At 43.8% G+C, this 288,358-nt stretch overlaps 2 protein-coding genes across 4 annotated transcripts; both read right to left on the reverse strand.

Moving 5' to 3' along the window:
- Positions 1-645: 645 nt before the first annotated feature.
- Positions 646-60,416, reverse strand: INTS2 (integrator complex subunit 2). The gene is made up of 25 exons (XM_058163854.1): positions 60,026-60,416; positions 57,896-58,202; positions 57,657-57,795; positions 56,873-56,913; positions 53,268-53,398; positions 51,871-52,001; positions 49,438-49,611; positions 47,026-47,252; positions 45,801-45,926; positions 44,683-44,754; positions 43,543-43,657; positions 41,749-41,817; positions 40,156-40,290; positions 37,345-37,521; positions 35,498-35,609; positions 33,917-34,021; positions 31,864-32,028; positions 25,910-26,111; positions 21,200-21,325; positions 20,434-20,623; positions 17,395-17,685; positions 15,684-15,791; positions 11,320-11,425; positions 8,233-8,409; positions 646-5,042 (listed from the first exon to the last, which is right to left on the reverse strand). The coding sequence occupies exons 1-25, from the start codon at positions 60,060-60,062 to the stop codon at positions 4,882-4,884; spliced, it is 3,624 nt and encodes a 1,207-aa protein (XP_058019837.1). The 5' UTR covers positions 60,063-60,416; the 3' UTR covers positions 646-4,881.
- An 8,571-nt stretch (positions 60,417-68,987) lies between these two features.
- On the reverse strand, positions 68,988-236,744 carry MED13 (mediator complex subunit 13). Of its 3 annotated transcripts, none has more exons than XM_058164115.1 (30): positions 236,419-236,744; positions 234,206-234,440; positions 204,797-204,965; positions 169,867-170,012; positions 158,523-158,720; positions 150,462-150,644; positions 142,379-142,541; positions 139,321-139,431; positions 134,431-135,114; positions 126,428-126,635; positions 124,543-124,609; positions 123,577-123,704; positions 121,972-122,062; positions 118,336-118,550; positions 116,798-116,994; positions 112,572-113,485; positions 108,429-108,596; positions 106,440-106,663; positions 100,239-100,428; positions 98,199-98,634; positions 93,958-94,174; positions 91,773-91,964; positions 89,832-90,055; positions 87,921-88,063; positions 85,778-85,936; positions 84,042-84,230; positions 80,969-81,117; positions 74,697-74,870; positions 73,028-73,128; positions 68,988-70,254 (listed from the first exon to the last, which is right to left on the reverse strand). In XM_058164115.1, exons 1-30 carry the CDS (start codon positions 236,482-236,484, stop codon positions 70,122-70,124), a joined length of 6,474 nt encoding a protein of 2,157 aa, XP_058020098.1. In that variant the 5' UTR covers positions 236,485-236,744; the 3' UTR covers positions 68,988-70,121. The 3 variants fall into 3 exon arrangements, with proteins under 3 accessions (XP_058020098.1, XP_058020097.1, XP_058020099.1); XM_058164114.1 differs by having other exon boundaries at positions 84,072-84,230; positions 236,419-236,615; XM_058164116.1 differs by lacking the exons at positions 68,988-70,254; positions 73,028-73,128; positions 74,697-74,870; ... (1 more) ...; positions 84,042-84,230; positions 85,778-85,936 and having other exon boundaries at positions 87,927-88,063; positions 91,747-91,964; positions 236,419-236,615.
- Between the last annotated feature and the right edge of the window lie 51,614 nt (positions 236,745-288,358).

Below are 288,358 nucleotides of genomic sequence, written 5' to 3' on the forward strand. Positions count from 1 at the left end.
TTATCCAGATTTCTAAAGTATTCTTTATCTAATTTTATGGGTATGTTCTGAAATAAAAACAATATTTTGGGCAAGATGTTCAGTTTTACTCTTGCAATTCTCCAAATAAGGGAGAGTTGCAACTTTCCCCCATCTTTCCAAATCCGGTGCCTTTGCTTCTTTTAATACTGCATTATATAAGGACTCTTGTATTTCTTTATATAGTTCCAATGGTAACCCATCGGGATCTGGCGTTTTGTTATTTTTCTGTTTTTTAATTGCCTCTATTAATTCATTCTTATATCTTCATTCTGCATGTTTTTTTTTTTATCTCCTCTGGGACTTTGGCTAGTTCAGCTTTCTTGAAACACTGTTGTATTTTTTCTTCTGTACTACCATCATCATTCTTATATAGTGTTTTTATAGAAATCATGGATTATATTTTTCTTTTCTTCATCTTGGTAGTATACACTTCCCTCTTCATTTTGTAATTTACTAATCCATCTTTCTTTTCTTTCTGTTTTTTCAGTTTATATGCTAGCCATCCCTCTGGTTTATTTGCATTTTCGAAAAAGCTTTGCTTACTCCGCTTTGTTGTGCTAGCTCTTCTTTTTCGGGAATATTCAACTTATGTTTAATCAATTCCATTTGTTGTTTAAAATCTCCTCTTTGGGGTTCCTTTTGTAATTGTGTCGCTAGTTTTCTATATTCCGCCTCTAAATTTCTCTGTCATTGTTTTTTCTTTTTATTTTCTTTGGCCATATATACAATTGCAATGCCTCTCATAAATGCCTTTGCAGTATCCCATAGGTTTTAAATATTCGTGTCTTTTTTAATTTTCTTGAAAGAACAAACACATTTGTTCTTCCATCTTCAGCCTAAATTCTTCATGTTTTAGAATTGATCTCTTTTGGGTCCATCTAGTCATTTTCTTTTGTCCATTCCACCTAATTCCTTATTTATTTATCTATCTATCTATCTATCTATCTATCTATCTATCTATCTATCTATCTATCTATCTATCTATCTATTGATCTTTAAAAGTTTTTTATTTCGAACACATTAAAACGCAAGACAAACATACAACATTTATATACATCTCACTGTTTCTTATCAGCTATTCAAAGCGGTCCTTTCTTACTATTTACACATATTTTAATTCTACCTTATTCTACTTTTATATTATCTATATTCCTTTATTTCCTCTACATTTTACCGTTATTCAATTTTCGTCTCTTTCCTGTTTTCCAACCATTCATACCATCTACACCAGACCTTATAATATTCTGTATCTTTTTCTTCGATGAGTTTATCCATCTCTGCACATTCTAGGATTTTCTTAATTAAATGTTCTTCTGTTGGTAGGTTCTCCTTCTTCCAATTTTGCGCGTAAGCTATACGTGCTGCTGTTAATATGTGTAGTATTAAGTATTGTGTATCATTTGTATAGTTTTCTGTTGGGTCCACCTAATTCCTATTGGGTTATGGTCTGCCCAGGGTTATTGGGTTATGGTCTGCCTATTTCCACTTCCCCCACTTCTGGATTTAATTCTGTTGACACCCAAGCCATATCAATTCTGGACCACGATTTGTGTCTGTTCAAATAATATATAAATTGATTTTTCCCTTGATTTCGCTCTCTCCAACTATCCTGTATACTTAACTCCTCTGCCATTTAGGTAGTATTTTTCTATTTCTTGCTTTATCGCTTTTATGGTCTAATTTTCTGTCGACTATAGCGTTGAAGTCCCCCAAGATGCAGATATTATCTCCTTCTATCGTCCCGATTATATTATGTAATTTCCTATGAAATTGTTCTTGCCCCTCATTTGGGGCATAAATTCCTACAAGTATAACCAGTTTGTGATTTTAAGATTACCTCTCTTATTAAGATCCTACCCTCGTCATCTTTGTATATTTGTTTAGCCGAAATCCTCTCAACATAAAACACTACCCCTCTTTTTTTGTATTGCGAAAGTGATGCAAACATCTTTCCCTGTTTGGGGTATACCAATAATTGTTCATTTTTATTCTTTATATGAACTTCTTGTACTACTATTATATCCAAATTCATTTTATTTAATTTGTTAAAAAAAATTCTTTTTAGGAGGGGAATTCAGGCCATGAATGTTCAAGGGTAGAATCTTAATCTCTTACTGCCTTTCTCTACTTGTATCTGGATCTTGTCGCCTGTGTTGATCTGGTTTCTCTTGGTTCATTAAGTCTTCCCTCATTATTTTCTATTTGTCCTTCTTTCCCCATCTCTCTCTCTTTAATCTGCATTTCCTTCTTTTCTGCAGTTGTTAATCTTAGCTCTCCCTCTTCTCGTTTCTCTCTCTTCTGGCTCTTCCTCGCTACTAAAATTCCTATTACAGAATTCCTCCGCTTTATCTATGGTATCTATTCTAAATCTTTTTTCCTGCCATGAAATCATTCTCTCCTCTGGTTGTCAACCACCTAAAATTAATATTATGTCTAGTCAGTTTTGAAGTCAAGAACTGATATGGTCTTAACTCTCTCACTCTCCTCAGTACTTGCTTTAGCACCACCAGTTGTCTTCCTCTATGTTTGATAGGGTCATCTCTAGTTCTGTGGAGAATTTCATCTCGGATTGACTTTTTAACAAATCTAATATGAATCTCTTTCGGTAGATTGTGTCGCCTAGCGTAATTAGTATGGATTCCATAAATTTCGTCCATTTCAATTAACATTTCTTCTTTTCCAATTCCAAGAGCTTTCGCCAATATTTCTGCCATCATCTCTGGTAAATCTCCCCCTTTTTCTTCTCTTATATTTTGGAAGCATAAATCATGTGCTGCCTTTTCTGATTCGACAAATATAACGGTTGTTTCCAGTTCTTTATTGGCTTGCATTAGCTTCTCATTTATTTCGTCCACTCACTTTTAACGTGCTGGTCAAAACACTATCTCTATTCAAACTGTCAACTCCCACAGCTTAGTCAGCTCTTTTTACTTTTCAAAATTATGACAGTCTACTTTTGTGTCTTCTGGAGTTTCATGCCAATCTTTCCTTGATTTATTTAAATAATCACATTCTTTAATTGTACAGTTCTCCCTTTTTTTGGCTCACACTTTCCTTCGGCCGCTTTTTATCACGAAGGGGGGAATACTTTCCACCCTCCTTCCGCCTAGGGCTGTTTCTTCTTTAATCCGTCACCAAAAGGTCTAAGAGGCTCTTCTCCCACGATCACTCACATAAAGTTGTCAGAATCAATTATCACCAGGATTTATCATTCCGTTGTCCCGCTAGTTTGTCACTAGTCTCGTCCAGCTGTCTGCTCTTCACAGCTGCCATTGCAGGCCGTTTTCACCACCATTAGATCTCTCCGGGGCTTCTCCTGCCTTTCCAACCTGGACCGCCATCCAAGATTCGGCTGTCAGGACACCTCACTCTTCCGGTCCCCCTCCAAGGCACCTATGGCTCTGAGGAGCTTACTAGACAACTGGAAGTGGCTGTGGTTCCATGGAGTGCAGTTTCTCACACCCGTTTGGCTCGGCAGCTGACCCTGCCCCTCCCTCCCAATTTTCAAAGGGGGTTTATAAACCTTTTCCTACTTAGCAAGAACAAACATGGATTTATTACGTTCTGTCTCTTCGTATAGCTTAAAAGCTTAAAGCAAGACAAGGCGTCAAAACAACTGAATTGCACTAAATCCCCCTGGCATCTTTAGTTCCGTCCTTCCCGATTCACCATTCCAAATTTTGTGACCACCAATGCAAGTATAAGTAGTCCTTGACTTACAACCGTTTGCTGAATGACCGTTCAGAGTTACAACAGCACTGAAAAAAGTGACTTGTGGCCATTTTTTCAACCTCATGACCATTGCAGCATCCCCATGGTGACAGATAAAAAGTCAGCTCATGGCAACGGACTCATATTTTTGACAGTTGCAAGTGTCCTCAGGTTTACATGATCCCCTTTTGCGACCTTCGGACAAGCGAAGTCAATGGGGGGAGCCAGATTCACTCGGCAACCAGGTTACTAACTTAACTGCAGTGATTCACTTAACAACTAGAAATGTCGTAAAGGGGGCAAAACTTACTTAACAACCATCTTGCTTAGCAATGGGCATTTGGGCTCAATTGTTGTCGTAAGTCAAGGACTACCCGTAACGGGATAGAAAGTAGATATTTTCCTCAAATTGGCACAGCCAATGGATTTCTCTCTCTCTCTCTCCCTCCCTCTCCCTTCCACCTTCTTCCTTTTTATCAGCTTCCTTTGAATGCTTGCTGGGAAGATAAGAGGGGAAGCTTGATTTTTGTCTTTCACTGCGAGTTGTATTGTGTTTGGGGGTGTGTGTGCACGAAGGGAGGCTCAGCCAATCTCATTGTACACATGTTGTACTATGACAATTAAGGTTTGAACTGAATTGAATTCATAGTCCCACAACTCTTTATGAAGTCATTCCCACAGATTAAGGTTCTATCTAAAACTTAACCTCTTCAGCTTTAATCCAAGATATGGTGGAGCCAGTTGAAGAAATATAAAACTATTACTATTTTTTACAAAAGGGGAATCCAGTTCTCCAAATGATGTTACACGACACATTGGCAATCATTGTTTGTACGGCCTCCTCTCTGAAATGCAAGGAAACCTAGAACCACCTGGCAGCAGGAAAAGGGTAACCCCGGAGCAGCTTTCCCTGCTCTTGATCCCATGCTCCTCTTCTCGGAATCTCCAGCCAGGATGGCTTGTCTGAAGAGAACAGATCTTAATCACCCCAGTCTAGAGATGCTTTCTCCGAAAGCAGCAGTTGTTGACTTGTGGTTAATGCCGCAGCGGTGAAAAATGTTCCAGACAATCCTCGGTTTTTTACTTCGGCAAAAAATCCACGTACATCCTGCGATTTTGAGATAGCCCGACCGACCCATCCGGGTGTCTTTAAACGGCCCCGACGCTCATGTTAATGATTTCAACGAAGGTGTTTTCAATGCAGTGACAGAGTTGGACGTTGGGGTCTGCGCTAGGGGTCCCTCCTCCGGTTTTGTGAGTCGTAGGAAGTCTCGTCTGCTCCGTAGGCTTTTCCTTCAGCTGCTGGAGGCCTAGAGGTAAAACATTCATGGCAGGAAGGGGAAAAAATAAACTAAGGTAAATGTGGGAGAGCGGAAAAGCTTAGGCCGTGAAGTTAGGTATTTTGGGTGTGCATGCGCGCACAAATGAACTTCTGGTTTCCGGTGCGTACATGCACGCTGGCCAGCTAGTCTTTCGGTTACTGTTACACGCGACAATCAGAGGGCCAACGCACATGCTCATGCAGGAAAACAGAAGACCAGTTCTTCCTGTTTCCGGCACTGCCACACGCATGAAGGCCACCTGATCCTCGCGCACACATACATGCCACAAACCCAGAAGAGGAATGGGCAACATCACGTGTGCCAGGCAACATGGCTCCGTGTGCCACTCCGGGCACTTGTGCCATAGGTTCGCCATCATGGGCATAGGTTACATATTTGTGTGTGTGTATGTCTATATATGTGTGTGTGTGTGTCAACACTGTCTTATGCCCCTGGGATGTCAAACCATCTAGTAGGGCTGCGTTATTATTATCCTTCTCATCTTTCCCAATACCTATTTCCTATCAGAACCCTATCGTGATGCTGCCAATCTTAATGGGAAAGGGGGGGGACACCTTGGATATATTAGTTTATTACTTTCTTCCTTATATCCCACACAGCCTGTACCCTATTGATTTATAACCTTTATCCTGGTGCCCAGGTGCTCTGAGATTTTCTCACCTTTTGGGGGAATGTAAGGGGAGGGAGAGCCATGTGGGTTGAATCCCTTGGAAAGCCGGCAGGGGATGACCCTGAGAAAGTTCCCTTACCAAGTTCTCAGGACGGCTGTTACAATAACATCTCCACACCTGTGGATTGGCTGAATTCCACATTGGACTGAAGGGAAGGGTTTCTAATTCCTTTATCCTAACTGTATTGCCTTGGTATATACAGGGCCGTGGTAGCTCAGGCTGTAAGAAGCCTGTTATTAGAACACAGCAGCCTGCAATTACTGCAGGTTCAAGCCCGGCCCAAGGTTGACTCAGCCTTCCATCCTTTATAAGGTAGGTAAAATGAGGACCCAGATTGTTGGGGGGGCAATAAGTTGACTTTGTAAATATACAAATAGAATGAGACTATTGCCTTATACACTGTAAGCCTCCCTGAGTCTTTGGAGAAGGGCGGGATATAAATGTAAATAAAAAAAAATTGCCTGAGGGAATTCAGAGTCTGCTTTTTTTTCGTCTTGCTATCACTCCAGTTCAATAAAAGGTTCCTTTGGAAATGCCAAAGTTTCAAGAGTCTTTACTTTCTTGAATGAGGAGGAGAGGCTGGACCTTACATTCCCTTAGCTTCTTTGTTGTTTGTATCTCATGATTTATGTTGATTGCTTTTATTTAGTATCCTATGACTATTGTGCAATATTGTATCTTAGAATTTATGATGAATGTATTTTATGATGATTATGATCTTGATTTATCACTCGTCGTTTGTATGCACACTGAGAGCTTCTGTACCGGAGACAAATTCCTTGTGTGTCCTATAAATGGCCAATAAAGAATTCCATCCCATCCTATTTTGTGACCTGATGACCCGCTTAATGTGACTTATGATCATAATTCCAGGCCCAATTAGTCGCAGCAGAAGAGAATATTTGTAGCTCAGAGTAGAAATGTATCGGATCCTTGGTGCTCTCTGAACCTGATTGTTTTCTTGTAGATGTTTCATTACCAAACTAGGTTACATCATCAGTGTCATGAAAGGGATTGTTTACCTACAGGTGGCTTGCCCTGTGGGAGTGGTCTTGATGTTTCCTTGATTAGATGTCTGCTTAGTGTTCTTTTGCTTCTCTGAGCTGGTAGTTCCTTGATCGGGATATTTTTTACTGCTTGACTGTAGGTCTAGTATTAATTTTAGAGTTAATCTCTGCTTAACTGGGTGAAGAGGTGGCAGGGCAAGATGCTAGTATATAAAAAGAGAGCAAGCCCCACTCCCTTCTGCAACTGACGATGTTACCCAGTTGGGTAATGAAATGCCAGCAAGAAAACAACCAAGCTCAGACAGCACAAAATAGTCCTCCTCCTCCTCCTCCCTTCCTTCTTCATCCTCCACTTTGCAAACTCCACTCCCTTCTAGCTCTGATGTTATCTAGTTTGGTAATGAAATGTCTGCAGGAAAGCCACCAAGCTCAGAGAGCACCATGGACAATTACAGTCGTAAGTAGGGGACTACCTATATCTAAAACCAATGAATGAAGGAAATAGAGACCCTAAGACACGATTTCATTGAGAGCTGCATCAGGGTTGTGTGTGACCTGGCCAGCTAAACGTCACTCATGTTGGGGGCGCCTGTGGTGGCCCGAGTGCTCTGGCAATAAAATCGGGCTCCCGAGCTCTGTTTTCGGCCGCGACGGCCTTTTGCAACCCTCTTCCGGTGAAAATGGCGCTCAGGAGGGCCGATGAAGAACTCCATTTTTGCTGGCAGACAGAGCATGGCCTGGTTCTTCGCTGTTTCTAAGTCGGCCCCGCGGGCCAGATCTAACACCTGGCGGGCCGTGTGCAACTCGCGGGCCTTGAGTTTGACACCCCTGCCCTAAGATGATGTATCTTTCTCTCCCACACACTTTTCCTTTGATTACTACTGTTGTGCCTCGTCCGCTTTCCCCGCAGCCGGGGCCTTCTTATCTGCTTCTGAACGCTGAGGAATGTCCTAGCATGCCTCCCGGCCCCAGCCCTGGCTCCATGCCCAGACAGGCTGAGGAAGAAGAAGCGCCTCCAGCCCCCAGCCCTGGCTCCATGCCCAGGCAAACGGAGCAACTAGACCCCTCCCCCTCCCCCACAGCATGTGAGCCTGAGGAAGGTCAATTACCAACAGCTGCAGACTGGAGTGACCCTCGCTTCAGGAGAATTGATAAGCGGCGTCAACAGAAGGAAGGGAGGGGCAGGCCGGGATAAGTGCTGAGTCATGGAGCCACACCCCATGGCCTATATAAAGGATCTGCTTTCTGGCATTCTCTGAGTCAGGCAAAGTCTACCTTATCTTGCTGAAGTCACTTTCTGGTCTCCTGCCTGCCTTGAGAACTTTGCTAGGACTTTGGCAGAGCTGCAGAGGCACGCCTGATTCGGATTTCCCTGACCCGGCCGTCAGCGGAGGAGTGGGACACGACAACTACGACCAAAGATAGGAGAAGCCCAAGGGCAAGCAAAAAAGACTGAAAACCGTTGGGACAATGGCTTACGTGTAATAATCGGATCAAAATCCCTTGTTTCTGTGGCAACGTCGGAAGCACAAACTTGTCCAACCTGGATGAGCAGAGACATGATGTCTTCGTACAGGGGAGGAAAGGCTTGGCAGAATGAGACCAAGCAGGGCAGGGTAGGCATAAAAAACGTGTAACGCTTGGCCTCGGTGAGAACTGTTGAGGCAAAAGAAAGTTTGAAATAACAGTAGTGAATTGCAGAACTAAGGGGAGTCCTCGACTTATGACCACAGCTGCGATATAAGGATGTCTGCAAGAGGGACCGAAAGGCCCTGGGAATGGACCTTAACGACTGGGAAACCTTGACCTCCCATCGTTCAGCTTGGAGACTAAAGACGCAGCATGGCCTTCTCCAATTCGAAGAGACATTTGTTGAGGCAAAGAGGCAGTCCCGGAACCAGCAAAATCTTGGGGTTGGGCAAGGGACAGAATGTATCTGCCCTCAGTGTGGAAGGGATTGCCACTCTCGAATTGGCCTTTTTAGTCACACTAGATCAGCGGTTCTCAACCTGTGGGTCAGGACCCTGTTGGGGGTCGAATGACGATTTGCCAGGGGTCGCCTAAGACCATCGGAAATATGGGAAGTATACTTGCGAGTCGAAGAATCGCGCTCCAATGGTTGACTCCACAAGCCAGCTGCAGGCTCTTCAAATCGCTGGCCGAATTCGGTTTCAGGCGTGATGAATTAAAAAAGAGAGAAATCTTTGCTCTGATGTCTCCCTCTCAAGCCAGCTGCAATCACTCCCAATCACTAGCCGAATCTGGCTTCAGGCGCGATAAACGTAATAGGGGAGGAGTCTCCGCTTTAATGCCTCTGTCCTCAAGGCAATCGCCAGCAGTTCAGATCGCTAGCCAATACGGCTTCAGGTGCGATAAATTCAAAACGAAAATAATTTTACGGTTGGAGTCGCCACATTGTGGGGAATTGTATTAAAGGGGTTGCCACATCGTGGAGAATTGTATTAAAGGGGTCGCAGCACTATAAAGGTTGAGAACCACTGCACTAGATGCTCTTTTAGGACCTCTTTCCAGAGCACGATACCATAGTCTTTCGAGACCGAAGGATGCCAATGCAATGCAATGACCAACATCGTCTTCTGTAGCTAAGCAAGGAAATTATTAAGTGAGACGTGCCTGATTTTACGACCTTTTCCGCTAGGGTTGTTAAGTAAATCGTAGCGGCTGTTAAGCGAATCATGCACTCATTACGCAAATCCGGCTTCCCGCATGGATTTTGTCAGTCAGAAGACGGCTGGGAGTGTGGCAAAAGGTGACCACATGACCACTGGGTGCTGCAACCATCATAAATACACATGTGAACTGCCAAATGCACAAATTTTGACGATGTGACTTTGCAATATAAATTTTGGGCTCAATTGTGATTTTAAGTCTTATTGAGCCCAAAGTTTACCGTATTTTTCAGAGTATAAGATGTACCTTAATTTTTGGGGAGGAAAATAAGAAAAAAGCTGATTGGCAGGTGGATTGGGCTCCCGGAATACCCCCAATCAGCTGTTCCCAGAGGGGAATTTTAGCAACAGGTTCCTTGGTTGTGAGCTCTGTGCCTTGCTTTTTTTTTTTTTGCTTTATTTTTCTGCCTCTGAAACACTGTTTCACAAAAAACTTTTTTCTGCCTCTGAAAGCCTCCAAAACAGCTTCAGAAAAAAAGCCTCTGAAGCTCTGTTTGAGAGCTTCTTTTCTGAAGCTCCATTAGGGGCTTTTTTTCTAAACTCTGTTAAGCTCTGTTTGGGGCTTTTTTTCTAAGACTCCATTTCTGATTTTTAGCCTCTAAAACCTCCGTTTGAGAAGCTGGACGGGGCTATAAGACGCACCCAGATTTTCACCCTTTTTTGTGGGAAAAAGGTGTGTCTTATACTCTGAAAAATACAGTATATTGGTAAATGAGACATCTGTTAAATGAGTTTTGTCCCCATTTTACGATCTTTCTTGCCACTGTTTTAAAGCAAATCACTGTAGTTGTTAAGCGAGTAACATGGTTGCTGAGTAAATTTGGCTTCCCCATTGACTTTGCCTGTCAGAAGGTCACAAAAGGGAATCGTGTGACCCCGGGAAACTGCAACCATCATAAATACGAGTCAGGTGCCAAGCATCCGAATTTTGATCACATGAGAAATCTGTGAGAAACGGTCAGAAGTCCTTTTTTTCAGTGCCATTGTAACTTCGAAGGGTCACTAAATGAACTGTTGTAAGTCAAGGACTGCCTGAAAATACATACTAATTCATAATGACAGACAATGTAAATAGATTGGGAAAGGCAAAGTCACTCATTCACCAGGAAAGATGAAGTGGGTGCTGTATTCTCCCCACTACCAAGTAGAGATTTGGTTCCAAAAATGGAATCATAGAGACAGAAAGTCCCTTTTGACTGTCCAGCACTAACTACCGTCCGTTTTTTGGCCTCCGCATGCCCTGTTTTCGGGCCTTTTTCAGGGCTTTTTTCGGCCTGTTTTTGAGGCTTTTTTCGGCCTGTTTTCAGGACATTTTTCGGCCCGTTTTCAGGGCTTTTTTTTGGCCTTTTTTCAGCCTGTTTTCCAGGCTTTTTTTTGGCCTGTTTTGAGGCATTTTTGGTCCGTATTCAAGGCTTTTTTTGGCCCATTTTCACGGCTTTTTTCAGCCCGTATTCAAGGCTTTTTTCGGCCCATTTTCGGGGCTTTTTCGGCCCGTATTCAAGGCTTTTTCAGCCCATTTTGAGGCTTTTTGGCCTGTTTTGAGGCATTTTTGGCCCATTTCGGGCTTTTTCGGCCCGTATTCAAGGCTTTTTTCAGCCCATTTTTGAGGCTTTTTTGGCCTGTTTTGAGGCATTTTTTTGGCCCATTTTCGAGGCTTTTAACCCTCGAAAACGGGCCAAAAAAAGCCCTGAAAACAGGCCAAAAAAAAAAAAAAAGGCTAGAAAAGGGCCAAAAAAAGGCCCGAAAAAAGGGAAGCCAAAAACGTTTTTTGTTGTTTTTTTCTTCTAAATTTAGGTGTGACTTATAGTCAAGTACGTCTTATATGAAAAATACGGTAGGTTCCAGGGCTAGACTTTCCAGGCCTAGCCTGGCTTACCTGTCAGCAGGGTCCCCATGACATTGATGGCCAAACGTGCCACGCTCAGAGACTTGGGTAGCGCATACTGAATGCACAAGTAAGAAAGCAACTGGATAGCAAATATCTGGAAAGGGAAGAAGCAAAACCAGAAAATCACTCAGGAAAGACCTTTAAAAGGAGCTACAGGTAGCCCTCGACGTACGGCCACAATTGAGCCCGAAATTTATGTTGCTAACGAGACATTGGTTAAGTGAGTTTTGCCCGGTTTGACGGCTTTTCTTGCCACAGTTGTTAAGGGAATCACTGCAGTTCTTCACTTAGTGATGTGGTTGTTAAGTGAGATTAGCTTCCCCATTGACTTGGCTGGCCAGAAGGTGGCCAAATGGGGATCACGTGACACCCCCCTGGGAGGCTGCGACTATCATAAATGTGAGTCAGTTGCACTACTATTAATCTCATCGTTCCCATCACCCATCTCCTTGCACTTATGACTGACTGTAAGATTGTCACTTCATTGCTTGTATCCTTATTCTTATTCATTGCTTGTATTCTTATTCTTATCCATTTTTCTAACTAAGCTAAACCAGCTACAGGTACCGGAACAGGCTTGTAAGTGGATCACAAGCTTCCTAACAAACAGGAAGCAGCAGGTGAAGCTAAGCAAGATCACATCAAATACCTGTACAATTAGCACAGGGGCCCCCCAAGGCTGTGTGCTCTCCCCACTTCTCTTCTCTCTGTATACCAATGACTGCATCTCCAATGATCCATCTGTTAAGCTACTGAAGTTCGCAGATGACACAACAGTGATTGGTCTCATTCGAGACAATGACGAATCCGCATATAGACGAGAGGTCGAACGACTAGCCTTGTGGTGCAACCAAAACAATCTGGAACTGAACACACTCAAAACCGTAGAAATGGTGGTAGACTTTAGGAGAAACCCTTCCATACTTCCACCTCTCACAATACTTGACAACACAGTATCAACAGTAGAAACCTTCAAATTTCTAGGTTCTATCATATCGCAAGATCTAAAATGGACAGCTAACATCAAAACATCATTAAAAAGGACAACAAAGAATGTTCTTTCTGCACCAACTCAGTAAGCTCAAACTGCCCAAGGAGCTGCTGATTCAGTTCTACAGAGGAATTATTGAGTCTGTCATTTGCACCTCTATAACTGTCTGGTTCGGTTCTGCAACCCAACAAGAAAAACACAGACTTCAGAGGATAATTAGAACTGCAGAAAAATAATTGCTACCAACCTCCCTTCCATTGAGGATCTGTATACTGCATGAATCAAGAAGAGGGCCGTGAAAATATTTACAGATCCCTCACATCCTGGACATAAACTGTTTCAACTCCTACCCTCAAAACGACGCTATAGAGCACTGCACACCAGAACAACTAGACACAAGAACAGTTTTTTCCCGAAGGCCATCACTCTGCTAAACAAATAATTCCCTCAACACTGTCAAACTATTTACTGAATCTGCACTACTATTAATCTTCTCATCGTTCCCATCACCAATCTCTTTCCATTTATGACTGTATGACTATAACTTGTTGCTGGCAATCCTTATGATTTATATTGATATATTGACCATCAATTGTGCTGTAAATGTTGTACCTTGATGAAGGTATCTTTTCTTTTATGTACACTGAGAGCATATGCACCAAGACAAATTCCTTGTGTGTCCACTCACACTTGGCCAATAAAAAATTCTATTTTATTCTGTTCTGTTCTGTTCTGTTCTGTACTGTTCTATTCTATTCTATTCTAAATGTTTGAATTTTTATCATGTGACCATGGGGATGCTGCAACAGTCGTAAGTGTGAAATATGGTCATAAGTCACTTTTGACAGTGCTGTTGTAACTTCAAGTGGTCACTAAATACATTGTTGTAAGTTGAGGGCTACCTATACTTTGAGCCAGCAAAGAGGCCCAAGGCTAGATTTTATCCTGGAAGAAGCCTACTTAGGGTCTATATTACAGAATGAGATGGGTGGTACCCTAAAATGTGATGTTCCAAGTACAGGTAGTCCTCAATTTACAACAATTTATTTAGTGACCATTCGAAGTTACAACGGCACTGAAAAAAGTGACTGATGATCATTTTTCACACTTACGACCGTTGCAGCACCCCCAGGGTCACGTGATTTACATTCGGTTGCATGACAACTGACTCGTATTTATGACGGTTGCAGTGTCCCGGAGTTACGTGATCCCCTTTTGCGACCTTCTGACAAGCCAAGTCAACGGGGAAACCCGATTCACTTAACAACGATGTTACTGGTTTAAGAACTGCAGCGATTTGCTTAATAAATCTGGCAAGCAAAGTTGTAAAATGGGGCAAAACTCACTTAACAAACTTCTCACTTAGCACTACAAATTTGGAGCTCAATGGTGGTCGTAAAGCGAGGACTAGCCATACAAGCAGTCCTTGATTTATACTTGGAAAATGTCTATAGCCATCATAGCAAACTATGGCACACGTGACATGAGAAGCCATGTCTCCTAGCACATGCAGCCTTGCCTGCTTCTCTTCCGGGTTTCTGGTACGCATGGACGCGCAACAATCAGCTTTCCTTGGCATGCACGGCAGTGCCGAAAACCGGTGTGTACATGCCCGCCAGCCGATTGTCGGATGCACATGCGCACCGGAACCTGGACATTTGGCTTTTCCGGAGCACAATCCCTTTGCGCGCGCGGCAGTGCTGAAAGCCGGCCTGTACATGCGCATCGGCCAGATGATCATTGGCCACTCATGTGTGCTAGAACCCAGAAGTTCGACTTTTCCAGAGCGCGGCCCCCATGAGCGTGCACATACGAGTGTGACATTTTTGCACGACCTTTCCGGCACTCGGTGCCAAAAAAGTTCACCATCACTGGTCTACAGATTTGGGGCTCTATTGCAAGAGGCCAATAGATTTGGGGACATCCACGTTCCTGGGGAAAACTGTTTCACAAAACAGATGCCAGGACCAAAAAGACGCTGACTTCCTGAGGACCCACTAGCCCAGTGATGGCTAACCTTTTTGCCATTGTGTGCCAGGATAGTGGGGGGTGGAGTTTATGCGCGCGCATGCCCACATCCGTAATTCTATGTGCTGTGCCCTGCCCTGCGCATGCGCGTGCAACCCTCGTTCCCTCCCCCCTCCCCGCTCTTGGCCCATCATGGCCTTGTAGGCCTGTTTTTCTTGCTCACCTGGCTCCAGATCCTCTCTATGCATTTGGGGAGAGCGAAAACAGCCTTCCCCATCCCCTCGGAAGCCCTCTGGAGGCCCAAAACGGCCCGTTTCCCAACTTCCGGTTGGACAGGAAGTGACGTTGTTTGCTATCCCCAGCCTCCAGAGCCTCTCTAGGGGTCTCTGGAGGCTGGGGACAGCAAAAAACATCACTTCCTGTCCAATCGGAAGTTGGGAAACAGGCCGTTTTGGGCCTCCGGAGGACCTGGGGAAGGCTGTTTTTGCCCTCCCTAGATGCCTAGAGAGGATCTGGAGCCAGGTGAGAAAAAAAAAGTGGGCCTTCCCCACCCACCACAGGCCCTCCGGAGGCAGGAAACAGCCTGTTTCCCTACTTCTGGTGGGCCCAGAAAACCCGAATATCAGCTGGCTGGCGTGCGCATGAGTGCCGGAGCTGAGCTGGCGTGCCCACTGATATGACTACGCGTGCCACCTGTGGCACGCATGCCATAGGTTCGCCATCACGGCACTAGCTTCACTGAGGGGATCCAGAACAGGGCCACTCTTCCAGGTTGGTTTGACAACAAATAAAACCCCTGATCTACGATGCTGTTCTGTCCTCCTTCGCCTCCGTCCGAGTGATGGCTTAATTAGCTGGCACTATCAACTCTGGCAGCAGAATAGCCAGCGTCTGCCAAGTGTCTCTGTAATCTCCCTCGAGGCCTATGAGTCACCCAGGAACAAACAGTACTTCAGCTCTTAGTTAAGCAGTTGATTTTGCCTGCTACGAAGAGGCATAGCAGCCCTCGCTGGTTTTATATCCTGTGGGGTGTGGCTCCATGACTCAGCACTTCCTAGGCCTGCCCCACCCCTGCTTCTGTTGTTCCCACCTCTCCTGCCTACGAAACCTAAGGTCCAGCCAGGCCTGATTGCCATCAGCTGAGTCTGGAGGTGTGGCCTTGGGGTGGGAAAGAGTCAGGGGACGGAGGCTCGTTATCTCCTCCACTTGGCCTGCCTCTGGCTCCTGGAGCTGAGCCAGGGAAGCCAGTGCTCCCGAGGTAAGTCCTGACGGCCCTTCCCCCTCACTTTCCAAGTCACTTTCTGGCAGGAGGCCCGGCTCAGGGGGCACAGACACAACAGATGCAGACCCACACATACGGGGAGGGGTGGGAGGCAGCTGCGTGAGCCAGTACCTGTTTCTCCAGTTCAGGCTGAGCAATCAGTTCGGGGATGAAGTCCAGGCAGATATGCATTGAGGGGATGCCAGCCACAGTTAGGGGAAGCAGCTCACAAGGGTAGCCCTGTTTGGGAGAGGAAGGGAAGAAACAATGGCCCATGCGAGAAATCTGGCTTAGCCCTGCCTGTTTCAAGCAAAACCAAAGGAGAATCTTTACAGCTCAGGGTTGACATGCAGGATCCTTGGTGCTCTCTGAGCTTGGTTGTTTTCTTGCAGATAAGAGGAGGAGGAGAAGGAAAAGAGGAGGAAGAGGAGGGCGACTGAGGGGTCCTTGGTGCTCTCTGAGCTTGGTTGTTTTCTTGCAGATGTTTCATAACCCAACTAGGTAACACCATCAGTGCAAGAAGGGAGTGCGGTTTGCGAAGAGGAGGAGGAGAAGGAAAAGAGGAGGAAGAGGAGGACGACTGAGGGGTCCTTGGTGCTCCTGAGCTTGGTTGTTTTCTTGCAGGTGTTTCATAACCCAACTAGGTAACACCATCAGTGCAAGAAGGGAGAGCGGTTTGCGAAGAGGAGGAGGAGAAGGAAAAGAGGAGGAAGAGGAGGACGACTGAGGGGTCCTTGGTGCTCCTGAGCTTGGTTGTTTTCTTGCAGGTGTTTCATAACCCAACTAGGTAACACCATCAGTGCAAGAAGGGAGTGCGGTTTGCGAAGAGGAGGAGGAGAAGGAAAAGAGGAGGAAGAGGAGGAGGACTGAGGGGTCCTTGGTGCTCCTGAGCTTGGTTGTTTTCTTGCAGATGTTTCATAACCCAACTAGGTAAGACCATCAGTGCAAGAAGGGAATGAGGTTTCTGAAGAGGAGGAGGAAAAGGGGAGGAAGAGGAAGAGGAGGAGGACTGAAGGCTCCTTGGTGCTCTCTGAGCTTGGTTGTTTTCTTGCAGGCGTTTCATTACCCAACTAGGTAACATCATCAATGCTAGTAAGGAGTGCTGTTTGCTGTCAGTTTATATTCTGGTGTCTTTAACAAGATCCATAGACTACACAAAAGGGACAATCTACCAGCCCAAAAGAAAACAAAAAGACTCCAGCATCTCTCCATCAGCAATCAGCACCCAAATCAGCATAGATCAGGGATGTCAAACTGTTGGCCTGAGGGCTGGATGCGTCACATGCAGGCCACTCCCATCCCAGATCCGCGAAGGGGAAAAAATGTCGCGAAACTTCACGTGAAGGCAGCGTGAGGCTGCGAATTTGACACCCGTGGCATAGATTAACTCCAAGGTTAACCTCAGACCAACAATCAAGTAAACAATACCCCAGTCAAGAAACTGCCAAATAGCTGATCCTCAAGTTACGACCATAATGGACCTTGCCCATTACGGTCGTAAGTTGTTATAAAACGGGGTTGGTCATTAGAGTCGTAACTCAAGGATTATCTGTGTTATCTATTTCACTGATGGCACTTTGAGCTCAAGTGACAGATCCCAGGAAACACCCACCCACACATCCATTGAAAGCTATAGATCAGGGATCTCCAACCTTGGCAACTTGAAGACTTGTGGACTTCAACTCCCAGAGTTTCTCAGCCAGCTTTGCTGGCTGAGGGACTCTGGGAGTTGAAGTCCACAAGTCTTCAAGTTGCCAAGGTTGGAGACCCCTGCTATAGATGGTCCGGCATGGCACGAGCAGCCAAGTTGTCCAAAGAGCAGCTGAAAACACAAAACACACACCTGGAAGTGAACCAGCTTAGCAATGTTGGGGTCGGCGATGAACATCTGGTGTACAAGACAGCAAACCAGGCACTGGACTTCCCTCAAGCTGCAGAGAAGGCTGTCTTCTACTTCCTCCCCGTCTCTTCCTTCCTTCTCCTCTTCCTCTTCCTCTGTGACCTGCTTGTTTGGAGGATTGCGTATGGCACTTCCTGGCTGGTTCTTTAACAGTCTGCTGGACTTCCTGCCCGGAGGGCTTTCTTCTTCCAAAGGCAAGCAGATCTCCAGAAGGATCTGCACTGCGGCACTATCCTGGAAGAAGGTAATGTGATGACCCAGGGCGTGGGACGAAGGCAACACAGCCAGAGAACCGGCATGAGTCCCTTTATTGGCACCATCTTTGCCCCCAACGTCCTTTTTTACTCTCCGGCCTGGATAAAAACTCTCCCACAAACCTGTAGCAGCTTCTGGCTGCAGATACTCCAGTCCAAATGCTGTAAGCAGAATGACTACAGTCAATCACTCCAGCACGGCAAGATAACAAGTCCCAGAAGCGAGGAATAATTCGAGCAAGACAAGCATACAGAAGCACAGCACTAATTCAAACAGTCAGAAGAAATGCCGGCCACAACTCTCAACATTAAATGAATTCAGCGTTTTTCCCCGACAAGCGCCTCTGTTCTATCCCACTCCGCAGTCCGGGAGACACGAGCGATGACTTAATTAGCCGGGAACTATCAGCTCTGGCAGCAAACTAGGAAGCGTCTGCCAAGTGTCTCTGTTATCTCTCTTGATGCCGATGAGTCAGCCAGGAAACCAGGAACAAACAGGACTCTAATTTTCTCCCTCTAAGCAGTTGATTTGCTCGCCACAAAGTGGTATAGCAGCCCTTGCTGCTTTTATATCCTGTGGGGTGTGGCTCCATGACTTAGCACTTCCTAGGCCTCCCCCACCCTTGCTTTTGTTGTTCCCACCTCTCCTGCCTACAAAACCTAGGGTCCAGCCAGGCCTGATTGCCATCAGCTGAGTCTGGAGGCGTGCCCTGGGGGGGGGGAAAGAGTCAGGGGACGGAGGCCTCGTTATCTCCTCCACCTGGCCTCCCTCTGGCTCCTGGAGCTAAGCCAGGGAAGCCGGTGCTCCCGAGGTAAGTCCTGCTGGCCCTTCCCCCTCACTTTCCGAGTCACTTTCTGGCAGGGGGCCCGGTTGGGGGGGGGGCGCAGACACAACAGCCCCTCCCAACAGCCTCTCCTTTAAACTCCATCCCCAGGTGTGCCTTGTGAAGGGAATCTAAGCCCTTTCCTTCCTCATAAGCCACACAACCCACGTTGCTCTCATCTGCATTCTTCCCTGTGCGCCCTAGGGTGAGGAGGGGGTGGGCTTTGGTCTTCATCTGAACCCCCTCTCCCTTGTTCTATCTCTCCCCTGCTCTGCCCAAATAAAGCTCCCCTGCTTTGCCCAACCTGACTTTGCCCTTCCCTAGTTTCCTCCTGTTGTGGCTCCCAAACCTGGCCCAATGCCCAAAAGTGCCTTGGAGCCGGGCCTGCTGTCCGAAAGTGACTCAGAGCCGGGCCTGCTCCCAGAATGTAATTTGGAGAGTGAGGGAGAAGGGCCGTCAGGACTTATCGTGGAAGCACCGGCCTCCCTGGATCAGCTCCAGGAGCCAGAAGCAGGCCAAGTGAAAGAGATAACGAGGCCTCCTTCTCCTGACTCTTCCCCCCCAGCCCACGCCTGCAGACCCAGCTGACAGCAATCAGGCTTGGCTCAATCCTAGGTTTCGTAGGCAGGAGAGAAGGGAACAACAGAAACAGGGGAGGGGCAGGCCTAGGAAGTGCTGAGTCATGCAGCCACACCCCACAGGTTATAAAAGGCAGCAAGAGCTGGTGTGTCTCTTTTCATCAGGCAAATCCACAGATTGACTAGAGCTGAAGGTTGTGACTCACCAGCGTCTTGGCAGCTATTGAGGGCTCTTGGCAGATGTTGATTCTTTTGCTGCCAGAGCTGATAAGAGCTGGCTAATTAAGCCATCGTTTGGACGGAGGCGAGGAGGACACAACACCTCCACAGCCAACAGAACCACTCTCCCGCTCTCTGTCCACTGTTTGTCTTCTGTCTCAGATTCAGACTCTGACAGGAGCATGTAAGAGCAGGTAAGTCAAGAGCAACCAACCAGGCTGAGACCAGGCCATGGCTTGTGAAGTAAAGCAACTAGGAGACAACATCCAGCTCGGAGAATCCAAATAAAGCTCCAAGTTAATTACGTTTCCGAAAATCTTACTGTTTACTGAATACACTGACTGGTAATGTCGAAGCAAAACTAACTCCGAGGTTCCCAGACGCTGGTCCATAGAATTAAACAATAATTTCCCCAACCAAATCCCCAACCTCTCACATCGTCCAGGTAAACAAGTACACTTTGTTACGGGAACCGTCTGCTTCAACTCCACACCTGGTATGGAGTCTTTGAAAAGGTTTCAGGCTCTCAACCATCTTCAGCAAAATTGTGGAGGTTTTGTTTCTCCAGCTAACCAGTTCTAAAGTAACATCTCCCCACCTGCTAACTCTAAGGACAAGTTGAAACGAAGAGGCACGTAGCTGTCCAAGTTTCAAACTTGACACTAGGATTCAAAGAAACTAGGAGACAGTGAATTCTAGTCCCACCTTAAGCACCAAAGCCAGCTGGGTGACTTTGGGCCGATCACCAAGAGATGGTGAGCTCTAGTTCTGTCTTAGGCATGAAAACTGACTAGGTGACTTTGGATCTCCCTCCCTCCCCCTTCTCTCTCTCTTTTCCCCCACCCAACTCATTGAGTTGCTCTTGTGGGGAAAATAGGAGGAGGAAGGAACGTTAAGTATATTCGCTGTCTTCAGCTACTTATAAAGTAATAAAGGTGAGATAAAATTAAGGCTCCTTGGTGCTCTCTGAACTTGCTTGGTTTCATTATCCAAATTAGGGGACATCTTGAAAACTCCGCTTCAGGTCAAACGATTCTCAACCAGTCTGCCCAGCAGCTAAGCTTTTGAAAACTGGTCCTTTCAACACCTGAACGTTTGTAAAATTACCTGGGCTGCTAGCAATGCGTTTTTCAGTTCTTCCCGTGTCACTTCAGGGCCTTCCAGGCCCGTTACGTTGTTTTGCAAAGGCTTGACATCCTGATCGGCCGTTTCTTTGAGGTGGGCGCTCAGGTAGGCTTTTGAAGCCAGCAGGTAGCCATTCAGCATATGCAGGGTGATATCCATCAGAGGAGGACACCTAAGGAGACACAAACAGGGGAAAGAAATAGAAGGCAGGAGAGAGAAGAGGAGAATAGAGGTCTACAGGCAGTTTAGCAACCACTCAAAATTAAAACAGCACTAGAAAAAAGTGACTTATGATCCGTTTTCACACATGACCCCTCGTTCACGTGACCAAAATTCAGACGCTTACCAAGCGACTCCTATTTACGGCAGCTGCAAAATCCCAAGGTCAAGCGATCCCCTTTTAGGACCTTCTGACAACCAAAGCCCAAGGAGAAGCCATATTCCGCTTAACAACCATGTCGCTAACTTCCCACAACTGCAAGTGATTCACTTAACCGCGGCGACCAGAGAGGTCGTAAAACGAGGCAAAACGCGCTTAAACCACTCAACTGGCTTGGTAAGAGAAATGTTGGGCTCAATTGCTCAATCATAGGTCGAGGACTAACCGTACCACCCGGAATTGACACAATCTTTGAAATGTCGTGCCTGCATATTTGTGGTTGGTTGCGTCCTGTGCGAGAAATCAAGGTCACATGTTGTGGTTGAGGAAACGGGGAGGGGGGGGGAAGGGACGACACGACAGCCTTACCTGTGAACCCTCGGATCACACCTTAACACAATCAGGGGATCAATGAGAAGGTCTTTCTGGGTGTACTTCTGCTGTCTGACCGTTTTGCCTGATGGCTGCAGGGCATTCACTGTCATTACCCACAACCTGGAAGAAAAAAACAGCTGTAAATATAAGAAGTTCCAGAACTGCCAGACCAAATCAGGGCAAAGCCCAGGTTAGAACAAATCTCTCTCTTCCACTGGCCAACCAGGTGTAAAAGGCAGAAGGAATCATCTGGAGGAACCGCCAGGTGCAAAGAATCACCTGGCGGAACACCTGGTTTGTTATTGCTACCTATCGTATTTTTCGGAGTATGAGACGCACCTTTTTTCTCCAAAAAAGAGGGTGAAAATCTGGGTGCATCATACTCTGAATGTAGCCCTGCCCAGCTGCTCATATGGAGGTTTCAGAGGCTGAAAAAGCATCAAAAACGAAGCTTCAGAAAAGAAGCCCCCAAACAGAGTTTCAGAAAAGAAACCTCCAAACAGAGCTTCAGAAAAGAAGCCCCCAAACATAGCTTCAGAAAAGAAACCTCCAAACAGAGCTTCAGAAAAAAAAGCCTCCAAACAGAGCTTCAGAAAAGAAGCCCCCAAACAGAGCTTCAGAAAAGAAGCCCCCAAACAGAGCTTCAGAAAAAAAAGCCTCCAAACGGAGCTTCAGAAAAGAAGCCCCCAAACAGAGCTTCAGAAAAGAAGCCTCCAAACAGAGCTTCAGAAAAGAAGCCTCCAAACAGAGCTCCAAAGGCTTTTTTTTTTCTGAAGCTGTTTTGGAGGCTTTCAGAGGCAGAAAAAAGTTTATTCTGAAACGGAGTAAAAAAAAAACAACCCAAGGCACAGAGCTCACAACCAAGGAAACTATTGCTAAAATTCCCCTCTGGGAACAGCTGATTGGGGGTATTCCGGGAGGCCAATCCACCTGCCAATCAGCTTTTTTCTTATTTTCCTCCCCAAAAACTAAGGTGCATCTTATACTCTGAAAAATACGGTATATAAAGGTAGTCCTCAACTTGCAACAGTCCATTTAGGGACCGTTCGAAGTTACAATGGCACTGAAAAGAGTGACTTACGGCCATTTTTCACAAGGACGACCACTGCAGCATCCCCGTATTCAGGTGATTAGAATGGAAATGTGAGTGGGCAACTGACTCACATTTATGACCGTTGCAGTGCCCTGGGGTCACGTGATCGCCTTTTGCAACCTTCTGACAAGAGGAGCCCACGTGGAAGCCGGATTCATTTAACAACCGTGCTACAAATTTAACTACTGCAGTGATTCACCTAACAACTGTGATGAGAAAGGTCGTAAAACGGGGTAAAAATTCACTTAACAAATGTCTTGTTTAACGACAAAAGTTTTGGGCTTAGGTGTGGTCGTTAAATCGAGGACTACCTACATACAGGAATCTGGCTTGCCCTTTCAGATTAATACCAGACCAACAATCAAGAAGTAATAAGAAGAAGCTACCAACTCAAGGCAAACAAGCTAACATTAAACAATAGCCTAATCTGCCCCAGGATTTGCTGATAACAGTTCTACAAAGGAATTACAGGTAGTCCTCAATTTACGGCCACAATTGAGCCAAACAGGACAGGTAGAAACTTCAACAGATAGTTAAGACTGTAAAAAAACCCAATGACTACCAACCTGCCTTCCAGTGAGTAGGTCAGAAGGAGGGCTGAGAAAATATCTACAGACACCTCACATCCGGGACAAAAGCTGTTTCAACTCCTCCCCTCGGGATGGCGCTATAAGGCATTGCATGCCAAAACAACTAGATAGAAACCCTGATGCCATCACTCAGTTGAACACCTAATTCCCACAACACTCTCTTATGCCTAAGGATATTTACCCATGTAGTATGGCTCTACTACTATTATGCTTCTCATATTTTCTACCACCTTCTCCTATTGGTATCTTATGCTTATATTACCTTTTTCGCATGTACATTTGTCGTTTGTATGTACTTGTTGTTTCTACATTTATATACAGTGATTATATTACCTTCTTAATTATTTATTTTTATTTATTTATTTTGTCACAACATCATATAAAAAGGATTATATAGTATATAAACATATATATGAGTAAATATTAGGAGGTATAAGCATCAATATATATATAGGAAGAAGAAAAGAAAAACAATAGGACAGGAACGGTAGGCACGTTTGTGCGCTTATGCACGCCCCTTTTGGTCTTTTTAGGAATGGGGTGAGGTCAAAAGTAGAAAGTTTTTGGTTAAAGCTTTTGGGATTATGGGAAGAGACCACAGAGTCAGGTAAAGTATTCCAAGCACTGATGATTCTGTTACAGAAGTCATATTTTCTGCAATCTAGATTAAAGCGGTTAACATTAAGTTTAAATCTGTTGGTTGCTCTTATATTCTTGTATTCTTGTTTGTATGTACACTGAGAGCTTATGCACCAGAGACAAATTCCTTCTGTATCCAATCACATTTGGCTAATAACTTATTCCAATTCCAATTCCAAATTCCAAATCCAAATTCCAATTCCAAAATCCAACTCCAAATTCCAATTCCAAATTCTAAATCCCAAATTCCAATTCCAAATCCCAATTCTATGGACTACCAAGAACACTCCCACCAAAACTGCCAAGCCTATATATAAATAGGGACCAAGTCCCACTACCTTCTAGCACGGATGATGTTATCTAGTTGGGTCATGAAACGTCTGCAGAAAGCATCAAAGACCCCACAGTCCTCCTCCTCTCTTTATAGCATTGATGATATTCTCTAGTTAGGTCATAAAAGGCCTGCAAGAAAACCACCAAACTCAGGGAGCACCAAGGGCCCTATAGTTCAACCCTGAGCTACAAATATCCCATTCTATTGGCAACGGTGCTCTGTTGTGTTTTTTATTACGATTTTTTTTTCCATAGCAACTGTACATATTCAACAGAGCTGTGACATTACTGTATATTTCAAATCTACCTTCCATATATTTATTTATTTATTATTTATTTATTTATTTATTTGATTTTTATACCGCCCTTCTCCCGAAGGACTCAGGGCGGTGTACAGGCAACAATAAAATACAAACACCACAATATACAATTTAAAATACGAATTAAAAAACTTATAATTAGCCTAGAACCTTAAAATTTATAAAACCAAACCCCATTTAAAATTAGTAGAAAATTTAAAATCGATAAAATTTATGTAGTTTAAAATTTAAAATATAAAATTTAAAATTTAAGCCAGCCCCGCGCGAATAAAAAGGTATGTCTTCAGTTCACGGCGGAAAGTCCGAAGGTCAGGTATTTGACGTAAGCCTGGGGGAAGCTCGTTCCAAAGTGTGGGAGCCCCCACAGAGAAGGCCCTTCCTCTGGGGGCCACCAGCCGACATTGTTTGGCGGACGGCACCCTGAGAAGTCCCTCTCTGTGACAGCGTACGGGTCGGTGGGAGGCATATGGTAACAGCAGGATATAATTTCTATATACATTATATATATTGAATATGTACAGTTGTTATGAAAAAAAATCGTAATAAAAAAAACACAATGTATATTAGATGTATATAATGCATATAATTTCTATATACATTATATACATCTAATCAGGGACGCGGTAGCTCAGGGACTAGGACGCTGAGCTTGTTGGTCGAAAGGTCGGCAGCTCAGCGGTTCGAATCCCTAGTGCTGCCGTGTAACGGAGTGAGCTCCCGTTACTTGTCCCAGCTTCTGCCAACCTAGCAGTTTAGAAAGCATGTAAAAATGCAAGTAGAAAAAATAGGGACCATCTGTGGTGGGAAGGTAACAGCGTTCCGTGTGCCTTTGGTGTTGAGTCATGCCGGCCACATGGCCATGGAGACGTCTTCGGACAGCGCTGGCTCTTCGGCTTTGAAACGGAGATGAGCATCGCCCCCCTAGAGTCTGCAACGACTAGCACGTATGTGCGCACGTATGTGCGAGGGGAACCTTTACCTTTTTTTATACATCTAATCAATAGCCTTATTGTTTTCTATTTCTATTGACTGTCCGTGTGTACCAGTTTTCCCAGACCGCATAGTATTCTGAATCTTCTTTTTCTTGTAATTCTATGGTAAGCCTATCCATTTCTGCGCAATCATATACTTTTTGGATAATCAGACTCTCTGGTGGTATGTTACTGAGTTTCCAATATTGCGCGAACGCAATCCTTGACGGTGTTAGAATGTGCAAAATCAAATACCTTGTTTTTTTATCAAGTTTTATCTTAAATATTCCCAAGAGAAAGGTTTCTGGATCCAGTTCAGTTTGGCATTTTGTTATATCCTGTAACCATCCCTGTATCTTAACCCAGTACTTTTTCGCTTCGGGGCATGTCCACCAGGCATGAAAGAAGGTACCTTGATGTTGCTTACATTTCTAGCACTTTGGGTTTAGATTCAGGTACATTTTGGCCAGCAGTAAAGCATTTTATATTGATTTTCTTTATAAGCAATAGATTTGATTAATTTTAAATTTTTATTCCAGATTATCTCCCAATTACCTAAATCTATATTGTGCCCTATGTTCTTTGCCCATGCAATCATCGGTTCTTTCACCACCTCTTCCACTCTATCAAACTCTAGTAGGTATTTGTATAATTTAGGTATTAATTTTCCTTCTGGGCCTATCAATAAAATGGTGTTCCATTGTGAAGGTCGCTACCTTCCTAACATCTCCTGACGAAGCTCAAGCCAGACAACTCACCTTCGTGGCATGACCATATTCAACGCCATCCAAATCCTGTTGACCGTCTGGAGGATCCGCCGAGGGACTCCGGGATGGAACAGCTGGTGCATGTTGGATGTCAACACCTCAGCGTAAGGAATCAATTCGGCAGCCGAGAGGAGCGTTAGGTGCTCCAAAATCTGCAGGACCTGAGTGTGATTTCCTTGCAGTGCTGAGAAAGCTAAAAAAAAAAAAAAAGATGTTGAAAAAACAACCGATTTGATTTGGCCTACCTCAAAGGGCTGACACATCCTCCGATGTGCCTCGTTTTTATTTCTGGCATCTTATACTGGGAAAATCAATACAAGGTAATCCTCGACTTACAACCACTCGTTTAGTGACTGTTCGAAGTGACAATGGAACCGAAAATAGTGATTTTAGCAATAGCAATAGCTTAGCAATCGCACTTAACACTTATATACTGCTTTACAGTGCTTTTTACAGTCTTCTCTAAGGGGTTTACAGAGTTAGCCTCTTGCCCCCAACAATCTGGGTCTTCATTTTACCCACCTCCGAAGGATGGAAGAGTCAACCTTTGAGCCAGTCATGATCGAACTGCTGGCACTGGGCAGAGTTAACCTGCAATACTGCATTCTAACCACAGGGAGGGAGGGAGAGAAGGAAGGAAGGAAGGAAGGAAGGAAGGAAGGGCAACACCAGACTTATTTATTTATTTATTTATTTATCATACTTTTATACCGCCCTTCTCCGAAGACTCAGGGAGATTCACAGCCAAGGTAAAAATTGTACAGAAAGAAACAAATTAAGAACATTATTTAAAAATCTGATTCTAAAAATTGGCCCCATAATTTAAAACTAATAAGATATAAAATAGACCCTAATAAAACCACCCCTATTAAAATTAGGCCAACCCTGCCCGTTGGAATAAAAGAGTCTTAAGCTCACGCTTAAAGGTCCGGAGGTCGGGGCGTTGGCGTAGTAGCCCCAGAGGTAACTCATTCCACAGTGCAGGAGCCCTCACAGAGAAGGCCCTCCCCCTGGGAGCCGCCAGTCGGCATTGTTTGGCCGACGGCCACCCTGAGGAGGCCCTCCTTATGGGAGCGCACAGGTCGATGGGAGGCTGTCAGTGGCAGTAGGCGGTCCCGTAAGTAACCCATATATCACTACATGGTGGTTTTACAGCCCTCTCTAAGCAGTTTACAGAATCAGCATGTTGCCCCAAGATGTCGTGTCCCACTCCTCCGCTGACGGCCGGGTCAGGGAAATCCAAATCAGGCGTGCCTCTGCAGCTCTGCCAAAGTCCTAGCAAAGTTCTCAAGGCAGGCAGGAGACCAGAAAGTGACTTCAGCAAGATATGTTTAGACTTTGCCTGACTCAGAGAATGCCAGAAAGCAGATCCTTTATATAGGCCATGGGGTGTGGCTCCATGACTCAGCACTTATCCAGGCCTGCCCCTCCCTTCCTTCTGTTGCCTCCGCCTATCAAGTCTTCTGACATGAGGGTCACTCCAGTCTGCAGCTGTTGGTAATTGACCTCCCTCAGGCTCACATGCTGTGGGGGAGGGGGAGGGGTCTAGTTGCTCCGTTTGCCTGGGCATGGAGCCAGAGCTGGGGGCTGGAGGTGCTTCCTCCTCCTCAGCCTGTCTGGGCATGGAGCCAGGGCTGGGGCCGGGAGGCATACTAGGACATTCCTCCGTGTTCGGAAGCAGATAAGAAGACCCCGGCTGTGGTGAGATCGGACGAGACACAACACAACTATCTTGACTCCTCATTTTGCCCACCTCGGAAGGAGGGAAGGCTGAGTCAACCTTGAGCCTGGTGAGATTCGAACTGCCAAATTGCAGGCAGCCGGCAGTCAGCAGAAGTAGCCCTGCAATACTACATTCTAACTACTGTGCCACCACGGCTCATAATCTTAATGATACTAGCGTGTATGCCAGGGAAGACAGCAGAAATGTATCCACAAATGCCTAAGCAGGGGGTTGAACTAGACGACCTCCAAGGTCCCTTCCAACTCTTGTTATTCTATTGTATTCTAAATGCTTACTTAATTGAGTTGTTCAATACTGCACTCTAACCACTGGGTCACCGCAGTGATCCCGACTGTTTTTCACATTTATGACCGTTGCAGCATCCCCTTGGTCCCGTAATTCAGAGGCGGCTTGTCAACTGGCATGTATTTATGATGGTTGCTGTGCCCTGGGGTCGTGTGATCCCTTTTTGCGATCCTCTGACCACAACTGCACTGAAATATCTGTTGCTAGGCAAGACAGCGGTTCAGTGAGTTTTGCTCTGTTTTACCACCTTTCTTGCCACCGTTGTTAAGTGAATCACCGCCGCTTTTAAATTTGTAACACGGTGGTTTAAGTGAATCCGGCTTCCCCATTGACTTTGCTCGTCAAGGGATTGCAAAAAGCGACCACATGATTCCCGGACTCTGCAACTGGTGTAAGTACATGCCAGTTGCCAAGCGTCTGAATTGTGACTCATTCCAGCTCTCCCTTCCCTCTCTTCTTTTCCCTAGGACAAAATGAGCAAAATAGGAAATTTTTGCAATGTAGAAAAGTAGTTAATTTTACTTAACCTTATACAAGACCAGGACCTATAAGGATAACTATAAACTCTGAGGGTTGTTTTTAATTGTGTCATCTTAACCCGTTTTTTGAAAGGGACGCGGTGGCTTAGTGGGTAAGAGGCTGAGCTTGTCGATCGAAAGGTCGGCAGTTCAGCCGTTCAAATCCCTAATGCTGCCGTGTCACGGGGTGAGCTCCTGTTACTTGTCCCAGCTTCTGCCAACCTAGCAGTTCGAAAGCACGTAAAAAATGCAAGTAGAAAAAACAGGGACCACCTTTGGTGGGAAGGTAACAGCGTTCCGTGCGCCTTTGGCGTTGAGTCATGCCGGCCACATGACCACGGAGACATCTTCGGACAGCGCCGGCTCTTCGACTTTGAAACAGAGTCAGGAACGACTAGCACGTATGTGCGAGGGGAACCTTTCCCTTTTTAACCTGTTTTTATAATACAGTATCACCGGTTTGACCTGGTTAACTGTGTGGTGGGAACTAGTTCTATACCTTAATATGTTTCACATCTTTTTCAGAATATACTACCTGAAATAATTCTCTAACGTATATATGTAAATTGTACTCTGATGCAAAAAATAATCTTTTCCTAATTATCTACTTTCCATTAAAATCGGAGGCTTCAGTTAGTCCAGAATGCAGCTGCGCGGGTGATTGAGGGAGCCACACGTTGCTCCCGGGTAACACCGCTCCTGCGCAGTCTGCACTGGCTACCTGTGTTCTTTCGGGTGCGCTTCAAGGTATTGGTTACCACCTTTAAAGCGCTCCATGGCTTAGGGCCCGGGTACTTACGGGACTGCCTGCTGTTACCTTATGCCTCCCACCGACCCGTACGCTCACACAGAGAAGGTCTTCTTAGGGTGCCATCCACCAAGCAATATCGGCTGGCGGCCCCCAGGGGAAGGGCCTTTTCTGTTGGAGCACCTACCCTCTGGAACGAACTTCCCCCTGATTTGCGTCAACTACCTGACCTTCGGACCTTTCGCCGTGAATTGAAAACGTACTTTTTTATTCAAGCGGGACTGGCTTAACTTTTTAAATTTTTAAATTTTTTGAATTTTAATAATTTTAACTGGGGTATTTTATTTTTGGGGTCAAATTTGACGGTTTTAATTTTCGGCCAATTATATAACCTGTTATTTTAATTGTTGTTTTAATTTGTATATTGCACTGTTTTAATCTGGCTGTACACCGCCCTGAGTCCTTCGGGAGAAAGGCGGTATAAAAATCTAAATAATAAATAAATAAATAAAATATGAAGTGAACCATTTTCAGCCAAGATGTATATTCATCCTGAAGAAAATGCCTCTGTATTACAGAACTGGTCATTCATAGTTCCACAGTTTGTAAGAAGAACCAATCCAGACAAGAACAGATTAAAAACAGACGATGATCGGCACACAAAAATTCATCGGAATGTACGATGTGACCAAACATAAAAATTACATGGCAGGGTCAAGTAAATAAGGGAAGAAAATACAGCAAAGACGGGAATGAAGCAGATCAAGGTGGTCTGCGGTCGAAAATGTGAAAAAGTCACTTTTTCCAGTGCTGTTCTGTGCGGTCACTAGATGAACGATAGTAGGTCAAGGGCTACCTGTAATCTCTAGTCCCCTGGCCCCATTTCTTTCACATTTTCTCCATGAGACAATGTTACAGCGGTGCCACGAGTAGGACCAAAGTCTGTCATGCCCCACTCAGAGCCTGAATCTGGTGGGGGGAAGACGAGCTGGAACCTGAGCTGACCAGAGTTTGAGGGGGCGGCTTCATTGGCTTCGGAGGAAAACGGAGAAGGGCAGGGTCAGTCAGGCTAGGGTCTTTCAGGATTAGAACAGTTTGTAGACAGGGAGGAACAAGGGCAGGATGAACAAGAGATTTAGAGTTCAGGTGAGGAGCAAGGACAGCCCCTCCTGATCCAAGAGCACTGAGAGTGGAGAGAAGGCGAGAACAGTTCAGACTGAGCAGGCTACTCGGGAGAAGAGTGCCCCGCACATCTTCACAAGGCACACCTGGGGAATGAGACTTAAGGAGACGCTGTGGGGAGAGGGGCATTTGTCGGGAACAAACACTGAGTTCCAGAAGTGTTGAGTGACAACGTTTGAACTTCCCAGGAGTCCTTGCATTCTTTCTGGCTTTCTGGACTAATTATCTGGATCCAGTGGTGAAATCCAATTTTTGTTTTACTACCAGTTCTGTTGGCACGGCTTGGTGGGCGTGGCAGAGGAAGGATATTGCAAAATCTCCATTCCCACCCCACTCTGGGGCCAGGCAGAGGTGGTATTTGCTAGTACCACCAAGGGCTCAAAATTTCTGCTGTCGGTTCTCCAGAACCTGTCAGAACCTGCTGGATTTCACCCCGGCCTCGATCCTTTGCTTCTGAACTAGATTTGCCCTGCTGGATTTATTACTGTGCAGTTGTCGTGTACATAGTGCTGGGCTGCAGCCAGAGGCTGCTTGAGGTGTGTGTGGGGGGGTTGTCATCGCTGTGTTCTGGATCTTGCCAGAAAGGTGGTAGCATTTGGGGAAATTTGGAGCAATAAAGGGATGGTTTGAACTTTTGGCGGGACAGTCCCGCTTTTGAATAATTTGTCCCGCATCCTGCGGCATTTCAAAAAAAGTCCCGATTTTTTTTTTCTGAAAACGGGAGGTGGCAACACAAGATGAGGAGGAGGCGGCGGCGGCGGAGAAGGGGGAGTGGCGGAGAAGGGGGCACGAGATCGCCCGAGGAGAGACGCCGCTTGACTTCGCCCGCTGGAGGCTGCCTGGAAGAGCTGAGAGGAGAGCCGAGCCTGCCTGGAAGAGCCGAGAAGCAGCAGCCGCTCCTCCTCCTTCAGCCAGGTGGCGAGACTCAGCACGCATGCACAGCCTCCGCACCCTCCATCAATGGTGCCCCACTTTACCATCGCTGAAATCTGGTCACTTTATTCTAAGGGAGACCCACCTTCCTGTAGTTGCTCCGGGGAGTGCTTCTTGGCAGCATTGGTCAGAAGCATCTTGCGCAGCAAAACATCGGTGCCCGTGATGTGCTCCTCACAGATCCAGTCATCCACGATGCAAAGGTGGGGATAATTGGTTGCCAGGAGGCGCAGCAAGGCAGAGTGCAATCCTGAGGGAGGAGGAGGCGGCGGAGAAGGGGAGTGGCGGAGAAGGGGCACGAGATCGCCCGAGGAGAGCCGAGCCTGCCTGGAAGAGCTGAGAGGAGAGCCGAGCCTGCCTGGAAGAGCTGAGAGGAGAGCCGAGCCTGCCTGGAAGAGCTGAGAAGCAGCAGCCACTCCTCCTCCTTCAGCCAGGTGGCGAGACTCAGCGCGCATGCGCAGCCCCCCCCCCCAATCAATGGTGTCCCACTTTACCATCGCTGAAATCTGGTCACTTTATTCTAAGGGAGACCCACCTTCCTGTAGTTGCTCCGGGGAGTGTTTCTTGGCAGCATTGGTCAGAAGCATCTTGCGCAGCAAAACGTCGGTGCCCGTGATGTGCTCCTCACAGATCCAGTCATCCACGATGCAAAGGTGGGGATAATTGGTTGCCAGGAGGCGCAGCAAGGCAGAGTGCAATCCTGAGGGAGGGAGGAGCGGACAAGGAAAACGGTGCCACGTTCTAGCCTGGCGCCTTAAACCAGGGGGGTCTCCAACCTTGGCAACTTGAAGACTTGTGGACTTCAACTCCCGGAACTCTGGGGAGTCGAAGTCCACAAGGCCTTTAAAGTTGCCAAGGTTGGAGACCCCCTGCCTTAAACTGGCTCTCCAACAATTTACGTTCTAGATTCCAACAATGACAGTGGAAGCTGTTTTTCTCTCCCCGGCGATTCACATGTTAAATGAATCAAATACTTTTGAGATTTAGAGCATTTGCATTGTGCTGTTAGGTCTTTTTCTTTTTCTTTTTTTTTTTATTGAAAAAGTTTTACAAAACTTTTTTCTCCCCCGTTTCCCCCCCCAGCCCCCCTCTCCCCTCCCTTCACAAACCCCCCTCCCCTCCCCGACTTCCCAGAACAAACACAAGGTATAGTTAAAAATAAAACAAACATATGCTAAAAAATTTTCCCTCCTAACTCAATTATACTCCTACAATTCTCATCAATTCCTAACCTCCCCCAAAACAATCAAAAATAATACATCCTAATCATTCAAAGGCAGTCTGATAACTCTTAGTCTGATATCTGTTTTGAATATAGTCAATCCATTTTTTCCATTCATTTAAATATCTTTCTTGCGTATTGTCTTTCAAAAAGGCTGAGATTTTTGCCATCTCAGCCAAATTGGCAACTTTCAATATCCATTCTCCTATTGTAGGTACTTCTTTTTTCTTCCAATACTGTCCTATCAGTAGTCTTGCCGCTGTTATTAGATTTAAAATCAGTTTAGTCTCAATTACTGTACAGTCCGTGATAATTCCCAGCAGAAAAAATTGCGGCAGGAACTTTATCTTCTTTTTCAGAACATTTTGTAGAATCCACCAAATTCCTATCCAAAAAGCCTTAATATTCTTACAAGTCCACCAAATATGAAAATATGTAGCGTCATCACAATTACATCTCCAAGAGTGTTGGGTGTTTTTCATGTTTGTTTTAACCTTCTGGCAAATACGCGCCATCAGGCACGCTCTGTCCATCCGTACACACCGTTTTCACTCAAAAGCGAAGGCAAATAGACGTGTCCCAGGATAATGATACGAGATCGGATTTGGGTCAATCGCCGGGACCAGAGGTTTTCGGACTCCTGATGGAGCCCCATCCTCGGGGAATTTCTCTCTACTGAAATACATGCTTTGGGCTGTGCTGTGAATCGTTCCTATTGGCTGATTGGTGTTGACTGACAAGGGGCCTGTTTAACAGGAATGCCGAATTACCACCAGCTGATCAAATATGTAGGAGCCGAGACCTTGGCAGCACAAGGAAATGACAGCCAATCACCAGCCGTCAACACACGCCAGTAAAAAGGCACCTTGTAAAGACATACTTTCAACACTCACTAAATGACCAGTTATAAGTCAAAGATACTGTTCTGATTAAAAATTTCTTTTTTACTCTCTTCTAGTGAAAACACAAAGGACTCAATTACTGGACAACAGAACTTACCAGGCAGGTAAGACCAAGCTATCGGTCAGAGATCCTTTAATGACTTTGTATATAATATACAAATAGGATGAAGACTATTGCTAACATAGTGTAAGCCGCCCTGAGTCTTCGGAGAAGGGCGGGATATAAATGCAAAAAAAAAAAAAAGAGAGAGAGAATTCCAGAACGTTTTAATCAGAAACTCCAGCAGGGGGGGTGAAAACTAGATGACCTCAAAGGGCCCCTTCCAATTCTAGGATCCCATTATTATTATTATTATTATTATTATTTATTCAATTTTTATATCGCCCTTCTCCCGAAGGACTCAGGGCGGTGTACAGCCAAGGTAAAACAAACAGTACAATGATAAAACTGCAGCTGAACCTACCTCCCAATTCTTGCTGCAGTCCTTGAGCCTGCCGGATGAGGAATTTAATCGGGATCTGATCCATCAGCGCGGGAGAATAAGACTTGGGCTTCTTCTGCATGGCAGCTGCGCAAGACACAACAACAAAAAGACAGCAACAGCCTTGTTGTCTATGGTGGATTCTCAGTCATCCAAGTCATGGTTGTCCCAAAGGTCCTTTTTTGCAAGAGGCAACTGGGACTTTCTGGTTTTTCTTGGAAGATGTTTTGCTTCTCAACCAAGCAGCTTCTTCAGTTCTGACCACATGGTGGAGGAATGGAAGGATTTATGTTCCTTGCAGACAGCTGGTCATTTGCGTCCTTTTAGAGAGTCGTTGAGTACACTTGGGCATCGTATCCCTCCCTCTGTTGAAAGAGGGCTGTTTAATTTGGACACAGATGGCCTCTTTGACCCCTCTTTCAAACCAGCGGTCCTCTCTGTCCAAAATGTGGACTTCGCTGCCTTCAAAAGAGTGACCTTTCAGACGCTATAAGAATGCAAATGACCAGCTGCCTGCAAGGAATCTAAATCCTTCCATTCCTCACCATCCAGCCAGAGCTGAAGAAGCTTCTTGGATGAGAAGCGAAACGCCTTCAAGGAAAAAAACCCGAAAGTCCAGTTGCCTCTTGAAAAAAGCACTTTTGGGACAACAGTCTTGTTGCATTCAAAACTCCCACGACTGAAACTAATGCAGTCTTTGTGCTCTCTAGAGCAGGAATCCCCAACCTTTCGGGCCTCAGGGACCACTAAATTCATAATTTTAAATCCCACGGACCACTAATATGACCTGCCTAATGACCGGCTGGGTGGGCGTGGCTAGGTGGCCATGTGATTGGGTGGGCCTGGCCAACTCGATGTCACTCATGTCAAGAGGGGCTCCCCAGCCTCTACTCACCACCTCCCCTGCCAGCCACTCCTCGCCTCCCCACCCGGGCTCCTTAGGGCCCCAATAAGCAGCAGTTGTTGGAGCTAAGCAGCCACCACGAGAAAGAGTTGGCAAAACAGCTCAGTTCAAATTGGATCTGACTGAGAAGGAGGCTCAGTAGAAGCACCTCACTGAGGACTAGGAGCATAGGCTTTCCAAGCAGAGGGAAGACTTGCAGGAGTGCAAGGCCAGGTACCAGCACTTAGAGGCTCAGTGGGTTGAGATGGTCAGCCAGTTCCAGGCCATGAGGCAGTCCCACTGGAACAAGGCCCTCCGGTTCTTTGCCACCAGCAGCGCTTCCCTCCAGTCTTCGCCCAAAGCCCCGCACCAGGAGGCTGAAGCAGATCCCAAGCCGGAATTTCTGCCCCGCTCTGACCCACACAAGAAGATCCCAAAGGGGGAGACTCTCTGCAGCAACACAAACATTCATTGCACGTATCTGTCCCAGGGACCGTAGTTTGAGGACCCCAGATTTAGTGCAATATAAAAAATGGAAATAATTTTTCTAAGGACCACCAACATTTTCTCATGGACCACCAGTGGCCCACGGACCACCGGGTTGGTGACCACTGCTCTAGAGGACCCCATTCATGCTCTCTAGAAGAAACCCCCTCCCCCTTGCATTCTCTCCCTCATACCCAAAGACTTTGAACTGGCCAGGATGGCTTCTTCATAAGATAGGATGTAGTACAGGACCAACAGCTGGGCTGTGATTCCATAACGGGGATTCAGCCGAGCAGCCTCTCCTCCCTACAGATGAAAAACACAGAAGGTGCATCGTGTGGTCAATGTCATCGTATGAGGGAGAGACCTTGGCAGACAGAGGGAAGAGCCACAGACGACAATCAGGTAAGAGGCAGCTGAACCCAGTAAAAGAAAGGGCAGCCTTCTCTAAGCGGTTTACAGAATCAGCACATTGCCCCCGACAATCTGGGTTCTCATTTTACCTGACCTCGGAAGGATGGAAGGCTGAGTCAACCTTGAGCCTATCAGGACCGAACTCCTGACTGTGGGCAGAGTTAGCCTGCAGTAGCCAGAGCAATAGCACTAAGACTTATATAGCACTTCATAGTTTTTTTACAGCCCTCTCTAAGCGTTTTTTACAGAATCAGCCTCTTGCCCCCAACAATCTGGGTCCTCATTTTACCCGACATCGGAAGGATGGAAGGCTGAGTCAAACTTGAGCCGGTGAAAATCGAACTACTGGCAGTCAGCAAAATTAGCCTGTGATACTGCATTCTAACCACCACAACTCAGTAATTTTAATGTAACCTTACAATAAAGTAGAATTAGTTCATTCTGAACATGCTTCCTGTCTGGACTACCCTGCAAGGCTGACACCTATCTTGCAAATCTCAAACCTTTTCCCCCTTTAGAGATCCTAGTATCTACGTACTAAATGAGCCGCATAACAGCTCCCATTAGTCTCACAACTACGTCCCAATTGTGGATAGGTTCAGAAAGATGGATCTAGGAATCAAAACGGCCTTTTTGGAGAGCTAGCAGTTAAAAGGCGAGAATAAGGATCCTGAGGCTGAGGTGTTATTCTCATCTTTGCTCCACGTTTATTTGTAAAATTCACTGGCTGCCCATCTTATGGAATAAACAGACCTTAGCAGAGTTGGAAGGGACCTTGGAGGTCTTCTAGTCCAACCCCCTGCTTAGGCAGGAAACACTACACCACTTCAGAAAAATGGTTATCTAATCTCTTCTTAAAAACTTCCAGTGTTGGAGCATTCACAACTTCTGGAAGCAAGTTGTTCCACTGCTTAATTGTTCTAACTGCCAGGAAATTTCTCCATAGTTCTAAGTTGCTTCTCTCCTTGTTGAGTTTCCATCCATTGCTTCTTGTCCTGCCTTCAGGTGCTTTGGAGAATAGCTTGACTCCCTCTTCTTTGGGGCAGCCCCTGAGATATTGGAAGACTGCTATCATGTCCCCCCTAGTCCTTCTTTTCATCGAACTAGACATTTAGACATCTTACTACAGGGTAACTCTGGGCAGCTTACAATCTTGAAGTCCTGTTTCAAAAGGAAGAAAGGAAGGAAACATCATATCCTTGTTTCTCAACCTTGGCAACGTGAAGGTAGGTGGACTTCAACTCCCAGAATTCCCCAGCTAGCCACACTAGGGAATTTTGGGAGCTAGCCTGTACATCTTCCAGTTAAAATATAAATCAGGCACATCCAAAGATACATCTAATTCAGCGTTTCTCTACTTTAAGATGAGTGGGTTTCAACTCCCAGAATTCCCTGTGCTGGCAGGGAGATTTCTGGGAGTTGAAGTCCACCCACCTTAAAGTGGCCAAAGTTGAAAACACCAATTTCTATAGTTGGAAGTTATAATATGATCCCCTTCTGGAGGCAAGTCTAGGACCAAAAAAAAAAAAAAACACCAATAGAACCCAAATCATTGCAGTAGAAACACCTCCACAAACTTAACATCACCCTTAATTAATGTTAATTCATTTTGTTTTCTCATTTATACCCCGGTCAGTCCTTTGAAAACATTCAAGATTTCCTGCTCCGTGATGGGTTGGTTGGTAGCTTCTGGGTTGGATTTAGAGGCAGGGGTCAGAACAGAGTTGATATACACATCGATGAGTGGGAGCAACTGAGGGTGGAGGGGTGTTGTCGTCTCACACAGTTGTCTGTAAATCCAGTCCTGAAGAGAGAGAAATATAAAAGAGGAAAAGTCGGCTGGCTGGAATAAGAGGAAAATGGGTGCCTTTAGATATGTGTCCGCAGAGATTCTCAGTCATCCAGGTCATGGTTGTCCTAAAGGTGCTTTTTCAGGAAGCAGCTGGACTTCGTTTTTTTTTTAAGACTTGAATAGAATAGAATAGAATAGAATAGAATAGAATAGAATAAGAACAATAGAATAGAATAGAAGAAGAAAAGAAGAAGAAGAAGAAGAAGAAGAAGAAGAAGAAGAAGAAGAAGAAGAAGAAGAAGAAGAAGAAGAGGAGGAGGAGGAGGAGGAGGAAGAGGAAGAAGAATAGAATAGAATAGAATAAATCGAATGGAATGGAATATAGAATATAAATATAAATAGGAATAGAATAGAATAGAATAGAATAGAATAGAATAGAATAGAAGAAATCAAATGGAATGGAATATAGAATATAGAATATAAATAGGAATAGAATAGAATAGAATAGAATAGAATAGAATAGAATAGAAGAAATCGAATGGAATGGAATATAGAATATAAATATAAATATAAATAGGAACAGGAACAGGAACAGGAACAGGAACAGGAACAGGAACAGGAACAGGAACAGGAACAAGAATAGAATAGAATAGAATAGAATAGAATAGAATAGAATAGAATAGAATAGAATAGAATAGAACAGAACAGAACAGAACAGAATTTTTTATTGGCCAAGTGTGATTGGCACACAAGGAATTTGTCTTTGGTGCATATAGTCTCAGTGTACATAAAAAGACAAGATACATTCGTCAAGAATCATTAGGTACAACACTCAGTGATAGTCATAGGGTACAAATAAGCAATCAAATCATACTAGGAAACAGTATCAATATAAATTGTAAGGCTGCAAGCAACAAAGTTACAGTCATACAGTCATAAGTGGGAGGAGATGGGTGATGGGAACTATGAGAAGATTAACAGTAGTGCAGATTTAGTAAATAGTTTGACAGTGTTGAGGGAATTATTTGTTTAGCCGAGTGATGGCGTTTGGGAAAAAACTGTTCTGGTGTCTAGTTGTTCCGGTGTGCAGTGCTCTATAGCATCTTTTTGAGTGCAGAAGTTGAAATAGTTTATGTCCAGGATGTGAGGGGTCTGTAAATATTTTCACAGCCCTCTTTTTGACTCATGAAGTACACAGGTCCTCCATGGAAGGCACGTTGGTAGCCATTGTTTTTTCTGCAGTTCTAATGATCCTCTGAAGTTTGTGTCTGTCTTGTTGGGTCGCAGAACCAAACCAGACAGTTATAGAGATGCGGATGACAGGCTCAATAATTCCTCTGTAGAAGGGAGTGGAGGAAGAGGAGGAGGAAAATTGTGGGGTCCTTGGTGCTCTTGGAGCTTGGTGGTGTTCTTGTAAACATTTCTTGACCCAACTAAGTAACAACATCAGTGCCAGGAGGGAGTGGGGCTTGCTCTCTGTTTATACTCTCTCAGTAAGCTCAAACTGCCCAAGGAGCTGCTGATTCAGTTCTACAGAGGAATTATTGAGTCTGTCATTTGCACCTCTATAACTGTCTGGTTCGGTTCTGCAACCCAACAAGAAAGACACAGACTTCAGAGGATAATTAGAACTGCAGAAAAAATAATTGCTACCAACCTGCCTTCCATTAAGGACCTGTATACTGCACGAATCAAGAAGAGGGCCGTGAAAATATTTACAGATCCCTCACATCCTGGACATAAACTGTTTCAACTCCTACCCTCAAAACGACGCTATAGAGCACTGCACACCAGAACAACTAGACACAAGAACAGTTTTTTCCCGAAGGCCATCACTCTGCTAAACAAATAATTCCTCAACACTGTCAAACTATTTACTAAATCTGCACTACTATTAATCTTCTCATCGTTCCCATCACCAATCTCTTTCCACTTATGACTGTATGACTGTAACTTTGTTGCTGGCAATCCTTATGATTTATATTGATATATTGACCATCAATTGTGTTGTAAATGTTGTACCTTGATGAACGTATCTTTTCTTTTATGTACACTGAGAGCATATGCACCAAGACAAATTCCTTGTGTGTCCAATCACACTTGGCCAATAAAAAATTCTATTCTATTCTATTCTATTCTATTCTATTCTATTCTATTCTATTCTATTCTATTCTATTCTATTCTATTCTATTCTATTCTATTCTATATAGAAGTGGCTTGGCCCTTCTGTTGGTGAGAGTGTTCTTAGTACTTCCTTGATTAGGTTATTGTCTCCTGTTTGAAATAGCCTTCTAGCACTGATGATGTTACCTAGTCGGGCTCACAAAACATCTACAAGAAAACAGCCAAGCTCAGAGAGCACCAAGAGAGCACATAGTGTTGTAACTATGAATGGTCGTTAAACAAACGGTTGTAAGTCAAGGATTACCTGCACCCCTAAGGTGGTCTGATGCAATTCTGAACGGTCGCTAAACAACCAACTGTAAGTCGAGGACTACCTGTACTATGGGACCATAGTTTCAGAGAGCAATCTTTCCCCAGTCCTTCTTGGAGGTACTGATGATTCACCAGACAATCCTTGTCTTTTCATTTTCTCTTCGTTCCCCCCCCCTCAACAAAACTGTTGGTGCAAATAGCGCGACCGACCTTGATGGAGACTTTGTGCTTGGTGAACGAACGGCTCCTGAGAAGCTGGTAAATGCAATGGATGGGCAGGAAGCCAGTGATGTTTGCGCTCAGGTTGCTCGTAACGGCCACGCGCACCGCATGAGCGGTCACCACCTAGGGGAAAGAAAGGTATTAGCGCCCTGTTAAGGGTAATCTGGGTTCACAACTAAGGTTGTGGACTGTTGAGCAGAGTACCCTACGCACGAAAACAACTGAGACTGGTTGTATATAATAACAGTCACTTGCAGACAAACTGGGGTTTGATATTCCTTTACTTTTAGGGAAAAAGGCAAAGACATAGTCCAAAAACAATTCCAGGTCATACACATATAAAGTCAGTCAGTCAGTCTTCTTACCAACGTAGACTTGCACAACAAACAAGGTCTTCTTTCAGTTCGGCAAAACACAGTTCAATTCACAACAGTCAGTATCTTGAGGAATCAGTAACTAGCCATGATCAAGCAACGATCATAAAGCTCAAATATACAGTTGCAGCATGTCATCAGGTTACAATGCTGTAGCGTCCCTGTAGATTCCCCACAAGCCATAATTTAGTAGTCCTTTTATACATTGGCTACAGAGCTCAACCAATCAGGATGCTTGCATGATGCAGCACAGCCTTAAAGCAATATCATGCCTTTCTTACTGCAAACATACATAGTTAGTTTATATATTGCCTGGCCAACTAGTTAGGCAAATAATTTCCTGACATGCCCCACCTGTAATGGCCCACCAGACTCGGACGATGAGGAGGTTGGGGAGGAACTTGGGCCAGTTCCAGAGTCTGGGGAAGGCTCTGATGCAGGGGTGAAATGTCCCCGGTTCGGACCAGATAGGCCGATCCGGTAGCGATGGTGGCAGATGGTTCGGAGAACCGGTAGCAAAAATCCCTGCCCCCCCCCACCCCGCCCATGCCCACCCAATCGCCCGGTCGCCCGCTTGCCCCTTCTTTCCGGCTCGCTCACTTTTCCCGCCCGAATGGTACAAATAGATTGTAAAAAAATGCTTTTAAAAGGTAAAAAGAAAGGCTCTGATGAGCTGCATGATCGTCAGAACATTTTTTTTACTTTTAAAAGCATTTTTTTAACAACCTATTCGGCCAAATGAGTTCTAAAAAAATGCTTTTAAAAGCAAAAAATAAATAAATTGAGCACCACAGCTGATCACACACACACACCGCCTGTTCTACTTACCCCATACTTCCTTTAGGCATGCACTGCGTGCGCACACCTCATTGTGTGTGGTGCTCATTGTGCATGCCTGTGCATGCCCGTGCGCAGCGCATGTTTGGCGCACAGCATGCATGCGCAGCCAGTGAACTGGTAGTAAGCCAGTTCAGATTTCACCACTGCTCTGATGAATGCTCTGCGTCGGTCATAGAGATAGAGCCAGGGCTGTCTGACATTTCCCAGCCACGGGAGAGGCAGCTGCCTTTGGAGACTGATATGAGCAAGGAGGAAGAACAGCTGGGGCCTGTTCCAGATGCACATAAGCGCAGAGGACTTAGGAGAGGTGAGCAACGGAGGATAAGGAGTCGACTAGGGAAGCCAAGCACACGTTCACAGATTTTACCTGTTCGGTGAAAATCTCCTGGGTGAAGATGGTTTTCATACGACTCAGAGAACTGGGCTTGATGACGATCTGGAATAAAGGAACACCAGGAACACCAACGTTGTCAGATTGGGGTTTTTGCTACAGGGCACGGTCCCCACAAGTAGTCCTCGACATATGACCGAAAGGGACCCTGCCACATAACCAACCCAATTTTTATGACTTTTTTTTTGTTGCAACAGTCAGTAAACAAATGTGACAGCCTTTAAGTGAACTCAAAAGTTGCTTCACTATGGATGCAGTTTTCACGGCTAAGGTAGGACTAGAACTCAGTCTCTTGTTGATTGACCGAAAGTCACCCAGCCAGCTTTCATAGCTAAGGTGAGGCTATAATTCACCGTCTCCTGGTCTGGAGGGTCTTTCAGAATAATAACAGAATTAAGAGCTGGAAGGGACCTTGGAGGTCTTCTAATACAGTGGTCCCCAACCTTTCTGGCTTGGCGGCCCGGCGAGGGAGGGAAGAGGGGATAGCTTCGTTGTGGGTGGGTGGCAGGCAGGTGCGTGCGAAGCTCCATTTGTGTAAGCGGAAGGCGCACGCACATAGTTCATGCAAAGGGAGCTTTGCGGGCTCACACAAGTGGCCATCAAATTTGTGATGTGAAGCTTTGTGCGTGAAAGACAGCACTGCTTGCATGAGCGTCACCTGTGTGCACACATGAACCAACTGCCCTCACAACCCTGTTCCAAACAGGACATGTCCCGTTAGTGGGCTGTGGCCTGGGGGTTAGGGACCCCTTTTCTAGTCCAACCCACTACTCAAGCAGAAGACCCTATAAAATTTCAGACAAATGGTTGTCCAGTTTCTTCTTAAAGACTTCCACTGTTAGAGCATTTACAACTTCTGGAGGCAAGTTGTTCCACTGGTTAATTGTTCTCACTGTCAGGAAGTTTCTCCTTATGTCTAGCTTGCTTCTCTCCTTGATTAGTGTCCAGCCATTGCTTCTTCTCCTGTCCTCAGGTGCTTTGGAGAATAGCTTGACCACCAAATCTTCTTTGTGGCAGCCACTGAGATATCGGAACATGGCTATCATGTCTCCCCTAGTGCTTCTTTTCATTAAACTAGATATACCCAGTTCCTGCAACCATTCTTCATATATTTTAGCCTCCAGTCTTCAGGTGATTGGTGCAAAGTCACCCCAGCTGGCTTTCAAGCCTAAAATGGGACTAGAACTCACCATCTCCTGTTTTCTAGTTGGTGACTTCCCCACTAAACCCAACTGACTCTTGTTTGTTTGTTTTTTGGATTATTATTTTTTAACAAACAAACATACATAAAATCATCATCAATCCAAATACATTGTATCGGTGGGTTGATCCCCAATCCTGTGTGCCCATATACATTCCAATTAATTTATCTATACTTACATTTTATCAATCTAATATGTGTCTCAACTATAATCAAATAATTTCTTATTAATTATAACATTTCAATTTCTCCTTTAGAATCAATTTTCCAAATTAATATTATACATCTTCAAATCCATTCCCTAAAAACAATTATATAATTTAAACATTTCCTTATATTCTAATCTTTCTTAATTCTTAATTCACTTTAGCATAATTCCCTTCTAACCATTGATAAAACAGATCCCATATCTTATGGAATTGTTTATCCTCTTGTTCTCTAATTTCTAAAGTCAATTTACTCATTTCTTGGATTAAACCTGATGGTTGACAGATTGTAGAGGCAGCTTTAGGGAAGTCGAGCAGGAAGGCCTGCAGCTCCAAGCCACGCCGTAGGAGTGGACCACTTACCTTCATTCCCAAAGTAGAGCACACCAATTCAATGATAGCGCTGAGCTGGTTGCTATGGAAATACATGGCGACCAATAACAGCATCTCACCAAAGGAAGCGGAAACTCCAGAAGTGCTGTCAGAAAAGGAAGGCGGGGGAGAGAAGAGGAAAAGTTTTCATTTGAGAATATTTTACAGAATCGGAATAGAGCTGGAGGGGACCCTGGAGGTCTTCTAGTCCAACCCCCTGTTCAAGCAGGAGATCCTATACCCTTTCAGACAAGTGGCTGTCTAGTCTCCTCTTAAAAGCCTCCAGTGGTGAAGCGCCCACACCGTCTGGTGGCAAGCTGTTCCACTGGTTAATTGTCCTCGCTGTTAGGAAGTTTCTCCTTAATTCCACGTTGCTTCTCTCCTCGATTAGTTTCCATCCATTGTTTCTTGTCCTGCCCTCTGGTGTTTTGGAAAATAAATTGAAACCCTCCTATTTGGGGCAGCCCCTACTGGAACGCTGCTATCATGTCACCCCCAGTCCTTCTTTTCTCTAGACTGGCCAAACCCAAATCCTGTAACCGTTCTTCATATGTTTTTGTCTCCACGCCTTTAATCATCTTAGTTGCTCTTCTTCACACTTCTTCCCAAAGACTCAACATCTTTTTTGTAATGTGGTGACCAAAACTGGATGCAGTATTCCAGGTGTGGCCTTACCAAGGCTTTATGTAAAGGTAAAGGTTCCCCTCGCACATACGTGCTAGTCGTTCCTGACTCTAGGGGGCGGTGCTCATCTCCGTTTCAAAGCCGAAGAGCCAGCGCTGTCCGAAGACGTCTCCGTGGTCATGTGACCGGCATGACTCAACGCCAAAGGCGCATGGAACGCTGTTTCCTTCCCACCAAAGGTGGTTCCTATTTTTTCTACTTGCATTTTTACGTGCTTTCGAAACTGCTAGGTTGGCAGAAGCTGGGACTAGTAACGGGAGCTCACCCCGTTACACGGCAGCACTAGGGATTCGAACCGCCGAACTGCCGACCTTTCGATCGACAAGCTCAGCTGTCTTAGCCCCTGAGCCGCCGCGACCCACTACCAAGGCTTAGAGTGGTACTAATACTTCACACAATATGACAGCGTATACTGTACGTTGGCAAGGGCAGGAAAAGGTCTCTAACCTTTCAAAATAAGCTTCTTCCTTGATCATCCAGCTCAACCACATCACCATCAGCTGCTCCTGTTCTGGGGTACTGAAGAGATAATTGTGTTAGAATTGGAAGTCAGACAGAATAACAGGATTGGAAGGGACTTCGGAGGTCTTCTATTTCAACCCCCTGCTCAAGCAAGAGACTTTATACCATTCCAGACATGTTGCTATCCAGTCTTTTCTTGAAAGGCTCCAGTGATTAGAGATTGCAAAGCAACAACTCTTATCAGGTGTTGGGGCAAAAACAGGGCAAACCTCACTTATCAGCCGTCTTGCTTAGCAATGGAAAGTTGGGGCTCAATGGTGACTGTAAATCGAGGACTACGTGTAGCAGCAGATTATTCTGCTGCTGTAAGAATGGGGACCTCAAATGGTGGGCCTGGGAGAATTACCGTATTTTTCAGAGTATAAGACACTCTGGACTAGAAGACGTACCTACCTTTTTTTGCAGAGGAAAACAAGAAAAAAAATCTGCCTCTGCCTCCCAGCAATTTGCCACCTTGCAGCAAACAGCCTGTTTCAGTTTCAGCACAAGAAAAAGAAACCTGCCTCTGCCTCCCAGCAATTTGCCTCCTTGCCGCAAACAGCGGAGGCCAATGGGGTGCACGGAGGTGGCAATAGGCCATGGCAATCCCTGCAGCCTGAAACAGCTGATGGTCAGGAGGCCGATCCGATGGACAATCGGCTGCTTGTGCTAATCAGGCTGTGCTGAAGCTGAAACGGGCTGTTTGCTGCAAGGAGGCAAATTGCTGGGAGGCAGGGGCCAAAGGGTGGGGGCCAGCAGGTGAGCGTGGCTACATTCAGTGTATAAGACGCACACAAATTTTCACCCTCTTTTAGGGGGGAAGAAGTGGATCCTATACTCTGAAAAATACGGTAAGTCAGGGTCCCACTCCCATTCTCCTGTTCACCAATAAATAAAAATAAAGAAAAAGCCGGCCTCCCAAACATAAAAGGGATCATACTCGTGACTTAAAGCTCGGGATGAGGCCGGATCCCAACTGAGACCACCCCTCCCCCGCAAGGAAATGAACGGCTCTTCCGCTTTTCCCTTTCTTCTAGAAGATACTCTGGTTACTCAAAGGGTACCTGACCAGCGTGGAGAAAGCAAGCAGCATGCAGAAAGAGAGCGACACAAAGCGGACTCCCGCCGGAGTGGCCGGTGGGCGACTAGTCATGAGCTGAAGTAGTTGTTCTGCTTCTTCGTCGGTCGGCCTGCAAGGTGACACAAAGACAGGATCAGCTGCAGCCTATGGACAGGGCATATTTCCCCCCCAATGCTGGGGTTGTTTGCAAAACAGGTCTTCTAAACCAGGGGTCCTCGATCTTCTTAACACATGTTGGCTGGGGAATTCTGGGAGCTGAATTCCACCCCTCTTAAAACATACAGGCAGGGGAATTCTGGGACTTGAAGCCCACCCCTCTTAAAAGCACACAGGCCACGGGTGCTATTCAGCAGGTTCTGACAGGTTCTGAAGAACCTGTAGCGGAAATTTTGAGTATTTTGGAAAACCGACAAATACCACCTCTGGCTGGGCCCAGAGTGGGGTGGGAATGGAGATTTTGCAGCATCTTTCCCCCTGGAGGGAATGGAGATTTTGCAGTATCCTTCCCCCTGGAGTGGGGTGGGAATGGAGATTTTGCAGTATCCTTCCCCCTGGAGTGGGCTGGGAATGGAGATTTTGCAGTATCCTTCCCCCTGGAGTGGGTTGGGAATGGAGATTTTGCAGTATCCTTCCCCCTGGAGTGGGTTGGGAATGGAGATTTTGCAGTATCCTTCCCCCTGGAAAGGGTTGGGAATGGAGATTTTGCAGTATCCTTCCCCCTGGAGTAGAGAGGGTTTGGAGATTTTGCAGTATCCTTCCCCCTGGAGTGGGGAAGGAATGGGGATTTTGCAGTATTCTACCCCTGGATTGGGGTGGGAATGAAGATTTTGCAGTATCCTTCCCCTGCCACACCCACCAAGCCACACCACACCCACCAAGCCACACCCACAAAATTTGAATTCCACCACTGATACAGGCTGGGGAATTCTGAGAGTTGAAGCCCACCCATCTTAAAGCATGCTGGCTGAGGAATTCTAAGAGCTGAAGTCCACCCATTTTAAGGTTAAGAAACTGATGGGGACAATGCGATCAAATTGAGATACCGATCTTTCCTCAAACAACCTTAGCCAGAAATCCTACCACACGTCCTGAACCTCAGCTGCTACCATCCCATAAATGACTACGAAAGGGACCTCCGAGACCCCACCCGCAAATATGGGCCATCGTAGGATGACTAAGTCCCCGGAAGACAATCAAGGGCTGCTCACTTTAAGCCGGCGATGCCCATCAGAGCACAGTAGAGGCGCAGGAGGGCGCTGGCTTTGATGACATGTTCCTCCTTCAGCCCAGAATAGACCGAGATGTTGGGTTCCATGTCTGGCTCGGCCTCCTCAGGGATGTGCAAACTCCGGACGGTGGGCAGAATCTCCATCAGTTCGAGCAGCAGCTGCCTCCTCATCTGCCAAAGCACAGAGCTGATGTTCTCCCGTTTGCGCTGCACAAGAGAAGGAAAACGTGGCTCCCTTTAAACATCAATCATGTTCTGTCCCCCCTCGCCTCCATCCGAGCGATGGCTTAATTAGCCGGCACTATCAGCTCTGGCAGCAAACTAGCGAGTGTCTGCCAAGTGTCTCTGTTATCTCCCTTGATGCCGATGAGTCAACAAACAGTACTTCAGCTCTTAGTTAAGCAGTTGTCTTGCCTGCTACAAAGAGGCATAGCAGCTCTTGCTGCTTTTATATCCTGTGGGGTGTGGCTCCATGACTCAGCATTTCCTAGGCCTGCCCCACCCCTGCTTCTGTTGTTCCCGCCTCTCCTGCCTACGAAACCTAGGGTCCAGCCAGGCCTGATTGCCATCAGCTGGGTCTGGAGGCGTGGCCTGGGGGGGAGAAAGAGTCAGGGGACGGAGGCCTCGTTATCTCCTCCACCTGGCCTGCCTCTGGTTCCTGGAGCTGAGCCAGGGAAGCTGGTGCTCCTGAGGTAAGTCCTGATGGCCCTTCCCCCTCACTTTCCAAGTCACTTTTTGGAAGGGGGCCCGGCTTGGGGGGCGCAGACACAACATTGGGTTTTTGGTGCTCCGGCGCACATACATGCATAGGCATTCCAGTTTGGGCACTCAGTCCCGAAAAGATTTGCCATCACAGGTGTAGGTTTTCCTGCTTGAGCAGGGAGTTGAACTAAGAAGACTTCCAAGGTCCCTTCCAACTCTGTTATTCTGTTATGCAGATTAAAAAACTTATTTTAAAATTAGCCTGATAGGTTAAAATATACTAAATAAACATTATTCCAGGGGTGAAAATGTTCCTGGTTTGGACTGGATCGGCCGATCTGGTAGCAATGGCGGCAGGTGGTTCGGAGAACCGGTAGCAAAAATCCCTGCCCCACCCCCACCCATGCCCACCCAATCGCCCAATCGCCCGCTTGCTGCTTCTTTTAAAAAATGCTTTTAAAAATAAAAATAAGGCTCTGATGATCACAGCTGAGCTGTGCGATCACCAGAGCCTTTCTTTTTACTTTTAAAAGCATTTTTTTACAACCTCTTTGGCTGAATGGGTTGGGAAAAAAAATGCTTTTAAAATGTAAAAAAAAAAGGCTCTGACGATTACAGCTTAGCCGCGCAATCGTCAGAGCCTTTTTTTTTTACTTTTAAAAGCATTTTTCTACAACGTATTCGTCCAAATAGGTTGTAAAACAAATGTTTTTGAAAGTAAAAAAAAGTTTGCGCGCCACAGCTGGTTACACACACACACCCACGCGCTGTTCTACTTAACCCATGCCTCCTTTTGGAATGCACTGTGTGCGCGCACACCTCGCATTTCAGTGGTTCAGATTTTACCACTGCATTATTCCCACAAGGAATAATGTCATGAGTCAGAAGGCAGCCGACAACGACAAGTTCTAGCTCGTGCGTCGAGTACCAAACAAACAATGAGTACCGGGACAAAATTTTCATATCAGAATGCATTGACTACTAAGGTGCCACTGTATTCTGTTATTCAGTATAATCAGAAGTGGTTTTATATATTTATTCATTGCTTCAAGCTTTGTTATGCATTGCTTGGATTGAGCAGGGCGAATTTAACTGCATCAAATGGCAACTTTCTGCTGCTGTTCTTTCCCTAAAGTGTTAAAAAGCCCAGCATTAGTATAGCATCTCATGCTATTTCCAGTGATCTGGCATTTGAAGGGCGAGGTGTATCTCTCTCCTGTTTTACAGTTAGGCCTCAATTTACGACAATTGAGACCAGAATTTGCAGTGCTAAGCAAGGCGATTGCTAAGTAAATCATACATGATTTCATGAACTTTTTTGTGTGTGTGTGATACAGCTGTTAAGTGAATTACTGCAGTTGTTAAGTGAATTGTGCAGTCCTTAAGTCAATTCAGCTTCCCACATTGACTTTGCTCATCAGAAAGTGGCTGGGAAGATTGTCAATAATGATCACATGACCCCAGGGATGTTGCCACTGTCATAAATACATGCACATTGTCATGTGCCTGAATTTTGATCACATGATCACCATGGGGATGCCACAACAGTCGTAAGTGCAGGAATCGGTCGTAATTCACTTCTTTCAGGGCCACTGTAACTCTTGAGCAGTCGCTAAATGAATTGTTGTAAATTGAGAACTATATTGTATTGGCCGTGGCCTTTTCCTCTATCAAGCACAGACGTTCTCACCTGTTGACCGTTCCGGATAAATGTTCCAAACCACGTCCGAACTTTGGCGTTCGTTCCAAGCAACAAGCCACTCACAAAACAGACCAGGTCACTGACGCCATCCTCGGAAAACTCATTCTTGGTGTGATCCAAAGTCAAAGCCACACCAAGTCCTGGTAAGTGACATTCCTCCACCTAAGCACAAAAGAACATCTTTAAAATTTGGCCTTCAAATTTACCTCAGAAAGGTGTCTCCTTTGCCAGATTACTGGAAGATACGTACACAAGAACCAGGTAAGTTTATGTTCCTTGCACAAGGAACGCCTCATCATTTAAACCAGGGGTCTCCAACCTTGGTCCCTTTAAGACTTGTGGACTTCAACTCCCAGGGACTCTGGGAGTTGAAGTCAACAAGTCTTAAAGGGACCAAGGTTGGAGACCCCTGGTTTAAACCATGCTGCTAACTCAATGGAGTTTGCACATCACCCTGAACCAAGCAGCCATTTCACAAACTAGTTATATGAAGAGACAAAATCCAAAAGATCGTGCGCAGAGAGATTGCCTGCAGAAATCGCTTGGACTTTTTCTCTCCCATTCCTTACAGAGAGTTTGGAGAGGAAGGGACTACAAGAGAGTAAGCAGGCACACAATGAAGAATACAATGGTCTGTTTGCATAGTGAGCCTATAGTTGCTGGCACCAGTGTTTTGATCTGGTATGTATTCTCTATTGGGTGCCTACTTCTTCTCTTGTAATCTCTTCCTTTCCAATATCTCTGCTTGGCGTGTGGTGGGGGGGGGGAAGAAAAAGTTAGGGAAGAGGTCACACATGCTGACCATAATGGCAATCACACGACTAAGGAAACACTGCGAAAGTCCTAAATGTGAGAATCCATCCGTCCTTTCAGTTCAAGAGTCATTTTGTCCATCTCGGCGCAATCCAATATTTTTCTAATTATTCGGATTTTTATGTAATATGGGAGAAATGGTATAATTGGGTCGAAAATAGGAAAGAAGGGGAAATAACAGATAGTAGAATTAGTAAGGATTAGTAATTCTAATTAGAATTAGTAATATTAATTTAGTAAAATTATACAGAGTATAGGAGAACACTAATGGGACGATATGTAAATGGTCACAGTCATGCACAGGAGTTGAACGAAAATTGTTTAATTGTTAAAATGCAATGAAACTCAATAATAAAAAAAAGTCATAAATGTGGTCACTGCTTGTCAAGTCATTTTTTTTAAAATCATAATTTCTTTAAATATTATTACAATAGTAAAAATACAAACTAAAAAAAGAAAAGAAAAAAAAGAGAGTAGAAGTTGTAGAAAAGAGTGAAAAAGGGGAAAACAATGTAATGGAAAGAAAGAAAATATAAGAAAGAAAAAGAAAAGAAATCAATGTCCTTCGTATTCTCTGAGTTCGGCTGTTTTCTTGCAAACGTTTCATCACCAAACTAGGTAACGTCATCAGTGCCACTTATTAAGTAGGGTTTGGTCTCATTTTAGATGTAAGTGGCTTGCATTGTCGATGTCGTGTCCCACTCCTCCGCTGACGGCCGGGTCAGGAAAATCCGAATCAGGCTTGCCTCTGCAGCTCTGCCCAAAGTCCTAGCAAAGTCCTCAAGGCAGGCAGGAGACCAGAAAGTGACTTCAGCAAGATATGTTTAGACTTTGCCTGACTCAGAGAATGCCAGAAAGCAGATCCTTTATATAGGCCATGGGGTGTGGCTCCATGACTCAGCACTTATCCAGGCCTGCCCTCCCTTCCTTCTGTTGCCTCCGCCTATCAAGTCTTCTGACGCGAGGGTCACTCCAGTCGGCAGCTGTTGGCAATTGACCTCCCTCAGGCTCACATGCTGTGGAGGAGGGGGAGGGGTCTAGTTGCTCCGTTTGCCTGGGCATGGAGCCAGAGCTGGGGGCTGCAGGTATTTCTTCTTCTTCAGCCTGTCTGGGCATGGAGCCAGGGCTGGGGGCTGGAGGTATTTCTTCTTCCGTGTTCGGAAGCAGATAAGAAGACCCCGGCTGAGGTGAGATTGGACGAGACACAACAGTCAGTGTTGGTGGGAGTTTTCTTGGGGGGTTCCTTGATTGACTGTTAGATTGTTTGTCTGAGTTGGTCATTTCTTGATTGAGGTATCGTTTGCTTCAAGATTGTTGGTCTAGTGTTAATCTTGTCGTTAATCTCTGTTCGTTTGGGTGTTGATTGCTGGTGAGGTGCTTACATCTTTTTGGATCATTTTTGGCTTTTCGATTGTCTCTTTTGGATAGTATGCACATGTTGATAATGACATTACCTAGTTTGGTAATGAAACGTCTTCAAGGAAGCCATCAAGCTCAGAAAGCACCAAGGACCTCACAGTTCAACCCTACGAACATTATTTTTTATCAGGAAAAAAAAATGTAAATAAGTTACTTCCCATCTTCATCCCAAGTTGCAAAAGGACTTACCACCATACCTCGAACCCTCAGCGCCTGGGAAGGGTTCATTTTGCAAAGGTGACGCAGCGCGTCGGTTCTGCGGCGGCCTCCAAAACTCTCCTCATCTTGCCTCTCGCCATTCTTAATCAAGCCCCTGCATACTGGAATCCACCAATTTTTTTAAAAAACAACAACAACCAAATTTTCAATTCAGTCCACCTTCAGGTTGCAAAAACAGTGGTGGGAGGAACAGAATGTCATGACCCCGAGTAACAAACTCGAGCAAATCAGAACTCCAAGGTGAAGGTCTTCTTCTAAGAACTTCTTTATTGGGTACATCGTATTGTCACAATCAAATAAAAAACCAACTCTAAATGTTTCCTGTGGTTTAGTGAAATTAAAAGAGGAAGTAACTCCCTCCCCAAAAGTCTCAGATCATGTTGCCCCAGTTAGATTAATCGGCGGGATCTCCAGACACTCCTCCCCGTCTCTTTTCACCACCTGCAGAGGTGACCTTGCTTCCCACGAGAAAGTCCTGTGTTTTGTCTAGCAACGTATTTCATCCTCCTCCTCTCTCCCTACTCTGTGTGACAATTGAGGAATAGAAACAAGGTTTTTGCCAGGTTCGATTCAAAGTTGACACAGAACACATGTGAGATTGCAAGCCACCCATCCTGACCTAAAAGCCAGGATTCAGAAAACGATCAGGAGCGATATAATTGTGCTGGGCCACGTTCTCATTCCAAAGTAAGTTTACAATTTTCTGGAATTATTGATGAATTGACTTGCAGTCTTCCTTTCTTTTGAAACATACACAGGAAGTCCTCGACTTATGAACAATTCGTTTAGTGACCGTTCAAAGTTACAACAGCACTGAGACATGTGACTTATGACCATTTTTCATTGTTACGAGCTTTGCAGCATCCCCATGGGTCACTTAATCAAAATTCAGACGCTTGGCAGTTGGTTCATTTTTATGATCTTTGCTGTGTCAAAGGTCATGTGATTCCCCTTCATGACCTTCTCACAAGTGGGGAAGCCAGATTCACTTAACAACCAGGTTACTAACCTATCAACTGCAGGGATTCACTTAACAACTGTGGAGAGAAAAGGTCAGAAAATGGGGCAAAACTCACTTAACAAATGTATCAGTTAACAATGGAAATTTTGGGCTCAGTTGTGGTCGTAAGTCGAGGACTAGCTGTACAGTGCTTTTCATTTAATTTACAGTCCATACATAGCAATCAAGACGTAAATTGAATGCAATAAGTATGCTCAGGTCCTACTCAGCTATATGGCTACTTTTCTTACCCTTTTAATGCTTTTGTGGAAAAATGTGCGCCTGATGGACAACCGATGGCGCCTTTCCAACACACAGGAACACACAAAAATCACTGCCCAACGAAGTATTCAAATACGTAACATACCTTCATTAAAACTGTCCGGGACGTTGGCTACTAAAAGGCAGAGGAACCAAGCTCCATTCTTCATGTGGAGCAAAGCTTCAGCCACATCGACAATAGGCAACAGTGAAGGAAGTTCTGAACACACAAGAGTTCAAAGGTTGTTTATTCATCTCAGAAGTATTACAATTAAAATAAGCCGTACTCTTCAGCATAACATTTCAAATATAAAATACAAGATTAAACTATGTGTAAGTGAAAAGAGATTCTTGCCCAGAAAATAGCAACATTCAACAAGTTCAAAATGAAGCCAGTGAACAGTAGGCTAGGGCAGGGGTCTGCAAACTTGGCTCTTTTAAGACTTGTGGACTTCAACAAACTGTGGGAGTTGAAGTCCACAAGTCTTAAAAGAGCCAAGTTTGCAGACCCCTGGTCTAGGGATAAATGCTTTTACATTATGACAACTATACCAATAGCATTTAGACTTGTATACTGCTTCACAGTGCTTTTACAATCCCCTCTAAGCGGTTTATAGAGTCAGCGTATTTCCCCCAATAATTTGGGTCCTCATTTTACCCACCTCGGAAGGATGGAAGGCTGAGTCAACCTTGAATCAGTCAGGATTGAACTCCTGACAATGGCCAGAGTTTGCCTGCAATAGAATTTTGACTTATATACTGCTTCACAGTGCTTTTACAGTCCTCTCTAAGCGATTTACAGAGTCAGCGTATCGCCCCCCAACAATCTGGGTCCTCATTTTACCCACCTCGGAAGGATGGAAGGCTGAGTCAACCTTGAGCCTGGTGAGATTCGAACTGCCAAATTGCAGTCAGCCAGCAATCAGCAGAAGTAGCCTACAATACTGCACTCTAACCACTGCGCCACCACGGCTTATCTATATATACAATATACTCTGTTTCTCCAAAAATAAGACCCAACTGGAAAATAAGCCCTAGCATCATTTTTCAGGATGCTTGTAATATAAGCCCTACCCCCCCAAAAAATAAGCCCCAGTTAAGATTGCCAGCCAGATGGATGCATTTAGTACCGTATTTCCCCCAAAATAAGACCTAACCAGAAAATAAGCCCTAACGCGTCTTTTGAAGCAAAAATTAATATAAGACCCGGTCTTATTTTCGGGGAAACACGATAGATAAAATATAAACAATATAGATTAAAAAAGTTGAAGATGTATATGTCTCTTAAGATTAGATCTGGGCCTTTTTTTTTTTTTTTTTTACATTTATATCCCGCCCTTCTCCGAAGACTCAGGGTGGCTTACATTGTGTAAGGCAATAGTCTCATTCTATTTGTATATTTATATACAAAGTCAACTTATTGCCCCCCTCAACAATCTGGGTCCTCATTTTACCTACCTTATAAAGGATGGAAGGCTGAGTCAACCTTGGGCCTGGTGGGACTAGAACCTGCAGTAATTGCAGGCAGCTGTGTTTAATAACAGGCTTCTTACAGCCTGAGCCACACCGCGGCCCTTTGGCTGTCCCTGTCTGGCCTCTGCATGAGGCCACTTGGAAATTAGAAGTCAAACGTAAAGAGGTCGATTGTCCCAAAGGTGCTTTTTCAAGCGGCAACTGGACTTTCACAATTGAGATTTTGAAAGAGAGAGCTGTTGTGGTCCGTCAGCAGCCTATGGAGCTGGCAACGGAGTCGGACAGCGATGAGGCTGAGGTGAGGCCAGGGCCATCAGGAAGTGAGGTACGGATTCTAGAGCGTCCAGAGACTGACAGTAGTGAGGCAGAGGAACAGGAAGAGCCTCTTCCTAATGCACGCATGAAAAGAGCTCAAGCAAAAAGGACAACTCAGGAGTATTGCCAAGAGGTGATTGGCCCCTCTCATAAGGCTTAAAACAGAGCAGCAACGGCGTTTGGGCTTTGCCGGAAAACAACGTTGTAGCTGCGTCTTCTGCTTTGTCTTCTGCTTCGTATACGTCTTTGTTTTTGTGGCTTCTGGACGTTTGCCAGGAAGGGCCTTTGGCAGTTTGCCTAATTGGACCAAGGTTTGTGAGATAACCAAGGAATTTGTGTTGGGAGGCATTTGTTTTACTTTGAGTTGAACGACGCTGGAAATGAAGTAATTCCCACATGTTCGAATAAAGTTTGTTTTTCCACGGACTAAGTTTATTACTATCTACTTGGGCCTGGGTCACAACAAGAGTGGGACACATACTGCAGGAGCTGAAATCACTTCTACCAACAGAAGCTATCTGAACAGGTCACCAAATTTATAAAGAAGGCAGAACTAACGCAACTCAACACGAGCAAGGAACAACAAAAAGACAAAATTTTTCCACCCTACAGCTTCGACAGGAAAAAAAACACACACACAAAGGAGAAAAACCAACCCAGATGGACAGTGGCACGTCTCAGAAAACTGACTGATGGGTGAGAAATTTGTCTGACAGAGAGCTTATCCAAACAGAAGAAGGACTGAATCTTGCAGTAACATCCAGAAAGTTCAACTGCCTCTTGAAAAAGCACCTTTGGGGTAACCAAGGCCTGGATGACTGAGAATCTCCACAGAGGTAAAGAAATAAATATTGCTTGTATTATGAAGGCACCTGCTATTTATTTTTCAATTTACATACGTGCGTGCATGTCTACATGCCTTCACGGTAATCAAAACCATGTAATTTACTCCTTTTTATAAAGCAAAAAAATATTCAGCAGGATTGAGTTCAGCCTACTGGTTGAATAGCATTAGCACTTAAGACTTATATACCGCTTCACAGCGCTTTACAGCCCTCTCTAAGATTTAGATTTAGATTAGATTTAGATTTATTGGATTTTTATACTGCCCTTCTCCGAAGACTCAGGGTGGCTTACATTGTGTAAGGCAATAGTCTCATTCTATTTGTATATTTATATACAAAGTCAACTTATTGCCCCCCCAACAATCTGGGTCCTCATTTTACCTACCTTATAAAGGATGGAAGGCTGAGTCAACCTTGGGCCTGGGTCACAACAAGAGTGGGACACATACTGCAGGAGCTGAAATCACTTCTACCAACAGAAGCTATCTGAACAGCTCACGGAATTTATAAAGAAGGCAGAACTAACGCAACTCAACACGAGCAAGGAATGACAAAAAGACAAAATTTTTCCACCCTACAGCTTCGACAGGAAAAAAAACACACCCACAAAGGAGAAAAACCAACCCAGATGGACAGTGGCACGTCTCAGAAAACTGACTGATGGGTGAGAAATTTGTCTGACAGAGAGCTTATCCAAACAGAAGAAGAAGGACTGAATCTTGCAGTAACACCCAGAAAGTTCAGCTGCCTCTTGAAAAAGCACCTTTGAGACAACCAAGGCCTGGATGACTGAGAATCTCCACAGAGGTAAAGAAATAAATATTGCTTGTATTGTGAAGGCAGCTGCTATTTATTTTTCAATTTACGTACATGCGTGCATGTCTATATGCCTTCACGGTAATGAAAACCATATAATTTACTCCTTTTTATAAAGTAAAAAAATATTCAGCAGGATTGAGTTCAGCCTACTGGTTGAATAGCATTAGCACTTAAGACTTATATACCGCTTCACAGCGCTTTACAGCCCTCTCTAAGATTTAGATTTATTGGATTTTATACTGCCCTTCTCCCGAAGGACTCAGAGTGTTTGAAAAAAAATTCACCGGTGGAGTCGGCTACCTGTTCAGAGAGAAGGACCTGTTTTTGAAAATGAAAAGCAAGCAAGCAAGCAAGGAAGGAAGGAAGGAAGGAAGGAAGGAAGGGAAAGGGCAAAGGAGGGAGGGAGGAAAGAAGGAAGGCGTAACGGAGGGAAGAAGGAAGGAAGGAGAGAAAAGAAAGGGATGAAAGAAAGGGACAAAAGAAGGAATGGAGGAAGGAAGGAAGGAAGGAAGGAAGGAAGGAAGGAAGGAAGGAAGGGGGAAAGAAGAAGGAAGGAAGGAAAGAAAAGAAAAGAAAAGAGAAAGAGCAAAGGAGGAAGGGAGGAAGGAAGTGGCAAAGGAGGGAAAAAGGAAAGGAGAGAAAAGAGAAGGATGAAAGAAAAAAGGGATAAAGAGAGAAAGGAAGGAAGGAAAGAAAGAAAGAAGGAAGGAAGGAAGAAAGAAGAAGGAAGGAAGGAAAGGAAAGGAAAGGAAAGAAAAGAAAGAGCAAGGGAGGGAGGGAGGGGCAAAGGGGGGAAGAAGGAAGGAAGGAGAGAAAAGAGAGGTATGAAAGGAAGAAAGGGACAAAGAGAGAAAGAGAGGGAAGGAAGGAAGGAAGGAAGAAAGGAAGGAAGGAAGGAAGGAAGGAAGGAAGGAAGGAAGGAAGGAAGGAAGAAAGGAAGGAGAGAATGGGGGTGAGAGAGGGAGGGGAGAAGAAAACCAACAGCCTTAAGCCTCCCGAAAAGAGAGCCGATCTTGTCAGGAAGGACTGAAGGAAAAATCCACCTTATTCATAATTGCCAGCAGCTCGCTCAGCACAAGGCGGAGCCTCCGGGGGGAATCGCTGTGTTCAAACTCCAAAGTCAGGCCGTGCTGCAGCTGGGACACCAAAATGCTCTCCCCGCTGCCTCCGCCGAGCTTATGTCTAAGAAGAGAAGAACAGAAAGAAAAAAAAAAACTTTTTCCGATTGGTTACAGCCCTTTTTAGAAACCATCGCGAGGAAACCAAAACCGCGGTGCATTACCTCAGCTGCTGCTCTTTGTTCGCATCCTGTTCCAAAGCGTGAAAATCCACAGAGAGCAAAGCTACAATGGAGTTGACGGCTTCGACCCCCGAAAGCAGGCGGAGGATGAGTTTCTTATCCTGGGCCCAACTCTGGCTCTGGTCGGCTGGCGCGCACAAGGCCATCCGCACCAAGCAAGGCAGCAATAGCCGGAGCTCTGGGTCGCTCAGCGCCGCTAAACGCACCACATCCACCTTCTGCATGGCTTCAAAGGCGTAAGGACTGACAAACTGAAGGGCTGAACATTCCGCCATTTTGCCAGGGGATCCTGAAAACCACAACCAATAGAGTTGGGAAAATAAAAATAGTCACACTCAGACACACACACAAACACAGAATCTCCTCCTAGCGCAGCGTCCTTTTTTCCTCTACCTGTCCTAACTGAAGGCCCTATCAATTGTGGAACCATCCCTTGCTATAGTCTCCTCCTGGCATGCCGTGCTTCCCCACACAACAGGAAGCGCCTCTCAAAATTGTGACCGGTGAGAGGGAGCTGCAGCAGAGGGATGAAAGAGCCACTGGTTGCTGACCCCTGCGTTAAATTAAAAAAATCAGTGTGTAATTGGAGTGGAAGTGGGCTATTACCTAATCTACCAGCCCCCTCGGCAATGGGACACTCCCATCTGGGCCCCAAGACAAAACCAGGTTTTTCGGCCCCTAGCAAAGGACAAAATTATAATATGGATTTTTATTAAGATATTGTTGTGGCTCCAGTCCACCTTCCCCCGGGCCTGGCCCCCTGCCAGAGAGTGACTCAGAGAGTGAGGGGGAAGGGCCGTCAGGGCTCCCCTCCGCAGGGCCGGCCTCTCTGGCACAGCTCCAGGAGCCAGAGGCAGGCTAGGTGGAGGAGGTGACGAGGCCTCTGTCTCCTGTATCTCCCCCCACCCAGGCAATGCTTCCAGACCCAGCTGTGGACAATCAGTCTTGGTTGGATCCCAGGTTTCGTAGACAAGAGGCGGGAACAACAGAAGGAGGAGTGGAGCAGGCCTAGAAAGTGCTGAGTCACGGAGCCACACCCCACAGGGTATAAAAGCAGGAGGGGCTGCTCTACTACTTCGTGACGGACAAACCAAACTGACTGGACAAAACTTGAGCTGAACTATTTGACTGAGCATTTGGCTTAGATTGCTGTTTGTTCCTGACTTCCTGGTTGCTCCGGTAACGAGCTTCTGACACGCCGGCATCAAGGAAGATAAAAGAAAACCTTGGCAGACGGTCGCTGGTTTGCTGCCAGAGCTGATAGCTGCTGTGGACTAAATTGCCGGCTAATTGAGTCAGTTCACGTGCCTCCCGGACTGAGGTGGGGGGACAGAACAGAAATATATAGAGAGCAGCGGTGGGTTTCAGCAGGTTCTGAGCAGTTCTGGAGAACCGGTAGCGGAAATTTTGAGCAGTTCGGAGAACTGGTAGTAAAAATTCTGACTGGCCCCGCCCCCATCTATTCTCTGCCGCCTGAGTCCCAGCTGATTGGGAGGAAATGGGGATTTTGCCCTGGATTGGGGAGGGAATGGAGATTTTACAGCATCCTTCCCCTGCCATGCCCACCAAGCCATGCCCACAGAACCAGTAGTAAAAAAATTTGAAATCCACCACTGGTAGAGGGGAAAAAGAAAGCAACAATTGCAAAAAGCAAGCATTATATTCCAAATAAATCTAAACCATGAAAAAATGACAATCCTTTTTTCCCATCTAGGCTGGAAAAACTGTTTTGGAAATTTAGCAGTCAGTATTGTGTGCTTTCCAGTTTCTTTAATTTCTTAAATCCACGAACCAAAGGTGTGGGTATAGCAAAGTACTGAGGTTTACCACATTCTTCCTTCCTGACTGATCAATATGTACAGCACAACACTAAAAATCCACTATTTTATATTACGTGTTATTAAACAGGACTCTTAAGCATTGTGATAATTTTCAATTTTAAATATGTACCTGCTTAAATAATTTTTCTTTTGGTCATATAGAAATCTATTTTGTTTTTTAATGTTGAAAATGTTTAATAAAGCTTATTTTAAAAAAAAGAAATCTATTTCGCACACGTTCAAACCAAGTAGCTTTTTTTTTTTTTTGAGCAACCAATTGGGTTAACAGTACCTTGCAATATGACATAAGTCTGGATATTTATCGTCATTCCGGTAGAAAACGATGTTAGAAATGACCAGAAACACTGGCTAACTATCAGTTTTATCCTTCTTGCCCTGATCCCTGCATTTTTGCTGTCTGCCTGCTCTTAAACTGATGCACATCATACCGTATACAATGAGGGAGCGATATCAGTGATCACATACAAAAATAAAAAGCATTTTGCGTATTTTCTCAAATCAGAAAATATTTTCTTCCCTAGTGATGACAAGGGGAAATTTCATGTGGGAGACAGAACATTGAAGCCACTGGATCTCCCATGCTCTTAAGATTAATCTACCTTACAGGATTATTGTGAACTTCAAGGGAGAAGGGAGAAGCTGGAAGATGTTTTTAAGTTTATCAGAAAAGCATTACAGAATAACAGAATTGGAAGGGACCTTGGAGGTCTTCTAGTCCAACCCTCTGCTCAGGCAGGAAACCTTATACCATTTCAGACAAATGATTATCCAACATCTTCTTAAAAACTTCCAGTGTTGGAGCATTCAGCTTTTGGAGGCAAGCTGTTCCACAGATTAATTGTTCTCACTGTCAGGAAATTTCTTCTTAATTCCAGGTTGCTTCTCTCCTTGATGAGTTTCCATCCATTGCTTCTTGTTCTACCCTCAGGTGCTTTGGAGAATAGCTTGACTCCCTCTTCTTTGGGGCAACCCCTCAAATAGAGATAGTCCTCCACTTACAACAGTTCATTCAACGGCACTGGAAAAAAGTGACTAATGACCGCTTTCCGCACTTACGACTGTTGCAGTCTCATATTTATGATGGTTGCCGTGTCCCGGGGGTCACGTAATCCCCTTTTCTGACCTTCCAACCAGTAAAATCAACAAGGAAGTCAGATTCACTTACCACCGTGTTAATGAACTTAACAACTGCAGTGGTTCACTTAACAAGTGTGGCAAGAAAGTGTTGTAAAATGGGAGAACACTCACTCAGCAAATGTCTTGCTTAGCAACAGAAATTTTGGGCTCAATTGTGCTCGTAAGTTGAGGACTACCTGTATTGCAACACTGCTATCAGGTCACCCCTAGTCCTTCTTTTCATTAAACTTTTATTGTTATTAGTTGCGAAGTCGTGTCCGACCCATTGCGACCCCATGGACAACGTTCCTCCAGGCCTTCCTATCCTCTACCATCCTCTGGAGTCCATTTAAGCTCCTGCCTACTGCTTCAAGTGACTCCATCCAGCCACCTCGTTCTCTGCCATCCCCTTCTTCTTTTGCCCTCCATCTTTCCCAGCATTAGGCTCTTCTCCAGGGAGTCCTTCCTTCTCATTAGGTGGCCAAAGTAGTTGAGTTTCATCTTCATTAAACTAGACATACCAATTCCAGCAACCGCTCTTTACATGTTTTATCCTCCAGTCCAGTCCCCTAATCCTCTTTGTTGCTCTTCTCTGCACTCTTTCTAGAGTCTCAACATCTTTTTTACATCGTGGCGACCAAAACTGAATGCAATATTCCAAGTGTGGCCTTACCAAGGCATTATAAAGTGGTATTAACACTTCACAAGATCTTGATTCTATCCCTCTGTTTATGCAGCCCAGAACTGTGTTGGCTTTTTTGGCAGCTGCTGCACACTGCTGGCTCATATCTAAATGGTTATCCACTAGGACTCCAAGATCCCTCTCACAGGTACTACTATTGACCAAAGTACCACATATACGGTACCTGTGCATTTTGTTTTTTTGGCCTAAATGTAGAACCTTACTTTTTTCACTGTTGAATTTCATTTTGTTAGATAGCGCCCAATGTTCAAGTCTGCCTTCCTCTCTGTGGCAGCCCCTGAGATATTGGAAGACTGCTATCATGTCTCCCCTAGTCCTTCTTTTCATTAAACTAGGCATACCCAGTTCCTGCAACCGTTCTTCATATGTTTTAGCCTCCAGTCCCTTAATCCTCTTTGTTGCTCTTCTGTGCACCCTTTCTAGAGTCTCAACATCTTTTTTTTTAAAATCAGAACAGCAGATATAAAATCAAACCCATCCTCAACCAGGGAAGGTCCCAGCGGGTTTTGGGGACAGTCTCTCTCTCTCTCTCTCTCAGCCCGACCTACCTCACAGGGTTGTTGTGCGGGGAAACGAGGAGGGAGTGCTATGAAAACCCCCTTGAGCGCGCCTGAAGGCAAGGAAAGCGGGATATATATATATAAGCCTAAAATATAGACGGGGGGGGATCCAGGGCCGCCCTCAAAGGAGAAACTCCACTTCCCCGCCCGCCATAAAAACGGAGCTGTTTCGGCGGCGAGGAAACGCTTTGCCTCCACCCTCCATCTGCAAAGCGAAACCGCCTGAGAAGCACTGCTTCCGGGTTAAAACAATTCTACTTCCGCCAAAGGGGAGGCCGTGCCTCCGAAAGCAAGGGATATATAACTTCCGGCGAGGAGGGGAGGAAAAAGCACGCAGCCCCGCCCCGTAAGGGCGGAAGTCGCTCTTTACTGGCTTTACTTCCGCCCTCAAATCGATGCCGGTTTATGAATGATGAATGCTGGAGCCCAGGGAAACGTTGTTCGTTTGTTGTTGCGTATTGTACGTGTGTTGTTCTGCATGTGAGACGCCCGCGTATGTTTTTTTGGGTTGTTTTATATGCTTTTTGTTCTTCCCTTTTGTGACTGATCTGAGCCAGTCAGGATTCTATTCGGGAAGAATTCCAAATTTTGGGCTTAGACAACTTAGAACTACTCCGACTTCAGACTGACTTAAGCATAGAACTGCAGAAAAAATAATTGCTACCAACTTGCCTTCCATTGAGGACCTATATACTGCACGAATCAAGAAGAGGGCCGTGAAAATATTTACAGACCCCTCGCATCCTGGACATAAACTGTTTCAACTCCTACCCTCAAAACGACGCTATAGAGCACTGCACACCAGAACAACTAGACACAAGAACAGTTTTTTCCCGAAGGCCATCACTCTGCTAAACAAATAATTCCCTCAACACTGTCAGACTATTTACTGAACCTGCACTACTATTAATCGTTTCATAGTTCCCATCACCAATCTCTTTCCACTTATGACTGTATGACTATAACTTGTTGATGGCAATCCTTATGATTTATATTGATATATTGATCATCAATTGTGTTGTAAATGTTGTACCTTGATGAACGTATCTTTTCTTTTATGTACACTGAGAGCGTATGCACCAAGACAAATTCCTTGTGTGTCCAATCACACTTGGCCAATAAAATTCTATTCTATTCTATTCTATTCATAGTACATAAAATTATCTACCGCAATGTCCTACCTGTCAATGACTACTTCAGCTTCCACCATGAGCAAATAATAGAAACAAATTCAAGGTAAACCGCTCCAAACTCGATTTGCAGAAAATATGACTTCAGTAACCAAGTGGTCAATGCCTGGAATGTGCTACCTGGCTCTATAGTTTCTTCCCCAAACCCCCAAAACTTAAACTGGCTACTCTTAACCTCACCCCATTCCTAAGAGGTCTGTAAGGGGTGTGCATAAGTGCACCCGCGTGCCTACCATCCCTGTCCTAATATTCCTTTTTTACTTACTCTTTTCATATATCCAAATTACGCTTATACTTTTACCTGTTATATACGACTGACAAAAATAAATAAATAAATATAGAATAAAATAAATAAATAAAAATAAGATAGGCGATATACAAATGTTTTAAATCTGGGGTATCCACTATTTGTAACTTAGACCTATGGACTTCAACTCCCAGAATTCCCCAACCAGCCATGCTGGCTGGGGAATTCTGGGAGATGAAGTCCACAAGTTGCCAAGCTCGGATACCCAATTTAAATAAATCGATTTAAGAAATAAATTAATTCTGGGGCTACTTATATTTCTCACGTAAATATTTGGAGGGCTTTATCGATTGCCGGAAATCGTGGGAATATTGGTGGGTTTTAGGTTGCTGTGAAACTCAACAAGGTGAAATCCTTCATATCTGTTATATGGCGGGAGGGGGTGGGAATTGGTGGAAGTCTTTTATATTTTATATTATATTTCAAAATAGCGCAAATGGTTCCTGTAGTCTGCCATTTTTCTGGAAAGCCGCGCATACTCCCACAGTGTTGGGATCAACACTCTTCGAAAAGCATGAACAGTTTTTCAGAAAAATGGCAGACTACAAGAACCATCTGCGCTTCAATTTTGAGATGCACACAAGACAGACTCAACCCCAACAGCCTGCACCTGTCTTCAACAGGGAAAGGACACAGGACAGAGGGGAAAAAAACTGCAGCCAAGTAGGCTCCATGCCCATTTGCATTACTCAGGTGACCCCAGAGGACACAGATAAACCTCCAAGTGGCCTCAAGGACTTTCTAAAAGGATGCAAATGACCAGCTGTCTGCAAGGAATATAAATCTTTCCATTTCCCACCATCCATCAGAACTGAAGAAGCTTCTTGGGTGAGAAGGGAAGCGTCTTCAAAGGAATAAAACCAGGAAGTCCAGTTGCCTCCTGAAAAAGCACTTTTTGGATGCTGGATGACCAAGACTTGGATGACTGAGAATCTCTACAGACTTTTAGCTCTACGATTTGGGATGAACACCCTTTGAATAGTGAGGGAGTATAAACGGATTGCCAGAAAAAATGCAGACTACAAGAACCAGGAGCACCACTCAGGTGACCTTGAGGACATAGATAAACCTCCAAATGGCCTCAAAAGGCCTCTAAAAGGATGCAAATGACCAGCTGTCTGCAAGGAGTGTAAAATCCTTCCATTCCCCCCACCATCCAGTCAGAGCTGAAGAAGCTTCTTGGATGAGAAGCGAAACGTCTTCGAAAGAAAAAACAAGGAAGTCCAGTTGCCTCCTGAAAAAGCACCTTTAGGAGAACAGCTGCTAAGTGACGTTCAGACAGGAGAATTAGTCAGTTGGAGGCAGCACCAGGCTGAGTCTGGGAGGCTTCCGAAGGTGAACAGGCGTGGTTTAATACCAAGCAGAAAAATGTCCCAATTTTGGGATGATACAGGTCCTCAACTTACGATTACGATTGGGACCGCTGCTAAGCAAGGCGGTTTGTTAAATGAATCAAGCCTGACCTGACCACCTTTTTTGCCGTTTTTAAGGTCAGGCGTTATCGTTCCCGAAATCAAGACATGACCATCAAGGAAGACTTCATGAATAATTTATTCCATTCGAATTTTAATTCTTAAAAAGTATAGAAACCTGTTTCCATTTCCTGAATCACAATTTGTACAAGTTGGCATTCTGCAACAACACTTTATTACTAATTTCTTTCTCCCCCCCCTTTCCCCCCCCCTTCCATTTACCATAATGTTCAATGAAAACTTGAAGAATTAAAATACTGGAGGGGGAAGAAAAAGCATTAAATGATACTGAAATAGAATTCACCACCCATCCGGTTAAAAGTGATCCAGCTTCTGTTTAAAAAAACAAAAACAGCTGTGAAACTGTTCATTTCCAGGAACTGTGCTTCTTTTAATGCCAAGTTCTCAGATCCAGTTTATTTGGAAAACCTAACTAGTTATTGACGTTTTCTTGAAAGTTTGATTCGAAGGAATTTATTTTCTTCCGCTGAAATGCTTCTCGCATAGCAACAAGTGCAAATGAATATTTCCTGCAAGTTATTTAGGGAACTTCATTGAAGACAAACGCTGTTTTTAAGGTCAGGCGTTATCGTTCGAAATCAAGACATGACCATCAAGGAAGACTTCATGAATAATTTATTCCATTCGAATTTTAATTCTTAAAAAGTATAGAAACCTGTTTCCATTTCCTGAATCACAATTTGTACAAGTTGGCATTCTGCAACAACACTTTATTACTAATTTCTTTCTCCCCCCCCTTTCCCCCCCCCTTCCATTTACCATAATGTTCAATGAAAACTTGAAGAATTAAAATACTGGAGGGGGAAGAAAAAGCATTAAATGATACTGAAATAGAATTCACCACCCATCCGGTTAAAAGTGATCCAGCTTCTGTTTAAAAAAACAAAAACAGCTGTGAAACTGTTCATTTCCAGGAACTGTGCTTCTTTTAATGCCAAGTTCTCAGATCCAGTTTATTTGGAAAACCTAACTAGTTATTGACGTTTTCTTGAAAGTTTGATTCGAAGGAATTTATTTTCTTCCGCTGAAATGCTTCTCGCATAGCAACAAGTGCAAATGAATATTTCCTGCAAGTTATTTAGGGAACTTCATTGAAGACAAACGCTGTTTTTAAGGTCACAGTCAACTAAGGAGAAATTTCCTGACAGTTAGAACAAGTAATCAGTGGAACGACTTGCCTCCAGAAGTTATAAATGCTCCAACACGGGAAGTTTTTAAAAAGTGATTGGACAACCATTAGTTTGAAATGGTATAGGACTTCCTACTTGAGCAGGGGGTTGGACTAGAAGATCTCCAAGGTCCCTCCCAACTATTCTATTCTATTCTATTCTATTCTATTCCATTCCATTCCATTCCATTATGTGAATTGAATTTCACTTGGAGGGACATTTTTTATTGTTATTCTCCGAAATTACTCTCTCTGCCCTGGTGTTTTGAAGTCCTAGGAGGAGGTTGGGGTGGAACACCCCATTCTGCTAGTACAGGGGTCTCCAACCTTGGTCCCTTTAAGACTTGTGGACTTCAACTCCCAGAGTCCCTCAGACAGCAAAGCTGGCTGAGGAACTCTGGGAGTAGAAGTCCACAAGTCTTAAAGGGACCAAGGTTGGAGACCCCTGTGCTAGTACGTAAAAGGGCAGACACAATGTATAAAATTCAATCATTGGACAATCTTGAGAAATCAAGTCCAAAGGTGTCACTAGCAGAATGTCACTGGTTGAGGAACCTTGCAAAACGTTAATAGAATTAATAGAATAATATGCAAATATTAAGAGAATAATATGCAAATATTAAGAGAATAATATGCAATGCCACAGGACTGCTATGCTGGAACAGAAAATATTAATAGAATTAATATTAATATGCAATGCCACAGGATCGCTGTGCTGGAACAAAACCGTCAGGTGCAACTTTTGAACAAGTTTATATCTGAATGTGTTTGAATACAGGTAGTTCTCGACTTAAAACTGTTCGTTTAGTGACCATTCAATGTTACAATGGCACTGATAAAAGGTGACTTATGTCCATTTTTCACACTTACAACCGTTGAAAGCATCCCGGTAGTCACATGATCAAAACTTAAGACGCTTGGCAATTGGCATGTATTTATGAGGGTTGCAGTTTCCCGGGGCCATACAATAACCCAAAGCAACAAACATGCCTTAATATTCCTTCCTCTTCCTATTTTCCCCTCACGGGTTGAGTTGAGAGAGAGGGGCCAGCCCAAAATTCACCCAACTGGTTTCCAGGCCTAGAGTGGAACTAGAACTCACTGTCTCCCGGTGATTGGCCCAAAGTCACCCAGCTGGCTTTCATGTCTGAGGCAGGACTAGAATTCACCGTCTCCTAGTGATTGGCCCAGAGACACCCAGCCCAATTATAATCTACCAGGTGCCTTAACCACTGACTAGAGCAATGAGGGAGGGAAGGAAGGAAGGAAGAAAGGAAGAGGAAAAAGGAAAGGAAAAGGACGGAGCGGGAGCGGGACGGAGGAAGGAAAGAGAGAAAAGAGAAGCAGAAAGGGAGAAACAAAGATGGATAGAGGAAAAGAGAAGGACAGAGGGGGAGGGATGGAGGAAGGAAGGAGAGGAAAGAGAGGGAGGGAGGGAGGGAAGGAGGAACGAAGATGGATAGAGGGAAAGAGAAGGATGGGGGGAGGGACGGAGGAAGGAAGGAGAGGAAAGAGAGGGAGGAGGGAGGAAGGAACGAAGATGGATAGAGGGAAAGAGAAGGACAGAGGGGGAGGGATGGAGGAAGGAAGGAGAGGAAAGAGGGAGGGAGGGAGGGAAGGACGAATGAAGATGGATAGAGGAAAAGAGAAGGACAGAGGGGGAGGGATGGAGGAAGGAAGGAGAGGAAAGAGAGGGAGGGAGGGAGGAAAGGAGGAACGAAGATGGATAGAGGGAAAGAGAAGGACGGGGGGAGGGATGGAGGAAGGAGGGAGAGGGAGGGAGGGAGGAAGGAATGAAGGATAGAGGGAAAGAGAAGGACGGAGGGGGAGAGGGACAGGAAGAAAGGAAGGAGAGGAAAAAGAGGGAGGGAGGGAGGGAGGGAGGGAGGGAGGGAGGAACGAAGATGGATAGAGGGAAAGAGAAGGACAGAGGGGGAGAGGGATGGAGGAAGGGGGGAAAGGAAAGAGAGGAACGAAGGGTCTATTGATAAGAGTTAAAGATAGCAGTGAACAATTTGTGGTTTTTTCCACATCCTTTTGCGTTTTCATCACACCAGGACACAACCGGACACAACCGCTTAGTTAAAAAAGGAAAGGCCATGTACAGATAAGCTTAAGAGTTTCCACTACAATGTGCAAACAACAAAGATTAAATCGAGGCATGGAGAGAGGTAGGGGTTTGGTTTGGTTTTTAAAAAAGAAGACTGAACTTGCATTAATGGAATCCATTTTGAAAGCATCTAGTGAAAATCTATTTAAATTAATAACAAACTGCACTCTTCAGAAATGAAAATCAGCTAGTTTTTCGTACAGCTGCAGTGGCTTTTGGCATTTTTTAAAAATGGCTTGAACTAAGCTAACATTTCAGCCTGAAAGAGAAAGGTTTACGATAGAAGGGATTTCCCCGTAACTCCGACCCCCCCCCCGGAGAAGTTTGATTAGTGACGAACACAAATGCTTGAAAATGAAAGTGACACAGTTTATTGAGGGCAAGGATTTCTTTTGTTTTAGAAAAAAAGTGTCGCAATTTCATCAGATGACACAGATTCTGTCTTGGCTAAAATGCACACAGGGAAAAACATCAGAGGTCCTTGTAGTTAAAGCACATCCTCCTTCCTTCCAAGAAAAACAGGGAAGGGAATCTGCCAAAGTTAGTCTCGGCCCTCAAACAGAAATACGAATAAAATAAAATAAAATAAAATAAAACAATTTATTATTATCTTCTTCTTTAAATTCTCACTACAAGTTAAACCACCTAACAATATCACTTTTATTTTTTAATATATTGCCATTATGTTAACTCTGCAAATGTGTGATATAAAATTGCTGTAAGACCTGGTACCTTTATTTTTTTCTTCAATTTTATATAAACACAGTGAACTTCATTACTGTACACGTATAATCTGCAACTACAGCTTAGCTGTAAATCTCCCACACACAAAGGTATGGTCATTTCTATCCCGCCCCACCTTCCTATATTCCCCATTAAACTGTACATCAAGACCAAATACAAATTTTTGCGGTTCCCCAGCCCTCCCCACCCGCTTACAAAAAAATAACACTCTAAAAGCAATCTACCGCAACTTTCAATTAAGACGATTACAGATATAATTTTAGACCAATTGCTTTAAAGCAAGAAGGCAGTATAAACCTTCTAGGAAATTTTTTTTTTATAAAAGAGGTTAAGAAATATAAGACAATTTATACATTTAAAAACTTACAATAAATAAGAGAATGCAGGCATTTGTTTTTGAATACTAGATACTATAATCCAATACAAGAACATTGCAATGTTCCGAAAACGTTCCATAAATTTTTTTTTGTCATTTCTCCCTCATTCATCTTTTTTATGGTCTCCATGCTCATTCTTTTTTAAAAAAAATATTTATTAACATGGCAGGGGCCTATGGCTCATAAACTCTTCACAAATACTGTGACAGGTTGATGGGCAGAAGGAGAATGGATACTTGGCTACTCAAAAGATGCATTATAATACATGTCGACTGACCGGTTCATCACTTTGGCCAGTCAGATATACGCAATACACCAACAAAAAAACAACAACAAAAAAAAAAACCCACCAAAAAAAAAAAAAAGGAGAGAGGGGAACAAACAACCAGGTTATGCACCTCCCACCGAAAGTCACAATTCTTGGTAACGATGAAGGATGATTAACAGCCTCCCCCTACTTCCCTCTGCCCTCCATCACACAAAAAATGACGTTACAGAGAAGAATTCACTCTTTTGAGTCCTGCAGTGGAATCCTGTTTTCCCTTTTTCGGTTGTTGTTGTCTGTTCTTCCATCTCGCAAAGTCGGGTTTGGATAAAGATCACAGCATATTCATGATAAAGTTATACAACTGATTCAGCACCACAAAGTGAATTGGGAGACACGACCGCCGGTCCTGGGTCGCAGGGTCACAGGTGAGCCACGAGAGTGCATTGTACTGTTCCAACACAAACCTTAAGACAGAAACAAATCGAAACAGGTCGTTAAAGGGGGGAGCGTGCTTTTTTTGTGTTCAGAAAAGCTCAGCAGGTAAAAAAAAAATCCAGTGACTCAACTGCCAAACGCCACAAGCAAATTGAAGTTCTACAGATAACAAGAAACTGAACATCTGTCAGGAGATAAGAGAGCTGCACTCAGCCCAGAGGTCAGGGGTAGTCAACCTTTCTATACCTACCGCCCACTTTTGTATCTCTGTTAGTAGTAAAGTTTTCTAACCGCCCACCGGTTCCACGGTAATGTGCCGTGTGTCGTCTGCGCATGCCTCTCGCGCATCGTGGATTGGGTTTGGGGGGGGGGCGCCGGCTACCAGCTCTGCTTGTCTGTTACAGCTGGGTGGTGTGGGGGGAAATGCGCGAGCTATTCTGGGATGAGGCTCTTTTGTTTGCGGTCGCACTATAGCGCCATTTAGTTTCACTTACCGTATATACTCGAATATAAGCCGATCCGAGTATAAGCCGAGGTCCCCAATTTTACCCCAAAAACTGGGGTAAACTGGGGACTCGAGTATAAGCCGAGGGTGGGAAATGAGGCACCTACCGGTTGGGGAAACCCTCCCTCCCTCAGCTGAGAAGGCTGGCGGCTCCCCCGCCCCGCCCTCTCACTGCACCGGCAGGGCTTCAGTCCGGTAAAATGTGAAAAAAAGGAAAAAAAACTCGGTATAAGCCGAGGGCTTTAAAAAACAAAACTCGAGTATAAGCCGAGGGCTTTAAAAAACAAAACTCAGTATAAGCCGATCCGAGTATAAGCCGTATAGACCCGAGTATAAGCCGAGGGGAAGTTTTTCAGCACAAAAAACGTGCTGAAAAACTCGGCTTATACTCGAGTATATACGGTACGTAACGTGAACTAAATTTATGCGCGGGCGATACAAATAGTATATTTTCAGAAATTTAAATTGTCACGGGGAAGTTTATGAAAACCTAATGAAAATGTTTTTAAACAATGCTATGAAAATTTTTTAAAAAGTCAATTAAAATTCAAAAACAGGAAAGTGCTTCAGTATTGGACAAAACCCCTACCGCCCATCATGAAAGCTGGAATGCCCACTAGTGGGCGGTAGGGACCAGGTTGACTTCCACTGGTATAGATGGTCCTCGACTTATGACCCACCTTTGAGGCCAAAATTTCCATTACTAAGCAAGACAACTGTTAACTGAATTTTGCTCCCTTTCACGACCTTTCTTTAGCGACAGGTTGTTAAGTGAGTCACACTGCGGTTAAGCGAATCTTGTTTCCCCGTTGACTTTGCTTGTCAGAAGGTCACCAAAGAGGATGTAGTGACCCTGGGACACTGGGCCCATCATAAATATGAGTCAGTTGCCAAACCTCTGAATTTTGCTCATGTGACCATAGAGATGCAGCAATGGTCATAAGTGTGAAAACGGTCATAAGTCAATTTTTTCAACGCTGTTTGAACTTTGAACAGTCACTAAATGTACTGTTGTAAGTCCGGAACTACCACTACATCTTTTCACCCGGTCTCCTTTACGGGGTGAAGAAATGAGGGAGGATTCCTTTTGGGGTTGCTCGGTCTGGCCTCAAACCACAAAATGAGTGGCAAATTATTTTAATAATAATAAAAACCTGCCCATTCCAGGCTCTTGGGAGGAACATGAGAGGGGTAAAAATGCCAAATCCAGTCTGAACATCTGGCTGACTGTGCAGAAAGGAGGGGGAGGAAGAGGAGGAGGAAGAGAAGGAGAAGAAGAAGAAAAATAAGAAGAGGAAGAGAAGAAGGAGGAGGAGGAAGAGGAGGAAGAGGAGAAGAAGGAAGAGGAGAAGAAGAAGGGGAGGAGGAGAAGGCAAAGAAGGAGGAGAAGGAGAAGGAGGAGAGGAGGAAGAGGAGAAGGAGGAGGAGGAGGAGGAGAAGGCGAAGGAGGAGGAGGAGGAGAAGAAAAATAAAAAGAGGAAGAGGAAGAGAAGAAGGAGGAGGAGGAAGAGGAGGAAGAGGAGAAGAAGGAAGAGGAGAAGAAGGAGGGGAGGAGGAGAAGGCAAAGAAGGAGGAGAAGGAGAAGGAGGAGAGGAGGAAGAGGAGAAGAAGGAGGGGGGGGGGAGAAGGGGAAGGAGGAGGAGGAGGAGGAGGAGAAGGAGGAGGAGAAGAAAAATAAAAAGAGGAGGAGGAAGAGGAAGAGGAGGAGAAAGAGGAGGAAGAGGGGAAAGGAGAGAAGGTAGAAAAGGAGAAGAAGGAGGAGGAGGAGGAGAAGGAGAAGGCAAAGAAGGAGGAGAAGGAGAAGGAGGAGGAGGAGAAGGAGAGGAGGAGGAGGAGGAAGAAGAAGAAGAAGAAGAAGAAGAAGAAGAAGAAGAAGAAGAAGAAGAAGAAGAAGAAGAAGAAGAAGAAGAAGAAGAAGAAGAAGAAGAAGAAGAAGAAGAAGACGACGACTCTTATTCCATATCCAGTTAAGGGCTCTTCTGTCTCTTATCTGACTTGGCTTTTTCTCTTGGCCCAGTCTCCCAAGGTCCCAAACCTACCAACGGTAACACTTGTGGACTTCAACTCCCAAAAGTTGAACAGCTGACTGGGGAATTCTGGGAGTTGAAGTCCACAAGTCTTAAAGTTGCCAAGTTTGGAGACCCCTGGCTTATACGGAGGTAGAAAGGCAAAAAAAACCCAACAAGCAGGAAGCTACTTGACAGGTCAAAACGGAGATGCGCCCAGTTGTTGACCTTAAAATAATGAAAACGCGTTTCTGCGATAAGCACACACGCACACGCAGGGAAGGTGCGTACCTGAGGACATCGGAAGTTTGATTCGAGTCAAGAGGGTGGGAGTGTTTACTGTGAAGTAGCTCGTCCGATTGCACTGAAGGCACGTGGAGGTGCAAAGAAGCCTGTAAGAAAAAGCCAAAGCCCAGAGTAAGTGCTCAGTGTGAAGCTCATATGATCCGTTACCTCCCAATTCAATCGGACATCAATGGATGTTCTATCTATGGGGCGAAATCTTAGAAGAGAAAATACTAGGAATTGTAGCTTAGGCCTCGGAAAGAAAGTGTCGTGTCCCACTCCTCCTCTGACGGCCGGGTCTGGGAAGTCTGTATCAAGCGTGGCCACGAAGCCTCTGCAGCTTTGCCAAAGTCCTGTCAGAGTTCTCAGGGCAGGCAGGAATCCAAGGTGTGACTTCAGCAACCCAGATGAGACTTTGCCTGACTCAAGGAATGCCAAAAAGCAGATCCTTTATATAGGCCATGGGGTGTGGCTCCATGATTCAGCACTTATCCAGGCCTGCCCCTCCCTTCCTTTTGCTGATGTCGCCTCTCCATTCTCCGGAAGCGGGGATCTGTCCACTTTTCGTCTTCCTGCTCAGCTGCCGGCAATTCTAGCTCGTGGCTGGCTTTGTGCTCACATGCTATAGGAGGGAGGTTTGTTTGCTCAGTCTGCCCGGGCATGGTGCCAGGGCTGGGGGCTGGAGGCATGCCAGACCATTCTTCTTCACTATCAGTCTCTGGCTGAGATAGTTGGAGATGGGAGGGGCCCGGCTGCGGAGAGGAGGGCGGGCGAGGCACAACAGAAAGGCAGCAGTTCTGCGCTTAAGTGACCTTGGTTACAGCCGTCGTGGCTTGTTACCTCTTCGGGCAGAGAGACAGAAGTCTCCTCCCGCTTTGGAAAAGCAGCACTGAGCTGTAAATTTCATGAACCTTTTTTTACAGGTATGTTGTAATATACATATATAGGACACTTCTTTTCTACCTGCCATAATCACAATGTCTTCCTTTACTATCCTTTTTTTTCTCCATTCTCTAATTTCTTCCTCCATTCTCCTTTTCTTTCTTCCCATTCCCTTCGCTGCCTCAATCTCCTTTCTTTCCTCTAGTCTCCTTTCCTTTCTTTTCTTCCCTTCCCCTCCCCTTCTTTCCTTTCCTCTCCCTCACCTTTCTTTCTTTTCCTTTCCCCCCTTCCTTTCCTCCCTCTTTCCTTTTCCTTTTCCTTTCCCCTTTCCTTCCTCTTTCCTTTTCCTTTCCCCTTCCCGTCCCTTTTTCTTTTCCTTCCCTTCCCTCTTCCTTCCCTTTCCTTTTCCTTCCCCTTTCCTCTTTCCTTTCCTTTTCCTTCCCTTTTCCTTTCCCTTTCCCTTTCCCTTTTGTCCCAAAGGTGCTTTTCAGAACTGAAGGAGCTTCTTGGATGAAAAGAAAAACCCTAAAAACAAACAAACCCAAGAAAGTCCAGTTGCCTTTTTGGAACAGCACTTTTGGCACACAACCATGATCTGGATCTCCACAGCCGCTCTCCTTTCCTAGCCTTTCCTTTCCTTCCTCCCTTCGCTTTCCCTTCCAAAAAGTGTCCCTCGGAAATAACGTGAGAAAAAGAAAAAGGGGTCCCCTGTCTTATGGATTTAGCTCCCGGGTTTTTCCGCGTAATCTTCGACAAACGCCCCTCCTATCCCCCAGCCACAGGAGCTCCTTACCTTAAGAAACAGAGGACACTGATTTTGTGCTTGAGGACATGCCGACCAAAACCAGTCAGGCAACGGACCTGCTTTAGCGGTGGAGACGAAGTAGCCGAGGGCCAACGGCTGCTGAAGAATGTTGGGGACTTCATCGTGAGATTCGGTGGAGAGCAGCCGGTCTGTACCTTGACCCTGACACGACCAACAGAGAAAACTGGCATTTAGGATCAGCCTCAAATTCAGCAATTCAATGTCCTGTTTTTAGCTAGGGATCAGCTAGTTGTTTCCGGGAAGCTTACAAGCAAGACATGGGGGGGAGCATGTGCTCACACACACACACACACACACACACACACACACACACACACTTCCTTATCCCTCCCAGCCAGAGTCTATAGCCATCAATAGCCTCATCGCTTAGAAATTCGTTACATTCACCTTAAAAAGGATTTAAGTTGCTCACCATTCCCTTATCTTCTGCTGGTCAATTTCATCAGGCACTATGTGAGCTCAACTACAGTCTTTGTCTTACGACCGTTTGTTTTGTGACCGTTTGAACTTAACGGCGTTGAAAAAAGTAATGTTTACCACACACACACACACACACACACACACACATACAAACACACATTTCCTTACCCCCTCCTAGCCACAGAGTCTATAGCCATCAATAGCCTCATTGTCTAGAAATTTGTTAAATTCAGATTAAGAAGGAGTTGCGTTGCTCGCCATTATCCTATATTATGCTGGTCAATTTCATCAGGCACCATGTGAGTTTAATCATGTACTACGGGTAGTCCTTTGTCTTACGTACAACCATCTGTTTTGTTACCATTTGAAGTTACCAGAGCATTAGAAAAAGTAATGTATGCTGGTGTTCGTGCTTATGACCGCTGCAGCATCCCCATGGACATGTGATCGAAATGTGGGCACTTGAACAATCGTATTTATTTACGATAATTGCAATGTCCTAGGGGCAGGTGATTGCTATTTGAAACCTTCCCAGCCAAATTCCAACAAGCAAAGTTGTTATGGTCCGCCAGCAGCCTGCGGAGCTGACAACGGAATCAGACAGCGATGAGGCTGAGGAAGAGCGTGGGCTAGTCCTGGAGGCTGGGGAAGGCCCGGATGAGGGCTCTGCATTGGAGGCAGAGGTGTGGCCAGGGCCCTCGGGGAGTGAGGTGCGGACTCCAGAGCCTCCTGAGACTGACAGTAGTGAGGCAGAGGAACAGGAGGAGCCTGTTCCTAATGCACGCATGAGAAGAGCTGCCAGAAGGCAAGAGCAGCTCAAGCAGAGAGGACAACTCGGGAGTAGGGCCAAGAGATGATTGGCCTCTCCCAAAAGGCTAAAAAGACCAGCGACGGCGTTTGGACTCTTTGCATAGCTTTGTCTTGTTGCATTTATTTCGTATCGGTGTCTTCTGAACATTTGCCAAGAAAGGCCATTGGCAATTTGCCTAATTGGACCAAGGTTGGTGATAGGACTGAGGAATTGTGTTAGGAGGAATTTGCTTTAATTTAGTTGGACTACGCTGAGAATGAAGTAATTCTCAGCTGTTCGAATAAAGTTTGTTTGTTTTTACACTGACTGAGTTTCCTACTACCTACTTGGGCCTGGGTCACACCAAAAGTCAGTGCTGCAAGGCGGATTCTCTTATCAGCTGCAATGATTCACTTAACAACCACAGTAATTAGGGTTTTTTTTTAAAAAAACAGGACAAGAAAAGGTTGTAAAATTAGGCCTGACTCATTTATCAACCATCCAGTTCAGCAATGCAAATTCTGGTGCCAATTGTGGTCATAAATCAAGGACTGCCTATATGGGAATTTGAATTTTATTTCAGATGTCTTCTATCAACTACCGTTCAGCTTCACTGGTATATCCTGTTTAGTTCTAGCGTTAAAGGTAGTCCTCATCTCACGACCACCATGGAGCCCAAAACTACTGTTAAGTGAAAATTTGTTAAGTGGGTTTTGTCCCATTTTACGACCTTTGTTGTTAAGTGAATCACTGCAGTTAATAAAGTTAGTAATCTGGTAGTTAAAGTGAATCTGGCTTCCCCGTTGACTTTGCTTGTCAGAAGGTCGCAAAAGGTGGATCGCATGACCCCAGGACGCTGCAACGGTCGTAAGTATGAACCAGTTGCCAAGCATCTGAATTTTGATCATGTGACCATGGGGATGCCGCAAGGGTTGTAACTGTGAAAAACGGGCGTAATTTTTCCAATGCTGTTGTAACTTTGAACCGTCACTAAATAAACTATTGTAAGTCAAGGACAACCGGTATAGACGAGAGAGGGAGAAAAACACACCTGTACTCCCAGCACTGTACTAACTGTCATTGTTTACCAGCCAAATTCAAAGTATTGGTTTTGACTTAGAAAGTCCTTTAAGGCTTGACTCCAGCTTACTTTAGGGACTATCTCCACACACCCCAGGGGGAATGAGAAATCAAGGGATCGTAAAGCTGAGGACAAGCCTTTAGAGCGGCCAACATATTATGGATGATTTTATCTCCGGAGGTAGAAATAGCACTTATATATCGCTTCACAGTGCTTTACAGCCCTCTCCATGCAGTTTTACAGAGTCAGCCTCTTGCCCCCAACAATCTGGGTCCTCAGTTTACTCGACCTCAGAAGGATGGAAAGCTGAGTCAACTTCGAGCCGGTTAGGATCAAACTCCTGGCAGTGGGTAGAGTTAGCCTGCAATTCTGCATTCTAACCCATGCACCACCATGGCTCCTATTAAGTATTAGTTATCTGATAATAATATACAATTATAGGTTTGTTTTAATACTAAGGAATTAATTCAATTCCTTAGTATTAAAACAAACCTATAATTGTATATTTGGATGTTGTAAGCCCACCTCTCCCCCCCCAAGTCTTTTGGAGTGGATGGCCATAACAACACCATCAAAGAATAGCAATAGCACTTAATACTTATATACCGCTTTGCAGCCCCTCTCTAAGCCGTTTACAGAGTCAGCATCTTGCTCCCAACAATCTGGGTCCTCATTTTACCGACCTCGGAAGGATGGAAGGCTGAGTCAACCTTGAGCCGGTGAGACTCGAAGTGCCAAACTGCTGGCCGTCGACAGTCGGCAGAAGTAGCCTCCAGAGAGCGGTGAAAATAATTTTGCTTTAGCGGGCATCTGGTGACTAATTATTAATATTCTTGTTTGACTGTACCGCACTAGGCTGCCAACTTTTTATCCTGCTGATGTGGAATTACACATATTATTTGTGTTTAGCGTACTGCAAACTTCTTAGTGCATTGTGTTTATTTTTACAGGTAGTCCTTGAGTTACAACAGTTTGCTGAGTGAGTGTTCGAAGTGACAACAGCGCTGCAAAATGGGACTTACGACCGTTTTTCACATTTAGGATTATAGCAGCCTCCCCAGGATCACATGATCAAAATTTAGATGCTTGCCAACTGACTCGTATTTATGATGGTTGCAGTGTTTCGTGTTCCCGTTTTGTGGCCGTCTCACAACCAAAGACAATGGGGAAGCCAGATTCACTTAACAACTGTGTTACTAACTTAACAATTGCAGTGATTCATTTAACAACTTTGGCAAGAAAGGGTGTAAAATGGGGCCAAAACCCACTTAACAAATGTTTTGCCTAGCAACAGAAATGCTGGGCTCAATTGTGGTCATAAGTCAAGGACCGCCTGTATTGATATAGCCTTCCCATGCATAATTCCATATATGTGTATTACATTTTCCCTTATTCCCCCTTTTTCCAGAATAGTATTTGCTTGTGAGGAATGATAGTTCAACCTGCTGATAATTTTGGTTACTATTTTTGCTACCATCTCCAGCTCTCTATTTTCCTTTTAACATGCTACAATTAGAACTGAGTAGCATATTATAAGGGTGATCACACTATAAGTAACATTGCTTTCATGTCGCATTTAATTCCTGGTGTCTAGAATGGCCCGTCCCTGCTCTTATCTTGGCAACAACATGGAAGTTTTGTCTTCTTCCAGGGTTCTGTTTTTTTAATTCCCAGAATAGGCTATAAGCCTAGAGGTTTAGGAGTTGAGCAGGCTGAATTGGAGGGTAGAGTTAAACGCGTCATCAGTTTGGAATCACTGAGCATGCACAAGAAAACAAAGTCCAGCCCTCCATCAATTATACTGACCTTTATCTAAGGTCAACTGAGCATTGTTACTTGTATCCTTATGATTTATATTGATATTGTTTCCTGATTGCTTATTTCTACCCGATCACTATCATTAAGTGTTGTATCATTAAGTGTTAAATTTGTACCCTATGACTATCATTAAGTGTTGTAAGTGTTGTACATTGATGAAGGTATCTTTTCTTTTATATACACTGAGAGCATATGCAACAAGACAAATTCCTTGTGTGTCCAATCACACTTGGCCAATAAAAAAATTCTATTTTACAAGACAAGAGAATTAGAGGCGGTTTCGGGCTACCTAACTGGGAATTATATTATCAGGCATCCAATTTGATGTGGATTAAAGAATGGATAACCTTGAGAAATAATAGAATATTGACTTTGGAAGGACATGATTTGTTGTTGGGATGGCATGCTTTTTTATGGTATGGACAAGCTAAAACACAGGGATACTTTAGAAGACACTTAATTAGAGAAGCGTTGTTATCAAATTGGGAGAAGGCAAAGAAAAGTCACTTTTTGAACGTTCCAATTTGGGTATCGTCTATTGAGGCATTCTCATATTCAATAACATTTAGAAAGGAACATATAGTTAGGTATAATGAATTGTTGAATGAAAAGGGTGAGTTAAAACCCAAATTAGAACCAGAAACAGATGATATAACAATGAATTGGTTTTCTTATTTGCAAATACAATCCAGATATGATAAAGATGTTAAAACAGAAGGCTTTTATAATAATATAACTATTTTGGATAAGATTTTAACAGGTCCTGATGACAATTTGATCAGGAAATTGTATGGATATTTATTAGAGGAAAAATAGGGAGAAGAACAAGTAAAAGAGACAATGATTGCTTGGGGGAAGAATTTTGGTCATGGGATAGATCTAGAAGCCTGGCAGAAATTATGGATGTATAATTATAAAATGACAATGTCTACAACATATAAAGAGAATTTGTATAAGATGTTTTACAGGTGGCATCTACCCCAACAAGAATTGCTAGAATGTTCAAGGATAAATCTGAAAAATGCTGGAAGTGTCATCAGATACCTGGATCATACTACCACATGTGGTGGACATGCATTGAAGCGAAGAGATATTGGAGTAAAATACACACGTGGTTGGAGAAAATGATTAAAAAAAACATAGATTTTAAGCCAGAAGTCTTTCTGTTGGGAATTATTCCAGAGATATACACTAGAGATGTAAAATATTTGATTGTGAATATTATTCCTGCAGCCAGGATTGTGTTTGCTAAAAATCGGAAAAATGAGAAATTACCTTTGCAAGACGAAATAATTAGGAAGATGATGGAATGTGCAGAGATGAGTAAATTGACATTTGAAATTAGAGCTCAAAAAGATAAGCAATATTATAAAATACGGGATTTATTTTATCACTGATTAGAAGGAAACATATGCTAGAAAAGAGAATACAAGATATATGTTTGAAAGAGATGTTTATATTGAGAGTGCATAAGAAGATATGTAAACACCCCTTCAGCACATTGTAATTGTTTGATGAGAATGTGTCGTTTTTTTTGTTGTTGTGAAAAAATAAAAACTTCTTTTAAAAAAATATCTATTCTATTCTATTCTGTTCTATTCTATTCTATTCTATTTCCTATTCTATTCTATTCTGAATCCTATTCTATTCCATTGCATTCTATTCTATTCTATTCTGAATCCTATTCTATTCCATTCTATTCTGAATCCTATTCTATTCCATTGCATTGCACTGCACTGCATTCCGTTCTGTTCTGTTCTGTTCTGTTCTGTTCTATTCTATTCTTCAACTGTTAACTGATCAGATTCTGCTGTATAGGTAACAAAAATAAACCCCTCTTGCTTTGAATTCCTCACCTCTCCCTAGTTAATTGTGGCCGATAAGAGGTTTCCCATTCAAGTGCTTACTTTGTGAAACCTGCTTAGCCTTTTCAAGATTAGCTCGGCCACCTACTATGATAATCAAATTATAATTTTGTAGATCTGATCACCCTGCCAAGCACCATCATCATCATCACTGTGAACCTGTAAGCATTGTCTGCAAAAGCATTCAAGTATTCTGAAGTAATCACTATATCCAAGAACTTTCAATCAGATAAAAAAACAACCCTTTTTTCTCATGCAAAGTTACCTTGCCCATATCACCTCCATGGTTGAAGTGAGAACCTGGTGAGTGAACAGGGGATCCTGTTGGAGACGCAGGAAGGATGTTTATGATATCAGGGTCCAGGTCATCTCCAGTGTCCAGCAAATCAAAGATTCCCATTCCATCTGCTCCATCTTGGAAAAGAAAAGATTCACAGAAATAGGGGAGAAAAAAAAAACGTTGACTAAGAGGAGCAACTCGCGTGTTTTTATTTTTTTAAAAAAGAAGAAAACATACACGCATTCATCCAATGTTAGACCCAATGATTGTGAATTGGCTTATAGATTTGATGGGGTTTGATTTGATTTGCTGTGATGTGAATGGCTGCCCGTCTTGAAACAATTCTGACCAGCTCACAAGAACAATAAAATTATAAAGAAACACATAACAAAAACTAACAAACCTGGCACTTTAATCAACCCCTACCCACCCCCCCCAGGTTTCATCCACAGGCTAAAACACTATCACAAGAGTCAAGAGTCTACATGAAGAGCCAGATTTTATTGGCTTTCCAGAAAGCTAATGTGGGTGGGTGGGTGTATTCCATAACCAGCTGTGGTGTGTTTCCAGGGTCAATTGAAGGTGCCGGCTGTCACCTTTACAGCCTTCCATGGCTTGGGGCCAAGTTTCCTGAGAGACCATCTTCTCCCAGTCCTTTCTGCATGTCCAATTCGATCTAGCAGAGTGGGTAGTATGCTGCAGATAATGTCAGCCAAAGAGTGAGGACTAGAAAACAGGGTTTATCCCCAGTGGTCCCTGCTCTATGGCAGGGGTCTCCAACCTTGGCAACTTTAAGGTTGGCAGACTTCAATTCCCAGAATCTGGGAGTTGAAGTCCGCCAGGCTTAAAGTTGCCAAGGTTGGAGACCCCTGCTCTATGGAACATTTTCCCTTCAGAGATGAAAATGGCTCCACCCGTAAGCCTTTTGCAAGGCCTTAAAAACCTGGCTACGTTCCCTTAACCTGGGGTTCTGAATGTTTCAAATGCCCCGTTCCTTGGCTTTATTGCTACTAGCCAAGTATCTCGGCTGCAATTTATATTTATTTATTTATTTATTTTGAATGTTTTTATTGTTTTAAAAAGTTTTAGTGCCTCATCTCATTGATTGAGATGAGCGGCTATAGAAATTGGATGGATGGATGGATGGATGGATGGATGGATGGATGGATGGATGGATGAATGAATGGCAGTCACAGACCTTTCCTAGGTCCTACTATATCAGGGGTAGGCAACTATGGCAACTCTATGACCTGTGGACTTCAACTCCCAGAATTCCTGAGCTACCCACGTTGGCTCAGGAATTCTGGGAATTAAAGTCCACAGGTCGTAAAGTTGCTATACAGTTGCCCACCCCTGCACTACATGCTATTACTTCAGGGAAGGGACTGGAGTGTGTCCAATCTATCTGGCCTATATTACAACAGTTACTATTTGGGGCTGAACTATAAAAGGCAGGATCTAAACTGTTATGCAGCCAGGATATTCACTGGCCAACACAGCAATTGAATTGGCAGTTATTAAGCCTGCCTACGTTTGACCCTTTGCAAATCTCTTTTAATTTATCATATTTGTTTCCAACTGCAAAGAACTAGCTTGACATATTTTCTTTCATCACTGTGTGAACAATCTACTACATGCAAAATTTTCAATTGCTGGTGGCATAAATTTCCTGACAGAACAATGAATCAGTGGAACAACTTGCCTCCAGAAGTTGTAAATTCTCCAACACTGGAAGTTTTTAAGAAGAGATTAGATAACCATTCGTCTGAAGTGGTGTAGGGTTTCCTGCCGAAGCAGGGGGTTGGACTAGAAGACCTCCAAGGTCCCTTCCAACTCTGTTATTCTATTCTATAAGTTCTAAAGTGCTCAGTATAGATTCTGCAAAATAAATTAAAAGTCTGCTTCGTTACAATGAAGGACTTTTATACAGGTAGTCCTCAACTACCAGGATTTCCATTGCTAGGCAGTGGTTTAGTGAGCCAAGCCCAATGGTTGTTTAAAGTTATCACCGCAATTGTAAAGTGAATAGGGACCTTGGGAATGCTGCAATGGTTGTTAAGTGCAAAGGCCAGCCGTAAGTTTTTTTTTTTCAGCGCTGTGTGATCTGGATGCTTAGCAACCAGCATGCATTTACAATGGTCGCAAAATCCCATAATCACAGGACCACCAATTGCAACACCACACAGCCAGCACCCAACAAGAGAAGGCAATGGGGAAGCTGGCAGGAAGTCGTAAGTCACAGTCACGTGGTGTCGCACTGAATGACCTGTGATTTGCTTTTACAACCGCAGCTGACGTTTTAAGTTGGTGTGTCCAATTGTTGTTTCACTTAATGACCTGAGTTGCCAGTTGTAGTTAGTAAGTGAGGACTACCTAAACTTGTGGAGAGTGTGGAGTTTGCGAGTCCTGAACCAGCAGAAGGAAGGAAACCCCCACACCCAGGGATTGCAAATAGTCCTCGACTTACAAACACTCGCTTAGTGATCGTTTGAAGTTACAATGGCCCTGAAAAAAAGTGACTTATGTGCAGTTTTCACACTTACGACCGCTGCAGCATCTCCGTGATCGTGTGATCAAAATGGGTGCTTGGCAACTGGCACGTGTTTGTGACCGTTGGCAGTGTCCCGAGATCAAGGGATCCCCTTTTGCGACCTTCCCAGCTGGCTTCTGACAAGCGAAGTCAATGCGAAAAGCCAGATTTGCATGATTCACTTAACAACTGCAGTGATTCATTTAACACCCGAAGCAAAAAAAAAAAAAAGGTTGCAAAATGGAGCAAAACTCATTTAACAACCGTCTTGGGCTTAGCCATGGAAATTTTGGGCTCAATTACGGTCATAAGTAGAGGACTACCTGTACCAAGGAAAAAAGAGTTCACAGGCCGTTGAGAGCCAACGGGCACAGCTGCCTTCCACATCCTGACCAAATAAAAACGGCTGCATCTTAACCTGCCTTTTAAATCGCCTCTCAATTTTTCCTATTCAATCGAACCATCGACTCGTTAACATTCCCACGCACGCCCATGCAGGCACACGCACACACGCGCACACACACAAACCGTTGTTCGTATTAAAGGCCAGTTCCAAACCAGTTTCAGTGGTGTAGGTGGATGGTGCCAGCTGCACGGACGCAGAGGTGGGGAAGACGAGTATGTGAGTGCACGAGGTGTCCTGGGGGGTATTGAGCTGGGAGGTCTGCATGTTTAGGGTGGTGCTGCGTCCAAACACTGAGCCAGTGGATACGGAGTCTTTCGTAAAAAAAGAAGAACGGAGGAGAATTACCCCATGCGATCAACAGCAGATAGCAACAGCCATAGCACTTAAGACGTATATACCGCTTTGCAGTGCTTTTACAGCCCTCTCTAAGTGGTTTACAGAGTCAGCATCTTGCCCTCCCAACAATGTGGGTCCTCATTGGACCGACTTCGGAAGCAGGGAAGGCCGAGTCAACCTTCAGCAGGTGGGAATCGAACTGCTGGCAGTTGGCAGAGTTTGCCCTGCAATAGCGCTAGCACTTAAGACATATATACCGCTTCACCGTGTTTTTACAGCCCTCTCTAAGCGGTTTACAGAGTCAGCCTCTTGCCCACAACAATCCGGGTCCTCATTTTACCTATCTCGGAAGGATGGAAGGCTTAGTCGACCTTGTGCCAGTCAGACTGAGGGCAAAGTTAGCCTGCAATACTGCACTCTAACCACTGCGCCATCTTTAGGGGTGGTCCGTGTCTTCCTCAACCATTGGTCCTCTACCAGAAGCCTGGGAGTCTGAGGGCTTTGTGCAGGAGTTTCTCTGAGTAGACAGCTCTGAGGGTTTTTTGGAGTGTACTTCCAAAGACAGCAATAGCAAAAGCACTTAAGACTTACATACCGCCCCACTGTGTTTTGCAGCACTTTCTGGGTGGTTTGTAATGTCAGCATGTTGTCCCCCCAACAATCTGGGTCCTCATTTTACTGAGCTCAGAAAGCTGGAAGGCTGAGTCAACCTTGAGCCCCATCAGAATCAAATTCCAGACTGTGGGCAGAATTTGCCTGCAATGCTGCATTCTAATCACTGTGCCACCACGGCTTAATCCTGTCTTTGCCCTTCCTTCCTTCCTCCCTCCCTCCCTCCCTCCCTTTCCTTTTCTTTCCTTCCTTTCCCCTTCCTTAATTCTTCCTCCTTCCCTTCCCGCTTGTTCAAGAATCTTCCTTCCTTCCTTCCTCCCTTTCCTTTCCTTTCCTTCTCCTTCCTTAAATCTTTCCCCCTCCCTTCATTTCTTGCTTGCTGAAGAATCTATCTATCTATCTATCTATCTATCCATCATCTTCCTTCCTTCCCTCCTTCCTTCCTCCCTCTTCTTCCCTTCCCTTTCCTCCCTCCCTCCCTTTCTTCCCTTTCCTTTCTTTCCCCTTCCTTAATTCTTCCTCCTTCCCTTCCCTTCTTGCTTGTTCAAGAATCTTCCTTCCTTCCTTGCCTTCCTTTCCTTTCCTTCCTTTCTCCTTCCTTAAATCTTTCCCCCTCCCTTCATTTCTTGCTTGCTGAAGAATTAATCTATCTATCTATCTATCTATCTATCTATCTATCTATCTATCTATCTATCTATCTACTTCCTTCCTTCCTTCCTTCCTTCTTTCCTTCCTTCCTTCCTTTCTTTCCCTTCCCTTTCCCTCCCTCTCTCCATAAAATTCCCATCAAGCCTATTTTTTAACATTGGTTTCTTTGTTTATAAAATTCATTACCCCTCAGTAGCAGCTTACAGTATGAAAACTCCCCTTTGCGGGAGTTCCAACCTGATGAAAAGGATTTGGTACATACCTGGCATGATCACAAAAGATCCTTGAGGTTCCATAGCCACTAAGCAAGCACTGAGGATGCTGGGGGAATCAGCAGCAGAAATCCCACACATCCTGCACATATCTTTGAGCCTCTTGCTAAGAGACTGCAGGTTCCGGCGACTCAATAAACAGCTCCAATCTGGAAAGGAAACAAGAGCGGCTGACTAGCTGGGACATCATTTTTTTGCACAGCCTTCCAGAAAGCAATATTGTCTGCAGAGAAGTTGTTATCATTTTTTGGAGGTTTAAAGAAATGAGGCAACGGAGTTTGTTAAGGGTAATCTGGGTTCACAACCAAGACTGTGGACTGTTGAGCAGAGTACCCTACGCATGAAAACGACTGAGACTGGTTGTATATAATAACAGTCACTTGCAGACAAACTGGGGTTTGATATTCCTTTACTTTTAGGGAAAAGGCAAAGTCATAGTCCAAAAACAATTCCAGGTCATACACATATAAAGCTAGTCAGGGATGTTACAACGTCTTCTTACCAAGTCTTCTTTCAGTTCAGTTCAATACACAACAGTCAGTATCTTGAGGAATCAGTAACTAGCCATGATCAAGCAACGATCATAAGGCTCAAATATACAGTTGCAGCATGTCATCAGGTTACAATGCTGTAACTTCTCTGTAATTCCCCAACAAGCTATAATTTAGCAGTCCTTTTATACATTGGCTACAGAGCTCAACCAATCAGGATGCTTGCATGATGCAGCACAGCCTTAAAGCAATATCATGCCTTTCTACAAACATACATAGCTAGCTTATATATTGCCTGGCCAACTAGTTAGGCAAATAACAATTTCCTGACAGAGTTTCCCACCACTTCAGAATGGCAAATGGTTAGAATGCCCATGGGTTATTTGCTTTGTAGTCTGAAAAGCCAAACGGGAAACCGGTGAGAGTTACAGGTTGTCCTTGACTTACGACCGCAACTGAACCCAAAATTTCCGCTGCTAAGCAAAACAGTTCTTAAGGGAGTTTGCCCCATTTCGCGTCCATTCTTGCCACGATTGTTAAGTGAATCACTGTCGTGGTTAAGTTAGTCACACGGTTGTTAAATGAATATGGCTTCCTCGTTGACTTTGCTTGTCAGAAGGTCGCAAAAGGGGATTGTGTGACCCCGGGATACTGCAACCGTCATAAACAGGAGTCAGTGGCTATGAGTCTGAATTTCGTTCACATGACCATGGGGATGCAGCAATGATCCTAAGTGGGAAAATGGTCATAAGTCACTTTTTTCAACGCCGTCATAAATACATGCCGGTTGCCAAGCGTCCGAATTTTGATCACGTGACCCACAGGGAACACTGCAAAGGTCGTAAGTGTGAAAAACAGTCATGGGTCACTTTTTTCAGTGCCGTTGTAACTTTGAATGGTCACTGAATGAATGGTTTTAAGGCGAGGACTACCTGTATATTGAGACCAGGGGTGTCAAACTCGATTTCATTGAGGGCCACATCATGGTTGTGTTTGACCTCGAGGGGGTAGCGGGGGGCAGCTTGGCCAGGATGGGCATGGCCAGTTCAATGTCACTCGTGTCGGGGGCACATATGGTGGCCAAGTGCTAAGGCAGGACTTCCCTCAAACCCTCCCTCCCTCTCATTATAATCTTCCTTTCCTTCCTTTCTTTTCCTCCCCACTTCATTCTTTCTTCTTCCTTTCCCTCTTCCCTTATTTTTCCTTCCTTGCTCTCTTCCCCTCTTTCTTTCTTTTTCTTTTTCTTTCCTCTTTCCCTGTCTCCTTTCCTTCCTATCTTGTACGTCCAAATGCAAAAGGGGAAACATTTCTCCTTTCGTTTTGCTTTTAGTTTGTTTTACTAGCCCTCTGCCAGCAAAAATTGAACCCAGCTCCGGCTTCGGGCACAATGGCCTCCTGCGGCCCTCTGCCAGCAGAAACGGAGCCCAGGGACCGCACGTGGTTGAAAATGGGACCCAGGAGGGCTGTGTGCAGCCCTCCTGAGCTCCATTTTCACTGGCAGAGGGACCATGGGCCGATCCCTTGCTGTTTCCAGGGCAGTCCCATGGGCCAGATCTAAGCACCGATTGGGCTGGATGAGTTTGACACCCCTGGTTTAGACAGTTTATATATATCACCATTTCAGGGCAGGCTTCCGCAGTACCTTTCAACTCCCCGTGGCCGATTCTTCCGAGCCGTCCTATTACAACCCTCCACGGCACAGAACTCATCTGCACAAGACCCAAACACCACTCCCAGAGTTTCTGAAGACCGAGTCTGCGAGCAGATCCTTTTTTCCTACGAGCCCTGTTGAGAAATGAAAAAGTTCTCTGGTAAATAGAACGTCAGGCATGGAGAATGGGGACCACACGTTAAAGTTCCAGTTAAGGTGATTTTATTGCTCATGCCTTTACACAAGAATCTAGTCAATTCATGGTCAGCACTAAATGGGCACTAGATAAAAATCAATGAAATTCAAAAGGAGTTGGACTGGGATTGTTTGAGGGAACGTAAGGACTCCAGGCTGAGTCATCTCTTGACTCCGACCCCAGGTTCTGCCTCTCCTTCTCCTACATATAGTTGTCCATACTCTCCTCAATTGCTCCCAAAAGAACAGTTTGGACTGCTATGTAATCAAATGGTACTCTCAAAGGCACTTTTCAAGAGACAGCTGGACTTTCTTCTTTTTCTTTGAAGAAAAATTAAAAGGAGGAGCTATAAAAACCTTCCGCCGCGAGTTTAAAACACATCTATTTATCTGTGCAGGACTGGACTAGAATTTTAATTTTTAAATTTAATTTTAATGGGGTTTTATCATTTTAATTGTAATTTTAAATTTTGGCCTATTTAAATAAGTTTTTTAATTAGTGTTTTATCTTGTATTATATTTGTATTTTTATCAGGCTGTAAACCGCCCTGAGTCCTTTGGGAGATAGGGCGGTATAAAAATTTGATTAAATAAATAAATAAATAAATAAATAAAAAGCTTCTGGGATAAGAAGCGAAACGTCCTCAAAGTAAAACCAGAAGGTCCAATTGCCTCTTGAAAAAAGGCATCTTTGGGACAAGCAGAACCTGGATGATTGAGAAGCTCGATAGACAAAAACACTACATGTGTTGTATTTTTTTCTAAAGTTAGCCAAATGTTTCGAATTTAAAACTTTACTGAATTATTTTTCCCTCTCACTCAATTATGTTCATGTTAACTTAAATGTTTTGACATTTAATATTGTTGTTTTTATTTTGTAAGCGGCCCAGAGTCGGTTGATGGTGAGAAGTGTGGCATATAAATTTAATGAAAAAATAAATAAGAGGACAAAAAAAGAATAAAAAAAATAAGGCCCTCCACACATTCCATTGCAAAAGGGATGATGTTTTTACTATTCTACTTTTTTTAAAGCGAAAGCAAGCCAAAGCGCTTAGAAATAAATAAATAAACAAATTTCTCATCAAATATGAGTAAAATGTATCAGCCTAAAAATGTCCAAAGTAATACAAGTACACCATAAAAATGAAATAAGGTAATTTCTGGAAGAGAAGAATTCATCAGGTATTTTCTCCTAAAAGAAGGGGAAAAAATGAACAGGAGAATAGAGAGAACATATCTGTATTTACTTGATAATTTATAGAATTCCTGGCTGGCTGGGGAACTTCATGGGTCTTAAAATTGCCCAAGGTTAGGAAATTTTGATTTATAGATTCCAAGAGAACTCTTGTTATCTTCCTTACTTCAGAGGTGGGTTTCAGCAGGTTCTGACCAGTTCTGGAGAACTGGTAGCAGAAATTTAGAGTAGTTCAGAGAATCAGTAAATACCACCTCTGACTGGCCCCGCCCCCATCTATGCGCCGCCTCCTGAGTCCCAGCTGATCGGGAGGGAATGGGGATTTTGCAGTAACCTTCCCCTGGAGTGGGGAGGGAATGGGGATATTGCAGTAACCTTCCCCTGCCATGCCCACCAAGCCACGCCCACAGAACCGGTAGTAAAAAAATTTAAATCCCACCACTGCCTCCAATTTGATTTAACAGTTTCAAACATACCGCACGCAAAAAAAAGAGGAAAGGATATCGGTGTACCTGTTTGGTACGTCAATGTTTATGATGCAGGTTTCCAGAAGTTCTCCATAGAGATCTGTGCAGGATGCAAGGAGCCACCTCTGATCGTGGGACAGACAGTAACCCACAAAAAGCACGTTGTATTTTTGCCCAGCCTCGCCAAATGTTTCCCCCAGCTCAGTCTGTTTATCTTTGACAGGAGCCAGGATGAAAGGAGGAGCGTACAATTTAATACACTCGGGTCTCTGCAAAGCGCACACAGAGGGGGGGGGAAACAGAATATTGGAAATGTTAGCCATGTTTTCCAGTAATTAGTTGTGTTCTTTTTTTTTATAAAATAGACTTGTGTCTCTCCCACACCAATATTACCCACCTTCTGTTTTGATAAATGCATCATTCACATCTATTGCTAATTCCACACTCGCTTCTCAATTATGCACAAAACGCAGCTGAGTAGGCAGCTAATTCGTTAAACCTAGTACGGCCTAGCAATAAATAGACCGTAATTCCAATATTTTAATCATGTTGCCAAGATAGGAAGTTTGGTGCTGAAGAACATCATTGCCGTTGAGCAGAGATGTGGGAGAAGAAAAACTAGGTAGTCCTCGACTTGCAACCATTCATTTAGTGACTGTTCAAAGTTACAACAGCATTGAAAAAAGTGACTTATGACCATTTTTCACACTTACGGCCATATTAATCTTCTCATCGTTCCCATCACCCATCTCCTTCCACTTATGACTGTAGGACTGTAACTTTGTTGCTTGTATCCTTACGATTTATATTGATATTAATTGTTTCCTGATTGCTTATTTGTACCCTATGACTATCATTAAGTGTTGTATCATTGTTAAATTTGTACCCTATGACTATCATTAAGTGTTGTAAGTGTTGTACCTTGATGAAGGTATCTTTTCTTTTATGTACGCTGAGAGCATCTGCACCAAGACAAATTCCTTGTGTGTCCAATCACACTTGGCCAATAAAAAATTCTATTCTATTCTAGTCTATCAGCATCCCCATGGTCATGTGATCAAAATTCAGACAATTGACAACTGACTCATATTTATGACAGTTGAATTGTCCCGGAGTCATATGATCCCCTTTTGCGACCTTCTGAGAAGCAAAACCAATGGGAAAGCCGAATTCACTTAACACCCTAGTTAATTACTTAAGAACTGCAGTGATTCACTTAACAACAGTGGCAAGAAAGATCGCAAAATGGGGCAAAACTCACTTAAGTTATCTTTTCTTTTATGTACACTGACAGCATCTGCACCAAGACAAATTCCTTGTGTATCCAATCACATTTGGCCAATAAAGAATTTCTGTTCTGTTCTGTTCTGTTCTGTTCTGTTCTGTTCTGTTCTATTCTATTCTATTCTATTCTATTCTATTCTATTCTATTCTATTCTATTCTATTCTATTCTATTCACAACTATCTTGCCTAGCAATGGGAATTTTGGGCTCAATAGTGATCCTAAGTCAAGGACTACCTATAGTCCTTGATTTACGACCACAACTGCAATCACAACATCCATTGCTAAGCAATGCAGTGTCATGGCATAACGATGCCCAATTTTACGAACTTTTTTTGCCATGGTAGTTAAGCAAATCACACGGTCATTAAGTGAATCTGGATTCTCCCACTGGCTCTACTTAAGGCGGCTGAGAAGGTCACAAATGGCGATCGTGTGACTGCAGGGATGCTGCAACAGTCGTAAGTGCAAGGACCAGTCACAAGCTTTCAGTGGCATTGTAACTTGCGACAGCCACTAAACCAATGGTCCTAAGTCAAGGACTACCTCTACAGCAAATGATGGTGCCCAATTTAGAAGCATTCTAAAACTTTCCCAACTGAGAGCAAGGTACGCTCAGACCCTGGAACCACCTTTTTATTCAGCTAATGTTTCTCAAAACTCTACTAGAATTTCACCTTGTTCTCCCATTGGCAGTACTCACATCAGGACTTTTGAGTGCCATTTCCACCGCTAAGCCCGGGCCAAACCCCGTTAATGTTTTCACATTGGTTGACGTTGGGAGAGGTCTTCGGCACTGGGTAAAGGCGGAAAATGCCAGGGATTTTAAGTGCTGGGTGTAAATCTGTCTGTCTTCGTTCTTGACAGGTTGCAGCAGATACTGACAAGGAACAAGCTAAGCACCAGACAAAGAAAGAAAAAGAGAGAGAGAGAGAGAGAGAGAGAGAAAGAAATGTCTATTAATCTGGGCATACTATTTCTTTAGCACGCGGCATTATCATACATGGGTTTGCAATACATGTTTAACATTTCCCCTACATTAAAAAGCACAATAAAATATAAATGTTAAAAAGATCTATATTTAGATACTAAAGTCCAGGCCATCTAAACATTGAAGCTCAGCATCGTTTATATCAGGGGTTCCCAACTTCTGGTCCGTGATCTGGTCCCAGGGCCGTGGCACGTTAGCAACCAGACCACGCAAACAAGCAAAGCCCCATCTGGGGGATGCAGACAGCACACAAAACCGGCCCATGGAAAAAAACTCTTTCCACGGAACCAGTCCCTGGTGCCCAAAAGGTTAGGGGCCACTGGTTTATATGAATGAAATCAGATACTAGACCGGTATATGTCCTTGGCTTACAGCCAATCACAATGTAATCTACCCCTTAATGTGGGACTCTAAAGTCACACTTTAGGAGGGGAGGATGCTATGCCCCATTTACGCAGCGAGTCCCAGCAGATGCCACGCGAGGTAAGAATCCTATTCAGGATTTGAACTACCATGCCAACAATGGACAACCCTGTGCATTCTGTTGTGGCCTGTCGGCCGCCGGCCCCTCCAGCAGCCAAATCAGAGGAGGAGGAGGAGGAGACATGGGAGTCAGGGCCAGCATCACGGCAACCTGGGAGCTTCGAGGGTGAAGAGGGAATGGAGCTGTCAGAGAGAGAGGCAGAGGCAGAGCCTGGGCCGTCCATCAGCCCTCAGATGAAAAATCAACAATCCCCAGGTCTGGAGGTGGCTGATGAGGAAGAGGAGGAACAGTGCCTGATGTACAGATGTTGCAGAAGGCAGAGAAGAGGAGAGCAATGGAAATCTATGGGCCGGTCCTTGGGACGGAAGAGCCACCGTTACTAGCGAAGCCCCACTCTAGCTCTGGGGATAAAAGGCAGGGGAAGGAAATGAATAGATGTGGCAGACAACTATTCATCTCCTGGCCGGCTGGACTTGTTAGCCTGCGGTAAAAGAGAAACTGTTTGCCAGGGCTGCTGGCCCTCCTAATAAAGGAATATTTGAGTTAACTTTGTCATGTTCGGGAAACTAGGTCAGAACATACTAGGACACTGCTATGACTTCAGTGCTATTAAAAAAGAGAGAAAAAATGTAAAAATTCCCAAATTCAGGCATCCCATTAGAACTTGGTAAGTTTCTTTTTCTCCATTATTTTCTCCACTTGTATTTTATTGTGATTTTTAATGAGGATCTATATATTTAGACGTAGATTTATGGTTGTTATTTTAATATTCTAAGCTGCCTCGAGTCACCTTGTGGCGAGATGGGCAGCAAACAAATTTAATAACTAATTAACCAACTAACTAAAGACCATGCTTAAGACTAAAGGTAGGAGCTGCTTCTGTCGGCCAACTTTTTTTCCCCATCATGCAAAGAAATAAAAGTTGGCTACAAAACCTAATTGTTACACGTAAGGTGGCTTTTACACGCACCCCTCAATACTTTCTGCAACTTTAGAAGTCCAAATGATGAATAACAAAGCAGAGGACAGAGACTTTGGTAGGTTGTACTGACAAGAGCATCTGTGTGATTGAGACTGTTTCGTCTGTTGGTTTTCTGGAGATGAGCAACTGAAATGATGAAGAAGCTTGGGAAGGAAAAGGCCAGTGGAGAAGGCATATGGCGATACCCAAACCCTGCCCGCTTTGCTAGTAGTATGCCAATCAAAGCTGGCCCAGCCCTTGAAGTCAGTAACCAATATACCTCATTTCAATGCAAGGAAACGCCCTAGCATGGATGTAAGGAGCGTCATCTATACCAGGGATGCCCAACCCTCAGGCTGTGGATCACTGGTCCATGGCCCGCGCAAGCGAGCAAAACTTCATCTGCGCATGTGTGCGATCTAGGCACCACGCAAAACCATTCAGTGGCTTACCTGAACAGCCACGATGTTTCTAAGGTGAGGCGGAAGGTTTTGGATCATTTCTAGAAAGCAGCGGAGAAGACCAAGAGTCCAGACATTTGAGGAGCTGTTCTCTTCTTTCTTTTCATACGTGAAAGGATCCACAATGTAAACAACAATGGCAGGCGGGTAGGTGACCGCGTGGGAATCGCCATCGGTGGGAATTCCGACTCTGTCCCGTTCCATAGTGCTGGAAGGAGATTGCAAACAGAACTGCTGTGAGATGGAGACAGTTTCTCTCTTGTATGGAAATCAACTCTTGTGCAACGCTTGCCATTCTACAAGGCTGCTCCTCTCACATAAGAGATGGAGCTCCTAAACCTCCAATGATGAACAGGTAGTCCTTGACTTACAACCATTCATTTGGTGACTGTCACTGCTGCCCTGGAAAAAAAGTGATTTATGACTGTTTTCCACATGACCGTTGCATCATCCCCATGGTCACGTGATCAAAATTCACGACACATGGCAACTAGCATGTGGTTGTAGTGTCCTATGGCCATGTGATCCCCTTTTGTGACCTTCTGACAAGCGAAGTCGATGGGGAAGACAGATTCACTTTCCAACCGCGTGGCTAAGCTAACGACAGTGATTCAATACGTAACAACTGTGGCAAGAAAGGGCGTACAATGAGGCAAAACTCCACTTAGCAGCTGTCTCACCTAGCAATGGAAATTTTGGGCTCAATTATAGTCGTAAATCAAGGATTATCTGTGTGGTGGCGCAGTGGTTAGAATGCAGTACTGCAGGCTCCTTCTGCTGCCTGTCGGCTGCCTGCTGGGTGGGAATGGAGATTTTGCAATATCCTTCCCCCAGGAGTTTGCAGTATCCTTCCCCTGCCACACCTACCAAGCCATGTTCACCAAGCCACGCCCACAGAATGGGTAGTAAAAAATTTTGAATTTCACCACTAGGATGAAAGCAATCCTGACCCACCATTCCCACCTTCCTCACTTCATCTACCCCCACTGAGTGACTTAAATGAGACCCTCCTTTATCCTGACAAATTGGGGAGATAGTCCCGTTCTCTCAATTTACTGCTTGTCGAAACCTCACTGCCTTGGCACTTTTCAGTCCTGGTGAAGTACATGAGCAAAAGAGAAGAATGACACACAGACAAAAGAACACAGCCAACACGTGCTCTGGGGTTGTGTCTTCTCATTCTTCAGTTCCTAGGTTCCTAGGCAGTTTGAAGAAAGAGTTAAGATGCCATACAGGTGGTTCTCGATTTACAACATTTTGTTTATTGACTGGTTTGAAGTTACAACGGTCCGGAAAATGACAGTTTTTTTACACTTATGACCGTTGCAGTCAGGTGATCAAAATTCAAATGCTTGGCAACTGGTTCACATTTATGAAGGTTGCAGTGTCCCAGAGTCATGTGATCCCCTTTGGTGACCTTCTGACAAGCAAGGTCAATGGGGAAGCCAAGTTCACTTAACAACCATGTTACTAACTTCACAACTGCAGTGGTTCACTTAACAGCTGTGGCAAGAAAAGTCCTAAAATAGGGCAAACCTCACTTAATAAATTTCTCAGCAACGTACATTCTGGGCTCGGTTGTGGTTGTAAGTCAAGAACTATCCGTATTTAAGAACCCTGAACAAATCAGGAGATGAATAATCCAACCTAAGGAATCACTGAGGAGCAAGCATTAAAGATGCCCTCAGGAAATAAGGAACAGTAGTACGGTATTCACTTATTTTCACACTGTGTAGCCTTCTCACGCACATCGACTCTTCTGCACAGACAGCGTGATGCAGAATGGCAAGAGGAACACAGCTGCAGAAGTGTGAAGGCACAGGCAAGCTCATGTTTAAAACCTTCCACCACTGAGTCTATTTTAAAGAGAGGCAAGGCAATGTGAATCTGGGTCGAAGAGTCGGAAGCTACAACTAAACATTTAGGCTCAAAGTCCTAGTAGGTCATGAAGAGCCCTTGGCAAAGCTAAGCCAGTCACGACCCTGGGCTGTACAGTGATTATAAAACTGGGAATAGGGAGAAAATGTGTAAGAACCTTGGACCTCTTGGGGGAAAATTAGGATGTGTCTAAGTTTTAAAAATCAATATAAAGGTAAAGGTTCCCCTCACACATATGGGATGGTTGTTCCCGACTCTAGGGGGCAGTGCTCATCTCTGTTTCAAAGCCGAAGAGCCAGCGCTGACCGAAGTTGTCTCCGTGGTCACGTGGCCGGCATGATTAAACACCAACGGCACACGGAACACTGTTACCTTCCCACCAAAGGTGGTCCCTAATTTTTCTACTTGCATTTTTTATCTGCTTTCAAACTGTTAGGTTGGCAGAAGCTGGGACAAGTAATGGGAGCTCACCCCATTACCCGGCACTAGGGATTTGAACCACTGAACTGCTGACCTTTTGATCGACAAGCTCAGTGTCTTAGCCACTGAGCCACCGCGTCCCCTAAAAATCAATATAGGTAGTCTTTAACTCGCAACCATTGTCGGAGCCAGAATTTCTGTTGCTACGCCAAGCAGTGCCTCACTGCTCACTGCCAAGAATTCGAATCCTAACCGGCTCAAAGCTGACCCAGCCTTCTGTCCTTCCGAGGAGGGTAAAATGAGGACCCAGATTGTTGGGGGCCAGAGGCTGACTCTGTAAACTGCTCAGAGAGGGCTGTAAAGAACTATGAAGTGGTATAGAAGTGCTATTGCTATTGGGCCACTGTAACCATCATAAATACATGCCGGTTGCCAAGGTCCTGAATTTCTGACCCTGGGGATGGTTCAACAGTTGTTAAGTGCAAGGACCAATCATAAATCACTTTTTTCACTACTTTTGTAACAGGTCTATGACAATTCACCATGGTTAACTTGCCATAACCAACTCGCCACGGCCAACTCACCATGGGACAACTCATGGCCAACTTGCTGTGGGACAACTCGCCGCGGAACAAGAGTTACATTAATATCAAAGAAATGGTGGAATAGAATCGTTAAAGAAAGGATGAAAAAGGAGGGACAGAATGAAATGTGGAATGGCAAAAATTAAAAACAGTTTTTGTATTTATTTTAAATAATTATCGTATTTTTCAGAGTATGAGACGCACCTTAGTTTTTGGGGAGGAAAATAAGGAAAAAGCTGATGGGCAGGTGGATCGGCCTCCCGGAATACTCCCAGTCAGCTGTTCCCAGAGGTTAATTTTAGCAACAGGTTCCTTGGTTGTGAGCTCTGTGCCTTGCTTTTTCTTCCTTTTTTTTCCTGCCTCTGAAACTCTGTTTCAGAAAAAACTTTTTTCTGCCTCTGAAAGCCTCCAAAACAGAACTTCAGAAAAAAAAAGCCTCTGAAACTCTGTTTGGGAGCTTCTTTTCTGAAGCTCCATTTGGGGCTTTTTTTTTCTGAAGCTCCCTTCGGCGTATAAGACGCACCCAGATTTTCACCCTCTTTTTGCGGGGGGAAAAGGTGCGTCTTATACTCCAAAAACTACGGTAAATAGAATGGTTACATTGTCCCGCATCAAGTTGCTCCGTGGCAAGATGGCAACGGTGAGTTGTCACACAACGCGTTGGCTGTGACGGATTGTCCCATTCCATGTTGTACCTTCGAGCAGTGTTGTGCCTCGTCCTCCCTCCTCTCCTCAGCCGGGCCCCTCCCATCTCCACCCGGGCCTGTTATCAGACTCGGAGTCTGATAATGAAGATGAACGGCCTGTCATGCCTCCAGCCCCCGACCCTGGCCCCATGCCCGGACAGGATGTCAAGAGTGAACAGAGAAGCCCGATAAACTTCACTCCTACAGTGTGTGAGCAGGAAGCCAGCCACGTGCTGGAATTATTGACAGCAGATCCAGCTGAAGAGAATTCAAGTGGGAGGATCCCCGCTTCCGGAGATCTGAGAGGCGACGCCAGCAGAAGGAAGGGAGGGGCAGGCCTGGATAAATGCTGAGTCATGGAGCCACACCCCACAGCCTATATAAAGGACCTGCTTTTGGCATTCCAACCTTGAGTCAAGCAAAGTCTCATCTAGTTTGCTGATATCGGACTCTATCGCTGAAGTCACAACTTGGACTCCTGCCTGCCCTGAGAAACCTCGAAGGAATTTGACAAGCTGCAGAGGCTTCATTGCCATGTTTGATACGGACTTCCTTGACCCGGTCGTCGGAGGGGGAGGGGGACATGACAAGCGGCCACGAAACGAACGGATATTAAGTCGAGGATTACTTGCTCATCCGAGCCAGTCGGAATACCAAACGTTACCTTTCGGACACCTCCGGATGCGGCTGCGTCGGGGCAGGCAAGACTTCCCCAGTTATCCCTGCTGCTTGCTGCGGGTGCTGTATCCCTGCCTGCCCATTCTGGACGGCCGTGGTCTGCGTGGAAAGGGAGGCAGGGGCCGCATTGTTCATGCTGCCGAAAGGTGGAAACGAAGAGGGCTTGCTGGCCGGCATCGCGCTGCCCAGGCTGGAAGAAGAGGATGAAGCAGCGGTTGTGGTCAAGGTGGAGCTGGCAGTGGTGGTAGCGGAGGTGATGGCGCTGCTCGAATTCATCGGGACGGCAGCGTTACTGGCGGTGGAGGATGGAGTGCAGCTGCCTGCAACCTGAGGCTGGGTGGAAGCAGGATGGCTGGTGGGAGGAGCGAGGTTGGACTGGGAAAGCAAGGAATTGTCCAATGGCTGTGTAGCAAGATAAGGACCTTGAAACAGAAAAAGGCACATAGAAATCAATGTCTATGGAGATTCTCAATCACCCAGGTCATGGTTGTCCCAAAGGTGCCTTTTTTTTTTCTCCTTTCCAAAAGGCAACTGGGGTTTTTTTCTTGGTTTGTTTTTTTACCTTGAAAATGTTTCACTTCTAAAGAACATATTCCAAAAGGTCCGGTTGAATCAGCAAAAAAACAAAACAAAACCAAAAAAAAAAATCCTCCACTGTTTTCTAGTCCCAAAATGGCTTTTTTCCAAAAGGCAATTGGGAGTTTTTTCTGAATGAAGAGATGGAATTCTTCTGGGATGAGAAGAGAAGCATTTTTTTTTGGCCGGGGGGGGGGGAGGAAGGGGGAAGGAGGACTAAGAAAGTCCAGCTGGAAAAAGCACCTTTGGGACCTAGAAATTAGGAGGTTTCGTTTTGCCAATTCAACTCGCCCTCTTGGGGTATCATTGCTATTTATTTAAAACAGGGGCCTCCAAACCTCGGCAACTTTAAAACTTGTGGACTTCTGCTCCCAGAATTCCCCAGACAGTGCATGTGCTATCTGGGGAATTCTGGGAGCAGAAGTCCACAAGTCTTAAAAGTTGCTGAGGTTTGGAGACCCCTGATTTAAACGAAGCATCCATTCAGCAGAGGGTGCTCGAAAATTTTAGGTCGCATGAAAGATAAGCCAATCTCCAAAACAGATACATTTTCGTGAAGGACAGATTACCCTACCCCTGTGATGGCAAACTTATGGTACGCGTGCCAGAGGTGGCACACAGAGCCCTCTCTGTGGGCACGTGCGCCATCACCAGCTGCTCCTCTGGTTTCTGGTGTGCACATGCGCGTCGGCCAGTTGGTCTTTGCAAGCGCTGGAGCGCCTGAAAACGGCCTGAAAAATTATCAAAAAAACAGACTGTTTTCCGGGCCATTTTCAGAACACGCGTGTATATGTGCACCGGCCAGCTGGTCTTCGGGTTTCCGGCGTGTGCACATGCACACACGTGTTCCGGTTTGGGCACTTGGTGTTGAAAAGGTTCGCCATCACTGTCCTACCCCATCCATCTTTCCACCTTCAGTTGTGAGCTGGAAACCACCACCTACCTCCCAGCATTCCCCATGAGCTGCTACGACCCAAACACCTTGGTATACAGGCCCAACTGCTCTGCAAAGCTTTGCATTTTTGTGGCAAACATGCAGGATATTGGGCGGGAGTTGGGGGGACACAGACAAGGAGCTGGAAACCAAAAAGACTTCTCAAGTTTTTGGGCTGCAGCAAAATATCACCCTCGGAGCCTATGTACTGGACACAAGATGGCAATGCAGGGTTTTTTCCCCCCACGTCTCACTAGCAGCCTATCGCCGTTCTCAGTAACAGCTGTGATAAAAGCCACACGCAGGAGAGGTGCGTCAAATAACATGAATAAATTTGCCCAAGATATCGGAGTGATAGTCTGCACCGCCAAGGGCAGGGATGAGTTTGCACTTTCGACTGCCACTATCGTAAAATGTTCAACGCTGTTCCAAGTACTTGTATTTATTTTATTTATTTTTTGCAAACTTTACGGGGGGGGGGAATGGAGGCGTGGGTGAGTGGGATAGAAACCGTACCCAGATCGTATCTGCAGACTTGAGCGTAGAGTTTGAGTCTAGAAAACGATTCCTTGTTGGCGTGAGCCGTCTGCGAGAACCACTCGGCCACCGACTTCTCGGAGAGTTTGTTTGAAGCAGTGGATCCCACTCGCATGATCCCGTCCGGCAAGACTTTACAGATGGGCCGATGCAAGCCGAGTTTGCAGGACTGCAAAAAGAAGAGACGCCAGGAGGGAAGCACGGTGAATGCAAAGCTCTGGTGACGGATTCTTGCCAATGGACTCAAAAGCCCAACCTGCTGCACCAAGGTTATCCTAACCCAGCGTCGCATTGTATATCATGACTTTCCCCCCCTTTGCTAAAACTGGTGTGGGCGTGGCCAGCATGGGAGGCCTGCAGGCCACGAGTTTGACACCCGTGTCCTAACCCATCTTAAAGAGCATATGCTGGGGAATATAGAATGCAGGGAGTCCTCGACTTATGACCCTAATGGAGCCTGCCCATGCTGGTCGTTAAGTCACTACAGTTGTAAATTTTAGAATCTTTCTTGCAGTGGTCATTTGGCACAGTTGTTAAATTAATCTGTGGTTTTGAAATGAGCTGATGGCTCTTTATGGACTCAGTTCTGCCAAAAAAAAAACAACAACCCAGAAATGTGGGATGGGGGGGACGGGAACATGTGGTCATGTGATACAGGACACTGCAAACAGATCACAAATGTGGCCATGTTGGCTAGTACCCCAAGTTCAGTCATGTGCAGGAGGAAGGGGAGGGACACCGTCGGAACTTCAAATCTGGGTCGTAAGTAGCCATAACTTTGAATGGTTTCTAAGCCAGCTACAGATAGTCCTTGACTCACAACCGCAACTGAGCCCAAACTTTAGGTTGCTAAGTGAGAAATTTTGTTTCTAAGTGAGCTTTGCCCCCTTTTCTTGTCGCAGTTGTTAACTGAATCACGGCAGTTGTTAAATTAGTAACACGGTGGTTAAGTGAGCCTGGTTTCCCCATTGACTTTGCTTGTCAGAAGGTTGCAAAAAGTGAGCCTGGAATACTGCGACCGCCATAAAGGTGGGTCGGTTGCCAAGCGTCTGAATTTTGTTCACGTGACCCTGGTCATACGTGTGACAATGGTCATAAGTCACTTTTTTCAATGCCGTTGTAACTTTGAACAGTCACTAAATGAACTGTTGTAACTCGAGAGCACTACCTCACATCAGTGGTGAAATCCAAATTTTTTTACTACCGGTTCTGTGGGCGTGGCTTGGTGGGCGTGGCTTGGGTTGGCGGGCGTGGCAGGAGAAAGATACTGCAAAATCTCCATTCCCACCCCACTCCAGGGGAAAGATACTGCAAAATCTCCATTCTCACCCCACTCTGGGGCCAGCCAGAGATGGCATTTGCCGATTCTCCGAACTGCTCAAAATTTCCACTACCGGTTCTCCAGAACCTGTCAGAACCTGCTGGATTTTCCCCCTGCCTCAAATCCTAAATGTGAGTCAGTTGTCGAGCATCTGAATATAAATCACGTGACCATGGGAATGCTGCAATGGTCGCAAGTATGAAAAATGGTTGTAAGTCACTTTTTCAGGGCCGTCTGTTTTGTAATGTCAAATGATCACTAAACGAACCGTTGGAAGCCGAGGACTAACTGTACTGGTAATCAGAATCAAGTGCCCTTTTTACTAAATAAGCCTTCCCCAAATTTTTGGTCCTTTACTCTTCTCGTCAAACAATGCCAAAAGTTGGAACGCAGGTGGGCAAACAAGCAAGAGAGGTGAATTTAAAAGTACTTTAAAATGTACCCTGTAGTTTATTTTGGCAGCCGCTGAACGTCGTTCTTTGTTTACCTGGCTTTTGAGCAAACCTTTGCAACTGTAATAACGCATCACGTTCTCGGGTAGTAATTTAGGTGGAAAAATTACAGCCTTTGATGCAAAAGGTTTTTTCACTCACTCTCGAATTATATTTGATTACTTTTTCCATTCTGCTCTTCGTTGCCGTGCCTGGTAAATAAACATGAATCTGAGTAGACATAGCCCAGCTCCCTTGGACTGAATGTCCCTTTTGGGAGGGTATAATTTAGTCCTAGGGTATGTTAGAAAAAGTCACATAAAGCCATGTTTACGATATTGTCTCAAACGCTTCATACAGAAAGTCCTCAAGATACAACAGCACTGAAAAAAGTGACTTATGGCCATAATTGCTGCGTCCCCACGGTCACACATGATCAAAATTCAGACCCATGGCAACCGACCCCTATTTATGACGGTTGCAGTCTCCTGGGGTCATGTGATCCCCTTTTGAGACCTTCTGAGAAGCCCAGTCAATGGGGAAGCCAGATTCACTTAACAACCGTGTGACTAACAACAACTGTAGGGATTCACTTAACAACGATGGCAAGAAAGGTCGTAAAATGGGGCAAAGTTCACTTGACAAATGCCTCACGTAGCAAAAGAAATCTGGGGCTCAATTGTGGTCCTAAATCGAGGATTACCTGTACTATGTTGACACCTTTTTTTAAATATCATTTTATTGAAGAAAATGTTAGGAAAATATAATACTTTGAAAGAAACCAAGAAAGTAAGAAAGAATAATAAATATTTATTTTATTTATTATGCTCTTTTTGACAGCAGTTATAAATGCATTTATTTTTTTTACCATCTCTCTCTCTCTCTCTCTCTCTCTCTCAAGTTACATTATCATTTCCTTCTTTCCATGGGCTAAATTTTCTAATCTTCAAACCCATAAATCGCAAGTTCATTTTTCTCATATTTTCAGCAAAAAGTCCATAGGGGTTTCCAGTCACTGCAACTGTGATTGATATCTTTATTTTATTTTTATTTTATTAGATTTTTATACTGCCCTTCTCCCGAAGGACTCCCGATATCTTCCAAGATCAATGGAGTAATCATGAAATAAGCCATCTCAAAATATGCAAATTGAAGTCTATGCCAAGCTTGAGAGAACACTGGTCTACTCCACAAAAATTCAGACTGCAATAATGGTGCTTTTCAAATGTATTTGGCAGCCCTGAAGATCCAAAGTTAAAGAAGGCTTCCAGGGCTGACAGGCTGTATTGGGGTAACAATTTTCAGAATCACATGAACAAATTTTCTACAAATTTAGGGACTTGTCTGAAGCAGAGGTGAACTCCAGCAGGTTCTGACGGGTTCTGGAGAACCGGTAGCGGAAATTTTGACTAGTTCAGAGATCTGGCAAATGTCACCTCTGGCTGGCCCCATAGTTGGGTGGGAATGGGGATTTTGCAGTATCCTTCCCCTGCCATGCCCACCAAGTCACGCCCACAGAACCAGTAGTAAAAAAAAAATTGGATTTCACCACTGGTCTGAAGGTGTAATTGAATAAACTTGGGGAAAGAGAGGAGGAGATGCTACTGATCCAATTCTACAGAGGAATTATTGAGTCTGTCATTTGCACCTCTATAACTGTCTGGTTCGGTTCTGCAACCCGACAAGAAAAACACAGACTTCAGAGGATAATTAGAACTGCAGAAAAAATAATTGCTACCAACTTGCCTTCCATTGAGGACCTGTATACTGCACGAATCAAGAAGAGGGCCGTGAAAATATTTGCAGATCCCTCGCATCCTGGACATAAACTGTTTCAACTCCTACCCTCAAAACGACGCTATAGAGCACTGCACACCAGAACAACTAGACACAAGAACAGTTTTTTCCCGAAGGCCATCACTCTGCTAAACAAATAATTCCCTCAACACTGTCAGACTATTTACTGAATCTGCACTACTATTAATCGTTTCATAGTTCCCATCACCAATCTCTTTCCACTTATGACTGTATGACTATAACTTGTTGCTGGCAATCCTTATGATTTATATTGATATATTGATCATCAATTGTGTTGTAAATGTTGTACCTTGATGAACGTATCTTTTCTTTTATGTACACTGAGAGCATATGCACCAAGACAAATTCCTTGTGTGTCCAATCACACTTGGCCAATAAAATTCTATTCTATTCTATTCTATTCTACTTAGGAAACTGTCGGACAAGAGAGGTAGGAGCTTAATGGTCAGAGAAAGAAACTTAGGAAAGACATTTCCTAAACGTGGAAGCAGGAAGTTTGTGCCTTCAGACTTGGCAAGATTCTATTACGGGTAGTCCTCGACTTACACCCATTTCAGCAACTATTACAACAGCACTGAAAAACTAATTGTTGACTGGTTCTTGCACTTGTAACCAACAATTGCAACATCCCCATGAACAGGTGAATGCAGTTCATACTTGGCAACTGCATGTTTATTTACAATAGTTGTGATGTCACAAAGTCATGTGATTGCCATGTCTGAGCTTTCCATCACTTTAATGACCACATGATTCATTTAACAACTGCAGTGATTTGCTTGGCAATTGTGCCAAAAAAAAAAAAAAAAAAAAGGCTGTAAAATTGGTTGCAACTCACTTAACAGCCACTTTGCTTAGCAATGGAAATTCTGGTTTCAACTGTGGTTGTTAAGTCAATAGTTAAGGCTATCCGTAATGTAGGCTTACAATAAACTAGAATTAGTTGATTAGTTCATTTTGTCATGTTTCTGGTTTGGTTTACTCGGGAGGGTTGACAGAAAGGCATTACGATTAGAGAAAGTGATTGTCTTTAAGGAGTTGGCACCTTTACAGAATAAGATGTTGTATACTCTATATTTTGCCTCTTGTGGTACGAGTATGTAAAACTTTCAAATTTTGAATGCATGTAATACGGATAATTTACTTTGAAAGGCCTATTATTGTATCATGTACATAAAAGCGTATCTCATGACTTTTTTTTTTTGCAAGCTAAGTATTGTGAGCTAGAAACTTTTCCACTTTAATCACGGGCTGGATTCACACAATGTACTTGACTAGTTCATTTCAGGATCTGGGAGTTCCATGGGAGTTCCTATTATTATGCTTGCTTAAATAAGTTGGCTTGTTTTGTTGCACCACGATACTTATAAATTCAGTCTGTCTGTCCAGTTAATAATCCACCACGCGTGACAAAACCCAGGAAACAGGTTAATTCAATAACTGAATTAAGAAGCTGTGTGATTCCAACCGTCAAGAAGCTATTTAATGTGACAGTGTGTGTCGTGCACACCACTGTAAAACAAGGTCAAATAAAACTACTTTCCGCTCCCAACCTTAATAAACCTGGGAATAACGCTATAGCGTGCCAAATGTTTTGATATTATGACTTGCTAGTAAGCTGGAGGACGTGTTAACAGGGAGGGAGGTCCAAAACATTTTAAAATACGATTTACTATCACAATTGAACCGAAGATTTATGTCACTAAATGAGATGTTTGTTAAGTACATTTTGCCTCATTTTACGGAGCTTTCTTGCCACAGGGGCCGGTTTAGCTCTGCCTGGTAAGGCCTGTTATTAAGAACACAAAGCCTGCAATTACTGCAGGTTCGAGCCCGGCCCAAGGTTGACTCAGCCTTCCATCCTTTATAAGGTAGGTAAAATGAGGACCCAGATTGTTGGGGGGGCAATAAGTTGACTTTGTAAATATATACAAATAGAATGAGACTATTGCCCTATACATTGTAAGCCGCCCTGAGTCTTCGGAGAAGGGCGGGGTATAAATGTAAACAAAAACAAAAAAACAAAACAGTTGTTAAATAAATAACTGCAGTTGTTATTGTTAGGTGAATCTGGCTTCCCCCATTGACTTTGCTTATCGGAAGGTCGCAAAAGAGGATCACATGACCCCGGGACACTGCAACCATCCTAAATATGAACCAGTTGCCAAGTGTTTGAATTTTGATCACACAAGCATGGCGATGCTTCAATGGCTGTATAAGTGTGGAAAAACGGTCCTAAATCGCGTTTTTCTGTGCCGTTGTGACTTTGAATGGTCACGAAACTAACTCTGGTTAAGTCGAGGGCTACCTGTATATATTTTAGGACGTCTTGCAATCGTGGCCTTCTGGAAAACACAAAAGAGTTCAGCATCCCCAAATAGACAAGGTCCGTAGCCGTACCGCAGGAGGGCAGTACAAAATTTAACCACAGGATGGCACCTTCCTAAGATGCGGCTTTTATCTTCCTCGGCCATCCATTTTAGTTGCTTTGTTCAGATAGGGCCCTGCAGGACTTTTCGCTGACAGCTGGAATGCAGGGGTTGATGGATGTTCATTTAGGGGAGGGGGTGGGGGAGGGGCCCTGGAGCTCCCGTGCCCTTAAAATTTCCTCACCTCGTATATTGCAGTGAGGTCTCGAAAGAAGTTCTTCGCTCCGTTCAGCAGGGCTTCGTTCTCCGGACACACCACCACGTAGGCAATGTCCCTCTGAGATCCGTAGGGCTCCAGCATCAGCCTCTCCCAATATGGTAAGGCAAAAGGCGACAGCACCAAGAAGTCATAATCGTGCCCCAATAAGAAGGTTGGAATGGGCAGTGGTTCAGGAGACTCATCGGTTCCTGGGGGAAGGGGGGGGGGGGAAATAAAAATAAATAAATATATAGTTTTCTTCCTAGATGTCCTAATGGAGCGGGAATATAAAACTCGTCCATTACACCTTCAGAGGAGTTCTCAAGTCCAGTGATGGCGAATCTTTTTGGCCCTAAGTCACCAAACCGGAACGCGCATGCAAGTGTGTGCACGTGTGTGCGCCAGAAAGACAAAGACCAGCTAGTCGGTGCACATGCCTGTTTTGGGGGCCTTTTTTGGGCTATTTTTTGGGCGTTTTTTGCGCCATTTTCAGGCTATTTTCCAGTGCTCCAGCACCCGCAAAGACCAGCTGGCCGGCACGCACGTGCGCCGGAAACCAAAAGAGCAGATGGCGACAGCGCGCGTGCCCACAGAGAGGGCTCTGTGGTTCACCATCACTGTTCTAGAGACTTTGAGGGCTCCACACAGGATCTTAGCTGTTCCTAGCATTGGACTCCGGACCGAGAGCTCTAACATTGTTGATTGGGATCTGTTGTTGAAGATCCGCTCCCAGTTTAGAAATCATGCGAGCCCAGAGTGCTCCTACCATCACAATATATCTATAACAAAGCTCAGTCACCCAGATCAAAAGTCACAGAAGCATGCAGAAGTTTCAGTCAAATCCCTACAGTTACCAGCAGAAGCCTCCGCAGGAAACTGGCACGACACTACAACGACCCATATACAAAGATGTCACGCAAATGCCATGAGCCATCTGAGCCCCAGTCTCTGCAGCAAGTGGGCAGGTCGTGCCATTTGCCTGATGTTGCCTTAAACACACGCGCGCGCGCACACACACACACACACACACACACACACACACACACACACACACTCCTTTACCTCCTCTGTGGACATCCCTACTTACCTATTTCATCGCCAAAACTTAAATTTGCTAAAATGTTCCAACAAGGCAATCTAGATTTACTTTTAGGCACCATGGCTTGGATTTGGTAGTTATAGAAAGGAAGGGCGATCAGAATTGAAAACGCCCATCGTTTGCCTGACTCAAGGAGGCAATTATTTACTGGGCAAACTAGGGTTTGACCACAATCTATGAAATAATGCTGCATGGTTTGTTATATTGTATTCTGAGGTGGCAACACATCATTAGACCCGTGGCCAGTTCCTACAGTTCCTCTCACATTTATATGCCTCCAATTCTCACATTCCTGGATAGTTTTCATGTCCAATATCTTGCCACAATTCTGTAACTGCCATTTAAACTACCGTGTTTCCCCGAAAATAAGACCCTATCTTATATTTTTTTGGAACCCCTAAAGAAGCGTTTGGCCTTATTTTCGGGGAGGTCTTATTATTTTGGGGCACATGGAGCAAGACAGGGCTCCTCTTGCCGTCTTTCCTGATTTCCAGCTCTGTCTTCCTAACCCTAACCAGAGGAAATGTCGGAGACCAGCTGTGCATGCGGTTAAAAATTGGGGGGGGGGGTTATTTTAGCGCATGCGCTCAAAAGCCCGATTGGGCTTATTATCAGGGAATGTCTTATTTTCGAGGAAACAGGGGATTTCCAGGATTATTCTTCTCTATAAATAAAAGCTAAGAAAGTTTCAAACAAAGGACCTAGCACCCAGTTGATTAACGTAGGGGTCTCCAACTCTGGCGACTTTAAGACTTGTGGACTTCAACTCCTTGCTGGCAGGGGAATTCTGAGAGTTGAAGTCTTCCAGTCTTAAAGTCACCAAAGTCGGAGACTCCTGGGTTAAAGGATGGTCACGTTTCATAGTCAATGTTTACCGTAAGAGCCTCGTCCAGCCATTTTGTGAAACTGTTGCCACGTGAGGGGCCCTTGTACACCCCAAGATCGAACCGTTCGCTTTTTCTGAATGGCATCCTGAAGAACGGGTTGGAGCGAGAGCAGCATGCGAAGGACGTCCTGAGAACATTGCATGCTCACGTCTACAACTGGAAGGGACAAAAGTTCATTCAGATGAATTGGGAAGCGGAGAACTGGCCAGTGCTTTTAATTAATTGTCAACGGTTACATTTCTAAAGGCCAGGCCTTACAGCTCAAGATACACTGAATTAAGGAACAGGAAAGGGACACATTTTTCAGCTTTAGAAGTCAATTTCTACCAGGAAAGGAGGGAAGGAGGGAGGAAGGAAAGAAGAAAGGAAGGAAGGAAGGAAGGAAGGAAGGAAGGAAGGAAGGAAGGAAGGAAGGAAGGAAGGAAGGAAGGAAGGAAGGAAGGAAGGAAGTTCGTTAGAGCTCAACATCTCAGGGACAGTTGGTTTCACTATCAAATAATTTTTCTTGTCAGTAATGTTTTTTTCTGGAGGTTCCAGAGGAATTGGCCTTCCTGTAACATAAACCATGTAGAATTATAGGAAATGGATCTTGGCCTTTTTCTGTGTGTCCAGATACCCGTAGAGGGTTATTCTATCCGTCCTCAATCTATTTAAAGCTAACACACTCTGGTGACACCGAACGAGGACCTGCAAGTGATGACCTTCTTATAAATCTCTGTCAGTTTCCACAAGTTGGAACAGGGAGAAAAATATCTAAGCCAGAAAAACCCAAGACCGTCCCTCGATTAGTTACAGTGCAGGAACTACAGCCTTCAAAAACATCCCTGTGGAAATCTCCAGGCTCAAATCAGGGAGCCTGCTATCTCGTGACAGGAATTTCTTCCAATTTTTTTATTTTTAAATCACAACTTCCCCTTAGAGGGCAAGGATTGCTCTCTAACATAGCACATTTTGACTGTAAAGCTTATACCAATTTGGAGCAATAACGGCTAATGATTTAGTATGTTATTCAGACCCGTGCTCATCAGAATCTATACCAGGGTGGGCATCTGAAGCAACTTTATAGCCTGGAGACTTCAACTCCCAAAATTCATGAGCCAACTCTACTGGCTCAGGAATTCTGGGAGTTGAAGTCCACAGGTCATAAAGTTGTCACAACTGCTCACTCCTGATCTATGCAATCTATGCAGACTAAGGTCTGACTAGTTCCTTAAAGTTATACAGGTAGTCCACAACTGAGCCCAAAATGTCTGTTGCTTAGCAAGACACTTCAGTGAGCTTTGCCCCATTTTGCAACATTTCTTGCCGCAGTTGTTAAGCGAATCACTCCGTGTATTGTTAGTCACACGATTGTTTAAGTGAAGTCAACTTTGTCAGAAGGTCACAAAAGCGGATCACGTGACCTCGGGACACTGCAACGGTCATAGATCGGAGCCAGTTGCCAATGTCACCCTGGGGATGCTGCAATGGTCTTAAGTGAGGACAAGAATCGTTAAGTCATTTTTTTCCAGCGCCATTTTATCTTTATACGAACGGTTGCAAATTGAGGATTGCCTGTAATGGACTGAATGCGGACTGCTAAAACTGACACAGATCATTCTGCAGACTGAAGGATCCCAAATCTTAAAGTTTGATTAAATTACCATTTCCACATTCCTCTTTGTCACTGGGGTTCCAAGAACAGGTAGTCCTCAACTTACAACAGTTCATTCAGTGACTAACGGTCACTGGCGGTTAAAAGGGCATTGGGAAAAAAGTGACTTATGACCATTTTTCCCACTTAGGACTGTTACAATATCCCCATGGTCACGTGATCAAAAGTCAGACACTTGGCAACCGACTCGTATTTATGACCATTGCAGTGTCCCCGGGTCACATAATTCCCTTTTGCGACCTTCACACAAGCACCGACCATGGGGAAGCCAGATTGACATAACACCCGGGTTACTAACTTAACAACGGCCGTGATTCACTTAACAACTGTGACAAGAAAGGTCATAAAATGGGGGTAAAACTCACTTCACAACTGTCCTGCTTAGTAAAGGAAATTTTGGGCTCAAATTGAAGTCATAAGTCAAGGACTATCTGTAGCCTACAGGGTTTTTTTCCCCCAGCCAACTCTGTAGGTTAAACAGCTCTAACATTCCTGAACTTGACCAGAGTTGTGTATGAAGTGGTAACTTCCCACTGAGATGACACAGAAGACTATAATTGTTCAGGATGTTGTTGATGACACAGAGGCTGCAGAACACAACTGCTAAAATTGCTGGTGAGGACATCAGTTGCCAATCACACCTATGTTCTACTCCAGGTGTTCATTGTTTCTCTTTCTGGCTTGCTTTGCAGTTTAGTGATAGTATCAACTTGCATTTCGTTTCTAATCCAGATTTGTTTTTATTATTTTATTATTTATTTTATTGTTCCGTATTGATTTTATCACACACTCCAAGAATTACTTTAGGGCTGTTTATAAATATTTTATGAGATATATATCTCAATTTTCGTTCAGGAACTTAAGGCAGGATACATAACGCTTTGTGTTTTCCCACAATAACAGCTTCACCAGTTAAGCTGGGCTGAGACAGAAAGTGATTGGAGCTTCTCTGACCGACAGTGGATTTGAACAAGGTTTCCCCAGAGCCAGTAATACTTTAAAAAAAAAACCCAAACTGGTTTTCAGTCTGTAAAGATTCTCAGTCATCCAGGTCATGGTTGTCCCAAAGGTGCTTCAATGACCCTCTAAAAGGATGCAAAAGACCAGCTTGTCTGCAAGGAATATAAATCCTTCCATTCCCCACCATCCAGTCAGAGCTGAAGAAGCTTCTTGGATGAGAAGCGAAACGTCTTCAAAGAAAAATCAACCAAGTCCAGTTGCCTCCTGAAAAAGCACCTTTGGGACAGACTGGCTTTCAAATATTCTCTTTTAAAAAACATGAAAAGTAAACATGATTCCATATTTAGGTAACTAAACCCTTTATACCTCTCCTATCAAGTTTTACAAGTTCTTCATCTAAAGATAGTCCTCCAGTTACAACCCTACCTGAGCCTAGTAATTAAGGTCGTCATGATAGTTGTAAAGCAGGTTGATTTTATGACCTTGTTCCCCGTGGTTACTAAGCGAACACCACGGCTGTTTTCAGCAAAACTGTTACAAATTGTATGCATATGACTGTGTCCATAGATGCAGGCCAGTGCAATGCTAAGTGCCCAAAATACTGCTGGAGGAGGGTGTATGTCATGACTTCGAAACTGGGTTGTAAGCCCCTTTAGGAGGGTCCGTTGTAACTTCTAATTGTTATTAAACTATTAATTGTAGGTCAAGGACTACCTGTACTTCATAGGTTTTCTGCTGTTCTTGCCTTGTTGAAGATCATTTATCAACTTTAAGATGAGTGGACTTCAACTCTCAGAGTTCCCCACCCAACAAAGCTTGTTGAATTCTGGGAACTGAAGTCCATGCATTTTAAAGTTGATGAGGTTGACAAATACTGATCTAATATGATGTTTCTCAACCTTGCAATTTAAAGGTGTGCAGATCAGCTCTTAGAATTCCTTAGCAAGGAAGGCTAGCTAGGGAATCCTGGGAGTTGAAATCCACCCATCTTAAAGTTGCCAAGGTTGAGAAACACTGTTCTAAAAAATTAGGAAAAGATGAGCAAGTTATTGTTTCTGATGGAAAAGAATATTTGTAGCTCAGGGTTAAACTGTGAGATCCTGAACTTGGCTGTTTTCTTGCAGACATTTCATTATCAAACTAGGTAACATCATCAATACAAGCTCTTGTTTCTTTGCCATTTCTTGTCAACCAACTATTCACATGAGCCTCGGTGGCGCAGTGGTTAGAGTACAGTAGCAGAGGCTACTTCTGCTGACTGCTGGCTGCCTGCAATTTGGCAGTTCGAATCTCACCAGGCTCAAGGTTGATTCAGCCTTCCATCCTTCCAAGGTCGTCGGTCAAAGGAGGACCCAAATTGTTGGGGGCAAGAGGTTGACTCTGTAAAACCGCTTAGAGAGGGCTGTAAATCATTATAAAGCGGTATATAAGTCTAAGTGCAAGTGCTACTGTAAATCCATGTTTTACCTGGGATTAAAACACGTTCTTTTATTTGATCGGCAAACTGAGGCACTTACCATTTCGTTTCGACCAGTGATGCAAACAAGTACTCTTCACAAGTGCTTCGTCAACCTTCCCTCCGGACATGTTGTCCATAAACTGGCGTCCATGTTCCAATGCGAGATAGCAGTCGTAGCAACAGTCTCTTTCCTCAGCCCGTACCAGATTGCCCGTGGCGCCAACTTTGGGCAAGGGGTCTTGATCTGCTGCTCCAAATGGCGAAAACAAGTTGGTGCACTGGTCTTGCAGCAAAAGTATCAGCTCGTCTGGAAGCCGGTCCGATTCCTTCAAGCTTCCACTCTGCTCGATGGAAGCAGTGCGAAGGGCCTCAAAGCGTTTCTCCGCTTCTTTGCTGCATTCCGAATTGCGGCCCAAGATGTCTAACTCATCCTCGAGGAACAATCCCGAGCTGCTGCCAAATTTCCGATTCATGACCGCACTGAATCCACATGTACACCTGTACTGGGCTTCCTGGGTTGGGTCTGGAATGTAAACTCCGACGTCAGCACCTTTGATGTTCATGTTGCAAACGCAAATGCAACAGCTGTCAAAGTTACAGTCTTTGAAAAGATTCATCACCGATTCGGACAGAATGAGGGTCACGTAGAGGCTGTGCGCCTCAGGAATTGATGGGACCGTCGCCGGCTCGACCGAGCTTAAGGGCCTGCAGGTGGACGGGGTCGAGGCTGGCGAGTACAAATCGGAATTCTCGTACTTGACGGAGCCTTGCGCACTTGCTGGCCCACCCGCCCCGCGGGGAGTCCGAGGCGTCCTTGGAGTCCGGGGAGTTGGAAAGCGAGGGGTGGAAGGGGAAGGAAGGATCCCAGCGCCGCTGTTGCTTGGTGGGGCGCTGCTGGGGGGCATACCAAACGGGGTATGTGTCTGTGGAGTGTAGGCAGGGCCGTACTCTTGATCAACGGTGCTCCCGTCCCTGAAGAAGGAAAGGAAAAGGTTCAAGTTCAAGACTTTCAAAGAGTATGCATTGAAGCCAGTGGTGAAATATAAATGTTTTTACTACCGGTTCTGTGGGCATGGCTTGGTGGTGGAGGGTAATGTGACTGGGTGGGGGTGGCCACCTTTTTTTTTTTACTTTTAAAAGCATTTTTTCTACAACCACTTCAGTTGAAGAGGCTGTAAAAAATGCTTTTAAAAGGTTCTGACAATCCCAGCTAAGTTGCCTGATCGTCAGAACCTTTTAAAAGCATTTTCTACAACCTCTTTGGCCGAAGAGGTTGTAGAAAAAATGCTTTTAAAAGGTTCTGACGATCCCAGCTGAGCCGTGCGATCATCAGGTTTTTTTTTTTTTACTTTTAAAAGCATTTTTTCTACAACCTCTTCAGCCGAAGAGGCTGTAAAAATGCTTTTAAAAGGTTCTGACGATCCCAGCTGAGTTGCCTGATCGTCAGAACCTTTTAAAAGCATTTTTTACAACCTCTTCGGCGGAAGAGGTTGTAGAAAAAATGCTTTTAAAAGGTTCTGACGATCCCAGCTGAGCCGTGTAATCATCAGGTGTTTTTTTTTACTTTTAAAAGCATTTTTTCAGCCAAAGAAAAAATGCTTTTAAAAATAAAAAAAAACAAACTCTGATGATCGCACGGCTCAGCTGGGCATGGGCAGGCATTTTTGCTACCAGGTCTCCGAACCACCTGCCACCACTGCTACCAGATCGGGTAATCCAGTCTGAACTGGGAGCATTTCACCCCTGATTGAAGCCAATGGGACATATAGTGACCAAAGCATAATTATAAAAGAGTTATACAGGTAGTCTGATGACCCTAAGGGAAGTCTACCAAGGACAGGTCACCATCGCCTTAGAACCACCACTGAGCTCAACATTTCTGTTCTTAAGTGGGATATTTGTTAGGCGAGTTTTGTCCGATTTTGCTACCTTTCTTGCCACACTTTTTAAGTGAATCACTGTAGTGGTTACGTTAGTCACACGGTTGTTAAGTGAATCCGGGCTTCCCCATTGACTTTGCTTGTCAGAAGGTCGCAAAAGGAAATCACATCACACACACACACACAGAGGGACAGTGCGACCGACATAAATACAAACCAGTTGCCAAGTGCCTGAATTTTGATCACATGACCCCAGGGATGTTGCAACGTTTGTAAATGTGAAAAATGATCATAAAGTCACTTTTCCACTGATGTTTATGACTTTGAACAGTCACTAAACGAACTGTTGTTAATTCGAGGGCTACCTACCAGTACAGTCATAAGTCATGATGGTCATAAAGCGAGTCATCATGCGATTGGACCTGATTTCATTACTCTTTTTGAATCAGTCATTAAAGCAAATGGCACAGCAGTTAAGCAGTCGTTAATTGAAACCGTGGTTCGTTATAGAGTGTTTATTGCTGGAAACTGGAAATAAATGCTGGTTGCTGGCAAAGATACAGTAAATCATGGTCACATGACCATGGGATGTGGCAAGCAACTTACAGGTCAGCTGCAAGTATGACTGGTCATACATCGAGGACTAACTGTAAGCAGCAAGGAGGTGAAAGCAACGAACGATTCCACACCTCCTTGATGTGTTAAAACAACTTAATATATGTATCTTACATTAGCTTTCTCTCAGATAGTTTTAATTTTACAGGAATGCTATATTTTTAGTGCTTTGGGCGCTACTTTGATGAGAGAAAATATTATTGTTGCTTATTGATGTTAAAAAACAAGTAGGGTAATCAGTCTCAAACATTGGACAACTCGTAATTTAAAGATCTTTTTCAACGGAATAGAACATTTATACACATTTTTTTTCCCTATAAATGAGAAAAATATTGCGACACACATTCACACTCCACAGACCTAGCACTAATCAGACTTCCAGAAGTACAGAGGAATTCCTGGTTTGTCTTTACTCTTAATAGACTTCATGGCTTATTAAAATTGATAGAATTAAGCACCCCCAAGCTACTCCTTACACTGCAATCAAATTGTACATCTGTTAAATATTTTTAACAACAATGTTTAAATGGAGAAAAAAAAAATAAGCAATGATAAATTATGGTTTGCCATAAAGAAAAGATGGACTAAGGGGGACATGAGAGCAGTCTATTCCAGTATTTGAGGGGCTGCCACGAAGAAGAGGGCCTCTGTGGCTCAGACTGCTAATGCAGTCTGTTATTAACAGCAGCTGCCTGCAATTACTGCAGGTTCTAGTCCCACCAGGCCCAAGGTTGACTCAGCCTTCCATCCTTTATAAGGTAGGTAAAATGAGGACTCAGATTGTTTGGGGCAATAAGCTGACTTTGTATATAAATATACAAATAGAATGAAGACTATTGCTAACATAGTGTAAGCCGCTCTGAGTCTTCGGAGAAGGGCGGGATATAAATGCAAATAAAAAAATAAAAAAAAGAGGGGGTCAGAGTATTCTCCAAAGCACCTGAAGGCAAGACAAGAAACAACGGATGGAAACTAATCAAGGAGAGAAGCAACCTGGAACTAAGGAGAAATTTCCTGACAGTGAGAACAATTAATCAGTGGAACGACTTGCCTGCAGAGGTTGTGGATGCTTCATCACTGGAGGTTTTTAAGAAGAGATTGAACAACCATTTGTCTGAAATGGTGTAAGGCAGGGGTGTCAAACTCAAGGGTGCTTAGATCTGGCCCACGGGGCCGCCCTGGAAACAGCTAAAGACTGGCCTGCTGTGCCTCTGCCAATGAAAACGGGCTCCCAATCTCCGTTTTTGGCTAGGACAGCCTCTTGCAACCCCCTGCCAGCAAAAATAGAGCTCTGTTTTCACTGGCAGAGGGTTGCAGGAGTCCATCCCAGCCGAAAACGGAGATTGGGAGCCTGTTTTTGCTGGCAGAGTACTTGGGCTGCAGAAGCGCCCCTGATACGAGTGACGTTGAGCTGGCCACCCCCACTCCGGCCCCCTGAGGCCAAACACAACCCTGATGCGGCCCCCAATGAAATTGAGTTTGACACCCCCTGGTGTAGGGTCTCCTGCTTGAGCAGGGGGTTGGACTAGAAGACCTCCAAGGTCCCTTCCAGCTCTATTCTGACTGATTGACATAAATGTGAATTAGAGAATACACTTTCCAAGTGTCGTCATCACTTCGAAAGTGTTCAATAGACACTTAATAGAAACCTAAGCCTTGCTGAAACATATATGGATTCCGTAAAACGCAACCATGATCTTGGACCAATACATTTGTCGGAAGACAACGTGAAATCGTTTCTTAAGCTCGATGAAATCCTTTTATTATCTCATCTTAAAGAAACACTTACCCCTCTTTAATGAATGGCATTGTGGGTCCTGGCGGAAGCAAATCCAACTTGCCAACAGTCCAACTCTGCCGATAAACACACTCCTCTGGCAGTTTGATGGCAGGGAGACAGTGGCTTGGGAGAGTTTTCAGTGGGGCGAACATGGAACATCCCATGAAAGCTTGACTGTTCTCAGGCTTATAAACATAGGAATAATCCTGAAACACACACCAGGAAGAGCGTTTAAAAAGAGTTAGGAGTGGAAAGTTTAAACAGAAAGACTCATGGATTTCAGTTTCAAATGCTAGTCTGTTTTAATGATCAGTTGTCTCATCCCGGATAGGAAGCTGCAGGCAGTCCTCGCTTAGTGACCGCTGTCTTAATGTACATTCAAAGGTACAACAGCTCTCAATCCCCCCCCCAAAAAAAGTGATCCCAAAGATGCTTTTCAAAAGGCAACTGGATTTTTTGCATTTTAAAAAAAAAATGAAGAAAAAAACTTTGAAAACGTTTTGTTTCTCATCCAAGAAACTTATTTTCAAGAAACTGAAGAACTGAAGAAGCTTCTTGGATGAGAAGTGAAACCATTTCAAGGAAAAACAAAACAAAACAAGAAAGTCCAGTTGTCTTTTGAAAAGTACCTTTGGGACAACCATGACCGGGATGACTGAGACTCTCCACAGATATTCCCCCAAAAGCTACTTACCACCAGGTCCCAAACTTACAGCTACTGCAATGCCCCTGTGGTCATTCACCCTTATGTTGCAGTGCCCATCGGGAGGGTGGGGGGCTTTGGGAAACCCGGGGTAGGTAGGCCTGGGCCTGAACTAGGCCTCCGAAGACCTCCCCCACCCAAGGCAATCTGTACTCTGTTTAAATGACCTGCACTTTCATTTAACTGCTTCACCAGGGAGAACAGGAGCTGTGGATTGTTAAGCAAGGCCACCTCGTTTTACAGTCATCATGACATGGGACCATAATGGGCAGCCTCTATTAAGGTCGTATGTCGAGGACTACCTACACTGGGGTGGGGGTGGGGGATAGATACTAGTGGAATAAAAATGGGCTCCTATCTGAGCGTAGATAATGGCGAAGCTCTCATTTGTGGCAACATCTGTTTTCCCCCATTGCCAATGCACCTCCTCCACGTAAAATGCATTCACCTCATAACTGATACAGACAGGAGCTAAGTTAATATTTAATTTGAATGCAAGGCTGAAAAAAGTCAAAAGTTAATCAAACAAGCTGTTGTCACAGCTAATGAAACGTGAGTCCATTTCACTGTGCACCCAAATAAAGCTATGAAAAAAATCTCGTAATGGTGGCAGAAAAGAACACCACCAAAATGAATTCCAGGAGGGAAAAAATAAATAAAAAGTATTCAAATGAACAATCTTGGCTGTTTCAGGAGAAATGTACCGTTCAGAAAAACATTGTCTCTGACAATAAACCAACCAACCAAAAAACCATTAAATTGTCCTCCTCTGCCATTTTTGAAGATTAATCAAAACTAGACAGCATAATTAACATTCAAAGAGCATCCAAAGGGATTCCCAAACCTTTATTTCTGTAGGTTTGGGACTACAGAATCCCTCATCCACTTCAATCCTGAACTGAAGGCCACCAGTAACACCGTTTCCGTCTAGGATCGTTCCTCCGGGTGTGGTGTCCATGCTGCCATATTCCTTATTGTTCATATTCATGGGAGAAAATCCCATAATATGTTGCTCCAAAGATGGTGGCGTGGGATACATTTTATGAAGATCAGCTGTACCTGGTTTAGGTTCAAGTTATTTAACATGTTATTTTTCCTTCCACACATCAGGCTAAATAAAACAGTACAGCTGCTTTCATGGAATTACCATTCTGCATGTTTTACTCTTTTGGCTTCTGTTTAAAGGACCCAGGGGCCTACTAAGATGTATTAATTTTCTAAGGAGAGTTTTGCAAAGCTAAAGCACAGACATTTTTGAATCAGTCCTTTTAGGGCTCCTACATATTCAAATGGTTACACCTAGTCAATCTGCAAGGAAGCTCACAAATAGTATTAAATTCCACAAACCCACAATACTGCTCTCTCACCTGTGCTGGGACAACCAAAATAAATGGGATAAATAATTACTTGTCTTTTTTTTTTTATGTTACATAAGCTTAACCAAAAATTAGACAGAAATCAAGAATCTTCCTTCCTTCCTTTCCTTTCCTTCCATGTATTTGCCACCCATCTCACCACCAGGTGACACTGAGCAGCTTACAATTATACAGAAATTTTTAAAAAATGAAACATGATAAAAATGTTATGAAAGAAGCTTTCTCCCTTTCCCTTTCATTTCCCCCAACCACTAATCACTAAATATTTGTCGTTTGCACTGAAGATTGCTGCTTATATCTGTTTAAACCATTTCATTGTCATGTTTAATTATTCTTTTAACTCTAGAAATTCCAAAGGTGCTTTTTCCAAACGACATCTGGGATTTTTGGTCATTTTCCATTGAAAAGGTTTCGCTTCTTATCCAAGAAGTTTCTTCAGTTCTGAAGAAGAGGTTTCTTGGCTGAGAAGAAAAACATTTCATCCACTTGTCCTTTGGAAAAAGCTCCTTTGGGACAACTAATGACCTGGATGATTGAGAATCTCCATAGACAACTCTAGAAATCATATTCTAAATGTCTAAATGTGCTTTGCTGTGTTGTATGTTATGAATGAGAGAATCATTTCTGCTTAAATTTAGTTATGAAAATATACTATTACTTTGGCTTTTGCTGCCTATTCTCCAATTTTGGTCTCCCAAGGTCGTATCAACAACCAAATTTCATTTTTCCAGGGCAGAGAATAATTTATTCTTGCTGCTGTCATCATATATTTTAGTAAGTTATAATACTTTTCATTTATACATCCTTATAATGTATAATTACAGTATTCCTAATAGAAATATTTATGGTTTGAGGCCAAATTCCTGTATATTTCCTTCCAGATACATTTTTGCACGAACACCACGTGTAATAAAATGTTCAAAAGAATATTTTATTACATGTGGTGTTCATGCAAAAATATATGGCATGTCCAGCATTTATTATACATGATTTGTCCCTCTTGACAATCATTGATGGAGTTATATACCCTCTTTAAAACATTTTATACCAATTTTGCCTCAAATTATAGCTTGAGTGAATGTTATTGATTTTTTCACAGCTCTTCCCATTGTTCCACTATAATTACTTCATTGAAGTTTTGCATCAATTTTTAATTTGTTCCATCTCCACAACATATTTCAGTAACAATTTATAAATATATCCTAGGAAATGTTCCTGACTCGTATAAGTGCTTTGAATTCTGTCATCCTTCTCAGGGCCCATTCTTGAGTCTTGAGGTCATTTGTAATTCTTTCAGCAATTTGTAATTTATTAACTATGGTAAATTCCCAACTTTAGGAATCTTTCCATGTCTTAGTTTGTTTTTTGAAGCTGAATGTACCATATTAGTATAAATACCTAAAACTTGTTGTATCCTAACAAATTCAATTCTTTTCTTTTTCTGCTTCGTTGTACCATAACTACTTCTGAAGTCCATTGGTTACTTTTATCATTGACGTTCTACTATTTGGAGAATTTTATCCATTCTGTTATCCATAAGAAACATCTTGCTCAATAATATAATTTAAAGTTAGGAGTTTGAAGTCCACTTCTTCAAGCCTTGCAAAATTTTGAATCTTAATCTTGTTTTTGCTCCACCTCATATGAATCTGTGGATTGTTCTTTGCCAGTTCAGCAATACTTTATCTAAGATTATGCCAAAGGTGTTTTTTTCAAAGGGCAACTGGACTTGGTTTTTCCTTGAAGACATTTTGCTTCTCATCCAAAACGTTTCTTTAGTTCTGTTAGAATTGGTTCTTTTGGTTCTGTTTTTCTTGTCTAAACTATAGGGTAGAAAATCTGCCTTTATGTCGTTCTTTCTCTTGTTATGTTGTGTTATGCTAATTGTGCCTTCTTTGTAAACCCTGGGACCTCCTCCTACTTCAGTTGGCAGAAGTGATTTCAGCTCTCGGAGTTTTGTGTTCCACTCTTTCTTTCAAAACCTCAATTGCAAAATTAATTTGTCTTATTTTTTCATTGAGAAGTTAGAGCTATGCTTTCTGCAGGATGTTTTTCTCTGCCCTGTGTCCCTTCAGGCACAGGCTGCTGGGAATGAGTCTGTGTTGTCCACATCTCAAAAGCACAAATGGTTCCTGTAATCTGCCATTTTTCTGGAAATCCGTTCATACCCGCCGCCCCATTTGAAGGATGTTCATCCCAAAGTGTTCATTCCAAAGTGTTCGTCTCTAAGACTGGAATTTACTTCTTAGATCAGGGGTGTCAAACTCGATTTCATTGAGGGCTGCATCCGGGTTGTGTTTTACCTTGGGGCCAGGGGGCGGCATGGCCAGCTTGACGTCACCTGTGTTTGGAGGGGGGGCGTCTGTGGTGGCCTGAGCGCTCTGCCAGCGAAAACAGGCCCTCGCAAACTTCATTTATGGCTGCAATGGCCTCCTGCAACCCTCCGCCAGCAAAAACGGAGCCTGGGAGGAAAGCGTGCGGCCCTCCCGAGCGCCATTTTCACTGGCAGAGGCACTGCAGGCTAGTCCTTCACTGTTTCCAGGGCGGCCCTGCGGGCCAGATCTAAGCACCCTGTGGGCTAGATCCGGGCCCCAGGCCTTCAGTTTGACACCCATCTTAGATGTTTGAAAATTTTACTTTCTATGTACTCAGGTACTAATAAAGGAGAATATTTGTTGCTCGGGATTGAAATGAGGGGTCCTTGGTGCTCTCAGAGCTTGCTTGCTTTCTTGCAGACATTGCATTATTCAAGCTAGGTAACATCAGCCTGGCACTGATGATGTTACCTAAGTTTGGGCAATGAAACATCTGCAAGAAAACAAACAAGCTCAGAGAACACCAAGGCTTGAATACCTTATAACCTGGGCCAGGTTTCCCAATGTGGTGTCTTCAGGTTCAATTGGACTGCAACCTTCATAATTTTCTGCCAATGTGAGAAAACTGTCCTAGAACAGCATTTTTGCAAGCACCAACTAATGGGAACCATTTTGTTTTATTTTCATTTTAGTTGGTACCGTATCTACTTTCGTGAGAAAAGTTTCTCACTATCAAACCACAAAGATAACCCAAGAAAAAAACGTTAACACTAGAAGAAAGCAACTTACTTATGCATGACAATGGGTCCAGGTTTCCAGCTTTTGACTCTTTGCAACTAGACTTGTCATCTGTTCCATTCAATATTCGTTTAGAACCCGGCTAGGAATGAAAGAAAGAAAAATAAACATCCCAGGAGCATGAGTTCCAAATTGTAACACTGGACAATTTTTATTTTTTTTAAAATGTAAAATAATTAACCATTTTTTTAAAAAAGGCAAGCAAACAGCTGAGTTAATAAAACAGAATATCATCCAAATCCCATCATACATTAAAAGCTTCAATTATCTGCATATGTTCCTTTGACAACATCTGGGTAATTGTTTCTGCCTGGCCATTAAATTTGAGAGTAAAACAGAGAGAAAAATCATCAGCGTCTTCCCCAGGACCGCATATCGTTTATTAAGATGTATGGAGAGGATAGTGTGATGCTGAATATAACATCACTGATGCAGTAAATCAGTTGGAAGCAATTGGCCATCTAAAGAGATGGTTTCTTCTCAGCAGCACCAACTTCACTGGAAGAGTGACTTAAGGCAGGACAAGAAGCAACGGATGGAAACTAATCAAGGACAGAAGCAACCTAGAACTAAGGGAGAAATTTCCTAACAGTGAGGACAATAAACCAGTGGAACGGCTTCCCTCCAGAAGTTGTGAATGCTCCAACACTGGAAGCTTTCAAGAATACATTGGACAACCATTTGTCTGAGATGATGTGCTTGAGCAAGGACTAGAAAACACCCCCCCAAGGTCCCTTCCAACTGTATTCTGATCGATTGATATTATTAAATAAATATGGCTGCCTAAATCACACATTGCTGGTAGTTTACAACATTTAAAAATCCACCACATAAAAACCCATAAAGACATAAGAGAACAAATCCATCAGGACAAGATTCAGTAGCCCATCTGCATTTAAAAGACAACATCCACTCTTTTGAAAGCAGCAGCGTCCAGATTTTGGACACAGAGGACTGCTGGTTTGAAAACAGGGATCTCAAAGAGGTCATCTATGTCAAAATTGAGCAGCTGTCTTTTGGGGTGAAGATACAACATCATCTATCTCCAGTCTACAACAGTCCTTTCAGCAGTTCCAAGAAGGCTCCCATACACCCATTTGCACTACTCAAGGTGACCTTGAGACAAACCTCCAAGTGGCCTCAACAAGTCTCTAAAAGAATGCCAATCCTTCCATTCCCCATCATCCAGCTAGAACTGAAGAAGCTTCTGGGTTGAGAAGTGAAAAGTCTTCAAAGAAAAGACCAGAAAGTCCAGTTGCCTCTCAAAAAAAGCACCTTTGGGACAACCGTAAAATCCCACCCCACTCCCTATGGCAGCAGGAACAGATCACCATTTTTTTTTAAATTTACATTTATATCCCGCCCTTCTCCGAAGATTCAGGGCGGCTTACATTGTGTAAGGCAATAGTCTCATTCTATTTGTATATTTATATACAAAGTCAACTTATTGCCCCCGCAACAATCTGGGTCCTCATTTTACCTACCTTAGAAAGGAGTCAACCTTGGGCCTGGTGGGACTCGAGCCTGCAGTAATTGCAGGCAGCTGTGTTTATTATCACACTACTGTAAGGCTCCCAACCTTAAAAAGCTACTTACTGTTAGCTCATCTTCATCAGAGTTGAAGAGATTGTCAAGGTCAGTATAGGAGACAACCAGGTCATTTTCATGGAACAAACTAGTTGAAGCCGTGCGATTGTGAGGGGGATTACGCTGCGCGTCTATTGCTGAAAGAAGACCAAGGTTGAAGCTTCACTGTTAGGCATTATCTAAATTGTAACATTTCCACTGCAGGTTGTCACTTTATTAGAGGCTCTACTACCAAACAAACAAATACAGGTAATCCTCCACTTACAACAGTTCGTTTAGTGACCATTCAAAGTTACAACAGCACTGAAAAATGGCCACTTTTCAGAGCTACAACCTTTGCAGCAGCAACATGATCAAAATTCAGATGCTTGACAACTAGTTCGTATTTATGACGGTCACAGTGTCCCGTGCAATGGTGAATTCCATTTTTTTTTTACTACTGGTTCTGTGGGCGTGGCTTGGTGGGTGTGGCAGGAGAAGGATACTGCAAAATCTCCATTCCTCTCCTACTCCAGGGGAAGGATACTGCAAAATCCCCATTCACTCCCCATTCCTGGGGGAAGGATATTGCAAAATCTCCATTCCCACCCCACTCTGGGGCCAGCCAGAGATGGCATTTGCCAGTTCTCTGAACTACTCAAAATTTCCGCTACCGGTTCTCCAGAACCTGCTGGATTTCACCCCTGGTCATGTGACCCCCTTTTGGGACCTTCTGACCAGCAAAGTCAATGGGGAAGCCAGATTCACTTAACAGCCATGTTACTAACTTAATAACTGCCATGATTCACTTAACAACTGTGCCAAGGAAGATCGGAAAAAAGTCACTTAACAAATGTCTCACTTAACAACATAAATTTTGGCTTCAATTATGGTCATATTCACCTGTACATTCCTGTTACTCTTACAGATTTAATTTTTTTTTTTTTTTTACAATAAGCCAGCTAAACATTTTTTCTAAAAATTAAGAAATTTTACCTTGTTTCACCGAAGGGCTGAAAAGTGACATTGCATCTTCTCCAACATTGGGTGTTCCATCGTCAGGCTGTGAAAAAGGTAGCAGTCAGTAATAATAGTAGTAGTAGTAGTAGTAGTAGTACTACTACTACTAGTAGTAGTAATAATAATAATAATAATAATAATAATAATAATAATAATAATAATAATAATAATAATAATAATAATAATTTAATTTGTATACCGCCCTTCTCCCGAAGGACTCAGTAGCGCATGTGAAAGAAGGATATGTGGTAACCCTCCAAAAAACCAATTAGATTCTGCCATCCACTGAAACCGGCCACTTAGCAGAGCACTGCCTCGTTCATTGACAGTTGATTCCCTTTAAAGAGCTGCTGTATCAAGATCTTTTTACATGAAGATCTTTGAGACAATTTAAGATCTCTGTGCTCTACTCTCTCCGCTATGGTATCTTCAAAAGTTAAAAGGGCTAGAGAAGTAACCAGGCAGAATCACATATCAACAAACCTACTCTGTAAAATATTTTGTGCACAACCCTAAAATCTGAGAAAGAAACTTTTTTTCCTTCTTTTTTCCGGCTCTCTTCTTTTCTTTTTTTCCTCTTTCCTTTCCCTTTCCCTTTCCTTTCCCCCTCCCGCTTCCCTTTCATTCCTCCACCCTTTCCTTTCCTTTCCTTTCCTTCCCTTCCCTTCCCTTCCCTTCCCTTCCCTTCCCTTTTGCAATGGATGGAAATTAATCAAAGAGACAACCAACCTAGAACTAAGGAGGGACTTTCTGACAGAATCATTTAGCAGCAGAACACAAAAGGAAAAAAAAACTTTTAGCAGAAACGTATTCCATAAGAAGTGTGTATCCTGATCACAAGTTGATCAAAATCTTCCCAAGTCCCTATGCGTTTTGTATTGAGATATAAACATTTTAGATGGGACTAACAACTGATCCATATCTGACAGTTTTTCTTTTTGATGGCAGATGCTATGCTATGCTCTATCACTATTTGTATTTTTTAAGAAAACTTTGACATTCTAAACAAAATGCTGCTTGCAATTACTGCAAGTTCTAGTCCCACCAGGCCCAAGGTTGACTCAGCCTTCCATCCTTTATAAGGTAGGTAAAATGAGGACCCAGATTGTTGGGGTCAATAAGTTGACTTTGTATATAATATACAAATAGGATGAAGACTATTGCTAACATAGTGTAAGCTGCCCTGAGTCTTCGGAGAAGGGCGGGATATAAATGCAAATTTTAAAAAAAATCTAGTGGACTGATGAAACGTCTGCAAGAAAACTATGAAGCTCACACAGCACCAAGGCCCCCACAGTTCAATCCTAAAATGCAAATGTTCTCTTCTATTGATAGAATTAGTACGGATGTTGTGCTCCTGTTGTGTGCAAGCCATCACATTAAAATTCCCCCCCCAAAAAAGCCTAGATCCTTGATATTAATGCTTACTCTACTGCAGGGGTGTAAAACTCAAGGCCCAGGGGCCGGATCAGGCCTGCAGAATGCTTAGATATGACCCGCAGAGCCACCCTGGAAACAGTGAAAGACCAGCCCGCAGTACCTCTGCTAGTGAAACTGGCGCTCGGGAGGGCCACACACAGTCCTCCCAGGCTCCGTTTTCACTGACCGAGGGTTGCAGGAAGTCGTTGCAGCCGAAAACAAAACTTGCGAGGGCCCGTTTTTGCTGGCAGAACGCTTGGCCCATCACAGATCACCACCACCACCCTCGACACAAGTGATGTCATGCTGGCCATGCACATCCCGGCCACGCCCACTCTGGCCCCCCAAAGTCAAACACAACCGTGATGCAGACCTCAATGTAATCGAGTTTGACACCCCTGCCCTACTGGTTTATATCCTGATTTTTTTCCCCCCCACATACCTTGTGTTTTTTCCCAATTTCTCGGTCATTGTTTGGCCTGTCCTTTTTATCAGGAAATGGGAACTCTTCATCTCCATCAACAAATGCATATGGGTCCATTTCAAGTTCCTGCTCAGCTACTATAGCTGCTAGGTATTGGTTCTTGCTCTGGTACTGCTGTATCAATTCATCAGAGACCTTGAGAGGTTTTCTATATTGCAACATTAATCTACGGGAAAAGAAAAAGACAGAATGATAAGGCATACAAGTTGAAAATGCAAAATCCGTCTGTGATTAGCCAGTTAAGAAGGAAACAGTAACAGAGTTGGAAGGGACCTTGGAGGTCTTCTAGTCCAACCCCCTACTTAGGCAGAAAATCCTACACCACTTCAGACAAATGGTTATCCAACACCTTCTTAAGAACTTCCAGTGTTGGAGCATTCACAGCTTCTGGAGGCAAGTGGTTCCACTTGTTCCAATTGTTCTAACTGTCAGGAAATTTCTCCTTAATTCCAGGTTGCTACCGGTATTTGAATAACACAACACCTTGGGTTCACAAAATTCATTTCCTCCAATGTAGACACAGTAATTTTACTGTATCAAAATCTATACTTTTAAAAACGGCCATCCTAGTTAAGATTCTATTCTTATAAAATGATTAGTATTTAGTATTTATTAAATTTCTATACCGCCCTTCTCCTGAAGGATTCAGGGCGGTTTACAGCCAACATAAAAACAATATTTATAAACAGAATTAAAAGACAATATACAAATCTAATTCAATTTGGCTAGTACCTATTAAAAATTATTCAAAAACAATGATAAAACTCCACTTAAAACAATAGTATCTTAGGCCAACCCTGCTAAGTGGAATAAAGGAGGAGAAAGTGAGTAGCCCTTTTTTCCTTCCCCCCCCCGTTTCCTTTTCAGCAGCTAGTATTCAGATAAAAATCTATCTCCATTTGTGTCAATAAAGCTACTAAAGAATTGTGATGTGTATCATACAGCTTGGGAATCAGCACTGACACCTGTTGGAAGACTGACTGATTTCCCCGTTTAGCAGATTACAGTGTAATTAACACAGAATTTCCACACTGGGACACAGTTATTCCCCAAGTGACCTGATCTGAGAAGTGTGTATAAAAACTCTGCTATTTATTGAAAAAGTTGAGCATCCCCTTCTGCTGTTTTATGATCACAACACCGAACATTTTCAGTTAGTACAACCAGGATTAAAGGCAATATTGGAAATGTATTCAAATACTATATTATAGTCAGTCCCCTGGTTTTTCTGGAGGACCATTCTAAGAAGATTGGCATTGGTGATCTAATTCCACTACCACCAGTAAGCAATCTGGGTTTGTGGGGTCCTTGGTGCTGTCTGACCTTGGTGGGTTTCCTGGAGATGTTTCATTACCCAACTAGGTAACATCATCAGGCTGAGCACTGATTATTAATTAGCACTCAGAGAGCACCAAGGACCCATAGAGGTCAATCTCTGAGTTTATAGAGCAGTGATGGTTAACCTTTTTGGCACCGAGTGCCAAAAGCAAGCAAGCGCACACGCACCCATAATGCAATGTGTGTGTAACTCCCGCGCATGCACCCCACGCCCACGCATGCTTGTGCATCTCCCGCATGCTCCCCACCCCTAAACATGGACGTTAGAGACCCGAAAACCAGTTGCTTGGAGGGAGACGCGCATGCATGTATGCATGGCGGAGCTGAGCTGGGGCGATGGCTTGCAAGCCCGCAGAGAGGACTTTGCATGCCACCTGTGGCACACGTGCCATAGGTTCGTCATCACGGTTATAGAGATTCTCAGTCATCCAAGACATGGTTGTCCCAAAGGTGCTTTTTCAAGAGGCCACTGGACTTTCTGGTTTTTCTTTGAAGACATTTCGCTTCTCATCCAAGAAGCTTCGTCAGCTCTGACTGGATGGTGGGGAATGGAAGGATTTAGACTCCTTGCAGACAGCTGGACAGTTGCATTCTTTTTAGAGAGTCTTTGAGGCCACCTGGAGGTTTATCTGTGTTTATCTTCAGGGTCACCTGAGTGGCACAAATGGGTGTGGAGCCTTCTTAGAACTTCAGTGTTGTGGACTGAAGATAGATGATGTGGTATCCCTGCCCCTCTGTTGAGGGAGGGATGCTCAATTTTGTCATAATGGCCTCTTTGACCCGTCTTCTAAGCTAGATTCTGAGATGGCCTTAATCACTGATTGCTTATTTGTTCCCTTGCGTTCCATTCCATTCCTGGAATGGAATGCAAATGACCAGCTGTTTGCAAGGAATATAAATCCTTCCATTCCCCACCATCCAGTCAGAGCTGAAGAAGCTTCTTGAATGAGAAGCGAAACGTCTTCAAAGAAAACCAGAAAGTCCAGTTGCCTCTTGAAAAAGCACTTTTGGGACTCTGAGCTACAAATATTTTCTTCTACCAGTACTGAACTAGGTTCCTTGTCTAAAGCAGAGGTCACCAACCTTGGCAACTTTAAGCCTGGCGGACTTCAATTCCCAGAATTCCCCAGCCAGCTTTGCTTTCCCCAGCCAGGCTTCAAGCTGCCAAGGTTGGAGACCCCTGGTCTAAAGACTAGAAATTTCTACACTAACACTGAATCAGGAGAGTATCTACCAGTTTTACGTTCAGCTTTAAAATAAAATAAACGTGAAGAAAGATCTCACTGCATTTCCTATACCAGTGATTCCCAAAGTGTGAGCCGCGGCTCCCCAGGGAGCCGTGCTATTGTCATGGGGGCGCCGCGGAATATCCGCGCCCGCTGGGTCTGGCGCTGATGCGCCATTTCTGGGGCGTCTGGTGCGCATGCGCAGTTGCAGGTCGGATTTCCGGGGGAGCCGCGGGCGAAAAAGATTGGGAACCTCTGTCCTATACAGTATCATTAGAATTGCCCCACATTTTTAAATAGATCATGGCAAATGAGATACTTAGTAGTGTCCCAGATAATGGCCAAAAAAATAAGAGATACAATCAGAATTTTAAAAGACTCTTTTTAACTCCCAATGTGAAATCAGTAAAAGATTTAACTAAACAACTAGGTATAGGTAGCCCTCGACTTACAACAGTTCATTTAGTGACTGTTCAAAGTTACAACCGCAATGAAAAAAAATGACTTAGGGCCATTTTTCACACTTACGGCCGTTGCAGCATCCCCACAATCACGCAATCAAAATTCGGATGCTTGGCACTTGACTCATATTATGACGGTTGCAGTCTCCCGTAGTCATGTGATCACCTTTTGCGACCTTCTGACAAAGCAAAGTCACCAGCTTTGGTGAAAACCAGCTGCACTTAACAATCGTGTTACTAACTTAGCAACCGCAGGGATTCACTTAACAACGGTGGCAAGCAAGGTTGTGAAATGGGACAAAACTCACTTAACAACTGTCTCACTTAGCAACAGAAATGTGGGGCTCAATTGTAGTCATAAATCGAGGCTACCTGTCTAAATGTACTCTTAAATCCAACAAAAAAAACAGTCTTGTACTTCTCTCCTCAAAAATAATATTACCTACAATTGAAGAATGGACACTTAAAGTATCAAATCTGGCAGAAATGGCAAAAATCTCTGCTTATTTGAAAGACTATACACAAGAAAAATATATTTTAGAATGGAAAATGTGGATTGATTATATTCAAAATAAGTATCAGATAAAAAAATATCAAATAGCATATGAGTAAATTTAGGAAATATTTTGTATTAGATATATTTCTGAAGGAGAAGGGAATTGAGAGTGTGATTAAGTGTGGAGTGACTAGAGATTATAATTTAGGAATTATTTTAGATTATGATTGTTAGTTTTGATACCCTGCATTTTGTTCTGGGAAGTCGGGGTGGGGGGTGGGGGGTATGGGGGAGGGGAATTGGGGGGTTGAGGCTAGAGATGGAGTGATGGTGAATGTACAGGGATTATTGAAGATCTATAAATATAATTAATGTAGGGTCGGGTCTGCCCAGTTACCATTTTAGAACGGTGGGGAGGGAGAAAAGAGAGAGTAGGAGGTAGGAAAGAGGAGAAGAGGAAGGAAGAGGGGTAGAAGAGGGAGAAGGAGTGTAGGGTGGAGGGAGGAGAGGATGTAGATAAGAGAAGGAGAGGAAGGTTTGGAAAGTAAAAGAAGGTAGAAGAGGGAAGAGTGTTAAAAAGGGGGGTGATGACTGGGCAAGCCCGACTAATTGTATATAACTGTACATTGGATGAATTATTTGATATGATTGTAAAAATAAAACTTTTTTATAAAAAAAATAAAATAATGAAGCTTATATCCTTTCATCTGTCTCTATTTTCATATTGTGCTGTGGCAACAAACAGCTGCAATCATCAGCTACCACTGAAGTATTCTAACACAAGAGAACTGCAAGGGTTGTGTTTTTGTTTTTTGGGTTTTTTTTGCCAATTCATTTCAAGGAAATGTGGTTCTTTTGAAATTCGGAGGCAATCAAGGACAATTAAATTCGTCATTTGTTAACAAGGGGGGTAGATTATAGATAGCTTGCAAGGAAACTGTCAAATCGGTTTTGTGAATAATGGAAATAAAGAGAAGATGTGATCCTGCAAAGAACAGAACAGAAGAGAAATCTGAACAACATCCCTCTTCTTGATCATGTCTTCGGTTCTCATGAAAACATTTTAGATACACAAGTGATATGTTTTGAACATATACACTAGTGGCTAAAATCGTGGAAACCTTTTGGGAAAAGTGTATTTTTGAGGTTTGATGGCTAATAACACCACTTTTTTTTTTTTTTTTGGAGTTTCAAGATAATCCCATTCCACTGGTGGAATGGCCTGGGAATAGCCCAGACCTTCACCCAATTGGAAATCTATGGAGCCAACTAAAGAAACTTGTTAGTCAGAAGCGACCCAGCAATAAAACCCAGTTAATAGAAGCAATCCTTCAATCTTGGTTTCGCATTAGAACAGCTGCGGAACTAAAAGACTTGGTTCACTCCATGGGAAGACATTGTAAGGCCCTAATTCATGTGAAAGGTTACCCAACAAAGTATTAATTGACATGGGGATCATTTTTGTGTATCTCATTTTTTCTACGGTGATCATTTTTGTATATCTTGTTTTTTCTACATGTTTCACTTTTCTTCTTTATACTGTAACTGCTATTCTAATAGCAAATCCTTCATAAAAGTTATTGCATTACATCCTTGATTAAATTATTTTTCCATTGACATATAACTTTATGGTACTACTCCCAAAAAAAGTGGTGTTATTAGAAAATACACTTTTCCCAAAAGGTTTCCACAATTTTGGCCACTACTGTACAGGAAAACTTAAAAGCATGAATAAGCTGGAATTGATAAAAAAATAGGTTGGATACAATTAAATTACAGAGCCAATTTTCTACAGGGGGTTGTGAAAAAGCCCCAAAGGCAATACAGGTAGTCCTCGACTTGCAACCATTTGTTTAGTGACTGTTCAAACTTAACAACAGCACTGAAAAAAAGTGACTTAGGACCGTTTTTCAGACTTACGACCATTGCACCATCCCCATGGTCAAGTGATCAAAATACAGACGCTTGGCAACTAGCATGTGTGTTCATGACAGCTGCGGTATCCCTGGGATCATGTGATCCTCTTTTGTGATCTGCTGAAGTCAACGGGGAAGCCAGATTCACTTAATGACTGTGCCACTAACTAAACCACTGCGGTGATTCACTTAACAACGGTTATGAAAAATTATGGCAAATGGCAGGAAAAGTTGTAAAAAGTACCAAAACTCACTGAACAACTGTCTTGCTTAGCAACGGAAATTTGGGGTTCAATTGTAGTCGTACATCGAGGACTACCTGTAGACTGAGCCAAGCAAGAACAGACCAGTCTGTCGTTTCTTCCTGTCTCCCTTCCACTGTCACAGGCCACCCCCACCCCCCTCTTATAAGACAGACCCAGCCCTACACGGGCCATCCGGACCTGAATCATACGTGGTACAGATTCAGAAAAGCAGAAGAGATGCAATGGCTCATATTCACACAGCAGTCTGTCGCAAACCCTTTTGATTTTAAGGTTTTGAAGTTAATACAGGTTTACAACAATTCCGTTAAGTGTCCGTTCAAAGTTACAATGGCACTGAAAATAGTAACTTTCGACCAACTTTTTACACTTATGACCAGCATCCCCTTGGTCACGTGATCAAAATTCAGACGCTTAGCAACCGGCTTACATTTATGATGGTTGCGGTGTCTGGGGGTCACGAGATCACCTTTTGCAACCTTTCGACATGCTAAGTCAAGGGGGAAAATGGATTAACTTCAACTGTTACTAACTTAACAACCGCATGGCAAGAAAGTAAAAATAGGGCAAAACTCACTAACAACAGTCTTGCTTAGCAACAGAAATTTTGGCCTCAATTGTGGTCGTAAATCAAGGGCTACTTCTACACTTCTTTATCAACATTATAATGGTTCAACCACCAGGACCTCAGGATTACAGATTTCATAATTTCTCAGTGAAAAAATTAGTCAAGAACAAAGCAAATCAGTCAATATTCATTCATTCATTCATTCTCTCTCTCTCTCTCTCTCCCCCTCCCTCCCTCTCCCTCCCTAATGGAGACAATGAAGAGCAGTCTGGCTATCCAAAGGTATTGGTTTATTACCTAAAGGTGACTGGAACCTTGAGAGATTGTGTCTGTATTATCTTGGAGTTTATGATTACAAGTGGGGGGGGGGGGGGGAGAGAAGGATCAAAAGGGTAGACAGTACCGGACTTCAGAAGAATAGATTTTCATCAACTGAAAATAAAAAATAAGGTAGGTTGGATCCAATGTTTAGAAATTTCGAAGGCAAAAGCTATCTGGAAAATCTTCCTGAAACAAAACACTGAAGATGCAATTACAAACAGTTCCTATTAAAAGGGAAAACAGGAGACATCTAAATCAACCAGGTGCATATACCCAGGGATATCTACATTGCCAAAAAGAAAAATACAGATAGAGAAAATGGAAGTGTAACCAAGAAAGAAAGAAAGTAGAAAGTAATTAACAGAAACTACAAGGATTCTAAAAAGACAAAATCTCAGAATAAGCTAAGGTTAGAGAGAAATTTCTACACCTTCAGAAACAAGTAAGGCAGAATGGTTGTATGCCATTCTATTGTGAAGGGAAAAAAGGGGTGAATTGATGGGTTATAACACAAAAGCAGAAGGTATTACAGGTAGTCCTTGACCACAATGGAGCTCAAAATTTCTGTTGCCTGATGGCGCCATGGGTAGAATGCAGCATTGCCGACTAATTCCGCACAGAGTCTGGAGTTCGATTCTGAGAAGGATCGAGGCTGACTCAGCCTTCCATTGTTCCGAGGTCACTAAAATGAAGAGCCAGATTGTTGGAGGCAGTATCAGGGGCTGCCCCAAAGAAGGAAGAGTCAAGCTATTCTCCAAAGCCCCTGAAGGCAGGACAAGAATTAACGGATGGAAACTAATCAAAGAGTGAACCAACCTAGAACTAAGGAGAATTTTTCTTTCAGTTAGAATAATTAATCAGTGGAACAACTTGCCTCCAGAAGTTGTGGATGCTCCAACACTGGAAGTCTTTAAGAAGAGGTAGGACAACCATTTGTCTGAAATAGTATAGGGTTTCCTACCTGAGCAGGGGATTGGACTAGTAGACCTCCAAGGTCCAACTTCCAATTCTGTTATTCTGTTAATATATTGACACTGTAAACCAACCAGAGAATGCTGTAAAGCAATATATAAGTGCTACTGCTATTTATGACCGTGGCATTCACTTAACAACCACCATAAAAAATAAAAAACTCATAAAATCAGGCCCAGTCATTTCGTGACCTGCTTAAAGACCACTACAACGGATAACCAAAATTGCAAGCTCAATTACGATCGTTAAGTCAAGGACTGCCTGTACCATTGTAATATTTCTAAAATTAATGCAAGCCAGGCCAATGTACACACAGACCATTGTGCGAATCAATCAGACATGCAAAAGTTTGAAAATATCACAGATATGGACTCCGAGCTCAAACTTCAGGTGCGCTTACTCTGTAGCTGAAGGTACATTGTCCAACGCTGCAGATCCCATAGGCTCGTCCCGGAATTTTTCACTCGGCAGCGGTGGCGGCAAAAAATCCACATCTTTTTTCTTTGGAACCTTGTAATACTTCCACATGGAATCTGCGTCTTCTTCCTCCAAGTTCACTGCGGCCCCGACGTACATCGTGGGTTCTACGACGTCGGGAAACGTGGCGGGGAAATTCTGGGATAAGCCTTCTATCCTATCTTCCATGGCTTTTGAAGGAACCAAAGGATCGGGAGTCGACATTTGATAGAAATGTTGGCTCTGGGGCGTGGAAGGCGTTTTGGTTGCCCCCTCGTCCGCCGCGTCGCATGGGTGAGGACTGAGGGGCGGTGGCTGTGGGGAACTCGCAATTTCCGTGGTGTGCATCTGAGGTGTCTTTGCGACCTCGTTAGTTCTGAGGTTTGAAAACCTCACTTGGCTGTCGGTGGTGGGGATTACCAGCCGCTGATTGGCTGAGTCGGCCTCCAATATAACCTCGTCGCTGATGGACACGCGATGGTGAAACGGGGTTAAGGGACGCTTCTGGGGTTTGTCTCCTTTCTCTTGCTTCTCGTTGGCCTTGTGCTTTGTCGCTGGCTGGGGTTGCTGGCCTGCGGGAGGCACCGGCCCCTGCTGAACTGCGAGCCTTGGTTTGAGACTTTTGTGCCTGAAGGGAGGTAGAAAGATAATGGGATATAGGTCATCCACATTTCAGCTGCCAAATCCCACGAGTTAAATAAACAGGTCACAAAAGGAAAATCAATCAACGGATACATAAACGTAAACACGGAGCCAGGAGGGCTGTTTGGTTTCACTGCTAATTAGAGCTATGAGTAGGGAGAGAGAATGGTCACATGATCACCTTTTGTAACTTCACAAGCAAAGTCAATGGAGAAGCCAGATTCACTTTTACAACCATGTTACTAACTGAACCACTGCCATGATTCACTGAACAATTGTGGCCAGAAAAGTCGTGAAATCAGGCAGAACTCGATTGTGCTTTTAAATGTGGATCTGGTTGTTGCCACCTGACAGCCCTGCAATGAAGAAAGGCCCCCAAAATATGAAACAGCACCTAGAACCGGGTTTGCACAATACTGCACACGGACTCCACTAAAACGTCTTGATGAACCAGGCCACTGCATTAATCCATTTATTTGGGGAGGGAGGGGCATATTGCATGTAACATAGCAACTGTGTTTCGTTAACCCAGGTTTCGGGTTTCACAGGTTGCATGAACCCGGTCAGAGTGGTAGACGACAGGTGCAGCGGCAAACAGGCCTGACGTCAATATGTGACAGAAAAGGACATGACAGGGCCAACTGGGCCTGACTGCTCACCACAGCATTCTTTCTTTCTCTCTTTCTTCCTTCCTTCCTTTCTTTCTTTCTTCTTTACATATCTAATATAGTCAGAGGGCAGCCAGCTGGAAATGTACATAATTACAGACGCTCATTTTATTCCTTTCAGTATAAATATGCCTTTTCTTAACAAAGCGATGCAGGGTCGCCCTTAGGGGCCTTGTCAGAGCATGAAATTCTCTGTCTAAAATTACCCAGCTGCACTCCTGCGTCATAAAGAGATTTAAAACCAAGACAAAACAGGAAAGAGAAGGGGCTGTCGAATACCCAGCTTTCGTTCTTGTCCCCTTCCTTCCTTTCCTTCCTTCATTGTGGGTTGATAGGGTTAGTCATTACTACAGATACTCCTCAACTTACAACCATTCGTTTGGTGACTGTTGAAAGTTACACTGAATAAAGTGACTTATGACTACCCTGTTTCCCCCAAAATAAGACATCCCCTGATAATAAATCCAATCGGGCTTTTGAGCACATGACAATAAGGCCAAGCACTTATTTCAGGGTTCAAAAAAGTATAAGACAGGGTCTTATTTTCGGGGAAACACGGTAGTTTCTGACTTATGACCGTGGTATGATCCCCATGGGTATGTGATCAAAATTCAGGTGCTTTATGACAGGGGTGTTTAACCTTGGCAACTTCAAGCCTGGAGGACTTCAACTCCCAGTATTCCCCAGCCAGCTTTGCTCCAGGCTTAAAGTTGCCAAAGTTGTAGACCCCTGCTTTATGACACTTTCAGGTATTTATGATGGTTGCAGTATCCCGGAGTCATGTGATCCCCTTCTGTGACCTTCTGACAAGCAAAGTCAATGGGGAAGCCAGATTCACTGACCGACCATACTACTAGCTTAACAACGGCAGTGATTCACATAATAACTGTGGCAGGAAGGTTGTAAAATGAGGCAAAATTCATTTAAGAACTATTTTGCATAGCAACAGAAAGTTTGGGCTCAACTGTGGTCATAATTCGAGGACTATCTGTACAGGTAGTTCTTAAGTTTATGACAGTAATTGGGATTGAGAACACAGTCGCTGAGTTAGTTCTCGATTCCCGACATCATTATAAAGTACAATGTCACTTGACCCCCGTTGATTTATGAGAGCATTTCCGGCAGCTGTGATTGTTAGGTGCGGTGTCACAACCCTTTGCAATCTCCTGCTACCTTGGCTTCCCCACTGAAGTGTCTTAGCGCTGGCTGGCAGCGAAAATAGGAAATGGTGATCATGTGACTGTCGAGCCCAGCTCCGGTCGACACATGACACTACAGGGATACGGATCATGGGAGCAGCCCCTAATCAAAGATCCAAAGGGATGACATATCAAGGACTTGTTTGAGGGCTGCAGGGATCTGTGTTTGGCAAGCATGGGAAAGGAATCAACACACTGGTGGCCGGGATAGAGGGAGATGAGGGCTGGGCGTTAGGAGGAGCTGCTTTAGTTCTGGGATTTAGTAGATGACGTGGCAGCTGAGGCTGTCAGAAGAGGAGGGAGAGAGCGGCCGGGCGTCCAATCAACAGAGCAGTTCAGCCATGGGGGCGGGGCATGAGCAGAGCGGGATGTTTAAAAGGGGCTAGAAGCTCTCAGCGCTGACTTTATACAGAGAGACCTCGACTTTTACTGAGACCTGGTTTGTAGCAGACCCAATAAACGAAGTCACTATCGGAAAGAAAACCAAGTTGGCTTGTTTCTTCTCAAGCCACACAACTGTGGCTGAGCTAGCCGAGAGGAAGCTCTCAGCACTGACTTCCTCTCGGCTAGCTCAGCCACAGTTGTGTCAGACGCAATGAGAAGAAACAAGCCAACTTGGTTTTCTTTCCGATAGTGACTTCATTTATTGGGCCTGCTACAAACCGGGTCTCAGTAAAAGTCGAGGTCTCTCTATATAAAGTCAGCGCTGAGAGTGACTTTCACCATCGTAAATGCCTGCTGGTTTCCTAGCACCAAAAAATATGATCACATGACCGTGGGGGCGTTGCGACAGTTGCAACTTCAAGGACCCATCAGAAGTCTCCGTGTTTGGTACTTCAAATGGTCTCTGAATGAAGGGTCGTTAAGCGAGGACTACTGGTAACCGTCTGATGGGAAAGAATCTAGATGGAGGCATCCAAAAAGCAATAACTAAATAGAGATTATAAATAAGGACGAATACACAGTTTCATCTGAATCAAGTCCAACTTTTTGTCATCTCACAGGCAAGCCCATGTGGCTTACTTGGCAACTACAAGTAGTCCTCGGCTTACGGCCAAAATTGAGCCCAAAATTTCTGTGGCTAAGCGAAGCATTTGTTAAGTGAGCTTTGCCCCCATTTTACAACCTTTCTTGACACAGTTGCTAAGGGAATCATTGTAGTTATTAAGTTAGTAAGAAAACTGTTAAGTCAAGCTGGCTTCCCCATTGACTTTGCTTATCATAAGGTCGCAAGAGAAGATCACATGACCCCGGGATACCGGAACCATCATAAAAAGGAGTCAGTTGCCGAGCGTCTGGATTTTGATCATGTGACCATAAGGATGCTGCAATGGTCATTAAACATGAAAAATGGTCATAGGTCACTTTTTTCAGTTCCATTGTAAGTTTGGACAGTCACTAAATGAACTGTTGTAAATCCAGGGCTACTTCTTATTTTAATAAATTAAATTAAATTAAATAATTTAACCCTAACCCTAACCTCCCAGTTTAGTCAACAGCCCTACCATTATCTAATGGTTTTCCATTCCGGTACCAATCCGATCCGATCCTGATCACTCTCTGGAGATCAGCAAAATTTGGCTGATTTCAGGTAGTCCTCGATTTACAGCCATTCATTCAGTGACCATTCAAATTTACAACGGTGATTAAAAAAGTGACTGATGCTCAGTTTTTCACAGTTCTGATGTTGCAGCATCCCTGTGGTCACGTGATCAACATTCAGCTGCTTGGCATGTATTTTTAGGGCAGCTGCACTTTCCCTGGGTCATGTGATCACCATTTGTATCCTTCCCTTCTGATATGCAAAGTCAGTGGAGGAAGCCAGATTCGCTTAGCGATCGTATGATTCATTTAACAACAGCTGCAATGATTTGCTTAACAACTATGGCAAGAAAAGGCCACAGAATGGAGCGAAACTCCCTTCACAACTGTCCTGCTTAGTAAAGAAATATTTGGCCTCAATTGGCATCATTAAGTTGCCAGTTACCTGTTTGTCTCATATCTTACTTTGAGAAATTGACACATTTAAACTGATCGTGCTGGCAAGCCATTAGCTTCTTACTGTTTCGTTATTTCATAGAATAGAATAGAATAGAATAGAATAGAATAGAATAGAATAGAATAGAATAGAATAGAATAGAATTCAGTTCAATTCAATTCAATTCTTTATTGGCCAACTGTGATTGGACACACAAGGAATCTGTCTTCGGTGCATATGCTCTCAGTGTACATAAAGAAAAAATAAAATATATTCATCAGTAAAATATATTCATACAATGGACCCTAAAAGGCCTTTGCCTGTTTTCACCTATCAGGTTCTCCTACCTGGAACATGTGCAATTGGCCCTCTGTGCAGCTTCAACGAAATCCCAAAATCCCATTTTCTCAATTGTCTCCTCTTCACATAAGCCGTTCGATGTAGCAGAATACTTCCTTCTATATTGCATTCAAGGAGAAAAAAATATTCTTTAAGTATAGGAAAATGTATTTAAGAAGGCACTAAACTACTACTGGTCTTCTATAGCTCTACTGGAACTAAAATTTCTAGTTTGTTAACTAGGAGTTCTAGGACTTAACAACCTCCATTCATTTAGAACAAGGGTAGTCAACCTTTTTATACCTACCGCCCACTTTTGTATCTCTGTTAGTAGTAAAATTTTCTAACCGCCCACCAGTTTTACAGTAATGCGCCGTGTATCATCATCTGCGCATGCCTCTCGCGCATCATGGATTGGGTTTGCAGCAGGGCGCCGGCTACCAGCTCTGCTTGTCTGTTATAGCTGGGTAATGTGGGGGGAAATGCGCGAGCTATTCTGGGATGAGGCTCTTTTGTTTGCAGTCGCACTATAGCACCATTTAGTTACACTTACGTAACATGAACTAAACTTATGCGCGGGTGATACAAATAGTACATTTTCAGAAATTTAAATTGTCACAGGGAATTTTATGAAAACCTAACGAAAATGTTTTTAAATAATGCTATGAAAAATTTTTTAAAAGTCAATTAAATTAAAAAAAGGAAAGTGCTTCAGTATCAGACAAAACCCCTACTGCCCACCATGAAAGCTGGAACGCCCACTAGTGGGCGAGAGGGACCAGGTTGATTACCACTGATTCATTTATTTATTAAATTTTTAAATTTAGAATCTGATAGATTCAGAAGCTATCATGTGTCTCACGAGCCCATAACAAAAAATTATCACCCAAGTATATATCATTTGTCACTGTTTTTTTATCATGAGCAATTAACAAGTAAATTGTATAAGTAAATAGTAAAAAAAAAATTGTAAGACTTCAGTTCCGCGGAATAGTCACAATTTATAATCAAATTAAATAATTGCAAACAAGCACTTTGTAGTTAGTCTGTGATTCCTATGACAGTTAATCGAAAAGGATATTCAATAATCAATAACAGAGTTGGAAGGGACCTTGGAGGTCATCTAATCCAACCCCCTGCTCACGCAGGAGACCTATAAGAGGATTCAAACCGCCGAACTGCTGACCTTTCTGATGGACAAGCTCAGCACCTTAGCCACTGAGCCACCTAGCCAGGCATTTGTACCTCAGGGTTGAACTGTGGGGTCCTTGGTGCTCTCCGAGCTTGGCTGTTTTCTTGAAGATGTTTCATTACCAAACAAGGCTACATCATCAGCGATAGGAGGAGGAGTGGGGTTTGCTCTCTGCTTGCCCTGTCAATGTTGGTGGGAGTGCCCTTAGATGGTTCTTTGATTAGGCTATTGTTTATTGTTTGACTGTTTGTTGCTGGTTGTTCCTTGATTGGGATATTATTTACTGCTTGATTGTTGGTCTGGTGTTAATCCTGGTGTTAATTTCTGATTATCTGAGCGTCAACCAAGCTCAGAAAGTACCAAGGACCCCAAAGAATATAGTTCTGTCTAAGGTAAGGACATCATTCTGGGAGAACAGTCCCATTTGGGGGAAATGAGGTAGGCTCAAGCTAGAAATTATTTTTTATTTTTTATTTTTGATGATGATGATGATGATGATGACAGTATACATAGCAAACGAGATAATTATGCTGGATTTCGTATCACAGATCACTAGTCAAACACTTCCCAAGTGTTTCGGACTGTGTGATGTATCGGCGAATTATGCGAGCAGATCCCAGTAAGGTGGCCTTCTGCAGCTGACCAATGGTGATCTTGTCAGCACCAATTGCTTTTAAGTGGGCCTCTGGTGGCTCAGCAGACTAAGTCTGTCTGTTATTAACACAGCTGCCTGCAATTACTGCAAGTTCAAGTCCCACCAGGCCCAAGGTTGACTCAGCCTTCCATCCTTTATAAGGTAGGTAAAATGAGGACCCAGATTGTTGGGGGCAATAAAAGTTGACTTTGTATATAATATACAAATGGATGAAGACTATTGCTTAACACAGTGTAAGCCGCCCTGAGTCTTCGAAGAAGGGCGGGATATAAATTCAAATTTTTTTTAAAAAGTGCTTGCCTAGGTCTTTAGGCACAGCTCCCAGTGTGCCGAGTACCACTGGAACCACCTGCACTGGTTTATGCCAGAGTCTCTGCAATTTGATTCTCAAATCTTGGTATCTGGTCACTTTTTCAAGTTGTTTCTCATCGAGGTATAGCAATGTCGACTATCCACACTTTTTTCTTTTCCATAATCGTGATATCCGGGGTATTGTGTTCCAAAACTTTATTATTATTATTGTTGTTGTTATTATGACATCTAAGATTTGGGTTAGCCTTCCTCTAGAAATTAGACTGGCTTTCATGTTAACATCCTTCTAGAAGCTAACAAAGACTGAACATTCCTGTAGAGCCTTTGGGATGTCATTATGGTTACAATTATTCTGTCCCCGTTGCTGTCGTTGGTTTTCACCTGGAAACTAGTTTCGGGTTTATGGTCTTTTGTGGGATAAATGTATTTGCTTACTTCAAATGTTTGATAGTAATTTATCTTTCTTCCCTTTGGATGCTTCATTGTATGTAATGTCATAATCCACTAGGAGCCAGAATGATTTGGAAGCACACCGATTTAATTCAATAATTATTATGGATGTTATTTATTAGCCTCTAATATCACCAGGTATTTACTGGGAATTTCCGTGTCACTGTTTTAATTATCAAAGAACTTTAGCATCTCCATGACTTACAATCAGGCTCCCCAAAGCACTTGGCTGAAAAGAATACTGGAATAATCCTGAGCCACCAAATCGATTATTAAGCTTTAGATAATCCATGTGAGTTTTCTAACTTTTTGGAAGCTGGTGGGTATATTTCAATTTAGATCCATACCTATAATATGGAAACAAGCCGGCAGTATTTTCTTCCTATCCCATTGGGATCAACTGAGCTGCATTGTGACGTTCTTAACAAATGTCAAAAATTAAATAAAAACCACCTACTTGGTCAGTGCTCTGTTCATATTGCATTCTTGCCACACTCTGTCAACCACCTGATTGGCCAGCTTTCGAGGGATTCTCCCCCCGTGGTGATTAGTGCTGTCACAACTGAACACATCAGAAACCGAAGACAGCTTCACCCACTTCTGAGCTGAGCGAGCATCAACTGAAAAAGGAAGCCAAAACAGAAGTCCTCTCATTATTATATTGTTATCTACCCCAGGGGTTTCCAACCTCGGCAACTTCAAGACTTGTGGACTTCAACTCCCAGAATTCCTCAGCCAGCAAAGCTGGCTGTGGAATTCTGGGAGTTGAAGTCCACAAGTCTTGAAGTTGCCGAGGTTGGAGACCCCGGATCTACCCCAGAATCCGCTAAACCGGAAACCCAAAGGAAAATCTATACAGCTTTTGTCAGTGACACACGGTGATTTATGCATTTAGAAAGAAATGAAGTCAAAGCTAACAAGCCCAGCATTTTAGGATACTGAGTGAACGCAAGCTTAAACAGAAGCCTCAACGTTTTACGAAATAGCGGGCCCCCCACCGTTACACAAGTCCTTGGCTAACAATATGTACAGAAAAGTAGCCACAAGAAAAAAAAAATAACTTCATGAGATTGGGTTTACAGGTAGTTCTCGACTTACGATCATAACTGGGCCCAAAATTTCTGTTGCTAAGCGAGACATTTTGCCCCATTTTACAAACTTTCTTGCCACAGTTGTTAAGTGAATCACTGCAATTGTTAAATTAGTGGCATGAGCCACACTGGCGCACCGGTTAGAGTGCAGTACTGCAGGTTACTTCTGCTGACTGCCGGGTGCCAGCAGTTTGGCAGATCGAATCTTACCAGGCTCAAGGTTGACTCAGCTTTCCGTCCTTCCGAGGACCCACATTGTTGGGGGCAAGAGGCTGACTCTGTAAACCGCTTAAGAGAGGGCTTTAAAGCACTGTGAAGCGGTATATAAGTCTAAATGCTATTGCTAAGTGAAACTGGCTTCCCTACTGACTTTGCATGTCCAAAGATCACAACAGGCGATCACAGGACACTGCAGCCGTCATAAACATGAGTCAGTTGCCAAGCTCTTGAAATTTTGATCATGTGACCCTGGGGATGCTGCAACAGCCATGAGTGCGAAAAATGATCACAAGTCACTTTTTTCAGTGCTGTTATAACTTTGAATGATCATTACATGAACCATTGTAAGTCCAGGACTACCTGTATTTTAATAAATTAAATTAAATTAAATAATAAATTAATACTTTATTAATAATAAATTTAATAAATTAATAATAAATTAATAATAAATTAATAATAAATTAAAACTTTATCAATAATAAATTAATAATTTTCAACAACCTATAATGTTAGAAACATGGGAAAAAATTTGGGTGAGGAATGTTAAATTTACGCAAGCACAAAATTTAAGAGAAAATTTTTATAAAATGTTTTATAGATGGCATTTAGATCCTAAAAAACTGTCATGTATGTATCCAAATGTGAAAGCAAAATGTTGGAGATGTGATTGTGAGGATGCTACCTATTATCATATATGGTGGACTTGCAAAAAAGTTAAAGCCTTTTGGATTAAAATATGGTGGTTTATGCAGAACATTTTGAAAAAGAAGATCAAGTTTGTTCCACAGTTCTTTTTATTAGGAATAATTCCAGATTGCACTGTTATAGAGACAAAACTGATTTTGAACTTAATAACTGCTGCAAGACTATTGATTGCACAATATTGGAAGAAAGAAGACTTACCTACAATTGGAGAATGGATTAGTAAAGTATCAAATTTAGCAGAAATGGCAAAAATTTCTGCCCATTTGAAAGACTGTACACAAGAAAAATATATTTTGGAATGGAGGAAGTGGATTGACTATATTCAAAATAAGTATCAGATTAAAAATATCAATTAGTTTTTGAGTGAAGTTAGGAATTGCTATGTATTAGTTTAAGAAAGAAGGGAATTGATAGTGTGATGGTGTGAAATGGAATATGTTTTATGTTATATTTTAGATTATGTTTGTTAGTTACAATAACCTGTATTCTGTTCTGGGAAGTCTCGGGGGAGGAGGGGAAATGGGGGAAGGGAAGATTATAAATTGATTGATTGCCATTGTACAGGAATAATGGTAGAATTAAACAAGTTGGAATGGTGTAAAGTCGGGACTGCTCGGTAACCACTCCCGAAGGAAAGGGTAAGGAAAGAGGAGTAAAGAAGGAAGAAAGTAGGTAGGCAGGTAGGTAGGAAAGAAGGAGGAGAAGAAAGGATAGGAGGAGAAGAAAGGATAGGAGGAGAAGAAAGGATAGGAGGAGAAGAAAGGATGGTAGTGAGAAGTGGGAAAGAGGAGGGAAGTAGGAAAGCGAGGAGAAGGATGGTGGGGAAAGTCAAGAAGGATGAGAAGGAAGAAAGGATTAAGGGAGGAGTGGCGGTCGAGCAGCCCTGATTGAGCATAATTTGAGTATAGGATCGATTGTTGGATAAGTGATTGTATTGTACACTGGTCAAATTGTGGGAATTATTATGGAAAATAAAAAAATTTGCCCTGGAAAAAAATAATAATAAAGTAAAGTAAAGTAAAATAAAAAACAAGGAGTAATAAAGTAAAATAAAAAATAAGGATGATGATAATGATTGCTCAAAGAGCAATCATTATCACCATCTAACAAGAAAAATATTTTACATTCAACCCACTATATGCAGAAGATGTGTAATTCTGCAAATGCAATTAAAAATGAATACTGTTGGTTTTCCTGTATTTTCTAGCCAGAACATTTGACATTTCCACACCAACATCCTTTCAGCAGTTCCAAGAAGGCTCCACACCCATTTGCACTACTCAGGTGACCCTAAGGACACAGATAACCCTCCAGGGGGCCTCAACGGGGATGCAAATGACCAGCTGTCTAGAAAGAGTATAAATCCTTCCATTCCCTACCATCCAGTCAGATCTGGAGAAGCTTCTTGGATGAGAAATGAAACATCTCCAAAGAAAAACAAGGAAGTCCCAGTTGTCTCTTGAGAAAAGCACCTTTGGGACAACCATGACCTGGATGACCGAGAATCTCCATAGACATGTGACAAGAAAGGTCATAATACAGGGCCAAACTCACTCAACAAATGTCTGGCTTAGCATTTGAAATTTTGGGCTCAATTGTGGTCGTATGTCAAAGACCACCTGTACTCACATATTAACTTTGGAGGCAAACATAGTGAGGATGGTGGATCTTAAGGACATTCCTTATAATGGCAAAGATCAGCTTATGAAAGAAAGATCATGGCGAGTGTTAGATCTCAAACAGAAAAACATTAGTGTATAGCAAGTCTGAGTATTGCAAAAATAATGGAAACGAGCCCTCATACATACGAGATGGGATGGGAAAAAGAAGAAGATGCAAAAGGACATGAGCACAGTTTCAATATAGAGGGCTTGCTGTGAAAAATCAGCCGTTGTTAGAATTCTTTCATTATGGCTTCCTAAATTTTCTCCGGTAAAGATTACTTAACCAAATTCTTGTGAGCTTCTTCAAAATTCTGGTTCTGCCCGCTGGGTGAAGACTTATCGTTATACAACCATGACCAGGAGAGGTAACTTGCATCTTGTTACTTTTAAAACGTCTTTCTCGCCATAACCCAATGACTTTTTATTTTGCATTTGGCTTCTCTTAGAAGGAAAATGGGAGTTCAACTGATTGTGCTTATGCGCTGAAGGAGGGATCTGCACCTTAGGATAGACAAGTGAGAACGGAGCTAATTTAAATGAATTTGTCTCCAGAGACAAATGGATCGTATCTTCCTTGTGCGACCACAAGTGCCTGCTGCTTTGTGTTGGTTGGGCGCCCAGCACTTGCACAAATGGAGTTGTGCATGCCCACGTGTGCCTACCACTCACACACATCCTGCACCAGGCCAAGCTGAAAAGGTTGAAGACCGCCGCTCTAGAGCTATCTAGCTTGACATCTCTGCCTGGTCAGGTTTTCCATCAGATTATCAAGCAGCAAGTTTCAGAGAATTTGGAAAGGCTGTAGTTGTTCAGTCACTAAATTGTGTCTGACTTTTTGCGACCCCATGGACCATAACACACCAGGCACCCCTGTCCTCCACTGCTTCCCAGAGGAGAGATGCCCAAATTCATGTTTATTGCGTTGATGACACACTGTCTCACCATCTCATCCTCTGCCATCCCCTTCTCATTTCGCCTTCCATCTTTCCCAACATCGACATCTCTTCTTATTAGGTGGCCAAAATATTTGAGCTTCAGATTTAGGATCTGTCGTTTCAAAGAACAGTCAAGGCTGATTTTCTTTAGGATTGATTGACAGCAGTCCGAGGGACTCTCAAGAGTCTTCCCATCCCAAATCCTGCTGTGCTGCTTCGGCCACAGGGAAGTGGGAGGGATGAGTGAAAAATGTTGGGAATGTATGCTAAGAGTTCATACTCCCAGCAGGATCACCCAAAGTGAGATGGTCATCCCAGCTGACCTGTTAATTCAAGCATGCATCTATATTGGGCAACAGCAACACAGGAAGATGCTGGAGGCAGATGATTACTTTACCGACAATGGGAAGGATATAAATTCATCCCGTGCGGGGAAAAGGCGAGTAAATCACTCCTGAATTTTTACCAAGAAAACCATGTTGATAGAAAATATAAAATGGTTGACAATATAGCGCTGGACAATGGGCCCCAAGTCGGAAGGCACTTAGCATGCTACTGACAAAGAGCGGAGCATCTTTTATTTTATTTTATTTATTTATTTATTAGATTTCTAGACCGCCCTTCTCCCGAAGGACTCAGGGCGGAGTACAGCCTTATTAAAACACATAGGAACACAATAAATTTAAAATACATTTAAAATGAAATATTTAACCGGCCAATTTAAAACTAAAACGGTCAAACGACCGATATAAAACCCTAAACTATAAAATTATAAATAAATTAATACAGTTTAAAATTCAATTAAAACTAAGTTAAACTAAAATATCAAATTAAAATAATATTTAGGCTAGTCCCGCCTGATTGAATAGCAGAGTCTTCAGTTCCCGCTTGAAGGTACGGAGGTCGGGAAGTTGGCGTAACCCAGGAGGTAACTCATTCCATAGGGTCGGTGCTGCCACAGAGAAGGCTCTCCCCCTGGGGGTCACCAGCCGGCACTGTTTGGCTGATGGCACCCGGAGCAGGCCCGCTCTGTGGGAGCGCACAGGTCGTTGGGAGGCTATCGGTGGCAGAAGGCGGTCTCGTAAATAGCCCGGTCCTAAGCCATGGAGCGCTTTAAAGGTGAGCACTAACACCTTGAATTGCACCCGGAAGGCTACCGGCAGCCAGTGCAGGCCGCGCAGGATAGCTGTTATATGGGAGCAACGTGATGCTCCCACAATTACCTGTGCAGCCGCATTCTGGACTAGCTGGAGCCTCCCGGTGCTCTTCAAGGGGAGCCCCATGTAGAGAGCATTGCAATAGTCCAGGCGAGAGGTAACGAGGGCGTGAGTGACCGTACGTAAGGAGTCCCGGTCAAGAAAGGGGCGCAACTGGCGCATCAGGCGAACCTGATAAAATGCTCCCCTGGCGACAGCCGTCAAATGTTCTTCTAAAGACAGCCGATCGTCCAGGAGAACGCCCAAGTTGCGCACCCTTCCCCTGGGGGTTAGAACTTCACCCCCCACAATCAGCGAAGGTGTAAGCTGACTGTACCGGAACGCCGGAACCCACAGCCACTCTGTCTTGGTAGGGTTGAGCTGGAGCCTGTTCCTCCCCATCCAGACCCACAAAAGTACTAATACTGTTATATAGCTGGATTAAAGACTTTGGGGTGTCTAGTTGCTGATGTTGCCATTCAGGAAAGGAAAATCCAAAGGGCAAAAATAGAATTACAATAGGAACATGGAATGTTAAGAAGCATGACCATAGAGAAAATGTCTCTAGAGATTCTCAATTGTCCAGGTCGTGATTGCTACTTCAGTTCTAAACTTAAGAAGCTTCTTGGATAAGAAGCGAAACGTTTTCACAGGGGGAAAAAAAACCCACGAAAGTCCACCTGCTTTTTGGAAAAATGCTTTTGGGATGAATACAGGGAGTTCTGGGGAAGAAATGGTGGGCTGAAGACAGGTCTATGAAAAATGCAGCTGACAACGACAGAATGAAGAGCCACTGAGTAAACCAACTCTCTGAACATGGAGAGGATCTGAGATCACCCACAAATGCTCCAGACAGTTAGTTGATCTTCATGAGAAATGAGAAAGGAAGAAACTGGTCTATGGCAGGTTTAGAGTTCTGGGAAAAAATAGCCATCTTGCTCAAATTGCATCTGGTGCCTTTCAAAGGACACTGGGTTTCAAGCTGCCTTTTCCAGTCGCTTTCAGGAATTGCTTGTTAACTATTTCTCAGCTTTTAAGACCGTTGGGATTGACAGGTTTGATAGCACAAGGTGAGATTTCTTCAATCCTTAGCAAAAGAAGTTTTAAATACCAATTTAAAGTCTTAAAAACATTTTTACTGGAAGGGACCTTGGAGGTCTTCTAGCCCAGCTCCCTTCTCAAGCAGGAAACCCTATACCTCTTCAGACAAATGGATTATCCAATCTCTTCTTAAAAACTTCCAGTGTTGGAGTACTCACAACTTCTGGAGGCAAGTTGTTCCACTGATTAATTGTGCTAACTGCCAGGAAATTTCTTCTTAGTCCTAGGTTGCTTCTCTCCTTGATTAGTTTCCATCCGTTGCTTCTTTTCCTGCCCTCAGGTGCTTCGGAGAATAGGTTGAACCTCCCCCCTTCTCTGTGACAGTCCCTCAAGTGCTGGAAGATTGCTATCATGTCACCCCTAGTCCTTCTTTTCATTAAACCAGATATTACCCAATTCTAGCAACCATTCTTTATATCAAGAGTCCCCAACCTCTGGGCCGTGGATCAGCACTGGGCTGTGGCATGCCAGAAACAGGGCCATGCAAACAAGCAAAGTCGCATCTGCAGGATGCAGGAAGCCTGCAAAAACATGCTCCTTCCAGTCCGCGGAAAAACCTCTCTCCACAGAACCAGCTCCTGGTGCCCAAAAAGTTGGGAGGGTGCTGTTTTATATATTTTAGCCTCTAATCCCCTACTCATCTTCGCTGCTCTTTTACAACACAAAGCATATATGTGAATGTATTACATTTCACTGTGGCAGCTTTACTAGATATTACTGGTCCTAACACGCACTCTAGGCATTGACATCCTTCGGTCTCAAAAGACTATGGTATCGTGCTCTGGAAAGTCGTCCTAAAAGAGCATCTAGTGTGACTAAAAAGGCCAATTCGAGAGTGGCAATCCATTCCACACTGAAGGCAGATACATTCTGTCCCCTGCCCAGCTCCCAGATTTTGCTGGTTCTGGGACTGCCTCTTTGCCTCAGCCTGCTGAACAAATGTCTCTTCGAATTGGAGAAGGCCATGCTGCGTCTTTAGCCTCCAAGCTGAATGATCGGAGGGCAAGGTTTCCCAGTCGTTAATGTCCATTCCCAGGGCCTTTAGGTCCCTCTTGCAGATATCCTTATATAGCAGCTGTGGTTTCCCTCTGAGGCGCTTTCCCTGCATTAATTCTCCATACAGGAGATCTTTCGGAATCCGACCATCAGCCATTCTCACGACATGCCCAAGCCAGCGTAGATGTCGCTGTTTCAATAGTGTATACACGCTAGAAATTCCAGCACATTCCAAGCTATTTGGAACTTTGTCAGGCCAGGTAATGTCAAGGATAGGTCGGAGACAGCGCATATGAAAGGTGTTCAACTTTCTCTCCTGCCATACGTAAAGGGTCCAAGACAGTGGTGGGATTCAGCCAGTTTGCACCACTTCGGGAGAACCGGTTGTTAAGTTTCCGAGCAGTTTGGTGAACTGGTTGTTGGAAGAAATCATTAAGGCAGAGAACCGGTTGTTAAATTATTTGAATCCCACAACTGGTCCAAGACTCACTGCAGTACAAGAGTGTGCTCACTCTAAGCATCAGGATAAAAGACCACGTCAAAATAGTTGAAGTTCTTCTAACTCTGGAGATTCAAAAAATCAAATTTTAAGAGCGGTCCATTCTGATAGGTATTTAATTATTTTTACTCTACCTGTCTGAACTTCTTCTGGGGAGGTCGGCGGCGTGAGAGTAACTGAGGAAATAGCTGGATCTCTTGTGGAAACAGGCACTTGATGGACACCCAAACAGTTGCTTGAACCAGCCGTGCTAGGAACAGGAATGTCTGTCTGAGGAACCAGAACGAAGCATGCTGGGTAGACCATTCGCACACCAGCTTTAAAGGAAAAAAAAAAAAAAAGGAAACGGTGATTTACTTCACAATCTTGTTGAGTTACAGATACACTAGCACAGGGGTCTCCAACCATGGCAACTTTAAGACTTGTGGACTTCAACTCCCAGAATTCCTCAGCCAGCTTTGGGTTAGGAGAACTTTGCTGGCTGAGGAATTCTGGGAGTTGAAGTCCACAAGTCTTAAAGTTGCCAAGGTTGGAGACCCCTGAGCTAACAGACATTATATAACAATATGTTTGTACTTATTTCTCCTCCAATGCCAGAGGGCTCACGTTTTTTCACTCCCTCTTTAAATCCTCACTGAGAATTATGGGGTTCACAAATGAAACTATTAGGTATTAGGAAATTAGTTGAGAGTGTGCGAGTCCAGCCATGGTAGCTTATTTAAAAAAAACACACATACACAAAATAGTATCAGTAGCCCTCCACTTGCAACATTCACTTACTAACTGCTCCAAGTTACAATGGCACTAAAAAAGTGACTTATTACTGTTTTTCACACGTTTGACTGCTGCAGCATCCCTATAGTCACATGATCAAAATTTAGGTGCTTGGCAACTGGCATGTATTTATGATGATTGCAGTGTCCCGGGGGTCATTGATCATCTTTTGTGACCTTCTGACAAGCAAGGGGGAAGCCAGATTTATTAAACAGTTGCGTTTCTAACTTAACAACTGCAGTGATTCACTTAAGAACTGTGGCAAGAAATATCATAAAATGGGGGGGGGAAACTCACTTAACAACTGTCTTGCTTAGCAAAAGAAATTTGGGGCTCAATTGTGGTCATAAATCAAGGGATATCTGTATTAGCATAACATAAACACAACCAATATTGCTGGATAAATGTCCCCCAGGCCATGAATGAGACCCTTCAGGTTAACATCGCAAAATGATAGAAAAATATTTCATCTGTCCGTCCCTGTCTGTCTGTCTGTCTAAATTTCTATAGCTGCCCATCCCAACCAAATGATTCTGGGCAGCTTACAATTCTAAAATTCTAAAATAATTAAAAACAATTAACAGGGGGGAAAAAATCAGAAAATAAATACATACAGCAGCTGATTTTGTTATATACTTGGGTGGGGGTTTCTTGGGATTTGGGAAAAAGTTTGGGACTTTTCTCTCTTTTTTTGCCTTTTAAAAGCTGTAATTTAAAGCGACATACTACATGACTCTGGGTGTTTCCTTGCAACTGCCGGAAATTACATTGGGTGTTCGTTCTCTAGGTATCAGTCCTAGTTTCAGCCAAACCAGAGTGAGACTTGGCCTAGATCACATGAACCAAATATACATCTTAGACAATGTGTGGTGGCTAAGCAGACAACAGAGGAACCTGAACAAGAATAGCGTCCTCACAGTAAAAGCACACCGTCCTCCCCACCTCTGATTTCTTGCTTTCCATTTCAAAAAATGTGCAACAACATTGCACCCATGTGTGCTGTTAACTACAAGCCGTGGGATATGGGACTTTTAGAAATTTACTCATTTTCCTGTCCTTACAATCACAGAGAGCCAAGGAACGGTTTGGAAAATTCAATTACTGGCTTCTCTGTTTAAGTTCAATAATGCATGGTATACGGTTCTCTTCTGCTATGAAACCTGAAACTACCTCTGTTCTCACATATAAATCCTTGAGGAACTCTCTCATTTTGTCTCTGTCTCGATTATCTTCAGAGCAGCGCTAGGCTAAAAGCATGTTCCTTGTCAGTGACGTAATATAATTTATCTACCTTTTTCTGTTCCTCCACCAAAGCAATAAAAAAATTTTTTTTTGACATCTGGGCCGTAAATCCTACTCTAGTTGGGTCCACAATAATGCCAAGCTACTTAAATTTTAATCCATCTCACTGTCATCTTTTTTTTAAAAAAGTTGCAAGCAAGCCCAGTGTGGCTGACAACTGTTCTGACATCCAAAGAACAGGAAGATTATTTGAGGCAAGACTTCGGAGGGTAAGTAAATCTTGATAGTTAATCAAAGCTAAACAAGGACTTTCTTAAATTACTTACATCCTACTTCTATGGGGGGGGGTTCCCTCTGGAACTCAGAAAGCTATAAAGCAGGGGTGTCAAACTCAATTTCATTGAGTGCCGCATCAGGGCTATGGTTGACCTCTTGGGGGGAGTGGCCAACTGGGTGGGCGTGGCCAGCTTGACGCCATTCCCCAAATTGCTGCATGTTTCCTCTTTGCACTGGGTAGACTGGGCCGAAGCTATGCTACCCGATGGTTCCCTTTCGCATTGGGTAAACCAGGCTAAAGCCACGCGGGCCGGCTCCTTATATTTTCCAGGACAGCCCCATGGGCCAGATCCTTGTATTTGACACCCCTGCTATAAAGGGCTCTCCTGGATAATTTTATACTCCCAAGAACCTTAAGAGAGTGAGTGAATGTTTGACTCAGCTGCTCAGAATTTAAATATAGCTCCAAATGAACAGCCAACCAAACGACCAACTGACCACACTGGCACACAAGACATTTATAAGCTAAGGAGAATAGGACAAGACAATCCTGCTGATGATGTTACCTAGTCTGGTAATGAAATGTTTAGAAACGAAATTGAAACAAGCTTGGAGAGCAAAACAACTGCCAGAATCTAAAAACCCAATATTTTCTATTATTTCTATTTCAACCTTTCTAACCTAATACAGGTAGTCCTTGACTTACAACTATCAATCGAACTGAAGATTTCCATTGCTGAATAGGACAGTTACCATCTTTTTTTTGGCCACGGTTGTTAACTGAATTGCTGTAGTGGTTAAGTTACTAACACGGTTGTTAAGTGAATCTAGCTTTCCTCCTTGACTTTGCTTGTTGGAAGGTCGCAAAAGGGGATTGTGTGACCCCGGAACACTGCAACGGTCATAAATACATGCCAGTTGCCAAGTATCTGAATTTTGATCACGTGACCGTGGGGATGTGGCAATGGTCGTAAGTGTGAAAAATGGGCATAAGTCACTTTTTTCAGAGTCATTGTAACTTCAAGCATTCCCTAAATGAGTAGTTGTAAATTGAGGATTACCTGTAGGTGTTAAATATGGTTTTGTTTACCCAGACTGTAAACAAATACACCGTAAAGCAATATGCTACATAGCAGTGGTTCTCAACTTGTGGTCCACGGACCCCAGAGTGGGGGGGTGCACAATGTTGTTAAGGGGGGGGGGTCACAAAGGCTTGAAGAAATGTTATGATTTAAATATTGAGTTAAGTCTTGGGCATCCGTGACCACAAAAGAGTGAAAAAAAGATTGAGAATCATTGCTATAAAGCAGGGGTCTCCAACCTTGGCAACTTTAAGCCTTGTGGACTTCAACTCCCAGAGTTCCTCAGCCAGAGTTCCTCAGCCAGCAAAGCAAAGCAAAGCTAGCTGAGGAACTCTGGGAGTTGAAGTCCACAAGTCTTAAAGTTGCCAAGGTTGGAGACCTCTGCTATAAAGCACAATGGAGCAGTATACAGGTAGCCCTTGAATTACAGCCAAAATTGAGGCCAACATTTCTATTGTTAAGTGAGACGTTTGTTTAGTGAATTTTGCCCCATTTTATGACCTTTCTTGCCACAGTTAAATGTATCACTGCCGGTGTTACCGGTAAGTTAGTAATACGGTTATTAAGTGAATCTGGTTTCCCACCACCACCATTGACTTTGCTTGTCAGACGGTCACAAAAGTTGATCACATGACCCCAGGACACAGCAACCTTCATAAATATGACCCAGTTGCCAAGACTCTGAATTTTGATCATGTGACTATGGGGATGCTGCAAAAGTCGTTAAGTGTGGAAAAACGAGCATATGTCACTTTTTTTCAGCGCCATTGAAACTTTGAAGGGTCTCTAAATGAGCTATTTATTGTAAGTCAAAGACTACCTGTTTAAGTCTACGTGCTATTGCTGTTGTTTCAATGGTGGAAGGCAATGATCATGGATTAAAGTGCTAAAGAACTTTTTTATGTGGTCTACTTAAGAACAGATAATTATTCTCATTATCTTTTTAGAACAGGGACCTCCAACCTTGGCAACTTGAAGACTTGTGGACTCCAGCTTTGCTGGCTGAGGAATTCTGGGAGTTGAAGTCCACAAGTCTTCAAGTTGCCAAGGTTGGAGACCCCTGTTTTAGAACACGTTTTTTAAAGGTGTAGGTGTGTATTTACCACCTGAACATAATGCATATTTGTAAGTGAAACACAATAAATGTATGTTCATTCCACACTTATTGTAGAAATGTAATTCTTTGTTACCACTTTAACCGTTTTGAATTTGAAAAATTAAAAGCACTGTTAATATTTTAGGTAGACTGCATGTATTTGAGTAAATGTCATATTCATTTGCATTCTTATTGGATTGTCTGTTGTATTATTTGTTATATTATTGCTTTATCCCCCCCCCACCAAAAAAAAATACCCAGCCTGTTGACTACCTTATTTTTTTATAACTTTGGTAAGCAGCAAAGCTGATTATCCTATTTCATGATTTTGGTAAGCTTAACATTACAAATGGATTAGTCAAATAGGTTTTCATAGAAGCTTTTTTTTCCTTGTGCAATTTCATGCAGATGTTTGCTGTGTGTGTTATGAGTTTTATTAATAAAAATATTTTTTTCACTCGGAGAACTAATTTCTCTTCTTCTGGGCCTTCCCACTTGAGTTCCGTCAAACAAAGTCAATGGAGGAAGCCAGATTTGCTTAACAGCTGTATGATTCACTGAACCACTGCAACTATTTGCTTAACAACCATGGCAAATATGTTGTTAAATTAGATAGGACTCACTTAACAACCGCATTGCTTACCAACGGAAATTTTGGGCTCAACTGAGGTTGTAACTCGAGGCGTACCTGTACATCTAAATTTTAATAAGGCTGGACCTCTTAAATTTCCAAAAATGTGTTTTTCAGAAAGCGCCAATGAACAAAACAAATATTTATTATCACAATAGTGAAATCAAACAACCAATATTAGGATTACCGTATTTTTTGGAGTATTAGACGCTCCGGAGTCTAAGTTTTTAGGGAGGAAAATGGGGGGGGGGGAATTCTGCCTCTGCCTACCAAATATTCATCTGGCTAGCATCCTTAGCCTGGTCAGCTTTAGCACTTTAGTTCACTGGTTGTGAGCATGCACAGCTGATTGTCAGAGGGAGCTCTAGTGAGTAAAGCAGATGAAGCACAGAAGTGGTAAGACAAGGCAGCAGCTGTTCTGGGTTGCCATTTTGGGCTCTGCACCTCGTGTTTTCAGCCTCCAAATGCTCCGTTTGAGAGCCGTTCAAGGCTGCAGGGATCGCCAAAGCACATCGCCGCTGATCGCCACCAGAAGGCACGATGCGCAGAGGCCAAAAATGGGACATGCAGAGGCCTAAAACGCAACACACAGAGGTCAAAAATGTGATGCGCGGAGGTGGCGATGTGCTTTGGCGATCTCTGCAGCCTTGAACGCCTCTCAAACGGAGCGTTGGGAGGCTGAAAACGCGAGGCGTGGATCCCAAAAACACAAGCTATTGTCTGTGGCAATCTCTGCAGCCAGGAAGAGGACGCACAGAGGCCAAAGGGTGGAGGCCGATGGGGATTGGGGCTACATTCAGAGCATAAGAGGCACCCAAATTTTCAGCTCTTTTGCGGGGGGAGAGTGTGTCTTATATTCCAAAAAATACGGTAAATAACAATATTTAACCGTAAAAATAAATTTAAAATACTGATCTTTAGAGTTCATCTTTCTTCCTATATTTATATTAGCAAACAAAATTTTGAATCGTCTATGAGAATAGTTTGTTTTACATTTCATAACTGGACTCAACTAACATCCAGTTCCCTTCCTAAAAGGTTTGTCTGAATGGCTATTTTAGACTTGCTTTAATTTGCACAAATCTGTTATAATCGCTTTCTATTTTACCGTTTGCTCCTCATTCTTATTATGCTCTTTTCTGGCAAAAAGACTTTAAGTTCTCCTAATACTACCTTTAAAGCAATTCTAATTCCAGTTAAAATTAAAAACATAATATAATCTCGGAGCCCAGGGATTTATTTATACAACAAAGAGTAATGTGGTGTGTAATTAATTTATTATTGCTTTCATGAATTACATATCCATGCAAGTAAGCAGGCAGGGACAAAATAACTGCTATTTTCAGTAGGCAATTAACAGCTCTTAAATCAGTGTGTTTATGACACAATTCTTGACTACAATAGCTCCAGAGAAAAGGCAGGTAGGTAACAGCATGTTGCGTGTCCTCACAAAAAGGCTGCCATGATGGATTGCGAGTCACCCAACAGCTATTTACAAGATTATTTCTGCTTCAGAATACAGGAATATGTAATCTGATTTTTCTTTTTTAAAAAAATGAAAAACCCAGATGCTTTTCTGGACAGAAGTCTGTAACTCCTCTGTTGAAGTTATAGGTAGTCCTTGGCTTATGACTGGTGACTTAGCAACCATTCATAGTTAACAACAGAACCACCTAAACCCAGTTCCAAAATTCTGATGGCAGTATCTACCACCCCCGGTGCTCCATGGTTGGCATTTTCTTCCAGTTTTTAGCAAAAACATCCCATGGGAAACAATGGGATTCACTTTACGACTGAGGGGTTCTCTTTACAATCACTGGATTCACCTAACGACTGCCACATAAAAAGCCATAAAATTGGATCCGGTCACTTGATGACCCGCTTTATAGCTGTCATGACTTAACAACCATTATGGAAAAACTCCATTAAGAGTCATAAGTCGAGGATTACATGTACTGTTAAGCATATTTCTGAATCAATACACTTCCTTCTTAACCACCTTAATTGCTGCAAAAATCCCCACTGACCTTAAGCATCCTTAACTTTCACAAACACAGACTACAATAATTTGCTAACCTGTGGCAGGACATTTGATGCTTCTATATACCATCCTAAAATAATGTTTTATAACTACAGGTAGTCCTCAATTTATAACCACAAACTTTCTGTTGTTAAGTGAGATATTTGTTGAGTGAGTTTTGCCCCGTTTAATGACCTTTCTTGCCACAGTTGTTAAGTGAATCAACTGCCCTTGTTAAGTTAGTAACACAGTGAAGTGAAGTGAACCTGGCTTCCGCATTGACTTTGCTTGTCGGAAGGCCGCAAAAGGGAATCACGTGACTCCGAGACGCTGCCACTGTCATAAATATGAGTCTGTTGCCAAGCACCTGGGTTTTGATCACATGACCAAGGGGATGCTGCAACAGTTGTAATTGTGAAAAATGATGATAAGTCATTCTTCAGTTCCGTGTAACTTCAAACGGTCACTAAAGAACTGTTGTAAGTTGAGGATTACGGGCAACTACTTTGTTTTCCTGAAAATAAGACTCTGTCTTATATATTTTTTTGCCACCGAAAAAGGCACCAGATCTTATTTTGGGTGGGGGGATGTTGTCCACTGACTCACCTCACTTGCGTGCGTCATCTCTGACCTTCTTTTTGCTGTCAGAGGCCTTCAGGAACTTCTTCTGCAGCCAGCAAGGCTTTCCCGAAGGCCTCTGTAGCCAATAACAGAGCTCCAGATTGATCCAGAGCTCTGTTATCGGCTGCAGAGGCCTTTAGGAAAACCTTGCTGGCTGCAGAAGAAATGGGCAAGCAAGGCAGGTGTCAGGGTGTGCGAGGCCTGGCTGCCACTATCGAAAGGTAAGTAGTAAGGCAGCTCCGCACACACACCCATCCCCACCCTACCTTAATTTTTACTTGTGCACCCTGGAGTGGGCGGAGGTCTTAATTAGGGCTGATTTTGGGGGTAGGACTTACATTGGGAGCACATGTAAAAATCAAGCTAGGACTTTCAGGATAGGTCGTATTTTCGGGGAAACACAGTATTCAAATACAGGTTCATTTTTGGAAAAACATGTTTAAAAGGCCATACCAACAAGGACTTCCACAGCGGCTAGAGAGTCATCTTCCCAATCCATCTCTTCCTGCTTTTCTTCCAGTCCCTCTTTCAAGTTGGACGTGATTGGATAGAACTGCTTCCATTCGCCAATCAGCTTCTTCGTAGCAGAGTCTGACAGCTTGAATGACTGCCCCGTGAGTGTGCCATTTAATCCAAACGGACTCAGAATAACTAGACGTTAGAATGACAGAGAGAGAGAAAAATATCTCACATTAGAGCAGCAATAATTAACCTCGGATCATATGTCCAAAGACTGCTGATGGAATCATGATGGTTCTCTCCAATGAAAACTTCCTCAGGACTATCTCACCGAAATATCTATTTTTGGAGGCATGCCAAACGGTATTTTCCCCGAAGGTCTGCATACAATTCTTATTAAAATGGCTTTCAGCAGCTAAAGTTGAGAGAGGCTTAAGAGTGAAACGTTCCCTTTTAGAATATTTATACAAAGGAGTATCATTACCTAAGCCTGCAAAAGAGGACAGGATAAAAATGTCAGTATAATTACGTGATTGCAAAAGATACTGGGTATAGAGCCAGTTCTCTCTTTGACTAACGTCATCTCCTCGAAAACTGAACAGATTTTGGTAACAATGTAGGTCCTATCACCACTTTCCACAAGCCCTTTTGGGAAATTAAGAGAATTAAGAGACCTACAAATGTTAAGACAGGTAATCCTTGATTTACGACCACAACTGAGCCCAAACTTTCTCTTGCTAATTGAGACAGTTGTTAAGTGAGTTTGCCTTATTTTTACAAACTTTCCGGTTGTTAAGTGAATCACTGAAATAATTAAGGGAATCGGGCTTCCCTCTTGACTCTGCTTGTCAGAAGGTTGCAAATGGTGATCATGTGACTTCAGAACACTGCAACTGTCATAGTTACGAGTCAGTTGCCAAGCATCTGAATTTTGATCTTGTGACCATTGGGATGCTGCAACGGTTGCAAGTGTGAAAAATGGTCGTAAGTCACTTTTCTCAGTGCTGTTGTAACTTTGAATGGTCACTAAATGAACTGTTGTTAAGTTGAGGATTACCTATGCATGCTGTAACTGTCCAAATTATGATCACGTGACCATCAGGATGTTGTAATGGTTGTAAGTACAAGGACCAGTCACAAGTGCCATTGTAATTTTAAAGGGTCACTAAATGAATGTTGGGAAGTCAAAGTCTACTTGCGCTAATTTGTCCTGTCTATTAGAGATGTCACTTCCCCTGATCCCAAAAATTATAAACCTGGATCTCTCTGCTTCATTTAACCCTTTCATGGATGTTTTTAAAAGTCAGTCTGAGTTTATCTGCAAATGCAACTATAATTTGTGAGCCACAAATCATTATTTATGCAACTTTCCAAATTTCAGACCAAAAAAAAAAAAGGAGACTGAACTATTTTTAATGTTGATATGCAAGGAAAGAATGGGATAAGAAGACAAGTTCGTGTCTACTAGTTTTTAACTCTAAATCATGGTTTAATATTATGGATAATCACTTAACCCTGACAAGATCCGAAACTACTACAAAAAGTTAATATCTCAGGAATTAATAACTGAATGCCCTATTTGTATTAGAAGGAGCTACTGATTACTGGCAATTTCAGGACAAGGACTTATTGTCCCTCATTAAAATGTATGTGTACTAAAAGAGTATGTTATGTAAGAATCATGTTCCATAACAACAGCTAGAAATTAATCCTTCTGAACATCTGACATAGAAACTCATTAAAATAAATCAAGAATGGAAACAATATTCTGGTATATCACTTGGCAATTTAAAATTAAAAAAAAACAAGAACTACGTATTGAAGTCAATACTGCAGGATGCTATAAAGTCAGAGTTCAATTTTTTTTTTCATAAATGAAGGTGAGCCTAATAATAAAAGGATGGTCTCTGAAAGTACATTATTAACCAATATTAGGAAAGATACATTTCAATAGTTAGAACACTTTACACAGCTACAGTGGAAATGTTGCTGAACACATTTTTTTAACCTGAACACATAAGAACTGTCAAAAATATGTCCAAAATCACTTTAGAAATAGACCGAGCCCCATTTACTGTCATCAAGACATTCTGGCTGTTAATGTAAATTCCAACAGCAATATTCAAGATTTCTAATACAAACAAAAAATCATTACCGTTTTACTTATTTTGTTTTATGTGGCCACTCCTCATCCCATTAATGGTACTCAGGGGTGGCTAACAAAGACTTAGTGTGAAGAGCCAGTTTGGTCTAGTGGTCAAAGCACCAAGCTAGAAATCAGGAGACATGAAGAGTTCAAGTCCCACCTTAATCATGAAATCCAGCTGGGTGACTCTGAGCTAAGTCACCAGGAGAAGGTGAATTCTAGTTCTACTTTAGCCAGGGTGACTCTGGGCTAATCACCAGGACATGGTGAGTTCTAGTCCCGCTTTAGTCATGAACTCTGGCTGGGTAACTCTGGGCCAATCACCAGGACATGGTGAGTTCTAGTCCCGCCTTAGCCATAAAAGCTGGATGGTGACTTTGGGCCAATCATGAGGAGACTAGGTAACCTCATCAGTGCTAGAAGGGAGTGGGGTTTGCTCTCCATTTATATAAAATAAATACAGCACTCTCTATAGCACTGGTGGTGTTACTTAGTTGGACAATGAAACAATTGCAAGTAAACCAGCAAGCTCAAGGAGCCTCACAGTTCAACCCTGAGCTACAAATAATTTTCTAGGGCTTTATATGTAATAGCCAGCACCTTGAATTGTGCCTGGAAGCAAACTGGGAGCCAGTGAAATGGTGAGAAATATATTAACACCTCATGGATAAAGTCACTCAGATTCCTTCCCAATCAGACCATGGCCTTGAGGCAGGTCCTGTGGAGTTGAGTGATTCATGCCTTGGTTTGGTTATCTGGGCGGGATTTGATCCTGTGGGTCTTGAGGAAATGAACAGGGGCTCTAAATCTGGCTGAGAGAAGTGATGGTGCAAGACGTTTTCAATCCAAATGGTGCACCTGGCTCACTGAGAAGCTTACGCATGTGAGCAAATAAGTTTATTTTATCCCTGTTGTTTTAAAGAAAATGCACGATCATGTTATAGGCTTGAATTTTGGACGGTGCATCATCGGAAGAGATCCTGAATGGTTTGATTGAAATAGACAAGACTGTACGCTAAAGCACGGTAATGCTGATCTGAAAATTATAAATGAAAGGCAAGGGACTTCTGTTTGACAGTGAAAATGGGGTGAACAATTGTAGATTACACATTAATAGTAAAAAAAAACTAGACCAAGAAGATGAATGTGTGTGCCTCGGGAGAAATATTTTCTTAAAGATAGGGAAATGATTATACATTCTGAAGCATATCCAGCATTTTCTGGCCAAGTCTTACTACATCACTCACAAGCTAGCTGCCTCCAAAGAATGGAATTCAAAAAACTTCTCAAAAAAGCACCTTAATGGCCCATTTTCTTTCTTTATTCCACAGGTCACCAAGACTGCAACCTTGCCTGAAAAATTTCCCACAGCATTTAAGAATCCCATCGGATTACCTAAATCTCTGGGTGGACTATCTTAATGGGGTACCCACCCATCCGCACACACAGAGGGAGGCACCTGTCGTAAGATCAAACTTCAGCAGATCCTGCCAAAGGCCTCCCACAACCAGTCACTGAATAGTGAAATCCAAACAAGCACACCAAAAAAGTCAAGGTGTGTTCCATGTTGATACAATACAAATTTAAGAAAGACCCATCACTGCATGGAGTACAGGAAATAAGAATAAGAATACTTTTTTGGCCAAGTGTGATTGGACAGACAAGGAATTTGTCTTCGGTTGCATAAGCTTTTAGTGTACATAAAAAAAATACATTCATCGAATCATAAGATATTAACACTTAGTGATAAGCCATAGGATACTAAATAGGCAATCAAAATCATATTAGGAAAACTAAATAAATCAATATAAGTTGTAAAGCTACAAGCAACATGGATATAGCCATAAGTGGGAAGAATGAGAAGAAGAATAGTAATACAGTCTTAGTAGTTAATATGACAGTGTTGTGGGAATTAGTCGTTTAGCAGAGAATAGAATAGAATAGAATAGAATAGAATAGAATAGAATAGAATAGAATAGAATAGAATAGAATAGAATAGAATAGAATTTTTATTGGCCAAGTGTGATTGGACACACAAGGAATTTGTCTTGGTGCATATGCTCTCAGTGTACATAAAAGAAAAGATACGTTCATCAAGGTACAACATTTACAACACAACTGATGATCAATATAATGATGGCATAATGATGATCAATATAATGATGGCATTATAGAGAGTGATGGCATTCGGGGGGAAAAGCTGTCCTTGTGTCTAGTTGACTTGCTGTGCAGAGCCCTGTAACATCGTTTTGAGAGTAGAAGTTGAAGCAGTTTATGTCCAGGATGCAAGGGGTCTGTAGATGTTTTCACAGCCCTCTTTTTGACTCGTGCAGTATACCAGGTCCTCAATGGAAGGCAGATTGGTAGTCATTGTTTTTTCTGCAGTTCTAATTCTCTGTTGAAGTCTGTGTCTGTCTTGTTTGCTTGCAGAGCCAAACCAGTTAAGACAGCTTCAAAATGAATGTGGAAAGTCTTCCAGACACAGTGACTTGGGGTTTCCCAACACCAAACTTAGTACCGTAATCACACTATGTCAGATCAGTGGAAAGCTGTTAGACAGCAGCATGGATGGGTCCTCAATTTTGTCACTGATCCATTGTCAAATTCAAATTCCCCAAGTTCATCTTTCTGAGTAACAAGACGGTGTTTGTATAGATCACATTAATCCCACTCTCCTGCCCCTCAATTTGGAGTGCTGCTGCACTGAGATCATTTAGACATGAGCCAGCAGTGTGCGGCGGCGGCCAAAAAAAGAAAAACAGTCCTTGGTTGTATAAACTCGTAGAATCACGTGAAGTACGTATTAGTACTGCTTTATAAACTCTTAGTAAGGCCACACCTGGAATACTGCAACCAGTTTTGGTCACCACATTACAAAAAAATGTTGAGACTTTGGGAAAAAGTGCAAAGAAGAGCAACTATGATGATTAAAGGCCTGGAGACAAAATCTTATGAAGAGGCAGTTGTAGGAATTGGGTATGGCCAGTCCAGAGAAAAGAAGGACTAGGAGGGACATGATGGTAGTATTCTAGAATTTGAGAGGCTGCCATAAAGAAGAGAGGGTCAATTTTTTTTCCCAAAGCACCAGAAGGCAAGACAAAAAGCAAAGGGTGGAAACTAATCAAGGAGAGAAGCAACCTGAATTAAGGAGAAAGTTCCTAACAGTGAGGACAATTAACCAGTGGAACAGCTTGCCACCAGAAATAGCGAGTGCTCCATCACTGGAGGTTCTTAAGAAAAGATTGGACAAGCATCTATCTGAAATGGTATAGGGTAGGGGTGTCAAACTCATATCGTCACTAAACTGGGTATGGGCGTGGCTAGAGTGTGATGCATCTGGCCTGTGAGCTGCAAGTTTGACAGCCCTGGTATAGGGTCTCCTGCTTGAGCATGGGGTTGGCCTAGAAGACCTCCAAGGTCCCTTCTAGCTCTAATCTGATTGAGAAAACAGAGAATTTGACACAACTGAATCGGTCCCAAATCACCTAGCTTACCACTCAGATCTCAGCAATAGGGAGAGTGGCTGGATCTTTTTGTCATTAAACGTTTAGTACTTCCACATCTGCCATTGATGATCGTTTCAATTGTGATTTCCTATTCTTCTTCTCCTTACTTTCCCACTCCAAGAACACCTTATACATGTAGTCCCTGACTTACAACTACAATTAGGATCAGAATTTCCGGCTCCACCCATTGACTTGTTGGAAGCCAGGCTGAGAAGGTTGCAGATGGTGATCATATGACCCTGGGATACTGCAACTGTCATAAATAAATGCTGATTGCCAAGCGTCCAAATTTTGATCACATGACTGTGGGGTTCTGGAATGGTTGTAAGCGTAAGGACCAGTCATGTCACTTTTTTCAGTAGCCTTGTAACATTGAACTGTCACTAAATGAACGGTTTGTAAGTTGAGAACTGCCTGTACTCTCTCCACACACACTTATCCAAAGGAGGTGGGAGGGAGCAAATACAGGTAGTTCTCAACGTACGACCACAATGGACCCCAAATTTTCTGTTGTCAAGCAAGAGAGCTCTTAAATGAGACCAGCCCCATTTTACGATCTTTCTTGCAGTTAAGTGAGTTACTGAAGTTAACGTGGTTGTTAAGTGAATCGGCCTTCCCCATTGATTTTATTATTATTAAATTTATTTGACTTTGCCTGTCAAAAGGCCACAAAATGAACCCCGGCACACTGCAACCGTCACAAATAGGGTTGTCAAGCATCTGAGTTTCGATCACATGGCCCTGGGGATGCTGCAACAGTTGTGTGAAAAACAGTCATTAAGTAACTGTTTCCGTTGTTGTCGTAACTTTGAACGGTCACTAAACAGATGGTTGTAAGTCCAGGGTTACCTGTAGTAAGAAGCCTATTTTTTAGCCAGTCTTGTTTCAAATCTGGACTTGGCACGCAAACATCTTTGATCGTCCTAACCGGTGAATTTTACTTGGAAAAAGACAGGGAGTGTTTCTTTTGATTATCCTGGTTCTCTCAATGAAATGGTTGAATTCGGGGGGAGGGGGGGTGTTACAGGGAAACCAATGCAATGGTTTCATTTCTGGGGGATTGGACTAGAACAGGGATCCTCAACCTTTTGGACCTCAGGGACAACTAAATTCATAATTTTAAATCCCATGGACCACTAATATGATCTGCCTAATCACTGGCTGGGTGGGCGTGGATAGGTGGTCATGTGACTGGGTGGCGTGGCCAACTTGATGGCCAACTCGATGTCACTCACATCGAGGGGCACCTCACCGGCCTCTACTCACCCCTCTTCTGCAAGCCACTCCTCGCCTTCTTGCCCACGCTCCTTAGGGCCCCAACAGGAAGCCATTGTTGGAGCAAAGCAACCACCATGAGAAAGAGCTCAGTTCAAATTGGATCTGACTGAGAAGGAGGCTCAGCAGAAGCACCTCACTGAGGACTACAAGCATAGGCTTTCCAAGCAGAGAGAAGACCTGAGGGAGTGCAAGGCCAGGTACCAGCGCCTGGAGGCTCAGTGGGCTGAGATGATCAGCCAGTTCCAGGCCATGACGCAGTCCCACTGGAACAAGGCACTCTGGTTCCTTGCCACCAGCAGCACTTCCCTCCAGCCTTTGCCCAAAGCCCCATTTCAGAGGCTGAAGCGGACCCAGAGTTGGAATTTCTGTCCCCCCCTCTGACCCACAAAAGAAGACCCTGAAGTGGGGGATTCTCTGCAGCAACACAAATGTTCATTGCATGTATCCGTCCCGGGGGCCATAGTTTGAGGACTCCTGACTTAGTTCAATATAAAAAAAAAATGGAAATAATTTTTCTGCGGATCACCAAAATTTTCTCATGGACCACCAGTGGTCCATGGACCACCAGTTGGTGACCACTGGACTAGAAGACCTCTAAGCTCCCTTCCGGCTCTGTTTTACTGATATTCATTTTACTCCTGTGTGCAAACCTGCCACAGTTACTGGGAGATTTCTGTTCAACTTCGGGGTGTGTGTGTTGAGTTTTTTGTTTTTTTGCCTTGTGGGATTCCACGGTATTCTATTCTCTCTCTCTTTCCTGTTTATATTAAGTCAGCAGGGGTGGTGATCCAGTGATCTGCACTGCTGTGTCATCAGTATGAGGATTACATTATCTCTCTTTCCTGTTTATATTAAGTCAGCAGGGGTGGTGATCCAGTGATCTGCACTGCTGTGTCATCAGTATGAGGATTACATTATCTCTCTTTCCTACTGGAATGTGTAGGTGCTTGACAATTGCCTGGAGACAGTTGGAGGCTGAATGAGAGCCAAGGAATTCAAGCTGTATCCACAAACGACTAAAAGTATTGAGCACAGGTTGTTCTCAGGCTTGGGAATTGGGGCAGTGGCCTATTCTGGTTTGAGATAAGACAGGAAGTACAGGTAATCCTCGACTTAACTCCTGGATGGGCGGTTGTCTTTTGAAGAACATTTGACGACCGTCTCCAGGAGAGCTTTCTATCAGGTTCGCCTGATCCGCCAGTTGCGTCCCTTCCTGGACCGGGATGCCCTATGCACAGTCACTCATGCTCTCGTTACCTCTCGCTTGGACTACTGCAATGCTCTCTACATGGGGCTCCCCTTGAAGAGCACTCGGAGACTCCAGCTAGTCCAGAATGCGGCTGCGCGGGTTATTGAGGGAGCGGTTCGGAGCTCCCATGTAACACCTATCCTGCGCAGACTGCACTGGCTACCTGTTGTCTTCCGGGTGCGCTTCAAGGTATTGGTTACCACCTTCAAAGCGCTCCATGGCTTAGGACCGGGATACTTACGGGACCGTCTACTGCCGTCTTCTACCTCCCAGCGACCGGTGCGTTCCCACAGAGAGGGACTCCTTAGGGTGCCGTCAGCCAAACAATGTCGGCTGGCGGCCCCCAGGGGGAGGGCCTTCTCTGTGGGGGCTCCTACCCTGTGGAACGAGCTTCCCCCTGGACTTCGACAATTACCTGACCTTAGGACCTTTCGCCGCGAACTTAAAACCTATTTATTTCGCATGGCTGGACTGGCTTGATTGTTAAAATTTTAATTTAATTTAATGGGTTTTAAATTTCTGTAATTTTATAGGGTGTAATTTGTATTTTAAATTTCTTTGGCCAATTGAATAAGTTTTTTAAGGGTTGTTCTTAATATTGTATGTGTTTGTGTTTGTATTTTATTTGGTTGTTCACCGCCCTGAGTCCTTCGGGAGAAGGGCGGTATACAAATTAAAATATTATTATTATTATTATTATTATTATTATTATTATTATTATTATTATTATTATTATTATTATTATTATTATTATTATTATTATTATTATTATTATTATTATTATTATTATTAACGACCACAATTCGGCCCAAAATTTCTGTTGCTACCTGAGACAGTTAAGTGAATTTTGTCCCATTTTATGGCTTTTCTTGCCACAGTTAAAGTTAAAGTTTCTTGCCACAGTTAAAGGAATCATTGCCGTTATTAAGTTAGCAATATGGTTGTGAAGTGAAATCTGGTTTCCCCGCTGACTTTTGTTTATATAAGATGATCACATGACCCTGGAACACTGCAACCGTCATACATATGAAGAACCAGTTGCTGAGCATCTGAATTTTGATCACATGACCATGGTGATGCTGCAATGGTCGTAAATGTGAAAAAGATCACTTTTTTTTTCCAATGTCATCGTAACTTTGAATGGTCGCTAAATGAATGGTTGTACGTCAAGGACTATCTTTAACCAATGCATAGTTTAGGGTTTATCCTTGGTTTCAATATGCAAGTAGCTTTGACCTGCTATCACAATTGGAATTTTTGATCACTAAATAATGCAATCATTAACTGAGCCATCGTGTCACTAGACTCCGCTTCATGACCATTTTTATTGTGGTCGTTAAGTTCAATAATTGTGTTGAACCAATCTGGCAATTTGGCAACATCCAATTGATGTTGCTTGTCAAAAAACGGCTGAGAAGATTGCAAATGACAACTGCGTGTCCACGGGATGCTGCAGCTAGGCATCAATGGAAACCAATTGCCAAGAGCCCTAATGGCAGTCAGATGGCACAGCAGGGGTGGTGCAGCAGTCATAACTTTGAGGACAGGTGGTAAATCACCTTTTTTACAAGGCTGTCATAACTTTCATTAAATTGGCTTATGATTAAATGAATCATAAGCCAAGGACTACCGGTACAGTATTGCCACAAATCCAGCCAACCAGTCATAAAAAGGAGCCATGCCCATCTTTGACTGACACACTACTTGCACCTTTAACTGAACTGACAAACCTCAGTGATCAATGTCTAAATAACTTTGGGCAGCACATTTTACGTAGAGCTATATTTAGAAATGGTCTAGAAACTGCAACTAATCTAGACCCCAGTTAAGCTACATAGGGAAACACCAGTCTTGAAGGCTAAACACCAGTCATGGAGCATTAAATTTCTGCCTGTGACCTATGGACCCCAATTTAATCTGTCTTGACTTCAAACATTTAAAAGACTGCTTCCCTCAATTCCATCTAACTCCCCCGCCAGCACTAAAACAAACTGCTTGAACCCCCAGAAGTCAATATGGTTCGTAATAGCAGGGCCAGCTTAATGACAGCACCCCAATTATGAAATTTTTTGCTGAGGGAAGTACAACTTGGGGTGGGGGGTCCTTGGTGGTCTCTGAGCTTGACTGTTTTCTTGCAAACATTTCATTACCGAACTAAGTAACATCATCAGTTTGAAAACGGCACTCCCTTACTAGCACCGATGAGGTAACCAAGATTGGTAATGAAATGTCTGCAAAAAAAAGCAACCAAGCTCAAAGACCACCCAGGACCCTTCATTTCAACCTTGAGCTACAAATAATTCCCTCAACAACAGCAAACTAGTTACTAAACCGGCATTACTATTAACCTTCTCATCGTTCCTATCACCCATCACCTCCCACTTATGACTGTAACCTTGTTGCTGGTATCCTTAAGATTTATATTGACTGTTTCCCTATAACCATCATTAAGTGTTGTACCTTATGACTCTTGACAAATGTATCTTTTCTTTTATGTACACTGAGATGTACAAGACAAATCCCTTGTGTGTCCAATCACACTTGGCCAATAAAGAATTCTATTCTATTGTAAATATTCTCCTTTATAAGTACAACTCGCCCTAAGATGTTTTCATTAGGCAACTGTTAAAGAAAACCTTTAACATACAAACCAAGATTGTATGATTTCAGTTTTCAAGGACCAGCAATCTTTTAGACACTGTCCAGATTGTTTTTCTATTTACAACGATTTTTTTAAACGATTATTCGTTTTATTTCAGGATTTCTTTCAGATTTTTATTACTTTACCTCCAGAAGGAAATAGGATACAGAAGTAAAACATACAGCACAGCATCCTACATATTGTGGCATGTGTTAAATTCTAAGTATCTTAATATAACATAACCTGGAAACAGCAGACTTCGTCCCAGACCACTGTTACCTGCTTAAGTTTACTATGATGGATAATTTCTTGGACTAAATGAAAAAAAGTAAGCACAAGTCAAACAAACCCCTTAAGTTCATGGGGGGGATGGGAGGTGGTGGGAATCTGAAAATCATCCGGTGTTCTCTCAATGTATGATCATCTCTTGTGTTTCCCCCCTCCCCGCACACAATATTTTGATTTAAAGCTTGGAAACAGAAGGATTGCATTTTCATAGTCAGGCAAACAAACCCTACCTTGAAAAGGACTGTTGGACTGCTGGGCGAGGGTGAGATGCTCTTCACTCAGGAAGTACACAGGTTGATGCTGGTTTATTTCCACGCTGGTACAAACGTTGCTGTCCCCGTGCAAGAAGAAGGTGAACGAGCAAGACAAGTGCTCACTAAAGAAGAAACAGAAGACAATGAAGTTAATTAGCTTATGGACATGCTAAGAAGGTCGCTGGGCAATGTTTAAAAAAAGGGGCACCTCTTAAAAAATTAACAATCTTTTTTTTTTTAGAATTTTTATTTTTATTGGCCAAGTGTGATTGGACACACAAGGAATTTGTCTTGGTGCATATGCTCTCAGTGTACATAAAAGAAAAGATACCTTCATCAAGGTACAACATTTACAACACAAATGATGGTCAATATATGAATATAAATCATCAGGATTGCCAGCAACAAAATTACATTCATACAGTCATAAGTGGAAAGAGATTGGTGATGGGAACGATGAGAAGTTTAATAGTAGTGCAGATTTAGTAAATAGTCTGACAGTGTTGAGGGAATTATTTGTTTAGCAGAGTGATGGCCTTCGGGAAAAAACTGTTCTTGTGTCTAGTTGTTCTGGTGTGCAGTGCTCTATAGCGTCGTTTTGAGGGTAGGAGTTGAAACAGTTTATATCCAGGATGCGAGGGATCTGCAAATATTTTCATGGCCCTCTTCTTGATTCGTGCAGTATACAGATCCTCAATGGAAGGCAGGTTGGTAGCAATTATTTTTTCTGCAGTTCTAATCTGACTTAAAGCAGCCAGTATGTGTAAGTTGAGAGCAGAATCTTAGAGGCTACCGATCAGTTGGCCTCCATTTAACAAATCACAGTCTAAAGTGGCTGATCAGAAACTACAGTACAGATAGTCCTCGAGTTACAGCAGTTCATTTAGTGACCATTCAAAGTTACGACAGTACTGCAAAACCTGACTTATGGTTGTTTTTCACACCGCTGCAGCTTCCCCATGGTCATGATAAAAATTCAGACGCTTGGCAACTGACTCATGTTTACGACGGTGGCAGTGTTCTGGAGTCATGTGATCACCTTTTGCGGCCATCTGACAAGCAAAGTCAGTGAGGAAGCTGGTTTCACTTCACAACCCTGTCACTAATTTAATATTGATATTAATACTGATTGATTGATTTTAATATTTGGGGTTTTTAGCGGGTTTCTTAACAGGGTTTTTTATCTTTTATATTTTACTTAATAGTTTTAACCATACAGCAGTCTAATTAGATTTTTAACTTTGTTATGACTTCGCCAACTTCCTGACCTTCGAACCTTTTGCCGTGAGCTTAAGACACATCTATTTATCTGCGCAGGACTGGACTAGAATTTTAAATTTTAAATTTGGTTTTAACGGGGTTTTATTATTTTATTGTGGTTTTAATATTCGGCCGTATTTAATAAGTTTTTTAAATTGGGGTTTTAACTTGTATTATATGTATGTTTTACTAGGCTGTAAACCGCCCTGAATCCCTTGGGAGATAGGGTGGTATAAAAATATGATTAAATAAATAAATAAATAAATAAAATTTTAAATGGTTTTGGATTATTGTCGTTTTACTTGCTGTCTTCGGAGAAGGGCGGTATAAAAATGTGAATGAATGAATGAATGAATGAATGAATGAATGAATGAATGAATAAATAAATAAATAAATAACTGCAGTGGTTCCTGAGTCCTTCGGGAGAAGGGCGGTATAGAAATTTAAATAATTTAAATAATAATAAATAACAGTGATAAGAGAAGTTGTAAAAAAGTCGACAAAATTCACTTAACAAATATCTCACTTAGCAACAGAAACTTTGGGCTTGATTATGATTGCAAGTCGAGGACTACCTGTACAGCAATAAGATTTGTGGGTCCACTATGGTGGCAGTATTAAACCTTGTACTGCCAGTGTAGGTATTAAGATTATTTTTTTTAAGTGATATAAGTAGTCCTTGATTTGTGACCCCAATTGAGCCCAACGTTTCTGTTCCTAAGCAGGGTATTTGTTAAGCAAGTTTTGCCCCATTTTACAACCTTTCTTGTCATAGCTGTTAAATGAATCATTGCAGTTGTGAAGTCAGTAGCATAGCTGTTAACGGAATCTTTCTTCCTCCATTGTCTTTGCTCATCGGGAAGTCACAAAAGGGATCACATAACAAAGACACACCCACACACGCTGCAACCGTATAGGACAGGGGTCTGCAAACTTGGCTCTTTTAAGACTTGTGGACTTCAACTCCCAGAGTTCCTCAGCCAGTTTTGCTGGAAGTTGAGGTCCACAAGTCTTAAAAGAGCCAAGTTTGCAGACCCCTGGTATAGGGGAAACACCAGCTGAGATTTGGGAGGTTGAGTTCAAATCCTCATGCAGCCAAGGAACTCATTGGTCGGCTGGCGAAACAATGTCGGCTGGCGGCCCCCAGGGGAAGGGCCTTCTCTGTGGGGGCTCCCACCCTCTGGAATGAACTTCCCCCAGGACTTCGTCAGCTGCCTGACCTTCGGACCTTCCGCCGCGAGTTGAAGACCTATCTATTTATTCGTGCAGGACTGGCATAGACATTTTTAGTAGTTTTTATTATTTAGATCTAAATTTTATGGGGTTTTATGGTTTTAAATGGATTTTAATCTGGCCTAATATTTAATAAGTTTTTTTAATTATTGTTTTATTGTGTACTTTCTACTGTTTTTTATTTGGCTGTGAACCGCCCTGAGTCCTTCGGGAGAAGGGCGGTATAAAAATCTAAATAATAATAATAACAACAACAACAACAACAACAAAAACAATAACAATAATAATAATAGGGACACATTTTTCAAGGATAAATTTGGATGGCGATAATATGCAGTCATGACCCAGGAAAAGGAAAGAAAATTCCAGGAGTGAAAATCACGTGACCCAGGGGATGCTGCAACAGTCATGTGAAAAACGGTCGTAAGTCACTTTTTTCAGCACAGTTGTAACTTGAACAGTCACTAAAGGAGTGGTTGTACGTCCTTGATGTAAGAACTTTGTGTAAGATAACACAAAAAGGATTCAGATCCTGCCTCGACTTGCACATTGCTCCTCCGTATTAATGCAACCACTACATATTAAAAAGTATGTTTAACATCGTCATCAAAGCAGGAGATCAGGGCTTTATTTCTTTCCAAAACTCATTTGATAAAAACAAAAATCCGATCTGGAATATGGTACAAAAGAAGAATAACAAAACGAATGCGAATAAGCAGCTTATCGTTCAGAATTAGGATCTCCAGTATTTTGCAGCACTCATATCTTTCACCAAATTATTTTTCAGCAACCTTTGAAGAAACATACCTGTTTTCAGATCTAAATAGTCTGAAGCTGCAATCGAGAAAAAGAATCTGGCTATCTAAATTGGCAATTCAGTCTTTAGATTCAAAATACTACGAAATCAGAACAACATTAACAAAAGAGAGGCCTCAAAAAAAAAAAAGGAAAAAAAACTAAAACACTTAAGGGAAAATATATTTGGCAGGACTGTTTAAAATTAATTTGTATTCCAAGATCTTTAATTACTAATGAGTATTTCAGAAAACAAAACAAAACAAAAAACTACACCACGGAAACATACTCTCTCCCTTTCAATTAAATTGCAAGTAAATTAACAATAGTGATGCTTAATGTTATTCTGGCAATTCTCAAACGCAACCCCAGGAACTAACTTGTCCCCTGTTGTTCCAAGGGAAACAGAAGCACTGAAAACCAGGACTTAATGTTGTGGTTCCCAAACCGGGACACCACAACAAACCCAAAGGGGCACAGTGGGATTACCTTACTATGTACTAAACAAAACAGCGAGTGATGTCACTGCAGAGCCCTAGGGCGTCATTGCACACAGTTTGGCAAACACTAGTGGCGCTGCCAACTAAGACTGTGAACCAAGTTTGACATCTCAGACTTAATGTACGAAACTCGACCAAATGCAGCTGGGTATTGTTTGCTAAGTTGCGTCCAACTCTTCACAATGGTTTCATTACTAAAGTAGTTAACACTCAAGCACTGATGATGTTACCTAGTTTGGGTAATGAAATGTCTGCCAAAAAAATCCAAAAAAAACCCCACCAAGCTCAGAGAGCACCAAGGGCCCCACAAAGATCCTGACCCTGTGCCACCATGTTTGGTGCACTCTCCTCTCCTTTTTAGGGATGCGGTGGCTCAGTGGCTAAGACGGTGAGCTTGTCGATTGAAAGGTCGGCAGTTCAGCGGTTCGAATCCCTAGTGCTGCTGTGTAAAGGGGTAAGCTCCTGTTACTTGTCCCGGCTTCTGCCAACCTAGCAGTTCGAAAGCACGGAAAAAAATGCAAGTAGAAAAAATAGGGACCATCTTTGGTGGGAAGGTAACAGCGTTCCGTGCGCCTTTGGCGTTGAGTCATGCCGGCCACATGACCACGGAGACGTCTTCGGACAATGCTGGCTCTTCGGCTTTGAAACGGAGATGAGTACCACCCCCTAGAGTCGGAAACAACTAACACGTATGTGTGAGGGGAACCTTTACCTTTACCTCTCCTTTTTAACATCTATATTAGGCTTCTATGTGAGCTCATCCGCTGTTATGGGGGGGATCAGGAGTATGATGGTGATATCCAATTATGTTTCTCCACCTCTGGAGATTGAAGTGATGCCAGGAATGACTTATCCCAGTGTCTGGAGGCTGTGAGGATCTAGATGGGGTTGGCAAGATAGAATAGCTTCGAAGCCATCAGTTCCAGGCTAGATGGGGTTGCCTCTTTGGGTATGTCACACAGTGAAATGGAGAGATGAAAGGGAACTAAGATTGGTAAGAAATTTGTTTATCGAATTTAGAACGTGCCCATCTCCCTCGCAGTGGGAGTTTGGCCAATGTACAAGTGAAATATGAAAACTGCAATAAGAATTATATTAAGTGGTAGAAATGCAGGCGGCCCCCATTATTCCAACCTACAACAGCGGTCAGTGGAATCACGGATAAAAAGACCTCCAGTATATAGTAACTGACGAAAAGGTTCTGTAAATAGCAATCAGCTGGTGTCTAGGCAGAATTTCAGAGCTGAATAAACTAAATTAACTGGGCAAGGTGAATAAACTGAATTAACTTTTTCAGGGCTGGATTGGTTATAGTAACCTAGTTATTATAGAGGTAGTCCTCGACTTAGGACCACAATTGGGCCCAAAATTACTGTTGCTAAGTGAGACAGCTGTTCAGAGAATTTTGCCCACAGCTCTGAAGCGAATCACTTCAATTGTTAAATTAGTCACACAATTGTTAAGTGAATCTGGCTTAGGCTGCAAAATGTGATTACATGACCTCAGAATAACGCAACCATCATAAATATGAGCCAACTGTCAAGCATCTGAAATTTGATCACCTGACCATGGGGATGGTGGCAACGGGACAACGGTTGTGTAAAAACAGTCATACGTCACTTCTTTAAGTGCCATTGTAACTTCAGACAGACACTAAATGAACTGTTCTAAGTCAAGGAGTACCTGTAGTTTTACTTAATGATGATAGATAGATAGATAGATAGATAGATAGATAGATAGATAGATAGATAGATAGATAGATAGATAGACAGACAGACAGATAATCTGTATTGTATTGTATTGTATCTGCTAAACAAATAATTCCCTCAATACTGTCAAACTATTTACTAAATCTGCACTACTATTAATCTTCTCATCGTTCCCATCACCAATCTCTTTCCACTTAGGACTGTATGACTGTAACTTTGTTGCTGGCAATCCTTATGATTTATATTGATATATTGACCATCATTTGTGTTGTAAATGTTGTACCTTGATGAAGGTATCTTTTCTTTTATGTACGCTGAGAGCATATACACCAAGACAAATTCCTTGTGTGTCCAATCACACTTGGCCAATAAAAAATTCTATTCTATTCTATTTTTATTTATTTCTTTATGGCGTACATCACCCAGAGTCACTGGTTGAGACGGACAGCTATAGAAATTAATCGTAAGTGGTTAGGGCCTGGGATGGCACTATTGATGTAGAAGGGATGAAGTAGAGTAGCTGGGCTGGGCTGGGGAACTATGGCCCTTTAATGACTTGTGTGAGTTGAACCTTAAGTAAGCTCAAAATGGCACAGAGAACAAAACTACATACCAAAAATCTGGATATACAAACACTTTTCTGCAGAAATGTGTCTGCAATTATCATCCATAAATATACAAAACTGCATACGATAAGACTGAAGGATAATGAGGGCCATGAACATAAATATAAATACTGTGTCAAAACTATTTTCTAAATTTTAAATTTTTTTAAAAAAGATTTATTACTATAATTTATATACTCCAAGGAGCTATTCCCTGACTAAATTACTTTGCCAATGGACCCAATGAGAACTAAATTTATTTTAATATTCAGGTGAACATTATATAAAAAAGAGCCTAAAAGATTAAAAATAAATTCATACCAATATTTCATATAAGGCAGGGTGTCAAACTCACAGCCCATGGGCCAGATACACTGGCCGTGCCCAGCCCCAGTTTAGAGAAGGGGGGAAGTCATGATACGTCACATGACGACGTGACACCACGAGTTTGACACCACTGATACAAGGGGTGTCCAACGTTGCCAACTTTAAGACTTACGGACTTCAATTCCCAGAATTCCTCAGCAAGCATTCTGGGAGTTGAAGACCACAGATCTTAAAGTTGTCTAGGTTGGACACCCATGCTGTAGATAGTTGTCTGTTCCATCCATATTTGTATTAGACAACCACACAATCTGAAGCAAATTCTCGGAAATTTTCTTGCAACAACAAAACACAAGAGCCAGCTCTTTCGCCTAGCTCAGGCGTGGGGAAGGATGGCTCCTTTATGACTTGTGGACTTCAACTCCCAGAATTCCTGAGCCAGCTGGCTCAAGAACTCTAGGAGTTGAAGTCCACAAGTCATAAAGGGGCCATAGTTTCCCACCCACCCGGCCCGGCTATTCTACTTCATCCCTACATCTGCACCAATAGTTCCATCCCAGGCCCCAATCACTTAACATGCAGCTACAGGCACTTTCAAATTCTCTCCATCTGAGGTGATGCATGCTGTCATCTGTCAGCAGTGCCACCCTAGATTCTATATAGGACAAACATACCAGATGATGTGCAAAACCATTAACCAGTTCAATCTCAGGATTGAAAATAGGAACAAACTTAAAGCAGCATTTTTAATCTCCCAGGACATTTCAGTACAGATTTCCGAATGGGCAGTTTTGGAAGAAAGGAAACTCTGACAGCACAACTGAATGGGAAACCAGCCTACCTATCAAAGAGGTTTCAAGCTATATCAGAAGGATTTAACAGCACAATGAGTTCTTAATACTTTACAATTGTTAAGTGATAAGTGCTCCTTATCAGTCGAACCCCTCTGTGCATCTAATGAAGTGAACACCAGCTCAATGTAAACTCATGCCTTGAATAAAACAATCTCAACAAATGCTACCAGATTTTCTGAATCTTGACTAGCACCGTGTTTTCAACCTTGGCAAGTTAAGGATAGATGGACTTCAATAAAGGAGAACATTTATAGCTCAGGGTTGAAATGAGAGGTCCTCGGCGCTCTCTGAGCTTGGTTGTTTTCTTGCAGATGGTTCATTATCCAAACTGGGTAACACAATGAGAGTTGATGACCTTCAACTCCCAGGATATCTTAGGCGGCCGTGGCACCCATCCGAAACATGCCAAAGTTGAGAAACACTGCCCTAATATGACTCTCCTCCTACAACAGTTCCCTACCAAGTTCATTAACCTGGCACATGTTTATAAACGCCTTGTCACTTGCATTTTAAGCATCTATCCAAGACATTTCAAGGACACGCTGAGACATTGCAACCACGCTTACAAAAGAAAAATTCTAGTGAGTTAAAATTGGTATTAAATGATAAGACAAAGACAGACAAGGGATTTATTTCTATGATCTTCTCACCGTATTTCAATGAACGGCATGAATGCTGTATAACAGGGGTGTCAAACTCAAGGCCCGGGGCTGGATTCGGCCCACGGGAAGCTTAAGAGTTGGCCCGTGGGGCTGTCCTGGAAACAGCGAAGGACTGGCCCATGGGGCCTCTGCCAGTGAAAATAGAGCTTTGGAGGGCTGCATGCGGTTGCAGGAGGCAGTCGTAGCTGAAAATGGAGCTCGTGAGCCCATTTTCGCTGGCAGAGTGCTCGGGCCGCCACAGGCGCCCCCCCCCCGACACAAGTGACATTGAGCTGGCCATGCCTCCCTGGCCACGCCTCCCCCCAAGATCAAACATAACCCTAATGCGGCCCTCAATGAAATTGAGTTTGACACCCCTGCTGTACAACATTGGCAGCATTAACACACAAAAGCATGGAAGAAAAACAAAGTCTTCACGACAAAAGTAAAAACAGTTCCCACCCACTCTCAAATGATGGGAAGCATTGCACATGATCTGCTGGTAAAGACTCAACAGAAGCTAAAAGGTTGGGAGAGGGGGGTTTGTTTCCTTAAAAGACATTCAGGTACAGAGTACCTTGACTTACAGCCACCGTTAAGCCCAAAATTTTGGTTGCTAAGCGAGACAATGGTTAAGTGAGTTTTGCTCCACTTTATGACCTTTCTTGCCACAGATGTTAAGTGAATCGCTGCTTCTGTTAAGTTAGTAACACGGTTGTTATGCGAATATGGCATCCCCCGTTGACTTTGTTTTCAGAAGGTCGCAAAAGGGGATCACGTGACCCTGGGACACTACAAGCAAAGTCAATGGAGAAGCCAGATTCACATAACAACCATATAACTAACTTAATAACTGCAGTTTGACTTAACAACTGTGGCAAGAAAGGTCGTAAAATGGGGCAAAACTCATTTAACTGTCTTGGTTAGCAATGGAAAATTTGGGCTCAATTGTGATAGTAAGTCGAAGGGTACCCATATTTTACTTTTCGTGTGCCTGTCAATTAATTTACCTTTTCCGTTAAGGCAGTGCTGAGCTTCAAAAAAACAAATGAAGCCATTATACAGTGTAAGATTTTGTGTCCTGATGTCGGGGTCAGTCTGTGCTAGATCTTTAAGCATTAGCTCAGAAACAGATTCAGCCTTCATTTTAAACTGGCTATGAGCCAGTTCCAAGCAGCTGTAGAGTAGCTTACAGACAAATGAAAATAGACCAGATCTTGTGGCAGGGACAAATTTCTCTGCATAGAAACAAGAAATTCAGAAGTCAAGTAATTGGCAATGAGGTTTTAACCATTTTGGCCATTTACTTTTGTACAAGAAGGTACTTGGGAAAATTACAGCCAAATTGCTGTTGAAGAAACAATACAGAAAAGCCCTAGATAATTAAAAGATAAGCTTAATCATTTTGTAACTGAGATGCGATTGATGTTATTAAGCAATTTCACTGATAAAAAAAATTAAATTGAAATTGGAATTTAAAACTCTGCCAGTCCATAACAAGGCCCTCTCTGACATTTTCAAAAAGAACTCCACAAAAGAGAAGAGAACAGCAACAAAGATGATTAGGGGACTGCAGGCTAAAACATACGAAGAACGGTTGCAGGAAATGGGCATGTCTAGTTTAATGAAAAAAGGACTAGAGGTGACATGATAGCAATGTTACAATATTTGAGGGGCTGCCCCAAAGAAGAGGGAATCAACCTATTCTCCAAAGCCCCTAAGGCAGGAGAAGAAGCAACTGATGGAAACTAATCAAGGAGAGATATAACCTAAAACTAAGGAGAAATTTCCTGACAGTGAGAACAATCAGTGCAACTTGCCTCCAAAAATTATAAAAGTTCCAACACTGGAAGTTTTTAAGAAGAGATTGGATAACCATTTGCCTGAAATGATATAAAGTGTCCTGCCTAAGCAGGGGATTGGACTAGAACAGAGGTGTCAAACTCAAGGCCCGGGAGCTAGATGCGGGCCGCTGGGTGCTTAGATCTGGCCCGCTGGGCTGCCCTGGCAACAGCAAAGGACCGGCCCGCAGTGGCTCTGCCAGAGAAAACGGAGCTCGGAAGGGCTGCCTTCGGCCCTCCTGAGCTCCGTTTTCACTGGCAGACAGTTGCAGGAGGCCATCGCAACCAAAAAGAGAGCTCGCGAGGGCTGCAGGCATCACTCCCAAGCTCCGTTTTCGCCGGCAGAGGGTTGCAGGAGGCCGTTGCCGCCGAAACGGAGCTTGGAAGCCTGTTTTCGCTGGCAGAGCTCTTGGGCCACCTGAGATAAGTGATGTCAAAGCTGGCCACGCCCATCCTTGCCCCCCAAGGTCAAACACAACCCTGATGCGGCCCTCAATGAAATCGAGTTTGACATCTCTGGACTAGAAGATCTCCAAGGTCCCTTCCAACTCTGTTATTCTATAAAAGAAAGGCCTCTTCCAAAGCTTGTATCTCTCACTCTGGGTTTTGATGGGGGCTCAGCAATGTTTACTTCGTTTATTCTTCTAGACTTCCACCGAAGTGTGGCAAACTTTTCCTGCTTATCTATGCAAAAGCAGGCTAACAAGTGACTTTTAAAGTGAAGCTTGTTTTTGCAGTCAGGAAAAAAGAATAGAATAGAATAGATTTTTTTATTGGCCAAGTGTGATTGGACACACAAGGAATTTGTCTTGGTGCATATGCTCTCAGTGTACATAAAAGAAAAGATACCTTCATCAAGGTACAACATTTACAACACAAATGATGGTCAATATATGAATATAAATCATCAGGATTGCCAGCAACAAAATTACAGTCATACAGTCATAAGTGGAAAGAGATTGGTGATGGGAACGATGAGAAGATTAATAGTAGTGCAGATTTAGTAAATAGTTTGACAGTGTTGAGGGAATTATTTGTTTAGCAGAGTGATGGCCTTCGGGAAAAAACTGTTCTTGTGTCTAGTTTTTCTGGTGTGCAGTGCTCTATAGCGTCGTCATTCACAAAAAGCAGTGCGTCCATATCTTAAATCAATAGAAATTTCTGGAGTTCCAATATCTTTGGATCCCAAAGGTGATTTTTCAAAAAGCCCGGGTTCAAATCCCAGAAGGGTATGGCTAGGTGATGAGAGCTAAATAGCTTGAAATAGATCTATACTATGTATACTATCTATAGAAGTCGTGTCCGACCCATCGTGACCCCATGGACAACATTCCTCCAGGCCTTCCTGTAGATCTATAGTAGTCTTCTTTTATTTCTTTGTCAGTAAACATAAACTCAACACAAGAAGCAACTGTGCTTTCTGGTTTTTCTTTGAAGACGTTTCATTTCTCATCCAAGCAGCTTCTTCAGCTCTCTATCTTGGGATATTATTCATCCTTGGGATAAATTCATTCCTCAGCATGAATTTATATATAAGAAGAAACATTATTATGCTGCGGTTTTGCCACGCAGGAATCAGACTGAAGAACTCAACAACTGGAGGAGTCTAGATTTTTTTTTTCTGAATAATTAAGTTTCTTCAGGAAGTTTTTACTCTTCTAGGGGAAAGAGCTCATCTGATTACAAGGAAAAACCATAAACGTCTTCATTCCCTACGGTTAACTTGAATGGAAAAGGAATTGATCCCCGAAAGTAATTTAAGTGAGCTCTCAAAATAATGAAATTACACAGTATATTTCTTACTTGACTGCTAGAGAAAAATAATTATACGCTCATGCAAACTGAACATTCAATTGCAGGGTTTGATGGGATTCACGAATTACGTTCTTGCCCATGCCTGTTCAAATCCTGTTTACTGCAATTAATCACTTTTTTTTAATTAGTTAAGATTGCTGGCCTTTATGAAGCACAGGATCGTCTTCATTTGATTTACTCAGAAAAAACAAACAAACAAAAAAGACAACCTAATCTAGCCTTTGTAAAAGAACATTCTAACCAATTAACTTTCTTTTGTTATCCAGATACACAACGAAAGTCTACTATGCCCAGATAAATCACACTGAGACCCAAACAAGGTTTTACTAAGAGTCAAAGAATAAATTCCTGAATCTTGACATTTGTATGGAATGATCAGTGTGACACCAAGCAGTAAGAAATAAAGAATCCTTCTCTGATAGCCTCTCAGCCATGCCATGGACTACTTGTAATTTAAGAGTACAGGTAATCCTTGATTTACAATAGTTCATTTAGTGACTGTTCAAAGTTAGAATAGCATTGAAAAATGTGACTTAGGACTGTTTTTCGCAGTTACAACCTTTGCAGCATCCCCATGATCATTGTGATCAAAATTCAGGCACTTGGCAACGGACTCATATTTATGATGGCTGCTGTGTCCCCAAAGTCATGTGATCAACTTTTGTAACCTTCTGACAAACAAAGTTTTTTTTTTTGTTTACATTTATACCCCGCCCTTCTCCGAAGACTCAGGGCGGCTTACAGTGTATAAGGCAATAGTCTCATTCTATTTGTATATTTTTACAAAGTCAACTTATTGCCCCCCCAACAATCTGGGTCCTCATTTTACCTACCTTATAAAGGATGGAAGGCTGAGTCAACCTTGGGCCTGGTGGGACTAGAACCTGCAGTAATTGCAGGCTACTGTGTTCTAATAACAGGCTCTAACAGCCTGAGCTATTACGGCCCTTCAATAGGGAACCCAGATTCGCTTAACAATTGGGGTTATTAATTTATGAGCTGCAGGGATTCACTTACCAACCGTTGCAAGGACGGTTGAAAAAGGGGGCAAAAGTCATCTAAGAAATATCTCACTTAACAACAGAAATTTTGGGCTCAGTTGTGGTCGTAAAAGGTGTTAATACACAGAGGAGCTCTTAAAGGGAGGTCAGAAATAGTGCAACGGTTTATGTGGTCTAGAACAGGGGTGTTAAACTGGATTTCATTGAGGGCCGCATCAGGGTTGTGTTTGACCTTGGGGGTCGGGATGGGAATGGCCAGCTTGATGTCACTTGTGTCAGGGACATCTGTGGTAGCCCGAGCACTCTGCCAGGGAAAATGGGCTCCCGTGCTCCGTTTTCAGCTGTAATGTCCTCCTGCCACCCTCTGCCAATGAAAATGGAGCGGGGGGTGGGTGAGCAGCACGCATTTTCACTCAGTTTTTGCTGGCAAAGGCCAGTTCTTTTCTGTTTCTTGGGCAGTCCTGCAGGCCAGATTTAAGTACCCTGCGAGCTGGATTTTGCTCCCGGGCCTGGAGTTTGACACGCCTGGTCTAGAAAATTCTTCATGGTTCGAGACTATGGAGTTTTTGGTGGTGAAGGCACTGATGATATTACCTACAAGCAAACAACCAAACTCAGAGCAAGGACGCCACTGTTCAACCCTGAGCTATCTACAGGCCGTCCCCAACTTACGACCATAATTGAGCCCAAAATGTCTGTGGCAAAGTGAGACAGTTGTTAAGCGAATTTTACCTCATTTTATGACCTTTCCTGCCACAGTTGTTAAGTGAATCTGGCTTCCCCATTGACTTTGCTTGTCAGGTCGCAAAATTTGATCACATGACCTTGGGACACAGCAACCATCATAAATGTGAGTCGGTTGCCAAGTGTCTTGAATCTGATGGCCACAGGATCAAAATTCCAACAACAGAGTTGGAAGGGACCTTGGAGGTCTTCTAGTCCAACCCCCTGCCCAGGCAGGAAACCCTACACCATTTCAGACAAATGGTTATCCAACATTTTTTTAAAAATTTCCAGTGTTGGAGCATTTACAACTTCTGCAGGCAAGTTGTTCCACTGATTAATTGTTTTAACTATCAGGAAATTTCTCCTTAGTTCTAAGTTGCTTCTTTCCTTGATCAGTTTCCACCCATTGCTTCTTGTCCTGCCTTCAGGTGCTTCGGAGAATAGTTTGACTCCCTCTTCTTTGGGGCAACCCCTGAGATATTGGAGGACTTCTATCATGTCTCCCCTAGTCCTTCTTTTCATTAAACTAGACATACCGAGTTCTTGCAACCGTTCTTCATGTTTTAACTTCCAGTCACCTAATCATCTTTGTTGCTCTTCTCTGCACTCTTTCTAGAGTCTCCACATCTTTTTTACATCGCGGCGACCAAAACTAAATGCAGTATTCCAAGTGTGGCCTTACCAAGGCATTATAAAGTGGTATTAATACTTCACATGATCTTGATTCTATCCCTCTGTTTATGCAGCCCAGAACTGTGTTGGCTTTTTTGGCAGCTGCTGCACACTGCTGGCTCATATCTAAATGGTTGTCCACTAGGACTCCAAGATCCCTCTCACAGGTACTACTATTGAGCAAGGTACCACATATACGGTACCTGTGCATTTTGTTTTTTTGGCCTAAATGTAGAACCTTACTTTTTTCACTGTTGAATTTCATTTTGTTAGATAGCGCCCAGTCTGTCAAGATCTTTCTGTATCTTGAGCCTATCTTCTGGAGTGTTGGCTATTCCTGCCAGCTTGGTGTCATCTGCAAATTTGATGAGTTCCCCATCTATCTCCTTGTCCAAGTCATTGATGAAGATGTTGAAGAGTACTGGGCCTAAAACAGAGCCTTGGGGTACTCCACTGCATACTTCCCTCCATGTGGATGTAGTTCCGTTGAGGACTACACGTTGAGTGCGGTTGGTCAGCCAGTTACGAATCCATCTGGTGGTGGTGCTGTCTAACCCACATTTTTCTACTTTATCTAGTAGTAGGTTATGGTCTACTTTATCAAATGCTTTACTGAAGTCCAAGTAAATTATATCGACAGCATTCCTCTGGTCCAGTAATTTTGTCACTTTGTCAAAGAATGCAGTAAGATTAGTCTGGCATGATCTGTTTTTGAGAAACCCATGTTGGCTTTTGTTATTATTTTGTTTGCTTCTAGGTGTTCGGTGATTCGTTGCTTGATTATCTTTTCCAGAATCTTCCCTGGTATTGAGGTTAGTCTTACAGGTCTGTAGTTTCCTGGATCTGTTTTTTTTCCTTTTTATGCAGAGTCCCAGGATCATGTGACCTTCTGACCTTATGCAGTGTCCCAGGGTCATGTGACCTTCTGAAAAGCTGAACCAACCAGATTAACAACCATATTACTAACTTAACTGCACTGATTCACTTAACAACTATGGCAAGAAAGGTTGTAAAAAGGGCCAAAACTCTCTCAACAAATGTCTGACTTAGTAACAAAAAATTTGGGCTCAATTGTAGTCATAAGTCGAGGACTGTCAAGTTTAAACAGCCTGAATGCTAATCCATTGCACAAAGTTAACTTGGGAGCAATTCTCCACCTCTACTTTCTATCATCAAACATTAGCAATAGCAATAGCGCTTAAGACTTATATACCGCTTAAGACTATGTAAGACTTATATAGACTTATTCACAATGCTTTACAGCCCTCTCTTAAGCAGTTTACAGAGTCATCATATCGCCCCCCCCCCACAACAATCTGGACCATTTTGCCGACCTCGGAAGGATAGAAGGCTGAGTCAACTTTCAGCCAGGCAGGATTGAACTGCAGACAGCTGGCAGTCAGCAGAAGTAGCCTGCAGTATTTCATTCTGACCACTTCGCCACCACGGCTCATTGATTAACATTTAAAGCATGAATATCCAACAGTGAACAAACTAGCGAAACAGGTAGTCCTCAACTTATGACTAGAACTGAATCCAACATATCTGTTGCTAAGCAAAACTTTTGTTAAGTGTATTGGCCTCAATTTATGGCTTTTCTTGCCACAGCTGCTAAGTGAATCACTTGCAGTTGTTAAGTTAGCAACACAGTTAAGCGAATCTGGTTTCCCCATTGACTTTGTTTATAAGAAGGTCACAAAAAGTGATCACATGACCCTGGGACACTGCAACCATCATAAATATGAATCAGTTGCCGAGCATCCAAATTCGGATCCCTTGGCCACGGGGATGCTGCGATGGTCGTAAATGTGAAAAATGGTCATAAGTCACTTTTTTCAGTGCTGTTGTAACTGCAAACAGTCGCTAAACGAACCATCGTAAGTGGAGGATCACAGGTACTTCCATTTTTTTGCAAATTTGGAAAGTTCAAGTAAAAGTTAAGAATTTAAAGCCATGTTTTCTTTTGTTTTTTTCTGATATCGAGCTCTGCTTGGGCTAACATTTGTTTCATAAGATGACGAAAATACATCTAATAAAAAGAAGTTTACTTTTCATCAACAGCCACTAGGATATGTCAATGAAATATTGAATTCTACAATCGCAGCTTAAAAATAAATATCAATAAGGGCACACATCTCAGTAGCAATCTGGATGGTTTTTACACCATGAATCATATAGTCCTACAACCCGCCAATCTGGTTAAACGACGGAAGAAAAAATGTGGAGCCAATGCAGCCCATCATTTGCCTAAAGGAAAGCTATTACAGAAGCAAGTAGTAAAAAGGGGAAGCTTCATTTCATTTTAAATGTAAATAAAATTATGGTGTGAAATTATACAGCAGTAATGAAATGTCTCCACTGTGAGAAAGTTTTACAAAACAATTTACAAAACACAGGGAGCCCTCGACTTAAAACCACAATCGAGCCCAACATTTCTGTTGTTAAGCAAGAGATTTGTTAAGTGAGTTTTGCCCCGTTTTGCAGCCTTTTTCTCCCCCCCCCACCGTTAAGTGAATCACCGCAGTTGTTAAGTTAGTCACACAGTTGTTAAGTGAATCTGACGTCTTCGCTGACGGTCAGAAGGTTCCAAAAGAGGATCACATGATCCCAGGACCATCATCAATATGAGTCAGTTGCCAGGCACCCAAATTTGGATCACGTGACCATGGGGATGCTGCAACAGTCGTAAGTGCAAGTTGTAAAGTCTCTTTTTTTCGGTGCCACTGTAACTTCGGAGTGTCACTCAATGAATTTTTTTAGAAGCTGAGGACTATCTGTATTGCACAGGTTCAGGAGGAGGGCTGAGAAGATACCTGCAGAGCCCTCACATCCTGGACATAAACTGTTTCAACTCCTCCCCTCGGGATGGCGCTATAGGGCACTGCATGCCAAAACAAAGAGTTTTTCCCCCCTCGTGCCATCATTCTTCTGTATATCTAATTCTCACTGTGCTATTTAATGTCCTGTGTATATTTACCCATGTAGTATGGCTGAAGTATTATTATTATTATCTTCTTTACTCTCCCTTCTTATTGGCATTATTTTTTTTTTATTGAAAAAGTTTTACAACAACAATTACATTTTTCCCCTCCCTTCCCCCCTCCCCCCCGACTTCCCGGAGCAAACACAAGGTAAACTTCAATAAACAAACAGTCATACATTAAATTTTTAAAATCTAACACAATTATAATCCTTCTCTCTCCCATAACCTGACTTCTTCCATTAAAATCAAAAACAACGTCCTTCATTCAAAGGCAATCTGAAATTTCTTAATCTGATATCTATTTTGAATATAATCAATCCAATTCTTCCGTTCATTTAGATATTTTTCTTGAGTACTGTCTTTCAAGAAGGCTGAGATTTTAGCCATCTCAGCCAAATTGGAAACTTTCAATATCCATTCTTCTATTGTGGGTCTTCTTATTGGCATTATTATGACGATTATCATTATTTGGTCGCTTTGCATGTCCATGCTTCTACACTGGAGACAGAGTCCTTGTGTGTCTAATCACACTTGGTCAAATAAAATACAGGTAGTCCTCAACTTACAGTGGTTCAGTTAGTGACCGAAGTTACAACGGTACTGAAAAAAGTGACTTATGACCTTTTTTCACACTTACAAGTGTTGCAGCACCCTCATGGTCACGAAATTTACATTTGACAAGTGTATTCTTGATCGTTACATTATCCCGGGGTCATGTGACCATCCTTTGCAACCTTCTGACAAGCAAAGTCAATGGGGGGGAAGCCAGATTCACTTAACAACCTAATTGTGTGCCTAATTTAACAAGTGCAGTGATTCGCTTAACAAATGTGGCAAGGAAAGTCGCAAAATGGGTCAAACCTCCCTTCATAAATTTCTCACTGAACAACATAAATTCTGGGCTCAATTGTGGTCATAAGTTGAAGACTACCTGTATTCAATATTGCCTTGAGATGGAAGGAGGTCATCTAGTCTAAACCCCCGCCCAAGCAGGAAACCCTAAACCCTCAAATATTGGAATATTGCTATCCTATCTCCCCTGGTCCTTCTCTTCGCTAGACTAGCCTTGCCCAGTTCCTGCAACCGTTCTTTGTATGTTCTAGCCTCCAGTCCCCTAATCATCTTTGTTGCTCTTCTCTGCACTCTTTCTAGAGTCTCAACGTCTTTTTTACATTGTGGTGACCAAAACTGAATGCAGTATTCCAGGTGAGGTCTTACTAAGACTTTGTAGAGTGGTATTAATACCTCACTTGAACTTGATTGTGTCCCTCTGTTAATGGAATTTAGGATTGCATTTGCTTTTTTTGGCTGCCACCGCACATTGCTAGCTCATATTTAACTGGTTGTCCACTAAGACTCCAAGATCCCTCTCACAGTTCCTGCTATTAAGCCCTGTTTCACCCAGTCTATATGTGTACTTTTGGGTTTTCTTGCCTAAGTGTAAGACTTTCCCTTTCTCTACATTGAATTTCATTCTGCTAGATTGCGTCTGTCCGATCAAGGGACTGAGGAAAGATACTACATGGGAAGGAGCGGCCCTGCCAGCAAGCCACAGAATCTCACACGGTCCCACTAATCCCCTTCATTAAGCAGGTGCCTCTGTTGTAGCAATTCCAGAGCTCACAGGCAGCTCTTTTCTGAAGGGAAGGGAGAGACCCAGAAGGCTATTGCGGCTCTGCCTCCTCCTCCTCCTCCTTTTCTCAAGCAAATCTGAAAACCAGTCATACTGGCTTTCTTCCTCTGTCTTGAGAACCAAAGGAGCCATTTGGAGGTAGACCAGAGAGAAAAACCAGCCCTTAAAAGGAAGGAAGGGGATCAGCAGGTGGAATCGCAGCAGCAGTGAGAAGTGTCAAACTCTTTTTTTTAAAAAAAAAATCCATTTTTCCCAGAATTTTTCATAGATGCTTTCAGGAATTATCTCGCTCAGATTTCCCCAGTTTGGTTACACTGCAGATAAATGAATTTAAGAGATCCCAGAGGGTTATATCAAAGCATCAGGCACGTCCGTGAATTCTAAAGGTTGGCTTTATACAGGCAGTCTTCAACTTACGACGATTCATTTAGTGACCATTCAAAGTTAGAACAGCACTGAGGGAAAAAATGACTTACGACCATTGCTCACAATTAAGACCGCTGCAGCATCCCCATGGTCATGTGACCAAACTTCAGACGTTGGGTAACTGATTCATATTTATGACGGTCGCAATCTCCCGGAGGAGGGGGGGGAGGTCACCCGATCCCCTTTTGAGACCTTCTGACAAGCAAAGTCAATGCGGAAGCCAGATTCACTTAACAAGCGGGTTACTAACTTAACCACTGCAGTGATTCACTTGACTGTGGTAAGAAAGGTTGTAAAATGGGACAAAATTCACTTAACAAATGTCTCACTTAACAACAGAAATGTTGGGCTCTACTAAGGTCGTAAGTCGAGGACTATGTGTACACCTGGAGGATGCCCGCTATAGATATAAATGACATGTTGGGAAAAAGCAACAAGAAAAAGAAAAGCTGACTGAGAGACACTCAATGCAGGAGTCAAATTTAAGAATTAAGGCTGGAAAAGAACTCAAAAGGAAACAGTAGAAGAGCTACAGATAACAGCAATTGTTCACAAACAATAAGTAGCCGCTAAGAATTGAATATTGAAAGTCAACACTGGGGGGAAAGTGTATTATAAAATTATAGGTGGAAAAACATGCAGATACATACTTATAGTCCAAGAAACTGACTTACATCAGGGGTGAAATGCTACCAGTTCGAGTAAACTGGTAGTGATAAACCGGTTCAAGTGAACCAGTAGTAAAAAAACAAACTACCGATTCAGTCAAACCGGTAGTTTAAAAAAACTACCAGTTCAGTCAAACTGGTAGTTTAAAAAGCTACCGGTTCAGTCTAACCAGTAGTTTTAAAAAAAGCTACCGGTTCGTCCGAATTGGTATTTTTGACGATCAGCTGTGCTGCATGGTTCAGCTACTTTCTAGCGAAGCTAAATCACGCAGCACAGCTGTTTCTGCCCCCCCCTCACTGTTCTACTTACCTAGGGAAGTCTTTTTCCACGTGAAGCACGTGTTTGGTATGTGGTGTGCATGCACGCGCCACGTGCTTTCAGTGCACACTGCACATGTGCACAGTACGCATTTGGTGCACACCACACATGTGCGGGCAGCAAACCGGTGGCAATCTGAGAAGGATTTCACCACTGGCTTACATATCCTTCATTGTGTGAGAACTCTATGTAAGTCATGCTCCTCTTTTTCCTGAATGGTAATTTATTAACGTTAGGTAAAACCATTGAAATTACCAAGGTCACACCATATGAAAACGGCTTCAGTAACTTACAAGTATTTGAAAGATGCTTTCTAGTAAACTGTGTATCAAATTAAAGGAAAAGGGATACTTAAGGCAATGCTTAAATTTTAGAAAAGTCAAGGAGTGAAATAATTACAAAATAAGATTTTGTCACTTTTTTTATCTGGTGGCAAATACATTTGATAAATAAATATGTTTTCAGTATCTGGTGAACGAACCTAGGGAATTGTCAATATCTAAAGCTCTCAAGCACACCCATCGTAATTATACCCAAATTACAAAAAGTTTGTTGCTGTAAAATAAAATTAAAAAAAACTTTTTGCAAGTAGCTAGAGTACATTTATTTATTCATCTTCAAGGTTTTGGTAACTATCTTCAAAGCGCTCCATGGCATAGGGCTGGGCTATCTACGGAACCGTCTGCTGCCACCGATTGCCTCCCACCGACCCGTGCGCTCTCACAGGGAGGGACTCCATAGGGTGCCATCAGCCAGGCAGTGCCAACTGGTGATGCCCAGAGGGAGCGCCTTTTCTGTGGGGGCTCCCACCCTCTGGAACAAACTTCCCCCAGGTCTTCGTCAACTTTCTGACCTTCGAACCTTTCGCCGCGAGCTTAAGACATCTATTTATTTGCGCAGGACTGGACTAGAATTTTAAATTTTAATTTGGTTTTAATGGGGTTTTATTATTTTTATTGCAATTTTTAACATTCGGCCTTATTTAATAAGTTTTTAAATTGGTGTTTTATTCTGTATTTATATGCATGTTTTTATTAGGCTGTAAACCGCGCTGAGTCCCCTGGGAGATAGGGCGGTATATAAATGTGATTAAATAAAATAAAATAAATAAAATAAATCTAATTTATATCCCCCCCCATCATCTCACAAGAAGTGATTCTAGGCAGCACACAAGACTAAAACAATAAATACATAAAAACATGTCTTACAATGAGAAGTAAAACTTTAGAAAATAGCTAAAATTTATAGGCGAAGGGATGCTTAATAACAATTCACCCATCCTCTGGGATCTCTGGGCCTGGTGGCATAATCAGGCCTTAAGGGACCTTGGGAAGGGTTGAAGCCATCCTCAACTCAAGGGAAGATTTCTTGTGTCAAGATTTCTTATGTCGGATTTTTTTTTCCCAGAGAAGACAGAGCTTTTTGTGATTGGACATGTAAAAACTGTTTTCCCTCATTTTCTAATGCCGATACCGATACGGCTGTATTTAAATAATAGTTCATCCTTCGCCTGCTCCTATTTAAATTGATTGAAGGGTGTGAAATGACATTAAGTGTCCCTACTAAACAGATACTTGTCATATTAATAAGTAAGTGTGGCTGCTGTTTGTATCTCAACAGCTGCTCTCATGAACAAAAGGAACAATGGTGAATCAGGCATCACTGAACGCCACAAAGCGATTAGAAGAGGGTCCAACTAGGAAATACAAACAGCATTTGAGCCATCGGATAATCTGTTTAATGGAGAATTACTGAAAGTGTGAATAGGTGTAACATTTCGAGTAGGGCAAAAACTGATTACAAAATGTTAAGAAGAGACAGTAAAAAGATCAGCGTCTGGTAATTTTTAAGAAGATATTGGATAGCCATTTGTCTGAAGTGGTGTAGGGTTTCCTGCCTAAGCAGGGGGTTGGACTAGAAGACCTTCAAGGTCCCATCCAAATCTGTTATTCTAAATGATAAATCGTTTATACAAATAATAGAGAAAGAAATGGACTTCTTTTTCAAGAAGAATAAAAAAAAAGATGGCAATATCAAGAGTTGAGTCATTTGTTGTTGTTAGTTGTGAAGTCGTGTGTCCAACCCATCGCGACCCCATGGAGAAGGTTCCTCTAGGCCTTCCTATCCTCTACCATCCTCTGGAGTCCATTTAAGCTCATGCTTAAACGGCTTCAGTGACTCCATCCAGCCACCTCATTCTCTGCCGTTCCTTTCTTCTTTTGCCCTCAATCTTTCCCAGCATTAGGCTCTTCTCCAGTGAGTCCTTCCTTCTCATTAGGTGGCCAAAGTATTTCAGTTTCATCTTCAGGATCTGGCCTTCTAAAGAGCAGTCAGGGTTGATCTCCTCTAGGACTTACCGGTTGGGTCGCCTGGCAGTCCAAGGGACTCGCAGGAGTCTTCTCCAGCACCAGAGTTCAAAGGCCTCCATTCTTTGGCGCTCAGCCTTCCTTATGGTCCAACTGTCAGGCCTGGAAACCCTACTAGGCCTTAGGTTTCCAGCAGAGGAGGTTTTTCTGGAACCTTGACACCAACTTTCACAGCCATCCATTGCAATTGGGAACACCATAGCCTTGACTATACTTTTGTGGGCAGGGTGATGTCTCTGCTTTTTAGTACGCTGTCTAGTTTGCCATAGCTTTCCTCCCCAGGAGCAAGCATCTTTTAATTTCTTGCCTGCAGTCCCCATCTGCGGTGATCTTGGAGCCCAGAAAAATAAAATCTGTCACTACCTCCATTTCTTCCCCATCTATCTGCCAGGAATTGAGAGGGCCGGATGCCATGATTTTAGTTTTCTTAATGTTGAGTTTCAAGCCACCTTTTGCACTCTCCTCCTTCAACCGCAACAAGAGGCTTTTTAGTTTCTCTTTGCTTTCTGCCATTAGAGTGGTATCATCTGCATATCTGTGGTTGCTGATATATCTCCCGGCAATCTTAATTCCAACTTTTGATTCATCCAGCCCTGTCTTTCTCATGACTCAAAAGTTGAGTCATATTAAATAATAATAATAAAACAGAGTTATGGCCACCAGAAATCCAGGCCAAATACAGGTAGTCCTTTACTTACGGCAATTGAGCTCAACATTTCTGTTCCTAAGCCAGACACTTATTAGGTGAGTTTTGCCCCATTTTATGAGCTTTCCTGACCAGTTGGTAGGTGAATCGTTGCAATTGTTAAATGAATCTGGCTTCCCCGTTGATTCTGCTTCTCAGAAGGTCAACAAAGGGGATCACGTGACCCTGGGACACTGCAACCGTCATAAATATGAGTCAGTCGCCAAGCGTCTGAATGTCGATCACGTGATCATCGGGATGCTGCACCGGTCGTGTGAAAAACGGTCATAAGCCACTTTTGTCAGTTACTCCTGTAACTGAATGAATTGTTGTAAGTCAAGGACTGCAAGAACTATACAGACTTTTAGAGAAAACTGGTTAAAAACAAAAATATGGAAGAAGAAGAAGAAGGGAACAAAAGCACACGTTTCTTTTCCTCACAGCAAGACGAGGAATGCCGTCCAGAATTCTGTGGTGCTAGAATGCATTTCTGTTCCAAAGCATTCTTCAGGGATTTTTTTATTTTTTATTTTTAAATCAATCCTCCATAGGACCAGACAGCTTGAATATGCCTGGAATTTTTGATTTCTCCTCCTAGATTACTTTAAGATGGAAACGAAGTCAAATTACACACAAAAGGAATTAGCACTGCTTGAATGCTTAAGATGGAAGAAGCCCCTTTATAGTTGCCCTTGAACTGAACTAATAATATTACGATGGCACTTTGAAAAGAATATTAGGAAAAAGGGCGTCCAGTAAAGTAAAGGAGAAATGATGTCGAAAGGATCTAGCTAGGTCCTCTGTGAGAGAGAGGTTAGAGTTAGAGTGAGGTTTCTAAATTTGACCAATGTTTGACACTTATACATGCATTCCTATTTTTTACTCTGCACAAAACATTAAATGTATTTTTATATAATTTAATAATTATGATTATTTTTAAATAATTAGGTTTAAGTATCAAAAATTAACAAATGCTAATTTCTTCTTTTGGGCAATCGCAGCGACTTGAAAGAGTTGAAGTTTTACACTTAAATATAGGTAGTCCTCAATTTATGGTCACCATGGAATCCAAAATTTTTGTTGCTGAGCAAGACAGTTGTTAAATGAGCTTGGCCCCATTTTATGACCGTTCTTGCCACAGTTGTTAAGTGAATCACTGTAGTTTAAGTTAGTAACACGATAGTTAAATGAATCTGGCTTCCCCATTGACTTTGTTTGCAGAAGGTCAGCAAAAGTGATCACATGACCCCAAAATACTACAATCATCATAAATATTGCCAAGCATCCAAATTTTGATCGCTTGGCCATGGGGATGCTGCAATAGCCATAAGGGTGAAAAACAGTGATAAGTCCCTTTTTAGTGCTCTTAAAACTTCAGTCACTAAACGAATGTCTGTAAGTCGAGGACTATCTGTCCAGCATAGAGAATGAGGTGTCTGAAGGCCCAGAGACTTTTCAAAAGTTATTCTAATTATAATGAAAGATACTAGCTTTGCTACATCTGTCTAAATATTTACACAGCACATCTTTCCAAAGATAAGTAACATTTCCAGAATAAAGATGGTAGAAACTGATTTAAAACAGCACACCAGCAACAGCACGGGCCAGCTTTGTGTAGTGCAGGAGTGGGCAATGATGGCCCCTTTACAACCTGAGGACTTCAATTCCCACAATTCCTGAGCCAGCCAGGCCTGGAATTCTGGCTTGAAATTCCATGCTGGCTCAAGAATTCTGGGAGTTGAAGTCCACAGTTTGTAAAGGGGCTATAGTTGCTCACCCCTGATGTAGTGGTTAAAGTGCTGGAGTAGAACTGAGGAAATCCAGATTCAAGTCTGCCTAAAATTAGTTACACTTTATTTAAAACACTTATACAGATGCCAATTTTATAACCAGCTTTGGGGAGTTCCCACCAGGGAGGCCTAAACCAGGGACGTTCTCCATGTTATGCTTGGGCATCTATGCAAATTTAATTAATAAAGAAGTCAGTACATTACTTTGATGTCTTTTTCAGTTCAGTCAATCTTGTTGGATTGTTGCTATGGGGAAAAACTGGAGTATTATGTTTATCTCTATGAGTTCCTGGAGGTTAAGGTAGGATATAAATCAAATAACGAAAGAAATAAACAAAGCTGGTATCTTTTTTTTACAGTAGACGCTCAGTATATCTTTTATTAGAAATAAGTTACAACACTGACTCATTTTCAAAGATATTCAAGTTCCTACAATAGTAAATATATGCTACTTGCAATCTTCCTTATCATTATTTTTTTTGCTGTCATTAATTTAAACTCTTGCTAGGACTTTACCCAAGTTTCATGTCAGCTTATCACAACATGAAACAACCCTCAAAGCATGTGTTTTCTCCTAGTGCAAGATATATACTTTCGGTGGTTTATACATCTTTCAACAGCGTTTTCCAGAAGTAAATGTATTTAATTAATTCTTACAACACACTAATTAGAGATATCGAATCTAAGTAAAGCTACTTACCCTGCATGAGAGAAAATTGTGGTCTGCCACTGGTTGCATTCTGCAGCCATCTCAAATTTCACCCACTGCTTAACTCCTGTGATATGTATCCTGCTTTAAGCTTAATATTTTGTGGGCACACATCTTGTTTTTTCTAATTGTAATCATACAGGAGTTTGCATGAATGACATTTTGCATGCTGATTTGCTGTATAAAAGACGCTGCAGACCATAACTTTTAATGGTCGCTAAATGAACAATTGTAAGTGGAGGACTACCTGTACTTCTATGCAAAGCTCTGAACAGATTATGTTTCATTAAATAATTTAAAGGTTTGCTTTGAAATATTTTTTAACAAGCATATACAAAAATAGAATAGACTTCCTTGATTGAGGGAGAATTACAGGTAGTCCTTGACTTAAAACCACAATTGAGCCCAAATTTTCCATTGCTAAGCAAGATGGTTAAGTGGGTTTTGCCCCGTTTTACAACCTTTCTTGCCACAGCTGTTAAGTGAATCATCGCAGTTGCTAAATGCAGTGTCCTGCAATCTTTTGTTTAGCGACCATTCAAAAGGTACAACAGCACTGAAAAAAGTCACTTATGACGTATGACAGGAGTCACGTCGTCACCTTTGCAACTTTCTAACGAGGAAAGTCAACGGGGAAGCCAAATTCACTTAACAAACATGTTACTAACTAAACAACTGTAGTGATTCACTTAACAACTGTAGTGATTCACTTAACAATAGCAAGAAAGGTCATAAAATGGAGCAAAACTCATTTAACAACTGTCTCGTTTAGCAACAGAAATTTTGGGCTCAACAGTGGTCATAAATTGAGGACTACCTGTAAGATTCAGGAGTTTGTATGTTGTATGTTGATAACTTAATTAGTTAAACTTTGAATCGATTAGTGTTAGACTTATCTCTGGAATTTTATAATTCTCTATGATCATAAGTGATCACAGAACATAGTATATCTTTCTAATCCTTCATTTAATGAAAGCACCTGAAGGCAGGACAAGAAGCAATGGATGGAAACTAATCAAGGAGAGAAGCAACCTAGAGCCAAGTAGAAATTTCCTGATAACGAGAACAATTCATCAGTGGAATGATTTACCTCCAGAAGTCGTGGGTGCTCTATCACTGGAGGTTTTTAAGAAGAGACTGGATAACCATTTGTCTGAAATGATATAGAATTTCCTGCCTGAGCAGGGGGTTGGACTAGAAGACCTCCCAGGTCCCTTCCAACTCTGTTATTCTATTCTATTCTATTTTCTACGGTTAAAAAAAGATAGCTGAAGAAAGACAATTTCACCTTTATAAATCTAAATATTCATAGAGAGAAAAAAGGGAATTTTTAGTTCTGCCATTTTCAAATCTAATTATAGCCAACCTAATTGTGCAATATCTGGCTGTAGGCACTTCTGTTCCATTTTCAGGTGCACAGCCATTCCATCAAGTAGAAATGACAAGCAACCTCTTTTAATTTCAACCGAATCTTGTAAGTAGAGTGCCATTAAATTTCACTCTACAGTTTTTAAATGTTTCCCTAAAGTAAGATATTTTACCTGAAGTAAATGCATTTAAAATTTTAAAGACACACCACGATAAGGTCCATCTTCCAGTTAAGCAGACTGCCACATACAAAGGTAGACCTCGACTTAAGACTACAATTGAGCCCAAATTTTCTTTTGCTAAGTGAGAATCGCTACAGTTACGTTAGTACAAGTACTCCTTGACTTACAATTCATTTAGTTCAAAGTTACATTACTGAAAAAGTGGCCTATGGCCGTTGTTCACACTTACAACTGTTGCAGCATCCCCATGGCCACATGATCAGAATTTGGGTGCCTGGCAACTGGTTCATAACTGTGGCAGGAAAGGGGGCAAAATTAAAAATGGGACAAAATTTATTTAACAATGTTCGCACTTAGCAACAGAAAATTTGGGCTCAATTGTGGTTGTAAGTAGAGGACTACCTGTAAAATACTGTTAAGTGAAACTGACTTCCCCCAGTAACTTTGATGTCAGAAGGTTGCAAAACATGGTCACATGACCCTGGGATACTGCAACCGTCATAAATATGAACTAGTTGCCAAACATCCAAATTCTGGTCACATGACCATGGGGAGGCTGCTACAGTTATAAATGTGAAAAACAGTCATAAGTTACTTTTTTCAGCGCCCTTGCAACTTTGAACGGTCACGAAACAAACTGCTGTAAGTCAAGGACTACCTATATAGATTAAGTAAACAAGAGGCGCATCGCACTTTTAAAGAAGTAGCGTAATTCATGCATCTGAAGTTGCCTTAACACATTTGTTAATGCTTAATGTGCCATGAAATCTTGTTTTGTCGCAAAAGGCTAATATAGCTGCGCTTCTCAAAATGAATAGCTTAGAGTTCTTTTTATACAATTATTTTTCCATACAGCAGGATAATTTGAAGCTGGAGGAGGTGGAACTCAAAACAGCTCAGGCAAGACAACTTTAATTTCCCCCTAGGGAAGGGTGGGCTCAATATCTAATTAAACAGCGAAGAAATAGAGGAGTCCTGATTTCTCCCCTGCACAAAACATTCCTTTGATTAGAAAAAACGAGTCTGTACACATTTCACTTCTTTTAAAGTTTCACGTATCTTTCTCAGAAACAAAATAAACTTAAGACTGTCTCCAAGTAACAGGAGTTCTCAGTGGGAGCTGCGGTGCAAGAAAAGTGGCTGGAATTATGCTAGCAGAGAAATCCTAAAGGAAAACTGACTCTCACGGTGGATTTTTTTTTCTTTCAATAATTTCCTCAGACTACTGTGTCCATGGGGAAAATGAAGGGTGAAGGCTAAGTATAAAGATACTTAAGAGTCTAATTATTTCTGCTCATTCAACAATCAGCAAGTTGTTCATTAAACCTTTTATCTAATCATCATCGCAAACTTTACATGAATTCATTTTAAAGGTGTGGTGGTATTCTATTTCAAAGAGAGGAGTGTGTAACTATACTTTAATATGGGAAATGCTTATCTTCCTTTACAGAATTAAACTGTCCTTTACAACAAATATCTAAACAGCCCGTGGTTTTTAAGAACTGATTTTAAAAAAAATATTTTAAAAGTGCGTCTGGAAGCAGTCCAACAAATGAAATCATGTATGTATGTATGTATGTATGTATGTATGTATGTATGTATGTATGTGTGTGTGTGTGTGTATATCTATCTATCTATCTATCTATCTATCTATCTATCTATCTATCTATCTAGGTCTTGGCATATTCGGGTCTTTTCCCGTGTAAGGTTGAGAGTATCTTGGCGACGTTTCGACGAGGTCTCACTCATCATCTTCAGGCTGGTGCTTTCGGTTTCGTGCCTTTGCTCGCACAAGCACGAAGCCAAAAGCACCAGCCCGAAGATGATGAGTGAGACCTCGTCGAAACGTCGCCAAGATACTCTCAACCTTACACGGGAAAAGACCTGAATATGCCAAGACCTACATACCTATACCCGTGAAAACTTACGAAAACAAATATAACCCCCACCACGCTCTGTAGCAATTTTGCATTTTAAAAAGACATTTATGCTGTAGATTTAAAGATACAGGACATTTTTAGGTTCCTATCTGCCATCAGAGCCTGGGTAGCAGAAGAAAGAGGCAGTCTGGTCTAGTGGTTGAGACATCAGGATAGAAACCAGGAGACTGTGAGTTCTAGTCCCACCTTAGGCATGCAAGCTGACTGGGTGACTTTGGACCAGTCACAATCCATTTTACAGCAAAGAAATTACATTTTAACCACAGGTTCAAACTTACAAAGTGAAAAGAGAACCACCACCACAAAAGATATGCTTGGCACTGCAAGTGAAAAGTGATTAGGATGCAGGTATTATTAGATAGCCTTTGGCCAAGAAACAGGAGTGGCATCTCGATCAAATTCCCATGTTCCCTCACAGCAATCATAATATTAAAAGTCCTAAGCAACAAGGAACAAAAAATATCCAAAGGATCACTTTCTGGAAGTTCCTTAAGAACCTCTCTAGAGCAGGGGTCTCCAACCATGGTCCCTTTAAGACTTGTGGACTTCAACTCCCAGAGTCCCTCAGCCATAAGTGACTTTTTTCAGTGCTGTTTGATATCATAATCATTGCTTTTAATACTCAAACCCATAACAGCAATTACAGACAGTCCTTGACTTGCAACCGTTCATTTTGTGACTGTTCGAAGTTACAACAGCATTGGAAAAAGCGACTTATATTGTGGCCATTTTTCACATGACCATTGTCTGCAATCCTGTGGTTACATTATCAATATTTGGATGTATGGCCACTGCTTCTTATTTATGATGGTTGCAATGTCGTGGGGGGGGGCGCTTTTGTGACCCTTCTGACAAGCAAAGTCAATGGGGAAGTCGGATTCACTTAACAACCGTGTTACGAACTCAACAACTGCAGTGCTTCACTTAACAACCGTGACAAGAAAGGTCGTAAGATGGGGCAAAACTCACTTAGCAACAGAAATTTTGGGCTCAATTGTGGTCATAAGTCAAAGACTACCTGTAACAGTGAGCTGCTTTGTTTGTTTGTTTGTTTGTTTTTAAATAGGACTTGTAAAAGTATTTTTCTATAGCCGGAGTTGGAATGGCTTCTTTTGATTTCAGATTAAGATAGAAGAGAACGGAGAAGTTACTGATCAAAATATCAAAAAATCAAAGAAATTCTCTCCTGTTTTCAGCTATTAATATTCTCATTTTGTTGCAAATCTTTTTGGTATATGTTGTATAAAAGATGAAGGGAACAAAAGAGTAATTAAAGCAGATGCTGAGTGGAATGCTCTTTCTGTCTTTTTATGCCTTGCTTAAACTCAGAGCTATATACCCGCTGTTTCCATTACACTGCATTCCAGATTAAAAGGCAGAACTATCTAAGATAGAATCTGAACTGTAGTTTAAGTGAATTCCACTTCAGCACTGTCCAATAAATAGCCTTTGCTTTCTGAAAATGCCCCTCTGTGAAGTCACCCTTTCTAGCTTTATTTGCTTTTCTTCAGAACTGCAATTGCAATAGAGCATTATTTGAATGCTGCCATGGGTTATCTTCTAGCCATCTCTGCAAAGCAGATTCCTTTACCATCATCTGAATATGTAAGCCACAGGTAGTTTAAAATGGTACTCTTAAAATTAAGACAGTGATTCTGCAAAAACTTCACCTTTTTAAACTTGGCACATAGTTATTCTATAACAGGGGTGTCAAACTCAAGGCTTAAATCTGGTCTGCAAATAGAACCCGTCTGCGGCGCGCCTCTGGCAGCCAAAACAGAGTGCGAGGGGGAGACACATGCGAGGCCCCACATGCCCCATTTTGGCTAGCAGGGTGCTGCAGGAAGCTGTCCAGGCTGAAAATGGGGCACAGAGGGGGAAACCGCACAAGGGGCCCCCTGTACCCCGTTTTAGCCAGCAGGCTGCCGCAGCAGGCATCCATCCTGTCTCCCCCCTCCCCCCATCTGCCTGCAGAGAACGACAATACTGATCCGGCCCACGAAGAAATCCAGTTTGACACCCCTGTTCTATAGAATTCATAATCACAGGGTGTAAACATGGCCATCAATTTGGTTGCTTTCAAAGGCCTAAAGGAAAAGGTATTTAATTGCCATGATAGCTATAATCTCAGGGGTCCTAAATCAAATTAAAGGCATTTTACTGAGGGGGTGAAATTATGTTTATTTTCTTGTACGGCTACCCCTCTGAAACATGAGATGTCTATGGATACAGAATGCTAGTTGAGATGGATCTTTGTTATGAACAAATGATGCTCTTCTCTGACTTCTAATGTACAGATGGTTCTCTATTTTCAACCATTCATTTAGCAACCATTCAAAGTTACAAAGTCACTGAAAAAAGTGACTTATGACTGATTCTCGCACTTGTTGCAGCATTCTCACTGTCATGTGAACAAAATTCAAGGGGCTTGGCAACCAACATCTAGCTACGATGGCTCTAGCATCCTGGGGTCACTATTTGAGTCCTTCCCAGCCAGTTTCCCACAAGCAAAATCAATGGAGGAAGCTGGATTCCCTTAATGACCGCATGATTCATTTAAGCACAACAACTTTTATGGTCATAAAATTGGGCACAAATGTTAAAACCATTTATTTATTTATTTATAATTTAATTTTTATACCGCCCTTCTCCCGGAGGACTCAGGGCGGTTTACAGCCATATTAAAACCGACACAAAATACAAACACAAATTTAAAAGCAAAATTAAAAACCAAATTACAATAGGCCGAATCAAACTAAAACGGTCATAGACCGACATAAAACCCATTAAAATTTTCATTTAAAAAATTTCGCTTAGGCCAGTCCCGCACGGTGAAATAATAAGGTCTTAAGTTCGCGTTTGAAGGTCCAGAGGTCGGGGAGTTGGCGCAACCCCGGAGGCAGCTCATTCCGAAGGGCAGGTGCCGCCACAGAGAAGGCTCTCCCGCTGGGGGCCGCCAACCAGCATTGTTTGGTCGACAGCACCCTGAGAAGGCCCATCCTGTGGGAGCGCACAACCATCTTCTTAGCAACAGAAATTCTGGTCCCAATTGTGGTCGTACGCTGAGGACTACCTATCTCTATATAGACTCTCGTCATCTATTTTGCTTATTGTGGCAGCCCAGATTCTTTCATCTACTAACTTCCAAACTATGAATAAATGTAAACTATTTTTAAAGAAGTCTGCATAGTTATCTCACTGGCAAAGCTAGATGCTTAATATCTTTGGTAACCTTAAAATCATTCATTTCAATGTTATTTTAAAAAATCTCTTCTTAGTTAGTACACTGAGCGTTTCTGTACCAGAGACAAACTCCTTGTGTATCTAACCCACTTGCCAAATAAAACAGTTTATTCCTATTCCATTCCATTCTATTCTTCTTAAAATAGAGCCCATTTACTCAATACTTTACTTGTGGGGAAAAAAACCTTAATCCATCTGAAACTAGGGAAAAAAACCACTTGCCACTTCAGAAATGAAATTAATAAAACTATTATGCACAAACAGCACTTAACCCTGCCAAATTAAACTACACTGAAGAATGCCACATGAAAATTAGTTAAGAATTCACATCATAGCTATGTGTTTCTTTGCCAGGTTAATATCAGTGCAGGCTATACCTGAATTTTCATAAAACACCGTAATTGACATTATTAACATATTGTGATGAAATAAAAAAGTGTTCATGCAACATTTCTTTTTATCTTGAGCAAGAGAACTCATAGACAGAACACAGGTTTTGCTTCATATTTCTCACAGTGAGCATTTTGCCATACCCACACAAAAACCTCTTAGGAGCTCATCCTAAAACACTGAACAAACATCAGGAACCAACAGCCTATGAAGATTCAGCAACGGACAAAAAAAATTTGCTGCACAATTTACAGTAAGAATTATGGAAACTGACCCTCTAACAAAATAATTAACAGAATAACAAAATAATAGAGTTGGAAGGGACTGTGGAGATCTTCTAGTCCAGGGGTGTCCAAACTTGGTCCCTTTAAGACTTGTGGACTTCAACTCCCAGAGTCCCTCAGCCAGCAAAGCTCTGGGAGTGGAAGTCCACAAGTCTTAAAGGGACCAAGTTTGGACACCCCTGTTCTAGTCCAATCCCCTGCTCAAGCAGGAAACTCTGTACCAGTGATGGTTAACCTTTTTCCCATTGCATGCTAGGAACGGGGGGGGGGTGGTGGTTGTGTGTGTGCGTGCCCACACCCATAATTCTATGTGCCCTGCCCCCACGCATGCATGTGCAACACCCACCCACCCCCCGCTCCCCACACTCCTGGCAGGCGATGGCACAGTAGGCCCATTTTTTGCTGTCCCCAGCCCCCCCCCTCAGAACGGCCTTCCCCCACCCCCCTGGAGGCCAGAAACGGCCCATTTGTCAACTTCCAGTGGGACCGGAAGTTGGCAAATGGACCATTTTCGGCCTCCGGAGGGCTTCTGGGGGGGTTGGGAAAGGCATTTTCGCCCTCCCCAGACTCCTAGAAAGGCTCTGGAGGCTGGGAAGAAAAACAGGCCTTCCCCACCATCCCCTGAGGTCTTCCAGAGGCAGGAAACAGCCTGTTTCAGGCCCAGAAGGCCCAAAAATCAGCTGGCCAGCTGGCATGTGTGCTGGAGCTGACCTCGCGTGCCTACCAATATGGCTACACTTGCCACCTGTGGCACATGTGTCATAGGTTCGTCATCACGGCCCTATACCATTTCAAACAAATGGTTTTCCAATCTCTTCTTAAAAAGAAGAGCACCCACAATTTCTGGAGGCATTGAATGAAATAACTGCATGAGTTTCCATCAGGAACATTCTAAAGGCATGCAGAACATCCCATTTTCAAAATACAAATGACACCAAGAACTCCAGTGAAGGTCACATGTGGTCCACAAGTGCCTATGTCCCTACATTTAAAAGTAACGCTGATATATTTATATTGTCCTACCTAGTTAAATCATAAAACAGTGAATAAGCTCTCAAATTCCTTTGGTCTTGCAGTCAATCCTAATGAAAAGTTCAATCGCATTATGACCTTCTCCATTTATTTTTTAATGGACCAATATAGTTACATGGCATTACTGTCATGATTCCAAAAAGTATTTTAATAAAAGACATTTGCATAGCATTTATTTGCATCTCTTCTCTGAGACAGCTATAACTCTAGAGTTGACAGTGGCCAAGGGAAGGATACAAAAGCAACTCTGCCTTTATTGATACCAGCACATGCAAAAATGAAAGAAGATTTAATATAGGAATGGTTGCAGAAGCAGAGTTTATTCCATGAAGTTGCAAACGCATGAAAATCAGTTCTATCATCAAGTAATATTTGCACTTAAGTGAAAAATCAGTTCACTTCTTCCTATTTTTCTATTTACAGATAGTCTTCGACTTTCGACCACAATTGAGCCCAAAATTTCTGTTGGTAACAGCTTTTAAGTCAATTTTGCCCCATTTTACAATTGTTATTGCCACTGTTGTTAAGTGAATCACTGTAGTCATTAAATTAGTAACATGGTTGTTAAGTGAATCTGGCTTCCCCATGGACTTTGCTTGTCAAAAGGTCACAAAAGGTGACCACATCCTGGGGCAATGCAGCCATCATGAATATAAAACAGTTGTCAAGCATTTGAATTTTGATCATGTGACCATGGGGATATTGCAACGGTGATTACAATAAAACCAGTCATAAGTCACTTTTTTCAGTGCTGTTGTAACTTTGAACAGTCACTTAATGAACTGTTGTAAGTCAAGAACTACCTGTACCTCATACATACGCTTATATATACGCATACGCACACACACACACACAGAGTAAAGGCTACAGAGAAAAAGATAACAGAGAAAAAGAATCATTAAGATACTTTACCTTTTATTGATAGGTTTTTCATCTTTCTCATAAGGCTTCACAAACCACTTCCCAATACGGACAAAGTTCCGGTTCATTAAGCATCTTTCCACCAGGTTATGAATTGCTTTGAAGAGCAGAGTTCGGCATTCATAGGAGAGCCCGTTTTCCCATACACCATCTTCCTCATCTGCATGGATTAAATAAACCTAAATTAATATCAAGCTTTCAACAGAAGCTAAGAGTGGAGCCGCTACCACGACTAAGGGCAATAAATAATATTACTTGTGTAAGAGCCGTCCTAATAGCTTACGCTGAAGTGTATACAAAGGCCACCTGAAATATAAATACTTGAAGGAGTCTTTTGTGGCTTTCTGATAGGCAGCAAAAACTCCATGGTCTCAGAACAAGACGTTTTTTCCAGCTCTTGAACAAAAATCGTTTTGTCAGGGATTTGCTATGCCAGTGAAGTACGAACACATTTCTTCTACTCAGTCACTGTTAAATTTTAAACTACAAGGTCTTTGAGACAAAGACTCAAGCTTTCCTTCATTGTTACCATAACTAGTCCTCGATTTAGGACCACAATTCCCATTGCTAAGCAAGGTGGTTGTTAAATAAGACATGCCCCATTTTATGACCTGTTTTGCCAAGGTTCAATGCACAGGAATGTATTAATCTGCTTAATGACTGCCTCATTTGCTTAATGACCACCCTCTGTACTGGAGAGAAATACCTTGTATGTTTAATGGTCAATGAAGTGTGATACTGATACTATTTGCTTAATGACCACCAAATTCACTGAATGACTGCCACAAAAAAAAAATAAAAGCCATAGAACCAGATCCATGTTGACGCCTCAAAATAATGACTGTAATAACTTACAATAGAAATTCCATGCTCAGTTATGGTCATAAATCAAGGACTACCTGTATTATCAGTTACTTGCAGGGGATCCTGGAGTCCTATGGACAATCACTTCAATAGGAGCCAGCAGTGCCAGCTGCCAAAAAAGCCAAAATAGTCCTAGGCTGCAGTAACAGAGGAAATAGAATCAAGATCACATGAAGTGGTAATACCACTTTATAATGCCTTGGTAAGGCCACACTTGGAATCCTGCATCGCCACGACCAAAACTGGTAAAAAAAGATGTTGAGACTCTAAAAAGAGTGCAGATAGATCAACAAAGATGATTAGGGGACTGGAGGATAAAACATATGAAGAACGGTTGCAGGAACTGGGTATGTCTAGTTTAATGAAAAGAAGGACTAGGGGAGACATGATAGCAGTCTTCCAATATCTCAGGGGTTGCTACAAAGAAGAGAGAGTCAAACTATTCTCCAAATCACCAGAGATAAGAATGGAAGCAACCTAGAACCGAGAAGAAATTTCCTGACAGAACAATGGGCTGGGAAGTGGCTCACCAGGCTAATGCAGCCTGTTATTAACACACAGCTGCCTGCTCGAGTCCCACCAGGCCCAAGGTTGACTCAGCCTTCCATCCTTTATAAGGTAGGTAAAATGAGGACCCAGATTGTTGGGGGGACAATAAGTTGACTTTGTATATAAATATATACAAATAGGATGAGACTATTGCCTTACACAATGTAAGCCGCCCTGAGTCTTCGGAGAAGGGCGGGATATAAATTAAAAAAAACAAAAAACAATTAACCACTGGAACAACTTGCCTCCAGAAGTTGTGAATTCTCCAACACTGGAAGTTTTTAGAAGAGATTGGACAACCATTTGTCTGAAATGGAATAGGGTTTCCTGCCTGAGCAGGAGGTTGGACTAGAAGATCTCCAAGGTCCCTTCCAACTCTGTTATTCTATATTCCGTACTTTTAATATAGAGACTCTCTTGACACATTACTATTTATGAATTCATAGGTTGAACACAACAAGCACATTCAACAAGGCAATCATAAGTAATTAAAGAAGTGTCCATGCAGCCTCATCAATGCTCATAAAAATGTTTAAATAGCAGAACAATATTAGTATCCCATTACTATACACACAGACTCAACTAGTACCGAGTATTGAACTTTTGGCTACAGGTAGTCCTTGCCTTACAATTGAGCCCAACATTTCCATTGCACAGCAAGACAGTTGTTAAATGAGTTTTGCCCTATTTTATGATTTTTCTTGGCACAATTGTTTAAGTGTGTCACTGCAGTAGTTAAGTTAGTAACACAGTTGTTAAGTGAATCTGGCTTTCCCATTGACTTTGATTCTCAGAAGGTCGCAAAAATTGATCATGGGACTCTGAGACACTACAATGGTCATAAACACATGCCAGGTTTCCAAGCAATTGAATTTTGAGCATGTGACCAAGGGAATGTTTTTCCCCAATGATGTTGTAACCTTGAACGGTTACTAAACGAATGGCAGTAAGTGGAGGACTACCTCTACTGCACTCCTTCCTGTTCCCAGGCTAGCAACCTAGAATACTACCAGCCTCCAGCAGGCTAGTAACAGATTCTGCAACCTAGCAATCATTGTAAATGTTTTTGTAAAAACAGGCACAAGTTACACTCTTTTTGTAAACATCCTCTTAGTTATTTCAGGGCCCTTACCGTATTTTTTTTTTTTGAAACACAAGTTATAAACATAACAGTAAAAGGAGCTTAAAACATTCTATAAAGTTAACAAGGCAGAAGCCTAGGTCAATAATTAAATCTGTCGAAAGTCAAGGATCAGTGAAGATTTCCCTATGGAAAAAGTACACTGAGCCAGAAAGGAAGAAAAAATTGAAGCCGGATATAATAACAGCATTAAAGTCATTTACTTTTGCTATAAATTAGCAGTCTCAAATCCCGAATCAAAATAGATGACATGGGCATTGCCACATCGTCTATCTGCAACAGGGAAATAGTAACTCACCGGAGTCTTAAAAACACAATAAATATACATCATTACAAGTGATTGAAACTACCTGCTACAGGTAGCCCTCAACTTATAACATTTCGTTTAGGGATGGTTCAAAGTTATATCAGCATTTTAAAATTTGATTTATGGCTGTTTTTTATACTTACAACCATTTCAGCATCCCCATGGTCACATGTTCAAAATTCAGATACTTGGTAACTGACTCATATTTATGACGGTTGCAGTGTCCCAGGGAAACGTGATCCCCTTTTGTGACTTCTGACAAGAAAAATCAATGGGGAAACCAGATTCACTTAACAACCATATTACTAACTTAACAACTGCAGTGATTCACATAATAACTGTAGCAAGGTAGGTCATAAAACGGGGCAAAACTCACTCGACAACCATCTCACTTCACAAACAGAAATGTTGGGCTCAACTGTGGTTCTAAGCTGAGGGCCAGGTGTATTCTGTGTCACTACTCTTCAAACTGCCACCTATAGCCTCCCATCGGCCTGTGCGCTCCCATAGGGAGGGCCTCCTCAGGGTGCCGTCAGTCAAACAATGCCAACTGGGGGCCCCCAGGGGGAGGGCCTTCTCTGTGGGGGCTCCAGCCCTATGGAATGAGTTGCCTCCGGGGTTGCGCCAACTCCCCGACCTCCGGTCCTTTAAACGCGAGCTCAAGACTTTCTTATTCCACCGTGCGGGGCTAGCTTGATGAAAATTTAAGTGGGGTTTTAGGATTGTTTTATTTTAGTTTTAATTTTAATTGGCCATTTTATAATCAGTTTTTTAATTTTGTCTATGTGTATGTTGTTTTTACTTGGCTGTGCACTGCCCTGAGTCCTTCGGGAGAAGGGCGGTATAAAAATCTAATAAATAAATAAATAAATAAACAAACAAACAAACAAACCTAGTTATTCGGCACAAGCTTTCCTGAAAGACAGCTTGCCTATGAACTACCTCTGCAATGTAACAAAATTGTTCAGAGTGTGGACCACTCGCTCATGCAGGGTGGCTACAATACTATGGACTAGCACAAAATCCCTGAAAAAAATCAGAAAGCAGAGAGTGACAAAAGCATTGCTCTTATTTCCTCATGAGACAACTGGGATACGGTTCAATCTTCAGTTTTAGTAGCATTTCCTTTAAGCACTTTCAACAAGAAAAGCTTGGGTATGCGTAATGGTATGTGGGAAAGACTTTGGGAGATGGGGCCAAGAGACGCTGCCTAGGTAACTATCAGATAAGGGAGGGCATAGCCCTCAGCTGCATAATGGGTGGAGAAGAGAGAGTCGGGAACCCTCCCTAACTTCTCAGGCTGTTAAAAAAAAAAAAGTAAGTAAGAAAGAAAGAAATGGCAGCAGAGTTGTATTTTCAGACTTGCAAGTGTCTATTAATGCAGCCTTACAATAAAATAGAATTAACTCATCTATCTGGGAAGGTTTACAGTTATGGGACAGTAGCATAATCTAGGTAGTCCACTTATAACCTTTCATTTAGTGACCATTCAAAGTTAAAATGGTACTGGGAAAAAACTGACTTATGGCCATTTTTCACACATACAACTGTTGCTGATCCCCATTTTCACATGATCAAAATTTGGACACTTGGCAACTGGCTTATATTTATAACAATTGCTGTGTCCCAGGGTCATGTGATCACCTTTTGCGACCTTCCGAGAAAGTCAATGGGGAAGCCAGATTCACCTTACAAGCAACTGTAGGTCGTAAAATGTACTTAAACGAAGTTGTTAAGCAAAGTTTACTTAACAACTGCCTCGCTTAGCAATAGAAATTTTGGGCTCGATTCTGGTCATAAATCAAGGACCACCTGACATGAAAAACCAGGAGTCATAACATACAATACAAGATGAGCAATACAGTCCCTTAATTAATGGGACATAAAATCCGGATCGATCCTTTCCCGAAAGACTTATTTTTCTTCACAGCACCTTAGATTAACTTGTAAATAACTCCAGAAAAGTCACTACTCAGCAGAGTACATTACAGTTAAGAATTGATAGAAAATAGCACTTCCATGTTGCAAACCAATGGTGTTTGGCTTTAGCAGCCCAATTTGTTTCATGCTGGACTCATGGGCAAGAAAAAAATGTTCCTTTTTCCATTAGTCTGAATACAGTATTTGTGAACATAAAATCAGTCCTCACCAGCAAGCTATCAGGCTAGGGTTTAATATCAGTATTAATTTAAGAAACTTCAAACGGTTGTTTGGAAAAAAAAACCTTAGCCAATAAGAATTGTTAAATAGATTTGACAGGCAGCCATTTCCCTGCAAAGATAGTCTTTGTGAATGTGAATTGACCTCTGAGTTGTTTAGTAGTCAGGGTCAAGGGCATTTTATTTATTTATTTATTTGCCACATTTATTACTTTATAAGTAACCCAAGGCAGTAAATATACATCATAGCCTTCCTCCTATCTTCCCCACATCAAAACTCTGTGAGGCAGGGGTGAAATGCTCCCGGTTCGGACCGAATCAGCTGATCCGGTGGCGATGGCAGCAGGTGGTTCGGAGAACTGATAGCAAAAATCCCTGGCCCCACCCATGCCCACTCAATGCCTGGTCACTCGCTTCCCTGCTTGCTGCTTCTTTTTAAAAATGCTTTTAAAAAGTAAAAAAAAAAGGCTCTGACAATCACAGCTGAACCGCGCGATCGCCAGAGACTTTTTTTTTACTTTTAAAAGCATCTTTTTACAACCTATTCGGCCGAACAGGTTGTAAAAAAAATGCTTTTAAAAGTAAAAGCTGACCCCCCTCCCCGAGTGCTGTTCTACTTACTCCATCCCTCCTTTTGGCACGCACTGCGCTTGCACCTTGCATTTGGCGCGTGGTGCGCACTGAGCATGCGCACACACAGTGCGCAACCAGCAAACCAGTAGTAAATCGGTTGATTTTACCACCTCAGTGAGGTGAGTTGGGCCGAGAGTTAGTGACTGGCCCAAAAATCACCCAGCCAGCTTTCATACCTAAGCCGGGACTAGAATTCATCATCTCCTGGTTTCTAGGCCAGTACCTTAACCACTGCAAAAATACTCTGAAAAGACAGGATGTCCACCAGTAAACAACTCCTCTCCTTCAATTTCTTTATGAAATATAGAAGAAAAAAATGGTCTCATGTCATTATAAAATTATAACTAGCATCACTTTTTGGTCTGCTGTAGATCACAGTATGGGGTGAGATTTTCTCCTTCTTGGTGTAGGCATAAAGAAGTAAACAGAGAAGGTTTACTATTGGAGAGCTCTGGAGTATAGGCCCTAAAATGCAGACTTCTCTAGATGCTGTATGTTCCAGATCCTGACATGCCAAGAGATGCTATCCTTTAAGTCCTCAGAGTGGCACAAAGAATTTAGAGCAAGGGTCCATGAAAATATAAATGGCTGCCTACAAAGAAAATATATCATGATTATGAGCCTTTCTGCAAAGGAGACGATTCAAATAAAAAATGGAAACACTCTGTTACAAGGAAGCGAAGAACACAATCGCTTTCTTGAAATTTTGGGAGTTGACTGGACCCACTAGGCTCCTCGAGATGTGATTTAGACAGCCCACTTGAGCACTTAATGGATCCACAGGGTTTCCGAAAACTGCTCAAGGATCTCAAAGGTACTTCTGTCAAATGTTGTGTTAACCTCTGAAATACAGAGGTGAACAAGGTACTATACAAGATTGGCCTTAATGGTCTCTCTTCCCTGCCCACCAATCCTAATCAGTTTCTTGATTTTCTAAAAAGCAACGGAAAATGACATAGATGAAGAGATGCCTGGAGCAATGCTGAGGGGGGAAAAAAAGATACAACGATGAACAGTTATGAGCTCAAATCTGAACCAATAAGGCAACAGGGGGCTTTCCTGTCTCACTTGATTTGTAGGATATCAGGCAACTAGTCCAAATTTAATAAAAAGAATGGGCCAGAACAGCCTATTAGTATTGTTACACCAAACTGGATAAACATTTTGAGGATAAAGTTGGGAGCAGCAGATGGAGGCTGTGGCCAAGTCAACCTTTTGATGCTACAAGCTAGTGAACCAACTGTGATTTTATCTGGCACAAGATACACTGAAGGCCATCACTCATGCCCCGTGGTGGCGCAGTCATTCGCATGCAGTTATTGCAGGCAAAAACTCTGCCCACAGCTAGGAGTTTGATCCTGACCAGCTCAAGGCTGACTAGGGCTTCCATCCTTCCAAAGTCAGTAAAATGAAGACCCAGATTGTTGGGAGTAAGATGCTAACACTGTAAGCTGCTCAGAGAGTGCTGTTAAGCACTATGAAGCACTAAGTCTTCCGGGTGCAATTCAAGATGCTGGTTGTCACCTTTAAAGCCCGTCATGGCTTGGGACCAAGTTATCCCATCAGAGCGGGACCCATCAGAGTGGGAGGCAGGGTATGTTATGGGTCCCATCCCCTAGGGAGATACACCTGGTGAGACCCAGAAGAGTGGGCCTTCTCCATGGTGGCCCCCTCTCTCTGGAACATCATCCCCACAGAGAGTAGAGTGCCACTCTAGCACTCTTCCGAAAGGTGCTTGCCTGGGGAACCCAGAGCGGGATGGAGCCCATTAAATGGCTTCTGTGAGGTGCTGTTGCCGGAGGGGTGGGGGGTGATTTTAGTATATTAATTTATTATATGACTCTTCTTTTATTAGTTTTATTGTTTTTGTATGGGGTTTTACATTCTGTAAGCCTCTTTGAGTCACCATGGATGAAGGGAAGGAAGGAAGGAAGGAAGGAAGGAAGGAAGGAAGGAAGGAAGGAAGGAAGGAAGGAAGGAAGGAAGGAAGGAAGGAAGGAAGGGCTAAGAACTACCTCTTTCTCCAATGCACTACAGTACTATAATTTCCCCCAAAAGCCTTTCAAAGCCACTCAGGAACTTCAGCTGAAGTTTTACAAATATACTGCCATGTTATACCCACTGCTGAGGGAGTTGCACTGGTTGCCAGTTTGTTTCAGATGCAAGGGAAGATGGTGGCTGTTACCTCTAAAGATCAACTTAAAAGATCACCTTTCCGGGACCTTCTGACACTTAACCCTAACAGTGGGCTTTTTTGATGAGAGCTCACCTCCTTTTTTTCCAGAAGCTTTTAAAAATATGGCTATCCCACATTGGCTTTGGGAACTGTCTAATATTGAGCTACCATCAGTAGTGTTAAATTGTAAAAACCAGGCAGCAAGTCTTCGCTACTGCAATCCTTCTACTTTGAGATTTCTTGCCTTCACCTCTTCTCTTCTTTAAGTGATTACAGGTAGTCCTCGACTTACAACAGTTCATTTAGTGACCATTCAAAGTTACACCGGCACTGAAAAAGGTGACTTACGACCGCTTTTACAGTTACAACCTTTGCAGCATCCCCATGATCCTCTGATCAAAATTCAGATGCTTGGCAACAGATTCATATTTATGACTGTTGCTATGTCCGAAGATCATGTGATCCCCTTCTGCGACCTTCTGACAGTCCAAGTCAATGGGGAAGTCAGATTCACTTAACAACCGTGTTACTAACTTATCAACTGCTGTGATTCACTTAACAACTGAGGTAAGAAAGGTTGTAAAATGGGGCAAAAACTCACTTAACAAATGTCTCACTTGAGAGCAAAAATTGGGGGCTGAACTTTGAGGGAGGTTGTTGAGGATTACCTGCATCTGGATTTTTTAATAGTATTGTATATATGTCATTAGGTTTTGTATGGTTTTATCTTTTAATATTATAATCCACCCAGAGCAGCCTTGCGGTAAAATGGGTGGCTAATACATTTTGCAAACAAACAAACAAATCACCACTCTTCTAAGGTGCTTGTAACCAGGACCAAATGTTTCCAATTGCCATCTGGGAGATTTCTATTAAGTGTATGTTTGTCTGTCTTGGTTTATTTACATGTATTAATTACTTCCTGTTTAAAAAAGATATAAACTATGAAAACAAAATCATAAAGACAAGAAGAAACAAAGGAAGGGTAGAGATGGAAGAATAACAAACAAAAGGAAACAACCTAAGTTAAAAGGAGGCTTCAATCATCTCCATTTAAAGGTTCGAGTGAAGAGTGGGGTCTTTAGGGCAGGGATGAAATGTTCCCGGTTTGGACCGGATCAGCCAAACCCCTTAGCAATGGTGGCAGGTGGTTCGGAGAACCGGTAGCAAAAATCCCTGGTACCACCCCCTGCCCCAGCTGAGCCGTGTGATCATCAGAGTTTTGGGGGTTTTTTTACTTTTAAAAGCATTTTTTCTTTGGCCGAAAAAAATGCTTTTAAAAGTAAAAAAAAAAAGCCTCTGATGATCGCGCGGCTTAGCTGGGATCATCAGAACCCTTTAAAAGCTTTTTTTTAACAAACTCTTCGGCCGAAGAGGTTGTAAAAATAAAAAGCTTTTAAAAGGCTCCTCTGGCGATCCCAGCTGAGTTGCCTGATCGCCAGAACCCTTTAAAAGCATGTTTTCTACAAGCACTTCGGCCAAAGAGGTTATAGAAAAAATGTTTTTAAAATTTTTTTTAAAAAAGTTGGCCACATCCACCCAGTCACATTAGCCCCCCCCAAGCCACGCCCATAGAGCCGGTAGTAACAAATTTTACATTTCACCCCTGCTTTAGGCCTCTTTTGAAACACCAACAAGGTGGAGTCCTTTGGATCTGGGGAGTAACCTCATTCCATAGGGCAGGTACTGCAACACATACCCAGGGTCCGGATAGATGGTATTGCTTAACTCAGTGGTTCTCAACCTTTATAATGCTGTGAACCCTTTAATACAATTCCCCACGATGTGGCGACCCCAACCATAAAATTATTTTTTTTTAGGCAGCGATCTCAGCACGCCTCAGCAACCGCAGAAGAGGGGAAAAAGCGGCAAACTGTTTTTTTTTATTTATCGCACCTGAAGCCGTATTGGCTAGCGATCTGAACTGCTTGCGATTGCCTTGAGGACAGAGGCATTAAAGCGGAGACTCCTCCCCTACTAAGTTTATCGCGCCTGAAGCCAGATTAGGCTAGCGATTGGGAGTGATTGCAGCTGGCTTGAGAGGGAAACATCAGAGCAAAGATTTCTCTCTTTTTTAATACATCGCACCTGAAGCCGAATTCGCGATTCTTCGACTCGCAAGTATACTTTCCATATTTCCGACGGTCTTAGGCGACCCCTGGCAAATCGTCATTCGACCCCCAACGGGGTCGCGACCCACAGGTTGAGAACCGCTTGCTTAACTTAAGTTAGTCCAGAATGCGGCTGCGCGGGTTATAGATGGAGCCCCTCGTGGCTCCCGCATAACACCCATCCTGCGCAGGCTGCACTGGCTACCTGTGGCACCTTCCGGGTGCGCTTCAAGGTCTTGGTGACCACCTTCAAAGCGCTCCATGGCATAGGGCCGGGTTATCTACGGGACCGCCTACTGCGACCAGATACCTCTCACCAACCCGTGCGCTCTCACAGAGAGGGACTCCTCAGGGTGCCGTCAGCTAGGCAGTGTCGTCTGGCGACGCCCAGGGGAAGGGCCTTCTCTGTGGGGGCTCCCGTCCTCTGGAACGAACTCCCCCCAGGACTCCGTCAACTTCCGGACCTCCGAACCTTCCGTCGCGAGCTCAAGACACATTTATTCATCTGTGCAGGACTGGCTTAGATTTTAAATTTATAGGGGTTTTTAATTGGTTTTAATATTTATATTTCCATTTTAATAATTGGGCATTAGAATAAGTTTTTTAATGATTATTTTAATTTGTATATTGATGTTTTATATGCCTGTGAACCGCCCTGAGTCCTTTGGGAGATAGGGCGGTATATAAATTCGATAAATAAATAAATAAATAAATAAATAAATAAATAAATAAATAAATAAATAAATAAATAAATAAATAAATAAATAAATCTGGAGTGCTCCAACCCTGCCAAACCAAGCTGGCCAGGCAGATGCTGGGGCAATAAGTGGTCCCTACATTAACCAGGCCCTCTGCCATGTAGGGCTTTGTGGGTAATAACCAGCCTCTCAGAAGTAACCAGTGCAGCTCATATAGTGTTAAATGGCCATACTAAGGCATGCCCAACAGTGCCTATGTTGCTGCATTCTGGAATAGCTTTTAGGGTGCAATTCAAGGGCAGCTCCATGTGGTGGTGCGCATTGCTGCAGCAAATGATAAAAACTGCCAAGAAATGAACTTTTTTTTCCTATTTTACTAACCTCAAAAGTACATCAAGAGAATAGTGTTTGAGTCAAGCTACCAATAAATCAAGGAAACATTTTGAAAAAGATGAGAACGTTATACTAATCTTTCAATTTACTTCCACCCTTGATTTGCAAACATGGTGCAAGTTGTTTTTAGCAGCAGCAAACATCCATAATAAAATACGGCAAAACCCAAACTGCACTTTGTACTTTAATTTCCACATTCTATGTTAGCACATAAAGTTCTCTATGAAGAGATTTAAATCTATCTTCCAGGCCAAACATACACACCTGGAAATTTTCATTTGATTATGTATTAAAAAAACAACAAAACTTTAATCTGGTTCTTCACTTTGGAAGGTTGATTAGGCAATCATTTGTTACAGTGTAACTACTACAAAAATTGTAACCTATTTTATGTAAGGCAAATCTGACAAAGGCAAACATTTTTTTTTCCTGTGCTGGAGAATTAGTTCAAGGACTCTTTCAAGAACGGAATGATCAATTTACCTTGTGCTCCTGAAATCAATTAATTTGCATCACATTGAATTGTGACCATCACAAGTAGCAAGCTAAGGTTAAAGTCATCTAGGTAAGATGGGCAACATATAAGTCTAATAAAGACTGTAAACTTCCAACCATAAATTGTAACTGACTGTCGATGGAACCATAACTTGTAGCCAGAAAAAGCTAGAATGTGGTTAAAAGTCACTTCCATAGTACAGAAAGCAAAGAATGCAAAGCAGCTCTCTTTAAAAAGGCACCCTTCAAATGGGTTGAATTTTAATTTCCACAAATGCCAAGCCACTGTGGGATCATGGAAATTCAACTCTTCCACAGAATTTCATTTTTAGATGTCCTTGGTGTATAGCACACCACAGGGATTTGAGCCTTCATGCCATATGCATAAATTAAAAGCCATATCCTAAAAGAGCCTAATCAATTCATACTTCACTAAAATATACAGCAACCTTAAAATAGATTTTTAAAAACAGCATTAAGTCTCTGAACCAAGAAATGAAACGATTTTCCTTAAAGAAGCGATACATAAATATTTGTTTATTGCAGAAAGCGATAATTAATAATCTAGTCACATTTGAGAATATCTGCACAACAGTAAGCCTCAAGCGCCAGAAAACGCATTTGGAAATAACTGACATCTTTAATTTTACCACTGAAATTATATACCAGTCAGGCTGTTTTTCAAAGTAAGAAATGTAAAGCAGTTGGAAATATAAAAGTCACAGCTGCAGAAATAGGTTTTAAGAATGCTTCAGTTTCCTAACCGAGAAACTCAAAGCTCATTCATCAAAGCTGTAATGGCAACTGGTTGCAACTGACCTTTTTTTTTTTTTTTTGCATTTATATCCCACCCTTCTCTGAAGACTCAGGGCGGCTTACACTATGTCAAGCAATAGTCTTCATCCATTTGTATATTATATACAAAGTCAACTTATTGCCTGCTGTTACCTTATGCCTCCCACCGACCCATACGCTCACACAGAGAGGGTCTTCTCAGGGTGCCGTCCGCCAAGCAATGTCGGCTGGCGGCCCCCAGGGGAAGGGCCTTCTCTGTCGGAGCTCCTACTCTTTGGAACAAACTTCCCCCTGGTTTGCGCCAATTGCCTGACCTTCGGACCTTTCGCCGTGAGCTGAAAACGCATTTATTTATTCAAGCGGGACTGGCTTAAAAGTTTACTAAATTTTAATCGGGGTTATTTATGAATTTTAAGGGTTTTAAATTGATTGTTTTAAATTTCGGCCATTTATGAAATATGCTTGTTTTAAGTTTTTGTTTTAATTTGTATATTGTATTGTTTTATAATTCGGCTGTACACCGCCCTGAGTCCTTCGGGAGAAGGGCGGTATAAAAATCTAATAAAATAAATAAAATAAATAAATAAACAATCTGGATCCTCATTTTACCTACCTTATAAAGGATGGAAGGCTGAGTCAACCTTGGGCCTGGTGGGACTTGAACCTGCAGTAACTGCAAGCAGCTGTGTAAATAACAGACTGTCTTAGCAGTCTGAGCCACCAGAGGACCTCACTGTTAAGGGGGGAGGGGGGGAATGCATTCAGCTTCATCAGCTCTCTATTATTAAGGTACAAGATAATTATGCCAAAGCATTCTTTTAGGCAATTTTTTCAGATACTAATTTTGCAATCCGAGACAGATTTTGCACATAAAAAAATTGTGTCTCCAAACGCCGAGTCATCGCGGGATCATCTTCTGTCTAGGTGAAAATATATTCAAGAAGCCAAGCATGAAATGTTTCCTCTTCACAAAAAGTTTAGGAAGAGGCAAGAAACATTTCTTTCTTTCTTTTTAAATGATATGCTGTCTTTCAAAACTGAGTTCTCCTAGGATAGGGCACCATAAGTTAAAAACCTTATGTGTTTTTTAATTAAAAAAAAAATTAAAAATGCAATATACAATACAATCAGAGACAGATTAAAAGCTTTTATGAAACATATATATTTAAAATACTAATATGCTAAAAGGCTTAGGATAATAAAAAACGGTTTGCCTGATGCTGAAAGAATGATTTAAGTAGATGCTTAGTGTGCTAAGCGTAAAATAATGATAGTATTTTGAAATAAATATCCTGCTACTGAAAATCTGGTTTTTTCTTCAGGGTCTGAGCTATGGAATATGGCAGGCCCTTTTGAGGTATCTTTGGGGTGTAACCTTATGGATGTCTATTTTTTCTCATGAAAAAAGAGACTTCCATAATACTCTCAAGAGTATTAAAAAGAGTATTTTTAATACTCTTATACTAGCCAGTCATTATGGAATAAGGTGGCCTAAGGTATTGGAAAAATAAATACTACTACCCTATGTAGATAGTCCTCAATTTGTGACAACTGGGGCCGGAATTTGTCACTAAGCGAGGCATTTAAGTCATGCCCAATTTTCTGTCTTTTTTTTTTTTTTGCAGCTGTCATAAAGTGAATCACATAGTTGTTAAGCCAATCTGGCTTTCTCACCAACTTTGCTTTTCGTGAGCCAGCTAGGAAAGTTGCAAATGGCAATCACATGACCCAGGACACTGCAAACATCATAAATATATGCTAGTTGCCAAGCCCTCAAATTTTAATCATGTGACCGTGGGGGACACTGTGACAGTCGTAAGTGTGAGGACCGGTTGTAAATCACTTTAACTTCAAATGGTCACCAAGTCAGGGATTGTAAATTGAGGGCTACCTGTAGCACTGAAAGTTTGAAGCAGTGGAGGCTTTACAGAACTTAGTATGGTAGTATGAATATAGGACCACTTTCTACTACCTTTTGCTGCAGTGTTGTGCATGAGTGGAAGTTTCTAAACTGTCTACAAAGGCAGCCCCTCAAATAACACAATCTAAATGAAACATTTCTTAGGCTACGGGATACTGAAGCAAGTATGTACCCAAGCAGGGCTATAAGTAACTCTCAAGACTAGCTTGATCAAAGGCACTTCGTAACACTAAGGACTCTTGAGCCTTATAATGCCAGAGATAGATCAAAAAGCTAATTCACTCTTAATTAAATTATTCTACTACCTGAAGGCAAGCTGAAGTAAGAGTGCCTTATGCTGCTTCCAGAATACGGTCTGCCAAGTTCTCAAAGAAAGGGAATTCCATAAAAGCTTCCACTCCCTACATTCCTAATGAATGCAAATGTCATGCAGAGCAGTAAAAAGTGTGTTTACTCAGAAACAACGTTTATTCTGTTGTCTCCCATTATGCATTGAATTTGGAATTATAGCCACAATTGGGTTTTTTTTAAAGTATATCAAATTTCAACAACAAAAAAACATTTACATTCAAATCACACATTGAATTACATCATATATATATATATATATATATATATAGTGTGTGTGTGTGTGTGTGTATACACACTCTTTCTCTCTCCCTCCCTCCCTCCCTCTCCAGAAAACAAAATCCAAGTATTAAATGTCGATCCTATTCTGACAACAAGGTGATGACGCCCCAAATCCACTTTTGCCATCTTTGACTAATTTTTCCTGCTCTGTGACGATACCATGGATAAGTTATGGCTGACTTGGCAAAAACCTAGAAGGTGTAGCTAATGAAACCTTTCCAGCTTTTGCGCATAGCAAGTACAAAGATAAAAGCAAATAAAGAAATTCGGCAGAGCAGTTGCGTAAAAAGCACTAATATGCTTTGAACAGGATGTGAACAGAACGTGTCTCCACATGAGCCAGATAAATTGCCAAAGAATATGATACCTTAACATTTTTAATAAAAAAAAACACAACAACAACGAAGAGGTAAGGTAATGAAGAAAGAATATCTGAACAGAAATATAATATACAGACACAAGGGCAGTTGTTTTGGATGGCAAAAGGAGAGTTTTCATAAACATGTTACTGTTTTCCCCATAAAATAGAAAATTGCTCGTAAGGGGATACAAAGATATCAAACAGCAAGCATCTTAAATATTCTCTCCGACGTTTCCTCTTTTTGTCATCTGAAGTGCTGTGAACAGTTAACTAAAATGAAACATGATTTTCATATTATCTTCAATATAAGAGAAGCTAGTTTATTTAGGGAAAAGTGAGAAGATTTAAGCTACTTTAAGAGAAAAAACAGTTCTCAAGAGAAAAAAGGAGCCTAAATCAAAGAAGATTCTCATCTCCTGTTCCAACATACTTCTCTATGGAGCCCTTTGAAGTTTTTTTTTTTTAGAAGTAACAAAGGCTTGTATTGTGCCAGTGGCCTCTTTAATATAAGATAATGTATGACTAAATTTGCATCAGCTACAGCTTATTCAGATCTGCATGACATCTATACGGGGAGAAGCATTTTCCCCCAATTTCTCATTCGGTACAACAGTCCTCAACGTATGACCACAATGGAGCCCAAAATTTCTGTTGCTAAGTGAAACATTTGTTAAATGAGTTTTGCCCCATTTTACGACTTTTCTAGCCACACTTGTTAAGTGAATCACTGCAGTTGTTGAGTCAGTCACATGGTTGTTAAGTGAATCTGGTTTATCAGAAGGTCGCAAAAAGTGATCACATAATCCCAGGACACTGCAACTGTCATAAATATGAGTCACTTGCCAGGCACCTGAACTTTGGTCATGTGAGCATGGAGATACTGCAATGGTCATAAGTGTGAAAAATGGTCATAAGTCATTTTTTCAGTGCCATTGCAACTTTGAATGGTCACTAAATGAACTATTGTAAATTGAGGACTACCTATCTTCTCTTTCTCATCTTAATCAATCTCAAAAGATAACTGAGGATATAACTGGGCTGAGAAAGAGACTACTGTACAGGATTTGGAACTTTTTTTTCTGAACAAGAGAAATGTGTGCATGTGTGTAGCATAGTACAAGATTTTAAAAGTTACTTATGACTTTATATTTCACATTTCAGTTGCTTACACACACACAGAGAGAGAGAGAGAGAGAGAGAGAGAGAGCAAAATTCAAAACTGACAACGTAAAACAATTTCATAGGACAATGGGCTACAAAGCACTTACTATTCTCCACCAATGAATTCTAGTTTCTTTCCTGCCTGGGGCAGATGTATTCTTTGCATTCTTTGGTTAACCGTATTATTTGCTTGCCCATTCAATACACTACCAAAACAAACCAAAACAAAAAAAGAATGCCGGAACTATTTCCAAAATCTAATCTTTCAAACAGATTGTTCAAACGGATATCAACCTATTCTACTCATTTGATTTTATCACCGCCAAAAATACGCACAGCCTTCTTTATAAGCTGAGAAAAATGTAGGGAAAAGACGCCACTTGTGTGTGTGTGTGTGAGAGAGAGAGAGAGACAATTGCTGATAGGTATTATCAGCACACGCTGTTGCTTTCCTAATGAGCTGTAAGCAGTGTAGATGTCCTACTTTAATCCCTGTAGGGGAGATATTACAATAATTGAGCTTCCACCACCACTAGAGACATGTGCCACTGTTGCAAGGAAGCCAAAAGATAAAAATAATACCACAGCCAAGAGTCAGCTGCACAACTGAAGAGGTAATTTTCATATTACGTCTGGTAAATGGCTGTCTGTAAAAGGAGAGACATCTTTACCCAGGACTCTGACCTTGAGTTGGGGGGGGGGGAAATCCTTTTGAAAGAAAAGGTTCTATAAAGGAGGGGAAAAATAACAAGTCGTTATGCCAGGCTTGATGTTGACAGCCAATGCAGCCAGCTGGCACCCAATTCCAAGCTTTCTCTCCCAGGAAAAGATAAGGTCCAGGGTATTTTGTACTAGTGATGCTACTCCGCTTGTTTTTTGAAAAGAGAAATCCTTGCCAAAAGGACCCAATAGATCAAGGGTCTATTTGAAATAGATGATAAGAAGCTTCCTGAAGGTCCTTCGGTGGTATGGAATTTCAAATGAAATGCTTCTAGATTCTAAATCTCAACTTTTAATCCAAAGATTTTCAAACTGGGTCTGAATGAAACGTGTACAGTTTTGTACTGAAGAAGCTTCCTGGTTTAGTAGCTAAAGATTTTCAAGGAAGAAAATTAAGGAAGCCCAGTTGCCTTGAGAATTCCCATAGACATGGACATTTTTATTTTTATTTTTTGCATTTATATCCTGCCTTTCTCCAAAGACTCAGGGCGGCTTATACTATGTCAAGCAATAGTCTTCATCCGTTTGTATATTATATACAAAGTCAACTTATTGCCCCCAACAATCTGGGTCCTCATTTTACCTACTTTATAAAGGATGGAAGGCTGAGTCAACCTTGGGCCTGATGGGGCTTGAACCTGCAGTAATTGCAAGCAGCTGCTGTTAATAACAGACTGTCTTACCAGTCTGAGCCACAGAGGCCCTTTCTGAAAGACCCCTCCATAATACTGAACAAAACCCCATGAAGGACTAAGCATCCATTCCATCCATCCACCATTGGGCCTATTCAACACCAGTCGCTGTCTCTTTCAAACTGAGCATGCACCAAGACAAGCTCCAGGAACCTACTATAAACCATCCTGATATGTGGCCATCCAATCCACATTTCAAAATTTCAAACAAAACTGAACTCCTTGCTGTTTTAAGCAGACTAGCAGTTCAACCACCAAGACTACAAGTAGTCCTCGACTTGCAACCACAATTGAGCCCAATATTTCTGTTGCTAAGCAAGACAGTCGCTGAAAGTACATTGCTCCATTTTACGATCTTTCTTGCCACAAGTGTTTTTTTTTTGTTTACATTTATACCCCGCCCTTCTCCAAAGACTCAGGGCGGCTTACAGTGTATAAGGCAATAGTCTCATTCTATTTGTATATTTTTACAAAGTCAACTTATTGCCCCCCCAATAATCTGGGTCCTCATTTTACCTACTTTATAAAGGATGGAAGGCTGAGTCAACCTTGGGCCGGGCTTGAACCTGCAGTAATTGCAGGCTATTGTGTTCTAATAACAGGCTCTTAACAGCCTGAGCTATTCCGGCCCAATGTTAAGTTAATCACTGCAGTTAAGTTAGTAACAAGGTTGTTAGGTGAATCTGGCTCCCCCATTGACTTTGCTTGTCAAAAAGATTGCAAGAGGATCACGTGACCTTGGGATACTGCAACCATCATAAACATGAGTCAGTTGTCAAGCATCTGAATTTTGATCATGTGAGCATGGGTATACTGCAACAGTCATGTGAAAAAGGTCTTCTTCTTCTTTTTTTGTAAACTTTGAGTGGGCATTGTCGTAAGTCGAGGATATCTGTATTGGTCCTTCCATATCAACCTATTTCTACGTCTTTGGCTGTCAAGTTAAAGAAACATAACAGCCTTTTAAGTTATTTGCTCGTTATGATATTTCCTCTTAATCTGCCCAGATCTTTTAATAATTCCAAATATAGTTCAGTTTCCTGAACTCTTATTCTGGTAGCTCTCATCTGAATACTTCCCAGTTTTTCCATGTCTCCTTTCAGGGGTGGGTTGCTACCAGTTCGGATCGGGGTGAGCCGGTAGCGGTGGTGGCGGGAGGCTCTGCCCACCCACTCGGAAGCTTCTGCACATGCGCAGGAGCGTTGCGCGCATGCTCACGAGCAAACTGGTAGCGACGGGTTTTGAAACCCGCCCCTGTCTCCTTTAAAATACAATGCTTAGTATTTCAAGTGAGGTCTAACCAGTAGACAATACAATGGAACTATTACCTCCCGTGAGCTGAACACAATTCTATTATTAATGCGGCCCAAAGTATGCAGTGGCTTTTTAATTGCTGTATCACATTATTCAGCTAGTTTATTTATTTATTTATTTATTTATTTATTTATTTGATTTTTATACCGCCCTTCTCCCGAAGGACTCAGGGCGGTGTACAGGCAAAAATAAAACAGATAATACAATATACAATTTAAAATGCAAATTAAAAAACTTATTTTAAAATTAGCCTGAGAAGTTAAAATATAACATAAACTAAAAACCCCATTTAAATTAATTAATAAAAATTTAAAATTAATAAAATTCAATTCAAGCCAGCCCCGCGCGAATGAAAAGATGTGTCTTCAGTTCGCGACGGAATGTCCGAAGATCAGGTATTTGGCGTAAACCCGGGGGAAGCTCGTTCCAGAGTGTGGGAGCCCCCACAGAGAAGGCCCTTCCCCTGGGGGCCGCCAGCCGACATTGTTTGGCGGACGGCACCCTGAGAAGTCCCTCTCTGTGAGAGCATACGGGTCGGTGGGAGGCATGTGGTAACAGCAGGCGGTCCCGTAAGTACCCAGGCCCTAAGCCATGGAGCGCTTTAAAGGTCGTAACCAACACCTTAAAGTGCACTCGAAAGGCCACAGGTAGCCAGTGCAGTCTGCGCAGGAGTGGTGTTACGTGGGAGCTACGCGTAGCTCCCTCTATCACCCGCGCAGCTGCATTCTGGACTAACTGAAGCCTCCGAGTGCACTTCAAGGGGAGCCCCATGTAGAGAGCATTACAATAATCCAAGCGAGAGGTAACAAGCGCATGAGTGACCGTGCACAAGGCATCCCGATCAAGAAAGGGGCGCAACTGCCGAACCAGGCGAACCTGGTGGAAGGCCCTCCTGGAGACGGCCGTCAAATGATCTTCAAACGACAGCCGTTCATCCAGGAGGACACCTAAGTTGCGCACCCTATCCTTTGGGGCCAATAACTCGCCTTCAACAGTCAGCTGCGGCAGCAGCTGGCTGAATCGGGATGCCGGCATCCACAGCCACTCCGTCTTGGAGGGATTAAGCTTGAGCCTGTTTCTCCCCATCCAGACCCGTACGGCTTCCAAGCACCGGGACAGCACTTCAACAACTTCATTGGGGTGGCCCGGGGTGGAAAAGTACAGCTGGGTGTCATCAGCGTACTGCTGGTATCTCACCCCGAAGCCACTGATGATCTCACCCAACGGCTTCATGTAGATGTTGAACAGCAGGGGCGAGAGAATCGACCCCTGCGGCACCCCACAAGTGAGGCACCTCGCGGTCAACCTCTGCCCCCCTGTCAACACCGTCTGCGACCGGTCGGAGAGATAGGAGGAGAACCACCGATACACGGTGCCTCCCACTCCCAATCCCCCCAACCGGCGCAGCAAGATACCATGGTCGATGGCATCAAAGCCGCTGAGAGGTCTAATAGGACCAGGGCAGAGGAGTAGCCCCTGTCCCTGGCCCTCCAGAGATCATCCACCAATGCGACCAAAGCTGTCTCCGTGCTGTATCCAGGTCAAAAGCCGGACTGGAACGGGTCTAGATAGACGGCTTCATCCAGGTATTGGGGTAGCTGTCACGCCACAGCACTCTCTACAACCTTCGCAACGAAGCGAAGGTTGGAGACTGGACGATAATTACCCAAAATAGCTGGGTCCAGGGAGGGCTTCTTGAGGAGGGGTCTCACCACCGCCTCTTTCAAGGCGGCAGGGAAAACCCCTTCCAACAGAGAAGCGTTGATAATCCTCTGGAGCCAGCCTCGTGTCACCTCCTGAGTGGCCAGTACCAGCCAGGAAGGACACGGGTCCAGTAAACATGTTGTGGCGTGAAGCCTCCCCAACAACCTGTCCACATCCTCGGGAGCCACAGGGTCAAACTCATCCCAAACCGGCTCATTACACATCCACCACACCACAATGCCACTTTGCTCACATGTACAGATCTTATCCCAGAGGGATGCGATGATGAGATTTTGTCAATTGCTTTACTGAGGTCAAAGTACTGTACAACACATCCACTGCATTTCCTTTGGTCTGCAGAACTGTAACTGTTTACAAACAGAAAGTGTTCCGTGAAAAAAGCAGCCAATATGTAAACAGCTCTCAGAACACAGAAAGCTTTGAAATCTCTGCTTTGAACCAATTTCCAAGATAACTCAAGCAATACCGACTTGCACAAGGAACCACCGCTGGTGTTCTAACGCTGCAGCAATAGTGTTTCATGCTCCAAAACAAAGCCAGAACATGCAAGGAAATTTCGAAGTCTGAAAAAAGGTATAATTATTCCTGTTCAGAACTTTACGAGTGCTACTTTATAATCTTCTAAGGTTCATTTGAAATGGATTATGTCATTCATTATGCGAGGCCTATCACTACAGTATACTGCCCCCAGTTATTTTTAGCATGGTGCTTCACTAATTCTAGAAGCTACTGATACTTTAAACAGAGAATGAAAATGAATGCAACCATAGCAAAGCAAAACAAATCATGCTTAAAGCTTTTGAACCCTGTGCTAGTCAGTGCCCAGTGCACATTAAAGAGGAAAGCATAGTACAGCAACTAAGTAAAAAAAAAGATCTACTAAAAAAATCCCACAAATTTAAGTGTGTATCACATAAATCAAAGCATTTTGCTTGTTAAAATATTTTTAAATGCAAAAGCTTTCACACCGTTAAGGTGAAGACAAACACATAAGCTTCTGGTTTACCATATGTGGAAAACAGAGGAAGTAGGCTAACTGTACTATGCAAAATTAGTCTATTGCTGAAAAACAATTACTATTATTAGTTTAGCTAGATGAGAGGTAACTCCAGTCTGTATTTTTCCCACAAGCTTGGCAACCGAAAGCTATAAGGGTTATTAGGAAGAGCTTCAACCTGAGTCCATTCTCAGAAGATTCCTCCCCCACCCCAAAAAAAAAAAGTTAAAACCAGCTTCTTATCTCAAAGAGGGTACAGTACTTCATCTGCCTTCCTGGAAAGCACTGTTGCATAACTACTTCTGAATGTGTTAATAACCAAGGAAACTGTGAAGTAGCTTATTAAAAGTAAGACTGCAGACAGCCAACAGCAGTTTTTAAGGGAACAAATGATGGACTGGAGGTTAGATCTTCTTATCTACCAAGGAGGTCCAAAGATTTTAGAATGACATTGGGAAATTAATAAAAAAAATGGGGAATTGCTATTTTATTTTATTTTTTGCAATGGAACGCAAGAATATATTCATGTATCTGAAGTCACATTACAAGGCAATGTTGATTGTGCAGTAAATTCATAAAATATCCAGCAACATCCCTATCTTCTGGACAACTGATATCTTTGTTGAAAAATGTTAAAATAGAATCATGAGCTCCTCAGCTGCTGAACGTTATGACTTGAATCCAAAGAGCTGTTCGTCATCTACCTAGCATGCACTGCACGTCTACGGTTTCTCAACCGCATCCACTTCACTCTTTGACGACCCTCTGGGAAGTATTGATAAGGAACAGAAAGATGGGAGTCAGAATGAAAACTGCAACTCAGTTTCACAGGTTTAAGGTTACCCTTGCAAATCGATGAGGGGGACGCAGCCTAACAGGCAGAAATGACTGATTTGCATGCCGACAATTCCAAGTTCAGTTTGACTTTTCCACTTAGAACAATTGGTTAAACTATTTGATGGGATGAGAGGGTCTCACGGCATAGCATAGCGATGGTGATCCTCTGACATGCTATGCCGTTTTTGGTGACATGCCAGGCCTCTGGATCTTCTTCTGGATGTTGCACCAGAAGGTCTTGCTCTCATGCAGCCTCTAAGGCATCCAAAAATTGTGCAAGCATTCACACACGATTTTCTCAGATTCCATAGTCCCCACAAGACTAAAGGCCTCCTGAGCAAATTTCAGAGGGTCTGGAGAGGAGAGTGCAGAAGAGATTCTAGAGAGACCTCTTTTGGGAGGGGGTGGTACGTAAGAAATTTTCTGAATTTTTGACACACTGAGCCCAAAAAATCACTGATATAGTGACTAAGATGCTGGCTTAAAAACAGTATGCAAGTCCTTACTTAGGCATTAAAGCCAGCTAGATGATTTGAGGCCAGTCACTCTCTCTCAATTCATCCTACCTCACAGGACTGTTGTTGGGGGGGAATGGGAGGCAGGTACATTAGGTATGCATACTGCCTGGAGCTGACCAAAAATAAAAGGTAGGATAATAAATGCCTAAAAATTCAGCAGACAGTAGCAAATTAGAGAGACAAATTCTGAGCATTCGTATGACATATTGAGATAAGTTTGTCTAGATACTGGCTTAGCAGTTAACAAATGACACAGGCGGTTCCATTCCGAGTTTGTTTACGGTTTTTGTCTGAATTAGGAAGTGTGGTTTTCCAAGAATTGAGGCTAATTCGGTCTTGTCATTTCAAAGATAAAATGGGTCCTTCTGAAAAGTGAAAGTCTGCATCAATCAATCATTAATTATACTTCATTTCTATGTAATCTTACGCAGAGGCCATAAACTGCACTTGTACATCTCTGCAAATCAAACGATAGTTCAGTAATACATTCTTTTTCTTTCTGGATGTTTTATTTCTTGCAAATAACACAAGTGAGCAAAGCTTAAACAGATACTCCTATAATCTGTTGGCCTTTGCTCAGAAACTGCCAAGGACAAAAATAGGTTTTATGTGCTAAGTTACAGCTCAGCATTACAGCAAAGAGCCTATGCAAGTTATGACTGAACAAACTCCTGATGACAAAATAAGGAAGCTACAGATTTACCACTACAATGTTTAGCTCTCTCCCCTTTTAAGGAACATTAAAAACATTACAAAGAGAGATTTTTCTTTAAAAAAAACACAACCCAATTAGCTTATGATTCAACTGGTACCATAGCAATAATAATTTTTCAATTTATTACATACTATACACCAGAACTACCATAGAATTTCTTAGATAGTGGCAAACTGAGCTATAAAACTGAACGTTCTTTTTAAGCCTTGCTTCTGTCACAAACTTATTAGGACCTCACAAACATGCAATTTAAAGGGATATAGCTCAACTGTGATAAAGTACATGCTTCATGTACAGAATATATGTGATCCTGGCACAGCAGCTAAAACGTATTTAACAGAGAAGGCCTCAGGTTGGGGTCTTAAATAACCAATAAAGGGTTAGTGGGCTAAATTATCAGACACTAGGCTTGATTATTTAATTTTATAATTTATTTATTTATTTAACTGTATTTATTTATAACATTTATTGGCCGCCCATCTTATACCCTTCTAAGATTATTCCAGTTAGTTTACAGTAATAAAAATATACCGGTACCTACATTAAATCATAAATTAACATGATATCTCTTTGGCAAGAGGAAAGATCTGTGATAATCTTCAGGTATAGATTATTAGATGTGAGTTTAGATTCACAGTCTAACACTGGTGGAAATTTAATGATTCAAGTCCTAACCAAGGATCTAAGAATTATTAAGGTAGCATCTAAGAATATACACAATTCCAAGCAAGGTGAGGTTTTTCATTTTTGTTTTTTTTTAAATTAAGGTTCTCGGGTCTAATAAAGTCAGTGTTTCCAGATTTAAGTAACACTCAAGAGCTCCAATCACAATTGGGAATAACAATGGATTTCTTTTTCCATAAGCGTTCAAACCTCAGTCTGCAAGTCCTGCTATTTTGTAATTTTTTTCCAAATGTTTTCCCCTCAATCCTAGCTTTACCAGAAATAGCAGCATCAATGAACCAGACTTTCTTCTTTTCAATAATTGTTATATTATTATGGTCCATCACACAATCAGTCAGATGTTTAGACCGGATTTGGCATTTTTACCCACCTATAAAGTCCTTCCCAAAGATCTGGGATAAGGAGATGTTGTTTGATGATGTGAAAGGTATCATCACAGGATTAATTTATTCTGATCTCTTGATCATTTCAAATATTTTGCTTTCAGATCTCAGTGAATAAAACTTAAAGGATTTACTTAAACACGCATCTGATATCTGCAGTTGTTCTATCTGTGAGGTCCTTGGTGCTCTCTGAGCGTGATTATTTTTCTGCAGGCTTTTTTATTACCCAAATAAGTAACATCATCAGTGCTAGTTATATTTTACAGTTACATTATTTGTTCGTTCCTTATAAATCCCTGAAGTATAAATAATAAATACTTAAAACAATAAATACTTAAAACAAGCAGCATCTTAGAATCAAAAGGAAACTTTTTTTTTGGCAATATGGATTATCTTCTCTTATCTACGATATCTTGTTAAACATACATCTGTATTGACTCTTTTAATATTTTTTATTTCTTTTAGTACCTTTATAGATTTTATATATGTTCATTGTAATTGCTTTGCCCCTCATCTGGGTTATTCAAGGCAGCTAACAAAAATTTAAATACAAAAGAAAACCATAAAAATATATACACCTTCTGCTCTTCCAAAGGGAGAAAAAATGAAGACCAAGCTTCATTGCAGAGGGAGTAAATTCCATAGCCTAGAAGGGGGAGAAAGTCCTATCTCCTGTAACTCGAGAAAAATGAATTTCTGACAGCACTGGCTTCTTAACGTCTGGACAGGTTTAAGAAAATTCCTTAGATAACAATATTAAGTCCTGTGGTAAAGGACTTAGTTACTTACCTTCTAGGTGTTTTGTCCCCCTGTAATTGCTGCAAGGATCACAGCCATGCATTCAATATTCTTAGCAATATACTGATTAGCTTTGAGCTGTTCAATGCATAAAGCTTTTCCTTTCTCCTGGTATAGCAAATAAAGGGAGATCTCGGAAGAGTCCAGAGACGGTGCTGTTTCATTGCCACAGCAAGTCCTCAGCCAGACAGAAGACGCAGGCAGCAAAATTGCCATGATAGAAAAATGGGAATGATTTGAGTAGCTATTCATTGCACAATTGTGCCCTTCAGATGTTTTGGACCATTGCTATTTTGCCACTGATCAAACAATATAAAGGATAGAAGCTTAAATCCAAAAAGACATTAGAAAGCACAATATTGCTTGCTCCTGACCTATATTATAGCGTATACTGTAATTACTGCTAATGTTACAACAAGGCTTCTACATTAACTGACTATATATTATGTTATTAAGCAATCTAATAGCTGAAGTTTTTCAGCGATAATTAAATTAAATACAATAAAAGGAAGAAAAATTGTTGAAACAGAATAGATCAAATTAAAAGTTGCCAACAGGACACAGCAAAGCCAGAAGTAAAAATACCAGCACAGCAAGTTATGCAAAGTACCCAAAACAATTCTACTTTCTAAAATACCTGTAACCAAAACATCACAACACAATACACAATACAGATGAGTCTTGCTATAGAACTATCCATTTGCTTCAAATAATGAGCCTAGGATTTACATACTTAATTCAATTTAATCTGTAACAATTAAAATCAAACACTGATCATGCATACTTCCATTTTGTATTCATTAGAACAGCCTTATCAAGAATATTTAATTTTGTTTCACTATATGTTATACCACTAACGGGTCCTTGGTGCTCTCTGAGCTTGGTTGTTTTGTTGCAGATTTATTATTGTATCTTCCATATATCTAGCAGGTCATATATTCCCTATGGAGAATACAGTAATCAAATTCCCAAGATGGCAATGAGATGGCTCCCCCTCCAATATCAAACAACCAAGAGGAGACTCTCAAATACAGGCAGCCCTCGACTTACAGTTCATTTAGCGACCATTCAAAGTTACAACTGCACTGAAAAAAGTGCCTTATGACTAGTTTTCAAACCTATGACTGTTATAGCATCCCAATGGTCATGTGATCAAACATCAGACACTTGACAACTGACTCATATTTATGACGATTGCAGTGCCCTGGGGCCACCTTCTGACAAGCAAAGTCAATGGGGAAGTCAGATTCACTTAACAACTGTGTTACTATACTAAGTTACTAACTGATTCACTTAACAATTGTGGCAAGAAAAGTTGAAAGAAAAATGGGGCAAAATTCTCTTAACGAATTTCTCACTTAGCAACAGAAACTTTGGGCTCAATCATGGTTGTAACTCAAGGACCACCTGTATATGGCGAAGAACATTCATAGACAACTTAAAGTCTTTAAATATCATAAGAAGATGCTGATATACTCGCCCAAAACCGAAAATACTGGAGATCCCTTGCTGCCAAATAGGTTACATAGCATGGGATGAACTAATGCTAAAATCTTCCATATATGTTATTTGCACTTAAATTCTATAAGCTTGGTATCACAGGAAGGTTATGATTCTGGATGTAAATTAAAAGGGAATACCCATTTTAGACAACTGGGTAAAGATGGTGGGAACTGCGACTGCTTTCCATTTTCATTTCCACTCCTTTCTCTTAATCTATTAGGCTGAGGATCTGTAGAAAACAACTCTTAGCTTTTTCATATGTGTGGCAGTTAGAATACGTAAATGTTTAAGTTACAATAATGTAACACATAGATGTCAACTTTTTAAGTATTAAATATGACATTTCAACATTGATGAGCATCTTTATGTAAAGCATGCTGCTGCCAAAGACAAGCTCACGCACCATTTTGCTAGGATAGGTGATGAAAAAATAGCTTAAATAGCCTATATTTAAATATGGGCTTGGAAGGTGATGCTTCCAAAATTAGAGGGAATGTCCAAATGTTCTGAAGACCGCTGATGCCCAGCTTTACAGCTGAACGCTGATTTATTTTCAGATTAAACCAACACGTCACTTTCTATGTAAAGTAAAACCCTCTTTTTAGAACACAACAAATTAACTTGTCCTGGGCTATTTATAACTTCTCCTTCCCTCGAATTTTTGCCACTATTTTATCAAACCTTGTTTTAACCTTTCAATTTTACTGTTTTTGTTACTTCTATGTTTGGCTCAATATAACAAACGCGATGAACATGGTTGATATAGTTTGTTTTAAAATATTAACTTAAAAGATTTAATAATGTTAACCTAAAAGATACAATACTTTATATCTCGTGTACTTGCCATATAGAGTACTTTCAGGAACCATACTTATGAGTCACTGACACAGGAGACTTTACATCAGCCAAATTCAGGCAATTCAAATCTGCTAAGCCTATTTTGAAAGTTTCCACAAAACCCAACTTCTACAAGTTTTTTTCTTCCAACTATTTTCGTTTGGATATTTTTTTTAAAAAAAATGCCTATGTTTAGTTACAGGTAATCCATATTATTAGTTAAAAATATAGCCCACTTAGCCTAAATGGATACTTAATTCTTGCAACAACCTGGGGAGAAAACTGTTGACAGCAAAAAGGGGATTAATCAGCAGTATGTGCCAATGCATAAACAACTGTGAAATGATGCACGTTATTCACTCCTACCAATTACTAGTATAATTATATTAAGAACATAAATTGGTGTGTACAGTACCTAGTCAGACTACTTGTTTGAGTAGCCATTACTATCAGCCAGTGAAGGGTGCCATCACCTGCTACTTAATCCTTTTAACTAAAGATGTCAAGAACTCAGTTTAAGAGCTTGTTTATGCTAAGTAGGTAAACTGTTGAGACAAAGGCAGACATATCCAGCCATTCACTCAAGATGGTAGTTTGATCAGCCAAAACAGATACTACCTACTCCTCTAACTCATTTTCTTTTTAAATACAGCACTTCTCCTGACTCAAAAAACTTCCATTTGAAAGAAGGAAAAAACTCACCTAACACAATTCTCCTATGGATGTAACAAAACTGACAAAATTACCCAAATCTTCCACTTGCCTCATGACCAGACCTGTAAATTCAACACAATTTCCAAATGCGGATAAGGCTAGACCAAATTTCAGATACGGAAATAAAGTCACCCATACATCCTCTTGCAACATTTTTCCCAGAGAAGCCACAACATTCCAAACACATATATGTGGGCCTTTACCATCCTTGCTTGTTTTCATACTGCACTAAAGCTTGTAACCACGTGAAAATTCCACACAGTACTAAGCAGGGTCTGCGGCCCTTTATAGACCCACATTAGCAAAAACAGCAGCATCCACTTACACGAAGCTTAAAATATAAAAATATAATCATTTGGAGCGGAAACAACAGTACTGTATGAGCAAGCACGATGGACGTTTTATCCTTTCTTTCTTTAAAGCCAAGCCTGTCAACGCCAGTAAACCAGCAAAACAATTTCTAAGTGGGATATAATACATAAATAACACAGTCAAGGGAAAAGATGTTACACTTGAAGACTAGTACCATCACAAAAGGAATACAAGAACTTATCTATCCGTGGCCTTACCTGCTAGGTCATGATGAATTAGGTCTGCAAAATTGGGGTCATCACCCCACCAGAAGATCCATAGTTCTCTGCGCCCAGGCCTTTGGTCTCGTCGCCATACACTCAAGACGTCGGCCTTCAGGCAACGACTGTAGCTGCTTAAGATGGGATCTTCTTCCGTTACAGGGAAAAGAATCGGAGCAGACATTGGGCCCTGCCATATGTATCGTTTCCATTTAATTCCAGTTAAATCAGCCTGAAAGAAAAATCAAACAGGTATTAACAGTAGAAAGAACCGGATGTTCTCTTTTAAAGTTCCAAACTTTAATGATATGCAGAGCTCTCTAGTGATTTCGAGCAAACTTTTTTTTTCTCATTCTTGTGAAGAACCGCATATGACACTTCAGAAATTACAAAATAATTGTCTTGCGGGTGATAAACATTTGAAGCCATAGCAACTTCGTTTAGTCAATCTGTGCTCCATAAAGTCAGTGGCAGCAGTGTTGTTACTCAAACACAGTAAAATTCCATTCTAGGATGTTAAAAAAAATGTTTTCAATAATGCCAGGGCACATTCCAGATATTTTGGACTTTACTTCTCATGTCACCCAGTCAGCATGTCTAATGATAAAGTATTGAGAGAGCTGAGTCAAAACATCTAAAAGGTTACGCTGAATGGCTGGCTCTCATTTGGTTGTATCTACTGATTATCCCCATATAAAGAACCTGCACAGAGACAGAGAGAGAGAAAGAGAGAGAGGAAAGCCTGCCCATTTGTCAGAAATGCAAACACACCTCAGCCATAAGCCCCTCATTAGCAAAGTTATTTAGTACTTGAGACATAATTAAACAGAACCAAACCGGCTTTAAATACATGAATTCCAATAAAAGCATTAACTGCTACCATTTCTACCAGAGAGGAATGGAGAGGGGAAAGATAGCAAAATAAACCAAGACATTTTTGAAGCATAATTCAAAAGAACTTTTTAAGGAAATCTTCCATCTCTTCCTTCCAGCTATGAAATACCACCACACTGCTCCCTCACAAATGGGATCTACAAATTATCACAGAAATTGCCTGGGCTCAACTTCAACTATCTTTCATGCTCTATTCAATATATTACTTCTCTTTCAGCAGAAAATATAGATTTTTTTTGTTCCTTTAATCTCAGCAAGGAAAATCCTGCTCGCTCCTTAGAGTGACAGAATTTGCAACAGTTGGTGCATTTGAAAGGGGGGGGGTGTATTTGTGAGTAGGATAGTGACAATTCTGAGAATGGGCCGGCCAGCCTAGCCCGTGTTCTTGCTGATATATTCCAGCTTCTTGAATTCCTTGCACCAGCCATCCAAAGCAATTCACCTACTTTTAGCAACCAGTCGAAGCTGCTACCAATCGGCATTTAAAAATTTAAAAAAACCTCCAGAAACAGGTCAAAGCACTGGCTAGGAAACTCAACTGGATTTCACCAAAGGAAGAAGGAAAATAATGTTATAAAAGAGCATGTTTGCCTTCATCCATCTTTTTTTTTTAAAAAAAACCCAAACTGGAGCCTACAAATAACAAAGCCCCTCCCCCAGAGGCACTTTATCTCCAATCTGAGTAGGGTTCTACTATTAGGGGAGTTGGGGTGAAGGCAGAAAAGTTAGCTTGAGAGGGAAAAAGAGGGGGGGGGAGAGGCATGCCTTGGGTTAGCACTAGACAGAATGAAAATGAGCCGAGATAAAATAAACACAAGAAATCAAGTTGCTAGTGCCATCACCTACAACAACCACAAGAACAACAACAAAAAAAGGAGGCCGGAGAGAGAAAACGAAAGTTTGGGGGTGGGTGGGAATCAAGGTGATAAACAAAGGACTGGAGGAAGAAAGCACTGGGAGAGAAGAGTGCGAAAGAGACTTGTAAGCAAATCGCCTTGCCAGAAGGAAAGAGGAGGAGGGGGGGAGCACAGGGAGAATTGGGCGACTCCTGGCTAAGGCCTACTCCAGAGGACTCCTCCAAGCAGAATGCTAAAAATGGCTGCTTTGCTTCCTTCCATTCCTCTCTCCCCCCACCTTCTTTTCCTCCTCTTTGCTGGCGATCTCATCTCTCTCTCGCCCTCCCCCCCCTCCTCTTTCCCTTGCACGGTTTATCTCTTGCGATCTGCCCTTCAACGCCTCTCCACCACCACCCCCTACTTCCACCCTCCCCCAAAACCCCCAAGAAACACACACATACACACAAAGTAGCCACTCACCAGACAGAAAAGGTTGGAATGGCAATCTTCCAGGCTGGCCCCGTTCGGCACGAAGCAGGAACTCATCCTCACAGCCACAACCCGCACGCCATTATCCCACAAGCCTCCGACAAGAAAGAAAAGGCAAGAGACAGGAGCGAGAGAGCGACACACACCACCACACCACACCAGACTGAGAAGGAGGGAGACACAATCAAAGGGAGGGAGGGAGGGAGGGATGGGGCGGTGTGATGATGGGGGGGGGGAGAGAGGACAGAACGGGCCTATTCCTTTTCTAAAACACACACACGCACTGCAGGGAGAGAAAGAGAAAAGGTGACGGGGCTGCCCGGAGCAGGAAGAAATAAGCTAACCCTAGGGAAAGAAGGGCTTTTTCCCAAACGAAAGAAAAGAAATTTCAACGCCTCCCGGCCAGGAAAAGGTCTAAAGATTAAATCCGCGGAAAGAGGGAAGGAGAAGGCCGGCGAAGGTGGCGTTGCCGGGGTGTGTGGAGGGGGGGGAGATAGTGAATGCAAAAGGGCTGGCAAAAGGCGAGAGATTTACGATCTTCAGCCAGCCAGCAAGCGAAAGAGAGGAGGGGAAAGGAGGAGGAGGAGGAGGAGGAGGAGAAGGGCGGGTGTGAAGTAATCCAGGAATCGAGCCCGCTGCTCCCTTTAGCGCCTCGTTTTTTCTCCCGTCACCCTGGATTTGCAAGAAAGACACACGGCCGCACGCGAAAAAAGGAGAGAAAAGAACAGCAGCGGCGGCGGCGGGGTGAAAAGCAAGGCGAGCCGAAAGGCCAAGAGGGCCGAGGCTCTCTCCGCGGTTCTTCTCCGAACTGCTTTCGGGCCTCCCGGTTCGGACGATCGGGGGAGCCCCGGCAAGGAGAAGGGAACTTCCACTTTGGAGTCGGCCCCCGTCGCGACTTCTTTGGCAAGCCCCGGTTTTCCCTTCGGCTTCCTAAGGGGGGGGGAAGAGTTTTGTTTTGTTTTTTAGGACGGTTGACACCGAATCCCGGTTTTTCGTTTTTCCTCCTCCACCGCTTTTTTTTTAATAAGGAGCCGCCTCGAAAATCTTCCGACTTCCCATGGAAGCGAAATCCACGGCTGGGTGTTTGGTTTTCCAATCCGGGTGAAAGGAATCTGCCGTTTTTCTTTTTGCAAATAGTGGAGTCGGGAGAGGAACTCCCCCCTTAAAAAAAGTCAGTTTCGAAAATGATGATAATAAATGATGATAAGAGGCCGAGACGCTTTTCCAAAAATCACAATTCTCCGATTCTCCTGCGATTTTTGTTTTTAACCAAAATTCAAGCTTCAATGAAAATAACACAATCGGGGGTGGATTCCTTGCTTTCTTCTCCCCCCCGCCAAAAAAAATAATCTTCCAAAAAGAGGAGAAACCAACCAAATTTAGTTTCCTCGTCCTCCGAAAGGCCAAATGCCTGCCCCCCCCCCCACTCAGCACTTCCCCAAAAATAACTTTTGGAAAGTGAAGATTTTTCCCAGATAGGAAGCCACTAATTCAGCTCCCCTTGATTTCCTTTTCTGCAAACAAGAGGCCAAGAAACTTCCTTTTTTAAAAAAAAAAAGAAACGCCGAAAGGGAGAAAAAAGGTGGATCTTCTTCCAAAACGATCGAAGTAATCGCGAAGGGTCCTCGATTCAGGCTATTTTCCGCGCAAGGAATTCTTTGCAGGAGTTGCTGCCCCCGAGATGGGAGAAGTGGGGAGAAATTAGCTTTTTTTTTTCTTCCTCCCCCTCTCCCAAGTAATAAAGTACTGGGAACAAGTTTTTCTTTCTTTCTTTCTTTCTTTTCTTTTTCTTTCTTTCTTTTTTTGTTGGCAATTCCTTTAACTTCGCCTCTTGTTTTTTTTCCAGGCACAATGCAAGTTTTCCTTCCACAAAGCCTTTTTTCTTCTTTCCTCAGGACCCCCACCCACCCCCCTCAAAAAAACAACCACCCCCAATGAAACTTTTTTTCTTCTTCTTCTTCTTCTTAGCACCTGGGAAGAGAAGCTGAAAGAGGACGAGAGGAAATTCCTCCAGATATTATGTATTGAAAAAAGAAAGGAGGGGGGGGAGAATCTGGAATAACGATCAAGCCACTGGGAATGCTCTTTGCTCCCCCTTCCCCACCTTCAGAAACGATGAGGGAGGGGGGGGAAGAAAAAAAATATATCTTCTCCTTTCCAGATATTTATTTATTGATCCTCCAGGGACGAGAGGGCTCTGGGGTTGCCCCCCCTTCAAAAATAAGAGGGAGGGGGGGAAGGTTATAGACCTTTTTTTTTTAAAGCCGACTTTTTCAATATAAATAAACGTTTCGGGCCTCCCGGGAGTAGGAAGACGAAGAGAGCCGGGTCCGCCTCGCGTCCTTTTTTTTTCTCTCTCTCTCTAAAAATTCCTGAGGCGATTTGGGGCGCTTCCTCCCCCGAAAGGCTCTTTTGACAGGTGAGGACCGAAGAGACGACTTCGCGAGGGGGGAGGAGGAGAAAGAGGGAAGAAAATAAATCCCGCCGGCGCAGCGTTTCCTCCTCTTCGCTTCCTCAGCGTCTCTTCTTCTTCTTCTTCCCTCAGCGGTGCCTCTGTCGGCGGCTTCCCAGCCGAGGCATCCTGAGCGCCGGATGCCCTTCTCCGCCTTCCTCCTGCGCAGCCGCCGCAGCCGCCTTCGCCGACTCGGCCGTCTCCTTCAGCGGGTCTCCCCCATGCCGCCTCCGCCGTCCTTTCCACCCTTTTCTCAATATTCCGGCTGTGACGGACGATTCCCTCCCGCTCAGAGCCTTATTTCGGCCAATTTATTTTTTTTTTCCCCTCAGTCTCGCCTCGCTTCTCTAATGGCGGCCGCGAGCAGGCGAGCGTCGGAAGGGAGCGAACTCCGCCCCTCGCAAGGCTATTGGCCGCCCTCTTTTAGAGGCCTTCCCCCTTCAACCCGGGTTCGGCTCCGAGGATTGGACGAGCGCCCGTCACGTGGAGAAGCCGCCCGTCATTGGCTGGTCGAGGAAGCCGAAAGGGGCGGGGCGGAGGACGGCGGTATAAAACCCCGAGCAGCAGAGGCAGGGTCGTCGGAGAAGTGAAGGCGGTTGACGATCGATGAAGGCGGTTGACGATCGATGAAGGCGGAGGAAAGGCAGAGGCTGGGATGAGTTTGGGGGCGGGGGGAAGCGAGAGGGAAGACCAGGGAAGCCCGGCAGTCAGCTGGCTTGAAAGGCGCCTGAGGAGAGAGCGCCATCTAGAGGGCCGGTGGAGACATCGCAAGGGGGGGAAATCCGAGAAGGGCGGTGGATGCAATATATTTTTGTTTACAAAATACTTGCTCCTCTTAATTTGCATTTGCATTGAAGTCCTTTGAAGTGGTTTGCTTGGAATTCAGGCTTTATTTCTGTGTTATATTTTTTTCCCCATTGAAGTTGAGCTGAGATTTATTTTATTTTATTTTATTTGCATTTTTCATTACCGGTAATCCTCGTTGAATGACTGCCTCGTACAGTGACCGTTCACAGGACGGGGATGAAAACTTGGCAACTTTGCAAGTCTGAAAAGCAACAGAGAGCTGAAGATCGCAAGCACAGTTGCGGTTTCGTTTAGCGATCGCTTTGCTTAAGAACCAAGTCTCTGGTCCCCGATTGTAGTCACTAAACGAGTCCCACCTCTATTTCTTTGGGAGCATCTTGAGGATGGAGTACAAAATTAATTAAACATGATTTGCTTGTCAGCAGCGGCATTTGATTTTAAATGCTCTGAAGCCTTTTTTTAACAATTTAATATATATAATTGAATAGAATAGAATAGAATAGAATTTTTATTGGCCAAGTGTGATTGGACACACAAGGAATTTGTCTTGGTGCATATGCTCTCAGTGTACATAAAAGAAAAGATAGGTTCAGAATAGAATAGAATAGAATAGAATAGAATAGAATAGAATAGAATAGAATTTTTTATTGGCCAAGTGTGATTGGACACACAAGGAATTTGCCTTGGTGCATATGCTCTCAGTGTACATAAAAGAAAAGATAGGTTCAGAATAGAATAGAACAGAACAGAACAGAATATAGAATAGAATAGAATTTTTTATTGGCCAAGTGTGATTGGACACACAAGGAATTTGTCTTGGTGCATATGCTCTCAGTGTACATAAAAGAAAAGATAGGTTCAGAATAGAATAGAGAATAGAATAGAATAGAATAGAATTTTTTATTGGCCAAGTGTGATTGGACACACAAGGAATTTGTCTTGGTGCATATGCTCTCAGTGTACATAAAAGAAAAGATAGGTTCAGAATAGAATAGAATAGAATAGAATTTTTTATTGGTCAAGTGTGATTGGACACACAAGGAATTTGTCTTGGTGAATACGCTCTCAGTGTACATAAAATTATGTTTTGATAATAAAACTGGTTGACTTTGGGCCAGTCAGTCTCTCTGAGCCCAACCCACCTAAGAAGGTGGCGGTTGTGGGGGAAATGAAAGGCAGGAGTATTAGGTATGTTTGCTGCCCTGAGTTATTTATCAAAATAATGAAGTAGTCCTTGACCTAAAGGTGCTTTTTCAGGAGGCAACTGGACTTCCTTGTTTTTTTTTTTGAAGACGTTTCGCTTCTCATCCAAGAAGCTTCTTCAGCTCTGACTAGAATGGTGGGGAATGGAAGGATTTTATACTCCCTGCAGACAGCTGGTCATTTACATCCTTTTTTAGAGTCGCTGAGGCCACTTGGAGGCCCAAAAGTGCTTTTTTTAAGAGGCAACAGGACTTTCTGGTTTTTCTTTTGAAGTCCTTTCGCTTCTCATCCAAGAAGCTTCTTCAGCTCTGATTGGATGGTGGGGGATGGGAGGATTCATATTCCTTGCAGTCAGACGGAGCTGAAGAAACTTCTTGGATGAGAAGCGAGACGTCTTTTATGACAAGCAACCAAACATATGTTAATGTTTATTCCATCATTCCTGGGAAAGAGTTCAAGCTTCACATTTTGGCTTCAGATGTTTGCTCTGATATCAGAATAACGAACATTTTATACTAAAGAAATAAAAAAAGGAAATATTAAAAAGGCAGAATATTTTCCCTAAAAGGGAGGCAGAAACTCAACCCCCCCCCCTTTGTCAATGGCCTTTAAGTCCTGGGCCTGTCTAGAAAAGAATAGATAGAATATAATTTTTTATTGGTCAAGTATTGTGGTCCGCCAGCAGCCTGCAGAGCTGGCAACAGAGTCGAATAGCGCTGAGGCTGAGGAAGAACATGGGCCAGTCCTGGAGGCTGGGGAAGGCCCAGATGAGGGCTCTGCATCAGAGTCAGAGATGAGGCCAGGGCCATCGGGGAGTGAGGTGCAGACTCCCGAGCCTCCAGAGGCTGACAGTAGTGAGGCAGAGGAACAGAAGGAGCCTGTTCCTAATGTATGCATGAGAAGAGCTGCCAGAAGGCAAGAGCAGCTCAGAGAGGACAACTCGGGAGTAGGGCCAAGAGATGATTGGCCCCTCCCATAAGGCTTAAAAGACCAGCAACAGCGTTTGGGCTTTGCCGGAAAACAATGTTGATAGCTTCGTCGTCTTGCATTTATTTTGTATCGATGTTTTCTGAACTTTTGCCAAGAAAGGCCTTTGGCAGTTTGCCTAATTGAGACCAAGATTGGTGATAAGACTGAGAAATTGTGTTGGGAAGAATTTGCCTTGATTTAGTTTGGACAACGCTGAGAATGAGTTAATTCTCAGCTGTTCTAATAAAGTCTGTTTGTGGGCCGGAGTCACAACACCAAGTGCGATTGGACACACAAGGAATTTGTCTTGGTGCATATGCTCTCAGTTGTACATAAAAGAAAAGATATATTCCTCGAGAATCATAAGAAAAAACAAAGTTTTTTCAAAGAAAAAATAAAGTTCAGTTGCCTCCTGAAAAAGCACCTTTAGGACAACCATGACCTGGATGACTGAGAGTCTCTACAGACAAGTAGTCCTTGACTTACAACAGTTTGTTAGTGACTTTTCAAAATTACAATGGCATTGATGTACAAGTGTTTTTCACATGGCCCTTGCAGCATCCCCATGGTCATGTGATTGAAATTCAGAGGCTTGGCAACCAACTCATATTTTTGACTGTCACAGTGATCATGTGATCATTTTTTGAGACCACCTGACAAGCAAAGTCAATAGGGAACCCAAATTCACTTAACAACCATGTTACTAACTTAACAAGTCCACAAGTCTGATCCTTTATAAGGTAGGTAAAATGAGGACCCAGATTGTTGGGGGCAATAAGTTGACTTTGTATATAAATATACAAATAGAATGAAGACTATTGCTAACATAGTGTAAGCCGCCCTGAGTCTTCGGAGAAGGGCGGGATATAAATGCAAATTAAAAAAAAAAGTCTTAAAGTTGCCAAGGTTGGAGACCCCTGCTCTAATGAACTAAAAAGGTAAATTGGGTTCTAAAGTAAATCCAGTTGCTCAAATTTCTATTCAATACTCTTATAACTTTATTCTATCAATAAACCATGTTAAAGAAGACTACAAGAACCTACATATTCTCAGCAATCAGAATTGGAAGTAGTTTCTTGAACGCCCTCAACCAGTATTCCATGAAACAACTGTGGCAAGAAAGTTCATAAAACTGGACAAAAATCGCTTAAATGTTTCACTTAGCAACAGAAATTTTGCACTCAATTCTAGTCGTACATTGATGACTATAAATAAATTAAAAATTAATATAAAGTTTCATGGAATACTGGTTGAGGGCTGCCAAGAAATTACTTCCAATTCTCTGATTGCTGAGGATATGTAGGTTCTCGTAGTCTTCTTTAACAAGGTTTATTGATAGAGTAAAGTTGTAAGATTATTGAATTGAAATTTGAGCAGCTGGATTTACTTTAGAACCCAATTTACCTTTTTAGTTCATTACAGCAGGGGTCTCCAACCTTGGCAACGTTAAGACTTGTGGTCTTCAACTCCCAGAATTCCTCAGCCAGCTTTGCTGAGGAATTCTGGGAGTTGAAGTCCACAAGTCTTAAAGTTGCCAAGGTTGGAGATCTCTGCATTAGAGTAGAGACAGTCTTTTCTAAAGTATGGTACTTTCCAGTGAATAAGTTGGATATTTTTTCCCTCAGTAACAAAGGATAGTCATTGTTTTCCAGACTATCTCCCGAATCTTTATCGGGTTCTGATAAAGGGACCATTGATACTATATTTACCCAGGAAGTTTTTCTGAGAATGAGCAGGTGCAAATATGAAGAATAAATAGCAATACGTAAGAAGTGATATTCCTCCATTTTTAGGATGTACTTCCTTTAAAGGAGGCAAGCCAGAAAACCCCTCATTTGCCTGTATTACTAGACTTTCCGGAAATCCTCTCATATAAAGATAAATTATTATATACAGGTCTTCCTTTAAGCAAATATTTCTAGGTAAGAGGGCAGATGAAGCAGGAGCTGCTGTCCCAGTGATTTTGTCTTTCTTCGTGTGTTTGTATGTATGGGATGTTGGCAGGGGTGGACTTCAAAAATTTTAGCAAGGGGTTTTCTGCCCGGTTGCTGGGTGGGTGTGGTCTAGTCCAGGGATCTCCAACCATGGTCCCTTTAAGACTTGTGGACTTCAATTCCCAGAGTCCCTCGGCCAGCAAAGTAAAGCTGGCTGAGGAACTCTGGGAGTTGAAGTCCACAAGTGTTGTGCCTCGTCCGCTTTCCCCGCAACCGGGGCCTTCTTATCTGCTTCCGAACGCTGAGGAATGTCCTAGCATGCCTCCCGGCCCCAGCCCTGGCTCCATGCCCAGACAGGCTGAGGAAGAAGAAGCGCCTCCATCCCCCAGCCCTGGCTCCATGCCCAGGCAAACGGAGCAACTAGACCCCTTCCCCTCCCCCACAGCATGTGAGCCTGAGGAAGGTCAATTACCAACAGCTGCAGACTGGAGTTACCCTCGCTTCAGGAGAATTGATAAGCGGCGTCAACAGAAGGAAGGGAGGGGCAGGCCGGGATAAGTGCTGAGTCATGGAGCCACACCCCATGGCCTATATAAAGGATCTGCTTTCTGGCATTCTCTGAGTCAGGCAAAGTCTACCTTATCTTGCTGAAGTCACTTTCTGGTCTCCTGCCCGCGTTGAGAACTTTGCTAGGACTTTGGCAGAGCTGCAGAGGCATGCCTGATTCGGATTTCCCTGACCCGGCCGTCAGCGGAGGAGTGGGACACGACAACAAGTCTTAAAGGGACCAAGGTTGGAGACCCCTTGTCTAGTCAGCCTCCTGCACCATGGGGGGTGCGTTTTTGCTCTTCCTGGGCTCCAGAGGTTTTCCTCGAGCCTCCAGGAGGGCGAAAACCGCCTCCCCAAGCTCCGGAGGCCCTTCCCGAACTTCCGGTAGGTCTGTTTTTCGCCCTACCGGAGCCTCCGTGCGCACCCTGCACTTGCTTGCATCCAAAACAGGCTACATGGGTACTCCTGGGAGGGTCAGGGGTGGGGTAGGCGGGGCTAGCCAGGAATGGAATTTGAGGGTTCTCCGAACTGCACAGAATCTTAGCTAGAGGTTCTCCCAAACCCCCAGCAGCCCACCTCTGGATGTTGGAGTGACACACAGCTAAAGAACAGTTCAACTGTTGGAATGCAGAATTGGATTCCTTAACCCAGCCTGGTGTTAACCACACCCACTTTAACCAGCCCCTTCCCGCATTTGAGAATTAAGTAGCTTTTTTAAATCAGACGGTGGCACTTCCTAGTCTGGCTTGGCTGCTTGGGGGGTGGGGGGAGAGCAAGTCAGACAATGGGTGAAATAGGAACCAGTGCATAAGCCGGGGTGGAGTAGGATCTTCTCAGGCTACCACTTCCAGAGTGAGAGGCCCTTATCAGGGGGCACGCCCTCCCACCCCCACCCCTCCGGCCAATTGGCAGACCAGTGTTTTTAAGGCCCTTTCATAAGTGGCACAATGTTCCAGAGCTGAGGGGGGGGGGCACAACAGAAAAGGCTCTTCTCTTGGATCCTGCTGCTGAAATTCCTTGACCAGAATAACAAAGTCAGAAGGGATCTTGGAGGTCTTCTAGTCCAACCCCCTGCTTAGCGGTGGGTTGCTACTGGTTCGCCCCAGTTCGGGCAAACCGGTAGTGGCGGTGGTGCGAGGCTCTGCCCACCTGCCTGGACGCCATCAAATACGCTCTGCGCATGCACAGAAGTGGCATGTGCGCGAGCGCAAACCGGAGGCAAAGGTAAGTGAAAAACCCACCACTGCTGCTTAGGCAGGAAACGCCTACACCACTTCAAACAAGTGGTTATCCAATCTCTTCTTATAAACTTCCAGTGTTGGAGCATCCACAACTTCTGGAGGCAAGTTGTTCCACTGATTAATTGTTCTGACTGTCAGGAAATTTCTCTTTAGTTCAAGGTTGCTTCTCTCCTTGATTAGTATCCATCCATTGCTTCTTGTCCTGCCTTCAGGTGCTTTGGAGAATAGCTGGACTCCCTCTTCTTTGTGGCAACCCCTGAGATACTGGAACATTGCTATCATGTCTCTCCTGGTCCTTCTTTTCATTAAAATAGACATACCCAGTTCCTGCAACCGTTCTTCATATGTTTTAGCCTCCAGTCCCCTAATCCTCTTTGTTGCTCTTCTCTGCACTCTTTCCAGAGTCTCAACATCTTTGTTGATGGGTCTCACAGTCTGCCCCTTCTGCTGGAGCGAGTGGGGTTGGCCAATCCCATTGGGATGCAATGGCAGATGAGATTGCTGTCTCAATGGATGGAGCATCTTCCGGGAGTTTTGCACCCATGTCTGGGCCCAATAGTCCCGTTCCTCAGCCAATCTGGGTCCGAAGAACCCTGGCACTGCATCTTGACCCACCGACGGTGTCTCTTTCCGTTCCGCACCTTCAGAAACCGTAGACTTTTCTTTCCTGAGGAGACAGCCTTGCCTTTATTGCCAAGTTCTGTTTGTTTCAACGATCTCTTTTTTTTTTTACAAAGGGTTGAATTTCTCCTTGGGGATAACGGGACTTAATAACACTCCAAACAAAAGCTTTATGTTGCATGCCGAGATAATTACTCTTAGCAACCAAAGTGCCACTTTGAAACTTTGGGGCGTCTCGTGTGCGAGTGTGCACTTGTGCGTTCGAGAATGCTAAGCGGGCGGGTTGGAAGAGGAAGTGGGGGGCAAGGACATCTTCCTACTCATCCCCCCCCTCGTCTCTTTTGGTCCCCACAGACAAAATTTTGGTTCTCTTATCGATAGGAAAACAGCGTGCATTCCAAAATATGTCCTCCTTCTCACCAGGAACCTCATCCTACGTCTATCCCAGGGGTGTCAAACTCGATTTCATTAAGGGATGCATCAGGGTTGTGTTTGACCTCAGGGGGACAGGGCAGTGGTAGGATCCAGCCGGTTGTCTCTCCAGATCGTGCGAACCAGTAGCGGTGACTGTGGGAGGCTCCGCCCACCCGCCCGGACGTAATGAGTGACAACTGCGCATGCGCAGAAGGCCATGTGCATGTCCAGAGGTGGTACATGCCCTCACATTTGTGAACCGGTAAGGAAGGTGGCTTAATGGCTAAGACGCTGAGCTTGTCGATCGAAAGGTCGGCAGTTCAGCGGTTCGAATCCCTAGTGCTGCCGCGTAACGGGGTGAGCTCCCGTTACTTGTCCCAGCTTCTGCCAACCTAGCAGTTCAAAATCACGTAAGAAATGCAAGTAGAAAAATAGGGACCACCTTTGGTGGGAAGGTAACAGCGTTCCGTGCACCTTTGGCATTGAGTCATGCTGGCCACATGACCATGGAGATGTCTTTGGACAGCGCTGACTCTTCGGCTATGAAACGGAGAGGAGCACCGCCCCCTAGAATCGGGAACGACTAGCACATAGGTGCGAGGGGAACTTTTACCTTTACCTTTAGGAAAGGTAAGTGAATCCCACCTCTGGGGTGGGGGTGGGGAATGGCCAGCTCAACGTCACTCATCGAGGCTGTGTTTTCAGCCACGATAGTCCACCCGGGCTCCGTTTTCAGCTGTGATGGCCTCCTGCAGCCCTCTGCCAGCAAAAACAGAGCTCGGGAAGGCCACACACCATAGGCCAGTGGTTCTCAACCTTTATAGTGCTGCGACCCCTTTAATACAATTCCCCACGAGGTGGCGACCCCAACCGTAAAATTATTTTCGTTTTGAATTTATCGTGCCTGAAGCCGTATTGGCTAGCGATCTGAACTGCTTGCGATTGCCTTGAGGACGGAGGCATTAAAGTGGAGACTCCTCCCCTATTAAGTTTATGGCGCCTGAAGCCAGATTAGGCTAGCGATTGGGAGTGATTGCAGCTGGCTTGAGAGGGAGACATCAGAGCAAAGATTTCTCTCTTTTTTAATTCATCGCGCCTGAAGCCGAATTCGGCTAGCGATTTGAAGAGCCTGCAGATGGCTTGTGGAGTCAACCATTGGAGCGCGATTCTTCGACTCGCAAGTATACTTCCCATATTTCCGATGGTCTTAGGCGACCCCTGGCAAATCGTCATTCGACCCCCAACGGGGTCCCGACCCACAGGTTGAGAACCGCTGCCATAGGCTGTATCCATCCCACAGGTCTTGAGTTTGACACACCTGATCTATCCATTCCTTGTTGCTGTATGCAGAAGTGCCAGGGTTGACTGCTCAGACTCCCGACAACAACAGTACTCGATAGGAATCCTTAATTAAAGTAGTTAACGTCATCAGTGCTAGTAAAGAAGTGGGCTTTGCTCTCATTTTATATACTACAGGTAGTCCTTGATTTACGACCGCAACTGAGCCCCCAAATTTCCGTTACCAAGCAAGCTGGTTAAGTGACTTATGACCACTTCTCACACCACCATTGTGAAATTGTCACGTGATCAAAATTCAGACGTTTGCCAGCTTTGGAGAGACCCAGGGTCTTGTGATCTCCCTTTGCGACTTTCTGACGTGCAAAGTCAACGGGGAAGTCAGATTTACTTAATGACCTTGTTACCGATTTAAAATGTGCAGCGATTCACTTAGCAACTGGGGCAAGGAAGGTCATAAAATGGGGCAAAGCTCACTTAACAAATGTCTTGCTTAGCAAGAGAAATGTTGGGCTCAATTAGAGTCGTAAGTCGAGAACTATCTGTATTAGTCATGACGAATGAATGAAGCGTGAGTTTGAGGCTGGCAAGTTCAAGATGGGTGGACTTCAACTCCCAGAATTCTCCAGCCAGCGTGCTTTAAGATGGGTGGACTTCAACTCCCAGAATTCTCCAGCCAGCGTGCTTTAAGATGGGTGGACTTCAACTCCCAGAATTCTCCAGCCAGCGTGCTTTAAGATGGGCGGACTTCAACTCCCAGAATTCTCCAGCCAGCGTGCTTTAAGATGGGTGGACTTCAACTCCCAGAATTCTCCAGCCAGCGTGCTTTAAGATGGGTGGACTTCAACTCCCAGAATTCTCCAGCCAGCGTACTTTAAGATGGGTGGAATTCAACTCCCAGAATTCTCCAGCCAGCATGCTTTAAGATGGGTGGACTTCAACTCCCAGAATTCTCCAGCCAGCGTACTTTAAGATGGGTGGAATTCAACTCCCAGAATTCTCCAGCCAGCGTGCTTTAAGATGGGTGGACTTCAACTCCCAGAATTCCCCAGCCAGCGTGCTTTAAGAAGGGTGGACTTCAACTCCCAGAATTCCCCAGCCAGCGTGCTTTAAGAAGGGTGGACTTCCACTCCCAGAATTCCCCTGCCAGCATGCTTTAAGATGGGTGGACTTCAACTCCCAGAATTCCCCAGTCAGCGTGCTTTAAAAAGGGTGGACTTCAACTCCCAGAATTCCCCAGCCAGCGTGCTTTAAGAAGGGTGGACTTCAACTCCCAGAATTCCCCAGCCAGCATGCTTTAAGATGGGTGGACTTCAACTCCCAGAATTCCCCAGCCAGCGTGCTTTAAAAAGGGTGGACTTCAACTCCCAGAATTCCCCCTGCCAGCATGCTCTCTCTTGTAGGTCCCAAATCAATTACTCTTTGGTTGCAGTGTGTGATCCTAAGCGGCATTCTTGGCTACCACGGAATGCCGTCCATATGCAGTTTCTCCACATCGTGCACAGATTTGAATGGTTCTGTCCGCCCCCAGCTCCCTTCGGAAAGAAATTGAGCAAGTTCAGAAGCGTTTTGCCCTAATCAATTCAAAGCTTGCAAAATATTTACCGTGCAATGTGAATGTGCGTGTTCTTGAACTCAGCTGGACAACCTGCAGAACAATGGCCTCTGTGGCTCAGACTGGTAAGACAGTCTGTTATTAACACAGCTGCCTGCAATTACTGCAGGTTCTAGCCCAACCAGGCCCAAGGTTGACTCAGCCTTCCATCCTTTATAAGGTAGGTAAAATGAGGACCCAGATTGTTGGGGGCAATAAGTTGACTTTGTATATAAATATACAAATAGGATGAAGACTATTACTAACATAGTGTAAGCTGCCCTGAGTCTTCGGAGAAGGGCAGGATATAAATGCAAATAAAAATAAAAAATAAAATAAATAAATAAACAGTTTACCTACCGTCTGTTCCTCTGGACACAGAGAAATTGGCCGAAAAAATCCTAAAAGGATAATCCTTCAGGACTTGGAGATTGCAACAGATCAAGGATTTCCACCTGAGCTTTTGTGCAGATGAAAGGCTTCATTTCAGAAATGATGATGCAGGGCCCTTCCTCCCCTGCTTAAGCCAGGACACGAGTTCTAGGTGCATGGATGCATGTGTGGATTGCACGCATCACATGCAGAGGCTATAAAGCAGGGGTCTCCAACCTTGGCAACTTTAAGCCTGGAGGACTTCAACTCCCAGAATACAAAAAAGCTTTGCTGGCTGAGGAATTCTGGGAGTTGAAGTCCTCCAGGCTTAAAGTTGCCAAGGTTGGAGACCCCTGCTATAAAGGGTCTATGAAACAGCCAGATTTTTGAGCTGTTAAAAAAAGATCGGGCCACTAAATTTTTCCCCCTCCACCTTTCATATCACATACAGTATAACAGTACAATTCAATTGAAAAAGTGACAGAAATCCTTTAGGGGGAAAAGGTGCAATAAAAAGGGTAGAATAAGGTGATGGTGATGCTGGGTGGTGGTAGTGAGGCTGGCAGTGACGGTGGTGGCAGCGGCGATGGGGATGACGATGACAGTAGTGATGATGTTGGTAGTGATGATAGTGACGGCGATGATTGTAGCAATGATGGTGGTGGTGGTGGCAGTCTAGATCGTGCTGGCGGTGATGGTAATTGTGGTAGTGACGATGGCGGTAGTAATGGTAGTGATGATCAGAAGTGGTATTCAGCCGGTTCGGGCAAACCGGTAGCTCCGACAATCAGTTGGCCCCACCCGCCCACCCCTGCTCTATCCTCTCCTTTATTTCCTGCTTTGTAGCTCATCTCAATTGCACGGCACAGCTGAGTCTCTCCCCCTGCACTGTTCTACTTACCATTGCTGACTTGGAAGGTAAGCAGCTGAGCTTCTAAACGCTCCATTTTCAGCACAAGCGCCTTAGGCGTACGCGCACTCACCGAACCAGTTGTTAAATTGGCAGCATCCCACCCCTGGTGATGATGCTGGTGATAGTGACGTTTATGGCGATGGTGGTAACGGCGGTGATGGTAGTAGTGGCGATGCTGACGATGGTAGTGGTGATTGTGGTGATGATAATGGTGCTGGTGATCATATTGGTGGCAATGATGGCGATGGTGGTAGTGGTATAAGTGGCGGTGACGTGGTGATATTGATCGTGGTGGTGGTGGTGGTGGTAGTCTAAATCGTGATAGTGGTGATGATGATAGCGATGATGGTAATGGCAGTGTTGATTGTTGTAGTGGTGATGATGGTGGTGATGGTAACGGTGATGATAGCGATGGTGGTAGTGGTGATGATTGTGGTGGTGGTGGTAGCAGTGATGATGTTGGTGGTGTTGATGGTTATCGCGATGGTGGTAATGGTGATGATGCTGGTGATGGTAGTAGTGTTGATGGTGACGATGGTAGTGATGATTGTGGTGATGATAATGGTGGTGGTGATCGTATTGGTGGCGATGATGGCGATGGTGGTAATGCTGCTGGTGGTAGTGGTATAAGTGGCAGTGATGTGGTGATATTGTGGTGGGGGTGGTAGTCTAGATCGTGATAGTGGTGATGATGTTGGCAGTGATGATGGCAATGGTGATAATGGTAGTGTTGATTGTTGGGGTAGCTGGGATGATGTTGGTGTTGTTGATGGTTATCGCGCTGGTGGTAATGGTGATGATGCTGGTGATGGTAGTAGTGGCGATGATGACGATGGTAGTGATGATTGTGGTGATGATAATGGTGGTGGTGATTGTATTGGTGGCGATGATGGCGATGGTGGTAATGCTGCTGGTGGTAGTGGTATGAGTGGCAGTGATGTGGTTGTTGTGTCTCGTCCAATCTCACCTCAGCCGGGGTCTTCTTATCTGCTTCCGAACACGGAGGAATGGTCTAGTATGCCTCCCGGCCCCAGCCCTGGCTCCATGCCCAGACAGGCTGAAGAGGAAGAAATACCACCAGCCCCCAGCTCTGGCTCCATGCCCAGGCAAACGGAGCAACTAGACCTCTCCCCCTCCTCCACAGCATGTGAGCCTGAGGAAGGTCAATTACCAACAGCTGCCGACTGGAGTGACCCTCGCGTCAGAAGACTTGATAGACGGAGGCAACAGAAGGAAGGGAGGGGCAGGCCTGGATAAGTGCTGAGTCATGGAGCCACACCCCATGGCCTATATAAAGGATCTGCTTTCTGGCATTCTCTGAGTCAGGCAAAGTCTAAACATATCTTGCTGAAGTCACTTTCTGGTCTCCTGCCTGCCCTGAGGACTTTGCTACGACTTTGGCAGAGCTGCAGAGGCACGTCTGATTCGGATTTCCCTGACCCGGCCGTCAGCGGAGGAGTGGGACACGACAGTGATGATATTGATTGTGGTGGGGGTGGTAGTCTAGATCGTGATGGTGGTGATGTTGATGGCAGTGATCATGGTGGTGATGATGATGGCGATGGTGGTAATGGTAGTGTTGATTGTTGTGGTAGTGGTGATGGTGGTGCTGGTGGTTATGGCGATGGTGGTAATGGTGATTTTGCTGCTGGTGGTAGCAGTGATGATGGTGTTGTTGATGGTTATTGTGATGGTGATAATGGTGATGCTGGTGATGGTAGTAGTGGCGATGACGATTGTGGTAGTAATGGTGATGGTGCTAGTGGTATAGGTGATGGTGACACGGTGGTGACATTGATCGTGGTGATGGTGGTGGTGGTAGTCCCGATCGTGTTGGGGATGATGATGGTAGTGATGACGGCAGTGATGGCGGTGGTGATGGTAGTAGTGACGATGATAACAATTGTGGTGGTGGTGGTATAGGTGGCGATGACGTGGTGGTAATATTGATGGTGGTGATGGTGATGATGGTGATGAAGTACATCCGAGGTCTCTGTAGGAAGAAAACATGGGCTGGCAGACAATTCTTCTGCTTCCAGAGCCTGGGGTGTCTCCGCCAGCAAACTGTTCTCCTAGTAGGAGGGCCGAGAGAGATCCGCCAGATCTCTTATACGAAGGCAAACCCTCCTCTTCACCACTTTTGCCTCTAAACGACAACAACCGTCTCCCTAGGAAACTTCGGAATTACTACCCAAGGGATGAGTTCAGACAAGTCTAGGAAATGCTGGATTTAGCAATCAGGTGCAGGAAGTCTTAACTCTTAATTCCTGGCCCTTCCACTCCAAGGAATCTATAAGCAAGCAGTAGAGAGATCTGAAGAGGAACCCCCACTTGGCCCAGCTCCCCATAACTGTTCAGGTGCTGGGAATCCACTGTTGGGCCAGTTGGAACAGCAGAATAACAGAGCTGGAAGGGACCTTAGAGGTTTTATAATCCAACCCACTGCTCATATAGGAAACTGTACCACCATTTCAGACAAATGGTTGTCCAATCTTCCAGTGTTGGAGCATTTACAACTTCTGGAGACCACTGGTTTCTTGTTCTAACTGTCAGGAAATTTCTCCTTAGTTCTAAGTTGCTTCTCTCCTTGGTTAGTTTTCATCCATTGCTTCTTGTCCTGCCTTCCGGTGCTTTGGAGAATAGCTTGACTCTTTCTTCTTTGGGGCAGCCCCTGAGATATTGGAAGACTGCTCATCCTATCACCCCAGTCCTTTTCATTAAATTAGACATACCCTATTCCAGCAACCGTTCTTCATGTGTTTTAGTCTCCAGGCCTTTAATCATTTAATAATTTGCTCCGTTCCCCCATTCCTGATAAATAGATCAATTGCAGATGGTTCCACCAATTCCAGCAACCATTCCTTATATATTTCAGCCCACAGTTACTCTGTTTCAGTCCAACTGATCTTAAAAAATCATTACAGAATACGGAATAACAGAGCAGGAATACAGAATCCCAGAATTCCTGAGCCAGCATAGGTGGGAGTTGAAGTCCACAAGTCTTTGGTGTTGTTGTTAGTTGCGAAGTCGGGTCTGACCCATCACGACCCCATGAACAACGTTCCTCCGGGCCTTCCTGTCCTCTACCATCCTCTGGAGTCCATTTAAGCTCACACCGACTGCTTCAGTAACTCCATCCAGCCACCTTGTTCTCTATCATTCCTTTCTTCTTTTGCCCTCCATCGTTCCCAGCATTAGGTTCTTTTCCAGGGAGTCCTTCCTTCTCATTAGGTAGCCAAAGGATTTGAGTTTCCTCTTCAGGATCTGGCCTTCTAAAGAGCAGTCAGGGTTGATCTCCTCTAGGACTGACTGGTTTGATCGCCTTGCAGTCCAAGGGACTCGACAGGAGTCTTCTCCAGCACCAGAGTTCAAAGGCCTCAATTCTTTAGTGCTCAGCCTTCCTTATGGTCCAACTTTCACAGCCATCTATTGCAACTGGGAACACCATAGCCTTAACTACACGCACTTTTGTTGGCAAGGTGCTGTCTCTGCTTTTTAGTATGCTGTCTAGATTTGCTTTCCTCCCCAGGAGCAAGCGTCTTTTAATTTCTTGGCTGCAGTTCTCATCTGCGGTGATCTTGGAGCTCAGGAAAATAAAATCTGTCACTACCTCCATTTCTTCCCCATCTATTTGCCAGGTCTTAAAAGATGCCAAATTTTGGAAACCCCTGTTCTGGTTTAATACCCTGCTCAAGCAGGAGACCACCCCATTCCAGACAAATGGATATCCAGTCTCTTCTTGAAAACCTCACAAAGGCAAGCCCCCCCACCAAACCCCATCGTGAGAGATTACCTGGGAAAGGAAACTATGAACCATCAACCACAAACCTAAAGACGCACCTAGACAGCTGGGAGATGGCGGGTGAGTCAGTGGCAGCTTATCTCATCAATGACTCAGCCCAGGTGATGAGAAATTTGATGGAAAGCCTTTTGAATCATTCAAGATGACTCCACCTTCAATGAAAAATCGCCTGGGGGCTTTCGTGGCTGAAGATGGATTTTATTTTATATCTGCTGTGATGATATAAAAAAGATGTTGAGATTCTATAAAGAGTACAGAGAAGATCAACAAAGATGATTAGGGGACTGGAGGCTAAAACACATGAAGAACGGTTGCTGGAATAGGGTATGTCTAATTTAATGAAAAGGACTGGGGTGATAGGATGAGCAGTCTTCCAATATCTCAGGGGCTGCCCCAAAGAAGAGGGAGTCAAGCTATTCTCCAAAGCACCTGAAGGCAGGACAAGAAGCAATGGGTGGAAACTAATCAAGGAGAGAAGCAACTTAGAACTAAGGAGAAATTTCCTGACAGTTAGAACAATTAATCAGTGGAATGACTTGACTCCAGAAGTTGTGAATGCTCCAACACTGGAAGTTTTTAAGAAGAGGTTTATTTATTTATTTATTTATTTATTGTTCAAATTTATATACCGCCCTATCTCCCACAGGACTCAGGGCGGTTTACAGGCATCTAAAAAAACAGATAAATACAATCTAAAAAACAATTAAAAAACTTATTATAAAGCCTAACAATTAAAATAATTAAAAATATAAAAAATAAAACCCCACTTAAAACCCATTAATTAAAACCTAACTCAGTCCTGCGCAATGAAATAAGTATGTTTTGAGCTCACGGCGGAAGGTCCGAAGGTCCGGAAGTTGACGAAGTCCCGGGGGCAGTTCGTTCCAGAGGGTGGGAGCCCCCACAGAGAAGGCCCTCCCCCTGGGCGCCACCAGACGACATTGCCTCGCTGACGGCACCCTGAGGAGTCCCTCCCTGTGAGAGCGCACGGGTCGATGAGAGGTATTCGGTAGCAGTAGGCGGTCCCGTAGATAACCCGGCCCTATGCCATGGAGCGCTTTAAAGGTGGTCACCAACACCTTGAAGCGCACCCGGAAGGCCACAGGTAGCCAGTGCAGCCTGCGCAGGATGGGTGTTATGTGGGAGCCACGAGGGGCTCCCTCTATCATCCGCGCAGCTGCATTCTGGACTAACTGCAGCCTCCGGATGCCCTTCAAGGGGAGCCCCATGTAGAGAGCATTGCAGTAATCCAGGCGAGACGTCACGAGTGCGTGAGTGACCGTGCACAGGGCATCCCGGTCCAGAAAGGGGCGCAACTGACGTACCAGGCGAACCTGGTAAAACGCTCTCCTGGAGACGGCCGTCAAATGGTCTTCTAAAGACAGCCGTTCATCCAGGAGGACGCCTAAGTTGCGCACCCCCTCCATCGGGGCCAATGACTCGCCACCGATGGTCAGCCGCGGATTTAGCTGACTGTACCGGGATGCCGGCATCCACAGCCACTCTGTCTTGGAGGGATTGAGCTTGGGGCTGGTTCTCCCCATCCAGACCCGTCACGGCCTCCAGACACCGGGACAGCACTTGATAGCCGTTGGGGTGGTCCGGTGGAAAGGTACAGCTGGGTGTCATCCGCATACAGCTGATACCTCACGCGAAACCACTGATGATCTCACCCAGCGGCTTCATGTAGATGTTAAACAGAAGGCGAGAGGATCGACCCTGCGGCACCCCACAAGTGAGGCACCTCGGAGCCGACCTCTGCCCCCCTGTCAACACTGACTGCGACCGGCCGGAGAGATAGGAGGAGAACCACCGATAAACGGTGCCTCCCACTCCCAATCCCTCCAACCGGCGCAGCAGGATACCATGGTCGATGGTATCGAAAGCCGCTGAGAGGTCTAATAGGACCAGGGCAGAGGAACAACCCCTATCCCTGGCCCTCCAGAGATCATCCACCAACGCGACCAAAGCCGTCTCCGTGCTGTAACCGGGCCGGAAACCGGACTGGAACGGGTCTAGATAGACGGTTTCATCCAGGTGTAGGGGAAACTGATATGCCACCATACTCTCTACAACCTTCGCCGCGAAGCGAAGGTTGGAGACCGGACGATAATTACCTAAAACAGCCGGGTCCAGGGAAGGCTTCTTAAGGAGGGGTCTCACCACCGCCTCTTTCAAGGCGGCCGGAAAGACACCCTCCACCAAAGAAGCGGTCGAACTCGCCTGGAGCCAGCCTCGTGTCACCTCCTGAGTGGCCAGCACCAGCCAGGAGGGGCACGGGTCCAGTAAACACGTGGTGGCATTCAGCCTACCCAACAACCTGTCCATGTCCTCGGGAGCCACAGGGTCAAACTCATCCCAGACAATGTCACCAAGACCACCCTCGGGCACCTCACCAGGGTCACCGCAATTTTGGTCCAACCCGTCCCGCAGCTGAACGATTTTATCGTATAGATAACCGTTAAACTCCTCAGCACGTCCCTGCAACGGGTCATCCCGCTCCCCCTGATGAAGGAGGGAACGAGTCACCCGGAACAGGGCGGCTGGGCGGTTATCTGCCGACGCAATGAGGGAGGAGGCGTAGCAACGCCTCGCTTCCCTCAATGCCACTAGGTAAGTCCTAGTATAGGACTTCACTAGTGTCCGATCAGCCTCAGAACGGCTAGACCTCCAGATGCTCTCTAGGCGTCTTCTCCGGCGCTTCATCCCCCTCAGCTCCTCGGAGAACCAAGGAGCCGGTTGGGACCTGCGCCGGGTCAGAGGCCGCAAAGGCACGACACGATCTAAGGCCCCCGCCGCGGCCCGTTCCCAGGCCGCAACAAGTTCCTCAGACGTGCCGCGAGCCAGACCCTCAGGGAATGGCCCAAGCTCCGTCCGGAACCTCTCAGGGTCCATCAGGCGCCTGGGACGGAACCAACGCATCGGCTCCGTCTCCCTGCGGTGTTGGATGGCGGTCAGAAAGTCCAGGCGAAGGAGAGAGTGATCTGACCATGACAAAGGTTCGATGACTATTTCCTGTAAGTCCAGATCTCTCAACCACTGACCAGAGACAAAAATCAGATCGAGTGTACCACCCCCCGTGTGGGTGGGGCCATCAACTACTTGAGTCAGGTCCAAGGCCGTCATGGAAGCCGTGAACTCCCGAGCTGCTGTCGATGACGAGCCGGCAGATGGCAAGTTAAAATCCCCCATGACTAAAAGTCTGGGGGTCTCAACTGCCACCCAGCAAGCACCTCCAGGAGCTCGGGCAGGGCAGCTGTCACGTAGCAAGGAGCCAGGCACGCGACCAGCAAGCCCATCTGACATCTATGGCCCCATTTCACAAGGAGGATTCACACCGACAATCTGAGGCACAGTGGTCTCCCTCGGCTCCAGACTCTCCCTAATCACAACCGCCACCCCCCCACCCCTACCCTGGGCTCTCGGCTGATGGAATGCACGGAAACCTGGTGGGCACATCTGTACCAGGGGCACGCCCCCTTCTGCGCCCAACCAGGTCTCCGTAATGCCTATAAAGTCCGCGGCACCCCCCTGAATAAGATCGTGAATTAGGGGGGCCTTATTGGCCACGGACCGTGCATTACACAGCATCAGCCGAAGGCCCAGGCTCTGAGGGTCTTGACTATCCGGGGAACGGGGGAAGTCTGGAGGCTCGGGGCGCGCGATCGCCTGCAAGCATCGAACGCGCCCCGTAACATGATCCGAGCCCCGCTCGCCAAATCTGCCCTCCCCAAACCGTGCAAATAGCACCACCCTCTACCAATGGGACCTGAACTCCCCCCACAACCTTCGGACCTATTAACTCACCGCCATGAGCATGCGCAGGAACTGATACCCCACCCGGCGGGTTTCCCCCAACACCCGCCCTACCCCTCCCACCCCTTGAAAATGCCCTATCTAAAAACCCCCAGAGGCTCTTCCTCTTCGCATGCCACCTCTGTGGATCCCAAGATCCGTCATTGAGGCCGGCCTTTGGTAAAACGGGCCATTCCTGCGGCGGGGGCACTGCAGGCGCAAGAGCTCCTGTACCGAATAGCAAAGGCGAATCGTGCAAATAATACTCCGCTAGGGGATAACAGTCGCCGGGAGATGATCATTGTCCGGGATGGCAAGATATTAGTCTATAGTTCTGCACATGGATACCCATCATCCGATGGTGGCTGAAATGATAGATAGGCTAAGGATGGAAGATGGAAAAAGTAGCCCAGTCCCAAAATCCATGGGGAAAACGAGGTGGGTACATCCTCCGACAGGTCTCAAATCGGTCTCCAAGTCTCTTCCACTATAGTTCCAAAGAACAATCCTGGCCAAAGATCCCAAAAGGCCATATAAGTGCAGATGACAGTGCTTAAATAATAGTGGGAGAAATAGGTCTCCAACGGCTGGAACATCTCCAGTAATCACCACGCCAATTCCCTCTGTTAAGATGGTTCAAGATAAAAATCTTCCAGGGAAGCCTCAGACAAATCCCACATTCCAAGTTAATCCAGAACTAATCCAGAAACCTGGCCGCTCCTCAGATCCAGGGCCTTTCCCAGAAACCGGGCCAGGCACCTCTGAGGAAGGCCGGTAAGATGTAATAGGCCGTAGATCCCAGATACGGCATAAATGGGGTAAAATGTCCTCAGAGAACCTCCTGCAGGAAGGCAGTGGGCGAGCCGGCAATGGAAGGCCGGTAAACTCTCCACCCCTTCGTCCAGAGAAAACAATCCCGGAAAACCAAGCTGGGGGGAAGGAAACATACCCAAGGTAGTCCAGCACTCAGCAATCCACAGTCCACAGGCCATGATGGACCAGCAAGCCTATGTTCCGCGGCTGCGGCCTCACCTCGCCCCACGCACCCAGGAAATGGCCGCCGTTCGCCGCTCTCCCTCACCCGGCCTCGTTCTCGGCAGCCGTGGCACCGAAAAGGCCCGCAGACCCCTCCCACGGCTGCCGAGAAGCTGACAAAGTGGGCCGGGGGGTATAGGCGGCTCGGCTAGCCGTCTGGGCAATGCCATCCCGCGGCGATCTTCCCGTCGGCGGCTCCGTTCACCTAGCGGGCCGCCATCTTGCGCATGCGCAGAGCCAACTGGATAACCATTTGTCTGAAGTGGTGTAGGGTTTCCTGTATGAGCAGTGGGTTGGACTATAAGACCTCCAAAATCCCTTCCATTTCTGCTATTCTGTTCCGTTCCCTTCTTATTATTATTGTTGTTCTACCAATAAACAAATGGTTGTAAGTGGAAGACTACCAATAGACACTTAGAAGTGCCCACCCTTAGATTTTTCGTGATTTTTGAAAGAGAAACAAAAAATGAACTAAAATACAGTGAATCAAGCCAATGACATTATCAGGTCTGGCATCCAAAGACCTGAATTAGATTCTGTGGATTGACAGTATAGTCGGGGTTAGGTGTTGACGGGTATTAAATTATGCAAAACACGGTTGCTTCCCCCGGATTGCCAAATAGCATGCCTCTCCTCGGCACCATCCATACAGACAGGATTCCTGGCTACCCAGAGCTATGAAGCAATCGCTGTCCGTATGTCTACACAACATTCAGGTTGGCTGTGCTACGGTGGATAAAAAGTCAGTTTGAACCAAATGCACTCAGGCTATCTAGCAGTTAGAGCAGGGGTCTCCAACCTTGGTCCCTTTAAGACTTGTGGACTTGAACTCTGGGAGTTGAAGTCCACAAGTCTTAAAGGGATCAAGGTTGGCGACCCCTGAGTTAGAAAGCTCTGCCAAATAGACATTCTGTCCCTTTTTACGCTGTATAAAATCTTTTATCGGGAGGTAGAAATGAGTCCTGCTTAAACATGAACCCTTCCAACCTATTCTCCAAAGCCCCTGAGGGCAGGTCAAGAACGGGTGGAAATTCATCAAGGAGAGAAGCAACCTTATAACTAAGGAGAAATATCCTGACAATGATAGGAATTAATCAGTGGAACAACTTGCCTCCAGAAGTTGTGGGTGCTCCAACACTGGAGGTTTTTAAAAAGAGATTGGACAACCGTTTGTCTGACACGGTACAGGGTCTCCTGCTTGTGGGGTTGAACTAGAAGACCTCCCAAGGTCCCTTTCAACTCTATTACAGTGTTTTTTGGAGTATAAAACACACCTTTTTTCCCCCAAAAAGAGGGTGAAAATCTGGGTGTGTTTTATACTCCGAATGTAGCCCTGCCCAGCTTCTCAGATGGAGGTTTCAGAGGCTGAAAAAAACATCAGAAACAGAGGGAAAAAAGCCCCAAACGGAGCTTAGAAAAAAAGCCCCAAACAGAGTTTCAGAAAAGAAGCTCCCAAACAGAGCTTCAGAGGCTTTTTTTCTGAAGCTGTTTCAGAGGCTTTCAGAGGCAGAAAAAAAAGCAAGGCACAGAGCTCACAACCAAGGAACCTGTTGCTAAAATTCACCTCTGGGAACAGCTGATTGGGGGTATTCCGGGAGCCGATCCACCTGCCAATCAGCTTTTTTCTCATTTTCCTCCCCAAAAACTAAGGTGTGTCTTATATTCCAATGCGTCTTATACTCCAAAAAATACGGTATTCTGTTTAAGGCACACACGGACAAAGGAACTTGCTCTGCAGATTGATAATTTGGTGGGTTGCAATGAATAGGATTAGTCAGGGCAGGGGTGAAATCCCAAATTTTTCCCTACCGATTCTGTGCGCGTGGCTTGGTGGGTGTGGCAGGGAAAGGATATTGCAAAATCTCCATTCCTGCCCCACTCTGAGGCCAACCAGAGGTGATATTTGTCAGCTCTCCGAACTACTCAAAGCTTCCGCTACCGGTCCTCCAGAACCTGTCAGAACCTACTGGATTTCACCCCTGAATCAAGGGTGTCAAACTCAATTTCAGGGTTGTTGTTTTTTTACCTCGAGGGGGCCAGGGGGCGTGGCCAGCATGACATCACTTGTGTCGAGGGGGTGCCTGTGGTGGCCCGAGCGCTCTGCCGACCAAAACAGACTCCCGAGCTCCGTTTTCAGTTGGGACCAAAGGTATTCAGCCGGTTCGTACTGATTTGGGCGAACTGGTAGCAGCGACTGCAGGTGGGGGATAATGGCCTCCACATTTTTGAGGCCAGGCGCATGTCTGCCAAAGAAAAAATGCTTTTAAAAGTAAAAAAACAAAAACACCCTCTGATGATCGCGCAGCTCATCTGGGGTGGGGTGGGTGGGAGGGATTTTTGCTACCAATTCTCCAAACCACCCACCACCATTGCTGCCAGATCAGGCGATCCGGTCCGAACTGGGAGCATTTCACCCTTGGAAAATGGGCTCCCGGGTTCCATTTTCGGCTGCCATGACCTCTCACAACCCTCTATCGGTGAAAATAGTTTTCACTGGCAGAGGGTTGCAGGAGGCCGTGGCAGCCGAAAACAGTCTGGGAGCCTTCTTCAAGAAGAATTCCCCCCTCTGCTTCCTTCCTTAGAGGCTCTGTTGCTAAACTGACAGAATAACAGAATTGGAAGGGACCTTGGAGGTCTTCTAGTCCAACCCCCTGCTCAAACAGAACATTTGATACATTTTAGTCAAATGGATGTCCAGTCTTTTCTTAAAAACTTCCTGTGTTGGAGCATTTACCACTTCTGCAGGCAAGTAGTTCCACTGATTAATTGTTCCCACCGTCAGGAAATTTCTCCTTAGTTCTAGGTTTGCTTCTCTCTTTGTTCAATTTTCTTCCATTGCTTCCTGTCCTGCCTCCAGGTGCTTTTTAAAATTAATTTATTTTACCAAATTTCTATAAAGCCCATCGCACTTACATGACGCTGGGTGGTTGACAAATTGTTGAGAGGTTGACTGGCAAATGACTGCAAATCCCTCAAGCATTTCGCTTCTATTCAGTGGCGAAATCCTTTTTTTTTTACTATCAGTTCTGTGGGCGTGGCTTGGTGGGCGTGGCAGGGGAAGGATACTGCAAAATCACCATTCCCTCCCCACTCCTGAGGGAAGGATATTGCAAACTCTCCATTCCCACCCCACTCAGGGGCCAGCCAGAGGTGATATTTGCCAGTTCTCCAAACTACTCAAAATTTCCACTACCAGTTCTCCAGAACCTATCAAAACCTGCTGGATTTCACCCCTGCTTCTATTCTTATACCTATTCCTTCCAAGGAGGACAAAAGCCACCTCTGGTTTTTAAAGGAAAACCTATCAATGATTTGCAAATATGTTGATTTCATTTTTCCCCATTTGGGAAAATGGGTGTGTATGTACAGGTAATCCTTAGAAAGAGTGCAGAGAAGAGCAACAAAGAAGATTAGGGGGCTGGAGACTAAAACATATGAAGAACGGTTGCAGGAACTTGGGTAGGTCTAGTTTAATGAAAAGAAGGACTGGGGGAGGCATGATAGCAGTCTTCCAATATCTCAGGGGTTTCCACAAAGAAGAGGGAGTCAAGCTATTCTCCAAAGCACCTGAAGGCAGGACAAGAAGCAATGGGTGGAAACTAATCAAGGAGAGAAGCAACTTAGAACTAAGGAGAAATTTCCTGACAGTTAGAACAATTAACCAGTGGAACAACTTGCCTCCAGAAGTTGTGAATGCTTCAACACTGGAAGTTTTTAGGAAGAGATTAGGCAACCATTTCTTTGAAATGGTATAGGACAGTGATGGCTAACCTTTTCCGGACCAAGTGCCCAAAGCGCACGCCCGAACCCCCAAAATGCAATGTGCATGCGTGGGGGCCCACACACGCCCCGCCCCCTGCACATGCACGGCAGAGCTGACCTGGGACAACGGCTCGCGTGCCATCAAAGAGGGCACTGCATGCCACAGATTCGCCATCACAAGTATACAGAGCAGGGGGTTGGACTAGAAGACCTCCAAGGTCCCTTCCGGCTCTACTCTGATTGATTGAAAGAGAGATGCAACTTAGAACTGAGGAGAAGTTTCCCGACGGTGAAACAATTCACCAGTGGAACAGCCTGCCACCAGAAGCTGTTGGTGCTTCATCGCTGGAGGTTTTTAAGAAAAGACTGGACAGCCACCTATCTGAAATGGTATCGGTATCGGTTGGGCTAGAAGACCTCCAAGGTCCCTTCTAGCTGTAGTCTGATTGATCGATTGAGGTTGTGCATAAAAAGTACGCAAGGAAAGCATGCGAATGACCATTCCGGAAACTGACATACAGATCTGGTCAATGCCAACCGGGGAGATTACATCACACAGAATAACAGCGTTGGAAGTGATCTTGGAGGGTTTCTAGCAGACAAAGGGAAGGACAAAAGAGAATTATTTTCCTGTGCCAATACACGGCAGAAACCGGTGCCAGGACAGGAAGAAAAGTGGATGCAAATATCGTGGGACCAGACTATAACCGAAAGGTGAAGCGGGCAAGAACACACGTCTCTCGCCAAACCAGAGGTACGCAGCGTCTGACCTCTGTGTGGGCCCCCAAACCGCATCGATTCTGCTCATATGCACAAAGTGAGCTCAACAGGACGAAAGAGGCAAGATTATGCTGGCACAATGACAGGGTGGGGAATCGAGAACACAACATTCACAGAAGCCAAATCTCCTTATAGAGCGTTCGTAAAACTCCCCATCACCACTCCAAAGTTAAATAAAAGGAAAAAGGAAAAACAGCCAGAGTTTTATGGAGATCAAGAAAGTCCTTTAATAGTCCTTATAGGTGAGATTTTGTAAGACTGAACAGAATAACGATGTTGGAAGGGACCTTGGAGGTCTTCTAGTCCAACCCATTGCTCAAGCAGGAGATCCTATATACCCATGATGTTCTTACTGAGCATGTCCAAGATGGCGCCGCCCTGCTGATCGGGGGAGCGGCGGTGGGCCTTTTCGGGCCTTGTCCGGTTCTGGGGGGGGCCTTGGTGACATCTTGGGCCCCCGCCCTGATGGAAGAACATCCAGTCACCCGGAGGAGGTGTGACTTGGCGCAGGACGACTTCGGGGGGCGTTGGGAGGAGCCCTGGAGCGTCCTGCTGCAGCGGTGATCATGGCGGCTTGCTGGGCGGCTTGCCGGCTTGCCGGCTTGCCGGGCTGCCACCGCCCTTTTGGCATTCTGGCGGCGGCGGCGGCAGCGACGGCGACAGGGGGTCTCTGATGTTCAGGGCCCCCTTGGACCCCGCCCGTGGGAGGAAGCAGTGGCGGCCCTGGCAGCTAGCCGGGCGGCTTACTGGGCGGCCTGCGGCTTGCCGGGCTGCCACCGGCCCTTTTTGGCATTCTGGCGGCGACGGCGGCGGCGGCGGGGGCCTCTGACACCTTGGGCCCCCTTAGATCCCCGCCCTGATGGAGGAGGCTTCAGTCGTGGAGGAAGATGGATGACAGGCGACTTGAGCGAGGAGGAGCCCCGGAGGAGTTGCGCCCAGTGGAGATCTGGAGGGCCTACCGGGCCCCCGTCGGCCTTGTTGGCTTTCTGGCGGCGGTGGCGGCCTGGCTTCTTCGTGTGGCGCTGGCGTCAGTGGAGTGACTGGCGTCCCTTCCTAGATGTGGGGGATGTCGGTGGCCTCATCGGCGGCGATGGGACGCTTTTGGTGACGGCCGGGCGGAGGTGGCGGTGGCGGCGGCGGCAGCGGCCAGCGGCAGGGGGTCTCTGATGTTCAGGGCCCCCTTGGACCCCGCCCGTGGGAGGAAGCAGTGGCGGCCCTGGCAGCTAGCCGGGCGGCTTACTGGGCGGCCTGCGGCTTGCCGGGCTGCCACCGGCCCCTTTTGGCATTCTGGCGGCGACGGCGGCGGCGGCGGGGGCCTCTGACACCTTGGGCCCCCTTAGATCCCCGCCCTGATGGAGGAGGCTTCAGTCGTGGAGGAAGATGGATGACGGGCGACTTCGGGGGCGAGGGGAGGAGCCCCGGAGGAGTTGCGCCCAGTGGAGATCTGGAGGGCCTACCGGGCCCCCGTCGGCCTTGTTGGCTTTCTGGCGGCGGTGGCGGCCTGGCTTCTTCGTCTGGCGCTGGCGTCAGTGGAGTGACTGGCGTCCCTTCCTAGATGTGGGGGATGTCGGTGGCCTCATGCGGCGGCGATGGGACGCTTTTGGTGGTGACGGCCGGGCGGAGGTGGCCGGTGGCGGCGGCCTGCCTCGGCGCTTCAAGGCGGCGGACGGCCTGTTTAACATCTCTACCATCGGTCCGCCCCCTCCTTCTTCCTTAGTCCACCCTGACTATTTATAGGGGGTGGTGAACTGACTGAATGAGTGGTTTTGTTTTCTACCCCACGAGGATCACTATTGACTGCTTCCCATCAGGACTGTCTGACAGACTGGTTGTGGTCACTGTATCATCTGTTACCATCTTGACCGACCCAGGATGGGCCTCCTGCGGACTTTCTTGGTGATGCGAACGCCACGGCGCGGCTGACCTTCTTGCCCTGCGAGATGCCCCTCTCGCGGGTTTGGCCCTCCATACTATCGAGGCCCACCTTGAGGACGGGCTTTGGAGCCCGAGAGGTGGCATGCTAAAAATAGGAGGCTTAGGGCTTTTAATTAGTTGTTTTAAGAGATTTTTAAGGGACTTTAATGATTTTAAGGGTTGGGAGGGGAGGGATTGATGGGTAGGGGAGAGAACCCGTCGGGAGGGGTGGGAGGTTAGGGCTGGTATTGGGAGTCTACCGGTGGGGAGCCAGTCCTTGCGTGTGCTCGTGGTGGTTCAGTAATGGGTTCGGAGGTTATAGGGGGATTCGTTCCTTTTGGTGAGGTGGTTCCATTTGCACGGTAAGTGGGAGGGGCAGATATGGCGGAAGGGGGACCAGATCGTTTGGGGGCGCGCTCGGCCGATGTCTGCAGGCGATCGCGCCCGATCCCCTCCTTCTCCCGTTCCCGGATGGTCAAGACCCTCAGAGCCTGGGCCTTCGTCTGATGTTATGCAACGCACGGTCCGTGGTTGGCCAAGGCCCCTAATACATGATCTGATTCAGGGGTGCAGCGGATATTATAGGGCGCACGGAGACCTGGTTGGGCACTGAAGGCGTGCCCTGGTCGAGATGTGCCCACCGGGTTTCCGTGCATTCCATCAGCCGAGGCCCAGGGTAGGTGGGGGTGGCAGTTGTTATTAAAGAGAGTCTAGAGCCGAGGAGACCACTGTACCTCAGATTGCGGGTGTGAATCCCTCTTTGTGAGGTGGGGCCATAGGTGTCAGATGGGCTTGCTGGTCACGTACCTGGCTCCTTGCTGCGTGACAGCCGCCCTGCCCGAGCTCCTGGAGGTGCTGGCTGGGGTGGCAGTTGAGACCCCCAGACTTTTAGTCATGGGGGACTTTAACTTGCCATCTTCCGGCTCGTCATCGACGGCAGCTCGGGAGTTCATGGCTTCCATGACGGCCTTGGACCTGACCCAAGTAGTTGATGGCCCTACTCACATTGGGGGTGGCACTCTGGACCTCATTTTTTTCTCTGGTCAGTGGTTGAGAGATCTGGACTTAAAGGAAATAGTCACTGAACCTTTGTCATGGTCAGATCACTCTCTTCTTCGCCTGGACTTTCTGACCGCCATTCACCACCGCAGGGAGACGGAGCCGATACGTTGGTTCCGTCCCAGGCGCCTGATGGACCCGGATGGGTTCCGGACGGAGCTTGGGCCATTTCCTGAGGGTCTGGCTCACGGCTCGGCTGAGGAACTTGTTGCGGCCTGGGAACGGGCCGCGGCGGGGGCCTTAGACCGTGTCGTGCCTTTGCGGCCTCTGACCCGGCGCAGGTCCCAACCGGCCCCTTGGTTCTCCGAGGAGCTGAGAGGGATGAAGCGCCGGAGAAGACGCCTAGAGAGTTCCTGGAGGTTCGGAAGCTGATCGGACACTAGTGAAGTCCTATACTAGGACTTACCTAGTGGCATTGAGGGAAGCGAGGCGTAGCTCGCCTCCTCCCTCATTGCATCGGCAGATAACCGCCCAGCCGCCCTGTTTGGGTGACTCGCCTCCTCCTACACCAGGGGCGGGATGACCCGTGCAGGGGCGTGCTGAGGAGTTTAACGGTTATCTATACGATAAAATCGTTCAACCGGGATGGTCTGGACCAAGATTGCGTGACACGGGTGAGATGCTCGAGGGTGGTCTTGGCGATATTGTTTGGGATGAGTTTGACCCTGTGGCTCCGAGGACATGGACAGGTTGTTGGGTAGGCTGAATGCCACCACGTGTTTACTGGACCCGTGCCCCTCCTGGCTGGTGCTGGCCACTCGGGAGGTGACACGAGGCTGGCTCAGGCGATTCTGATCGCTTCTTTGGTGGAGGGCGCCTTCCCGCCGCTTGAAAGAGGCGGTGGTGAGGCCCTCCTCAAGAAGCCTTCCTGACCCGCTGTTTTAGGTAATTATCGTCCGGTCTCCAACCCGCATGCGAAGGTTGTAGAGAGTATGGTGGCATATCAGTTTCCCTTACACCTGGATGAAACTGTCTATCTAGACCTGCTCCAGTCCGGTTTCCGGCCCGGTTACAGCACGGAGACGGCTTTGGTCAAGGTGGATGATCTCTGGAGGGCCAGGATAGGGGTTGTTCCTCTGCCCTGGTCCTATTAGACCTCTCAGCGGCTTTCGATACCATCGACCATGGTATCCTGCTGCGCCCTTGAGGGATGGGGAGTGGGAGGCACCGTTTACCGGTGGTCCCCCCCCTATCCCCCCGCCCGGTCGCAGTGGGTGTTGACAGGGGGGCAGAGGTCGGCCCCGAGGCGCCTCACTTGTGGGGTGCCGCAGGGGTCGATCCTCTCGCCCCTACTGTTTAACATCTACATGAAGCCGCTGGGTGAGATCATCAGTGGTTTCGTGTGAAGTACCAGCTGTATGGATGACACCCAGCTGTACTTTCCACACCGGACCACCCCAACGGTTTATCAAGTGCTGTCCCGGTGTCTGGAGGCCGTCGGGTCTGGATGGGGAGAAACAGGCTCAAGCTCAATCCCTCCAAGACAGAGTGGCTGTGGATGCCGGCATCCCGGTACAGTCAGCTAACGCTGACCATCGGTGGCGAGTCAGTGGCCCCGGCGGAGAGGGTTCGCAACTTAGGCGCCCTCCTGGATGAGCGGCTGTCTCTAGAAGATCATTTGACGGCCGTCTCCAGGAGAGCGTCTACCAGGTTCGCCTGGTACGCCAGTTGCGCCTTTCTGGACCGGGATGCCTATGCACGGTCACTCACGCACTCGTGACGTCTCGCCTGGATTACTGCAATGCTCTCACATGGGGCTCCCTTGAAGGGCATCCGGAGGCTACAGTTAGTCCAGAATGCGGCTGCGCTGGTGATAGATGGAGCCTCGTGGCTCCCGTGATGACACCCATCCTGCGCAGACTGCACTGGCTACCTGTGGCCTCCGGTGCGCTTCAAGGTTTTGTGACCACCTTTAAAGCGCTCCATGGCATTGGGCCGGGTTATTTACGGGACCGCCTACTGCTACTGAATACCTCTCACCGACCCGTGCGCTCTCACAGAGAGGGTCTCCTCAGGGTGCCGTCAGCGAGGCAATGTCGTCTGGCGCCGGGCAGGGGAACGGCCTTCTCTGTGGGGGCTCCCACCTCTGGAACGAACTACCCCGGACTTCGCCAGCTCGGACCTTCGGACCTTCCGCCGGGCTTAAAACATACCTATTTAATTGTGCAGGACTGAGCTAGATTTTAAATTTATGGGTTTTAATTGGGTTTTATTTTATATTTTAATTAACGGGCTTATAGAATAAGTTTATACTGTATTTATGTGTATGTTAATAATAATGATGGCGAAACTATGGCATGTGTGTCACATGGGCATGTAAGGTCAGCTCCAGCAGCATGCTGACTGGGAGCTGGAAGTTGGGACAAAGCGCCTCCCAGGCTCCTAGAAAGGCTCTGAGCCGATGAAAATCCTACTGGGCCATACAAAGTGTGGGAGCATTAGAATTATGGGTCACACGCATGCGATGCACTTCTGCTTTGCCACAGAATGGCAAAAAGGTTAGTCATCACTGCTATATACCTGTTGTGTCTCGTCCGATCTCACCACAGCCGGGGCCTTCTTATCTGCTTCCGAACACGGAGGAATGTCCTAGTATGCCTCCCGGCCCCAGCCCTGGCTCCATGCCCAGACAGGCTGAAGAGGAGGAAGTATCTCCAGCCCCCAACTCTGGCTCCATGCCCAGGCAAACGGAGCAACTAGACCCCTCCCCCTCCTCCACAGCATGTGAGCCTGAGGGAGGTCAATTGCCAACAGCTGCAGACTGGGTGACCTGCTCAGAAGACTTGATAGACGGAGGCAACAGAAGGAAGGGAGGGGCAGGCCTGGATAAGTGCTGAGTCATAGAGCCACACCCCACGGCCTATATAAAGGACCTGCTTTCTGGCATTCTCTGAGTCAGGCAAAGTCTAAACATATCTTGCTGAAATCACTTTCTGGTCTCCTGCCTGCCTTGAGGACTTTGCTAGGACTTTGGCAGAGCTGCAGAGGCACGCCTGATTCGGATTTCCCTGACCCGGCCGTCAGCGGAGGAGTGGGACACGACAATACCATTCCATGGCTAGGAACAGGAAGACCCCAATACCCAGCCTCCATCAGCTGTGGAAACTCCCTAAATGACTTTGTGCCACTTGTTAGTTTTCACACAACACAACACAACACAACACATAGACACAAACACCAGTTCAAATGGTTCTACTTCTTGAGGGAAAATGAGGTAAGGAAGGATCTGCAACCCAACAAGACAGACACAGACTTTAGAGGATAGTTAGAACTGCAGAAAAAACAATGGCTACCAACCTGCCTTCCATGGAGGACCTGTATCCTGCCAAGTCAAAAAGAGGGCTGGGAAAATATCTACAGACCCCTCGCATCCTGGACATAAACTGTTTTGACTCCTATCCTCAAAACGACGCTACAGAGCACTGCACACCAGAACAATTAGTTTCTTCCTGAACTCTGCTAAACAAATAATACCCTCAACACTGTCAAATTAACTACTAAGACTATATTACTATTCTTCTCATCCTTCCTAGTACCTATCTCTTCCCACTTATGACTATATCCATGTTGTTTGTATCTTTACAACTTATATTGTTTTTATTGTTTCCTAGTATGATTTGATTGCTTATTAGTATCCTACGACTATCACTAAATGTTGTATCTTATGATTCTTGACAAATGTACTTTATTTTTTCTTTTATGTACACTGAGAGTATATGCACCAAAGACAAATTTCTTGTGTGTTCAACCACACTTGGCCAAGAAAGAATCTATCTATCTATCTATCTATCTATCTATCTATCTATCTATCTATCTATCTATCTATCTATCTATCTATCTATCTATCTATCTATCTATCTTAGCAGCAGGTGAAGCTAAGCAAGATCACATCAAATACCTGTACAATTAGCACAGGAGCCCCCCAAGGCTGTGTGCTCTCCCCACTTCTCTTCTCTCTGTATACCAATGACTGCATCTCCAATGATCCATTTGTTAAGCTACTGAAGTTCGCAGATGACACAACAGTGATTGGTCTCATTCGAGACAATGACGAATCCGCATATAGACGAGAGGTCGAACGACTAGCCTTGTGGTGCAACCAAAACAATCTGGAACTGAACACACTCAAAACCGTAGAAATGGTGGTAGACTTTAGGAAAAACCCTTCCATACTTCCACCTCTCACAATACTTGACAACACAGTATCAACAGTAGAAACCTTCAAATTTCTGGGTTCTATCATATCGCAAGATCTCAAATGGACAGCTAACATCAAAAACATCATTAAAAAAGGACAACAAAGAATGTTCTTTCTGCGCCAACTCAGTAAGCTCAAACTGCCCAAGGAGCTGCTGATCCAATTCTACAGAGGAATTATTGAGTCTGTCATTTGCACCTCTATAACTGTCTGGTTCGGTTCTGCAACCCAACAAGAAAAACACAGACTTCAGAGGATAATTAGAACTGCAGAAAAATTAATTGCTACCAACTTGCCTTCCATTGAGGACCTGTATACTGCACGAATCAAGAAGAGGGCCGTGAAAATATTTGCAGATCCCTCGCATCCTGGACATAAACTGTTTCAACTCCTACCCTCAAAACGACGCTATAGAGCACTGCACACCAGAACAACTAGACACAAGAACAGTTTTTTCCCAAAGGCCATCACTCTGCTAAACAAATAATTCCCTCAACACTGTCAGACTATTTACTGAATCTGCACTACTATTAATCGTTTCATAGTTCCCATCACCAATCTCTTTCCACTTATGACTGTATGACTATAACTTGTTGCTGGCAATCCTTATGATTTATATTGATATATTGATCATCAATTGTGTTGTAAATGTTGTACCTTGATGAACGTATCTTTTCTTTTATGTACACTGAGAGCATATGCACCAAGACAAATTCCTTGTGTGTCCTATCACACTTGGCCAATAAAGAATTTGGTCTGTCTGTCTGTCTATCTATCTATCTATCTATCTATCTATCTATCTATCTATCTATCTATCTCTATCTATCTATCTATCTATCTATCTATCTTAGCAGCAGGTGAAGCTAAGCAAGATCACATCAAATACCTGTACAATTAGCACAGGAGCCCCCAAGGCTGTGTGCTCTCCCACTTCTCTTCTCTCTGTATACCAATGACTGCATCTCCAATGATCCATTTGTTAAGCTACTGAAGTTTGCAGATGACACAACAGTGATTGGTCTCATTCGAGACAATGATTTAATCCAAGATATAGACGAGAGGTCGAACGACTAGCCTTGTGGTGCAACCAAAACAATCTGGAACTGAACACACTCAAAACCGTAGAAATGGTGGTAGACTTTAGGAAAACCCTTCCATACTTCCACCTCTCACAATACTTGACAACACAGTATCAACAGTAGAAACCTTCAAATTTCTGGGTTCTATCATATCGCAAGATCTCAAATGGACAGCTAACATCAAAACATCAAAAAAGGACAACAAAGAATGTTCTTTCTGTGCCAACTCAGTAAGCTCAAATTGCCCAAGGAGCTGCTGATCCAATTCTACAGAGGAATTATTGAGTCTGTCATTTGCACCTCTATAACTGTCTGGTTCGGTTCTGCAACCCAACAAGAAAACACAGACTTCAGAGGATAATTAGAACTGCAGAAAAATAATTGCTACCAACTTGCCTTCCATTGAGGACCTGTATACTGCACTAATCAAGAAGAGGGCCGTGAAAATATTTGCAGATCCCTCATCCTGGACATAAACTGTTTCAACTCCTACCCTCAAAACGACGCTATAGAGCACTGCACACCAGAACAACTAGACACAAGAACAGTTTTTCCCAAAGGCCATCACTCTGCTAAACAAATAATTCCCTCAACACTGTCAGACTATTTACTGAATCTGCACTACTATTAATCGTTTCATAGTTCCCATCACCAATCTCTTTCCACTTATGACTGTATGACTATAACTTGTTGCTGGCAATCCTTATGATTTATATTGATATATTGATCATCAATTGTGTTGTAAATGTTGTACCTTGATGAACGTATCTTTTCTTTTATGTACACTGAGAGTATATGCACCAAGACAAATTCCTTGTGTGTCCAATCACACTTGGCCAATAAAAAATTCTATTCTATTCTATTCTATTCTATTCTATCTATCTATCTATCTATCTATCTATCTATCTATCTATCTATCTATCTATCTATCTATCTATCTATCTCAGAGGTGGGTTCCAGCAGGTTCTGACCAGTTCTGGTAGCAGAAATTCTGAGTAGTTCAGAGAACTTGTAAATACCACCTCTGACTGGCCCCGCCCCCACCTGTTCTCTGCCTCCTGAGTCCCAGCTGATTGGGAGGAAATGGGGATTTTGCAGTAACCTTCCCCTGGAGTGGGGAGGGAATGGAGATTTTACAGTATCCTTTACAGTATCCTTCCCCTGCCATGCCCACCAAGCTACACCCATCAAGCCACACCCACAGAACCGGTAGTAAAAAAAATTTGAAACCCACCTCTATCTATCTATCTATCTATCTATCTATCTATCTATCTATCTATCTATCTATCTATCTATCTATCTACAGCATACAGGTAGTCCTTGACATGGGAGAGGGTAAGTACCTCTGGGAGAAAAATAGATTATAAATCACATTATTATTAATAATAATGTTGCAGATTTGAAATTGCTGAAATTATAAATTTAGATGTACTCTATTTCTTAAATTGTGGGAGAAAGAGAATGAGAAGGGTTTTTTAAAACAAGATGATTATAACTTGTAATCTCAATTTCCTTCAGTAAAACCTTTCTAAAGACTGGCAGCCATCCTTTTCATTATACTGCATATGCCAAATTCAAATTTAATTAGATGTTAACTGGAGGAGCTTTTCTGCTTATTAGCTAATAAAAACTACTTGAACTAATATAATTCAAGGCGGGAAGACTGCTTACACATATGCAGAGAAAGAGAAAGGAAGAGAAAGAGAAAGGGAAAAAGAGAAAGAAGGAAGGAACAAGGAAGGAAGGAAAGAGAGAGAGAGAGAGAAAGAAAGAAAGAAAGAAAGAGAAAGAGAAAGAAAGAAAGAAAGAAAAAGAAAGAAAGAAAAAGAAAGAATTTGACAAGTGTTCATCCCTGCTTATGTAGGTTTTGGTTGCTGAACAAGATGTGTTCTGGTCTTTGTTTCCTTCTTAGCAATTTTATTGTCTCTTTTAACAACAACAGAGTTGGAAGGGACCTTGGAGGCCTTCTAGTCCAACCCCCTGCCCAGGCAGGAAACCCTACACAATCTCAGTCAGATGGTTATCCAACATTTTCTTAAAAATTTCCAGTGTTGGAGCATTCACAACTTCTGCAGGCAAGTCGTTCCACTTATTAATTGTTCTAACTGTCAGGAAATTTCTCCTTAGTTCTAAGTTGCTTCTTTCCTTGATCAATTTCCACCCATTGCTTCTTGTTCTACCCTCAGGTGCCTTGGAAAATAGCTTGGCTCCCTCTTCTTTGTGGCAGCCCCTGAGATATTGGAAGACTACTATCATGTCTCCCCTAGTCCTTCTTTTCATTAAACTAGACATACCCAGTTCCTGCAACCGTTCTTCATATGTTTTAGCCTCCAGTCCCCTAATCATCTTTGTTGCTCTTCTCTGCACTCTTTTTTTTGTATGATGTGTAAATATGCTTTGTCTCTATGGGTCTGTCAATGGCTGATTTGCCTGAATAACAAGGGTCCAGACTCAACATTTCCAATCTGTCTTTTCTGACATCCTGGGTGAAAACATTTCCCTATGCTCTGTCCCCCAACTTTGGTGAGACAGCATTAAATGTAGACATTACATCAGTGGCGGGTTGCTACAGGTTCGCCCTGGTTCGGACAAACTGGTAGCGGCAGTGGGAGGCTCCGCCCACCCGCCCGGATGCTTCTGTGCTTGCGCGCGCACCCCCCCCAAACAAGCCAGTAGCGACAGGTTTTGAAATCAGCTCCTGCATTACGTTATTTGTTTGTTTGTTTATTTATTAGATTCTTATCCCACCTTTTTTATTTTATAGGTGAACATACACAATACTCTTTCCTCCTATTTTCCCACCAGCAACAATAACCCTGTGAGATCAAAGTCACCCAGCTGGCTTCCATGCCTAAGGTGGCACTAGAACTCACCGTCTCCTAGTGATTGGCCCAAAGTCACCGAGCCGGATTTCATGCCTTAGGCAGGACTAGAACTCACCGTCTCCTAGTGATTGGCTCAAAGTTACTCAGTGGCTTTCATACTTAAGGCAAAACTAGAACTCACCATTCCTATTCATCATCATCATCTTTTAACGACTCCATAATGCCTTGTGGGGTGAAGTCTGGGCAACTGAATGGAGCTAGCAGAGCGTTTAATGGCCGGATGCCCTTCCCTGTCACCAATGTGGAGTTTTGTTCAGCAGATATACACTCATTGTGCCTAGAGAGAGAAAAATCTGCCTCTACCTAGGATCGAAATCCTGATTGTGAGGCGAGAGCTCTACCTCTAGGCCACCGCACCACTCCTAACTCACCCAGTGTCACCCAAAGTCACCCAGCGACTTTCATACTTAAGGCAGGACTAGAACTCACCATCTCCTGTTGATTGGCTAAAATCACCCAGCAGGCTTTCATGCCCAAAGGCGGGACTTGAACTCACCGTCTCCCAGTTTACAGGCCAGCACCTTCACCACTACACCAAACTGGCATTTATATTGATGGAAATATGTTGATGGAAATATTTTCAACATTTTAGAAAAAACTTTTCTGGTGTTTTTTTTTTGGTTTTTTTTTGTAGTATGGACAGCTTTGTCCATGATTACGCTCCTGTGAGCTACAGTATTTATTTCTTGCACCAGGTGCCTGAATTATTACAAAAGTAGCTTTGCTAACTAATCCCACCCACCCACCAGGGATTTAAATACTATTTCTGATTGTTCTGTAGTCCTCGATTTATAACAGTTTAGTGACCATTCGAAGCCACGACGGCACTGAAAAAAAATGAGTTATAAGCAGTGGTGGAATTCAAGTAATTTAACAACCAGTCCTCTGCCCTAATGATTTCTTTCAACAACCAGTTTGCCAAACTGCTCAGAAAGTTAACAACCGGTTCTCCCGAAGTGGTGCGAACTGGCTGAATCCCACCACTGCTTATAACCGTTGATAATAATCTATGAACTTCTCCAAAAGTGATTTTTGATCTAAGCAGAGCTTTGCAAATAATGGCACAGCCCGCCCCACGTCACTCAATCTGGACCCTGCCAGGGGAAAGGACATTGCGTTCAGCCCAGGAATTGGATTCAGAAGTCTTCAACCCGCCTGTTGAGAGGTTGAAATGAGGGGCTCCTGCCAAAACGACGCTAAAGGATGCTGCAATCAGAAATTGGGCACAGATGTCCTCCTGCAATTGTCCACCAAATTTGTGGATGGAAGAAACGGTATGGAAGATTTCACTGAATTGATCCAGGCAAAGAGAAGCCAAGAACCGCACAGGTCCCTGGAGAGATAGAGAGATAATGAAAGACAGAACATTTATACAACTGCTGGGTTAGCTTGTTTTAAATAAGTAATGATTGGATGGATGGATGGATGGATGGATGGATGGATGGATGGATGGATGGATGGATGATTGACAGAAAGGCAGGCAATAGATTTGATGGATGGATGGATAGACAGGCAGGCAGGCAAACAGGCAGGGAGAAATAGGAAGCAATAGCAATATCACTTAGATTTATATACCACTTCACAGTGCTTTTACAGAGAGGTTTTACAGAGTCAACCTCTTGCCCCCAACAATCTGGGTCCTCATTTTACCCACTTCAGAAGGACGGAAGGCTGAGTCAACCTTGAGCCTGGAGAGAATCGAACTGCCAAATTGCAGTCAGCCGGCAGTCAGCAGAAATAGTCTGCAGTACTGCATTCTAACCACTGCGCCACCATGACTCATGATGATAGATTGAGGTAGATGATGGATAGATGGATGGATGGATAACAGAATAACTTAGTTGGGAGGGATCTTGGAGATCTTCTAGTCCAACCCCTGCTCAAGCATGAAACTTTATACCATTTCAGACAAATAGTTGTCCAATCTAAGATGGATAAATAATTTGATAGAAGATAGGTAGATAGATAGATAGATAGATAGATAGATAGATAGATAGATAGATAGATAGATAGATAGATAGATAGATAATAGATAGATAGATGATAGATAGATAGATAGATAGATAGATAGATAGATAGATAGATAGATAGATAGATAGATAGATAGATAGATAGATAGATATATGGGCAACAGACAGACAGACAGAAAACAACAAATAGATATACCACAGTCCATCAGGGAGAATTTTACAGGAATATATATAGTCCTTGACTTACGACCCGCAACTTATCAAAGTTACAACCTACCTGAAAAAGGGGGTTTATGACTTGGGTCTAAAAGTTCTTGCCTCTCAAAGTTCCCAAGCCCTGTATTTTATCTCCAAATGCAAATATCCTGACTTTCCAATCTTAAATGTCCAGGTGGAATATGCGTTTACACGTCTGAGCTTTTTCTTCCCAATCGAAAGAGCTGCGTAAGAAAAAAAAATGATTATAGCCTTGGAAAATGAATTCAGGGCTCGGAATGGCTATATTAAGACGTCTAACGTTATTACTTCAGATCTGACACTCATTCTTAGTTCAGGAGTAGGAGAATTATCAAATGAAATCAGCATTTTGCTTGTCTTTTTTCGTTTCTCCCCGCAGCCCTTTGCTAATATGAAAGATGGCAACCGTCAAATTTATTCACATTTTTCTTGTCAACAATATCATTAACCAAATCCCTCCATTTCAAAGTTAATAAAAGCATCTGGCTTTTCGTGCAACGTAAGGCTGGCTTGCCTATTTCAACCCTGCAGATCCACCGAATTTGCATTGGACCAAATTTGCATATTAATGAAGGACTAATTGCTCTGCAGTCAACTTCTTGCATATGAATTTACTTGCGTTTTTTGTATGACACTTTCTGAATGATTAAAATGATCCAGCAGACTAAGAGGATTTTTTTTTTCAAACCACAAAAATATTTGAAAAATAGAAGGGGGGGGGGGGAAGAGATTCACCAATTATTTTAGGGCTTTCATTCTTGGTTTATTCCATTTTTACAAATATTTAATTGAGGCAGGAAGGGATCTTTTGTTTTTTGGACAGATAATTTCACAATTGAAAGATTTAAGAATTGTTGGTTATCGATTAAAAACCTGACTTGTAGCTCATTTCATTTTTAGCTCTTGAGATGTTGTAGTAGCCTTGGAAGAAACATCCATCTGGTTCAGTTCCAAGCTGGGAGAAAGACTCAGGAAGCATGGAAGATGATTGGAAAGATGGTGTTCTGTCCCGTCCCCCCCACCTCACATAGGAAGACACACGAGCAAACGACGTCTACCAGTAATTTATTTTTACAAGCCGACCTGAATCCCTTTAGCAGATAAAAGTGCTGGCAGCTACTTTCCAAATGCCTGCCAAGTTTCTTATCACCTCTAGAAACAGGAGTCAGCATATCTGTAGTCCGTTGCTGGAGCAACCAAGAGTTCAAAGAGTAGTCAGAAGTCATTCACAAAGTCCAAGCCTTAATTCTGAAAAATATCCCATCCGAAACTCACGATATGCAGTTTTTGTCCGTCACAGAGCCTGCAGAGCAACCCCACCCACTTTTATCCCCTGTGGGGCGTGGCTCAGTGACTCAGCAATCTCTGGCCCTTCCACACCTCTTCCTTTGCTCCCTCCGACGCTGCCTGGGATCAATCCAAGATTTTCATTGTTAAGTTTGGGTATTGACGAGGCAGGAGACCAGGTTAGTGACAACAGCTCTTTAATATAGTGTGACCCAGCAAAACTCTGGAGAAAAACCTCTCCTTATATACACTTCAGCCTGAGGCTGCATCCAATCAGAACCGAGATATTTCCCGCCTAAAACTCCCGCCAAAACTTACAGTAATACATTACACTCCTTCCCTCCCAGAAGGCACTTTGCCAATATTTGCATATTACTTCTCTACGTAGTCCTGCAGGTACGTGGGGCGTCTCCTGACTCTCCCGGACCTGCGCAGTTCACTTTCTGGAGTTGAGTCGAGCTTGCCGGAGGGACTTTTCGTTCCTCTGAGCTCCTCCTCCCGGCCATCCGGCCCTGGATTATTCGCCGGCTCGGACCTGCTGTCCTCTAGAGGGACCGGAGGGTGTCGCTGGACCTCGCCTGACTCAGATAAGTCTCTGTTTGGTTCTTTGCTTACGCTTTCTGTTTGTTCTTGGCGCTGGTCAGCTGTGGGGTTAATCAAATCATAGTCAGGGCTGTTCTCGCCTAATTCTGCCTTATCGCTCAATCTGTTTCTTAATTGATCTATGTGGCGCCTCCAGATTCTGCCATCGTCTAGTTCCACTAGATAAGATTTGGGGCCCGTTTGTCTATGACTATCCCCTCTTCCAGTTAGGGCCGTCGCTGTAATTATGTGCCCACACCGAGTCTCCTATGTTTAACTCTCGGATTCTATCTGGTTTTGTTTTGAACCCGTCCTGCACGTAGTTCGGTGTAGCCGGTCTAGCGGGCACCGTAGCTTCCGCCCATTAATAGCTCGGCTGGGCTGCGGCGGTGGCCACACAGGGGTCCTGTGTTGGACGGTTAGGAATCGTCGATTTGTGCCTGCCAATCGCCGGGGCCGCTTCGTGATAGCGCTTCTTTCGCACTCCGGACAAAACGTTCAGCAAGGCCGTTCGGCGCAGGGTGGAACGGAGCTGAGAGGGCATGTCGGATGCCCTCTTCAGCCAGGTACCCTTCAAATAATGCTGCGGTGAACTGTGGGCCGTTATCGGACACGAGGGTGTCCGGTAGCCCGTGCGTGGCGAAAAGGTGTTTTAGTGCTGAGATGACAGCTCCCGCGGTTGTGGATTTCATTAGGATGATCTCCAGCCATTTGGAGAATGCATCCACCACAATTAGAAATGTTTGGCCGTGGAAGGGGCCGGCAAACACAATGTGTATGCGGGACCAAGGGCCTTGGGGTTTCTCCCACTCCAAAACTGGGGCCGTAGGTGGTAGTGGTCTGGATTCCTGACATACTTGGCATCGGCCAACCCTGTCACTGATTTCCCTGTCCATTAGGGGCCACCAGACATAGCTCCTAGCCAAACCCTTCATCCTTACAATTCCTGGGTGACCCTCATGCAGGAGTTCCAGAACTTTTTTTCTCAGCTTCTCTGGAACTACCACCCTATCCCCCCAGAGCAGGCACCCCCCTTGCACAGACAATTCCCCTTTTTTCTTTACAAATTCCTTGAAAGCGTTCGCCCGGTATGCGGCCATCCCTGAACCCAACTGATTACAGTCCTTAAAACAACGTCCCGGTAGGAGGCCGAGCCACTTCCTGCGATGTGACTGGCCCGAGTCCAAAGAGTCAATTAGTAGAGCAGGTGTGCCCGGGGTGGGGTCCTCGATTTCCCCTGGCAATGGGCATCTGCTCAATGCGTCCGCATGCCCCAGCTCCTTTCCAGGCCGATGCTGCAGCTTGTAGGAGTATGCGGTCAAAAAAATAGTCCATCTGGTCAGTCTAGGTGAGAGTGCTACTGGCGTTGGGCGGTCGCCAGCCAGTAACCCCAATAGCGGTCTGTGATCAGTAACAATTTCGAAATCACGCCCAAAAGCGTATTCGTGAAATTTTTCACCCTGACACTATTGCGAGCCTCCCTATCTAGCTGGCTGTAATTCCTTTCAGCCGGGGACATCGTTCGTGAATAGAACGCTATAGGGGCTTCAGTGCCGTTTGGGAGTCTGTGGCTAAGTACCGCTCCTACTCCATAGGGGGACGCATCACAAACCAATACTAATGGCAGTCTGTTGTTGTATTGTATTAACAGGCTATCGCTTGATAGCAAACTTTTTACTGCCTCAAATGCCCTATTCTCTGACTTCCCCCACGACCAAACAGTGTTTTTTCCAAGCAATTTATGCAGCGGTTCAGCAACGGTTGCCTTGTCTTTTAAAAACACGGCGTAAAGTTTACCAGACCCAGGAAAGCCTGGAGTTCTGTCTTGTTTTTGGGTGCTGGGGCTCTCTTTATCGCCTTGACTTTGCTCTCAGTGGGGTGAATCCTTTTTGTCTATTCTATAGCCCAAAATTCAACAGATTCGACCCTATCTGACACTTGCTTGCTTTGACTTTTAATCCTGCCGACCTAAAATGGCCAAAACTTTCCTTAATCGCTTCCCCAGTTCTCTTAAATCTTCCCTGATACCAACACATCATCGAAATAGGTCGACTCCGGTAACCCTTGTAGGAGCCGCTCCATCAAATTTTGGAATAGCCCGGGGCCACACTCACCCCGAACTGTAACCGGGTGCACTTAAAGGCACCCCGGTGCGTTACAATGGTCTGGGCCTCAGCTGTGCTAGCATCTACGGGTAGCTGTTGGTACGCTTGTGCCAAGTCTAATTTGGCGAAAACTTGCCCGTGTCCTAGTGAGTGCAATAAGTGTTGCACTACTGGAACTGGGTAGGCGCTCTTTTGCAATGCTTTGTTCAAGGTAGCCTTGTAATCAGCGCAAATCCTTATGGACCCGTCTGGTTTTATAGGGGTGACGATTGGCGTCTCCCATTTGGCATGGTCAACTGGCACTAGTATCCCCTGGCTGACTAATTTATCTAACTCTTTGTCGATTTTAGGTTTGAGTGCAAAAGGAACCCTCCTTGCCTTTAACCTAATGGGAGCTATTTGGGGGTCTAAATTGAAGGAGATAGGGGTCCCCTTGTACTTGCCTAAACGGTCCTCGAATACGTCTGCGAATTCCTCCAGTAGGGCGTTTGCAGGTTGCATCCGCTCCGGTGGACGCCAGTCACCCCATTCCCAACGCCTGAACCAGTCTAGCCCCAGCAAGCTTGGCAAGGTTCCTCGACTAACGTGATGGGCAGGGTCTTTTCGTATGTCCCGTACTTGACCTCGACGGTCGTTGTCCCTCGAACAGGGATGCGGTTGCCCTGGTAATCCTGCACCCGGAGCCGTTGTTTCTGTAGCTTGCGCTTTGCGATGTGCGGCAAGGCTTTCACAAAAGTGTCCCAGGACATGATTGTGATAGCTGATCCTGTGTCTACTTCCAGTCGGCACGGTACGCCTTCAATTGTCGGGTTTGTGAAGATCTTTTCTTCGATGCGGGTAGCTGCGTGGTCTATGGTAACAGTCATTCGGTTTGACTTCGCTCTTTCTTTCCTGGCCAATCGCTGGTCGCCTCGCGATCTCGCTCTGATTGGCTGGTTTGAAATTTCGGCGGAATGTGGGGTTTGCATCTCTGACTCAGAGCCGCTCTGATTGGCGATTTGAATTTTCGGCGGAAGGTTGGGGTGCTCGGCAGACTTGAGCCAGGTGCCTTCCTTTCACACCGCCGGCAAATGGCGTCCCTGAACTTACATCTTTGGCGCTGATGTCGCCCCCCGCAACTTCCGCATTCCTCCGGGTCTTCCCTTGTCGATTTTCCGGTGTAGTGGACTTCTTCCTCCTCTTCGCTGGTTGACTCACGATAGGTTTCTTCGTGGTGGACTGCGCTCGGCTTTGCGCCCGCCATTGGCGTGAGTCGCTTTTGTAAGGTGTCTGCTGCATGGTTGGACATCTCATGGGCTCTGGCTTCGTCCAGAGCGTTTGCCAATGTCAGGTTGCTCTTGGCTAGCAACCGTCTCCTCAAACGGATGTCTCTGACCCCCCGTATAAGTTGTTCCAGCAGCTCTTCGTCCAGATCGCGGTACGATTAAAAACCTGACTTGTAGCTCATTTCATTTTTAGCTCTTGAGATGTTGTAGTAGCCTTGGAAGAAACATCCATCTGGTTCAGTTCCAAGCTGGGAGAAAGACTCAGGAAGCATGGAAGATGATTGGAAAGATGGTGTTCTGTCCCGTCCCCCCCACCTCACATAGGAAGACACACGAGCAAACGACGTCTACCAGTAATTTATTTTTACAAGCCGACCTGAATCCCTTTAGCAGATAAAAGTGCTGGCAGCTACTTTCCAAATGCCTGCCAAGTTTCTTATCACCTCTAGAAACAGGAGTCAGCATATCTGTAGTCCGTTGCTGGAGCAACCAAGAGTTCAAAAGGTAGTCAGAAGTCATTCACAAAGTCCAAGCCTTAATTCCAAAAAATATCCCATCCGAAACTCACGATATGCAGTTTTTGTCCGTCACAGAGCCTGCAGAGCAACCCCACCCACTTTTATCCCCTGTGGGGCGTGGCTCAGTGACTCAGCAATCTCTGGCCCTTCCACACCTCTTCCTTTGCTCCCTCCGACGCTGCCTGGGATCAATCCAAGATTTTCATCACTCCCTATTAGTAGGTGCTCTGACATGCCTTCCTCCTGGCCTTCAGCTAGAACCTGAGGCATTGCCAGAAAGGAGGGTCCTGGAGAGGGAGGCCTTGTCAACTCCTCCCTATCACTTTCAGAATCATCATCTTCCTCCGTGAGGACAGGCTTGGGAGCCGGAGTCACAACAGATGGTTTAATGGTGAAGCAGAAGCACACGGGTGGTTCTGGGCAGCTGAACACATGGAGTTGAGAGTGGATGGCTTTTATACCTTCTCTTGGGCTTTGAACTTGAGATTCCTGTTCCTGTGCAAGAGCATGTATTCTATTGGCTGTTGCCAGACTCCCATTTTGCCATGTGGGATCATCAGAGGTGGGTTTCAACAGATTCTGACCAGTTCTGGAGAACCCAGTAGTGGAAATTTTGAATAATTCGGAGAACCGGTAGTAAAAATTCTGACTGGCCCTGCTCCCATCTATTCTCTGCCTCCCGAGTCCCAGCTGATCGGGAGGGAATGGAGATTTTACAGTATCCTTCCCCTGCCATGCCCACCAAGCCATGCCCACTAAACAATGCCACGCCCACCAAGCCACGCCCACAGAATCGGTAGTAAAAGATTTTGAAACCCACCACTGGGGGTCATGTTTGTGTGAGTCAAGTTTGGTTGAAGTTCGCTTGGGTGATGCAACATCCTTTGGAGATTGTGCAGTGTAGTGAGCTCTGCTGCTAGATAATCCTATTATGTCCTAAAGGGCCATGTCTTAATCCCATCACTCTGGAGCTGAAGGTCTTTTGTCTTGTAGATAGGCTGGCCCAGTCCTGCTGGGGCTATTAAGAAAGACTTGGTGGCTGCTTGCTTTCTTTAAAAACATGTTTCTCCTTTAGGGAAATATAATATTCTGGGTTTTTAAATATTTCCCAAAATAGTTCATTCTTCCAGGAGAGGGGTGGGTGCTAACTTTCTACTGTAGGCAAAACTCAAGAGATCACCAAATCCCCAATCCTAAATCTCTATAAAGGCAGGCCTCAACGTACGACCACAATTGAGCCCAAGATGTATGTTGCTAAGTGAGAAAATCGGTTTTGCTCCATCTTACAACTTTTCTTGCCACATTTGTTAAGTGTGATTATCCAATCTCTTCTTCAAAACTTATATACAAAGCATACACAACTTCTGGTGGCAAGCTGTCCCACTGGTTAATTGTCCTCATTGTTAGGAAGTTTCTCCTTAATTCCAGGTTGCTTCTCTCCTTGATTAGTTTCCACCCGTTGCTTCTTGTCCTGCCTTCAGGTGCTTTGGAGAATAGCTTGACTCCCTCTTCTGTGGGGCAGCCCCTGAGATATCATGTCACCCCAAGCCCTTCTTTTCATTAAACTAGACCAGTGTTGGTGAACCTTTTCGGCAACGAATGCCGAAACGGGAGCGGGTGTGCATGCGCATGCTGGAAACCGGAAGAGCAGCCGCCCGGTGCGCATGCAAGCGCCAGGAAGATGATCTTCCCATTTCCGGCATGCGCATGTAAACTGGCCACCTGGTCTTTTGGTTTCTGGCACGCATGCTTGCACAAAGACCACCTGGCCGGTAATCATGCATGCTCCGAAACTGGAAGTTCATCTTCCTGGTGTGTGCATGTGCACCGGGAGGCTGTTCTTTCAGTTTCCAGCATTCTCGCGCACGTGAAGACCAGCTAGCGGGTGTGCCAGAACCCGGAAGAGCAACAGGCGACGGCTCACATGCCTGGAGAGATGGTTCTGTTGTGCCACTTCCAGCACGCGTGCCGTACAGTGGTGGGTTTCAACATTTTTTACTACTGGTTCTGTGGGTGTGGCTTGGTGGGCGTGGCATGGCTTGGTGGGCGTGGCATGGCTTGGTGGGTGTGGCAGGGGAAGGATACTATAAAATCTCCATTCCCTCCCCACTCCAGGGGAAGATTACTGCAAAATCCCTATTTCCTCCCGATCAGCTGGGACTCGGAAGGCAGAGAATAGATGGGGGCAGGGCCAGTCAGAATTTTTATTACCAGTTCTCCGAACTACTCAAAATGTCCGCTACTGATTCTCCAGAACTGGTCAGAACCTGCTGAAACCCACCTCTGGTGCCATAGGTTCACCATCACGGAACTAGGCATACCCAGTTCCTGCAACCGTTCTTCATATGTTTTAGCCTCCAGTTTTGTTTTGTTTTTATTTGCATTTATATCCCGCCCTTCTCCGAAGACTCAGGGCGGCTTACACTATGTTAGCAATAGTCTTCATCCTATTTGTATATTTATGTACAAAATCAACTTATTGCCCCCAACAATCTGGGTCCTCATTTTACCTACCTTATAAAGGATGGAAGGCTGAGTCAACCCTGGGCCTGGTGGGACTAGAACCTGCAGTAATTGCAAGCAGCTGCTGTTAATAACAGACTGTCTTAACAGTCTGAGCCACAAGAGTGCCCTTCGTTGCTCTTCTCTGCACTCTTTCTGGAGTCTCAACATCTTTTTTATATCATCGCGACCAAAACTGGATCCACTATTCCAAGTGTGGCCTTACCGAGGCCTTATAAAGTGGTATTAACACTCCGCGTGAGCTTGATTCCATCCCTCTGTTTACAGAAACTTGAAAAATGTAAAGTTTACAGAAACTTTACAGAATATCTTATTATGCCTGGTGGCACCGTCAACCAGTTGTTTTCGACTGGGTTTGGCCTTCTTATCCAACTTATTACTGCCGTAGTTATTATTAATTTCCTGTTTGTTTCCTGCTGATAGACAAGCTGTCAAATCATACAATTTGACATGAATTCGTTCCCAGAAGTAGTTTTGATTAAACTAACTATTGCGATACGGAAAATGAGATATTGTCTTCTTGCTCCCTCCTTTTTCCCTTTTGCCTGTAAAAATAACAAATCAGAAAAGAAGAAAAAAAAACGGCATTACCTATTCGGCATTACATATTCGTAAAAAGGGGGAAAAAATTAGATATAGGTCGTCCTTGACTTACGACCACAATTGAGCCCCAAATTTCTGTTGCTCTGAGAAAGTTGTTAAGTGAATTTTTATGAGCTTTGCTGCCACAGTGGTTCAGTGATTCACTGCAGTTGTTAAGTTAGTCACATGGTTGTTATGCGAATCTGGCTTCCTCCTTGATTTTGCTTGTCAAAAGGTCGCAAAAGGGGATCCACATGACCCTGGGATGTTGCAACCGTCATAAATATGAGCCATTTGCAAAGCATTTGAATTTTGTTCACAGGACCAAGGGTCTGTAAATGTGAAAAATAGTCAAAAGTCACTTTTTTCAGTGCTGTTATATCTTTGAACCAGGGGTGAAATGCTACTGGAACGGACCGGATCGGGCAAGTAGGTAGCAAAGCCTGGGGCTGGTTCACCGAACCAGGAGCAATGGCTGGCCTGCCACGCCCTCGAACTGATTCACGGCTCACAGTCCCGCCATGCTTGCCTGCCTTCCACGCTGCCTTCCCAGCGTCCCGGTGGCCAGCTTGCGAAGGCAGACAAGCAGAAGCCCCCGTGGAAGGCAGGCAAGCATGGCAGGGCTTCGGGGAAGAGAATAAGCTGCCCCACCCACCCCACTGCTTTGCCACTCCATCTCTTCCTCCTCGCCAGCAGCATCCACTCTCCCTGCAAACTCGGCTGACGCTTCCACACCTCCGTGCACTTTGTTCCTCCCCCCCCCATGACCTCCCCACACCTGTGCAGCATCTGTTTCTGTAGTAAGACAGAATCGTGGGAATCGCCAACCCATCGGCAGGCCCAGGGAGCCCAGGGGGGGAAAGCCGCACTTACGAGAAGTGGGACGGTCCTCTCTTCTTTATGGAGCTCGACTTTGCCGGATTCTTCTCTTCTCTGCCCACTCTTAACGCCGCCGCCGCCGATGCTGCTGGGAAACTGGCTGGATGCGGCCAAATGAGGCTTGCTGTCCTGCCACAGTTTATCGAAAGTGCCTAGGATCCAGGCTACGGTCAGGATCCCAATGGCATTAGCCGGATCCGAGAAAAGAGAGCGTCTCCCCAAGAACTAATAATAATAATATCAGAGTTGGAAGGGACCTTGGAGGTCTTCTAGTCCAACCCCCTGCCCAGCCAGGAAACCCTACACCATTTCAGACAAATGGGTATCCAACCCCTTTTTTCAGCTGACTCGGAGCTCCTAGGCAGCCCAGAGGTCCTGCAGCGAGGCAGATCCGGGCTAATGCCATTGCGATCCTGACCGTAGCCTGGATCTTAAGGAGGGTCTTAACAGGACACAACAGGAAGCGGCTCCTCTCCTGCACTACGGCCCCGGCCATCTCCTTGCTGTGTCGTCCCCCACCCCTGGCAGCTCTTCCGCTGAGCACGGAGGGCACAAACTCCAGTCCAAAGTGGCAGGAAGCGAAGGCTGCCTTACGCGCAAATGTGGCACAAAGGCGGGTATAGGGCCGCTTCGCTCCTGCACTCTCTGGCGACCCTCCTCCTCCTTTTGCGGCCCTCTGGCCATCTGTGGCTGAGCCGGGAGCATGCGCACGTGTGGGGAGACCCTCCTCAAGTGAGCGCCAAAGCACAGGAAAGTGCCACATTTGCGCGTAAGGCAGTCTTAGCTTCCTGCCACTTTGGGCTGGAGTTCATGCCCTCCGTGCGCGGCCAAAGAGCTGCCGGGGGTGGGGGACAACACAGCAAGGTGATGACTGGAGCTGTAGTGCAGGAGAGAAGTTGCGTCGTGTTGCGTCCTGTTAAGATCCTCCTTAAACAAGCGGCTGCCCACCCTTTGTGCACCTTTTCTGCGTTTTGGCGCTCACTTGAGGAGAGTTTCCCCACTCGTGCACACGCTCCCGGCTCAGCCACAGCAGGCCAGATGGTCACGAGGGAGGGAGGAGGAGGAGGAGGGTTGTCCGAAAGGAAGTCTTCACCGCTGCTGGCAATTGTTCTTCAGCCAGCCCAGATTTCCAAAAATATCCAAAAAATAAATAAAAGGGGTGGGGCCAACCAGTGATGGGACAGGGAGCCGCAGCAGAGGGCCCAAAGAGCCGCATGTGGCTCTGGAGCTGCGGGTTGCCGACACCCGGCCAACATGAAGCTCCTAATAAATAACTGCATTTCTTTTGAAGCTTAGCTCGAGGCTCATG

Source organism: Ahaetulla prasina, chromosome 1 (assembly GCF_028640845.1).
Source record: "Ahaetulla prasina isolate Xishuangbanna chromosome 1, ASM2864084v1, whole genome shotgun sequence".
Lineage (NCBI taxonomy): Eukaryota > Metazoa > Chordata > Lepidosauria > Squamata > Colubridae > Ahaetulla > Ahaetulla prasina.

Excerpts from the sequence above, each read along its gene's own strand:
- INTS2 (XM_058163854.1), bottom strand. The coding sequence starts at position 60,062 with ATGACGATAAATATCCAGACTTATGTCATATTGCAAG. Across the intron at positions 41,818-43,542 it reads GCTCTACTTTGGGAATGAAG|ATCGTCATCAAGCCCAGTTC; the intron begins GTAAGTGGTCCA and ends CCTTTATTCCAG. Across the intron at positions 26,112-31,863 it reads CCCGGAGCAACTACAGGAAG|CTTTCTCAGCACTGCAAGGA; the intron begins GTGGGTCTCCCT and ends TTTTTTTTTTAG.
- MED13 (XM_058164115.1), bottom strand. The coding sequence starts at position 236,484 with ATGAGTTCCTGCTTCGTGCCGAACGGGGCCAGCCTGGAAGATTGCCAT. Across the intron at positions 234,441-236,418 it reads ATTCCAACCTTTTCTGTCTG|GCTGATTTAACTGGAATTAA; the intron begins GTGAGTGGCTAC and ends TTTTTCTTTCAG. Across the intron at positions 142,542-150,461 it reads CCCAGAAGAAGTTCAGACAG|TTGATGCTCGCTCAGCTCAG; the intron begins GTAGAGTAAAAA and ends TTCCTTTTTCAG.